At 47.2% G+C, this 288,358-nt stretch overlaps 1 protein-coding gene across 1 annotated transcript; it reads right to left on the bottom strand.

Moving 5' to 3' along the window:
• Positions 1–117,868: 117,868 nt before the first annotated feature.
• Positions 117,869–227,848, bottom strand: LOC147098167 (uncharacterized). The gene is made up of 16 exons (XM_085971367.1): positions 227,422–227,848; positions 223,255–224,403; positions 190,990–191,101; positions 190,450–190,879; positions 170,758–170,949; positions 167,261–167,341; positions 167,010–167,122; positions 165,793–165,851; positions 159,047–159,136; positions 157,262–157,305; positions 141,724–141,899; positions 138,965–139,035; positions 135,713–135,858; positions 133,688–133,832; positions 132,017–132,160; positions 117,869–123,523 (listed from the first exon to the last, which is right to left on the bottom strand). Exons 2-16 carry the CDS (start codon positions 224,299–224,301, stop codon positions 123,281–123,283), a joined length of 3,093 nt encoding a protein of 1,030 aa, XP_085827493.1. The 5' UTR covers positions 224,302–224,403; positions 227,422–227,848; the 3' UTR covers positions 117,869–123,280.
• Positions 227,849–288,358: the final 60,510 nt, after the last annotated feature.

The raw sequence follows: 288,358 nt of genomic DNA, 5'->3' as shown, positions 1-288,358 counted from the left end.
CACAGTATAGTGATCAGGGACTGAGATACCCAGCAGGAATCACAGTATAGTGATCAGGGACTGAGATGCCAAGCAGGAATCACAGTATAGTGATCAGGGACTGAGATGCCCAGCAGGAATCACAATATAGTGATCAGGGACTGAGATGCCCAGCAGGAATCACAGTATAGTGATCAGGGACTGAGATACCCAGCAGGAATCACAGTATAGTGATCAGGGACTGAGATACCCAGCAGGAATCACAGTATAGTGATCAGGGACTGAGATGCCCAGCAGGAATCACAGTATAGTGATCAGGGACTGAGGTGCCCAGCAGGAATCACAGTATAGTGATCAGGGACTGAGATACCCAGCAGGAATCACAGTATAGTGATCAGGGACTGAGATACCCAGCAGGAATCACAGTATAGTGATCAGGGGACTGAGATACCCTGCAGGAATCACAGTATAGTGATCAGGGACTGAGATGCCCAGCAGGAATCACAGTACAGTGATCAGGGGACTGAGATACCCAGCAGGAATCACAGTATAGTGATCAGGGACTGAGATGCCCAGCAGGAATCACAGTACAGTGATCAGGGACTGAGATGCCCAGCAGGAATCACAGTATAGTGATCAGGGACTGAGATGCCCTGCAGGAATCACAGTATAGTGATCAGGGACTGAGATGCCCAGCAGGAATCACAGTATAGTGATCAGGGACTGAGATGCCGAGCAGGAATCACAGTATAGTGATCAGGGACTGAGATGCCCAGCAGGAATCACAGTATAGTGATCAGGGACTGAGATACCTAGCAGGAATCACAGTACAGTGATCAGGGACTGAGATGCCCAGCAGGAATCACAGTATAGTGATCAGGGACTGAGATACCTAGCAGGAATCACAGTATAGTGATCAGGGACTGAGATGCCCAGCAGGAATCACAGTATAGTGATCAGGGACTGAGATGCCCTGCAGGAATCACAGTATAGTGATCAGGGACTGAGATGCCTAGCAGGAATCACAGTATAGTGATCAGGGACTGAGATGCCCAGCAGGAATCACAGTATAGTGATCAGGGACTGAGATACCTAGCAGGAATCACAGTACAGTGATCAGGGACTGAGATGCCCAGCAGGAATCACAGTATAGTGATCAGGGACTGAGATGCCCAGCAGGAATCACAGTATAGTGATCAGGGACTGAGATGCCCTGCAGGAATCACAGTATAGTGATCAGGGACTGAGATGCCCAGCAGGAATCACAGTATAGTGATCAGGGACTGAGATGCCCAGCAGGAATCACAGTATAGTGATCAGGGACTGAGATGCCCAGCAGGAATCACAGTATAGTGATCAGGGGACTGAGATGCCCAGCAGGAATCACAGTATAGTGATCAGGGACTGAGATGCCCAGCAGGAATCACAGTATAGTGATCAGGGGACTGAGATGCCCAGCAGGAATCACAGTATAGTGATCAGGGACCGAGATGCCCAGCAGGAATCACAGTATAGTGATCAGGGACTGAGATACCCAGCAGGAATCACAGTATAGATCAGGGACTGAGATACCCAGCAGGAATCACAGTATAGTGATCAGGGACTGAGATGCCCAGCAGGAATCACAGTATAGTGATCAGGGGACTGAGATGCCCAGCAGGAATCACAGTATAGTGATCAGGGGACTGAGATGCCCAGCAGGAATCACAGTATAGTGATTAAGGACTGAGATGCCCAGCAGGAATCACAGTATGGTGATCAGGGACTGCGATGCCCTGCAGGAATCACAGTATAGTGATCAGGGACTGAGATGCCCTGCAGGAATCACAGTATAGTGATCAGGGACTGAGATGCCCAGCAGGAATCACAGTATAGTGATCAGGGACTGAGATGCCCAGCAGGAATCACAGTATAGTGATCAGGGACTGAGATACCCAGCAGGAATCACAGTATAGTGATCAGGGACTGAGATGCCCAGCAGGAATCACAGTATAGTGATCAGGGACTGAGATGCCCAGCAGGAATCACAGTATAGTGATCAGGGACTGAGATGCCCAGCAGGAATCACAGTATAGTGATCAGGGACTGAGATGCCCAGCAGGAATCACAGTATAGTGATCAGGGACTGAGATGCCCAGCAGGAATCACAGTAGAGTGATCAGGGACTGAGATGCCCAGCAGGAATCACAGAAGAGTGATCAGGGACTGAGATACCCAGCAGGAATCACAGTATAGTGATCAGGGACTGAGATACCAAGCAGGAATCACAGTATAGTGATCAGGGACTGAGATACCCAGCAGGAATCACAGTATAGTGATCAGGGACTGAGATGCCCAGCAGGAATCACAGTAGAGTGATCAGGGACTGAGATGCCCAGCAGGAATCACAGTAGAGTGATCAGGGACTGAGATACCCAGCAGGAATCACAGTAGAGTGATCAGGGACTGAGATACCCAGCAGGAATCACAGTATAGTGATCAGGGACTGAGATACCCAGCAGGAATCACAGTATAGTGATCAGGGACTGAGATGCCCAGCAGGAATCACAGTAGAGTGATCAGGGACTGAGATGCCCAGCAGGAATCACAGTAGAGTGATCAGGGACTGAGATACCCAGCAGGAATCACAGTAGAGTGATCAGGGACTGAGATACCCAGCAGGAATCACAGTATAGTGATCAGGGACTGAGATACCCAGCAGGAATCACAGTATAGTGATCAGGGGACTGAGATGCCCAGCAGGAATCACAGTATAGTGATCAGGGACCGAGATGCCCAGCAGGAATCACAGTATAGTGATCAGGGACTGAGATACCCAGCAGGAATCACAGTATAGTGATCGGGGACTGAGATGCCCAGCAGGAATCACAGTAGAGTGATCAGGGACTGAGATGCCCAGCAGGAATCACAGTAGAGTGATCAGGGACTGAGATACCCAGCAGGAATCACAGTATAGTGATCAGGGACTGAGATACCCAGCAGGAATCACAGTATAGTGATCAGGGACTGAGATACCCAGCAGGAATCACAGTATAGTGATCAGGGACTGAGATGCCCAGCAGGAATCACAGTAGAGTGATCAGGGACTGAGATGCCCAGCAGGAATCACAGTAGAGTGATCAGGGACTGAGATACCCAGCAGGAATCACAGTATAGTGATCGGGGACTGAGATACCCAGCAGGAATCACAGTATAGTGATCAGGGACTGAGATGCCCAGCAGGAATCACAGTATAGTGATCGGGGACTGAGATGCCCAGCAGGAATCACAGTATAGTGATCAGGGACTGAGATGCCCAGCAGGAATCACAGTATAGTGATCAGGGACTGAGATACCCAGCAGGAATCACAGTATAGTGATCGGGGACTGAGATGCCCAGCAGGAATCACAGTATAGTGATCAGGGACTGAGATGCCCAGCAGGAATCACAGTATAGTGATCAGGGACTGAGATACCCAGCAGGAATCACAGTATAGTGATCAGGGACTGAGATGCCCAGCAGGAATCACAGTATAGTGATCAGGGACTGAGGTGCCCAGCAGGAATCACAGTATAGTGATCAGGGACTGAGATGCCCTGCAGGAATCACAGTATAGTGATCGGGGACTGAGATGCCCAGCAGGAATCACAGTATAGTGATCAGGGACTGAGATGCCCAGCAGGAATCACAGTATAGTGATCGGGGACTGAGATGCCCAGCAGGAATCACAGTATAGTGATCAGGGACTGAGGTGCCCAGCAGGAATCACAGTATAGTGATCAGGGACTGAGATACCCAGCAGGAATCACAGTATAGTGATTAGGGACTGAGATGCCCAGCAGGAATCACAGTATAGTGATCAGGGACTGAGATGCCCAGCAGGAATCACAGTATAGTGATCAGGGACTGAGATGCCCAGCAGGAATCACAGTATAGTGATCAGGGACTGAGATGCCCAGCAGGAATCACAGTATAGTGATCAGGGACTGAGATACCCAGCAGGAATCACAGTATAGTGATCAGGGACTGAGATGCCCAGCAGGAATCACAGTATAGTGATCAGGGACTGAGATGCCTAGCAGGGATCACAGTATAGTGATCAGGGACTGAGATGCCCAGCAGGAATCACAGTATAGTGATCAGGGACTGAGATACCTAGCAGGAATCACAGTATAGTGATCAGGGACTGAGATGCCCAGCAGGAATCACAGTATAGTGATCAGGGACTGAGATGCCCAGCAGGAATCACAGTATAGTGATCAGGGGACTGAGATGCTCAGCAGGAATCACAGTATAGTGATCAGGGACTGAGATGCCCAGCAGGAATCACAGTATAGTGATCAGGGGACTGAGATGCCCAGCAGGAATCACAGTATAGTGATCAGGGACCGAGATGCCCAGCAGGAATCACAGTATAGTGATCAGGGACTGAGATACCCAGCAGGAATCACAGTATAGATCAGGGACTGAGATACCCAGCAGGAATCACAGTATAGATCAGGGACTGAGATACCCAGCAGGAATCACAGTATAGTGATCAGGGACTGAGATGCCCAGCAGGAATCACAGTATAGTGATCAGGGACTGAGATGCCCAGCAGGAATCACAGTATAGTGATCAGGGACTGAGATGCCCTGCAGGAATCACAGTATAGTGATCAGGGACTGAGATGCCCTGCAGGAATCACAGTATAGTGATCAGGGACTGCGATGCCCTGCAGGAATCACAGTGTAGTGATCAGGGACTGAGATGCCCAGCAGGAATCACAGTATAGTGATCAGGGACTGAGATGCCCTGCAGGAATCACAGTGTAGTGATCAGGGACTGAGATGCCCAGCAGGAATCACAGTATAGTGATCAGGGACTGAGATACCCAGCAGGAATCACAGTATAGTGATCAGGGACTGAGATGCCCAGCAGGAATCACGGTATAGTGATCAGGGACTGAGATGCCCAGCAGGAATCACAGTATAGTGATCAGGGACTGAGATACCCAGCAGGAATCACAGTATAGTGATCAGGGACTGAGATGCCCAGCAGGAATCACAGTATAGTGATCAGGGACTGAAGTGCCCAGCAGGAATCACAGTATAGTGATCAGGGACTGAGATACCCTGCAGGAATCACAGTATAGTGATCAGGGACTGAGATACCCTGCAGGAATCACAGTATAGTGATCAGGGACTGAGATGCCCAGCAGGAATCACAGTATAGTGATCAGGGGACTGAGATACCCTGCAGGAATCACAGTATAGTGATCAGGGACTGAGATACCCAGCAGGAATCACAGTATAGTGATCAGGGACTAAGATGCCCTGCAGGAATCACAGTATAGTGATCAGGGACTGAGATGCCCAGCAGGAATCACAGTATAGTGATCAGGGACTGAGATGCCCAGCAGGAATCACAGTATAGTGATCAGGGACTGAGATGCCCAGCAGGAATCACAGTATAGTGATCAGGGACTGAGATGCCCAGCAGGAATCACAGTATAGTGATCAGGGACTGAGATGCCCAGCAGGAATCACAGTATAGTGATCAGGGACTGCGATGCCCTGCAGGAATCACAGTATAGTGATCAGGGACTGAGATGCCCAGCAGGAATCACAGTATAGTGATCAGGGACTGAGGTGCCCAGCAGGAAGCACAGTATAGTGATCAGGGACTGAGATACCCTGCAGGAATCACAGTATAGTGATCAGGGACTGAGATGCCCAGCAGGAATCACAGTATAGTGATCAGGGACTGAGATACCCTGCAGGAATCACAGTATAGTGATCAGGGACTGAGATGCCCAGCAGGAATCACAGTATAGTGATCAGGGACTGAGATACCCTGCAGGAATCACAGTATAGTGATCAGGGGACTGAGATACCCAGCAGGAATCACAGTATAGTGATCAGGGACTGAGATACCCAGCAGGAATCACAGTATAGTGATCAGGGACTGAGATGCCCTGCAGGAATCACAGTATAGTGATCAGGGACTGAGATGCCCAGCAGGAATCACAGTATAGTGATCAGGGACTGAGATGCCCAGCAGGAATCACAGTATAGTGATCAGGGACTGAGATACCCAGCAGGAATCACAGTATAGTGATCAGGGACTGAGATGCCCAGCAGGAATCACAGTACAGTGATCAGGGACTGAGATGCCCTGCAGGAATCACAGTATAGTGATCAGGGACTGAGATGCCCAGCAGGAATCACAGTATAGTGATCAGGGACTGAGATACCCTGCAGGAATCACAGTATAGTGATCGGGGACTGAGATACCCTGCAGGAATCACAGTATAGTGATCAGGGACTGAGATGCCCAGCAGGAATCACAGTATAGTGATCAGGGACTGAGGTGCCCAGCAGGAATCACAGTATAGTGATCAGGGACTGAGATACCCTGCAGGAATCACAGTATAGTGATCAGGGACTGAGATGCCCAGCAGGAATCACAGTATAGTGATCAGGGACTGAGATACCCTGCAGGAATCACAGTATAGTGATCAGGGACTGAGATGCCCAGCAGGAATCACAGTATAGTGATCAGGGACTGAGATACCCTGCAGGAATCACAGTATAGTGATCAGGGGACTGAGATACCCAGCAGGAATCACAGTATAGTGATCAGGGACTGAGATACCCAGCAGGAATCACAGTATAGTGATCAGGGACTGAGATGCCCTGCAGGAATCACAGTATAGTGATCAGGGACTGAGATGCCCAGCAGGAATCACAGTATAGTGATCAGGGACTGAGATGCCCAACAGGAATCACAGTATAGTGATCAGGGACTGAGATGCCCAGCAGGAATCACAGTACAGTGATCAGGGACTGAGATGCCCTGCAGGAATCACAGTATAGTGATCAGGGACTGAGATGCCCAGCAGGAATCACAGTATAGTGATCAGGGACTGAGATACCCAGCAGGAATCACAGTATAGTGATCAGGGACTGAGATGCCCAGCAGGAATCACAGTATAGTGATCAGGGACTGAGATACCCAGCAGGAATCACAGTACAGTGATCAGGGACTGAGATACCCAGCAGGAATCACAGTATAGTGATCAGGGACTGAGATGCCCAGCAGGAATCACAGTATAGTGATCAGAGACTGAGATGCCCTGCAGGAATCACAGTATAGTGATCAGGGACTGAGATGCCCTGCAGGAATCACAGTATAGTGATCAGGGACTGAGATACCCAGCAGGAATCACAGTATAGTGATCAGGGACTGAGATGCCCAGCAGGAATCACAGTATAGTGATCAGGGACTGAGATACCCTGCAGGAATCACAGTATAGTGATCAGGGACTGAGATGCCCAGCAGGAATCACAGTATAGTGATCAGGGACTGAGATACCCTGCAGGAATCACAGTATAGTGATCAGGGACTGAGATGCCCAGCAGGAATCACAGTAGAGTGATCAGGGACTGAGATGCCCAGCAGGAATCACAGTATAGTGATCAGGGACTGAGATACCCTGCAGGAATCACAGTATAGTGATCAGGGACTGAGATGCCCAGCAGGAATCACAGTAGAGTGATCAGGGACTGAGATGCCCAGCAGGAATCACAGTATAGTGATCAGGGACTGAGATGCCCAGCAGGAATCACAGTATAGTGATCAGGGACTGAGATGCCCAGCAGGAATCACAGTATAGTGATCAGGGACTGAGATACCCTGCAGGAATCACAGTATAGTGATCAGGGACTGAGGTGCCCAGCAGGAATCACAGTATAGTGATCAGGGACTGAGATACCCAGCAGGAATCACAGTATAGTGATCAGGGACTGAGATGCCCAGCAGGAAGCACAGTATAGTGATCAGGGACTGAGATGCCCTGCAGGAATCACAGTATAGTGATCAGGGACTGAGATGCCCAGCAGGAATCACAGTATAGTGATCAGGGACTGAGATGCCCAGCAGGAATCACAGTATAGTGATCAGGGACTGAGATGCCCAGCAGGAATCACAGTATAGTGATCAGGGACTGAGATGCCCTGCAGGAATCACAGTATAGTGATCAGGGACTGAGATGCCCAGCAGGAATCACAGTATAGTGATCAGGGACTGAGATGCCCAGCAGGAATCACAGTATAGTGATCAGGGACTGAGATGCCCAGCAGGAATCACAGTATAGTGATCAGGGACTGCGATGCCCTGCAGGAATCACAGTATAGTGATCAGGGACTGAGATGCCCAGCAGGAATCACAGTATAGTGATCAGGGACTGAGATACCCAGCAGGAATCACAGTATAGTGATCAGGGACTGAGATGCCCTGCAGGAATCACAGTAGAGTGATCAGGGACTGAGATGCCCAGCAGGAATCACAGTATAGTGATCAGGGACTGAGATGCCCTGCAGGAATCACAGTATAGTGATCAGGGACTGAGATGCCCTGCAGGAATCACAGTATAGTGATCAGGGACTGAGATGCCCTGCAGGAATCACAGTATAGTGATCAGGGACTGAGATGCCCAGCAGGAATCACAGTATAGTGATCAGGGACTGAGATGCCCAGCAGGAATCACAGTATAGTGATCAGGGACTGAGATACCCAGCAGGAATCACAGTATAGTGATCAGGGACTGAGATGCCCAGCAGGAATCACAGTCTAGTGATCGGGGACTGAGATGCCCAGCAGGAATCACAGTATAGTGATCGGGGACTGAGATGCCCAGCAGGAATCACAGTATAGTGATCAGGGACTGAGATACCCAGCAGGAATCACAGTATAGTGATCAGGGACTGAGATGCCCAGCAGGAATCACAGTCTAGTGATCGGGGACTGAGATGCCCAGCAGGAATCACAGTATAGTGATCAGGGACTGAGATGCCCAGCAGGAATCACAGTATAGTGATCAGGGACTGAGATGCCCAGCAGGAATCACAGTATAGTGATCAGGGACTGAGATGCCCAGCAGGAATCACAGTATAGTGATCAGGGACTGAGATGCCCAGCAGGAATCACAGTATAGTGATCAGGGACTGAGATGCCCAGCAGGAATCACAGTATAGTGATCAGGGACTGAGATGCCCTGCAGGAATCACAGTATAGTGATCAGGGACTGAGATGCCCAGCAGGAATCACAGTCTAGTGATCGGGGACTGAGATGCCCTGCAGGAATCACAGTATAGTGATCAGGGACTGAGATGCCCAGCAGGAATCACAGTATAGTGATCAGGGACTGAGATGCCCAGCAGGAATCACAGTATAGTGATCAGGGACTGAGATACCCAGCAGGAATCACAGTGTAGTGATCAGGGACTGAGGTGCCCAGCAGGAATCACAGTATAGTGATCAGGGACTGAGATGCCCTGCAGGAAGCACAGTATAGTGATCAGGGACTGAGATGCCCAGCAGGAATCACAGTATAGTGATCAGGGACTGCGATGCCCTGCAGGAATCACAGTATAGTGATCAGGGACTGAGATGCCCAGCAGGAATCACAGTATAGTGATCAGGGACTGAGATGCCCAGCAGGAATCACAGTATAGTGATCAGGGACTGAGATGCCTAGCAGGAATCACAGTATAGTGATCAGGGACTGAGATGCCCAGCAGGAATCACAGTATAGTGATCAGGGACTGAGATACCCAGCAGGAATCACAGTATAGTGATCAGGGACTGAGATACCCAGCAGGAATCACAGTATAGTGATCAGGGACTGAGATGCCCAGCAGGAATCACAGTATAGTGATCAGGGACTGAGATACCCAGCAGGAATCACAGTATAGTGATCAGGGACTGAGATACCCAGCAGGAATCACAGTATAGTGATCAGGGACTGAGATGCCCAGCAGGAATCACAGTCTAGTGATCGGGGACTGAGATGCCCAGCAGGGATCACAGTATAGTGATCAGGGACTGAGATGCCTAGCAGGAATCACAGTCTAGTGATCAGGGACTGAGGTGCCCAGCAGGAATCACAGTATAGTGATCAGGGACTGAGATGCCCTGCAGGAAGCACAGTATAGTGATCAGGGACTGAGATGCCCAGCAGGAATCACAGTATAGTGATCAGGGACTGAGATGCCCTGCAGAAATCACAGTATAGTGATCAGGGACTGAGATACCCAGCAGGAATCACAGTATAGTGATCAGGGACTGCGATGCCCTGCAGGAATCACAGTATAGTGATCAGGGACTGAGATGCCCAGCAGGAATCACAGTATAGTGATCAGGGACTGAGATGCCCAGCAGGAATCACAGTATAGTGATCAGGGACTGAGATGCCCAGCAGGAATCACAGTATAGTGATCAGGGATTGAGATACCCAGCAGGAATCACAGTATAGTGATCAGGGACTGAGATGCCCTGCAGGAATCACAGTATAGTGATCAGGGACTGAGATGCCCTGCAGGAATCACAGTATAGTGATCAGGGACTGAGATGCCCAGCAGGAATCACAGTATAGTGATCAGGGACTGAGATACCCAGCAGGAATCACAGTATAGTGATCAGGGACTGAGATACCCAGCAGGAATCACAGTATAGTGATCAGGGACTGAGATGCCTAGCCGGAATCACAGTATAGTGATCAGGGACTGAGATGCCCAGCAGGAATCACAGTCTAGTGATCGGGGACTGAGATACCCAGCAGGGATCACAGTATAGTGATCAGGGACTGAGATGCCTAGCAGGAATCACAGTATAGTGATCAGGGACTGAGATGCCCAGCAGGAATCACAGTATAGTGATCAGGGACTGAGATACCCAGCAGGAATCACAGTATAGTGATCGGGGACTGAGATGCCCAGCAGGAATCACAGTATAGTGATCAGGGACTGAGATGCCCAGCAGGAATCACAGTATAGTGATCAGGGACTGAGATGCCCTGCAGGAATCACAGTATAGTGATCAGGGGACTGAGATGCCCAGCAGGAATCACAGTATAGTGATCAGGGACTGAGATACCCTGCAGGAATCACAGTATAGTGATCAGGGACTGAGATGCCCAGCAGGAATCACAGTATAGTGATCAGGGACTGAGATGCCCAGCAGGAATCACAGTATAGTGATCAGGGACTGAGATACCCAGCAGGAATCACAGTATAGTGATCAGGGACTGAGATGCCCTGCAGGAATCACAGTATAGTGATCAGGGACTGAGATACCCAGCAGGAATCACAGTATAGTGATCAGGGACTGAGATACCCAGCAGGAATCACAGTATAGTGATCAGGGACTGAGATGCCCAGCAGGAATCACAGTATAGTGATCAGGGACTGAGATACCCAGCAGGAATCACAGTATAGTGATCAGGGACTGAGATGCCCAGCAGGAATCACAGTATAGTGATCAGGGACTGAGATGCCCTGCAGGAATCACAGTATAGTGATCAGGGACTGAGATGCCCTGCAGGAATCACAGTATAGTGATCAGGGACTGAGATGCCCAGCAGGAATCACAGTATAGTGATCAGGGACTGAGATGCCCAGCAGGAATCACAGTATAGTGATCAGGGACTGAGATACCCAGCAGGAATCACAGTATAGTGATCAGGGACTGAGATGCCCAGCAGGAATCACAGTATAGTGATCAGGGACTGAGATGCCCAGCAGGAATCACAGTATAGTGATCAGGGACTGAGATACCCAGCAGGAATCACAGTATAGTGATCAGGGACTGAGATACCCAGCAGGAATCACAGTATAGTGATCAGGGACTGAGATGCCCAGCAGGAATCACAGTATAGTGATCAGGGACTGAGATGCCCAGCAGGAATCACAGTATAGTGATCAGGGACTGAGATGCCCAGCAGGAATCACAGTATAGTGATCAGGGACTGAGATGCCCAGCAGGAATCACAGTCTAGTGATCGGGGACTGAGATACCCAGCAGGGATCACAGTATAGTGATCAGGGACTGAGATGCCTAGCAGGAATCACAGTATAGTGATCAGGGACTGAGATGCCCAGCAGGAATCACAGTATAGTGATCAGGGACTGAGATACCCAGCAGGAATCACAGTATAGTGATCGGGGACTGAGATGCCCAGCAGGAATCACAGTATAGTGATCAGGGACTGAGATGCCCAGCAGGAATCACAGTATAGTGATCAGGGACTGAGATGCCCTGCAGGAATCACAGTATAGTGATCAGGGGACTGAGATGCCCAGCAGGAATCACAGTATAGTGATCAGGGACTGAGATACCCTGCAGGAATCACAGTATAGTGATCAGGGACTGAGATGCCCAGCAGGAATCACAGTATAGTGATCAGGGACTGAGATGCCCAGCAGGAATCACAGTATAGTGATCAGGGACTGAGATACCCAGCAGGAATCACAGTATAGTGATCAGGGACTGAGATGCCCTGCAGGAATCACAGTATAGTGATCAGGGACTGAGATACCCAGCAGGAATCACAGTATAGTGATCAGGGACTGAGATACCCAGCAGGAATCACAGTATAGTGATCAGGGACTGAGATGCCCAGCAGGAATCACAGTATAGTGATCAGGGACTGAGATACCCAGCAGGAATCACAGTATAGTGATCAGGGACTGAGATGCCCAGCAGGAATCACAGTATAGTGATCAGGGACTGAGATGCCCTGCAGGAATCACAGTATAGTGATCAGGGACTGAGATGCCCTGCAGGAATCACAGTATAGTGATCAGGGACTGAGATGCCCAGCAGGAATCACAGTATAGTGATCAGGGACTGAGATGCCCAGCAGGAATCACAGTATAGTGATCAGGGACTGAGATACCCAGCAGGAATCACAGTATAGTGATCAGGGACTGAGATGCCCAGCAGGAATCACAGTATAGTGATCAGGGACTGAGATGCCCAGCAGGAATCACAGTATAGTGATCAGGGACTGAGATGCCCAGCAGGAATCACAGTATAGTGATCAGGGACTGAGATGCCCAGCAGGAATCACAGTATAGTGATCAGAGACTGAGATGCCCAGCAGGAATCACAGTATAGTGATCAGGGACTGAGGTGCCCAGCAGGAATCACAGTATAGTGATCAGGGACTGAGATGCCCAGCAGGAATCACAGTATAGTGATCAGGGACTGAGATGCCCAGCAGGAATCACAGTATAGTGATCAGGGACTGAGATACCCAGCAGGAATCACAGTATAGTGATCAGGGACTGAGGTGCCCAGCAGGAAGCACAGTATAGTGATCAGGGACTGAGATACCCAGCAGGAATCACAGTATAGTGATCAGGGACTGAGATGCCCAGCAGGAATCACAGTATAGTGATCAGGGACTGAGATACCCAGCAGGAATCACAGTATAGTGATCAGGGACTGAGGTGCCCAGCAGGAATCACAGTATAGTGATCAGGGACTGAGGTGCCCAGCAGGAATCACAGTATAGTGATCAGGGACTGAGATGCCCAGCAGGAATCACAGTATAGTGATCAGGGACTGAGATGCCCAGCAGGAAGCACAGTATAGTGATCAGGGACTGAGATGCCCAGCAGGAATCACAGTATAGTGATCAGGGACTGAGATGCCCAGCAGGAATCACAGTATAGTGATCAGGGACTGAGATGCCCAGCAGGAATCACAGTATAGTGATCAGGGACTAAGATGCCCTGCAGAAATCACAGTATAGTGATCAGGGACTGAGATGCCCTGCAGGAATCACAGTATAGTGATCGGGGACTGAGATACCCAGCAGGAATCACAGTATAGTGATCAGGGACTGAGATACCCAGCAGGAATCACAGTATAGTGATCAGGGACTGAGATGCCCTGCAGGAATCACAGTATAGTGATCAGGGACTGAGATACCCAGCAGGAATCACAGTATAGTGATCAGGGACTGAGATGCCCAGCAGGAATCACAGTATAGTGATCAGGGACTGAGATGCCCTGCAGGAATCACAGTATAGTGATCAGGGACTGAGATACCCAGCAGGAATCACAGTATAGTGATCAGGGACTGCGATGCCCTGCAGGAATCACAGTATAGTGATCAGGGACTGAGATGCCCAGCAGGAATCACAGTATAGTGATCAGGGACTGAGATGCCCAGCAGGAATCACAGTATAGTGATCAGGGACTGCGATGCCCTGCAGGAATCACAGTATAGTGATCAGGGACTGAGATGCCCAGCAGGAATCACAGTCTAGTGATCAGGGACTGAGATGCCCTGCAGGAATCACAGTATAGTGATCAGGGACTGAGATGCCCAGCAGGAATCACAGTAGAGTGATCAGGGACTGAGGTGCCCAGCAGGAATCACAGTCTAGTGATCAGGGACTGAGATGCCCTGCAGGAATCACAGTATAGTGATCAGGGACTGCGATGCCCTGCAGGAATCACAGTATAGTGATCAGGGACTGAGATACCCAGCAGGAATCACAGTATAGTGATCAGGGACTGAGATGCCCTGCAGGAATCACAGTATAGTGATCAGGGACTGAGGTGCCCAGCAGGAATCACAGTATAGTGATCAGGGACTGAGATACCCAGCAGGAATCACAGTATGGTGATCAGGGACTGAGATGCCCTGCAGGAATCACAGTATAGTGATCAGGGACTGAGATACCCAGCAGGAATCACAGTATAGTGATCAGGGACTGAGATACCCAGCAGGAATCACAGTATAGTGATCAGGGACTGAGATACCCAGCAGGAATCACAGTATAGTGATCAGGGACTGAGATGCCCAGCAGGAATCACAGTATAGTGATCAGGGACTGAGATACCCTGCAGGAATCACAGTATAGTGATCAGGGACTGAGATGCCCAGCAGGAATCACAGTATAGTGATCAGGGGACTGAGATACCCTGCAGGAATCACAGTATAGTGATCAGGGACTGAGATACCCAGCAGGAATCACAGTATAGTGATCAGGGACTGAGATGCCCTGCAGGAATCACAGTATAGTGATCAGGGACTGAGATGCCCTGCAGGAATCACAGTATAGTGATCAGGGACTGAGATACCCAGCAGGAATCACAGTATAGTGATCAGGGACTGCGATGCCCTGCAGGAATCACAGTATAGTGATCAGGGACTGAGATGCCCAGCAGGAATCACAGTATAGTGATCAGGGACTGAGATGCCCAGCAGGAATCACAGTATAGTGATCAGGGACTGCGATGCCCTGCAGGAATCACAGTATAGTGATCAGGGACTGAGATGCCCAGCAGGAATCACAGTCTAGTGATCAGGGACTGAGATGCCCTGCAGGAATCACAGTATAGTGATCAGGGACTGAGGTGCCCAGCAGGAATCACAGTCTAGTGATCAGGGACTGAGATGCCCTGCAGGAATCACAGTATAGTGATCAGGGACTGCGATGCCCTGCAGGAATCACAGTATAGTGATCAGGGACTGAGATACCCAGCAGGAATCACAGTATAGTGATCAGGGACTGAGATGCCCTGCAGGAATCACAGTATAGTGATCAGGGACTGAGATGCCCAGCAGGAATCACAGTATAGTGATCAGGGACTGAGATACCCTGCAGGAATCACAGTATAGTGATCAGGGACTGAGATGCCCAGCAGGAATCACAGTATAGTGATCAGGGGACTGAGATACCCTGCAGGAATCACAGTATAGTGATCAGGGACTGAGATACCCAGCAGGAATCACAGTATAGTGATCAGGGACTAAGATGCCCTGCAGGAATCACAGTATAGTGATCAGGGACTGAGATGCCCAGCAGGAATCACAGTATAGTGATCAGGGACTGAGATGCCCAGCAGGAATCACAGTATAGTGATCAGGGACTGAGATGCCCAGCAGGAATCACAGTATAGTGATCAGGGACTGAGATGCCCAGCAGGAATCACAGTATAGTGATCAGGGACTGAGATGCCCAGCAGGAATCACAGTATAGTGATCAGGGACTGCGATGCCCTGCAGGAATCACAGTATAGTGATCAGGGACTGAGATGCCCAGCAGGAATCACAGTATAGTGATCAGGGACTGAGGTGCCCAGCAGGAATCACAGTATAGTGATCAGGGACTGAGATGCCCTGCAGGAATCACAGTATAGTGATCAGGGACTGAGATACCCAGCAGGAATCACAGTATAGTGATCAGGGACTGAGATGCCCAGCAGGAATCACAGTATAGTGATCAGGGACTGAGATACCCTGCAGAAATCACAGTATAGTGATCAGGGACTGAGATGCCCAGCAGGAATCACAGTATAGTGATCAGGGACTGAGATGCCCAGCAGGAATCACAGTATAGTGATCAGGGACTGAGATGCCCAGCAGGAATCACAGTATAGTGATCAGGGACTGAGATGCCCAGCAGGAATCACAGTATAGTGATCAGGGACTGAGATGCCCAGCAGGAATCACAGTATAGTGATCAGGGACTGAGGTGCCCAGCAGGAATCACAGTATAGTGATCAGGGACTGAGGTGCCCTGCAGGAATCACAGTATAGTGATCAGGGACTGAGATGCCCAGCAGGAATCACAGTATAGTGATCAGGGACTGAGATGCCCAGCAGGAATCACAGTATAGTGATCAGGGACTGAGATGCCCAGCAGGAATCACAGTATAGTGATCAGGGACTGAGGTGCCCTGCAGGAATCACAGTATAGTGATCAGGGACTGAGGTGCCCTGCAGGAATCACAGTATAGTGATCAGGGACTGCGATGCCCTGCAGGAATCACAGTATAGTGATCAGGGACTGAGGTGCCCTGCAGGAATCACAGTATAGTGATCAGGGACTGAGGTGCCCTGCAGGAATCACAGTATAGTGATCAGGGACTGCGATGCCCTGCAGGAATCACAGTATAGTGATCAGGGACTGAGATACCCTGCAGGAATCACAGTATAGTGATCAGGGACTGAGATGCCCAGCAGGAATCACAGTATAGTGATCAGGGACTGAGATACCCAGCAGGAATCACAGTATAGTGATCAGGGACTGAGATACCCAGCAGGAATCACAGTATAGTGATCAGGGACTGAGGTGCCCAGCAGGAATCACAGTATAGTGATCAGGGACTGCGATGCCCTGCAGGAATCACAGTATAGTGATCAGGGACTGAGGTGCCCAGCAGGAATCACAGTATAGTGATCAGGGACTGAGATGCCCAGCTCATTTTCCTCCCTTGCCTGGCCCAGGGACACGAAGTCCAATTGTTGTGTGCAACTGCTACCCGAAAGCAACTAACTCAGCACAGCAATGTTATCTTTTTAACATTTGCCCTTTATTTTATCCGTAAGTTTCACCTTCTCTTTAGCTCTCACCTTGTGTCACAATATATGTACGAGTAGATGCCAGGCAACTTGGTTCCTGTATACTTCTTAGCAGCTGGGTCAACTGAAACTTAGGGCTGGATTTTGCCAATGGGGAGCTTTTGGAGGCGGGACTCCCACTTGTCGGGTTTTAGTCCAACTTCTGGCCAACCCATGCTATTTTCCCTTGATTGACCTTGTTAAGCCCGCCCAGCGGGCTTAGCAGTCCAATTAAGGGAAAGCCGGTGACAGACAACATCAGCTTATGACGTTTCATCTGTCAAAAATTTTTGATAGATGAATTGTCATCGTTTGACAGTTTTGAAAAGCTGTCAAACACTGACATTCTCTGTTGTTTGATTAGTCCTTGTATTCAAGACCTATCTGCTGGGCAGAAATCAGATGGCTGTTGCATCGGAGAATGCAGCAGCCATTCTGTCATCTCTCGCGGTGAGATGCCGGAGTCTCCAGTTCCCCAACTGTTGAAGCCTGCAGGAAGAAACAGAGGTAAGTAAACATTTTCTATCACTTTACAGTCGCCTCCCATACTTACCTCTTCACACTTGCACCCATCATTCACCATCATAGCGCACTTTTCGACCCCGCAGACCCCCGCAGACCCACTGCTCGCCTCACTGACCCTGGCGGGGTTTCCAGACATCAGGAAGCCCGCACTTGCAGGGGTAAAATGGGGATAATCCTCTTAACTGCCTGTTAACTACCAGCTAACAGGCAGTTAAGAGGCTGTAATTCCCTTCCCACCTCGGGGAGGTGGCTCCCAGCGCAGGTCGGGTACCCGCCTCCTGGAAAATGGCACGGAGGCGAGTTGGGGGCAGGATGGGCACCCGCCCCCAGATTCTGCCATTTTCCCGGCAGTCCCACCTCCCCAAGGCCGGCAAAATTCCCCACTGTGCTAGGAGAAAATCACCTACCCACCCACACTGCTACTGCTACTGATTGCGTACTCCACCAATGGGAGCGTTGTAATGTTTTCTGCCTTCTCTGTCTTGTGTCTAGTGTCAGGGAGCCTAAATTGAGCTGCATGAGTCCAAATGGTTCGTGGTCAGCTTCAGGGTCTATGTCAATTTGAAGGAAACCTTGATTGAGATGCCTGTAGGGCTCTTTTCATGTTAAAGTTCTCATGTGACTGTGTGATATGCCCAAATAAATGCAGTCACTGGGAGGTGATGGTTGATGGTTTTGGAGACAGTGGGTTGTGCTGTGCGCCTTCAGATTGCCCTGTTCCTGACGTAGTTTTACCAAAGACTCCAAGGGGTCGATTTTCAGTGTGCCGTGAAGCGGGCTTTTAGGTGTGCGGGGGGCAAAAATTCCGAATTCGGGGGTCCCAACACCATCCCACCCAAAACCCGCCTCCATGTAAGTTTCAAAGGAGGCGGGTACCCGCCCCGCACTGGGACCCACCGACCCAAGGCGGGAAGGGATTAGTGCCAATTAACTGCCTGTTAACAGGTAGTTAACAGGCAGTTCTTAGCCTAATCCCTATTTTGAAGGGTGTCGTGTGGGATTCCCGACGGCTCCCTTTTTAAGCTTAAATCTCCTTGGTTTATAGTTTCTAAAGTGTGATATTCACCATCTAGAATCGAGGCAGAGTGTATTTAAGAATAATATTAATAAATTTAATTAATTACATAGAATGGGAGATCAGGCAATGTGTTGCTGCTGCAACATGTGGGAGCTGGTGGACACCATTGATGCTCACGGTGATCACATTTGCAGTAAGTGTTGGCTGCTCGAGGAATTCCGGCTCCGTGTTGAAGAGCTGGAGTCGGAGCTTCAAATACTGAGACACATCAGGGAGGGGGAGAGTTACCTGGACTCTGTGTATCAGGAGGTAGTCACACCAATTAGATTAATTAATTCAGATGTAGTCCGTGGCCAGGGTCAGGATGGTGTGACTAGAAGTGAGGCAGGTACGGGGATCCAGGAGGTAGTGTTGGAGGAGCCGCAGCCCTTGCACTTGTCCAACAGGTTCGAGGCTCTTACTCCCTGTGAGGATGGGAACAGGGACTGCGGGGAGGATGAGCAAACTGGCCACAGCACCGTGGAGCGGGGGGCCATTCAAGTGGGGGGAGTTAAAAGAAATGTTGTAGTGGTAGGGGATAGTATCGTTAGGGGGATAGATAGAGTTCTCTGCAGCCGAGAGCGAGAGTACCGAAGGCTGTGTTGCCTGCCCGGTGCCAGGGTTAAGGACATCTCCTCTGGACTGGAGAGAAACTTGGAGTGGGAGGGGGAGGATCCAGTTGTCGTGGTCCATGTTGGTACCAACGACATAGATAGGACAAGGAAGGAGGTTCTGCTGAGGGAGTTTGAGCAGCTAGGGGCCAAATTAAAAAGCAGAACCACAAGGGTAATAATCTCTGGATTATTACCTGAGCCACGAGCGAATTTGGCTAGGACAAATAAAATTAGAGAGTTAAATGCGTGGCTCAAAGACTGGTGTGGGAGAAATGGGTTTTGTTTCCTGGGACACTGGCACCAGTACTGGGGCAGGAGGGAGCTGTTCCGTTGGGACGGGCTTCACTTGGCCAGTGCTGGGACTAGAGTCCTGGCGGATCATATAACTAGGGCTGTAGAGAGGGCTTTAAACTAACTAGTGGGGGGGAGGTTCCTAGAGAGCAAATAATAAAAATGACAACAGAGGTCATAGACTTAGGTAGCAGTGGGGAAATTAAAAACCAGAGCGTGTCAGGAAGGGGCAGAAGGTATGGAGTAAAAGGTAAAGTAATAAAAAGGGCAAAAGCAGGAACTAAGTGTCACAAAACATCTTTGAAAGTTCTCTATCTGAATGCACGTAGCATTCGTAACAAAACAGATGAGTTAATGGCACAAATAACTACATATGGGTATGATCTTGTGGCCATTACAGAAACATGGCTGCAGGGTGACAATGCCTGGGAATTAAACATACCAGGTTATTTAACGATCAGGAAGGACAGGCAGGAAGGAAGGGGAGGTGGGGTGGCTATGTTAATAAAGGAAGGAATCACTGTAACACAGAGAAATGATATTGGGTCAAAAGATCAGGACAATGAAACAGTTTGGGTGGAGGTAAGGAATAATAAGGGGAAAAAAACACTAGTGGGCGTAGTCTATAGGCCTCCGAACAGTGGCAACTCTGTTGGACGGAGTATCAATCAGGAAATAGTTGAGGCTTGTAATAAGGGAACATCTATAATTATGGGGGATTTTAACTATCATATTAATTGGACAAATCAAATTGGGCAGGGCTGCCTTGAGGATGAGTTCATTGAGTGTATTAGGGATGGGTTTCTTGAGCAGTATGTAACTGAACCGACCAGGGGGCAGGCAACCTTAGATCTGGTCCTGTGTAACGAGACAGGATTAATTAAAAATGTCCTAGTAAAGGATCCCCTTGGAATGAGTGACCATAACATGGTTGAATTCCATATTCAATTAGAGGGTGAGAAGGTTGGATCTCAAACAAGCGTGCTAAGCTTGAATAAAGGAGACTATGAAGGTATGAGAGCGGAATTGAGTAGAGTGGATTGGGAAAATAGATTAAAGGGTAAGACGATACATGATCAGTGGTGTACATTTAAGGAGTTATTTTACAACTTCCAAAAAATATATATTCCACTGAGAAGAAAAGGGTGTAAAAGAAAAGACAGCCATCCGTGGCTAAGTAAAGAAATTAAGGATAGTATTCGACTAAAAACAAGGGCATATAAGGTAGCCAAATCTAGTGGGAGGATAGAGGATTGGGAAAACTTTAAAAGACAGCAAAAAATAACAAAAAGATTGATTAAGAAAGGGAAGATAGATTATGAAAGTAAATTAGCAAAAAATATAAAAACAGATAGTAAGAGTTTTTATAGTTATATAAAAAGAAAAAGGGTGGCTAAAGTAAATGTTGGTCCCTTAGAGGATGAGACCGGGAAATTAATGGTGGGAAATATGGAGATGGCAAAAACACTGAATGAATATTTTACATCAGTCTTTACAGTAGAAGACACTAAGAATATCCCAACACTGGACAAACAGGGGGCTAAAGGGGGGGAGGAGCTAAACACGATCAAAATCACTAAGGAAGTGGTACTCGGTAAAATAATGGGACTCAAGGCGGATAAATCACCTGGACCTGATGGCTTACATCCTAGGGTCTTGAGGGAAGTGGCGGTAGGGATTGTGGATGCATTGGTAATAATTTTCCAAAACTCCCTGGACTCGGCAATGCTCCCGGCAGACTGGAAAACTGCTAATGTAACACCCTTATTTAAAAAGGGCAGTAGACAGAAGGCTGGAAACTATAGACCGGTTAGCCTAACATCTGTAGCAGGTAAAATTTTGGAGTCCATTATTAAGGAGACAGTAACAGGACATTTGGATAATCATAATTTAATAAGACAAAGTCAGCATGGTTTTATGAAGGGGAAGTCATGTTTGACAAATTTGCTGGAGTTCTTTGAGGAAGTAACGTATAGGGTGGATAAAGGGGAACCAGTGGACGTAGTGTATTTAGACTTCCAAAAGGCATTTGACAAGGTGCCACACAAAAGATTATTGCTTAAGATAAAAAATCACGGGATTGGGGGTAATATTCTGGCATGGATAGAGGATTGGCTATCTAACAGAAGGCAGAGAGTTGGGATAAATGGTTCATTCTCAGACTGGCAATCAGTAACTGGTGGTGTTCCGCAGGGGTCAGTGCTGGGTCCCCAACTCTTTACAATCTATATTAACGATTTGGAGGAGGGGACCGAGTGTAACATATCAAAGTTTGCAGATGATACTAAGATGGGGGGGAAAGTAGTGAGTGAGGAAGACATAAAAAATCTTCAAGGGGACATAGACAGGCTAAGTAAGTGGGCAGAGATTTGGCAGATGGAATACAATACTGGAAAGTGTGAGGTTATGCACTTTGGCAGGAAAAATCGTAGAGCAAGTTATTATCTTAATGGCAAGAAACTGGAAAGTACTGAAGTACAAAGGGATCTGGGGGTCCTGGTGCACGAAACTCAAAAGGTTAGTATGCAGGTGCAGCAAGTGATTAAGAAGGCCAATGGAATGTTGGCTTTCATTGCTAGGGGGATAGAATATAAAAATAGGGAGGTATTGCTTCAGTTGTACAAGGTATTGGTGAGACCGCACCTGGAATACTGCGTACAGTTTTGGTGTCCATACTTAAGAAAGGACATACTTGCTCTCGAGTCAGTACAAAGAAGGTTCACTCGGTTAATCCCGGGGATGAGGGGATGGACATATGAGGAGAGGTTGAGTAGATTGGGACTCTACTCATTGGAGTTCAGAAGAATGAGAGGCGATCTTATTGAAACATATAAGATTGTGAAGGGGTTGGATCGGGTGGATGCAGGGAAGATGTTCCCGGTGATGGGTGAAACTAGAACTAGGGGGCATAGTCTTAGAATAAGGGGCTGCTCTTTCAAAACTGAGATGAGGAGGAACTACTTCACTCAGAGGGTGGTAGGTCCATGGAATATGCTGCCCCAAAAAGCTGTAGAAGCTACATCATTACATAAATTTAAAACAGAAATAGACAGTTTCCTAGAAGTAAAGGGAATTAAGGGTTACGGGGAGCGGGCAGGAATTTGGACGAGTCTAGGTTCGGATCGGTCATGGCCCTGTGGGTACCGGAGTGGGCCCAGGGGCCATGTAGCCTGATCCTGCTCCTATTTCGTGTGTCTAATTCTGTTAGATTCAGGAGATGGTTCTGTGATAGTGGATTGGCGGTTAGGATCAGATCAGCCATGATCTTATTGAATGGCGGAGCAGGCTCGAGGGGCCGATTGGCCTACTCCTGCTCCTATTTCTTATGTTCTTATGTAAACCACGCCAGGTTAGAGCAGGCGGGCCGTTGGGTTGAAGGACTTGGAGGGGTCGAGATGTCGGTGTTCAGGTGAGTGATGGTGCATGAGTGCAAAGGTAAGTGTGTTTGGTGTGTCTAAAGTGTGTAAAAAAGTTTAAATTACCTGTACTTACCTTAACAGCCTTCCTTCCTCTAGGCGTCGGGAGTCCATCATTCAGCCGGCACAGAAAGCAGAATGGCCACGAGCTGTCAAAAGTGACAGCCTTCAGCTTTCAGTGCCGGCGTGATTTCTAACTGAGTCTGCGTAGAAGGACTCAGGTTAGAAGTAAGACTGTCAGTGTTTGACAGCTTCAAACAGCTGTGAAACACTGATATTTCATCTGTCAAGAACTCTTGACAGATTAAATTTCAGTCTGTGACGTCACCTGTTGCTGGGTGGCACTTAATTGACCTGCTGAGCCCACTGGGCGGGCTCAACAAGGTCAATCAAGGGAATTTCGCGTGGATTGGCCGCATCTCGATGGAGGCGGGACTAAAACCCGAAAATTGTAGACCCGCCTCCTTCCCGGCTTCTGAATGAAAATCCAGCCCCAAGTATTTGTCGGAGGCCCCATTGGTCAGCAGTATCCAGTCTTAATTGGTCACAAACTGTAGGAGTTTGATTGCTAGTTGGATTCTTGACTGCCACATGTTCTTGTCAAAAGATCACAAAACACCTCTGGCGATCTCTATTCGCCAACACATCTCTCCTTCAAAGGCACCCGAGTTGTGCATCAAGCTCCCAAGATAGTTGAAATTGTCAACTAGTTCTATGGTTTTGATTACAGTGGTGAAAACTGGAGCATTTGTGACTCCGAAGTGCTGCACTTGGTTTTCTGCCAGTTGAGCTCAAGGCCTAATGATTCAACCTCATCTTCGAGGATACTCAGTGCCAGAAATACTATCTCCAGCATTACCACAAGGGTAATGTTGCCTGAACAGTCAAAGTTGGTGAATGTTTCCAAACCCATTTCAATACCGTTCATGCTTTGAACTCTCCTGCCCAGATACGGCCTTACTATCTCCTGTGGCCATCTCCGATCACTTCCTTGTATCACTCACCACCTACATCCCCCCTTCCTTCCGAGTCCATTCCCAGAAAAACTCTCCCTCAAGTCACTTACAACTGCATTTTCTAAATCCCAAATAGCTAGCCTTTGGCCCTCCATTTGCCACAATAGTTCTGCAGCTAATGATTTGCTCATAACTCTCTCACTCCACCTTTGATGCCCTTGTCCCTAGTAAAACCTTTACTCTCTCCCATCACAGTCAATCCCCCTGGTATGGCCCCCATTTTTGCTCCATCAAGTTCAAGAGATGCAGACTTGAGCATATCTGGCACACAGCTGGTTTAGCCATCCATCACCAAATCTAGCTGGACCATGTCAAGCACTGTAAAGGCTTGCTCTCCTCTGCCATAACCATCCATTACTCCAGGATCATCCTGGAGAGCAAAGATAACCCAGTTTCTTTTCTCCACTATCAACCATCTCATAGAGTCATAGAGTCATAAAATCATAGAGTTTTACAGCACAGAAAGAGGCCCTTCGGCCCATCGTGTCCGCGCCGCCCATCCACCCCTGTCCTGTCTAATCCCATTTTCCAGCATTTGGTCCATAGCCTTGTATGCAATGGCATTTCAAGTGCTCATCCAAATGCTTCTTGAATGTTGTGAGGGTTCCTGCCTCTACCACCCTTTCAGGCAGTGAGTTCCAGATTCCAACCACCCTCTGGGTGAAAAAGTTCCTCCTCAAATCCCCTCTAAATCTCCTGCCCCTTACCCTGAATCTATGCCCCCTTGTTATTGACCCCCCTACTAAGGGGTAAAGTTCCTCTTTATCTACCCTATCTATGCCCCTCATCATTTTGTACACCTCAATCAGGTCCCCCCTCAGCCTTCTTTGCTCCAAGGAAAACAACCCCAGCCTGTTTAGTCTTTCTTCATAGCTGAGGCGCTCCATCCCAGGTAACATCCTGGTGAATCTTCTCTGCACCCTCTCCAAAGCAATCACATCCTTCCTATAGTGAGGCGACCAGAACTGCACACAGTACTCCAGCTGTGGCCTCACCAGCGTTTTGTACAGCTCCATCATAACCTCCCTACTCTTATATTCTATGCCTCGGCTAATGAAGGCAAGTATCCCATATGCCTTTTTAACCACCTTATCTACTTGTTCCGCTGCCTTCAGAGATCTATGTACATGTACACCAAGGTCCCTCTGACCCTCTGTACTTCCTAGGGTCCTACCACTCATTGTGTATTCCCTTGCCTTATTTGTCCGTCCAAAATGCATCACCTCGCACTTTTCAGGGTTAAATTCCATTTGCCACTTTTCCGCCCATCTGACCAACCCGTTTATATCGTCCTGTAGCCTGAGGCTTTCCTCCTCGCAATTTACCACCCCACCAATTTTCGTGTCATCTGCGAACTTACTGATCATACCTTTTACATTCTCATCCAAATCATTTATGTAGATCACAAACAACAAGGGACCCAGCACCGATCCCTGAGGTACCCCACTGGACACAGGCTTCCAGTCACAAAAGCATCCTTCGACCATCACCCTCTGCCTCCTGCCACTCAGCCAGTTTAGGATCCCATGCGCCAAGGCACCCTGGATCCCATGGGCTCTTACCTTCTTGACCAGTCTCCTATGCGGGACTTTGTCAAAAGCTTTACTGAAGTCCATGTAAACCACATCCACAGCATTTCCCTCATCCACCCCCCTAGTCACCCCCTCGAAAAATTCAATCAGATTTGTCAGACATGATTTACCCTTGACAAAGCCATGCTGACTATCCCCGATTAATCCTTGCCTCTCCAAGTGGAGACTAATTTTGTCCCTCAGAATTTTTTCCAATAATTTCCCTACCACAGATGTTAGGCTCACTGGCCTGTAATTCCCTGGTTTATCCCTGCTACCCTTCTTGTATAGTGGTACTACATTAGCTGTTCTCCAGTCCTCTGGTACATCCCCTGTGGCCAGAGAGGTTCTGAAAATTTGTGTCAGAGCCCCTGCAATCCCCTCCTTTGCCTCCCACAGCAGCCTGGGATACATCTCGTCCGGGCCTGGGGATTTATCCACTTTTTGGCCTGCTAAAACCGCTAGCACCTCCTCCCTCTCGATGCTAATATGTTCAAGTATGTCACAGTCCCCTTGCCCGATTTCTATGTCTGCATCGTCTCTTTCCATAGTGAACACAGATGCAAAAAATTCATTTAAAACCCCGCCTACATCATCTGGCTCTACACACAGATTGCCACTTTGGTCCCTAATGGGCCCTACCCTTTCCCTGGTTATCCTCTTGCCCTTAATATACTTATAAAACATCTTAGGATTTTCCTTTATTTTGCTCGCCAGTGTTATTTCATGGCCCCTCCTCGCCCTCCTAATTTCTTTTTTAAGTATGCCCCTGCACTTTTTATACTCCTCTAGGGCTTCTTCCGTCTTTAGTCTTTTGTAACTGCCAAAAGCCCCCCTTTTATTTCTAATGCATTTTTGTATATCCCTTGTCATCCAAGGTTCCCTTTGCTTGTTGGTCCCACCCTTGACCTTTACAGGAACATGTTGGCGTTGTACTCTCTCTATTTCCCTTCTGAAAGTCTCCCACTGTCTTGATGTGGATTTTCCTATAAGTAGCTGCTCCCAGTCCACTTTGGCCAGATCCTGCCTTATCATATTAAAATCGGCCTTCCCCCAATTTAGAACCCTTATTTCCGGGCCGTCTTTGTCTTTTTCCATGACCACCTTAAATCTCACCGAATTATGGTCACTATCGCGAAAATGCTCTCCTACTGACACTTCCACCACTTGCCCGGCTACATTCCCCAGAATTAGGTCCAGTATCGCCCCCTCTCTTGTAGGACTTTCTACATGTTGGCTCAAAAAGCTCTCCTGGGTGCACTTTAAGAATTCTGCACCCTCTAAGCCTTTCACACTCTGACTATCCCAATTTATATTGGGGAAGTTGAAATCCCCCACTATTATTACCCTATTATTTTCGCACTTTTCTGAGATTTGCCTACATATCTGTTCCTCTATCTCCCCCTGACTGTTTGGGGGCCTATAGTACACTCCCAGCAAAGTGCTTGCCCCCTTTTTGTTTTTAAGTCCTACCCATATGGCCTCATTAGAGGAACCCGCTAATATATCATCCCTCCTTACTGCAGTAATTGACTCCTTAATTAATATTGCAACACCCCCTCCCCTTTTACACCCCCCTCTGTCTCGCCTGAAGATTCTATACCCCGGAATATTGAGCTGCCATTCCTGACCCTCCCTCAACCATGTCTCCGTGATAGCAACAATATCGTACTCCCATGTGTTCAACAACAACTTCAGTTCGTCCACCTTATTTGCAAGACTCCTTGCATTAAAATAAATGCCTTCCAGCCCTGCCATATTCCCTTTTGCCTTCGCATATTTGCTCTGCCTTGTTTTTTTCTCTGTATTTGGCTGTAAATCACCCCCTGCTATAGCTCCTTAAATCCCTGTCCCCTCCACCCTCATCTCCAACAAGTGCAAGGAGCTCAAGGACTTTATCACTAACATTAAGAGCATCTGTTCAGCTGCCTCTGCTGCTTGCCCACGTAGCATAACCTTCTCCACTGCCCTAGACCTGAACCCATGTTTTTCTCTAGTTTCTCTCCTATCTCCCCTCAAGCCCTCTCCAGCTCATCTTGTCCATGAGACCCACCTCCTGCTCCCTTGACCCCTTTCCCTTAAAGTGCTGATCACCTAGCTTTTCATCCCAGCTCCCATGCTAGCTGACATTGTAAATGGTTCCCTCTCCTCAGGTATTGTCCCCCTCGCTGTCATAATTGTCGTAATTACCCCCCACCCCTCGACTCTCTGTCCTTTCAAACTACCAACCCATCTCCAACTACCCTTTCCTCTCCAAATTCCTTGAACTCCCAAATCTGTGTCCATCTTTACTGCAACTCCATGTTTGAATCTCTCGAAGCATGTTTCCATCCTACCACAGCACTGATGTAGCCCTAGCCAACGTCACAAATGATATCCTTTGTGACTGTGACCATGGTGCATTATCCCTTCTCAACAGCCTTGCCTCTGTTATCCAGTTCAGTGGCATTGTCCTCACTTGGTTTCAATCTTACCTATATGATTGTAGCCACAGCATCTCCAGCAGTGGTTTCTCTTCCTGCCCTGCAACATTACCTCTTGGAGTCCCCCCAATGATCTAGCCTTGATCCCCTCCTCTTCTTCATCAACATACTGCCTCTTAGCAACATCATCCGGAAATATGGGATCAGCTTCCAAATGTATGCTGAAGCCAGCAAGCTCCAGCACTTCTCTTGAACCCTCCACTCTCTCTGTATTGTCAAACTTCTTGTCCAGCATCCAGTCTGCATGAACCGCAATTTCCTCCAGTTAAACTTTGGGAACACTGAAGTCGTAATTTTCCGCTCCCGCCAAACTCTGTACCCTCACCACCGATTTCATCCTCCTCCTCCCCCCTCCCCTACCCCCGGCCATTGTCTCAGGCTGAAACAGACTGTTCGCAATCTCATGCTATTCAACTCAGAGCTAAGTCAGAAGGTTGTGGGTTCAAGTCACACTCCAGAGACTTGAACATAAAAATCAAAAATCTAGGCTGATACTCCAGTGCAGTGCTGAGGGAGCGCTGCACTGTCAGAGGTGCTGTCTTTCGGATGAGACCTGCTCTCTCAGGTGGACGTAAAAGATCCCATAGCACTATTTTGAAGAAGAGCAGGGGAATTATCCCTGGTGTCCTGGCCAATATTTATCCCTCAATCAACATAACAAAAACAGAAATCTGCAGTATTTTGCTTTTGTAACAAAAACAGATTATCTGGTCATTATCACATTGCTGTTCATAGGATCTTGCTGTGCAGTAATTGGCTGCTGCGTTTCTTACATTACAACAGTGACTGCACTTCAAAAGTACTTCACTGGCTGTAAAGCTCATTAGGACATCCTGAGGTCATGAAAGGCGCTATATAAATGCAAGTCTTTCTTTCGGAGCTTCAGATCCCTTATCTTCTCCAATACAAAGACCACCTAATTCCACCTCCATAGCATCAGCCATCTCCACCCCCCGCCTCAGTCCATCTGCTACTGATACGCACATCCATGCCTTTGTCACCTCCGGACTTGACTATTCCAATGCTCTTCTGGCCAGCTCCATCCACCACCTCTAAACTTCAGCTAATCCAAAACTCTGCCGGCCGTATCCTATCCTGCACCAGGTCCCACTCACCTATCACTCCTATCCTTACTGATCTACATTGGCTCCCTGACCCCCAACGCCTTCAAATTAAAATTCTCATTCTCTTATTTAATGGCTCACCTATCCCTATCTCCGTAACCTCCTCCATCTATACAGCCCTCCCCCTGCTTTGATCTCTGTTCCTCTGACCTCCTCCCTTTACCCCATCATTAGCAGCCGTGCCTTCAACTGCCTAGGCCCCATGATCTGTAATTTCCTCCTTGAACCCCTCCACTTCCCTCTCCTCCTTTAAGGCTCTCATTAAAACCCACCTCTTCAATCAAGATTTTGGTCACCCCTTCTAATATCTCCTTCTTTGGCTCGACATTCATTTTAGTCCAATTATGTCTCTGTGATGTGCCTTGGGACATTTATCTACTTTAAAGGCACTATATAAATACAAGTTGTTGTTGTTCATATAACAGCAGTGAGCAAACTCAAACTACCTGACCAGACAAATAAAATGTTGTTACATTTGCAAACCTTTACCTTTCAATCCTATGGCTATATTTTCACATACTTAATGGCAGGTGATGTTGTTACAGGGTAAAACCCTCTCCTTCATACTCTCTAAATTCAGCAAATGTTGCCATTATTTATGCCTGTGGATGTATACCTCTCACCTGCAATGCGTTGAAAGGCGGGATTTGGGTCAGTGCTTGGAGTGTCAATTGGTTTTATGTAGGCTCAGAAATTCAACTCATTTTATTGGCTTTGGGAGTCTTGCTGTGTGCTGGTGCTTTTCTCGGTGGCACTGTTGGGATGTCCCAACTTAAAAGGGACAGTTGGGGGATGTGGTACAGATAACTAATTAGCAACCCACCAACTCCAAGCAAGACAGAATTACACAAGTTATAATGCTAAATTAATAATCAGTGATTCTACAAGAGTGAGTTAAATTGCTCGACAAGCCAAGTAAGCCAGGCTTTGACCCATGGTTTGTGCTGGGTTAACTGACCTTATTTGAGATGGGAACAAGGAGGCCACAAATTAACTTAGCACTCATATACCAGGAATGGGGAAAAAGAATCAGCCAGGGTTGCTCTCTCAATCATTATCCAGTGACTTCTGTTCGAAGTGCAGGCATGTGGCTGACACGCAAGAGAACTGGAGTGGATCCCCAAAGATATACATCATGCCAATAGTCACTGTCAAGGCTCACATATAATGAATGGCCACTTGGACATGGCACTGCAGCAACACTTGTCGTCCCAGAACTGTCTCTCAGCAAGGAGTTAATGCCTTCAAAAGAAAAGGAATAGAACTGGTGAGGAAAAGGTTTTTTTTTGTTCAAATGTGAATTGGTAGCAAGTCAAATGACCATTTTGGCAGGACATCTGTGTGCGTGTGTGCTGGCTGAACCTTCCCCCCAAACACACACACATGCCGATTGAAGTATACGTTTTCATATTGCAGGAGAATGCCTGTTTTCTTTTCACCAGTCAGAATTCCTGGTGTGAAGAGACTGATAGAAAAATAACAAGGAAGTTGAAGGGCAGCTTTAGCACAGAGGAAGTAAGTCATTTGTTCCTGAGCAGCCAACCACGAGAAGAATGAGAGTCAGTGGAGCTGGAGGATCCCCTTTTTGCCGACTTGTGAGGAGAAGCATTGTCAAGTCAGTGAAAGCAAATCCATAAACTGTGCCACACTTTGGAGAAAAGTTACTTTGCAAAGAATAATCCTCTCTTCTGAACTCTTTCAGCTCCATGCTCCCTGGAGAGAGCATTTTTGTACTAATACTCTTCATTAAAAGATGTGTCAATTGTGTTTCTTGTAATTGTATTCAAAAAGTAGATGCTTTAACAATTCCCTTTTTCCCTTCCATACTTTTAAATCTTTCATTTTCTTTCTTTACTTTACAACTGGAAGTGCTTTTCCTCATCCTTGGTGGCTTTCTCCAACTAGGAAAGTCTGCAAAATTGAAGTTTCTTGACCAAAATGTTACCCAGCACAGATTTTTTTCATAACGAGGATAGTTTAAAATATAGACTTTTCCATGAACAAGGTTGTACTGGACTGTATTGATGTAAACATTTCCATTACCTCCAGTGCAAGCTTGGCTCAGTTATTAGCACTCTCACTTCTGAGTCAGAAAGTTATGGATTCACATATCCATAGTCCATAGTGATTCTCCAGTGCAGTACTGAGGGAGTGCTGCATTGCCAGAGGTGCTATCCTTAGGAGTTAGACGTTAAATCAAGGCCTTAGTTGCCTGGTTAAGTGATTCAGTTGGGTGCTACAGATCCTGTGGCACGAGTTGAAGAAGGAAACTTCTGTCCAACTGTCCTCAATCAACCAAAATCACTAAAAACAGATGAACTAAATTCATCTCATTGCTGTTTGTCGAATCGTAGTGTGGAAAGTGACGGTTGTGTTTGCCTACATAACAACAGTCATGGCACAAGAAAGTAATAGAATTAAGCATGTGCGCACTTGGAGATGTTTGAGAGATGTGATACGATGCAATGAAAATGTAACCTAATTTTACCATTCTCTAGCAGCAAGAGATTTTTCTTGTTCACACTGCAGTAACCTAAGGGAAGATGCATTTGAGATCAGGTAAGCTGACCAGGCTAGTTGCTCTGTCCCCTAGATAAGGGATACTTGCCCCCTCCCCCTGACCAAACACCCACCCCCATAATGTGGTATTACATCGAAGGCTGTTGCAGAGGGGTTTGATGGACACCAGTCTTAAATATGACAGGTAACTATGACTATATCTTCTCCTATCCTGAAGGTGCTGACTCTCATTGGTGAATGGTTCCACACAGTACACAACATCCCTCCCCTATCTCACCAAGTGGCTATTCTTCATCTGTGAGCGTGGACAGTGAGTGTCAATAGGGTATTAACCCGTGGAGAGAGAGCCTCACAGCCGCAACCGATCCTGTCTTTAACCAACACCCATAAATGTGCTTTCCAGCAGGGGTCACTGGATAGTGATCTGGAATGGGAACCCTAGCTGATTCACCCACCCCCCTCACCCGCCATAGCCAAAGGGCAGTGAGGCCAACTGTAGTGTTCGAATTGCTGCCTCTGCTGAGGAATCATTTTTAAAAAAAACAAAATCAGAGCAGAATTCCACAGGGGTAATGGCACTCTTAAGAGGAGAGCAACTATGTTTGCATAGGCAGTAAATGACTAAATGCGTTCATGGCATTCATGCGTGGGATTTATCAGAGCACTTCTGTGCTACTGAGCTTCAGTGCTTTTCAGTTCAACATCCCGCCTCTTTTGTACACTTACATTGAGACAATCGACATACATTGAGTTAAATTTTGCATTCATACACTGCAGCAAAAATACATCATGTCAGTATAATCCAAATAAACTGGTATATTCTGCTCCTCTTATTTTCCATAGCACACTTATTTTGTGGTATACCATAAAGATCGCCTGAGAATGAATGCAACACTCATTCACTGCCAGTGCTGTTTTGTCAGAAGTGACATACCAGTCATGTTGTGCAATACTCTACACTAGTGACAATGTTCAGCACATATTTTAGGAAATAATAAATAAACTCATAAATATTTGATCCACAGATCATTGATTGAAACATCCATTCTTTATAATAAAAAAAATAAGACTTCATTTTTTTTGCCCAGGGAGGGAATAATTTGCGAGATTATTTCCTTCCTGGTGCCCCTCTGGAATTTCGGCATGTTAATGGAAAGCATAGTAAAGCAATGGAGTTAGTTAATATTTATTTAACTAAGGTGGTACTTCGAGGTACTGTGAATCAGCACCCAGATAAATCTTAAAATGAGATATTTAGGATATCTTGATGACTCAGCTGATCAAGGGATATAAACAGGATAAATAACTGACGGGATAATGAATAACTCAACAACAACAACATGCATTTATATAGCGCCTTTAACATAGTAAAACGTCCCAAGACACTTCACAGGAGCGTTAGCAAACAAAATTTGACACTGAGCCATACAAGGAGATATTATGGTCAAAGAGGTAGCTTTTAAGGAGCGTCTTAAAGGAGGAGAAAGACGAAGAAAGTCGGAGAGGTTTAGGGAGGGAATTCCAGAACTCAGGGCCTAGGCAGCTGAAGGCACAGCCGCCAATGGTGGAGCAATTAAAATCGGAGATGCGCAAGTGGCCAGAATTGGAGGCTGCAGACATCTTGGAGGGTTGTAGGGCTGGAGGAGGTTACAGAGATAGGGACGTGTGAGACCATGGAGGGTTTTGAAAACGAGGATGAGAATTTTAAAAGTGAGGCATTGCCGGACCGGGAGCCCATGTAGGTCAGCGAGCGCAGGGGTGATGGGTAAACGGGACTTGGTCAAATTGTGCGTGTTACATCTGGGTTGGAGTCACCATTAAAAATGATAGCACAGCTATACAGACCAAGGGGGTCCCAACTTCCATCCCTGGTCTGTGCTGAGTTAGCTGAGTACAAGCCCAATCGACCCAATCTCTCCTCATATGGCAGGAATGACGTATGAGGAGAGATTGGGTCGATTGGGCTTGTACTCGCTGGAGTTTAGAAGAATGAGGGGATCTCATTGAAACTTATAAAATTCTAACAGGACTAGATGCAGGAAGGATGTTCCTGATGGTCGGGGAGTCCAGAACCAGGGGACACAGTCTAAGGATAAAGGGTAGGCCATTTAGGACAGAAATGAGGAGGAATTTCTTCACCCAGAGAGTGGTGAACCTGTGGAACTCTCTACCACAGAAGGCAGTAGAGGCCAATTCATTAAATATATTCAAGAAGGAGTTGGATATATTTCTTAAGGCTAAAGGGATCAAGGGGTATGGGGAGAAAGCAGGGACAGGGTACTGAGTTTGGATGATCAGCCATGATCGCGTTGAATGGCGGAGCAGGCTCGAGAGGCTGAATGGCCTACTCCTGCTCCTATCTTCTGTGTTTCTATGTTATCTCATTTGAAGTGGAGATAGGGGTGCTACAATTGGATTCAGTCTCCCTGGGCTAAAGGGGGGGGGGGGCGGGCTGCGGCGAGGAATCTGTCAGGGTTGTTGCTCCTGATTGATATCCATCTACTGCTGCTGAAAGTGCTAATTTGTTTGACCCGAGGTGAAGATTGGCTGGGTCATGTCCCTCTTGGTCGAACAGCCTGCTTATACACAATCTGGCATACACGTGAAGAATGGACACTTGTGGAAGGAAATGGAGGGCAAACCATGTCAATGGAATTATACCTCGGCAAGAAGAAGGGAGGGAGAAACATTTGCCAGACAAAAATTTAATTTAAAAAATTCACTCTACCCATTACGCTTGCTTGTGTATGATAAATCAACCTCTATCTAGACAACTTACCTTGACTGCACAGTGCAAAATGTTAACAGAAAAACCTGCTTCGAGTCACCTCAAATCCATCTGAGAAGCAAGCCAACAATAGAATTAAAATCACACATTTTCTTATTTGTAATAACTTACCTATAGTGCACTGATGTGTCTGCATGTACTACATGTATCTTTACATTACTTCAGAATGTAGTGACGGTATGTCAGTGTGAGATGGTGACATATCTACTGCATGTAAGGACTGTACCTGAGTAACTAACAGTGATTTCATCAAACAGAGGAAGATGAAGCAAAAAATGCAAAAACATAAAAGGCACCATGTACAAACTTCAATAAAAATTCTGAAGAAAAAAGGAAAACCAGGGAAGAAAAGGCTCTTCCTAAACCTAGAGGCTTTAGGTCACCCACCTAGCCATTATTATTCTAGTTAGTCTCTAAAAGTAATGCCAGACTGCCTCCAACATTTTTGACTCCTGAATTCCTCGTTAATTAAGTTAAAAAATCATTGTCACTTTTCATTAGCTAAGCTGTGCAGAGTAATATGGCAGACCTCCCATGCCTTGTTTTACTTGAATCCCAATTTCTATAATGACATGCGATGCAACATATTGTTCCTCATACCTAATTAGTCCGAAAACACAAAGGACAAACACAGTAATATCAGTGGTGTGTAACATGGCTCAGAGAAATTGCTTACTGCTCCTTAGAAAGGGTGACTATTAGAAGGATAGAAAAAAAAACCTGTCATGGTTTAGAATCCTGACGGTGTGTGTGTGTAGGAGCTGGACAAAGAAATCAATGTGGCATCACCAGCTTGTCTAAATGTTTATGGCACTTGTATAAAACACTGGCTCTGCATCAGCAGAATGTACCCAAACTGCTCCTAATTAGGAATGGGAGGATACTCACCATGTCTAATGGCCATCCTATTAACCTACTGAATGAGTTTGTATATATCATTATTGGTATATGGCCTTACCACTTGTAAACTTATAATGACCAATATAATATAACTATTTCCAGGATATTATAATGTATTATTGTAAATACATTGCTACTAGTCTTCTCTAAGATGTAACTACACATTTGATGACTGTATTACATTTTTGAAGACTCCTACACCTATTTTTATGATTTTTCTCATTTTGTTAAGTCCCACACAATTCTCCAGCTGGCAGAGCAGGCAGACAAATTATTTGCAAATTTCAAGCAATGGCGCTCATTAACTATATGCAAGTGTGCAAGCTGCTCTGGTTGAATTGTCCCACTGATTTTCCTTCTCTTCCTCTTTGCCAGCCCATGATGGATCAGCTAAAATAGGAATGTCAACAGCTGAGCAATCAGAAGCATGATGCCACTTTCTTTTCATTTTCACATATTCTTCATGTGTCAGACTTTACATCAAATACTGGTAGGCCCTCCAACTGTCGAGGGCATCACAACCTAGCCCAATCCGGTCCACACTTCATGACTATTTTCTGAGACAGGAGCTCAGAAATGGGAATGCTGGCTGATTTCCCCACTCCCCGCCTATGGGCACTGAAGCCAATTGTAGCATCCTTACCACCACCCTAGATGAGATCAGCTAACTCAGCAGACTAAGCATAAAACCTGGAAACATAGAAAAATAGGGGCAGGAGTAGGCCATTCGGCCCTTCGAGCCTGCTCCGCCATTCAATATGATCATGGCAGATCCTCTATCTCAATACCATATTCCCGCTCTCTCCCCATACCTTGATGCCTTTTGTGTCTAGAAATCTATCTATCTCCTTCTTAAATATATTCAGTGACTTGGCCTCCACAGCCTTCTGTGGTAGAGAATTCCACAGGTTCATCACCCTCTGAGTGAAGAAATTTCTCCTCATCTCAGTCCTAAATGTCCTACCTCGTATCCTGAGACTGCGATCCCTGGTTCTAGACCCCCCAGCCAGGGGAAACATCCTCCCTGCATCCAGTCTGTCTAACCCTGTCAGAATTTTATACATTTCAATGAGATCCCCTCTCATTGTTGTAAACTCTAATGAATACAGGCCTAGTTGACCCAATCTCTCCTCATACGACAGTCCTGCCATTCCAGGAATCAGTCTGGTGAACCTTTGCTGCACTCCCTCTATGACAGGTATATCCTTTCTTAGGTAAGGAGACCAAAACTGTACACAGTACTCCAGGTGTGGTCTCACCAAGGCCCTGTACAACTGTAGTAAGACATTCTTGCTCCTGTACTCAAATCCTCTTGCAATGAAGACCAACATGGAACCTTTCTGGTCTGGATAAATTATCTGACTCACTGAATTTTTAAAAAAAATTACGAGTGGCTCTCCTGTTGCATTGTGCACGTAAATTAGGTGATACGCTGATTTACATTTACTTTATACACTGTAATGCACAATGTATTATACTGCAGTTAAAATGGAGCTGTGTTTAATCTGGCCTATCCCTTGATGCCCAAAAAATATAACTGTAAATGAAACACAGCCCAAGGTCTATCGGAGTTTAGTTGCTGTGGAAGGGTTGTATATTGGAAGGTGCTTGTAAATTTCTAGCCCATGGTCAGACAAATCTGCGCAAAGTGACTGCCCTTTCTCTCTTTCTATACTTTTGACACTGAAGTCTGAGGAATTTTCTCAAAACTTAGATACCAAAAGATCTTCCATGGCATTGTCCCTGGTGAGTCAGAGGTAATGCAAGGGAGAAGGGTGCACATTTCTACTGAAACGTATTTAGAAAGAACTGATTTTGTGTGATTTGGGTTAGAGCCCTGAAGAATGAACAGAGAATGAGTCAGATCAAGATGCTGCGGGGAGCATGGGAAATGGGTTGAGCCTTCGAGATTGTGGCAGAGGTGGTTGAAATGGACTGCAGCCAAAGAGTAAGAACCACAGCAAATACTTGAAGGGGACAAATTTGCTGGGTTATGGGGAAAGGGTGGGACTAATTGGGGAGCTCTTTCAAGAAGCCAACATGAGCACGATGGGCCAAATAGCCTCCTTCTGTGCTGTATCATTCTATGATTAGCCAAAGATATAGGGAATGTAATAATACAAACTCCAGCCAAGTGCTCCAAATGAAGCCTCAGATTTCTGCCACAGGAGTAGACTTCTCCAACAAAATAGTTTTCAGGTATTTATACTATCCTTCTTCTTAGGCAGTCCCTCGGAACCGAGGATGACTTGCTTCCACATTAAAAATGAGTTCTCAGGTGACTGATTAGTCCAATGCGGGACCTACAGTCTCTGTCACAGGTGGGGCAGACGGTGGTTGAAGGGGCGGGTGGGTGGGGTGCTTGGGTTGACGTGCGCTCCTTGCGCTTGGCTTCCGGCGAAGAGACTCGAGGTGTTCGGCGCCTTCCCGGATGCTTCTCCTCCACTTTGTGCGGTCTTGGGCCAGGGATTTCCAGGTGTCGGTGGGGATGTTACACTTTTTCAAGGAGGCTTTGAGGGTGTCCTTGAAACGTTTCCTCTGCCCACCTGGGGCTCTCTTGCCGTGCCGGAGCTCCGAGTAGAGCGCTTGTTTTGGGAGTCTCGTATCGGGCATGCGGACAATGTGACCCGTATATATACTATATATATACGTTTATATACTATAAAGCCAACTCAATGAATAAGAACATTCATCTTATTCCAATTTATATAACTTATGAATTTATATACTAAATGGGGGAAATGGCAGAGGGCATCAATAAATGGGTGAATTGGGGAGAGTGGATCAATAAATGAGCTCTTATCTCTAGAAAAAAGACAGGTGACCAGCTAGTGGTTTTTAAAATTATGAAGGGGTTTGATACGGTAGATGTAGAGAAGCTTTTTCCACTTGTGGGGTGTCCAATCACTAATAAATCCAGTAAGGAAATCAGGAGAAACTTATTTACGCAGACGGTGGTGAGAATGTGCAATTCGCTGTCACATGGTGGTTGAGGTATAGATGCATTTAAGGGGAAGATAGATAAGTACATGCGGGGGAACGGAATAGAAGGATCGGGTGAGATGAAGTAAGGTGGGAGGCTCGTGTGGAGCACAGAGCAGTTGGGCTGAGTGGGCTGTTTCTGTGCTGTAAAATTCTATGCAATTATAAATGTCACTTTTCCCTGTAAATCTTAAGATAGTTGAAAAATCAAGATGACAGCTCAAACCACCATCACAAAATTATCTTAGGAATTCGAGAGGTTGCTTCCTGCTGCGTGCCAGTTTAGGATCGGTAGCTTTCACAAAGAAATAGCTCCGTTTTCTGTTGCTTAATCATTGCTTGAGCACACTGGAATACTTTTCAGGTTTAGTCAATCTCACATTCAACAGCAATTTAGCAGAAAAACCCTCACTTCAGTCCATCATTAAAGTCCTCTGAAGACGTGACACCTGCGCTGCCGCGCAAATTTAAATATATAGATGGAAGGTGCACTTATGTTCCTTTATAAGGTCTCTCATTCTTTGATCTTTAAACAGCAAGGTTGGCAGTATTCCGAGGGTGAGCCTCACCTGAGCAAGCGGCGGACAGCCCTCGGCAAAAGCGCGCCAAGCCCGGCGCATGCGCGGAGAGGTGCGGGCGCCCTGCTGGGCATGCGCAGATGGTCATTGTGATCTGTTGCCCAGTCAGGCAACTGGAAGAAGGGAGGGTGGATAGAATGAAAAGGAGGGCAAATGCAGAAAGAAATGAGGAAAGTGCAGGGCGAGGAAGGCAATTAGAAAGGAGAATGATCGAGGGAGTGGAGATGGGTCAGGCAGAGTGAGGAAGGGAATGGGTTGGAAGGAAAATAAATCCAGAGAACAAGCTAGACAAAGAAACAAGACTTTGAATACAGGCAAGTACACTAAGTGGAAAAATTAAAAGTACAGTATGAAATGCCTGGTAGGTGTCGTCCTGCAGTGGTGGGTAAATGGAGCTCAGGTACTGATCGGCCATTATCTGATTTAATGGCAGGTTTAAATGGGCTGAATGGCCTATTCCTGTTACGATGATCCCATTTAAGGAAAATAATTGAAAACAGGACTGAAGACAAAAAAAAAACTTTGGAAGTCTTGAGAAATTAAAATAGAACTTGCAATGTTTAATGGTTTTAAATTTAGTTACTTTTTTTTGTTTATATATAAGAAAGATAAGTTTTGAGCCCAAGATCAGCCATGATCTTATTGAATGGCAGAGCAGGCTCGAGGGGCCAGGTGGCCTATTCCTGCTCCTATTTCTTATGTAATGTGCTTCTTTCTGCATGTTTTAAAATGAGCACAATTCTACATATGGTTTTCCCAATCAAATCAAATTTCTGGCAAGGCCCACAGGTTGGCAGGCACCAACTATTAAAAATTTCTTCATAGTTCCACACCTTTCCAGGATATAATTTGATTGCAATAATGTATTTAGTTGTTGATTTTGAAGGATATTCTGAGTGAATTGAGGACACCATTACATGACTGTCTTGATGACACTACTGGATTTTTAATGTGGAAGCAAGTCATCCTCGGTTCCGAGGGACTACCAAAGAAGAGATTGTATGGTACTATCAGAGACAAAATGGTCAGTTTATTGGAGCTGCCTTTAACTAACTGCATTGTCTTTAACAAGAACTAACAGCAGAGTTAGCAGGACATTTGTAAATCTTTATATAGTTGTTGCCTCCTCTGGTGTGCTAGATGTTACCAAAACCCACAAACATTAAGGAAAACTTGGGATGCACTTTCAGCTCCCCTGATGTCTCAATGAGTCTATCCATTGAATAGCTGAACCATAGAGACCAGGAAGATCCCAGGCTCAATCTTTTGTTTATGCTCCGTTAGCTCACCTCAATTGAAACTGTGGAAAGATGCTACAGTAGGTCTCCGAACCCTGGCCTAGGGAGAAGGACTCTGGTCTCCATCATCCAATAACCTGTTGACACTCACTGCCAAGGTTCACACATGAATAATACCCATTTTGATGAGGTATCAGAGGGTGTCTGGTGCTTATGAAATCACTCGCCTACTAAGGAATCAGCATCTTCAGGATGGGAGGGGAAAAATTTGGTGAGAATAAAATAAAAAACTTTTTAAATGCTTAAATATTCTCAAACCATATTTAATCACATGCTGAATTGTTTTGTATAGTAAGTTACAATTGCCAGTAATTTGATTAAAAGACTAACTTTTAATGCACGAGCACAAATGTCAGTGTGGGTTATAGATAGACAACACTAATAAAAAGAAATATTAGGTTTGCAACTGCTTTCAAACGGTAACTGGTGACACTAGCTCCCTCTTACTCCCTCCCCTTCTCTCCACCCCGAGACTCAAAACAAAGACAAAAGCTGGTTTTGGCTTTAAAAACATTGATTTAACGGGGCACAGATTATTTAAGATCAAGATTAGTACAGCCCTTGCACAGGCGTGAGCCTGCATAACTGTTGAAAATGTTTATGACCCTGGAACCTCTTGCCAAGATGCGGTTCACTGATAAACTTCCTTAGCAACAAAATAGCAAACAGTCACTGTTGGTTGTAAAAACATCTCTCATCTTAAAAAAACAGGTTGAAAGTTTCGAGACGAGTTGAGCTACAAGGCTGCTTTGTGGAGAAAACCTTGAATACAAGTTGTGAAACTTTAGCAGTCAAAATGTTCCAGAATTGTACCCGAGTATAAGATTAAGTGTAGGCTAGTTGCCGCTGGCCAGTATGACTTGAAATTATTCCATTAACACCTATCCATAGATGAATTTCAAAGAAAATTTTAATAAAGTTCTTTTTTTGGGTGAATTCTCTTCCCCTTTTCTCCTCCTCGAGGCATTTCCCCCTTGCTGGGACACAGTGCACGCAGGTCGGTCATGACGTAGCGTCTCAGTCAAGTTGCCGGATTTCATATGTACACTTGAATAGTGAGTATTGGCAGACTGACCAAGGAGGGCCTTGAAAATGAGCTCAGTCCAGTCCTCACCTGATGTCCACACACATTCACTTTCTAGTAGGGTTCACTGGATCGGCAGAAGAGAGCCCATCTCATGTTTTCCCCCTCCCTTATTCCAAAGTGTTAAAGTCAACTGCACCCCTGCTCGCATTCTGGCTGAGAAAACAGTTCTGAGTTGGATAAAGTTATCCTGACCTGCCAGAATACTCCCCGACCCAATAACACTGAGCTGGAATTAGTGAGAGAAAACAAAAGATGAGTGATAGATGTTAACTATATTAATTGGGGATTCTCTTGTGCACATATATAGGAATAGGCTGGGGACGGGTTGCAAGCTATCTTGGGGGTGCACAGTATGCAATGTGTCTCTGTAAATAAAGGCCTGTAAGCAACTAAAGACTAGGCGCTAGTACCCTATCCTTCACCACCTGGTTATCCGACCTTTGACAATGGTAACTGGCATCAGAAGAGTTTTAATGTACAGTTGTAACATTAATGCTTAAAAGCAACAGCATTTGGGTTTATAGTTACAATAATGTGTTCTTGCATTGCAGTATTACGTTATGGTACTGTGGACATGTGCATATTTATTCAATGATTTATGAAGTCAAACAGATTTTTGGAAGGAGGTTGTATAATTTGAAATAAAGACAGCAAACACAACGTTGATTCCCTCTAACTATTAGCTTTTTGCTAAAAAAAATAAAATATACTGCAAACATATTTTAATCACTGGATAACCAAGTGCTTTTCAGGATTACAGTATTTGGGAACACAGATACAAACAATGGGAGAATTTAAAGAATGAGACAGGTTCTTAGTATAAGTTTATTTACTAATCTGTTGCAAACCCTTATCATTTGGATTTCTACTTGCTCCAATGGATTCTATGATTGCAAATCCAACGCTCAGCGCACAAAATAAATTACAAGGTAATTGTCTTGCAAAAATCCTAGGTATTGCTTTCTCCATATTCTGTGGTTAGTGCAAAAGCTGGTATGAGACAAGCAGTCAGCTTTGGTTCAGTGTAGCACTCTTGTGTCTGAGTCAGAAGGCCATGGATTGAAGCCCCACTCCAGAGACTTCTTCACATACTCTAGGCTGACACTTTTGGCTGAGATGTTAAACCGTTCTCTCAGGTGGATGTAAAAGACCCTGTGGCACTATTCAAAGAAGAGCGGAGAGTTCTCCTAGTGTCCTGGCCAACCTTTATCCTGTAAGCAATGCCAGTAAAACAGATAATCTGGTTAATTATCACATTGTTGTTTGTGGGACCTTGCTGCACGTACATTGGCTGCCACAATTCTCTACATTACAACAGTGACGTCATTTCAAAAGTAACTGATTGACAGTGAAGTGCTTTGGACATCCTGAGGTTGTGAATGCTATATAAATGCTAGTTTTTTTTTAATGAATGGAAGACAATGCACCTCTATGAATGCTGCATAGTTATGTTTCAGCTGTGGTTCAGTGGGTAGCACTCGCGCCTCTGAGTCAGATGTTTGTGAGTTCAAGTCCCACTTCCAGAGACTTGAGCACAAAATCTAGGCTGACACATATAAGATAGGAGCAGGAGTAGGCCATTCAGCCCCTCGAGCCTGCTCCGCCATTCAATGAGATCATGGCTGATCATCCAAATTCAGTACCCTGTCCCTGCCTTCTCCCCATATCCCTTGATCCCTTTAGCCTTAAGAAATATATCCAACTCCTTCTTGAATATATTTAATGAACTGGCCTCCACCGCCCTCTGTGGCAGAGAATTCCACAGGTTCACCACTCTCTGGGTGAAGAAATTCCTCCTCATCTCAGTCCTAAATGACCTACCCCTTATCCTTAGACTATGACCCCTGGTTCTGGACTCCCCGGCAATCGGAAACATCCTTCCTGCATCTAGTCTGTCCAGGCCTGACAGAATTTTATAGGTTTCGATGAGATCCTCTCTCAATCTTCTAAACTCCAGTGAGTATCAGCCCAATCGACACAATCTCTCCTCATACGTCATTCCTGCCATCCCAGGTATCAGCCTGGTGAATCTTCGCTGCATTCCTCCCATGGCAAGAACGTCCTTCCTCAGATAAGGCGACCAAAACTGCACACAATACTCAAGGTACGGTCTCACCAAGGCCCTGTACAATTGCAGCAAGACATTCTTGTTCCTGTACTCGAACCCTCTTGCTACAAAGGCCAACATACCATTTGCCTTCTTAACCGCCTGCTGCACCTGCATGTTTACCTTCAGCAACTGCTGCACAAGAACACCCAGGTCTCTTTGCACTTCCCCTTCTCCCAATCTATTGCCATTCAAATAATAATCTGCCTTCCTGTTTTTGCCACCAAAGTGGATAACCTCACATTTATCCACATTATAGTGCATTTGCCATGTTTCTGCCCAATCACCCAACCTGTCCAAATTGTACTGGAGTTTCACGACATCCTCCTCACAGCATACCCTCCCACCCAGCTTTGTGTCGCCTGCAAATTTGGAGATGTTACATCCAATTCCCTCGTCCAGATCATTAATATATATTGTGAACAGCTGGGGTCCTAGGACCGATCCTTGCGGTACCCCACTAGTCACTGCCTGCCACTCGGAAAACAACCCGTTTATTCCAACTCTTTGCTTTCTATCCGCCAACCAGTTCTCTATCCAAGTCAATACCTTGCCCCCAATCCCATGTGCCTTAATTTTGCACGCTAATCTCTTATGCGGGACCTTATCGAAAGCCTTCTGAAAGTCCAAATACACCACATCCACTGGTTCTCCCTTATCTATTTTACCAGTTACATCCTCAAAAAATTCCAGTAGATTAGTCAAGCATGATTTACCTTTTGTAAATCCATGTTGACTTTGTCCGACCCTGTCACTGCTTTCCAAGTGCTCTGCTATTACATCTTTTATAATGGACTCTAGCATTTTCCCCACTATCGATGTCAGGCTTACCGGTCTATAATTCCCCACTTTTTCTCTACCACCTTTTTTGAATAGTGGGGTAACATTAGCTACCCTCCAATCCATGGGTACTGTTCCAGAGTCTATCGAGTTCTGGAAGATGACCAGCAATGCATCTACCATTTCTAGGGCCACTTCCTTAAGTACCCTAGGATGTAGATTATCAGGCCCAGGGGATTTATCGGCCTTCAGTCCCATCAATGTTCCTAACACCATTTCCCTACAAATACTGATTTCTTTCAGTTCCACCCTTTCATCAGACCCTATGTTCCCCGGCATCTCTGGGAGGTTATTTGTGTCCTCCTTTGTGAAGACAGAACCAAAATATGTATTTAGTTGGTCTGCCATTTCTTGTTCCCCATTATAAATTCCCCTGGTTCTGACTGCAAGGGACCTACGCATGACTTCATCAATCTTTTTCTCTTCACATATCTATAAAAGCTTTTACAGTCAGTTTTTATGTTCCCCGCAAGCTTACTCTCATATTCTATTTTCCCCTTCTTAATGAATCCCTTTGTCCTCCTTTGTTGAATCCTAAACTGCTCCCAATCCTCAGGATTATTGCTTTTTCTAGCCAATTTATATGTCCTCTCCTTGGATCTTATGCTATCCCTAATTTCCCTTGTTAGCCACGGTTGAGTCACCTTTTTTGTTTTATTTTTATGCCAAACTGGGATGAACAAATTCTGTAGTTCATCCATGCGGTCTTTGAATGTTTGCCATTGCCTATCCACCATCAACCCTTTGAGTGACATTCCCCAATCAATCCTACCCAACTCGCGCCTCAGACCATCGTAGTTTCCTTTATTTAAATTTAGGACCCTAGTCTTTGAGTCAACTACTTCATTCTCCATCTTAATGAAGAATTCGAACATATTATGATCGCTCCGACCCAAGGGGCCTCGTACAACAAGATTGCTAATTAATCCTTTCTCGTTACATAATACCCAGTCTAAGATAGCCTGATCTCTGGTTGGTTCCTCGACATATTGGTCCAGGAAACCATCCCGTAAACACTCCAGGAATTCCTCCTCCACAGTATTGTTACTAATTTGGTTAGCCCAATCTATATGTAGATTAAAGTCACCCATGATGACTGCTGTGCCCTTATTGCATGCTTCTTTAATTTCCCTTTAAATGCCATCCCCAACCTCCGCCTTACTGTTTGGAGGTCTATATACCACTCCCACTAACGTTTTCTGCCCCTTAGTATTTCTCAATTCTACCCATACAGATTCCACATCATCAGAGCTAATACCCTTCCTTACAATTATGTTAATCCCTTCTTTAACCAGTAATGCTACCCTACCTCCCTTTCCTTTTTGCCTATCTTTCCTGAATATCGAATACCCCTGGATGTTGAGTTCCCAGCCTTGGCCATCCTTGAGCCACGTTTCCGTAATCCCAACCAAATCATATTTGTTTACTTCTATTTGCACAGCCAATTCATCCACCTTATTACGAATGCTCCTCGCATTAAGACACAAAGGCCTAGAAATTCAGTATAGCCACGTTTGGGGCGCTACAGCATGGCGTTCGCTAACTTTTGCGCCCGGCGCAACTTAGCGCCACCTTCGCCGATATTCAGTTGCATCGCCCCAAGAGGTTGCTGCTGCGCTAAAGCAGGCGATGCACGACTATCATTAGGCGCTAAGCCGGCGATCCGGGGTGCAAACACCGAAGGCGGGCGCAGCGCAGGTGCGGCGAGTTGCTCATTGAGGGCAGACAGTCAGGCACCGGTCAGCACTTAAAGGGGGAGGGTGGAATTGCTTGGCTGCCACGCCCTGCACACTGCAGCCCTAAGGCAAGGCCTGAACACTGCTTCTGGAACAGCTCCACGCCCAGGAGAATGGAGAAGGCCAGGGAGAGAGCGCAGCGCTTCGGCGAGGGTGACCTGAGGCTGCTGGTTGGTGCAGTGGACCACAGGCGCCATATCCTCTTCCCTGAGGGTGGCAGGAGGCCGCTGCCCGCCGAATATCGGAAAGTATGGAGGGATAGAGTCATAGAGTCATAGGCCTAGAAATTGAGTTGGGCGCGCCAGCCGTTAGCGCCTTAGGAGGAGTAGATCTCAAGCGCTAGGCGCTTAGCGCCCGGGCGCAGCGTGATCTGCGCCTCGCCCCAACTTCAGTAGACATTTAGCGCCGGCGTAAAGTCTTAGCGCGCGCCCTGCTGCGCGCGCAGATGATGACGTCATTTTGTCGTGCAACGCCCTTTGTGCGCCCGGAACCGGAACTTCACTCGCGCCGCCCCATTGTGCGCCGGGCGGCCCTAACGACTGTGAAGTGGAACGGTACACAGCCGAGGCGGGCCGCGGGGAGCGCAAATTAAAGGGCACTCCTGCAGTAGAAAAGGCAGCCGTTTTGCAACACTTTGTGAGAGACAAAGATGATGGAGGAGGAGGAAGAGAGAGCCGTGCATCGCCAGTTTTAGCGCTCGAGCAAACTCTTAGGGTGAAGCTAATGAATATCGGGGAAGTGGCCTCGAATTTGCGCTGGGCGCAAACTTTAGCAGCCGCCCGACTTTACCGCCCCAAAAGTGGCTATAATGAATTTCTAGGCCATAGAGTTTTACAGCACAGAAAGAGGCCCTTCGGCCCAGCGTGTCTGCGCCGTCCATCAATCCCTGTCCAGTCTAATCCCATTTTCCAGCATTTGGTCCATAGCCTTGTATGCAATGGCATTTCAAGCGCTCATCCAAATGCTTCTTGAATGTTATGAGGGTTCCTGCCTCTACCACCCTTTCAGGCAGTGAGTTCCAGATTCCAACCACCCTCTGGGTGAAAGAGTTCCTCCTCAAATCCCCTCTAAACCTCCTGCCCCTTACCTTGAATCTATGCCCCCTTGTTATTGACCCCCCTACTAAGGGGAAAAGTTCCTCTTTATCTACCCTATCTATGCCCCTCATCATTTTGTACACCTCAATCAGGTCCCCCCTCAGCCTTCTTTGCTCCAAGGAAAACAACCCCAGCCTGTTTAGTCTTTCTTCATAGCTGAGGCGCTCCATCCCAGGTAACATCCTGGTGAATCTTCTCTGCACCCTCTCCAAAGCAATCACATCCTTCCTATAGTAAGGTGACCAGAACTGCACACAGTACTCCAGCTGTGGCCTCACCAGCGTTTTGTACAGCTCCATCATCACCTCCCTGCTCTTATATTCTATGCCTCGGCTAATGAAGGCAAGTATCCCATATGCCTTTTTAACCACCTTATCTACCTGTTCCGCTGCCTTCAGGGATCTATGTACATGTACACCAAGGTCCCTCTGACCCTCTGTACTTCCTAGGGTCCTACCACTCATTTTGTATTCCCTTGCCTTATTTGTCTGTCCAAAATGCATCACCTCGCACTTTTCAGGGTTAAATTCCATTTGCCACTTTTCCGCCCATCTGACCAACCCGTTTATATCGTCCTGTAGCCTGAGGCTTTCCTCCTCGCAATTTACCACCCCACCAATTTTCGTGTCATCTGTGAACTTACTGATCATACCTTTTACATTCTCATCCAAATCATTTATGTAGATCACAAACAGCAAGGGATCCAGCACCGATCCCTGAGGTACCCCACTAGACACAGGCTTCCAGTCACAAAAGCAACCTTCGACCATCACCCTCTGCCTCCTGCCACTCAGCCAGTTTAGGATCCAACGCGCCAAGGCACCCTGGATCCCATGGGCTCTTACCTTCTTGACCAGTCTCCTATGCGGGACTTTGTCAAAAGCTTTACTGAAATCCATGTAAACCACATCCACAGCATTTCCCTCATCCACACACCTAGTCATCCCCTCGAAAAATTCAATCAGATTGGTCAGACATGATTTACCCTTGACAAAGCCATGCTGACTATCCCCGATTAATCCTTGCCTCTCCAAGTGGAGACTAATTTTGTCCCTCAGAATTTTTTCCAATAATTTCCCTACCACAGATGTTAGGCTCACTGGCCTGTAATTCCCTGGTTTATCCCTGCTACCCTTCTTGAATAATGGTACTACGTTAGCTGTTCTCCAGTCCTCTGGTACATCCCCTGTGGCCAGAGAGGTTCTGAAAATTTGTGTCAGAGCCCCTGCAATCTCCTCCTTTGCCTCCCACAACAGCCTGGGATACATCTCGTCCGGGCCTGGGGATTTATCCACTTTTTGGCCTGCTAAAACCGCTAGTACCTCCTCCCTCTCGATGCTAATATGTTCAAGTTTGTCACAGTCCCCTTGCCCGATTTCTATGTCTACATCGTCTTCCTCCATAGTGAACACAGATGCAAAAAATTCATTTAAAACCCCGCCTACATCATCTGGCTCTACACACAGATTGCCACTTTGGTCCCTAATGGGCCCTACCCTTTCCCTGGTTATCCTCTTGCCCTTAATATACTTATAAAACATCTTAGGATTTTCCTTTATTTTGCTCGCCAGTGTTATTTCATGGCCCCTCCTCGCCCTCCTAATTTCTTTTTTAAGTATGCCCCTGCACTTTTTATACTCCTCTAGGGCTTCCTCCGTCTTTAGTCTTTTGTAACTGCCAAAAGCCCCCCTTTTGTTCCTAATGCATTTTTGTATATCCCTTGTCATCCAAGGTTCCCTTTGCTTGTTGGTCCCACCCTTGACCTTTGCAGGAACATGTTGGCGTTGTACTCTCTCTATTTCCCTTCTGAAAGTCTCCCACTGCTTTGATGTGGATTTTCCTATAAGTAGCTGCTCCCAGTCCACTTTGGCCAGATCCTGCCTTATCATATTAAAATCGGCCTTCCCCCAATTTAGAACCCTTATTTCCGGGCCGTCTTTGTCTTTTTCCATGACCACCTTAAATCTCACCGAATTATGGTCACTGTCGCCAAAATGCTCTCCTACTGACACTTCCACCACTTGCCCGGCTACATTCCCTAGAATTAGGTCCAGTACCGCCCCCTCTCTTGTAGGACTTTCTACATGTTGGCTCAAAAAGCTCTCCTGGATACACTTTAAGAATTCTGCACCCTCTAAGCCTTTCACACTCTGACTATCCCAATTAATATTGGGGAAGTTGAAATCCCCCACTATTATTACCCTATTATTTTCGCACTTCTCTGAGATTTGCCTACATATCTGTTCCTCTATCTCCCCCTGACTGTTTGGGGGCCTATAGTACACTCCCAGCAAAGTGCTTGCCCCCTTTTTGTTTTTAAGTTCTACCCATATGGCCTCATTAGAGGAACCCGCTAATATATCATCCCTCCTTACAGCAGTAATTGATTCCTTAATTAATATTGCAACACCCCCTCCCCTTTTACACCCCCTCTGTCTCGCCTGTAGATTCTATACCCCGGAATATTGAGCTGCCAGTCCTGACCCTCCCTCAACCATGTCTCCGTGATAGCAACAATATCGTACTCCCATGTGTTCAACAACAACTTCAGTTCATCCACCTTATTTGCAAGACTCCTTGCATTAAAACAAATGCCTTCCAGCCTTGCCATATTCCCTTTTGCCTTCACATATTTGCTCTGCCTTCCCAGCTGACTTCTTTTTTCCTCCGTATTTGGCTGTAAATCACCCCCTACTATAGTTCCACTCTGTATCCCATCCCCCTGCCAAGTTAGTTTAACCCCCCCCCAGCAGTGCTAGCAAACCTCCCCGCAAGGATATTGGTCCCCCTCTGGTTCAGGTGTAAACCGTCCGACTTGTACAAGTCCCACCTTTTCCAGAAGCAGACCCAGTGATCCAGGAAACTAAAGCCCTCCCTCCTGCACCATCCCTTTAGCCACGCATTCATCTGTTCTATCTTCCTATTCCTATACTCACTAGCACGTGGCACTGGGAGTAATCCAGAGATTACAACCTTTGAGGTCCTGCTCTTTAATCTTCCACCTAGCTCCCTAAATTCTTGCTGCAGGACCTCATCCCTCTTTTTACCTATGTCGTTGGTACCAATGTGGACCACGACCTCTGGCTGTTCACCCTCCCCCTCCAGAATGCTCTGCAGCCGCTCAGTGACATCCTTGACCCTGGCACCAGGGAGGCAACAAACCATCCTGGATTCACGTCTACGGCCACAGAAACGCCTATCTGTTCCCCTTACTATAGAATCCCCTACCACTATTGCTCTCCCACTCTTTTTCCTCCCTTCCTGGGCAGCAGGAGCACCCCCAGTGCCAGGAAGTTGGCTGCTGCTGCCTTCCCCTGGTGAGTCATCCCTCTCAACAGTATCCAAATCGGTATACCTGTTTGAGAGGGGAATGGTCACAGGGGTCTCCTGCACTACCTGCCTGCTTCTATTGCTCCGCCTGGTGGTCACCCATTTCCTTTCTTCCTGTGCAGCCCTTACCTGCGGTGTGACCAACTCACCAAACGTGTTATCCACGACCCTCTCAGCATCGTGAAAGATCCACAACTCATCCACCCGCAGCTCCAGCGCCTCAATGCGGTCTGCTAGTAGCCGCAGCTGGATGCATTTCCGGCAGACGTGGTCATCAGGGGCACCGGCAGTGTCCCTTAATTCCCACATAGAGCAAGAGGAGCATAACACGGGGCTGGGCTCTCCTGGCATGACTTACCCTTTAATTAATTTAAATTAATTCACTATCACCAATTAAAGATATCTCTAAGGCGCTTGTATAGTCTACCAACAGTCCCTGCTACACCAGAAAAGACCCTAGTAACTATAAACTACAGAGTTAAAGTTTAAAAAAGAGAAATACTCACCAACCAATCACTTACCTGCTCCCTGGTGACGTCACACTCTGATTACTTTTTACCTCTCTCCCCGCTGCTGAGTTGGTAAGCCTCGCTGCTTGCGCCGGTTTTTATACCGGGCTCACCTCGCTGCTCCCTGCTCCGAACTGGTCGGGCCTCGCTGCTTGCGCGGTTTTTATACCGGGCTCACCTCGCTCCTCCCTGCTCCGAACTGGTCGGGCCTCGCTGCTTGCGCCGGTTTTTATACCGGGCTCACCTCGCTGCTCCCTGCTCCGAACTGGTGGCAAACCGATGTGGCAAACCGGGTCACGTCCAACAGCGTGGTTGGCAGGACACCAACCCAGTGCTGAAAAAAATTCAACGACCTCACTCGGGTTGTCAGGGTGAGTACCCTTTCCAGTATCCTCCTCATCCCTGCATGTGCACCTCACTTTATGGCCAAACAGGTCTGAAAGCCCTAATGGCCAGCCCTCATCCAGCAGCTATGGGACTGTCATGAAAAGCACTTGTGCAATCAGGACTTTAGACACTGTCAGGGCTATTCGACCATGGGAGGCAGTGCGGGCAAGATCAGGGCTTGACACTGTCAGGGCTAATCGAACATGGAAGGCAGTGCGGGCAAGATCAGGGCTTGACACTGTACTTAGAGGCAGTCCTTTCTCTTGCAGGCCAAGCTGGCACATAACAGAAGACAGCAGCGACAGACCGGGGGAGGCCGTCCTGACCTGAAACAGCTGAGCGACCTCGAGCAGCGAGTGGAGCGGATCATGGCAGGCCGGCTGAGTGGCCCCGTCGCCACTGGAGATGCTGACCCTGTTTTGGGCACCAATGGTAAGGTCATCACCTTTTTGACCTCTCCCTTTCCACTTGCGCCTCACACCAGCATCCTTTGCCACTATCGAACCAATGCAGTGCACAGCAGCACTCATGCCTCCCTCGCTGCCGCCCTGTCCTCACTCTAAAGCAACTCTTGTGCCTCCCTGCTTTCAGATGGTGACTCACCAGGTGAGGAGGCGGGCCCTCAAGCTGGCACTGTGTCCGAGTCAGACATAGAGGAGGAGGAAGAGGAAGCCAGCCTATCAGGGACACCCTCAGCCGAGGCAGCCCATGGCCATGATGGTGACACGTCTTCCCTGGAGGGGAGCAGGGGGGAAGGATCGGAGGATAGTGAAGCTCCGGGGACCAGCGGGCTGCAGCAACGCGGGAGGGGTGGGGAAGCTCGGCAGCCCTCTCCCCGGAGGGTGAGTGCAGCCTCCAGTCCTGCTACGGTGAGCGCAGAGGAGGTGCGGCTCCTAGCGGAAATGGGCGCCCAGGCTGAGCGCAGGCACACTGAGCTCATGGCTGCAGTGGCAAGGATGCCTGACTCCATAGAGTCACTGGCAAGGAGTGTGCAGGAATTCGGGGCAGCACAGGCCAGGAGTCTGCAACAATTCAGTGCAGCACAGGCCAGGAGTCTGCAACAATTCAGTGCAGCACAGGCCAGGAGTCTGCAGGACATCGCGGCAGCACAGGCTAGGAGTCAGCAGGACTTCGCTGCTTCACAGGCGGCTTCTAGACAAGTGCTCAGTCGTGCCGTGCATTCACTGGCTGCTGTCATGCAGACACAGACCAGGGCCACACGGGCACTAACTGCTGCCACACTCGCTGGATCGGCCAGGCATCGCCGGGGCACTCGCTGTGCCACAGCAGCCCAGCAGTCTGTGCCTCAGCAGATTGCTGCGCATGCTGCAGTACTGGCCCGGGCACGTGCCAATGTATCAGCCGACCAGGGAGTGCCTGTGATCTGTCAGGTTGGCAGCATTCCTGCAGCCAACACTGTCACTCCTCCATTGCAGCTGCCACCAGCTGTTGGACAGACTGCTGCCGCCCAAGCAGTGTTGGAGCAGTCAGCAGCCGGCCCCTCCAGGCCCAGAGCTGGTCCAGGCCGACCCTCAAGGGCATCTGCCGTCTCACCATCTGACCCTCAGCAGCCTTCCCCCAGCCTTGCTGCAGCCACTGGGGTCCCATTGAGGAGGAGCTGCAGGGCGGGTAGGGGCCAGTCACGGAAGCGAAACGGATCACCCTCGCAGGGGAAAAAGTAGAAGGTGTGGCCAAATGTTTTGTTTTACTTATAAAATCCGAGCTGGTGTATTTGTTTCATATTTAAAGGCCGAGACTGGTGTATTTGTTTCATATTTAAAGGCCGAGACTGGTGTATTTGTTTTATATTTAAAGGCTGAGACTGGTATATTTGTTTTACTTGTAAAGGCCGAGACTGGTGTATTTGTGTTTTTGGGGGGGGGTTTCTCTCCATTAGTTTGTCGTGTGGGAAGGGCACAGAGGTATCATAGTAAAAAGATTTCTTAAATCGCACTGTCCATGCTTTCTTTTGGATGTCCTGGTTGCCCTGTTCGGCTGAGGGCTTGTGGAGCGGCTACATTCATCTTCTGCCATTGGCACAAGCCATTCCCTGAGAGGGGGCCTAGAACTGACTTGCAATAAGCCGCCGACGGGCGGCCCTTGCACTTTCTGCCTCCCTCCTGTGCTGGTCCTCCTCCTCCTCCTCCTCTGGTGGTCCTCCAATGTCTGCTGGCAGTGGCTGAGTCCTGCGGATAGCCAGGTTGTGCAGCATGCAGCACACGACAACGAAATGGGAGACTCGCTCAGGCGAGTACTGTAGGGCTCCTCCGGAACGATCCAGACAGCGGAACCGTTGCTTCAGCACGCCGATTGTTTGCTCAATGATGTTCCTGGTTGCTTGATGGCTGTCATTGTATCCCTCTTCAGCAGGGGTGCTGGGCGCACGGAGCGGGGTCATCAGCCAGGTGCACAAAGGATAGCCTTTGTCCCCGAGAAGCCATCCTCGTGGGTGAGGCTGGGCCTCGAACATGTCTGCCACAGAAGTCTGGCGCAGGATGAAGGCATCGTGGCTGCTGCCTGGAAAGCGGGCATTGACAGCTAGAATGAGCTGCCTGTGGTCACACACCAACTGCACGTTGAGCGAATGGTAGCCCTTCCGGTTGCGGTAATCCTCGGCATTCTCTGGAGGTGCCCGCAAAGCCACATGCATGCAGTCAATGGCGCCCTGCACCATGGGGAAGCCCGCTAATGCTGCAAAGCCCATTGCACGCTGTTGCTGCTTGTCAACGGTCATGGGGAAGGAGATGAACTGACGTCTCCTTCTGAAAAGGGCATTGGTCACCTGGCGGATGCAGCAATGTACCGCAAACTGGGAGATGTTGGAAATGTCCCCAGTAGCGGATTGGAAGGAGCCGGTGGCATAGAAGTTGAGAGCCACCGTCACCTTCACTGCCACCGACAGAGACGTCCTGCTCCTCAGCTGTGGCTGCAGATCTCCGCGAAGCAGGTGGCAGATCTCAGTGACCACCGCCCTTCTGAATCGCAGCCTCCGAACACACTGCTCCTCAGACATGTTCAGATATGAGAACTGCTGGCGGTATACCCTGGGTGGGTAAGGCCTCCTTTGCCAACGCCTGTTGCCCCTTCTCCGCCTGGCCATGACTGGCACTCTCTCACGGCGTCTCTGAGCCCTTTGAATGCAATGGAGAAGCCCAACGTTTCCACCCATTGCAGCCCCCATTATATGTTTCCAATCAATGCTATGACTCTGAAGTTAAAGACAAGTGCAAAGCTGTGGCCTGAAGCCACAAGTACCTGTGCGAGTGTTGAGCCAAACCAGAAAGCTCTCTACCTTTGTCTCTCTCCAAAGATCCGTCTCTCACAAAGAAGGTGTGGTGCAAAATGGCTGCCATTTATACTGCAGGAGGAGTGCCCTTTAATTAGCGCCCCCCGCGCCCGGCCGCGACTGGGAACCGTTCCCCTCTACCAGTCGCTAGGGGCGCCAGGCGCACAATAGGCCGGCGCCACTGAATTTCCGGTTTGGGGCGCACAAAGGGCGTTGCACCATGAAATGACGTCAGGATCTGCGCGCGCAGCTGAGCGCCCGCAAAGGTTTTGCGCCACCGCTAAATCTTAACTGAAGTTCGCGAGAGGCGCAGATCGCGCTGCGCCCGGGCGCTAGCCGCTTAGCACCCCACTTCTCCTCCTCCTAAGGCGCTAGTGGCTGGCGCAAACAACTGAATTTCTAGGCCAAAGCCTTCAGGCTTGTTTTTTTAACGCTCTTAGACCTATTAGAATTATTATTTACTGTGGCCACGTTTGATTTAAACTGTTGATTTCTCTGACTGCCACTTTTGTTTTTCTCCTTCCTATCTTTTGCTTTTATCCTTGTTTCCCTTTCCTCTGTCTCCCTGCTCAGGTTCCCCATTTTAGTTTAAACCCTCCCCCAGAGCACCAGCAAACACTCCCCCTAGGACATCGGTTCCAGCCCTGCCCAGGTGCAAACCGTCCGGTTTGAACTGGTCCCACCTCCCCCAGAACCGGTTCCAACGTCCCAGGAACGTGAATCCCTCCCCGTTGCACCATTCCTCTAGCCACGTATTCATCTGAAATATCCTTCTATTTCTACTCTGACTAGCACGTGGCACTGGTAGCAATCCTGAGATTACTACCTTTGAGGTCCTATTTTTTAATTTACCTCCTAACTCCCTATATTCCACTTTTAGGACCTCATCCCATTTTTTGCCTATATCGTTGGTGCCTATATGCACCACGACAACTGGCTGTTCACCCTCCCCTTCCAAGATGTTCTGTAGCCGCTCTGAGACATCCTTGCCCCTTGCACCAGGGAGGCAACACACCATCCTGGAGCCTATCTATTCCCCTTACAATAGAATCCCCTATTACTAAAACTCTACCCCTCTTTTTCCTCCCGTCCTGTGCAGCAGAGCCATCCCTGGTGCCAGGAAGTTAGCTGCTGCTGCTGCTTTCCTCTGATAAGCCATCCCCCCCAACAGCACTCAAAGTGGTGTATCTGTTTGAGAGGGGGATGTCCACAGGGGACCCCTGCACTACCTGCCTGCGCCTAGTACTCTGCCTGTTGGTCACCCGTTCCCTTTCTGCCTGTCCAACCTCTACCTGCGGTGTGTCCAACTCCGTAAATGTGCTAGTCACGATGTCCCGAGAATCGCGAACGCTCCAGTATGCATCCAATCGCAGCTCCAGTGCCGCAATGCGGTCTGTCAGTAGCTGCAGCTGGATGCACTTCCTGCACATGTAGTTGTCAGGGACACAGGAAGTGTCCCTGAGTTCCAACATATCGCAGGAGGAGCATACCACGTGGCCGGGCTGTCCTGCCATGACTTACCCTTTAATTAATTGAATTTAAATTAAATCAATCAATCCCACTAATTAGACTACAGTTAAATGGTTCACCAACAGTCCCCGCTACACCAGAGAGACCTTAGTAACTATAAACCACAGAGTTTAAGTTTATAAAGAGAGAAATACTCACCAACCAATCACCTACCTGCTTTCTGGTGACATCACACTTGAATTACTTTTGACTTCATTCCCTCCCTCTGAGCTCGGAGACTGCAGATTAATACGCCTCACCTGGTGTGGCGCCCTTTTTTAAACTGCCGCTCAGCCTCGTCCCTCGCAGGTTCGCACCGCCGCCGCCACCCCCATCAGTTCAGTACAGAGGGAGTGCTGCACTATTGGAGGTGCCGTCTTTTGGATGAGATGTCTGCTCTCTCAGATTTTAAAAATCCCATGCATTATTTCAAAGAGCAGGGGAGTTATCCCTGGTGTCCTGGCCAATATCAATTGTCCCTCAATCAACATGACTAAAAAACAGATTATCTGGTCATTATCACATTGCTGTTTGTGGGAGTTTGCTTTGTGCAAATTGGCTGCCATGTTTCCTACATTACAACAGTGATTACACTTCAAAAAGTACTTAATTGGTTATAAGCACTTTGGGACGTCTGGTGGTCGTGAAAGGCGCTATATAAATGCAAGTCTTTCTTTTTTTCTTTACAGTTTAATATATTGTGTTTAGTTAATTTACCATTAGTGAGTCTCCTGTGGTGTGTTCATGGTGAGTTAGAAGTTTGTGAGACAGTGTAAGTAAGTGGATAGTGAAGTGTTTTTAGATTGGCTCCTGGAAAATTTTAGCAACTCAGAAAGGCATGCAGATGTTTTGTGCTGTGGACATTTTAAAGTGTGATGTGTATTATATGTAAACTTCCAATATATCACCAGTAAATTTCCCATGATGTTACTCACAGGTGTCATCCAGGACCTGAAGCCTGAATTAGGAGTTTAGTGGAAAGAATCAGCAGATGTCTCGGTTTGGAGTGGAACCCACAGCACTTGGGGTTGGCATGCAGGAAACTGGGATCACGCATGCAGGAAACTGGGATCACGCATGCAGGAAACCGGGATCACGCATGCATAAAGGCTTGAAAGAGAAGGTCTAGTTGTACAAAGCAAGCTCCAGGAAAGGAGTGTAACTCAAGCTTGAGGACATGCAGAATTTTATGGGTAAGTTTAAAGATTTTTCCGTGAGTAATTTAAGCTTTTATGTGTTTGTCATTCTACAAACTTTGGGGCTGAAAATCTGCAGGAGAGGGGCGTGTCCCAGTGAAAGTGCTGACATGGGACCACTGACCTTGCCAAAGTTCATGGGACTGGGGGATCCCGATTAAAGAGGGAATGACAGGTGCCCACCCCAATTAGGGGATACCTTGGACTCCCACCATGGTACTGGGAATCCCGATGGATGTTGCTGGTTCTGGAAGGGGTGTGGCTCCCCCGGGAAATTAATAATACTTGGGCCCCCTTTATAAAGGGACAGAATTTGACCCCCAAAAATCCTTGATATTTAGGGATCTAGTCCAGGACCCCCAAGTGGTTCTTGCATATGCCTTTTGGCTGGCCAGTGCACCTTGGTCTCACCAGGCATACTGTTAAGTCCGTGAATGATTGAGACACAGACTAGCAGGAGTGAAAACAAACAGATCTTTACTGGTGGAAGTCCATAACGAAACTAAACAACAGAGGCTCTCTAGCACCTTTTATACAGGGGTGGTCACTGCCGGTACTGCGGTCTGAGACCAGTTATTCTCTTAAAGGTACATACACAACAATTCCTCCCCTTTTAGATAAACAGTGCATAACATTCATTTAACAACTAAATAATAACGAATTACAATCACAATTACTGTTACTAGATACAGTGGTTAAGTTTAAGCAATTATAAGTTCAGTCTTTGAGGAGGCTTCCTGATTCTGTCTGGATAACGCCTCTTTGGGGTAACAGGTTCTTCTGGCAATGTTGAGTCGGAATCAATGTCGTTGTTTGGTTCGTCTGCTTCCAATATTACCGGTTCTGCGGTAGCTGCAATTGGAACGTCGATTTCATTACCAGGTGTATCAGATCGTGGTGTGGAGTTGACGTTTTCCAGTGACTCTAGAATCTGGTCAGCATGGCGTCTTACAATGCTCTCCCCAACGTCCACGGTATACATGAGAGGTCCTTGTCGTGTACAAATCGTTCCTGGCTGCCATTTCTCAGTGCGGTAGTCCCGGGCCAAAACTGGTTGACCAATCTTAAAACTCCTGGTCGGCCTTTCATTCATATTCTGAAACTGCCTGTTCTCCACATCTCTTCGGACGTTTGGCTTAACCAAATCCAAGCGGCATTGTAGTCTTCGATTGAAGAACATCATGGCTGGAGTTTGGTTGGTAACTGCATGTGTCGCATTCCGGTAGGCAAACAAGAAGTTGTCCACCTTGTGTTGTAGGGGTATATCTTCATTACACATTGCCTTGATAGCCTTCTTGAATGTTTGGACAAACCTCTCGGCCAATCCATTAGTGGCTGGATGATATGGGGCAGATGTGTAATGCTTAACACCATTGTTCTTTAAGAACCTCCGGAACTCTTCAGACACAAACTGTGGTCCATTGTCAGAGCAAATCTGTTCAGGCAGCCCATTCCTGGCGAATATGGTTCGTAAAACTGTGATCGTTTTTTCCGTGATGGTTGAGGACATTTTTATTACCTCTGGCCACTTTGAATGTGCATCCATCGCATTTAAAAACATCGAGTCCATGAAGGGACCAGCAAAATCAATGTGCACCCTTTGCCATGGAGATGGGGGCCACTCCCATGGATGCAGAGGAGCTTGTGGTGGGGCGTTTTGGACCTTCTGGCATCCTGCACAGCTCTTGGTCATCTCTTCGATTTCTCTATCGATTCCCGGCCACCACACAAACGCTCTGGCTAAGTTCTTCATTTTTACCCCTCCCAGATGACCCTCATGAAGCTCATTGAGCACTCTATCCGTCAACTTAGGTGGAATTACTACTCTGGATCCACACATCAAGGTTCCTCTGCACACTGACAGCTGTTCTCTTCTCGGCGAGAATGCTGGCAGCAGTGGTTCGCCATGTGCTGGCCATCCCTTCACCGTTAAATCATAGACCCGTGATAGTGTCGGGTCATTCCGTGTTTTCTTTTCTATGTTTGCATTCGTCACAGGGAGACATTCGACTATGGTTGAGTGGAACAACTCCATTGGATCCACTGCAAGGTTTTCTTCTTCCACCGTCGGCAACGGTAGACGCGACAATCCATCAGCATTTCCATGCTGTTTAGTTCCTTTGTACTCGATGTCATATTGGTGTGCCCCTAGGAAAAGGGACCATCTCTGCAGCCGTTGTGCTGTCATTATCGGTACGCCCTTCTGCGGGTTGAAAATGGAGACAAGAGGTTGATGATCGGTTAGTAGAGTAAATTTTTGACCGTGCAGATAGTGATTGAACTTCTTCACCCTCCACACTAGGCTGAGGGCCTCTCTGTCAATCTGGGCGTAGTTACGCTCGGCAGAAGTTAACGAGCGTGACGCAAAAGCTATCGGCCTCTCCAAACCATCAAGGAATTTATGTGACAGTACCGCCCAATGCCGTAGGGAGACGCATCACACGCCAGCCTGATTGGCAGTGCTGGGTTGTAGTGAGCCAATACTTCCTTCGAAGTGATTAAGTCCTTACTCTTCTGAAAAGCACGTTTACAATCATCGCTCCATTTCCATGCTACCCCCGTTCGTAGCAGGGCGTTCAGTGGGTGCAGAATTGTCGACAAATTCGGCAAAAACTTATGATAGTAATTCACCAACTCGAGGAATGACCTCAGTTGCGACACATTTTCAGGCGCTGGGGCCTTAACAACCGCTTCAATTTTGTCAGGGGACTTATGTAACCCCTCTTCATCAATCACGTGGCCACAATACAATATCTGTTTCTTAAAAAATTCGCACTTGGGGCGGTTGGCTCGCAGCCCATGTTCCCATAGTCAAGTGAGCACCTGTTCTAGGTTGTTAAGGTGTTCACTGTCATCTTCACCTGTTACAAGGATGTCGTCCAAGTAACACTGAGTCCCCGGAATCCCTTGCAGGACTTGTTCCATCGCTCTTTGCCATATCGCCAGAGCCGATGCTACTCCGAATACCAATCGATGATACTGGTAAAGACCTTTGTGAGTGTTTATCGTGAGATACTTCCTAGAGGACTCTTCAACCTCCATCTGCAAATATGCTTGTGCTAGGTCAATTTTTGTAAAACGCTTCCCTCCAGACAGTGAGGCGAAGATGTCTTCTATCCTTGGAAGAGGATATTGTACTGTGTGAAGGACAGGGTTCACCGTCACCTTGAAATCCCCACAGATGCGAATCTTCCTTGGCTCTCCGGACTTATTGCTTAACGTTTTCTTCATGACAGGAACGATGGGTGTCGCCCACTCGCTCCAGTCGACCTTAGACAACACGCCCGCCTTCTTCAGATTCTCCAGCTCTGCCTCGACGGCTGGGCGAATTGCATATGGTACCGGTCTCGCTTTGAAAAACTTGGGAACTGCATTCTCTTCTATTTTCAACGAGGCGGTTATGCCTTTAAGCATGCCCAGTTCTTGTTGAAATACCTCTTTGGCGTTAGCTAAGATTATTGACAATCGTCCAGGAGTGACGTCGTCATCTTTTTTACCGTCCACCGTCATTGCATGAATGGAATGCCAATCTAAGTTTATCTTCCTGATCCATTCCCGTCCCAATAACGGTGGTCCACCATTTGGCAGTATGTAGAGATACAATTTCCGTATTTTCTTGCCATTGTATTCGACAGGCACCCTTATTTTTCCTCTGGGGTATACTTTTTGCCCCGTATACGTCGTCAAGACGATGGATGTCTCTCTCAAGGGTATGTGTGAAAATAGCCGCTCGTAGTCTCGTCGATTCATGACGGTTAGCGCTGATCCTGTATCCAATTCCATTTTAACTTGGGACCCTGCTATCGTGAGAGTGACCCAAATGGTTCGGTGATCCTCTTTTGCGATTACATTGTGAAGTTTGAGACAGCTTAGTCTCCTGTTTCCGGATTCACTATCGCTCATCTGGTCTTCGGAACAACAATGTCCGTCATCTTTTGTACTTTCTTGTACGGTTCCTTAGTAGCCTTTTTGTTGTCGCTGGTCTTCTTCCCAGACCTACAAACTCGTGCAATGTGTCCAATCTTCCCGCATTGTCTGGATATTTTGTCTTTGGACCAGCAGTCCTTCTGGTCATGGTTAGTTCTGCCGCAGCGATAACATTTTGCAAATCCCCGTGTCATTTCGTGGGTGCCGTATTCCTGTGGTTTTTGTTGAATTTCTGCAGCTCCCCTGGCTGCTGCTTCATACGATACTGCCACGCTGAAAGCCTTATCTAGCGTCAGCTCTTTTTCTGAGAGTAACTTCTTCTGTGTTCCTTAACTCAGGAGTCCACAGACAAATTTGTCCCGTAGGGTATCTGCCAGTCCTGCTCCGAACTGGCAGTGCTTTGATAGCTTGCGTAGTTCCGTAAGATACTCAGCATTGCTCTCATCTTTGTGCTGAGTTCTCCTGTGGAATTTAAATCTTTCTGCTATCAACAGCGGTGCAGGGTTTAAGTGTTCCTGGAGGACAGCAACAATTTCGTTAAAACTCTTTGCCTTCGGTTTGGCTGGAGTAATCAGGTCCCGCAATAGGCCGTACGTTCTAGCTCCCATTAAGTTTAGCAATATCGATGCCTGTTTCCCCTCCGCTATATCGTTTGCCTCGAAATATACCTCGACTCTTTCCACATACGTGGTCCAGTCCTCTAATGTATTATCAAAAGCAGTGATACAGCCAGTCTTCGGCATCTTGCAAATCTAAAATGGCGCCTCCCGCGCTTTGCCTTCTTCCCCGATTTAACAAAATGGCGCCTCCCGCGCTTTGCCTTCTTCCCCGCTGTTGTTAGCGCTGCTTTCCACGGTTTCTTGCGCGTATTCTTTTTCTTTTATTATTTTCCCGTCGTGGAGCGGACCCTCTGGGACACTTCCCTCCCTCTTCTTAGGTCCGAACGCTGCCCGGCTTCGAAACACCGGCCGCGCCCTGTGTGCTCCACCCTCTCTCTCTCTTTGCTTCCCGACTCGCTGCCCGGCCCCGTTGAAAGGCCACCCGATCGAGCTTCAGCCCGCCGCAGCCCAGGAAGGATCAGAGCACTACCTGCCACCAGACCGATTAGCTGGGAAACCACGGACCGAGGAACCCAGCCTGGCTCTGGAAAGTCGCTCCTGCAAGTTTTTAAATCGATGATTGACGGTCGACGCCCGTTTCTCGAGTTTCAATGGCCTCTTTTTTTTTCTGGCTCCGACCTTCAACAACGTCGTCGGAGCTGCTGCTGAGTTGCAAGTAAGTTCGTTTCTTACTCGTCGCCAGTGTTAAGTCCGTGAATGATTGAGACACGGACTAGCAGGAGTGAAAACAAACAGATCTTTACTGGTGGAAGTCCATAACGAAACTAAACAACAGAGGCTCTCTAGCACCTTTTATACAGGGGTGGTCACTGCCGGTACTGCAGTCTGAGACCAGTTATTCTCTTAAAGGTACATACACAACACATACCACTGCTGAGGATACACCAGGTCCCTTTGTGGGCCAGGAATGTAGAAAGTAGCAGTGTTGGGAGTCTCCAGCCCCACCCCCTTTTATGTCAATGGCCTTGTTTGGTGTGGGCAGTGGCTCCACCCCCAGCAGGCCATTCAGGAAGCTCTGACTTACGGCCACCTGGAGTGACTGGATCCGTGCCCAATTTCCACCGGCGTTACAGAGGAAGGGCATCGGAAAGCTGTGGATTTTTGGCCCCCTTATTTTTGGTGCTATATCCTCAACAATATGATGGCTGAAATATTTTGAGCAATTTAAAACCTTTCTGTTTCTTGCTAACTTTGTATTGGTTGTTTGCTGATTTTTCATTCGTAGCTTTCCTACCTGCTCAGTAATATTTTGTGCAATCTCAGTTAACAGTGATTTGTTGCTTTTTATTATGAACATGATATATGAGCTAATCACGATGGACAGTGTGACATACACTTTTCATGTGTGACGCTTTAAAGTGTGAAGGACATGGGCTGGATGCAAGACTTTTAATTATGTAGATATAAGCCTAGAAATTACTTTTGGCAATGTTTGCAAAGGAACTTTTGACACATTTGCTAATATTGGAATAGTAATTTCTGTGCTATAGTATGCAGTTTTTATTAGTCATTTACTGCTGGACAATCATGGTGATGCTATAGTATGATGTAAGAGTTAAAGGGCAAAGGCATTGTGTAACACACCTTGAGCTCCGACATAAATATTGTCACTCTCACTTGGCTTGAGTTATTCTGCTGCACTTTGCGCACCTGCCACATCACATTAAAAGTAGGTGAAGACAATTTTCGTGTGCGGTCTATGAAGAGTATATTATACAGAATAACAAAAAACTGGCATTGAGTTTAATGGGGAACAAAATAGTGATTTTACGAAGGTTTATAAACTGCTTTCGTGATTACTCATCAGAATGCTCCTTGAGCACTTGCCATCATTTAAGAGACAGTTATGTGTTGTGTGGGAAGGATTGCAGGTTTTTCTGGATGGTCGAGCTAGGATGGGCTGATTGTCCTTCCTCACTAGTATTTATCTTGTGATCTTCTGGCTCATTGCTAACCATCTATTATCCTGTATATATTAGTCCCAAAAAGGAAATACGATCTGTGCAATTTGAAAAGACTATTCAGTTTATCAAGGCCTTATCTGTTGTGTTACAGCCTTTGAAATCTCCGACCTATCAGACACCATCTTGTCCTAGATTTAGTCTCGAACTGCTCCACCATCTCTTGCAGCAGAAATTTGTCAAATTTCCTCTTGAAATAGTATTATGTGAGATCTAAATACAGGAATGAGGATGAATGAGGGGTGGGGGGGTGAGGTGAGGTGTGGTTGGGGGGGGGGTGCTGGGGTGGGGGGTAGCTATCTGTGGGCATCACAAGAATAACAAACAACCTAAAAGATAGGCCTACCTGGTCCTTGACCAACTACCCCCTCCCTCTATAGTAGGCACAATTATGTTGACAGGCTCATTATATTAGGGTATGCTGCCTGAAATACCTTCTGAAAAGAGTATACAATAAATAGCTCACCAATATGTAAACTAATGCGTGATTTTTTTTTTTTTTTTTAATGGAGCAATACATCTAAGCCAGGGAATGAATCTTGTAGCTGCTTATGTGTCAAAAATTCTGTCGGATTTATTTTGGAAAGATTTTGGAAAGAACCTTTAATTGTAGTATAAATGTGTACAAACAGGAAGCTCTGGCCACTGTCTCAGTTTCCCAGTTAATGAAACTGGTAAGACTTGTTTTTCTGTGAGCTCACATCTGTAGCAATCGATCATTGCAACTGGTTATTTGTTCCCTGTTTGGTGGAAAGTTTGCAAGCAGCCCAATTCCACCTCGTACAGATAGATAAATGAAAGGGGGCACGTGAAAATAAGAGGAAATGCAAGGATTGGGATGGGCCTCGGGCCCAGTAGCCCCTCTTCTTCATTAGCAAAGCTGTCCTGATAAGAGTAATAGGTAAAGGTCTTGACCTCCCACCCTCTGGCTAGAAGGTGATCCCACTGTAGTTTACCCTTTGAGTGAAAAAGTTCTCTGTGAATGTGAGGGTTTGACTGAATAAACTCAGATATGTAAAATATGTACCTGTCAATTAATAAGGGAAAGAAAAATATCTTTAAGCATAAAGGAATTGCAATGAAAATTCAAAATGGCCATTTCAGATAAACTGTGACTAAAAGTGTTAGACATAAAAACTAGGAGTTGTCACTCTTGAAGAAGCAGAAGAATATAATTTTAAGAAACAAATGAGTAATGCACAGGTTGTTCAAATAATGTGTCTATATTATCTATCTCTTCATACACATGCTGCAGTTATGCATAAAGTTCCAGGTATACAGTGACCAGTAATTCACATTGTAAATGGAATGTATATATAACACTGAATATAAAGTAACAAAGAGGATTGTTCAGGCAATCTACTTTAACCATAAATTAAAAGTGTTATTGCTTCATCACAAGAATCATAGAATCATACAGCACAGTAGGAGGCCATTCGGCCCTTGCACTTTGATTATTTTATCTATTTAAATGGTTCCTCCAGTGCCTGTTGGGGAAAGGCACTGTGTTAAGTTTTATAGACCAGAAGTTTCCAGGTTTGATTCCTTTACTGATCTCAACCAAGCAGCCATCGGAGTGCTACAGTTCGGCCTATAGCACCCTGAGCTGGTAGGGGAAAATCAGTCAGTGTTCGCATCCCTGATTGCTTCCGAGTGGCCGCTGTTGAAACTTCGGGTGTGTGGCAATCTGGAGACTCTCTAGGTTCACAAATGAAGAATGGTCACTTGGATGATCTATTGGCAGACTTTTGCCCCTTGTGAAACTGTAACTGGCAAGAAGTCAAAGGCTTCAGGAGGGGAGAAAATGAGCAATCTCTCCCCCAAAAAGTTACAAGATATTGGAACATAAGAAAAGGCTATTCAGCCCTTCAGGCCTGTTCCACCATTCAGTTCGATCACGGCTGATCTGTATCTTAACTCCATCTACCCGCCTTGGTTCCATAACCTTTAATCCCCTTGTGAGGAATGGAACTAGATGAACCCAACTGCAGGAAGGCAAAACTGAGGCAGAGGTTAGGTTGCAAAAACAAAGACAGACTTTACTTGAAATAAACAAAATAACAACAGCACAGATACAGGCTAGCAGGCCGGCAAGAGGAATCACAAGGCAGTGAAACTCAAGACTGAGCAATGAACATAAACTAAGCACCACTTAAATAGTAGGCATATAACCATGCGCAGGTGAGTACAATTAGGAATAAAGAAGGACACAATTAAGAGTTCATGGTGCCCTCTGGTGGCGAGGCGAGGCAGAACCTGGGCCATTCCTGACAGGACCCCACCCCCCCCCAGGAACGGCCCCGGATGTTCCCCCAGAAGGTCCATGGCGACGACGAAGAAAGTTCTGCACTAAATCGCGATCCAGGATGTTCCGGTCCAGGACCCAGGAGCGTTCCTCCGGACCATATCCCTCCCAGTCCACCAGGCACTGGAGGCCCCCGCGAACCCGGCGAGAGTCCATCAGGCGACGGACCGTGTAGGCAGGCTGGCCTTCGATGATGCGGGGAGCAGGAGGAGGCCTCGTGGCGGGCGCCAGGGAACTGATGGCCACTGGCCGGAGCCGAGAGACATGGAAGGTAGGATGAATCCGCATGGAGCGGGGCAGCTGGAGACGGTAGGACACCGGGGTTGACCTTCCTCAACACTGTGAAGGGACCGATGAAACGGGGCGCCAGCTTGCGGGACTCCACTCGCAGCGGGAGATCCTGCGTAGAAAGCCAGACCCTCTGACCAGGATGGAATGAAGGAGCCGGTCTGCGCCGCTTGTTGGCCTGGATCTGTCGTTGCCGAGAAGCTCGTTGTAAGGCCAGCCGCGCTCTCCTCCAGGTCCGTCGACAGCGCTGGACAAACTTCTCCGCGGAGGGAACCCCCACCTCGAGCTCCTGGAACAGTGGAGGCTGAAAACCGAACTGGCACTCGAATGGCGACATTCCTGTGGGGGAGCAGCGCAAGGTGTTGTGCGCGTACTCAGCCCAGACGATGTGACAACTCCAGGTCACAGGGTTAGCGGACACGAGACACCTCAGGGTCGTCTCCAGGTCTTGATTGATCCGTTCCAATATCGTAGTTTCGTTCTGCAGGAGTGAGTCGGCGAGAAAAGAAGGCGCAAGGGTGCAGTTTGTTGTCGTTAGACCGCTGGGACAAAACAGCACCCACTCCTATATCAGAGACATCCACCTCGACAATGAAGGGGAGGGAGGGATCCGGAATCACAAGGACAGGAGCAGACGTGAAGCGCCGCTTGAGATCCTCGAAAGCCTGCGCAGCCTCAGCGGACCAACTGAACCGGGTGGAAGCGGTTTTGGTGAGGGCGTTGAGAGGGGCAGCAATGGTGCCGAAGTTCCTGATGAATCTCCGATAGAAATTAGCAAACCCCAAGAAACGTGGCACCTGTTTGAGAGAGGTGGGTGGTGGCCAATCTCGGACAGCTTGGGTCTTGCCAGGGTCCATTTGGATGTTGCCGCTGGAGATGATGAAGTCCAGGAATGAAACTGTGGAAACGTGAAACTCACACTTCTCAGCCTTGACAAACAAGAAGTTGTTAAACAGACGTTGCAGGACTTGCCTTACATGCTGGACATGATCGTGAAGAGTTTTGGAGAAAATGAGAATGTCATCCAGGTAGACAAAGACAAAGCGATTCAGCATGTCTTGGAGGACGTCGTTGATGAGCGCCTGGAACACAGCAGGGGCGTTGGTCAATCCAAAGGGCATGACCAGGTTCTCATAGTGCCCAGTAGTGCCCAGTAGGTGTGTTGAATGCCGTCTTCCACTCGTCCCCTTCGCGGACGCGGATGTAGGCGTTGCGGAGATCCAATTTTGTGAAGACTGTGGCTCCCTGTAGTAGCTCGAAGGCCGTCGACATGAGCGGAAGAGGATAACGGTTTTTTATAGTAATCCTGTTAAGGCCACGGTAGTCGATGCAGGGGCGGAGACCTCCATCTTTCTTACTCACGAAGAAGACACCGGCACCAGCAGGAGAGGTGGACGGACGGATGAAGCCAGCGGCGAGGGCATCACGGATGTAATCCTCCATGGCAGCGGTCTCTGGAGCAGAAAGGGAGAAGATCCTACCCCTAGGTGGGCATGTCCCAGGCAGGAGGTCAATGGCACAGTCATATGGCCTATGAGGGGGAAGTGATGTGGCTCGGACCTTACTGAAGACCTCTTTTAAATCCTCATACTTGGGAGGCACTCGGGACAATTCAGAGTGCGATGGGGACTCCTGGGGCTGGGAAGGAGACTTGGAGCGAAGACAGGTGGTATGGCAGGCGGAGCCCCATTCCGTAAGCCGGCCGGCGGCCCAATCCATGCGAGGATTATGGCAGGCCAACCAAGGGTAACCCAGAACTAATGGAAACATGGGAGAGTGGATAAGGGAGAATTGGATGGTCTCGAAATGTTGTCCTTCCACGCCCAAACACAGTGGGGGCAGTAAGATGGTGAATAGTTCCGGAGCCCAGGGGTCTTCCATCCAGGGCGACAACAGTGAGGGGGTGATCAGGATGGGTCAGGGGAATCTTGAGCTGTTTAGTTAAACCCAGATCCATGAAGTTACCATCGGACCCAGAATCCACCAGGGCCTTAAGATCATGTTGTTGATTGCCCCAGAAAAGGGAGGATGCCAGCAGGACCCTAGAAACAGTGGGGCTGGGAGGGATGGCTGTGCTCCTCTCAGGTCCCTCCGTCCTGGACGAGCCCTGGCTTTTCCCACCAACTTTGGGCAAGAAGAGCGAAAGTGGCCCGGTTCCCCACAATAGAGGCAAGATCCCTCTCTCATTCGGCGATCACATTCAGGCTGCGAGAGATGAGTTACTCCCAACTGCATGGGCTCCTCTGGATCAGTCAAAGATGGACTCGGGATGGCTCGGAGGTTCTCGGATGGCTTCGAAGCAGGGAAGGCTCTTGTCTCCGGAAGCGGGGTAAAAAAGGAGTGGCGTTCTCTTCGCCTCTCACGGAGACGATTATCCACTCGAATGGAGATATCAAAGAGAGACTCCAAATCACTCACCGGATCTCTGGAAGCCAGTTCGTCCTTGATTTCATCCGTGAGACCGTGGCGAAAAGTGGCGATGAGCACCTCCAAATTCCATTGGCTCTCTGCAGCGAGAGTGTGAAACTCAATAGCGTAGTCCGCAACGCTACGAGCCCCCTGGCGAAGCTGAAGCAGTTTGTTAGATGCCTCTCTCCCACTGATAGGATGATCAAAGACCCTTCTCATTTCCTCAGAGAAAAGTTGGTAGTTTGAACATGCCGGAGTTTGCTGTTCCCAGATGGCCGTAGCCCAGGTAAGTGCTTTGCCGGTGAGTAGCGAAATGATGTAGGCTACTCGGGAACAGTCACTGGGAAATAATGAACCTTGCAGTTGGAAAGCCAGGGAACACTGGGTTAGAAAGCCTCAGCATCCTCCTGGGTTACCATCGTAGCGCTCGGGTGCAGGTAATCGGGGTTCTTTCAGAGGGGGAGGCGAAACCGGAGGAGCGGGTAACGGTGCTGGAGTAGCTTGGGTCACCTGACTCTGGCTCTGATGGAAAGCAATGACGAGGGCCTCCAGCTGTTTCTGGCTTCGGGAGAATGACGTGGCGAGGCACCGCAGTTCGACCAAGATCAGTTGTAGCTGTTCAAAAACTTGTCGTAGCCATTGGTCCTTCTCTGCTGGGTCCATGTTTTGGCTCAGTCTTGCTGTGAGGAATGGAACTAGGTGAACCCAACTGCAGGAAAGCAAAACTGAGGCAGAGGTTAGGTTGCAAAAACAAAGATAGACTTTACTTGAAATAAGCAAAATAACAACAGCACAGATACAGGCTAGCAGGCCAGCAAGAGGAATCACAAGGCACTGAAACTCAAGACTGAGCAATGAACATAAACTAAGCACCACTTAAATAGTAGGCATATAACCATGCACAGGTGAGTACAATTAGGAATAAAGAAGGACACAATTAAGAGTTCATGGTGCCCTCTGGTGGCGAGGCGAGGCAGAACCTGGGTCATTCCTGACACCCCTTGCCTAATGAAAATCTATCAATCTCAGTTTTGATATTTTTAATGGACCCCCAGCCTCAGCAGCTTTTTGGGGGAGAGAGTTCCAGATTTCCACTCCCCTTTGTGTGAAGAAGTGCTTCCTGACATCACCCCTGAAATGCCGAGCTATAAATTTAAGGTTATGCCCCCCTTGTTCTGGACTCCCCCCTCCACCCCCCCCACCTCCAGAGGAAATAGTTTCTCTCTATCTACCCTATCAACTCCTTTAATCATCTAGCACAAAGGAAGATGGTTGTGGTGGTTGAAGGTCAATCATCACAGCCCCGGGACATCACTGCAGGAGTTCCTCAGGGCAGTGTCCTAGGCCCACCCATCTTCAGCTGCTTCATCAATGACCTTCCCTCCAACATAAGGTCAGAAATTGGGATGTTTGCTGATGACTGCACAGTGTTCAGCGCCATTCACAACTCCACAGATAATGAAGCAGTCCATGCCCGCATGCAACAAGACCTGGACAACGTTCAGGCTTGGGCTGATAAGTGGCAGGTAACATTCGCGCCGCAGAAGTGCCAGGCAATGACTATCTCCAACAAGCGAGAGTCTAACTACCTACCCTTGACATTCAACGGCATTACCATTGCCGAATCCCCCACTATCAACATCCTGGGGGGGTCACCATTGACCAGAGACTTAACTGGACCAGCCACATAAATACTGTGGCAACAAGAGCAGGTCAAAGGCTAGGTATTCTGTGGCGAATGTCTCACCTCCTGACTCCCCAAAGCCTTTCCACCATCTACAAGGCACAAGTCAGGAGTGTGATGGAATACTCTCCACTTGCCTGGATGAGTGCAGCTACAACAACACTCAAGAAGCTCGACACCATCCAGGACAAAGCAGCCCGCTTGTTTAGCACCCCATCCACCACCTTAAACATTCACTCCCTCCACCACCGGCGTACCGTGGCTGCAGTGTGTACCATCTACAAGATGCACTGCAGCAACTCACCAAGGCTTCTTCAGCAGCACCTCCCAAACCCGCGACCTCTTCCACCTAGAAGGACAAGGGCAGCAGGCGCATGGGAACACCACCACATCCAAGTTCCCTTCCAAGTCACACACCATCCTGACTTAGAAATATATCGCCGATCCTTCATCGTCGCTGGGTCAGAATCCTGGTACACCCTCCCTAACAGCACTGTGGGAGTACCTTCACCACACAGACTGCAGCGGTTCAAGAAGGCGGCTCACCACCACCTTCTCAAGGGCAACTAGGGATGGGCAATAAATGCTGGCCTTGCCAGCGACGCCCACATCCCATAAATGAATGAAAAAAAAACCTCAATTAAATCACCCCTTAATCTTCTATACTTCAGGGAATACAAGCCTAGTCTCTGCAACCTGTCCTCATAACCCTTTTAGCCCCGGTATCACTAGAAAAGAATGCAAATGCTGTTTTTTTTTGTTGCAAAACATTGATAGTTTAAAGTATTAAATATATATTGTATAAAGTAACTATATAGGATTTTCTAAAATAATATCCAGTGGATAAGGGGCTAAGTGTAGCAACATATTTGATCTAATGCACGAGAAAATCCTTGTGTACTTGCGTGGCGTATTCTCTGTTGGTTTATTCATTGATGTGTGAGTTTTGTATTGATGCATTTTGCATGTATGTAAATGAGCTTTTCCAGAGTACATTACAATTCAATTGTCTTTGTAGAAATATGTCGAGTTTTGTATTGTTTACTCTGGGGTTGGAGAAATGACGGTGCTGTCTTTTTCAGTGTTTTTTTCTTCCGCCTCTATTTTCACTCCTCCCCTTCTCACCTGTCCTGACTCTTTGCTGGGGTTTGTTTCAATGGTTACTGGCCGTTCCCTGGTACCTAGGCAAAATGGCCATTCTTCAAGTCATAGCCAAGACAGGGATTGCACTACAGTCGAGCTCAGTCCTGATATTCAAATGTGTGATACCAAAAATATCATCATGCACGTGTGTGTACAGATCTCTGGCTGTATTCTGAAGTTACTCACCCCTGGCAGTTGCCTAGGCTTTGAGAATTTGATTGCTGGGGCTCAGGACCCTTATGTGAACCTGGGGCTGCAGGGTACACACCTCTGCTTTAGGTCATTAGATTTCTGTCTGACTTTGATCAGATTTCAGTATTTTCCTGTATACTTGAGTTAGTAATGTGTTATTTCTGTTGCTGTGTAGAATAAAACATTTTCTGCAGTGACAGCACTGTTTTCCTTTAGGTAACTGATGCTGTTTTTCAAAGTTATAACAGGAGCTTACTGTAGTGTGTCAATATTTGCAGGAGTCTTTTGCATAGAAACGTTTGAAAACCACTGATAGATAGACAGCATTTTCTTCAATTGCTTCCCCCCTCCCCTTGCCCCGACAACAAGGCCAAAGATGTGGAACTTGCCATATGTGGTAGTGAACATAGATGGGCTTAAAGAAAAACGGAAAATACTGGAAACACTCAGCAGGCCAGGCAGCATCTGTAAAGAAAGAAAAAGAGAGGGGCTTCATTTAGTCACTGTACCATTTGCTGGCACTCCTGCAATGGTGTGTGAATGCTTACTATCTGAAGGCGCCAGAGGAGGAAAATACTGCAGTTTTACTGAGTAGATATGGCCAGCATCAAGTGATCTCACACCAGTTATGTAGTGCAGTGAGATTTAATGTAACCACTCATTTCCAATTAGTTTATGGCTTTTTCAGTAGTGTTGTTGTGTGCAGGTTTGAGCAGACGGGTTTGTTTTTGCTTGTATTTAAGAAGATTCCTGTGCAAATCTTGGGTTACAAAAAAGCACGCTGTATGACGACCAGTCTCCATGGAATCCTACACGCAGCACTCTGCCCTCGTAGGCATCCAATCAAAAGTGACAGGAAACAAATGGGGCCTGACCCACACACACCAGGAGGTGAGATGTCCTCCGGGCAGTATGGAAGATGAAATGACAGTGTTATTTTGACACAATTTCTTCGGGCTGTCATTTGATCCCAGAAACACAAAACACTGTGTTACACAGGTTTTGAACACACCAACTGTCCTATCTTTTAAAGACTGTTTCAAATGTTCTCCACCGCTCCCCCCCCCGCCGAGCCTCCCACTGAACCCTGTGTGCATTACAGCTAAATTTCCTGTTCTTTGTCAGGGTCCATCAGTTTTTTGAAATATTTTGGTTAAATGCTGTTTTATATTGGGTCATTTGTCCTCTTTGCTTCCCGTTACTGTACCAAGGAGTACTGTGGCAGTGTTCCCAGTAACAAACACTGTTGTGTGTGACCTATATTTTAAAATAAATCCATGTAATGAAGCTGAAATATTTTTATTTTAAATAAGCACACAATGTAACTTCGAGTTAAGTTTGATGATTCTCGTGCTTATTCTTATTTTTCCGCTCATGTTTTTATTGTGAAAGTGCGACATTTCACTGACCGTTGTTTCAGTTTTTACTTCGCGATGTGGATGATGGTGTTGCGTTGAGCCGTACAGACCAGAGGATCCCAGTTTGTTTCCTGCTCCATGCTGAGTTAGCTGATCTCGCCCGGGATTGCAGTTAAGGTGCTCAAATTAGCTGCAGCGCCCTTGTGTTAAAAATCAGCTCGGGTTCTTGCCCATGATCTTTACCCAGAGAGTGGTGAGAATGTGGAACTTGCTACCACAGGGAGTGATTGAGGCGAATAGCACAGATGCATTTAAGGGGAAGCTGGATAAACACATGATGGAGAAAGGAATAGAAGGATGTGGTGATAGGGTGAGATGAAAAAGGTGGGAGGAGGCTCGTGTGGAGCATAAACACCAGCACAGAGCAGTGGGGCCAAATGGCCTGTTTCTGTGCTGTAAATTCTGTGTAATTCTATGTTGTCTGAGGACATGATCAAGTTAAGTCTCCATTGTCAAATAGTGTGCCAGCATGTGCGATCTGAGCTTCACCAGGAGACAGGGAGTGCTTGGTCATCAGCATCTTGCTAGGGGACCCCTTGGATTGCAGGAAGAATGAGAGTAGGACATGAGGCCAGGCAGAGCAGCACCAGCTGCTGCAGGGGAGAGAGAGAGAGAGCCAGGAGGGCAAGGTGAACTCCTCTCCCCCGCCCCTTGCAGGTACAGGACATCCATCCTCCTCTGGACCTCCTCCACTAGGACCTCTAGCACCATGTCCAAGAACCTATGTGCCCTCTCCCTCAGTCCCTGAGCCATCCTGAAACCTGCTGCTGTGTGTCAGCCAGCGCACTCCACACCTTCAGTGGAAGTGGGTGTGTGGAGCCCACGCATATTGCTCCACGAAAATCGCGTCTAATCAGCACTTGAGTGCTATACCTGCAGGCGTCTGTTTTAGCACCTCCAGATAAGTTCAAATTATGGTAATCATCCATTAGCCCAAAATTGCATGCTAAAACCAGACTTTCAAACAGGCGTGTCTTATTAGTACCGCCTCCATTTAGCGCCTGTTTTCACCCTTTCACCAAAATATTCTCCCTAGCCTCTAACCAAGACACATTTTTTCAACACATATATTTTCCCCAAAACGTTATTGCTTTACTTCATGCTCCTTTGCATGTTTGTATTGGAATAGTTCCAATAGAGTCCATATTCCAGTGCCAGTGTAGAACCCCTGGAACTGTATCGCTGTGCATGCAGTGCGTGCATTTTGCCTGGAGAGCTGAGCTTGGTGACCTCAGTGTGTGCAGCGGTAGTGTGTGAGTTTAAACTGTAAGAACCACACAGTTTACCAGCACTGGTAAGCTTCCCACTGCTTGTGCAGCCAGGACTACCTGAGCTGACAGTGCATTGGCTTGCAGGCTATCTGAAGCAGCTCTATTAATGAGTCAGTCTGGCTAGTGCCCTGGAGTACTCAGACCCGCCTGGCTCGGGTATCAGATACTCATCCATTGATCAGAATTTTTTCTTAATGAACAGCATGAATCTCCTTGGTGTGGTTGTCCATAGAACTCCAGTGCACTGGATGTTTCATTATCGTCTCTTTCACCTCCTTAAAGAGGCCATGAGGGTCATTTCAGCCGTGTCAAAAGTGCCTACTTGTAAACTCAGGTTAGGGTCTGAGATGAAAAGGGTGCATTTTAATGTTCAGGTCAGCTCTGGCCTTGTAAAAACTATCTTCTTTGAAAGATTTCCTGTGTGTATTGATCCATCAGGCATGAAAGGGTGATTGTAACAACTTCCTTTTTAATACAGAAAATGAAGTGGGGGGGGGGTGTAGTTTATAAACAGCAAGTGCCTTGTGGTGAAAAATGCTGTGCTTCAAACAGGATTCCTGACATCGTTCAGAACACAAGACAAAGCATGAGTAAACTTTTCAAATGGACTATTTAAAAAAAAATTGTCAGAGGCCCTCATTAAAGGTGATAGTACCTGAACATTAAGAAGTTGAAACCTTCAAGTCATATTGTGAGTCTGCACTGCTGGTGAGGGGAGCCTTGTCTACCGGCGGTATATCTCGCAAATTCGGTTTGGAAAATCATGCAGAGTACACACCGACATTCTGATATGTGCTGCCGGGGGGAGGGGGGGGGCGCGGGGTGGGGGCACAGCTGGCAGCGTGGACTCACAAAATGAGCCCATTTATCGAGATGCTGTCATTTCAGACAGATAGCAATATACACTCTGCATCTCTTCAGAGTAAGAGGTTTTCACAGTAGGGTTGCCACCCATCCAATTCTGACACTGGACAGTCTGGATTTTGAGTCGTATGTTTGAAGACTTGTTAAATATAAAGCCGATGCCAAGCGTTTTTTAGCTCACTTTTTTTGTGTTTTATGCTGTGATATTAAAAATTTTCAAGAATTTTCATCAGCAGCAAAGCAATACTCAGTAGTCATGCCATAATCAGCAGTGTGTCCTGCAGCTGCCAAGTCAGCGAGCGAAATATTCATTACCGCAGAGCGAGCGAGTGAGCGAGCACTATGTTCAGTAACTAGAGTGAGCGAGCGAAATATTCATTACTGCAGAGCGAGCGAGCACTATGTTCAGTAACTAGAGTCAGCGAGCGAAATATTCAGTAACTTGAGCGAGCGAGCACTATGTTCAGTAACTAGAGTGAGCGAGCGAAATATTCATTACCGCAGAGCAAGCAAGCGAGCACTATGTTCAGTAACTAGAGTCAGCGAGCGAAATATTCAGTAACTTGAGCGAGCGAGCACTATGTTCAGTAACTAGAGTGAGCGAGCGAAATATTCATTACCACAGAGCAAGCAAGCGAGCACTATGTTCAGTAACTAGAGTCAGCGAGCGAAATATTCAGTAACTTGAGCGAGCGAGCGGTATATTCAGGAACTAGAGTCAGCGAGCGAAATATTCATCACCGCAGAGTGAGCGAGCGAGCACTATGTTCAGTAACCCGAGTGAGCGAGCGAAATATTCAGTAACTTGAGTGAGCGAGCGGTATATTCAGTAACCCGAGTGAGCAGTATATTCAGTAACTCGAGTGAGCAGTATATTCAGTAACTCGAGTGAGCGGTATATTCAGTAACTCGAGCGAGCGGTATATTCAGTAACTCGAGTGAGCGGTATATTCAGTAACTAGAGTGAGCAGTATATTCAGTAACCCGAGTGAGCGAGCGGTATATTCAGTAACTCGAGTGAGCGAGCGGTATATTCAGTAACTCGAGTGAGCGAGCGGTATATTCAGTAACTCGAGTGAGCGAGCGGTATATTCAGTAACCCGAGTGAGCGAGCGGTATATTCAGTTACCCGAGTGAGCAGTATATTCAGTAACCCGAGTGAGCAGTATATTCAGTAACCCGAGTGAGCGGTATATTCAGTAACTCGAGTGAGCGAGCGGTATATTCAGCAACTCGAGTGAGCAGTATATTCAGTTACCCGAGTGAGCAGTATATTCAGTAACCCGAGTGAGCAGTATATTCAGTAACTCGAGTGAGCGAGCGGTATATTCAGTAACCTGAGTGAGCGGTATATTCAGTAACTCGAGTGAGCGGTATATTCAGTAACTCGAGTGAGCGAGCGGTATATTCAGCAACTCGAGTGAGCAGTATATTCAGTAACTCGAGTGAGCGAGCGGTATATTCAGCAACTCGAGTGAGCAGTATATTCAGTAACTCGAGTGAGCGAGCGGTATATTCAGTAACCCGAGTGAGCGAGCGGTATATTCAGTAACTCGAGTGAGCGGTATATTCAGTAACCCGAGTGAGCGAGCGGTATATTCAGTAACTCGAGCGAGCGGTATATTCAGTAACTCGAGTGAGCGAGCGGTATATTCAGTAACTTGAGTGAGCAGTATATTCAGTAACTCGAGTGAGCGAGCGGTATATTCAGTAACCCGAGCGAGCGAGCGGTATATTCAGTAACTCAAGTGAGCGAGCAGTATATTCAGTAACTCGAGTGAGCGAGCGGTATATTCAGTAACCCGAGTGAGCAGTATATTCAGTAACTCGAGTGAGCGAGCGGTATATTCAGTAACCCGAGTGAGCAGTATATTCAGTAACTCGAGTGAGCGAGCGGTATATTCAGTAACCCGAGTGAGCAGTATATTCAGTAACGCGAGTGAGCGGTATATTCAGTAACTCGAGTGAGCGAGCGGTATATTCAGTAACTCGAGTGAGCAGTATATTCAGTAACTCGAGTGAGCGAGCGGTATATTCAGTAACTCGAGTGAGCGAGCGGTATATTCAGTAACCCGAGTGAGCAGTATATTCAGTAACTCAAGTGAGCGAGCGGTATATTCAGTAACTCGAGTGAGCAGTATATTCAGTAACTCGAGTGAGCGAGCGGTATATTCAGTAACCCAAGTGAGCAGTATATTCAGTAACTCGAGTGAGCGAGCAGTATATTCAGTAACCCGAGTGAGCGAGCGGTATATTCAGTAACTCGAGTGAACGAGCGGTATATTCAGTAACCCGAGTGAGCGAGCGGTATATTCAGTAACCCGAGTGAGCAGTATATTCAGTAACTCGAGTGAGCGAGCGGTATATTCAGTAACTCGAGTGAGCGAGCGGTACATTCAGTAACCCGAGTGAGCGAGCGGTATATTCAGTAACCCGAGTGAGCAGTATATTCAGTAACTCGAGTGAGCGAGCGGTATATTCAGTAACTCGAGTGAGCAGTATATTCAGTAACCCGAGTGAGCAGTATATTCAGTAACCCGAGTGAGTGAGCGGTATATTCAGTAACTCGAGTGAGCGAGCGGTATATTCAGTAACCCGAGTGAGCAGTATATTCAGTAACCCGAGTGAGCAGTATATTCAGTAACTCGAGTGAGCGAGCGGTATATTCAGTAACTCGAGTGAGCGAGCGGTATATTCAGTAACTCGAGTGAGCGAGCGGTATATTCAGTAACTCGAGTGAGCAGTATATTCAGTAACTCGAGTGAGCGAGCGGTATATTCAGTAAGTCGAGTGAGCGGTATATTCAGTAACTCGAGTGAGCGAGTGGTATATTCAGTAACCCGAGTGAGCGAGCGGTATATTCAGTTACCCGAGTGAGCAGTATATTCAGTAACCTGAGTGAGCAGTATATTCAGTAACTCGAGTAAGCGAGCGGTATATTCAGCAACTCGAGTGAGCGGTATATTCAGTAACCTGAGTGAGCGGTATATTCAGTAACTCGAGTGAGCAGTATATTCAGTAACTCGAGTGAGCGAGCGGTATATTCAGTAACCCGAGTGAGCAGTATATTCAGTAACTCGAGTGAGCGAGCGGTATATTCAGTAACTCGAGTGAGCAGTATATTCAGTAACCCGAGTGAGCAGTATATTCAGTAACCCGAGTGAGCAGTATATTCAGTAACTCGAGTGAGCGAGCGGTATATTCAGTAACTCGAGTGAGCGAGCGGTATATTCAGTAACTCGAGTGAGCGAGCGGTATATTCAGTAACTCGAGTGAGCAGTATATTCAGTAACTCGAGTGAGCGAGCGGTATATTCAGTAAGTCGAGTGAGCGGTATATTCAGTAACTCGAGTGAGCGAGTGGTATATTCAGTAACCCGAGTGAGCGAGCGGTATATTCAGTTACCCGAGTGAGCAGTATATTCAGTAACCTGAGTGAGCAGTATATTCAGTAACTCGAGTAAGCGAGCGGTATATTCAGCAACTCGAGTGAGCGGTATATTCAGTAACCTGAGTGAGCGGTATATTCAGTAACTCGAGTGAGCAGTATATTCAGTAACTCGAGTGAGCGAGCGGTATATTCAGCAACTCGAGTGAGCAGTATATTCAGTAACTCGAGTGAGCGAGCGGTATATTCAGCAACTCGAGTGAGCGAGCGGTATATTCAGTAACTCGAGTGAGCGGTATATTCAGTAACCCGAGTGAGCGAGCGGTATATTCAGTAACTCGAGTGAGCGGTATATTCAGTAACCCGAGTGAGCGAGCGGTATATTCAGTAACCCGAGTGAGCGAGCGGCATATTCAGTAACTCGAGTGAGCGAGCGGTATATTCAGTAACTCAAGCGAGCGGTATATTCAGTAACTCGCGTGAGCGAGCGGTATATTCAGTAACTCGAGTGAGCAGTATATTCAGTAACTCGAGTGAGCGAGCGGTATATTCAGTAACCCGAGTGAGCGAGCGGTATATTCAGTAACTCGAGTGAGCGAGCAGTATATTCAGTAACTCGAGTGAGCGAGCGGTATATTCAGTAACCCGAGTGAGCAGTATATTCAGTAACTCGAGTGAGCGAGCGGTATATTCAGTAACCCGAGTGAGCAGTATATTCAGTAACTCGAGTGAGCGAGCGGTATATTCAGTAACCCGAGTGAGCAGTATATTCAGTAACGCAAGCGAGCGGTATATTCAGTAACTCGAGTGAGTGAGCGGTATATTCAGTAACTCGAGTGAGCGAGCGGTATATTCAGTAACCCGAGTGAGCAGTATATTCAGTAACTCGAGTGAGCGAGCGGTATATTCAGTAACTCGAGTGAGCAGTATATTCAGTAACTCGAGTGAGCGAGCGGTATATTCAGTAACCCGAGTGAGCAGTATATTCAGTAACTCGAGTGAGCGAGCAGTATATTCAGTAACCCGAGTGAGCGAGCGGTATATTCAGTAACCCGAGTGAGCAGTATATTCAGTAACTCGAGTGAGCGAGCGGTATATTCAGTAACCCGAGTGAGCAGTATATTCAGTAACTCGAGTGAGCAGTATATTCAGTAACTCGAGTGAGCGAGCGGTATATTCAGTAACCCGAGTGAGCAGTATATTCAGTAACTCGAGTGAGCGAGCGGTATATTCAGTAACTCGAGTGAGCGAGCGGTACACTCAGTAACCCGAGTGAGCGAGCGGTATATTCAGTAACCCGAGTGAGCAGTATATTCAGTAACTCGAGTGAGCGAGCGGTATATTCAGTAACTCGAGTGAGCAGTATATTCAGTAACCCGAGTGAGCAGTATATTCAGTAACCCGAGTGAGCAGTATATTCAGTAACTCGAGTGAGCGAGCGGTATATTCAGTAACTCGAGTGAGTGAGCGGTATATTCAGTAACTCGAGTGAGCGAGCGGTATATTCAGTAACCCGAGTGAGCAGTATATTCAGTAACTCGAGTGAGCGAGCGGTATATTCAGTAACTCGAGTGAGCGAGCGGTATATTCAGTAACTCGAGTGAGCGAGCGGTATATTCAGTAACTCGAGTGAGCAGTATATTCAGTAACTCGAGTGAGCGAGCGGTATATTCAGTAACTCGAGTGAGCGGTATATTCAGTAACGCGAGTGAGCGAGCGGTATATTCAGTAACTCGAGTGAGCGAGCGGTATATTCAGTAACCCGAGTGAGCGAGCGGTATATTCAGTTACCCGAGTGAGCAGTATGTTCAGTAACCTGAGTGAGCAGTATATTCAGTAACTCGAGTGAGCGAGCGGTATATTCAGCAACTCGAGTGAGCGGTATATTCAGTAACCTGAGTGAGCGGTATATTCAGTAACTCGAGTGAGCGGTATATTCAGTAACTCGAGTGAGCGAGCGGTACATTCAGCAACTCGAGTGAGCAGTATATTCAGTAACTCGAGTGAGCGAGCGGTATATTCAGCAACTCGAGTGAGCAGTATATTCAGTAACTCGAGTGAGCGAGCGGTATATTCAGTAACCCGAGTGAGCAGTATATTCAGTAACTCGAGTGAGCGAGCAGTATATTCAGTAACCCGAGTGAGCCAGCGGTATATTCAGTAACTCGAGTGAGCGAGCGGTATATTCAGTAACCCGAGTGAGCAGTATATTCAGTAACTCGAGTGAGCGAGCGGTATATTCAGTAACCCGAGTGAGCAGTATATTCAGTAACGCAGGCGAGCGGTATATTCAGTAACTCGAGTGAGCGAGCGGTATATTCAGTAACTCGAGTGAGCGAGCGGTATATTCAGTAACCCGAGTGAGCAGTATATTCAGTAACTCGAGTGAGCGAGCGGTATATTCAGTAACTCGAGTGAGCAGTATATTCAGTAACTCGAGTGAGCGAGCGGTATATTCAGTAACCCGAGTGAGCAGTATATTCAGTAACTCGAGTGAGCGAGCAGTATATTCAGTAACCCGAGTGAGCGAGCGGTATATTCAGTAACTCGAGTGAGCGAGCGGTATATTCAGTAACCCGAGTGAGCAGTATATTCAGTAACTCGAGTGAGCAGTATATTCAGTAACTCGAGTGAGCGAGCGGTATATTCAGTAACCCGAGTGAGCAGTATATTCAGTAACTCGAGTGAGCAAGCGGTATATTCAGTAACTCGAGTGAGCGAGCGGTACACTCAGTAACCCGAGTGAGCGAGCGGTATATTCAGTAACCCGAGTGAGCAGTATATTCAGTAACTCGAGTGAGCGAGCGGTATATTCAGTAACTCGAGTGAGCAGTATATTCAGTAACCCGAGTGAGCAGTATATTCAGTATCCCGAGTGAGCAGTATATTCAGTAACTCGAGTGAGCGAGCGGTATATTCAGTAACTCGAGTGAGTGAGCGGTATATTCAGTAACTCGAGTGAGCGAGCGGTATATTCAGTAACCCGAGTGAGCAGTATATTCATTTAGTCGAGTGAGCGAGCGGTATATTCAGTAACTCGAGTGAGCGAGCGGTATATTCAGTAACTCGTAACTCGAGTGAGCGGTATATTCAGTAACTCGAGTGAGCAGTATATTCAGTAACTCGAGTGAGCGAGCGGTATATTCAGTAACTCGAGTGAGCGGTATACTCAGTAACTCGAGTGAGCGAGCGGTATATTCAGTAACTCGAGTGAGCGAGCGGTATATTCAGTAACCCGAGTGAGCGAGCGGTATATTCAGTTACCCGAGTGAGCAGTATGTTCAGTAACCTGAGTGAGCAGTATATTCAGTAACTCGAGTGAGCGAGCGGTATATTCAGCAACTCGAGTGAGTGGTATATTCAGTAACCTGAGTGAGCGGTATATTCAGTAACTCGAGTGAGCGGTATATTCAGTAACTCGAGTGAGCGAGCGGTATATTCAGCAACTCGAGTGAGCAGTATATTCAGTAACTCGAGTGAGCGAGCGGTATATTCAGCAACTCGAGTGAGCAGTATATTCAGTAACTCGAGTGAGCGAGCGGTATATTCAGTAACCCGAGTGAGCGAGCGGTATATTCAGTAACTCGTAACTCGAGTGAGCGGTATATTCAGTAACTCGAGTGAGCAGTATATTCAGTAACTCGAGTGAGCGAGCGGTATATTCAGTAACTCGAGTGAGCAGTATATTCAGTAACTCGAGTGAGCAGTATATTCAGTAACTCGAGTGAGCGAGCGGTATATTCAGTAACTCGAGTGAGCAGTATATTCAGTAACTCGAGTGAGCAGTATATTCAGTAACTAGAGTGAGCGAGCGGTATATTCAGTAACTCGAGTGAGCGGTATATTCAGTAACTCGAGTGAGCAGTATATTCAGTAACTCGAGTGAGCAGTATATTCAGTAACTCGAGTGAGCGAGCGGTATATTCAGTAACTCGAGTGAGCGAGCGGTATATTCAGTAACTCGAGTGAGCAGTATATTCAGTAACTAGAGTGAGCGAGCGGTATATTCAGTAACTCGAGTGAGCGGTATATTCAGTAACTCAAGTGAGCGAGCGGTATATTCAGTAACTCGAGTGAGCAGTATATTCAGTAACTCGAGTGAGCAGTATATTCAGTAACTCGAGTGAGCGGTATATTCAGTAACTCGAGCGAGCGGTATATTCAGTAACTCGAGTGAGCAGTATATTCAGTAACTCGAGTGAGCAGTATATTCAGTAACTCGAGCGAGCGGTATATTCAGTAACTCGAGTGAGCAGTATATTCAGTAACTCGAGTGAGCGAGCGGTATATTCAGTAACTCGAGTGAGCAGCATATTCAGTAACTCGAGTGAGCGAGCGGTATATTCAGTAACTCGAGTGAGCAGTATATTCAGTAACTCGAGTGAGCAGTATATTCAGTAACTCGAGTGAGCAGTATATTCAGTAACTCGAGTGAGCAGTATATTCAGTAACTCGAGTGAGCAGTATATTCAGTAACTAGAGTGAGCGAGCGGTATATTCAGTAACTCGAGTGAGCAGTATATTCAGTAACTAGAGTGAGTGAGTGAGCGGTACATTTAGTAACTAGAGTGAGTGTGCGGTATCCTAGAAATTTATGGCACAGGAGGAGGCGGCCATTCGGCCCAACGTGTCTGTGCTGGCCGACAAAGAGCTCTCCAGCCTAAACTCACTTTCCAGCTCTTGGTCTGTAGCCCTGTAGGTTACGGCACTTCAAGTGCACATCCAAGTACTTTTTAAATGCGATGAGGGTTTCTGCCTCTACCACACTTTCAGGCAGTGAGTTCCAGACCCCCACCACCCTCTGGGTGAAAACATTTCTCCTCAACACCCCTCTAAACCTTCTACCAGTTACTTTAAATCTATGCCCCCTGGTTTTTGACCTCTCTGCTGAGGGAAATAGATCCCTCCTATCCACTCATCTCAGCCCCTTATAATTTTATACACCTCAATTAAATCTCCCTCAGCCTCCTCTGCTCCAAAGAAAACAACCCCAGCCTATTCAGTAACTGTAGAGTAAGTGAGTGTTAAGTTCAGTAACTGCTGTTTAAGTGAGCACCGTACATTATCTCTGCAGCGGAAATGTATATGTTGTGGCAAAGCCACCAAGAGACTCTTGCAGTAATGTATATAATTGCCTTTAACAGGGGCTTGTTACCTTTATGTGTTTGCTCTGTATAAACAGCACGGGTTCGGTAAAATGGCGATCCAGCGTGATGACGTCATCACGCAGGTCACGTGACGGGAAACGTGATGACGTCAGAGGGGAGAGGCGTTCTCTCTCTGTCCTCGTGGAACCAGTTGGTGTACAGACCTGTATAGAGTTTCTCCTGCATTTTTGTTTGTAACTTTTACTAGTGCATTAAACCACGTTTGGTTAACTGCTAGTTTCAGTCTCAGTACTTTCGTTAGGAGTTAAAGCACTCCTACATTGGTGACCCCGAATCCTCGCGGACGTTCTTCGCGGCGGAAACGGAACGTAGGGCCATGCAGGGCCATGATGGAAGCCAACGCAGTGGCTTTGAAGCGCCCCCAATTTGGGGAACAACAGGCGGCCTCCTGGTTCGTACAAGCGGAGGCGCAGTTCGAGCTCCGCAATGTCATGCAGGATCAGACCCGTTATCTTTACGTGGTCTCCGCACTCGACAGCTCGACGGCGTCGAGGATCATCAGCCTACTGGAGAACCCCCAGGCCACCGACAAGTATGTTGCCATTAAGGCACGGCTAATGCAGGTATTCGGCCTTACGAAGGCAGAGCGCGCACGCCGCCTACTCACGCTGCCCGGGTTAGGAGACTCCAAACCTTCGGAGTTGATGAGCCAGATGCTCACACTCCTGGGGTCTGAACCGCTATGTTTCCTGTTCTGCGAACTGTTCCTCAGTCAACTTCCCGAGCAGGTGCAGGCGGCCCTCGCCAGATCGGACACCGGGGATTGCATAGCGCTCGCCGAAGAGGCGGATAAAATATACACGGTCCGACAACAATACTGCACCGTCGCGAGACGCCCCGCCCCAAAGGGCCCTGCCTCGACGCCTCCAACAACCGGTTTCTGTTATTACCACGCTCGGTTTGGCGTGAAGGCCAGAAGTGGCAGCACGGTGGCATAGTGGTTAGCACTGTTGCCTCACAGCGCCAGGGACCCGGGTTCGAATCCGGCCTCGGGTGACTGTCTGTGTGGAGTTTGCACATTCTCCCCGTGTTTGCGTGGGTTTCCTCCGGGTGCTCCGGCTTCCTCCCACAGTCCAAAGATGTGCGGGTTAGGTTGATTGGCTATGATAAATTGACCCTTAGTGTTAGGGGGGTTAAATAAGTGGGGTTACGGGGATAGGGTGCGATATGTGTTGGTGTAGGGGTTACGGGGATCGGGTGGGATGTGTGTCGGTGCAGGCTCGATGGGCCGAAACGGCCTCTATCTGCACTGTGGGGTTTCTGTGATTCTGTGAAGCTGCCATCCGCCTTGTAGTTTCGTGCCCAAAACACCGAACAAGCAACTGCGCGTCAAGAACACCGACTCCGGGGCGTGCCCCGCGGCCATGATGGCAATCGGCGATTCCGGGAATTTAGGAGTCGTTCAAACAGGCTTGTCCGACCTCCTCTGCGATTGACTTTCCTTATTAAAGACAATTCTGGGGGGGCATATGTGGCAAAGCCACCAAGAGACTCTTGCAGTAATGTATATAATTGCCTTTCACAGAAATCACAGAAACCTCACAGTACAGATAGAGGCCATTTCGGCCCATCAAGCCTGCACCGACACATATCCCTCCCAATCCCCGTAACCCCTACACCAACACATATCCCACCCTATCCCCGTAACCCCACGTATTTAATCCCCCTAACACTAAGGGTCAATTTATCATAGCCAATCAACCTAACCTGCACATCTTTGGACTGTGGGAGGAAACCGGAGCACCCGGAGAAAACCCACGCAAACACGGGGAGAATGTGCAAACTCCACACAGACAGTCACCCGAGGCCGGATTCGAACCCGGGTCCCTGGCGCTGTGAGGCAACAGTGCTAACCACTATGCCACCGTGCTGCCCATTTTAACAGGGGCTTGTTACCTTTAAGTGTTTGCTCTGTATAAACAGCGCGGGTTCGGTAAAATGGCGATCCAGCGCGATGACGTCATCACGCAGGTCACGTGACGTTCCCAACGGCGAGAAACGTGATGACGTCATGACGTCAGAGGGGAGAGGCGTTCCCCCTCTGTCCTCGTGGAACCAGTTGGTGTACAGACCTGTGTGGAGTTTCTCCTGCGTTTTTTTTAAAACTTTTACTAGTGCATTAAACCATGTTTGGTTAACTGCTAGTTTCAGTCTCAGTACTTTCGTTAGGAGTTCAAGCACTCCTACAATGTAACATATTCATCTTGTTATTTAATGTAAAATGCACAAATGTATGTTGTTCTTAACAAGAACTCCTATTTCTTTTTACTTTTATCTACCTACCCATCTTTCCAGCCAGAGAACCACATTTGCCTGGCAGGCTGCTGCTGTAACCATTCTCTATGTCTGAATAGAGAGATGACGCAACATTTCATGCAGCCTCAGTGAACGGAATTCACATACAGAATGCCACTCATAGTCCTGATATTTAAAATCTGAGCAGCCCAGTAAGCATTTCGAAGCGTTGGCTCCAATGCCCTTCAGTTTTAGAGGTTGGTTCCAGGACATGTGTTTAAAGATACTAAACAGTGCTTTTTATGGTTTCATCTGGATGATTTCCTATTTCGCCTCCTTTCTCCACCTGCAGGCAATGAACTGACAGTGCAACCAATTCAGGGTGAAAGATCAGCTTCACACAACATTAACCTCAGCATATATTCATTAAAAAAAAGAAAGAAAGACTTGCACCTTTCACGACCAACTGACATCTCAAAGCACTTTACAGCCAATGAAGTATTTTTTGAAGTGTGGCCACTGTTGTAATGTAGGAAACGCAGCAGCCAATCTGTGCACAGCAAGCTCCCACAAACAGCAATGAGATAATGACCAGATAATCTGTTTTTAGTGATAATTGATTGAGGGATAAATATTGACCAGGACACCGAGGATAACTCCCCTGCGCTTCTTCGAAATAGTGCCATGGGATCTTTTACATCCACCTGAGAGAGCAGGCGGGGCCTTGGTTTAACGGTTCATCCGAAAGACGGCACCTCTGACAGTGCAGCACTCCACTGGAGTGTCAGCCTAGATTTTTGTGCTCTAGTCTCTGGGAGTGGGATTCAAACCCACAACCTTCTGACTCAGAGGTGAGTGTGCTACCAACTGAGCCACTGGCTGACTCATTTACCAGAAACGACCAGAAATCGGATTATTGGAAGTCTTCTCATCGGTGTTATCTTTCAAAGTGGGGTTCAGCTTCAGACTGCAATGTATTGTAGAGCTGGAGTATCTGGTTTGTGCTGTGCGCAGGCTCACTCTTTCTAAAGGGGCATTCATTCTTCTTTAGACACAATGCTATCTCGCTATCTGTAGCTTTTTGTAAGTTTAAGCTAAACACGCCTCTAATGGCAAAAAAACCCCAAAAAAGGTGACTCAACCATGGCTAACAAGGGAAATTAGGGACAGCATAAGATCCAAGGAGAGGACATATACATTGGCCAGAAAAAGCAGCAAACCTGAGGATTGGGAGCAGTTTAGGATTCAGCAAAGGAGGACAAAGGGATTAATTAAGAGGGGGGAAATAGATTATGAGAACATAAAAACTGACTGTAAAAGCTTCTATAGATATGTGAAGAGAAAAAGATTGGTGAATTCAAGTTTAGGTCCCTTGCAGTCAGATTCAGGAGAATTTATAATGGGGAACAAAGAAATGGCAGACCAATTAAATACATACTTTGGTTCTGTCTTCACAAAGGAGGACACAAATAACCTCCCAGAGATGTCGGGGAACATAGGGTCTAATGAGAGGGAGGAATTGAATGAAATCAGTATTTATAGGGAAATGGTGTTAGGGAAATTGACGGGATTGAAGGCTGATAAATCCCCAGGGCCTGATAATCTACATCCTAGGGTACTTAAGGAAGTGGCCCTAGAAATAGTAGATGCATTGCTGGTCATCTTCCAAAATTCTATAGACTCTGGAACGGTTCCCATGGATTGGAGGATAGCTAATGTAACCCCACTATTTAAAAAGGGTGGTAGAGAAAAAATGGGGAATTATAGACCGGTAAGCCTGACATTGGTAGTGGGAAAAATGCTAGAGTCCATTATAAAAGATGTAATAGCAGAGCACTTGGAAAACAGTGACCGGATCGGACAAAGTCAACATGGATTTACAAAAGGTAAATCATGCTTGACTAATCTACTGGAATTTTTTGAGGATGTAACTGGTAGAATAGATAAGGGAGAACCAGTGGATGTGGTGTATTTGGACTTTCAGAAGGCTTTCGATAAGGTCCTGCATAAGAGATTAGCGTGTAAAGTTAAAGCACATGGGATTGGTGGTAAGGTACTGTCTTGGATAGAGAACTGGTCGGCAGACAGGAAGCAAAGAGTTGGAATAAACAGGTCTTTTTCCGAGTGGCAGGCAGTGACTAGTGGGGTACCGCAGGGATCGGTGCTAGGACCCCAGCTATTCACAATATATATAAATGATCTAGACAAGGGAACTAGATGTAATATCTCCAAATTTGCAGACGACACAAAGCTGGGTGGGCGTGTGTGCTGTGAGGAGGATGTAGAGAAACTCCAGTGTGATTTGGACAGGTTGGGTGATTGGGCAGATGCATGGCAAATGCAGTATAATCTGCGAGGTTATCCACTTTGGTGGCAAAAACAGGAAGGCAGATTATTATCTGAACGGCAATAGATTGGGAAAAGGGGAAGTGCAACGAGACCTGGGTGTCCTTATGCACCAGTCGCTGAAGGTAAGCATGCAGGTGCAGCAGGCGGTTAAGAAGGCAAATGGTATGTTGGTCTTCATAGCAAGAGGATTCGAGTACAGGAGCAAGGATGTCTTGCTGCAGTTGTACAGGACCTTGGTGAGACCACACCTTGAGTATTGTGTGCAGTTTTGGTCGCCTTATCTGAGGAGGGATGTTCTTGCCATGGAGAGAGTGCAGCGAAGATTCACCAGACTGATACCTGAGATGGCAAGAATGACGTATGAGGAGAGATTGGGTCGATTAGGCTTATATTCGCTAGAGTTTAGAAGAATGAGAGGGGATCTCATTGAAACTTATAAAATTCTAACAGGACTAGACAGACTAGATGCAGGAAGGATGTTCCCAATGGCGGGAGTCCAGAACCAGGGGTCACAGTCTAAGGATAAGGGGTAAGCCATTTAGGACTGAGATGAGAAGGAATTTCTTCACCCAGAGAGTGGTGAACCTGTGGAATTCTCTGCCACACAGGGCAGTTGAGGCCAATTCATTAAATATATTCAAGAAGGAGTTGGATATATTTTTTGAGGCTAAAGGGATCAAGGGATATGGGTCGAAAGCAGGGACAGGGTACTGAATTTGGATGATCAGCCATGATCTCATTAAATGGCGGAGCGGGCTCGAGGGGCCCAATGGCCTACTCCTGCTCCTATCTTCTATGTTTCTATTAGCCAATAGTCTACAGGTCTAGCCAATAAGCTCATGGCTACAGGTCTAGCCAATAAGCTCATGGTCTACAGGGCAGCAGTGATACCTGCCCTGCTGTATGCCTCAAAGACATGGACCATGTACAGCAGGCACCTCAAAGCACTGGAGAGGTACCACCAGCGCTGCCTCCGCAAGATCCTGCAAATCCATTGGCAGGATAGGCACACCAACGTCAGTGTTCTTGCTCAGGCCAACATCCCCAGCATCGAAGCTCTGACCACGCTTAATCAGCTCCGATGGACGGGTCACATTGTCCGCATGCCCGATACAAGACTCCCAAAACAAGCGCTCTACTCGGAGCTCCGACACGGCAAGAGAGCCCCAGGTGGGCAGAGGAAACGCTTCAAGGACACCCTCAAAGCCTCCTTGAAAAACTGTAACATCTCCACCGACACCTGGGAATCCCTGGCCCAAGACCGCACAAAGTGGAGGAGAAGCATCCGGGAAGGCGCCGAACACCTCGAGTCTCTTCGCCGGGAGCAAGCGGAAGCCAAGCTCAGGCAGCGCAAGGAGCGCACGTCAACCCAAGCACCCCACACCCACCCGCCCCTTCAACCACCATCTGCCCCACCTGTGACAGAGACTGTAGGTCCCGCATTGGACTCATCAGTCACCTGAGAACTCATTTTTAATGTGGAAGCAAATCATCCTCGGTTCCGAGGGACTGCCTAAGAAGAAGAAGAAGAAGAGTCCTCCCAATTTTCATATTAAAATGCAAGTCAAAGGTGCTGTAAGGAAGCCTTGCCTGACCGGCAGGGCCAGCATTAAAGATCAGGCCACAGTTCCTGCAATGGCTTCATGGCTAAATATATTGCCCAATGTCACACTCGGCCCAGGAAGCCTCAGGTTTGATTCTGTGATGTGTTAGTTGTTCTGTCTAGTGCTGGAAAGTGCGTGTGCAGGGAGGTTGTGCAAATTCACCATCTTACACTTTCTTCCTGCAGGCTGCATCCTCATTGTGTTGGAATCAAGTCTTATGGCACTGTCTCCTACTCATTATTTCCTAGACCACAAAGCTGTGGAACTCCATATCTCCCTCAATTGTCCACAATCTACAGACTTATAAAGCTCAAGCTTGTCATCACTAGTCTACAATCATTTGTCCTACTCTTTCCGACCTCGGCCTTATCCCACACTCTGGCCCATGGCCCTTCACCTAGGTTTCTTAATAAACAAAATGCTCCCTAATAGCTCTGAATATCCAAGTTATTTGCCGATGGTCTGCTGGCTGTATGGTGTAACTGTGCTGCTGTTGGTGTAGCTTCACAGTTTGGCTGTGAACTGTACGATGTGTAAACTCAGAACACTGCTGAACTGTCAGTCGGCATTGATATAGATACAACTTTGGAACTAAAGTGTAATTTAACCCTTCGTACTGATCTCATGCTGCTACAAAGCTCACACCTCTAGCTCTTGGGCACATACCACACTGTCACAAGTAGGAAGGAATATTCAACTGAGTCGCTAGATTTAGCGGTAGATTCACCTGTCCTATTTTAGACTCGGCAGCCCAGTTTCTAAGTACAATGTCTAAAATCTGCACAGTAAACACAACACCAGAAGTCTACTTCTAAAAGTAAACATGACTATTTTCTTGTTCTATCTTTGATGATGAAGAGGTGTTAGTTATAAAGGTTTCTCTGAATTTTCAAATCTCAGAACTCCGATCATGATCCCATTGAGCTTCTTCACCTCTATACAACTCCTTGTCGGGTTTTCACCTTGGCCAATATGGCCAGGCTACTTTTGTCAAATATGCAAACATTTTCCTTATTACTGCACCTTTACAGAGAATTTTAACACTTGCCCTGGCCAACATTTCTCCATCAACCAACACCACCTTAAAAAAAAATTAACTGGTCACTCACCTAATTAGTGGGATCTTGCGATGCATAGAATGGCTTCTGCATTTGTCAACATAATAACGATCAGTGCATTTCAAAGTATTATTTGCAAAAAGGCTTGATACATTTCAGCGAGGCATGATAAAACGCTATATAAATGTAAATCTTTGTGTTACATCAGTCAGCGTTTAGCTGTTTGTAAGTGTGCAATTTGTACACAGATCTGGGCCCTTGTGGGTATTGTGTCCAGTAATGACTCAAATAGCAAAATCCTACCTACATATAATGAATATGTTCTTAAAAATTTGGGTGTTCAATGACTGACCTATTTCACAGCCTTCAGTAATGATGGAATCTATCTTTGATCTGTGCTGTCTGTCTGCAAGCTATGAAGAACCACATTGTGATGGTGTAGCTATATTCTCTCCATTCTCAGTGCTTGTGCGGATGAAACATAAAGCCTTAAAATGACCATAGTTTAAGCACTACGGTTTAGTTCTGCTATCAGTGTAAACAACACTTGGGGCTTTATTGCTTGAACAATTGGGCCTTTTATTCATTAGAACAATGTAAATTACGGGGCAATATGATAGAAGTGTTTAAAAGTACGAGAGGATGGGACAGGGTAGATAGAAACAAACTGTTTGCACTAGTTGGGGTGTCTAGAATGAAGGCCACAGATACAAGATTAAATGTGAAAGATTTAGAACAGATTTGTGAGGCTTGGAATTCACTTTTGGGGTTAGTGATGTCAACATTCAAGATTAGGTTGGATAGATGGATGAAGGAATAGGCGAGAAAGGGATCTGCGAATTGGATGGGTAAATTACACAAATAGTAATGGATTAAAAACTTTTTTTAATCGTATTGGTCGAGGGATAAATTTTGGCCAGGACATCAGAACTCACCTGCTCTTCTTCAATGGGATGTCTTAGGGCAATTTTCTTGAATGGACGGTGAACACCGTGGAATGTCTCCATGTTGTGTAATTTCTATGCAGCGCTTCGGAGGAAATACCTTGCCTGAAGTGGGATCACTCCAGGTACCTGTGTAAATGATCCAGTCTTGGACCAATACCCTGTCTGAGCTGGAGTCAGTCCTGTACTTGTAGAAGTGTTTCTTTGTAGAATCACTTCATAAATAGTTTTCACAGTAGACAGTACGACATAAAATCCTGCAGCAAATGCTGCTGTGCGTACTCGATGGCTTTTAAGTGAGTGTTCACCATATTCACCTAATCATTACTTTGTGCAGTGAGTAAGAACGCACAAACTGCTGACGAAAGTTTTTAATCCCTTCTTTTTAAGAGTTTCCTGCAGTCTCCTTTTGAGTGTCTTTAAAGCTAATCTTTGAATAAGAGAGAGTGAAGTGGAGCCTGGAGTGGCTCTCCTGCCGGGTTAATAGGGCGCTAATGAAGTTTGGGCTCCACTGTTTGTTTTCTTAATGAGTCTAACAGAGAAACAAAAGTTACAATGGAGCATATTTTAGAATACGGGACTGGAATGATGGCCCCCTGTTGTGATAGCATTTTGCATCGCTTTGGTTGATGGTTTTACATCACTAACTATAAAAGATGTTTTGATTTCATATCTTCAGTGAAATGATCTTTAAAATAGTCTTATTAAAAATGTGTTGTCTACAGAGACGTTAATGATGTTTTGCTAGAGCATAGAATCTACAGGCCTTTCAAACCCGAGCCTTGCATCACCTAATCATTGCCTCCTGATGTACCTTGACTTTTCTCCGACTCTTTCAGTCTTGGTGCCTGTCCAGCATTGAGTTTTTCAACAATAAAAATATCTGCCTGGTTTAGGGTAAAATGAGTCGGTTACGTTGGGATAAAGAATAGTGCAATAATACAGTGTGAGGAAGAAACAACCCGCATTTATATAGCATCTTATCACATCTTTTACAAATATTCCAAAGTATTTCACATTGCATCAATTACATTGTGCAATTACTGTTGTTATGTGGATAAACATGGCAGCCATTTTGCACACAGCATCTTCCACAAACAGCGTTGAGATGAATTACCAGTGAATCGGTATTTTGGTTGTGTTGATTTAGGGAAGAATGCTGGTCAGGACACAGGAGAGTTCTTCTCTGAATATGGAATCTTTAACGTGAATTGCTGGAACAGGTAGACCAGACCTGGGTTTAACATCTTATTTGAAGGAGGCCAATTTGACAATGCAGCACTCCCTGAGTACTGCACCTGAGTGACAGCCTAGATCATGGCCTGGATTTTGCAGTCAGTGGTGAAGTGACGGCGATCACCGCTGACCTCAAAGAAAGCTGCCCACAAATATCTAGCGATCTCTGTGTGATTGATTTCAGCTGTCCCGATGTTAATTTGATTCTGGTGCCAAGTCTAGGGGATCTCCTGTGTCCAGCAACAGTGATAGTATCAAGGAGGTTAAGCAGTCAATCACATTGAAGAATTCAGACTGCAAACCAGGAAGTAAAATGCACTGTTTAACCTTCACTTTTTATAAATTTTGCAGAGAGCGAAATAAAGGTTGGGACATACAGATGGGATTAAGGTAGAAGCTGAAATATCATAAAAAATCTTTAAAAAAGTAATAATTTTTAGTATATTGAGAAAATATGGAATTTTTATCATAATGGAAACATTTGACATACCACAAATACAGGAAACTTTGGTTTATTCGGAGGTTAACTGTCCGGAATGCTCGAGCCACCGGCAAAAATCAGGAGCCGTTTCGTTAGGTTTTTTTTCTTTTCGTTGCTTTTTTTTCACCAGTCAGGCTCTGCAAGGTCTCGCTGAAGCTGTTGCTAAGCTACAGAGATGCTTGCAAGGTACGGCCGACTGTTTAGAAGCTGTTGCTAAGCAACAGGGTTTGTTGCCAGATACGGAGCTCAAAATCTACGTATGTTTCAACATTAGCGCTGGTTTGTCCGGCAGTTTTGATGGGACAGCAACAGCTCGGTCCCGTCGGTGCCGGATAGCACAAAGATTCCTGTATAACATTAATTTTTCAGGGCGAGAGAGGTGGTTCAGTAGTACGTTGTCAAAAACCCAGTTGCACCTCATTGAACAAGGCTTAACTTTTTCGGGGAGTTTTAACAGCAATATTACAGCATAAAAGGGGAAGTTCTCATCAGTTCAATGATTTCTCAAAGATTTCTGTCTGTAAGGGCTTCAACAGCGCGCCCTGTGGAACAACAGAGAATCACTGACAGCAACTTCTAGATTTCCGCGTTTAACTGCGCATGTGCGGACGCCAGAAGTTGCTGTCAGTTTCACAGGGTAATGAGAGGGTTGTCCTATAAAGAGAGATTGAGTAGATTGGGCCTATACTCTCTGGAGTTTAGACGAATGAGAGGTGATCTCATTGAAACATATAAGATTCTGAGGGGGAGTGAGAGGTTGTTTCCCCTGGCTGGAGAGTCAAGAACTAGGGGGCATAGTCACAGAATAAAGGGCCGGCCATTTAAGACTGCGATGAGGAGGAATTTCACACAGAGGGTTGTGAATCTTTGGAATTCTCTACCCCAGAGGGCTGTGGCTGCTGAGTCGTTGAGTATATTGAAGGCTGGGATCGATAGATTTTTGGACTCTCGGGGAATCAAGGGATATGGGGATCAGGCGGGAAAGTGGAGTTGAGGTCAAAGATCAGCCATTGAATGGTGAAGCAGGTCCGAAGGGCCTTATGGCCTACTGCTGCTCCTAATTCTTATGATGGTGAACGCTGACAGTTTCGCCGTCATTACAACCGCAATATCTGGGCCCGTGTATTACAGAGTATTTCTAACACAGAAACAACCGCAATATCCGGGCCAGTGTATTACACAGTATTTCTAGCACAGAAACAACCGCAATATCCGGGCCAGTGTATTACAGAGTATTTCTAACACAGAAACAACCGCAATATCCGGGCCAGTGTATTACAGAGTATTTCTAACACAGAAACAACCGCAATATCCGGGCCAGTGTATTACACAGTATTTCTAGCACAGAAACAACCGCAATATCCGGGCCCGTGTATTACAGAGTATTTCTAACACAGAAACAACCGCAATATCCGGGCCAGTGTATTACACAGTATTTCTAGCACAGAAACAACCGCAATATCCGGGCCCGTGTATTACACAGTATTTCTAACACAGAAACAACCGCAATATCCGGGCCCGTGTATTACACAGTATTTCTAGCACAGAAACAACCGCAATACCCGGGCCCGTGTATTACAGAGTATTTCTAGCACAGAAACAACCGCAATATCCGGGCCCGTGTATTACAGAGTATTTCTAGCACAGAAACAACCGCAATATCCGTGCCCGTGTATTACAGAGTATTTCTAGCACAGAAACAACCACAATACCCGGGCCCGTGTATTACACTGTATTTCTAGCACAGAAACAACCGCAATACCCGGGCCCGTGTATTACAGAGTATTTCTAGCACAGAAACAACCGCAATACCCGGGCCCGTGTATTACAGAGTATTTCTAGCACAGAAACAACCGCAATATCCGTGCCCGTGTATTACAGAGTATTTCTAGCACAGAAACAACCGCAATACCCGGGCCCGTGTATTACACTGTATTTCTAGCACAGAAACAACCGCAATACCCGGGCCCGTGTATTACAGAGTATTTCTAGCACAGAAACAACTGCAATATACGGGCCCGTGTATTACAGAGTATTTCTAGCACAGAAACAACCGCAATATCCGGGCCCGTGTATTACACAGTATTTCTAGCACAAAAATAACCACAATATCCGGGCCCATGTATTACACAGTATTTCTAGCACAGAAACAACCGCAATATCCGGGCCCGTGTATTACACAGTATTTCTAGCACAAAAATAACCACTATATCCGGGCCCGTGTATTACACAGTATTTCTAGCACAGAAACAACCTCAATATCCGGGCCCGTGTATTACACAGTATTTCTAGCACAGAAACAACCGTAATACCCGGGCCCATGTATTACAGAGTATTTCTAACACAGAAACAACCGCAATATCCGTGCCCGTGTATTACACAGTATTTCTAGCACAGATACAACCGCAATACCCGGGCCCATGTATTACAGAGTATTTCTAACACAGAAACAACCGCAATACCCGGGCCCGTGTATTACAGAGTATTTCTAGCGCAGAAACAACCGCAATATCCGGGCCCATGTATTACACAGTATTTCTAGCACAGAAACAACCGCAATATCCGGGCCCGTGTATTACAGAGTATTTCTAGCACAGAAACAACCGCTATATGCGGCCCCTTTATTACACAGTATTTCTAGCACAGAAACAACCACAATACCCGGGCCCGTGTATTACAGAGTATTTCTAGCACAGAAACAACCACAATAACCGGGCCCATGTATTACAGAGTATTTCTAGCACAGAAACAACCGCAATATCCGGGCCCGTGTATGACACAGTATTTCTAGCACAGAAACAACCGCAATACCCGGGCCCGTGTATTAAACAGTATTTCTAACACAGAAACAACCGCAATACCCGGGCCCGTGTATTACACAGTATTTCTAGCACAGAAACAACCGCAATACCCGGGCCCGTGTATTGCACAGTATTTCTAGCACAGAAACAACCGCAATACTTGGGCCCATGTATTACAGAATATTTCTAGCACAGAAACAACCGCAATATCCGGGCCCATTTATTAGAGGGTATTTCTAGCACAGAAATAACCGCAATATCCGGGCCCATGTATTACACAGTATTTCTAGCACAGAAACAACCGCAATATCCGGGCCCGTGTATTACACAGTATTTCCAGCACAGAAACAACCGCAATATCCGGGCCCGTGTATTACACAGTATTTCTAGCACAGAAACAACCGCAATACCCGGGCCCGTGTATTACACAGTATTTCTAGCACAGAAATAACCACAATATCCGGGCCCGTGTATTACAGCGTATTTCTAGCACAGAAACAACCGCAATACCCGGGCCCATGTATTACATGGTATTTCTAGCAGAGAAACAACCGCAATATCCGGGCCCATGTATTACAGAGTATTTCTAGCACAGAAACAACCGCAATACCCGGGCCCATGTATTACACAGTACTTCTAGCACAGAAACAACCGCAATATCCGGGCCCATGTATTACACAGTACTTCCAGCACAGAAACAACCGCAATACCCGGGCCCGTGTATTACACAGTATTTCTAGCACAGAAACAACCGCAATATCCGGGCCCGTGTATTACACAGTATTCCTAGCACAGAAACAACCGCAATACCCGGGCCCGTGTATTACACAGTATTTCTAGCACAGAAATAACCACAATATCCGGGCCCATTTATTACACAGCATTTCTAGCACAGAAACAACCGCAATATCTGTGCCCATTTATTACACAGTATTACTAGCACAGAAACAACCACAATACCCGGGCCCGTGTATTACACAGTATTTCTAGCACAGAAACAACCGCAATACCCGGGCCCATGTATTACACAGTATTTCTAGCACAGAAACAACCGCAATATCCGGGCCCATGTATTACACAGTATTTCTAGCACAGAAACAACCTTAATATCCGGGCCCATGTATTACACAGTATTTCTAGCACAGAAACAACCGCAATATCCGGGCCCGTGTATTACACAGTATTTCTAGCACAAAAATAACCACTATATCCGGGCCCGTGTATTACACAGTATTTCTAGCACAGAAACAACCTCAATATCCGGGCCCGTGTATTACACAGTATTTCTAGCACAGAAACAACCGCAATACCCGGGCCCATGTATTACAGAGTATTTCTAGCACAGAAACAACCGTAATACCCGGGCCCATGTATTACAGAGTATTTCTAACACAGAAACAACCGCAATATCCGTGCCCGTGTATTACACAGTATCTCTAGCACAGATACAACCGCAATACCCGGGCCCATGTATTACAGAGTATTTCTAACACAGAAACAACCGCAATACCCGGGCCCGTGTATTACAGAGTATTTCTAGCGCAGAAACAACCGCAATATCCGGGCCCATGTATTACACAGTATTTCTAGCACAGAAACAACCGCAATATCCGGGCCCGTGTATTACAGAGTATTTCTAGCACAGAAACAACCGCTATATGCGGCCCCTTTATTACACAGTATTTCTAGCACAGAAACAACCACAATACCCGGGCCCGTGTATTACAGAGTATTTCTAGCACAGAAACAACCACAATAACCGGGCCCATGTATTACAGAGTATTTCTAGCACAGAAACAACCGCAATATCCGGGCCCGTGTATGACACAGTATTTCTAGCACAGAAACAACCGCAATACCCGGGCCCGTGTATTAAACAGTATTTCTAACACAGAAACAACCGCAATACCCGGGCCCGTGTATTACACAGTATTTCTAGCACAGAAACAACCGCAATACCCGGGCCCGTGTATTGCACAGTATTTCTAGCACAGAAACAACCGCAATACTCGGGCCCATGTATTACAGAATATTTCTAGCACAGAAACAACCGCAATATCCGGGCCCATTTATTAGAGGGTATTTCTAGCACAGAAATAACCGCAATATCCGGGCCCATGTATTACACAGTATTTCTAGCACAGAAACAACCGCAATATCCGGGCCCGTGTATTACACAGTATTTCCAGCACAGAAACAACCGCAATATCCGGGCCCGTGTATTACACAGTATTTCTAGCACAGAAACAACCGCAATACCCGGGCCCGTGTATTACACAGTATTTCTAGCACAGAAATAACCACAATATCCGGGCCCGTGTATTACAGCGTATTTCTAGCACAGAAACAACCGCAATACCCGGGCCCATGTATTACATGATATTTCTAGCAGAGAAACAACCGCAATATCCGGGCCCATGTATTACAGAGTATTTCTAGCACAGAAACAACCGCAATACCCGGGCCCATGTATTACACAGTACTTCTAGCACAGAAACAACCGCAATATCCGGGCCCATTTATTACACAGCATTTCTAGCACAGAAACAACCGCAATATCTGTGCCCATTTATTACACAGTATTTCTAGCACAGAAACAACCACAATACCCGGGCCCGTGTATTACACAGTATTTCTAGCACAGAAACAACCGCAATATCCGGGCCCGTGTATTACACAGTATTTCTAGCACAGAAACACTGCAATATCCGGGCCCGTGTATTACACAGTATTTCTAGCACAGAAACAACCGCAATACCCGGGCCCATGTATTACACAGTATTTCTAGCACAGAAACAACCGCAATATCCGGGCCCATGTATTACACAGTATTTCTAGCACAGAAACAACCTTAATATCCGGGCCCATGTATTACACAGTATTTCCAGCACAGAAACAACCGCAATACCCGGGCCCGTGTATTACACAGTATTTCTAGCACAGAAACATCCGCAATATCCGGGCCCATGTATTACACAGTATTTCTAACACAGAGACAACCGCAATATCCGGGCCCATGTATTACACAGTATTTCTAGCACAGAAACAACCGCAATATCCGGGCCCATGTATTACACAGTATTTCTAGCACAGAAACAACCGCAATACCCGGGCCCATGTATTACAGAGTATTTCTAGCACAGTAACAACTGCAATATCCGGGCCCATGTATTACACAGTATTTCTAACACAGAAACAACCGCAATATCCGGGCCCATGTATTACACAGTATTTCTAGCACAGAAACAACCGCAATACCCGGGCCCGTGTATTACACAGTATTTCTAGCACAGAAACAACCGCAATACCCAGGCCCATGTATTACAGAGTATTTCTAGCACAGAAAAAACCGTAATACCCGGGCCCATGTATTACAGAGTATTTCTAGCACAGAAACAACCGCAATATCCGGGCCTGTGTATTACACAGTATTTCTAGCACAGAAACAACCGCAATACCCGGGCCCATGTATTACAGAGTATTTCTAACACAGAAACAACTGCAATATCCGGGCCTATGTATTACACAGTATTTCTAGCACTGAAACAACCGCAATATCCGGGCCCATGTATTACACAGTATTTCTAGCACAGAAACAACCGCAATATCCGTGCCCGTGTATTACAGAGTATTTCTAGCACAGAAACAACCGCAATACCCGGGCCCATGTATTACAGTGTATTTCTAACACAGAAACAACCGCAATATCCGTGCCCGTGTATTACAGAGTATTTCTAGCACAGAAACAACCGCAATACCCGGGCCCATGTATTACAGAGTATTTCTAACACAGAAACAACCGCAATATCCGTGCCCGTGTATTACAGAGTATTTCTAGCACAGAAACAACCGCAATATCCGGGCCCATGTATTACACAGTATTTCTAGCACAGAAACAACCGCAATATCCGGGCCCGTGTATTACAGAGTATTTCTAGCACAGAAACAACCGCTATATGCGGCCCCTTTATTACACAGTATTTCTAGCACAGAAACAACCACAATACCCGGGCCCGTGTATTACAGAGTATTTCTAGCACAGAAACAACCGCAATATCCGTACCCATGTATTACAGAGTATTTATAGCACAGAAACAACCGCAATACCCGGGCCCGTGTATTACACAGTATTCCTAGCACAGAAACAACCGCAATACCCGGGCCCGTGTATTACACAGTATTTCTAGCACAGAAATAACCACAATATCCGGGCCCGTGTATTACACAGTATTTCTAGCACAGAAACAACCGCAATATCCGGGCCCATGTATTACACAGTATTTCTAGCACAGAAACAACCGCAATATCCGGGCCCGTGTATTACACAGTATTTCTAGCACAGAAACAACCGCAATATCCGGCCCATTTATTACACAGCATTTCTAGCACAGAAACAACCGTAATATCTGTGCCCATTTATTACACTGTATTTCTAGCAGAGAAACAACCACAATACCCGGGCCCGTGTATTACACAGTATTTCTAGCACAGAAACAACCGCAATATCCGGGCCTGTGTATTACACAGTATTTCTAGCACAGAAACACTGCAATATCCGGGCCCGTGTATTACACAGTATTTCTAGCACAGAAACAACCGCAATACCCGGGCCCATGTATTACACAGTATTTCTAGCACAGAAACAACCGCAATATCCGGGCCCATGTATTACACAGTATTTCTAGCACAGAAACAACCTTAATATCCGGGCCCATGTATTACACAGTATTTCTAGCACAGAAACAACCGCAATACCCGGGCCCGTGTATTACACAGTATTTCTAGCACAGAAACATCCGCAATATCCGGGCCCATGTATTACACAGTATTTCTAGCACAGAAACAACCGCAATATCCGGGCCCATGTATTACACAGTATTTCTAACACAGAAACAACCGCAATATCCGGGCCCATGTATTACACAGTATTTCTAGCACAGAAACAACCGCAATACCCGGGCCCGTGTATTACACAGTATTTCTAGCACAGAAACAACCGCAATACCCAGGCCCATGTATTACAGAGTATTTCTAGCACAGAAAAAACCGCAATACCCGGGCCCATGTATTACAGAGTATTTCTAGCACAGAAACAACCGCAATATCCGGGCCTGTGTATTACACAGTATTTCTAGCACAGAAACAACCGCAATACCCGGGCCCATTTATTACAGAGTATTTCTAACACAGAAACAACCGCAATATCCGGGCCTATGTATTACACAGTATTTCTAGCACTGAAACAACCGCAATATCCGGGCCCATGTATTACACAGTATTTCTAGCACAGCAACAACCGCAATATCCGTGCCCGTGTATTACAGAGTATTTCTAGCACAGAAACAACCGCAATACCCGGGCCCATGTATTACAGAGTATTTCTAACACAGAAACAACCGCAATATCCGTGCCCGTGTATTACAGAGTATTTCTAGCACAGAAACAACCGCAATACCCGGGCCCATGTATTACAGAGTATTTCTAACACAGAAACAACCGCAATATCCGTGCCCGTGTATTACAGAGTATTTCTAGCACGGAAACAACCGCAATATCCGGGCCCATATATTACACAGTATTTCTAGCACAGAAACAACCGCAATATCCGGGCCCGTGTATTACAGAGTATTTCTAGCACAGGAACAACCGCTATATGCGGCCCCTTTATTACACAGTATTTCTAGCACAGAAACAACCACAATACCCGGGCCCGTGTATTACAGAGTATTTCTAGCACAGAAACAACCGCAATATCCGGGCCCGTGTATTACAGAGTATTTCTAGCACAGAAACAACCGCAATATCCGTACCCATGTATTACAGAGTATTTATAGCACAGAAACAACCGCAATACCCGGGCCCATGTATTCCAAAGTATTTCTAGCGCAGAAACAGGAGGAGGAGGCTCCAAAAATATCCCTGTTGCGTCCGTGTATAATAAGACACAGACTGCGGAGAACGGTACAACAGGTGTTTACTCAACGTGGCTCACACTGCAACTGATCTGTACGGATTACTACTCATACAGGTGTGGTCACTGCCGGTACTGCAGTTTACATGAGCTGTTAAACATAGTTCCCCCCTTAAAGGTATGTACATTACAATTCCTCCCCTTTTAGATTAACAGTACCATAACACTCATTTAACAATTAAATATCAAACTAATTACAATTAACACTTTTAACATGCAACATTAGCTGAAAGTAGTCTATTTATATATTCAGTCTTTGGGGAGGCTTCCTGATCCTTTCTGGATAGCGCCTTTCCCGAGTGTCTTGATCTTGGTGCGGAGGCGATTCTGGCCCCCTGTCGTCGGTTGGTTCATCAGCTTCCGATGCTACTGTTTCTGGGGTAGATGCGACCTGTACATCGGGTTCATCACCAGGTACGTATGGGCGAGGCATGGGGTTGACTTGTTCCTGTGACTCTAGGATCTGGTCAGCATGGCGTCTCACGATGCTCTCCCCAACGTCCACTGTGTACATTAGTGGGCCCTGCCGTGTGCATATCGTTCCTGGCTGCCATTTTTCTGTTCGGTAGTCGCGGGCCAAGACTGGTTGCCCTACATTGAAGCTCCTTGTTGGCTTCTCCTGGATGTGCTGAAATTGCTTACTCTCAACATCTCTTTGTACGTTTGGTCTGAGCAAATCCAGGCGAGATCTTAACCTTCGGTTAAAGAACATCATGGCTGGGGCCTGGTTGGTGACTGCATGTGTCGCATTCCGGGAGGCGAACAGGAAATTGTCCACCTTGTGCTGCAGCGGAATGTTGTCATTGTACATAGCCTTTATTGCCTTCTTAAAGGTTTGTACGAACCTCTCAGCCAATCCATTTGTGGCTGGATGATACGGGGCGGATGTGTAATGCCTTACCCCATCCTTTTTCAAGAACCTCCGGAACTCTTCGGACACAAACTGTGGTCCGTTGTCGGAGCAAATCTGTTCTGGCAAGCCATTCCTGGCAAAAATGGTCCGTAGGACTGCAATAGTTTTCTCCGTGGTGGTGGAGGACATTTTGATGACCTCAGGCCATTTCGAGTGCGCATCCACGGCTATTAAAAACATTGAGTCCATGAATGGACCAGCAAAATCAATATGCACCCGTTGCCATGGAGATGAGGGCCACTCCCATGGGTGTAGAGGGGCCTGTGGTGGTGCATTTTGGACTTTCTGGCATCCTGAGCAGCTCTTGGTCAGGTCCTCGATTTGTTTATCGATTCCCAGCCACCACACATAAGCCCTGGCTAGGCTTTTCATTTTTACCCCTCCCAGATGACCCTCATGAAGCTCATTGAGCACTCTATCCCTTAACTTGGGTGGAATTACCACTCGGGATCCACACATCAAGGTCCCCCGGCACACTGACAGCTGTTCTCTCCTTGTCGAGAATGCTGGCAACAGTGAGTCGCCATGTGCTGGCCATCCCTTCACCGTCAAATCATATACCCGAGACAGTGTCGGGTCATTTTGGGATTCCTTTTCGATACAAGCGTTAGTTACCGGTAGGTATTCAACTATAGTCGAATGGAATATTTCGGCAGGATCCACTGCTGGTGCTTCCTCCGCAGTAGGCAGTGGCAGGCGTGATAGCCCATCAACATTTCCATGCTGTTTTGTGCCCTTATATTCAATCTCATAGTGGTGCGCCCCTAGAAAAAGTGACCATCTTTGTAGTCGTTGTGCAGTCATCACCGGAACGCCCTTCTTCGGATTAAAAATGGAGACAAGAGGCTGGTGATCAGTCAGCAAGGTGAATTTCTGCCCGTGCAGATAGTGATTGAACTTTTTCACTCCCCACACTAGGCTGAGGGCCTCCCTGTCAATCTGGGCATAGGTACACTCGGCTGAGGTTAGTGATCGTGATGCGAAGGCTATTGGCCTCTCTGAGCCGTCCGAGAATTTGTGCGACAGCACCGCTCCAATGCCGTAGGGTGACGCATCACATGCCAACCGAATTGGTAATGCTGGGTTGTAATGGGCCAATACCTCTTTCGATGTGATTAGTGTTTTGCTCTTCTGGAAAGCTCGTCTACATTCGTCACTCCACTTCCATGGCACCCCAGTTTGCAGTAGGGTGTTCAGTGGGTGTAGTATTGTAGACAAATTTGGCAAGAACTTATGCTAGTAGTTTACCAGCCCGAGGAACGACCTCAGTTGTGACACATTTTCCGGTGCTGGAGCCTTGACTACTGCCTCAGTCTTCTCTGGGGACTTATGTAACCCCTCTTTATCGATAATGTGGCCACAATACGAGATCTGTTTTCTAAAAAACTCGCATTTGGGGCGGTTAGCTCGGAGCCCATATTCCTGCAATCTAGTGAGCACCTGCTCCAGGTTGGCAAGGTGATCACTGTCATTTTCGCCCCTGACCAGGATGTCGTCCAAATAACACTGGGTCCCTGGGATCCCTTGCAGGACTTGTTCCATTGCCCTTTGCCAAATAGCCGGAGATGATGCTACCCCGAATACCAGCCGGTTGTATTGGTAGAGACCTTTATGGGTGTTGATTGTGAGGTATTTTTTTGATGCTTCTTCTACCTCCATTTGCAGATACGTCTGGGCCAGATCAATCTTAGTGAAGCGTTTCCCTCCAGATAGCGAGGTGAAAATATCTTCAATCCGTGGAAGTGGATATTGTACGGTGTGAAGGACCGGGTTCACTGTTACCTTAAAGTCCCCACAGATGCGAACCTTCCTTGGTTCCCCAGGCGTGCTGCTCAACGACTTTTTCATCACAGGGACGATGGGTGTAGCCCACTCGCTCCAGTCTACCTTGGACAGTACACCTGAACGTTCCAGACTCTCCAGCTCTGCTTCGACGGCTGGACGGATCGTATAAGGTACTGGTCTGGCCTTAAAAAATTTTGGGCTTGCGTTTTCTTCAATTTTAATCGTCGCTGTCATGCCTTTTAGTGTTCCGAGTCCTTGCTGGAACACTTCTTTCACGTCAGTTAGGATCTTTGACAGTCGCCCAGGTGTGACGTCGTCATCCTTTTTGTCAGCCAGTCAGTGCCTGTATGGAATGCCAATCCAGTTGTATTTTCCGGATCCATTCACGTCCCAGTAATGGTGGTCCTCCATCTTGCAATACATACAGGTCTAGTTTTGGTGTTTCCTTACCGTTATATATAACGGTCACCCTTATTTTTCCTTTGGGGTAGACGTTTTGCCCCGTGTACGTCTTCAAAATAATTTTTGTGTCTCTCAAGGGTATGTGTGAGAATAGCCGCTCGTAGTCCCGTCGGTTTATGACTGTTAGGGCTGATCCTGTGTCCAATTCCATCTTTACCTGGACTCCTGCTAACTTGAGAGTGACCCAAATGGTTCGGTGATCCTCCGTTGTGATCACATTATGTAGTTTCAGACAACTCAGTTCCCTGCTTTCGGAGTCGTTATCACTCTTTTGTTCGTCTGAACTATTCTCCGTCATCTTATGTACCTTCTTGTACTTTCCTTTGGTAGGTTTCTTATTGCTGGTTTTCTTTCCCGACCTGCAGACTCGTGCTATGTGTCCTACTTTTCCACACTATCTGCACACTTTGTCTTTGAACCAGCAATCATTCTGGTCGTGTGTTGTTCTGCCGCAACGATAGCACTTCTCTGTTCCATATGACATTTCGTTTGTGCCATATTCTTGCGGTCTCTGTTGTATCTCTGCAGCGCCCTGTGCTGCTGCTTCATATGATACCGCAATGCTGAAAGCCTTTTCCAGCGTAAGGTCCTTTTCAGATAAAAGCCGTTTCTGGGTTCCTTCACTTTGAAGCCCACACACAAACTTGTCCCTTAAGGTATCTGCCAGTCCCGCTCCAAACTGGCAGTGTTTTGATAGTTTGCGCAGTTCTGTTAAATAATCAGCATTGCTTTCATCCTTATGCTGGTTCCGTTTGTGAAACTTGAATCTTTCTGCTATCAGCAGCGGTGTGGGGTTTAAATGTTCCTTTAGTATCGTTACTATGTCTTCAAAACTCTTTTCCATTAGCTTCATTGGGGTTACTAGATTTCGTAATAAACCATACGTCTTTGCACCCATTAAATTTAACAATCCCGACGCTTTCTTGTCATCTGACACCTCATTTGCCTTGCAGTACACCTCTATTCGTTCGACATATGTAGTCCAATCTTCAACTTCATTGTCAAATGCGGTGATACTGCCACTCTTCGGCATTTTGGGTGTGGTTTAAAATGGCGTCTCCCAATGGCTTAAAATGGCATCTCCCGCGCTTTCCTTCCTCCTCCGCTGCTGCCAACGCCGCTCCCGGCGGTTCTCGTGGCAATGGCGGCGCCCTGTAGGTTTCGCGTGCTTCTCCTGCGCTGCTGCCAACGCCGCTCTCGGCGGTCCTCGTGGCGATGGTGACGCCTCACGGGTTTCTGCGCGTCTCTCTCCCTCTCTCCGACGCTGCTCGGCCCCTGAACACCGGCTGTGCCCTGTGCGCTCTGCCCTCTCTCTCTCTCCCCCGTCGACGCTGCTTGGCCCTTTGCTGTGCCGCTCGGTCGGGCTCTAGCCCGCCGCTGTCCGAGAAGGGTCTGCACACTACCTGTTGCCAGCCCGTTTCGCTGGACCACCTCGACTGGAAAGCCAAGCCTGGCTCTCGACAGCCTCCCCTGCAATTCTCGAGTCTCTGCTGGATGACTGGGTGGTTGCCCGTGGTCGACGCCCGAGTCTCTGGCCTTGACCTCCAATCCACTGATCTCCAGGTACGAATCCCTGGGAGGTGATGCAGAGTTGCAGGTAGGTTCGAACCTGCCTCGTCGCCAATGTTGCGTCCGTGTATAATAAGACACAGACTGCGGAGAACGGTACAACAGGTGTTTACTCAACGTGGCTCATACTGCAACCGATCTGTACAGATTACTACTCAGTGCGATATACAGGTGTGGTTACTGCCGGTACTGCAGTATACATGAGCTGTAAAACATAGTTCCCCCCTTAAAGGTATATACATTACAATCCCCATCCTCAATGATGGTGGAGCCCAGCACGTGAGTGCAAAAGACAAGGCTGAAGCATTTGCAACTATCTTCAGCCAGAAGTGCCGAGTGGATGTGTAGTGTATGTACCTTTAAGGGCCCCTGTGTACTGTAATACCGGTAGTGACCACTCGGGTATATAAGCCTGTATAGCGTCTTGTATCTTTTAGTTCACCTCCAGACTTTGTTCAGTGAACACCTGTTAAACCAACTCCTGCATTCCGTGTCTCCATTAACACACGGATACAACAGTGGCGACGAATTGGAAACGGACTTACCTGCAATTCGGCAGCACCTCAAGGAGATCGATTCCTCAGACGAAAGTCGAAGAAAAAAAACAAAAAAAAACAAACTGTGATTTCACCAGCTAGCCGGGCTGGTCGCAGGTACTGCACTAATCCTTCTTTGGCGGCGGGCTGGGGCTCGATCGGGTGGCTCTGCAGCGGGGGCCGAGCAGCGAGTCGGAAGGCGGAGGGAAACAGAGACGTAGGGTGGAGCACTCGGGAGACGGCAGGCGCTGCAAAGCAGGTCGGCGTTTGGACCGAGTAGAGGGAGGGAAAAGTCCCAGAGAGTCCGGCGGGAACGAGTCTCCAACTATTAAAAATATCTGTGTAAATAAAAACCGCGGAGAACAACGTTGTCAGCAGCGGCAGCGGCGGGAGACGCCATTTTTTTCTCGGCAGGGAAGAAAGGAAAGCACGGGAGGCGCCATTTTTGATTTTCAGGATGCCTAAGACTGGCAATATTACTGCTTTCGATAGTGATATCGAGGATTGGACCACATATGTGGAAAGAGTGGAGGTATATTGCACAGCGAATGAAGTAGAGGATGATAAAAAGGCATCGGTACTTCTAAATCTGATGGGCGCAAGGACATACGGGCTGTTACGAAACTTAATCACTCCAGCCAAACCGATGGACAAGAATTTTAAGGAGATTGTTGATACCCTACAGGAGCACTTAAACCCAACACCGCTGCTGATAGCGGAACGATTCAAATTCTTCAGGAGGAATCAACACAAGAATGAAAGTAACGCTGATTACCTCACCGAATTAAGAAAGCTGTCAAAGCACTGCCAATTCGGGGCAGGACTGGCAGATTCTCTACGAGACAAATTCCTCTGCGGTCTCCTAAGTGAAGGAACACAGAAAAGGCTACTTTCTGAGAAAGATTTGACACTGGACAAGGCTTTCAGTGTGGCTGTATCATACGAAGCAGCAGCAAGAGGAGCTGCAGAGATACAGCAAAAGCCACAGGACTTCGGCACCCATGAAATGACATGAGGTTTCGAGAGATGTTATCGCTGTGGCAGATCCACCCATGACCAGAGGGACTGCTGGTTCAAGGACAAAGCATGCAGGCAATGCGGAAAGATGGGACACATTGCACGTGTATGCCGATCTGGAAACAAAAAATCCACTGACAGAAAAAAAATCAATAAGGAAAAGTACAGAAAGGTACAAATGATGACGGACAGTAGCTCCGAAGACCAGAAGAGCGATAGCGACTCCGGAAACAAGAGACTAAGCTGTCTCAAATTACATAATGTAATTGCCAAAGAAGATTACCAGACCATTTGGGTTACCCTCACGATAGCGGGGTCCCCAGTTAAAATGGAGCTAGATACAGGATCAGCTCTGACCGTCATAAGTCGACGGGATTATGAGCGGCTATTTCCGCATATACCTTTGAAAGACACATCCATTATCTTGAAGACATATACGGGGCAGAAAGTATACCTCAGAGGGAAAATAAGGGTGCCTGTTGTATACAACGGCAAGGAAATACAGAAGTTGCATTTATACGTTCTGCAAGATGGTGGTCCACCGTTGTTGGGACGTGAATGGATCAGGAAGATATGTTTAGACTGGCACTCCATTCAGGCACTGACGGTGACCAGTAAGAAAAAAAATGATGATGATGTCATACCTGAACGATGAAACACTTCTTTGGCGTTAGCCAAGATGTCTTTTAAACAGGAACTAGGAACCTTGAAAGGCGTCACCGCCTCAATAAAAGTGGAAGATGCAGCAATTCCCAAGTTTTTTAAGGCAAGGCCGGTGCCATACGCAATTCGTCCAGCAGTCGAGGCAGAGCTGGAGAATTTGGAAAAAGCAGGCGTGTTATCCAAGGTAGACTGGACCGAGTGGGCAACACCCATCGTCCTGGTCATGAAGAAAACGTTGAATAATGATAAATCTGAAGAAAAGAGAAAAATTCGCATCTGTGGGGACTTCAAGGTGACTGTAAACCCTTCACACGATACAGTATCCTCTTCCGAGGATAGAAGATATTTTCGCCTCACTATCCGGAGGGAAACGTTTCACCAAAATTGACTTGGCACAGGCATATCTACAGATGGAGGTTGAGGAGGCCTCTAAAAAGTATCTCACGATAAACACACACAAAGGCCTGTACCAGTACAATCGACTGGTTTTCGGAGTAGCATCAGCTCCAGCTATCTGGCAAAGAGCTATGGAGCAAGTCCTGCAAGGGATTCCGGGGACTCAATGCTACCTAGACGACATCCTTGTAACAGGAGAAAACGACAATGAGCACCTTGCCAATTTGGAGCAGGTGCTCACTAGGCTGAGTGAACGGGGCCTACGAGCAAATCGCCCCAAGTGCGAATTTTTCCAGAAACAAATATCATTGTGGCCATATAATTAACGAAGAAGGGTTGCATAAGTCACCTGAAAAAATTGAAGCAGTCATAAAAGCCGCAGCACCTGAAAATGTCTCACAATTAAGGTCGTTCCTGGGATTGATAAATTACGATCATAAATTTTTACCGAACTTGTCAACTGTTCTGCACCCTCTTAACGCACTGCTACAAACGGGAGTAATTTGGAAATGGAGCGAAGACTCTAAACGTGCCTTCCATAAATGCAAAGGCTTGATCACGTCCAAGGAAGTGTTGGCTTATTACAACCCATCACTGCCAATCAGACTGGCGTGCGATGCATCCCCTTACGGCGTAGGAGCGGTATTATCGCATAGATTCCCTGATGGCTCGGAGCGGCCGATAGCTTTTGCGTCACGCTCATTGAACTCAGCTGAGCGTAACTATGCCCAGATCAACAGGGAAGCACTCAGCCTGGTGTGGGGAGTGAAGAAATTCAACCATTACCTACACGGACAAAAATTTACCTTGTTGACTGACCATCAACCCCTCGTCTCCATATTCAACCCTAAAAAGGGCGTTCCTATTATGACAGCGCAAAGGCTACAGAGGTGGTCCCTTTTCCTAGGGGCACACCAATATGACATAGAATACAAAGGATCAAAACAGCATGGGAATGCTGACGGTTTATCGCGCCTACCGTTGCCAACGGTAGAAGAGTCACCTACAGTGGACCCAGTGGAGATGTTCCACTCAACCATAGTGGAATGTCTACCAGTAACAAATTCTACCATTGAAAAGGAAACGAGAAATGACCCGACTCTCTCACGAGTCTACGATTTAACGGTGAAGGGATGGCCAGCACATGGCGAACCACTGTTGCCAGCATTCTCGCAAAGAAGAGAACAGCTGTCAGTGTGCTGAGGAACCTTGATGTGTGGATCCAGAGTGGTGATTCCACCCAAACTCCAGGATAAAGTGCTAAAGGAGCTTCACGAGGGGCATCTGGGTGGAGTGAAAATGAAGAACCTAGCCAGAGCGTTTGTGTGGTGGCCAGGTATCGATGGAGACATCGAAGAAATGACCAAGAGCTGTCTAGGATGCCAGAAGGTCCAAAACGCCCCACCACAAGCCCCTCTACATCCATGGGAGTGGCCCTCATCTCCATGGCAAAGGGTACATATCGACTTTGCTGGTCTATTTATGGGCTCAATGTTCTTAATCGCGGTTGATGCACACTCCAAGTGGCCGGAGGTAATAAAGATGTCCACCACCACCACGGAAAAAACCATCACAGTATTAAGGACCATATTTGCCAGGAATGGGCTGCCTGAACAGATCTGTTCTGATAATGGACCGCAATTTGTGTCCTAAGAATTCAGAGGAAGGAATAAAACACTGGGCGGGGTGGGGGGCTGGCACCTTATAACTGAACAAAAAGTTCTTAAAAAACAATGGGGTTAAGCACTACACGTCCGCCCCATACCATCCCGCCACCAATGGATTAGCTGAAAGGTTTGTCCAGACCTTCAAGAAGGCCATAAAGGCCATGGGTAATGAAGACATAAATCTACAACATAAGGTAGATAACTTCTTGTTCGCGTACAGGAATGCAACACATGTGGTTACAAACCAAACTCTCGCCATGATGTTTTTCAATAGAAGACTAAGATGCCGGCTGGATTTGATCAAGCCAAACATCAGAAGGGACGTAGAGAACCGGCAATTTCAAGGCATGAATGGAAGGCCATTCTATCTTCCAGATAGGTCAACAAGTTTTGGCCCGGGACTACCGTACCGAGAAATGGCAGCCTGGAACTATTTGCACACGACTAGGACCGCTGATGTATACCGTGGACATTGGTGAAAGCATAATAAGGCGCCATGCGGACCAGATCATAGAGTCATCCGAAAAGGGACAACCTACACCACAACTCTATACGTCTAATGATGAAGCAGAGATACCCATAGTATCTACCTCCGATCCGGTGATACTGGAACCAGATGAACCCGACACTGGCATTCAAGCCGAATCGACCTTGCCAAAAGAACCTACTACACCACCGAAAACTACTACACCACCGAGGCGTTATCCGGACCGAGTCAGGAAGCCTCCAGAGAGACTGACTTATAATTGATTAACTGCAGCAAATGTGTAGATTATTGTTCTTGTAAACATGTTAATTAATGATTACTTAAAATGTTATGTACTAATTATCTAAAAGGGGAGGAATTGTAGTGTATGTACCTTTAAGAGCCCCTGTGTACTGTAATACCGGTAGTGACCACTCGGGTATATAAGCCTGTATAGTGTCTTTTATTTTTTAGTTCACCTCCAGACTTTGTTCAGTAAACACCTGTTAAACCAACTCCTGCATTCCGTGTCTCCATTAACACACGGATACAACAGGATGATCCATCTCGGCCTCCTTCTGAGGTCCACAGCATCACAGATGCCAGTCTTCAGCCCATTCAATTCACTCCACGTGATGTCAAGAAACGGCTGAAGACACTGGATACTGCAAAGGCTATGGGCCCTGACAACATTCCGGCAATAGTACTGAAGACTTGTGCTCCAGAACTAGCTGCGCCCATAGCCAAGCTGTTCCAGTACAGCTACAACACTGGCATCTACCCGGCAATGTGGAAAATTGCCCAAGTATGTCCTGTCTACAAAAAGCAGGACAAATCCGACCCGGCCAATTACCGTCCCATCAGTGTACTCTCAATCATCAGCAAAGTGATGGAAGGTGTCGTCGACAGTGCTATCAAGCGGCACTTACTCAGCAATAACCTGCTAACTGACGCCCAGTTTGGGTTCCGCCAGGGCCACTCAGCTCCTGACCTCATTACAGCCTTGGTCCAAACATGGACAAAAGAGCTGAACTCAAGAGGTGAGGGGAGAGTGACTGCCCTTGACATCAAGGCAGCATTTGATCGAGTGTGGCATCCAGGAGCCCTAGCAAAACTGAAGTCAATGGGAATCAAGGGGAAAACTCTCCATTGGTTGGAATCATACCTAGCACAAAGGAAGTTGGCTGTGGTTGTTGGAGGTCATTCATCTCAATCACATGACATCACTGCAGGAGTTCCTCAGGGCAGTGTCCTAGGCCCAACCATCTTCAGCTGTTTCATCAATGACCTTCCCTCCATCATAAGGTCAGATGTGGGGATGTTCGCTGATGATTGCACACTGTTCAGCACCATTCGAGACTTGTCAGATACTGACACAGTCCGTGTCCATATGCAGCAAGACCTGGACAACATTCAGACTTGGGCTGACAAGTGGCAAGTAACATTCGCACCACACAAGTGCCAGGCAATGACCATCTCCAACAAGCGAGACTCTAACCATCTCCCCTTGACATTCAATGGCATTACCATCGCTGAATCCCCCACTATCAACATCCTGGGGGTTACCATTGATCAGAAACTGAACTGGACCAGCCATATAAATGCTGTGGCTGCAAGAGCAGGCCAGAGGCTGGGAATTCTGCAGCGAGTGTCTCAACTCCTGACTCCCCAAAGCCTTTCCACGATCGACAAGGCACAAGTCAGGAGTGTGATGGAATACTCTCCACTTGCCTGGATGAGTGCAGCTCCAACAACACTCAAGAAGCTCGACACCATTCAGGATAAAGCAGCCCGCTTGATTGGCACTCCATCCACCACCTTTAACATTCACTCCCTCCACCACCGGCGAACTGTGGCTGCAGTGTGTACCATCTACAAGATGCACTGCAGCAACTCGCCAAAGCTCCTTCAACAGCACCTTCCAAACCCGCGACCTCCACCACTTAGAAGGACAAGGGCAGCAGACGCATGGGAACATCACCACCTACAAGTTCCCCTCCAAGCCACACACCATCCTGACTTGGACCTGTATCGCCGTTCCTTCACTGTCGCTGGGCCAAAATCCTGGAACTCCCTTCCTAACAGCATTGTGGGTGTACCTACACCATATGGACTGCAGCGGTTCAAGAAGGCGGCTCACCACCATCTTCTCAAGGGCAATTAGGGATGGGCACTAAATGCAGGCCTAGCCAGCCAGTGACACCCACATCCCATCAATGAATAAAAAAAAACAACCGCAATATCTGGGCCCATGTATTACAGAGTATTTATAGCACAGAAACAGGCCATTCGGCCCAACAGGCGCTTGCCGGTGTTTATGCTCCACACGAGCCTCCTCCCACCCTTCTTCATCTAACCCCATCAACATATCCTTCTATTCCTTTCTCCCTCACGTGTTTTTCCAGCTTCCCCTTAAATGCATCTCTGCTATTCGCCTCAACCACTCCCTGTGGTGATGAATTCCACATTCTAACTACTCTCTGGTTAAAGAAGTTTCTCCTGAATTCCCTATTGGATTTCATAGAATCCTAGATTTATTAGTGACTATCTTATATTGATGGCCCTAGGTTGTGGTCTCCCCATTGCAAGTGGTAACATCTTCTCTACGTCTACCCTATCAAACCCTTTCATTATCTTAAAGACCTCTATTAGGTCACCTCTCAGTCTTCTCTTTTCTAGAGAAAAGAGCCCCAGCCCGTTCAATCTTTCCTGATAGGTATAACCTCTCTGTTCTGGTATCATTCTAGTAAATCTTTTTTGCACCTTTTCCTGTGCCTCTATATCAAATCAAATCAAATCAAATCAACTTTTATTGTCATTGTTAGTGCACAAGTGCAGTACAACGAAATGTAGGCTTGCGGCTCCCGAGAGTGTACAATTTGGATTCGGACACTTAAACATTTCAACATACATTTGTACATATATATTAGCATAAATATGACCTGTTCACAGTATTCCAAGTGTGGTCCAACCAAGGTTCTATACAAGTTTAACATAACTTCTCTGCTTTTCAATTCTATCCCTCTAGAAATGAGCACCAGTGCTTTGTTTGCTTTTTTTTTAATGGCCTTATTAACCTGCGTTGCTACTTTCAGTGATTTGTGTATCTGTACCCTCCGATCCCTCTGCTCCTCTACCCCATTCAGACACTGATTTTCCAAGGAGTATGTGGCCTCCTTATTCTTCATACCAAAATATACCACTGTACACTTCACTATATTGCAATTCATTTGCCAATTACATGCCCATTCTGCAAGTTTATTAATGCCTCCCTTTATTTTGTCACAGTCCTTGGTATTAATTACACCCTCAATTTGATGTCATTGGCAAATTTTGAAATTGTACTTCCGATTCCAGAGTCCAAATCATTTATGTAAATACTGAACAGTGGTCCCAGCACCGATCCTTGTGGAACACCACTTCCCACCATTTGCCTATCTGAGTAACTACCTTTAACCCCATCTCTCTATTTCCTGTTTTGTAGCCAGCTTGCTATCCATTCTGCTACTTGTCCCCTGACTACAACATTGGTTGGACCACACTTAGTCATGAGTCTACGATGCGGGAGCTTATCGAAGGCTTTTTGGAAATCCAAATATATAACGTCGACTGCATTACCCTTATCTACCCTTTCTGTAACTTCTTCAAAGAATTCAGTAAGGTTGGTCAAGCATGAACCTTCCCTTTTGGAATCCGTACTGACTACTCTTATTATATTTTCAGTTTCTAGATGTTTTTCTATTGTGTCTGTTCTTTTCCGTAACTAATTACCCACTAATGAAATTGCATTCTCAAAAATTGCAAATGTCAGCTACCTGTTAGAAATGGATGTTACTATAGAAAAAGTAAAAGGGGCTGACAACTTGTTAAAACATCTCTAACAGGAATTTCTCTCTTCATCTCAGTCATTTTCTGTTATAAAGAGGAATGCCGGGCCCAAATTATCTCATTGGTCTGTCTGAAGCTGTGACCTGTTGTCAGATGGCCAGTTTGATTACTGCCCTGTTACAATCAAGAGTGATTAGTAAGCTAGAAATTGTTGTTGCCTATATAAGGGGATGAATACAATTGTATTTGTATGACATTCCACTGACTGTTATTTTAACAAGTCGTTAACATTTTTTAAAGCAGGTTAATGTCTTAGCTAAAATAGGGGGCACAGGAATGTCATATAAACACGTTAAATGTTCACCCACACAATCATTTCTAGGCGACTATAAATTATTCCTGGGACGGACCAATCGCTACCTGTGCCCGATTTTCAAATCTGAAACAAGGAGTGGAGTTGAGGGCAACTTAAACTCACCCTTAGCATCACTTCAGCCATTTAACGTAATGATTTAAATAAAAACACAGCTGATGTGTTATCCTCAGGGCTGTGAGACTCCAGTTCTGTGTACTTTTAAAATAAAATCGATTGTATCAGGTGCCTCTACTGCAGACATCATTTGTAGCAGGAATATTCCCAGACAGTGAATTTTAATCTTTAAATCAGTCGTACTCAGTGCCACCCTGCACCCCACCTCTCCCCTACCCTGTGGCCCATCAGCCACCTCATTGTGTGTTTAGGGATTTATTTACATCCCATCAGCGCAGAAAGAGAAATATCGAGAACTTCAATAAAACGTTAGTAACGCCGCTGTCTCAAACAGGAGATAGCTAGGGCAGAAAGTCTGGCTTCTTTTGGTGAGGAGTGAGACAAGGGCAATTAGGGATGGGCAATAAATGCTGGCCTTGCCAGCGACGCCCACATCCCATGAACGAATAAATAAAAAGATGACACGCCTGTCACCTGGGAAACAGAATCTGGACATCAGCAGGGACAGGGTTCAAATCTTCCAGCCGTCAGATTTCAATGCTGCGTTCCGACGGCCTTGCCTCTTCCCATACCTCTCGACTGCCCCGTTTCAACCACGGAAACCTGACATTAAACCGCATCATCGAGAAAAGCGACATCGGCACAAGAAATTGAAATTCACATCTCATTGAAACATACAAGATTCTGAAGGGGATTGACAGGTTGAACGCTGAGAGGTTGTTTCTCCTGGCTGGAGTGTCTAGAACTAGGGGGTATAGTCTCAGGATAAGGGGCGGCCATTTAAGGCTGAGGTGAGAAGGAATTTCTTCATTCAGAGGGTGGTGAATCTTCGGAATTCTCTGCCCCAGAGGGCTGTGGATGCTGAGTCGTTGAGTATATTCAAGGCTGAGATCGATAGATTTTTGGACTCTAGGGGAATCATGGGATATGGAGATCGGGCGGGAAAGTGGAGTTGAGGTCGAAGATCAGCCACAATCTTATTGAATGGTGGAGCAGGCTCGAGGGGCCGTATGGCCGACTCCTGCTCTTATTTCTTATGTTCTTATGTTCTAAGACTCCCAAACCAACAAAAGCAGCGGCTTTGCCAGTTTGACAGAAACCTGTACCCCATCCCAAGCACTGAGGGTAATCTCGTCCTCACCACTCACTGCATGTGAGATGTGGATCCCCTACTAGTAGCCTCTTGGACAGCATGTAGTGTTCACACAACTGCTGTCCGCCACTGGGTGACGATGAAAGCCCCAGTTTATTTTATAATGGTGGAAGTGAGGTGTGCTGAGAAAAGGTGAATTTTCCATGGTTGTTGGCCAGAGCCTAAACTGAACACAAAAAATACGCCAGTCTTTTTATGAAAAGCATGAAACAAATATACAAAACATTTCAATTTATTCAACAACTATAATCTACAAAAGGGTTGAAAAAAAACAATTATTATATCGACATCTTGTTAAAGAACTCCTGTTCCCATATTATAATACTGTACGGCACAAATTATACAAACAAATTAATTTTTACTGAAATGGCACACACAATTACTTTGCATTTAACAGAAAAATAGACCTTTTAGACGTATTCAATATTTCAGCTATATTCTTGCCTGTATATTGTATACTCAGTATTATATATTCATCATCTCATAACCTGAGTTGCACATCTATGTAACGAAAGAAGAACATGCTGTAAATGCACAGCCGGTCTGTAGAGAATTGACAAGTTAACATTTCGCAGTAGACTTTTCCTCAGAACTAGAAATCAGTTTCCAATTCTGATGAAGGGTCTGTATGTGAAATGTTAACCTGCCCTTTTCTCTGGCGTATTTCCAGCATTTTCTGTTCCTATTTCAGATTTCCAGTTTTCCTATTTATATTTGTATTTGTATTTAAAGGCTGGCATCTTCCAATCAGACATAAAGGCAGAGGCTGCCCTCTAGTGGCTCCATTCTGCAAGAACCGGTTTTGAGGTTCCTCTGTATGTGGTGACATCTGCACTTTCAATCAGTTTTAAAACTTTGCCCATTTTTTCATTAAGTAAAAGTTCAGAAGTGCATGGCCTTGAGGAAACTTTATTTTCACCTTCTTTCTGTCAGACAACTCATATGGGATGAGACAAAATTGTTCGGGTGAATGGCCTTTCTCTGATCCTAAAAATGCTTACTAACGGCGATAAACCCGTGAAACTAAACAGGTTAATGCCTGCGTTAAAATAGCAAAGGAAAAAAATGTGCTAAGCACCTGTTCACTACTATTACTAACAGTAATTTCTGGCTCTTGTTTTTATATACTGAAACATGGGTGGTATTAACCATGGGGTGAAACCAATGTGGCAGAGCTTGGGACTGCCCATGTTCATTGACAGTATTTGAATTTCGACACTTATTTGGATAAGAAGAGGAAAGCAGAGGAACAGAATGTATCCCCCATAGTCACAGGTGAGAGTGCTATAATAAAACAAAGTTTTGATTCTTTCACTCCCTGAGGGACCAGCCATGTGGTGGTGATTGGTTTGTGAATGAATCTCATACTCATGAGGTCATGTGTCTGTCCAGTCACTATTCTAAAGAGTGCAAGTAAGAATTGCCACCGTTCTGACACACACAACACAATTGTAACAATCATTTGTTGAATCCAAAGTTTGGACCAACCAATGTCCAAAGCTAAATAAGCTGAATCTTTGTTCAAACTCATCACTTCTCCTGGGATTGGGAACATTTTGCTAAATTTCTAGAATATGCAGTACTGGAAGAGACGATTATGGCTTATTTGGGCAGTCCCACATTTCTGCAGTTGTTCAGTTATTACTCTTGTGTGTTTTACTGCTCTGCCATAAGGATTGCTGGACACGGTGTTTCCAGGGCTCAGCTATTGTTGCCCCGAGCAGTCAGCAGGAGTGTGAGGGCAATCGCTCACTTATGGCTTCACCCTCCTTTAGTGGGAATGACCTGCATGCCTGCGATCCCTCCCCAGCTGGGATTGTGGCAGGGACCCATGAAACTCAATTCCACGTGAAAACACCAGTGCTGTGAAAATTGTTGCTATCTTTTTACAGAAAAAAATAATTAGCCAAATGTAATTGAGAATTGTAAAGCTAGAAGTGGGTGGGTTGACTTCGGGCTTGAGATTTAAAAAAAATTTCACAGCACACCCGACCCAAACCCACCTGTTTTTGGGGGTTAAAATTCCCCTCTTGGAGTCTGTTGGTAAAACTATGTCAGGAACTGGGCCATCTGAAGGCGCACAGCACAACCCACTGTCTCCAAAACCATCAACCATCAACCCAGTGACTGCATTTATTTGGGCATATCACACGGTCACATGAGAACTTTAACATGAAAAGAGCCCTACAGGCATCTCAATCAAGGTTTCCTTCAGATTGACATAGACCCTGAAGCTGACCACGAACCATTTGGACTCATGCAGTTGTGCAGGACCTAAATAATCCCAATTTAGGCTCCCTGACACTAGACACAAGGCAGAAAAGGCCAAAAACGTTGCACATGCACTGGTGGTGGAGTATGCAATTAGTAGCAGTAGTTTAAGACTGGGGTGATGTACTGGTGGTTACAGAGCCTGTCACTGGAGAGCAATTTGAAGACTCTCACACAAGAAGCATATTGGCTTAATTGTAATTTTTTCTTCTTCAAAAGTATATTGATACCAAGACACTAAATAAGCGACAACACTAGTGCAGTTTGGCTTTGTGTGGCCTCTCTTCATTATTACCCTCTTTGGAAAAGTTGAAAGCTCCTCCTGAACGTGTGCAGCTTCTGGTCCTTTATAATTATAATTATTTACTGACTCGTCCTCTGTGCTATTCACCTCTGCCATCTCTGACTGAATTGCAAGCTTAAGTTTAGAGCACTGACAATTCAATCACCAGATGAAATAAAAGCAGGAAATACTGGAGACGCACAACAGGCCCATGAACATCTGAGAGCGAAAAGGCAGGTTAACATTTTGGGTGATGCCCTTCATCAGTTCTCCGCTGATACACTCTGATAAGGAATCTGCAACTGAAACGTTAACCTGTTTTATTTCTCTTTCACGTGCTGAGGACCTGCTGCATATTTCCAGTGTTCTCAGAATTTTTCTTTATCTCTACTAGAAATGTAAATCCCCTTCCTAGGCCCTTCTAGAATTGGGTCTGAAGTTGATTTAGAATTTGATATATGATTATTCAGTGTGAAAATGTATCCATACCTGAGATTCAAACTCCTTGGATTTTCATCCAAATTGTTTAATCAAAAACAATGAAACTGAAAAACGTCTGTAAAATGTGCAAACAGACCAAAGAACTGAAAGAAGCATATGTTGACCATCTGTCAGCAAATCTAGACCTTAAAAAAAGCAGCATGAAGCATTCCACTCATAGTGCAATCGCAGCTTGGGCTCGGCAAACGTCTTTCATTGGCAATAATTGAGGGAGGGAACCCTTCTCAGTGCAGTCAGTGTCCAGGGGATACCTGCAGCCACTCTGTATCAGACTGCAGTCCCTGTGACAGAGCAGCCTCAACATCTAGCTGCGCAATCATTGGCAGGGATAACATTTTGGAAGGTGGACAGGTGGGGTTGATCTGGAGAAAGGTACAGGCTTTCTTAGCTCGAAAAGGTCTTTTCCTCTTTTCTTGAAGGACTTTTAACAATTCTGCAGTTAAACTAGTTTATCACAAATAATTCCACTTCTAGCTTTGAAAAAACCCCTCCTGAATACAGTTAAAGCATGATTCAAGCCCACACATTCACTCCATCGTTACCTTTAGTCACAGCTTTGTACACTATTGCTGAGGTTAGACGTGAGGGACCACCCGAATGGAGCCTGCTAAATACTATGGATCCTGGTGTGGGAAGTGCCAGCACTGCAGCTCCTAAGTCTTAAACACATCTCGTCATTGCTAATGCTGGACTTGTGTAAAAGGCTCTGCGTTCTACTGAGAGAGCTTGAGAGTCATTGGAATCAGACCCCAGCGTCCAAAGCTGTACCATAGTCAGCTCAGAGGAGTAGCAACAGATCCCTGAATCAGCTGCAGTGTTCTTGGAGAGGGTTAAAAGATTGATCCGAATATCATCACGGGTCTTTAGTGACTCCATCAATCCCCATTGTTGCCAGGAACTGCTAACACTGCGCCTTTTAAAAATTAATCCTTTGCATAGCTTGTTGTCTGTGTGTACTTCACTTTCAAAAACTCTCACACACGAGGCTTCCCTGATGGCTCAGTGAGCTTATTCACTGAGTAGTAGAGTCATATGGACCACAATGGCCTCTGGTTCCAGCCCGCAGCAAGGAGTCAATGCCTTCAGGAGGGGAGAAAAGTGTGAACAAAATATGCCAACTCCATAGATTGGGGTCATTTTGACTTTGTGCGACAGTGTAAAAACAGGTGACAGCGAATCAGCAGCCTGTTTTACATCTCTTCCCATTTTTGTTTCCATTGAAGTCAATGAGATGTAAAACGGGCTGGCAACTCATCAAGCCCGTTTTACAGTATCCTGCAAAGTCAGAGTTACCCGCATTGTCTTGAGCTGTGCTATCTGTGCTGCCCAGCCTCTGGTAAAATACACACATCTCAAAGAGGAACCATATAACTGAAAGCTGCATCTAAATCCCTAGCGAGGGAAATGCACAACCCCTCTGTGTTGCTTCGTAACCTCATGGTCCCTTTTCCATTCAACTAATGGTGATAGGGATGATCCTTAAATTATTTAATCGTGGTGGAGGCAGCAATTGTATTCTTTTTAAAAATAGAGCCAATTTATATACAGTACATGTTTTAATATTTTTGGGTAGAGCTCTCTGCTGTTTGACACTGCAGTCTAGAGGCTTCCTTATTTGTGAACGTCTGCTTGACTTTTCTGGGCAGTTCTTGTATTAATTTAGTTTTTCTTCCCTTTTCTGCCCTTCGTGCCTGAAGGCATTGACTCCTCTCTGGAGTACAGTTCAACCAGCAGTTACCTTTCTTTGTGTATGAGCCTGGACTGTCTAACTTGGAGGGCATCACAGTCAAGCTCCATGCAAACTTCACCGTATGTCCCCAAATAGAATTACAGGTAGTTGGAATTTACAGCACAGAAACAGGCCATTCGGCCCAACCAGTCCATGCCGGAGTTTATGTTCCACACGAACCTCCTCCCGCCCTACTTCTCACCCTATCAGCATATCAGAAATGTCCCAAAGCTCTTTGTATACAACAAGTCTGTTTTTGTTGATGTTGTTTGAAGGAGGAATGTTGGCCCAGGACACTGCAGGGCAGACGGGCCATGGTTTAACGTCTCATCCGAAGGGTGCAGACAAACGTACATTTTTCAGCAGAAGTCAGCGGCTAGCGATCAGTAGCTGGAAACTTGGCTCGGGTCAATTTGGTGCCTTAACTCACTCAGCACAGATCAGGAATCAGTGGCTTCAATGCTACACCAAGCGGTGCTTTGATCCAGTAGGCCATCGTGGAACAGTGTGTGAGGGAGCCTCAGAGGATCCATTGCGGTCCGACAGCGTGAAGAAGCTTCATTTGATGTCTTGCAATGCGACTGAGCCAAGAAGCCACATACATAAACAGCAAGAAGTGCTTCAATAAAAGTTATAAGTTATAAAACAAATTTAAACTTCACATTGAAAATACAAAAATAAAGGACCTGCCCTCCCATGTTGTTCCCTAATATTTTGCCGAATATTTTCCAGCCTATTTTTCTTGATTTCCTTCATATACTTGGTTACCAGGGGCAGGTTTCCACAGCCCCACTCAGTTTTTTAATCAAATATTTGACCTTCAAATATTTGTTTCTAATTATTTTCATATTAATTTTCTGTGCCTGCTTGGAATAATTTTCCTGTAGGTTCTCCGCTCTGACACGTTTCTCTTCACTTTGACAACCGGCAGTTCCAGGTTGAGCGACGGACTGGAGTGCGATTTCTTTAAGGTACTGCTTTCTCCTTCCATGGTGTCAAAGAGCTGAGCTTCCAGCTTGTCCAGGTCATCGGTGGCTCCTTTCAGCTTCACTTTTAGAAGTTTCACATAAGTTTCAATTCGGCATTTCTGCAAACAGTAAAAAGGATTTGAAAACTGGCAGCACAGTGTTTTAGTGAGAAACCCAGGTGAAAGGGTCAAGGCCCCAGCGCAACAAATCACCCAGGTTGATAAAAGTAGGAGAGGCGATGAGGTAAGTAAGGATGTTGTAGTCAGCTGATGCCAAGCAGCAGTTTAAAAGCCTCAAGATTATGGAAGAATAGAAAGACTAGACTTCTCTTCACTCTTACACCTTCCACTGCTCCAGTACCAGATTATCTCCTCGCCCCTCTTCCACTTTTCCAATACCAGACTTCTCTTCACTCTTACACCTTCCACTGCTCCAGTACCAGATTATCTCCTCGCCCCTCTTCCACTTTTCCAATACCAGACTTCTCTTCACTCTTACACCTTCCACTGCTCCAGTACCAGATTATCTCCTCGCCCCTCTTCCACTTTTCCAATACCAGACATCTCCTCACACCTTGCACCTTTCACTGCTCCAATACATAGAAACATAGAAAAATAGGAGTAGGAGTAGGCCATTCGGCCCTTCGAGCCTGCGCTACCATTCACTATGATCATGGCTGATCCTCTATTTCAATACCATATTCACGCTCTCTCCCCATACCCCTTGATGCCTTTTGTGTCTAGAAATCTATCTATCTCCTTCTTAAATATATTCAGATTTGGCCTCCACAGCCTTCTGTGGTCGAGAATTCCACAGGTTCACCACCCTCTGTGAAGAAATTTCTCCTCATCTCAGTCCTAAATGTCCTACCCCGTATCCTGAGACTGCGATCCCTGGTTCTAGACCCCCCCAACCAGGGGAAACATCCTCCCTGCATCCAGTCTGTCTAGCCCTGTCAGAATTTTATACGTTTCAATGAGATCCCCTCTCATTCACTAGTCTAAACTCTAGTGAATACAGACCTAGTCGACCCAATCTCTCCTCATACGACAATCCTGCCATCCCAGGAATCAGTCTGGTGAACCTTCGCTGCACTCCCTCTATGGCAAGTATATCCTTTCTTGGGTAAGGAGACCAAAACTGCACACAGAACCCCAGGTGTGGTCTCACCAAGGCCCTGTATAACTGTAGTAAGACATCCTTGCTCCTGTACTCAAATCCTCTTGCAATGAAGGCCAACATACCATTTGCCTTCCTAACTGCTTGCTGCACCTGCATGTTTGCTTTCAGTGACGTGTGTGCAAGGACACCCAGGTCCCTTTGCACATCAACATTTCCCAATCTATCACCATTTAAATAATACTCTGCCTTTCTGTTTTTCCTACCGAAGTGGATAACTTCACATTTATCCACGTTATACTGCATCTGCCATGTATTTGGCCACTCACTCAACTTGTCTAAATCGTCTTGAAGCTTCTTTGCATCCTCCTCACAACTCACAATCCCACCTAGTTTTGTGTCGTCAGCAAACTTTGAAATATTGCATCCCTCATCCAAATCATTGATATATATTGTGAATAGCTGGGGCCCAAGCACTGATCCCTGCGGTACCCCACTAGTCACCGCCTGCCACCCCGAAAAAGACCCATTTATCCCTACTCTCTGTTTCCTGTCTGTTAACCAATTTTCAATCCATGCCAGTATATTACCCCCAATCCCATGTGCTTTAATTTTGCATACTAACCTCTTATGTGGGATTTTATCAAAGGCCTTCTGAAAATCCAGATACACCACATCCACTGGTTCTCCCTTATCTATTCTACTAGTTACATCCTCAAAAATCTCCAGTAGGTTTGTCAAACACTATTTCCCTTTCATAAATCCATGTTGACTTTGTCTAATCCCGTTGATATTTTTTAAGTGGCCTGTTATCACATCCTTTATAATAGACTCTAGCATTTTCCCTACTACTGATGTTAGGCTAACCGGTCTGTAGTTCCCTGTTTTCTCTCTCCCTCCTTTTTTAAATAGTGGGGTTACATCTGCCACCCTCCAATCTGCAGGAACTGTTCCATAATCTATAGAATTTTGGAAGATGACAACCAATGCATCCACTATTTCTATGGCTACCTCTTTTAGTAGTCTGGGATGCAGATTATCAGGCCCTGAGGATTTATCAGCTTTCAGTCCCATTAATTTCTCCAGCACTATTTTTTTACTAATACTAATTTCCTTTAATTCCTCCTTCTCACTAGATCCTTGGTCCCCTAGCATTTCTGGAAAGTTATTTGTGTCATCTTCGGTGAAGACAGAACCAAAGTATTTGTTTAATTGCTCAGCCATTTCCTTGTTCCCCATTATAAATTCTCCCGTTTCTGACTGTAAGGGACCTACATTTGTCTTCACTAATCTTTTTCTTTTTACATACTTGTAGAAGCTTTTACAGTCCGCTTTTATATTCCTTGCAAGTTTACTCTCATACTCTATTTTTCCCTTCTTAATTGATCTCTTGGTCCTTTTTTGCTGAACTCTAAACTGCTCCCAATCCTCAGGCTTGCTACTTTTTCTGGCAACTTTATATGACTCCTCTTTGGATCTAATACTATCCTTAATTTGTTTTGTTAGCCATGGTTGGGCCACTTTTCCTTTTGTGTTTTTGTGCCAGAAAGGAATGTATAACTGTTGCAATTCATGCATTCGTTCCTTAAATGTTAACCATTACCTATCCACCGTCATGCCTTTTAATGAAGTTCCCCAATCTATCATAGCCAACTCCCTCCTCATACCTTCTTGGTTTCCATTGTTTAGATTTAGGACCCTAGTTTCGGATTGGACTTCTTCACTTTCCATCTTAATGAAGAATTCTATCATGTTATGGTCACTCTTCCCTAAAGGACCCTGCACAACAAGATTATTAATTAATCCCTTCTCATTGCACAATACCCAATCTAGGATAACCTGTTCCCTAGTTGGCTCCTCATCGTACTGGTCTAAAAAAAACATCTCGTACACACTCCAGGAATTCATCCTTGCTAATTATTGCTAATTTGGTTTGGCCAGCCTATATGCAGATTAAAGTCACCCATGATTACTGTAGTACCCTTGTTACATGTATCTCTAATTTCCTGTTTGATGCCGTCCCCTACATTACCACTACTGTTTGGAGGAATATAGACAACTCCCACCAATGTTTTCTGCCCCTTGGTGCTTCTTAGCTCCACCCAGACTGATTCTACATCTTGATTTTCTGAGCCAATATCCTTTCTCATCTGATTTCATCCTTTACTAGCTCTGATTTCATCCTTTACTACCAACGTCACCCCACCTCCTTTTCCTTTTTGCCTGTCCTTCCTAAATATCGAATATCCTTGGATATTCAGCTCCCAGCCTTGGTCACCCTGTAGCTATACCAGAAATCTCCTCAACCCTTACACCTTTCACTTCTCTAACACCCACCCGGCTTCCACCCACCCCTTACATTTTCCACTCTCCTAACACCGGGTTTCTCTTCATAGAGGCATAGAGTTATACAGCACGGATAGAGGCCCTTCGGCCCATCGTGTCCGCGCCGGCCATCACGCCCTGTCTAATCTAATCCCATATTCCAGCATTTGGTCCGTAGCCTTGTATGCTATGGCATTTCAAGCGCTCATCCAAATGCTTCTTGAATGTTGTGAGGGTTCCAGCCTCCACAACCCTTTCAGGCAGTGAGTTCCAGACTCCAACCACCCTCTGGGTGAAAAAGTTCTTTCTCAAATCCCCTCTAAACCTCCCGCCCTTTACCTTGAATCTATGCCCCCTAGTTATTGACCCTTCTACTAAGGGAAAAAGCTCCTTAGTATCCATCCTATCTATGCCCCTCATAATTTTGTACACCTCAATCATGTCCCCCCTCAGCCTCCTCTGCTCCAAGGAAAACAAACCCAATCTGCCCAGTCTCTCTTCATAGCTGAAGCGTTCCAGCCCTGGTAGCATCCTGGTGAATCTCCTCTGCACCCTCTCCAAAGCTATCACATCCTTCCTGTAGTGTGGCGACCAGAACTGCACACAGTATTCCAGCTGTGGCCTAACCAGTGTTTTATACAGCTCCATCATAACCTCCTTGCTCTTATATTCTATGCCTCGGCTAATGAAGGCAAGTATCCCATATGCCTTTTTTACCACCTTATCCACCTGTTCCGCCGCCTTCAGGGATCTGTGTACTTGCACACCCAGATCCCTCTGACCCTCCGTCTTGCCTAGGGTCTTACCATTCATTGTGTATTCCCTTGCCTTGTTAGTCCCCCCAAAGTGCATCACCTCGCACTTTTCCGGGTTAAATTCCATTTGCCACTGTTCCGCCCATCTGACCAACCCATCTATATCATCCTGCAGACTGAGACTACCCTCCTCGCTATTTACCACCCTACCAATTTTTGTATCATCCGCAAACTTACTGATCATACCTTTTACATTCATATCCAAGTCATTAATGTAGACCACAAACAGCAAGGGACCCAGCACCGATCCCTGTGGTACCCCACTGGCCACAGGCTTCCAGTCACAAAAACAACCTTCGACCATCACCCTCTGCCTTCTGCCACTAAGCCAGTTTTGTATCCAACGTGCCAAGGCACCCTGGATTCCATGGGCTCTTATCTTCTTGACCAGTCTCCTGTGTGGGACTTTATCGAAGGCCTTACTGAAATCCATGTATACCACATCCACTGCGTTACCCTCATCCACACACCTCGTCACCCCCTCAAAAAATTCAATCAAATTAGTCAGACATGATCTTCCCTTGACAAAGCCATGTTGACTATCCCTGATTAATCCTTGCCTCTCCAAGTGGAGACTAATTTTGTCCCTCAGAATTTTTTCCAATAATTTTCCCACCACTGATGTTAGGCTCACTGGCCTGTAGTTCCCCGGTTTTTCCCTACTCCCCTTCTTGAATAATGGAACTACATTAGCGGTTGTCCAGTCCTCTGGCACATCCCCTGTGGCCAGAGAGGTTCTGAATATGTGTGTTAGAGCCCCCGCAATCTCTTCCTTTGCCTCACACAGCAGCCTGGGATACATTTCGTCTGGGCCTGGGGATTTATCCATTTTTAGGCCTGCTAAAACCGGCAACACCTCCTCCCTCTCGATGTTAATATGTTCGAGCATATCACAGTCCCCCTGCCCTATTTCTATGTCTACATCGTCCCTCTCCATAGTGAAAACAGATGCAAAAAGTTCATTTAGAACCCCTCCTACATCTTCCGGCTCCACACACAGATTTCCACTTTTGTCCCTAATGGGCCCTATTTTTTCCCTAGTAATCTTCTTACCCTTAATATACTTATAAAACATCTTAGGATTTTCCTTTATTTTGCTCGCCAGTGTTATTTCATGGCCCCTCCTTGATCTCCTAATTTCTTTTTTAAGTATCCCCCTGCACTTTTTGTACTCCTCTGGGGCTTCCTCTGTCTTTAGCCTTTTGTATCTGCCAAAAGCCCTCCTTTTTTTCCTAATCCATTCTCGTATATCCCCTGACATCCAAGGTTCCCTGTGGTTTTTGGAACCACCCTTGACCTTTACGGGAACATGTTGCCATTGTATGATCTCAATCTCCCTTCTGAAAGCCTCCCATTGCTCCGATGCGGATTTTCCTACAAGTAGCTGATCCCAGTCCATTTTGGCCAGATCCTGCCTTATCCTATTAAAATCGGCCTTCCCCCAATTTAGAACCTTTATTTCCGGCCCATCCCTGTCCTTTTCCATGACCACCTTAAATCTCACCATATTATGGTCACTGTCACCAAAGTGCTCACCTACTAGCACTTCTTCCACTTGGCCGGCCACATTCCCCAGAATTAGGTCCAGTACCGCCCCCTCTCTTGTAGGACCTTCTACATGCTGGCTCAAAAAGCTCTCCTGGATGCACTTTAAGAATTCTACACCCTCTGTGCCTTTCACACTCTGACTATCCCAGTTAATATTGGGGAAGTTGAAATCCCCCATTACTATTACCCTATTATTTGCACATTTCTCTGAGATTTGCCTACATATCTGTTCCTCTATCTCCCCCTGACTGTTTGGAGGCCTATAGTACACTCCCAGCAAAGTGCTTGCCCCCTTCTTGTTTTTAAGCTCCACCCATATGGCCTCATTAGAGGAACCTGCTAATATGTCATCCCTCCTTACTGCAGTAATTGACTCCTTAATTAATATTGCAACACCCCCTCCTCTTATACCCCCCCTCAACCATGTCTCCGTGATAGCAACAATATCATACTCCCATGTGTTTATCAACACCTTCAGTTCATCCACCTTATTTGCAAGACTCCTTGCATTAAAATAGATGCCATCCAGCCTTGCCCTTGTATATTTGCCCCGTCTACCAAGCTGACTTGTTTTTTTCTCTATAATTGGCAGCACATCACCCCCTATTTCAGCTCCCCTCTGTATCCCATCCCCCTGCCAAGTTAGTTTAAACCCCCCCCAACAGTGCTAGCAAACCTCCCCGCAAGGATATTTGTCCCACTCTGGTTCAGGTGCAACCCGTCCGACTTATACAAGTCCCACCTTTCCCAGAAGCAGGCCCAGTGATCCAGGAAAGTAAAACCCTCCCCCCTACACCAACTCTTTAGCCACGCATTCATCTGCTCTATCCTCCTATTCCTATACTCACTAGCACGTGGCACTGGGAGTAATCCAGAGATTACAACCTTTGAGGTCCTGCTCTTTAATCTGTTACCTAGCTCCCTAAATTCTTGATGCAGGACCTCATCCCCCTTCCTACCTATGTCATTGGTCCCAATGTGGACCACGACCTCTGCCTGCTCACCCTCCCCCTTAAGAATGCCCTGTAGCCGCTCAGTGACATCCATGACCCTGGCCCCAGGGAGGCAACAAACCATCCTGGAGTCACGTTTGCGGCCACAGAAACGCCTATCTGTTCCCCTTACGATAGAATCCCCTACCACTATTGCTCTCCCACTCTTTTTCCTCCCTTTCTGAGCAGCAGAAGCGTCCCTGGTGCCAGGAAGCTGGCTGCTGCTGCCTTCCCCTGGTGAGTCATCCCCCTCAACAGTATCCAACTTGGTATACCTGTTTGAAAGGGGGATGTCCGCAGGGGCCCCCTGCACTTCCTGCCTGCCTCTGTTGCTCCGCCTGATGGTCACCCAGTTTCTTTCTGCCTGTGCAGCCCTACCCTGCGGCGTGAACAACTCGCTAAACGTGCTATCCACGACCCTCTCAGCATCGCGCATGCTCCAAAACTCATCCACCCGCAGCTCGAGCGCCGCAATGCGGTCTACAAGTAGCTGCAGCTGGATGCATTTCCTGCACACATGGTCGCCAGGGACACTGGCAGCGTCCCTGACTTCCCACATGGAGCAAGAGGAGCAGAACACCTGTATACTTTCCACTTTTCCAACCCTCCATTCATTTAACACCAGCTTGTTCCTCAATGTTGCTTCCCTCTGCTTCACCACTGTTGGCTGCTTATTCAGATACTATGCCTCTGGAACCCTTGGCCAGTTCCCCCAATTGGGCCACTTCCCTGCTTTGAAAAACCACCTCAAAACCTTCCTCTTTCATCGTCCCTTCAGTTCCCCATCCTGGTCTCTCCATTCCTTTGGCCTTTCTCCATCCTCAGTGTAAGACACTCTGATATGTTTTCCTGAACACGAGGAGGTCACTATAAATGCAAGATGTTGTTATTCCTTTGAAGAAAATGAACAACCTCACATAACATTTTACCAGGATGGCTTTTCTGCATTCCAGATCATGCTGTCAGCTCTAATATTACCAACACAATTACAATAGGTATTACAACAGTGCAACACTCCGAGGGTTCAGGAGGTGATTGAAGAGAGTGATGTTCAGAAATAGGCTCTCCCTAAGGACCTGTATAACCTTTCAGAATTACTGCAACTCAGCAATCCTGATTATGGTGTCCCACTGTTACTGCTTGAGTTCTACTGTAAATTTATATGCAATTACTTCAAAAAATGGACTCATGTTTTCTTTTTGCATTTTCCAACCAATTTGTAATAAACATTAAAAAAAATTATAAATAAATTAATACAGACTGGTTGGTACAGCAGGTCACAAGGCTCCTTCACCTCTGGGATCACCTGGCACCCATCTCTCTACTGACTGTGAGGGTACTACATGAAATGAGTTTGCACATTCCCAATCTGGACCCTCGGGATACTAGCATACAAATGCAACCTGTTTAAAATAAATGGGTTAACGCCTGCACCGTATTATTTGAGAGAGGAATTTCAAACAAAGGTATTAAGATTCTGTACACTGGTACCGCATGGTACAATTCAGGGTCCTAGTTTCTCATGGTTGTGAGTTCATAACATGCAACTGCGCATAACCCAGCAAAAGTGGCACTAAATTTACCATCTTTCTCAATGCGACCACAAGAATGACAATGGTGCAGTAGAGGTTGCTTTTCTGAGGTCAGGTGATATAAAGGGGGCTTTATTCCAACATAACTTGTAAGTTGCCTGTACAGAATGTCTGGACACTGGTGCCAAAAGTGGAAACTATGCCCCAGCTCTAGCCCTGTCACCTTGATGAGCACAAAAATTCACCAAATAAAAGCCTAAAACCCAATTTTAAAGCCTTACCTCATATTCAAAGTATTCCTGCTTCAGTCTGTACTCCTCAAACTCCTTTGATTTCCCTTTCTTGTCTGGAAGGTTCAGTTGATGATCCTCGAGGTCGTCCAATATCGATTGTAACATTGCATCATGGGATTCAAGCTGTGCCTCCTGAAACAGACGGTAAGATTTATTATAGAGATGAGTAGACAGTAGATTGGTGCCTTGGGTTTATTCAAACCCACCTGAAGCAATCTCATTTAGAAGGAGGCCATTCGGCCCATCGTGCCTGTGCTGGAATCTAAGACAATTCTAAAATAAAACTTCACCTCCTCCTTCAGCTCAGTGAAAATCCAGCACAACCTTCAGCTTGTCCTCACCCTGATCAAAGTAGGCACAGGTTCCTCTGGCCTGTGCTCACCCCCATCGAGTTGGGTTCATCGCTGTGTTAACTCATACATGCAACTCCTTCTCGGCCTTTTGGCTAAGATGAAGTGTAGTATCACACCCCAGCAATGGGGTAGTGATGGTCCCCCCCAGCTATGGGGCGGTGTAAAAGAAAAAAAAACCTTAATTAAGGGGCGGAAAAAAAAAAATTACTCAAAATTAGACTTCCGGAGTCTTTGAGCTGATTTGTAAAGCTTCATCCTTATCATAATTAGAACACTACACGGTTCAGAGAACAGTTGAGACAGACGGTAAGATTTCTGTCTTAGGTTTGACCCCAATAAATGTCACTTTCTTAAACGAAGGATTGGTGTGACATTCTGCATGGAGAAGCAAGTCTGCTTCTCGGAAACTATGGGGTAACTTTCCTCGGAGCTTCTCCCGCTCCACCACCATAACATCGACGGAACTTCAGCAAAGTTATGGCAAAGGAGTTTGTAGCATTCTTCTGCAAAATAGTGACTCTATAGCCCCAGCTCAGAAGCTCCAGAAACTGCAATGCCATAATGACCAGATCAACTTTTTTTTTTAGTGATGCTGGTTGAGGGATAAATATTAGCCACAACACCAGGGATAACTCCCCTACTCTTCTTCGAAATAGTGCCATGGGATCTTTTGCGTCCACCTGAGTGGGCAGACGGGGTATAGCTTTAACATCTCATCTGAAAGACGGCACCACCGACCGTGCATCACTCCCTCAGCACTGCCTGGATTATGTGCTGAAGTCTCTGGAGTGGGACTTGAACCCATGACCTTCTGACTCAGAGGCAAGAGCGCCACCAGTCTCTGAGCCATGGCTGACCCCTAAAAAACAGAAACCGAGAAATGCCTACACAAAGAAAGGGAGAGGGAGATATGCAGAGAGAAAGGGAGATAAAATGTGTGAGAGACAAACATACAGAAAAGACAGAGACTTAAAGAAAGAAGGAAACAAGGATCAAAGACATACCGATCCAAAGATTATGGAGAGGTAGAGCAAAAGAGAGAGATGGAAAGCGTGGAAGATAAAGATAGAGAGGGAACTGTAAAATTTTATAGAGTGGGTGACAGTTACAGGAAGAGAGAGTCACATTTTTTGTATCTTTGAGCAATGTCACAGATGAACCAATTATTACAAAATCTCTGGGATTGCATGACTACGACCATTTTGAATATGTCAAGCTGTTCATGTGAAGTTTTCTGTCCTGAAGGGGGTCCTGAAGACAGTAGTACTAAATGATACCAAACCATTCAGTGTGCACAAGGCTGTACCTGTGACTGTTTAGAGGCTGCAGCAGGAAGTATAGGACGGCTAAACTTCCTCTTCGATCCAATGGCTGCTGGGAAGGGAGGTGAAGAAAACATGGCAGCCATGAGATTGATCCGAGTGATCCAGGAGTTCATCTGGTCAGCACTTCTAATAGAAATGACAGGAAAGAAGTGTTATTGAAATACTTTTTACAGTTGAAGTCTGATTGTTTTTAAAATTATTTTTGCCTTGTCGATTGGCTTGGGAGAGAGAGCTTCTAAGGGTGGGATCTGTGGAGATTGGAGGACAATGCCAAGCTTGTGGTATGACTATATTATTCAGATACTCCATGATTTGCACAATGCATATGTCCATGCACAGTGATTGTGCCCAAGAGCCCAACAGAACTTGTAAGGGGTGATTCCATGGCTTGGATTTTCCAGAGAAGAGAACTGCTCATAGGGAGCACCTCAGGAAATCAATGAAAGTGGGTTCCTCAAATCTGCGCCCTCTGAGCACCAACCCATGCTGGGAGCTCTGGATCATAGAATTAACCGTGCAATGACACTGCAGTACCCGAATGAATAAGCTGCATTTAGTTACTCAAAGTGTTCCAATTGGTCCTTTTATAGATCAAGGAGAACATAGTCACCCTCCAGCTCAAACCAAACAGCGCCACTCACCAAAGCAAATTAGCCCCACTGGAAGCAACGCAGCACAGATACGCATACTTCAGGAAACTAGTGATGTTCCGGAGGAATCACAGGATGAAGTAGAGATTGGCGTGGGAGGGAGAGCTTCTAAGGATGGGATCTGTGGAGATTGGAGGACAATGCCAAGCTTGTGGTATGACTATATTATTCAGATACTCCCATGATTTGTGCAATGCATATGTCCATACACAGTGATTGTGCCCAAGAGCCCAACAGAACTTGTAAGGGGTGATGGGGGCATAGTCTCAGGATAAGGGGTTGGTTATTTAAGACTGAGAGGAGGAGGAATTTCTTCACTCAGAGGGTTGTGAATCTTTGGAATTCTCTACCCCAAAGGATGCTGAATCATTGAGAATATTCAAGGTTGAGATCGATAGATTTTTGGACTCTAGGGGAATCGAGGGATATGGAGATAGGGCGGGAAAGTGGGGTTGAGGTCAAAGATCAGCCATGATCTTATTGAATGGCGGAGCAGGCTCGAGGGGCCGTATGGCCGACTCCTGCTCCTATTCCTTATGTTCTTGTCTTATGCTCTGCTGGTGGTTGGTGGGTCCACAGCTGGTACAGAATGGGGCCTAGAATGTTGACTACCCTTCCTGAGTTGTATGGGGATTCCAGCCCATAGTGGGCCTTCTATGCAAAAGTGCAGCAATGGAAGCACTATATTAAGGAGTCACTTGCCTTCCCAACAGTGGAAAGTGGTCTGGGTGGTGAGAAGGTCCAACACCCAGATATGCTTTGCCATCTTCCATATGAGTGAAGTAATGGAGCAGTTGTCTGCAGTGCAGTTTGCCACACACATACTGTGACTCAAAGGGTAGGTGATCTGCTGCCAGGCCTCTGCAGTGTCACTAATGTTGGCAGCTCTCTCTGCTTGCTCCTCCCTTACCATTGGGATGTGCCGGGCGTTTACTTGGCATTGTAGCCAAGATTGAAAACTTACTAGACTGGTAGAATTGAACAAGTGCCCCACCATTCTACTTTAAACTGTGTTACATTTTGATGACATTGGTCCTCCAGTGGGCTGTGACAGCCTGTTACTGGAATGTTTATGAATCACCAGCTTATTTATTGAATATACCATCCCTGCCATTGCAATTCGGAAATATGTGAACTGGACAGTGCAGTCAAAAAATGAGTTGCTCAGCCAGTTATTTGGGAATTTGAAGTCATCTGCCTTTGTGTAACTAGCCTTATTAGAGTTCATTTCCACAGTAACCAGGATAGTGGTTCAGTTGGGTGGTGTGGGAGAGCAGTGCTGCTGGTGTGAAGTATTGATGCTATCTAACCTCCACTGGTCTTTTAATCGTACAGCACAGTTTGCGTTATACTTACTGAGCCTGGAATAGAAAGATTCGCCAATCGGCAGTCTGCAAACGGAAAACGTGTGGCCGTTTGTTATATTCAGCGGCTTTGGTGGCCAGCGAGTGGTGAACACTGATCGCCTCCTCTGATGACTGCTTGTCAGGCCTGTATTCATCCTGGGGATAGCAATGAGAAGACGCAATTCATTGTTTCTGGAATGTTCTTGTCTGGCAGCTTGCTTTATCAAATACATGGCAGATGCAGTATAACGTGGATAAATGTGAAGTTATTCACTTTGGTAGGAAAAACAGAAAGGCAGAGTATTATTTAAATGGTGATAGATTGGGAAATGTTGATGTAGAGGGACCTGGGTGTCCTTGTACACCAGTCACTGAAAGCAAACATTTAGCAAGCAGTTAGGAAGGCAAATAGTATGCTGGTCTTCATTGCAAGAGGATTTGAGTACAGGAGCAAGGATGTCTTACTACAGTTATACATGGCCTTGGTGAGACCACACCTGGGGTACTGTGTGCAATTTTGGTCTCCTTACCTAAGAAAGGATATACTTGCCATAGAGGGAGTGCAGCAAAGGTTCACCAGACTGATTCCTGGGATGGTAGGACTGTCGTATGAGGAGAGATTGGGTCGACTAGGCCAGTATTCACTAGAGTTTAGACTAGTGAATGAGAGGGGATCTCACTGAAATGTATAAAATTCTGACAGCTAGACAGACTGGATGCAGGGAGGATGTTTCCCCTGGCTGGGGGGTCTAGAACCAGGGATCGCAGTCTCAGGATATGGGGTAGGACATTTAGGACTGAGATGAGGAGAAATTTCTTCACTCAGAGGGTGGTGAACCTGTGGAATTCTCTACCATAGAAGGCTGTGGAGGCCAAGTCACTGCATATATTTAAGAAGGAGATAGATAGATTTCTAGACACAAAAGGCATCAAGGGGTATGGGGAGAGAGCGGGAATATGGTATTGCGATAGAGGATCAGCCATGATCATATTGAATGGCGGAGCAGGCTCGAAGGGCCGAATGGCCTACTCCTGCTCCTATTTTTCTATGTTTCTATCTGATGATATTACAGTGACAGGGAGCACTGAAATTACACACCTTCCAGTTAGAAGGCAAGTCGGGAGCACTCTTGCCACAGGACCACAACTAGATTGCATCTTCAGTTTCTATCAACTCATACTTAAGACAGACATGCAAGTATTGTAGCATGGGGGAGATGCTGGGGGGGAATTTTAACATGGGTGAGTGCGTGGGATTGGCAGTGGGTGGTTAAATCGGGAAAAATTTCGAGCGCGTCGGAAATTCGGCTCCAACCGCCGACTTCCGGGATTTACGGAGGCGAGACAAAGGGCGGGCAGCCAACCCACTCCCAGGAGGCGGGATGGCATTTTAAATATGTTAATGAGGCTGGCAGCCTCTGATTTAACCTGCTTTGTAGGTTTTACAGTGGGCGGCCGGGTTTCCCAAGCCTCAGGAAACTTGGCAGCTGAAGCAAGGTGAGGACAGCTTCGGGGAGAAGGTAAGTGCCTTCACAGCACTGTTTTTGGGCCAGGAGGGTCAGGAGTGCTTCCCCCATTCCCCCCCACCAAGCTCCCCCCCATCAGAGCCCCTCCCTTCCCCCCACCCCATACAAAGGCCCCTGGGGTTGGGGATCCGATTCATCACCCCACCCCGGGGTCAGGGATCAGACCCCCCAATGTCAGGGATTGGACCTACCTGGTCCTGCGCCTCCTCCGGAGTGCTCCCCACCCGACTGAACGCCAAGCCTGTCAATCAGGCTGACTTACGGGCGGGGAACCTGTCGGGGCCAAAAGACAAGCGCTGTGGAGTTAAACTCCACAGCATTCGGGGAAACCCGGACTTCAGGTTTCCTGTCTGAAACTCCAACCCCCCCGCCCCTGTTAATATCCAGGCCGCTGTCTTTCAACTGAGCTTTTAAAGTGAGACCCTGAATCTCCCTGACAAGGTCATTGGGATTGATTCCATAGCCCCTCTGGAGCCAGCTGTCATTCCTTGACTTACACTTTCAGAGACTGCCAAATCCTTACCCCGCTCTGGTGGTCCTACCTGGTCATTGAGATTAAGCAAGTTAACCCAGCCCCATTTCTGAAGCTTCACCTCCTCTTTGCCGTTCAACATATTGGTGTGTAAAAAATACTGAAGACCAAGGGAGATGGACAGGTCTGTCAGCTCATCCCCATGGCCCAACACTACATGAGGAGCTTTGGTACAATCAAACTTGTTAAATAAAACTTCAGAGTTAAAATGTCATCAGTTTTTCTTCACTGTTTTGTATAATACAGGACGCGATCTCATTCTGTTTGTGAATACACCGGATGTATTCAGTTCCCCATTTGTTGTGGGCCATCTTTTCTCTGGTGCCCCATGAAGGACACTAGATGGTGCTAACAGAATGCTACAGCACTGAACACGCTCCATTTCATCTCAGGCTGCAGATGCTGGAAATTCCCAGCTTGGACCAGTACACACCATGAATACTTTCAGCATTTAGAGTGCTGAAGTCCTGATCAGAGATTTAGGGGTCGATTATAACCGCGGGCGAGCGAATCGCACTCGCTGACCTGAATTTCAAGCACTGCCGTACACGGGCCTCTGTGCTGTTGTATATCAACCTACATTGAATTTTTTTTACATAGAAATACATATAATGAAGGTCTGGCATAGTTTGGTACATTTGAGTGACAGTACTCACGTGTCTCCTTTTGCTCTTTTTTTCCTCTTTCTATCTCTCACTGTTCTTTTCCTCACACTTCCCACAAGGTCTGGAGCCAGAACTGGGGCAGTTCGCCCTAAAAGTGATCTAGCTCTCAATATGAAGCAACCAGTGAGGACAGCAGCCTGGGTATAATCAGTATGTTTGGGATAATTCGGATGTGACCATTCATGAATAAGTCAACAACTTGCATTTACATACTGCTTTTAATGTATTTTTTGGACTCCAAAATAAAAATACAAAACTGCTTGCCCCTTGACTGGGATGGAAGTGACCACTCCTCTCCAAACTTCACCTCCCTTTAAAGGCCATTTTTTTTCCTAATGCAGAAGTTGGGAACCTTAGTGTTGTGGGAGGAAGGAATGGATGGAGAAGGTGGGGAGTTCCACACTTGGAAGCTCCTGAGAAAGAATGTGAAGGGTCTCCATTCCAGCACAGCCAGAATGCAGCAAGGGTGAAGAGTATCAATAAAACGGAGAGAAAGGACTGTGCTGGAGAGACATTGGAGGCCAGAGGTGAGAGATTACCTTCAGCAGATAGATGATTGTCCCCTTTAATACGGCATAGAAGGTTTTCCAGCTTCTCTTTCCCCATGGTGCTGTGGAACAAACAAAAGCAAGAATGATGAATGGCCACTGTGCCCATCCAAATTTTACTGTCATTTAGGTCCTTTTTTCATCACTCTCCTGCCTAGGGGTTGCCAACCCTCCAGCATTGCCCTGGAGTCTCCAGAAATTAAAGACTATTCTCCACATTGCTGTGAGCCACCCAGGAGATAAATCACAGGGGCATTGAGAAAAATTGTGTGTTTTTTAAAATTTTCATTGAACACTTTTGTTTATTAGTTTGTTTATAAAAATATTGGCGATGGAAAAAGCAGCTGTTTGACTGGGTGGGCTGGTTGGAGGCGGGAGGACATGTGAAACCTGCAGGAATATGGCCAACCAGAGTTGGCAACTCGACTCCCCCGCTGAAGCCTCGACTCCCCCGCTGAAGCCTCGACTCCCCCGCTGAAGCCTCGACTCCCCCGCTGAAGCCTCGACTCCCCCGCTGAAGCCTCGTCTCCCCCGCTGAAGCCTCGACTCCCCCGCTGAAGCCTCGTCTCCCCCGCTGAAGCCTCGACTCCCCCGCTGAAGCCTCGACTCCCCCGCTGAAGCCTCGACTCCCCCGCTGAAGCCTCGTCTCCCCCGCTGAAGCCTCGACTCCCCCGCTGAAGCCTCGACTCCCCCGCTGAAGCCTCGTCTCCCCCGCTGAAGCCTCGACTCCCCCGCTGAAGCCTCGACTCCCCCGCTGAAGCCTCGACTCCCCCGCTGAAGCCTCGAGTCCCCCGCTGAAGCCTCGACTCCCCCGCTGAAGCCTCGACTCCCCCGCTGAAGCCTCGACTCCCCCGCTGAAGCCTCGACTCCCCCGCTGAAGCCTCGACTCCCCCGCTGAAGCCTCGTCTCCCCCGCTGAAGCCTCGACTCCCCCGCTGAAGCCTCGAGTCCCCCACTATCAGCTAGCCTTCTCTCTGACTCTTCAACCCTGGTGGTGTCCTGCACTGTGGGCCTTGGGCCATCACCTGGGTTCCTCAGGAAAGAAAAAGTTCTCCTTCAACAGGTTCAGCCCATTGTGCATTCTGTGTTCCCACAAGTGGCTACTGAAGCTGAGTCAATCACAGCATTTAAGAGGAAAATTAGATAAAATACTTGAAGAAAAAGATTGAAGGATGTGGGAAAAGATCCGTGAGATGGGGTTAAAGTCGATAGGCCTGATGGGGAGCTGGTACCGTGGGCTGAATTGCCTCTTTTGTTGCTGAAATTTCTAGTTTCTGGTCAGTGAAAGAGCTTGGATCCAAAGACCTTCCTAAGACCAAACAACTTTTACAGTGACATGATTTGACTGCATTTGAAGGTTCCTCCCACTTCTGGTAGCTATAAAGAATTCGAAAGATATATACATATATTAAAACTCCTTTTTAATGCCTTCTCTAGAGCAACCCCACATTACGCATCATTCCCTGACCTCTTCCTTACAGGGCTGTGACACACTCAGTCTCTGACTAACTTTCTGCATTCTCTGACTGCCCGCCCGCCCCTTCAGGAGGCCTAGCTGGGATCAAGCGCTCACCGTGCACGCAATCACCTGTGCCAACCCACATCCTGCCGCTGCAAGGTGCAGCACATTGATACGTGCTGGCTGCCGTGCTAGCAGTTATCAGAATTCTGAGGTAAATTACTTTGGCCATCTGCAGCATAGAGTTTTCAAATTGTTGCTAATTGTACAGTAATTGGTGATTTGATAATATCTCTGAGGAAGGCCCAGGGGATAGATAATTATGTAGGAAATGGAGATGCATTGCTGGTACAATAGGGATTTTTGTCTCTTTACGTTTAGGTTGTCTGAGTAATGTGAGACAACCCAACAAACCAGGTCTGTGCCATACCTAACCTACAGCATGAGGGGTGGTGCTGTAATTTGGTGCCAATTATGGGAAAGTGTGCATCATTGTTTCCTCCCACCCTTTGTCCCACTTTGGTCTCTGTGAGCTCTACTCCCCTCAGGCCTTCCCCCCACCATACACACATTCTGCATTCTCAATCACTGTCGCATATGCACACACACACACACACACAGTCTTATCTATGTAGACTCTTCCCCACCCTCTCTCTTCCTTCCCCTGACTGGTCTCTCGGGTCTCTCTTGCTTCCATCACCGCACCCCCCCTCCGCCACAGGTGTCAGCTGTGGCGCAGTGAGTCTCTGAGTCAGAAGGTTGTGGGTTCAAGTCCCACTCCAGAGACTTGAGCACATAATCCAGGCTGACACGTCAGTGCAGTACAGTTTTTCGGTTGAGACATTCAATTGAGGCCGTCTGCCTTCTCGAATGGATCCCATGGCACTATTTAAGAAGAGCAGGGAAGTTCTCCCCGGTGTCCTGGTGAATATTTATCCCGCAACCAACATCACTGAAACAGATTATCTGGTCATCATCTCATTGCTGTTTGTGGGAGCTTGCTGTGCGCAAATTGGCTGTTGTGTTTCCTACATTACAACAGTGACGACACTTCAAAAGTACTTCATTAGCTGTAAAGCGCTTTGGGGAGTGCTGAAGTCGTGATAGGTACTATATAAATGTAAGTCTGTCTGTCTTTCTTTCTTCCTCTTTTTTTTTCTTCCTCTCTTCCTCTCTCTCTCTCTCTCTCTCTCTTTCTTTCTTTCCTCTCTTTCTCTCCTCTCTTTCTCTCCTTCGCTCTCCCTCTCTTGAAGGAGAGAATATAGTGGTGTGCCGTCCTGGGAATCACTAACTTTTTTTGCCATCAATGTCTGCGTGGACCTTGCGACTCAGAAATCCTTGCTTGTAGGTGGGAGCTTTGTGATCGTGTGGGACTTCCAGGAAGGGGCTGCCTTTGTCTTTGATGTGTGTCGTGTTGACAGAGTCTTCACCCATTGGCATGATCGATTTCTGCAGCTCTTCTTCATCTCTGGAACAACAAAAGGAAAAATGGCTGAACTCTGATCCCATCTGCTTCTTTCTGTGTGAATTGTCAGAGTCCTTTATCATTGGGTAAAGTGATTTGTTATCACTCAGATCCACCTAGAACCCACCATTTTAATTGCCTCAGGGACTTCTTCTGCAAACTTACAGTATTTGAGTGCACACAGTAAGTGTAGTCACGCATCGACTTGCCGTGCCATTTACTTCGCCTATTTAACGTTAGTCCACATTTCCAGGTTTAAAATATTCAAAGAGTGTTGAGATGACAGTTTGGTGCTATTATCAAGGACGGCTATATAACCAGTTTGTATCCTATACCTGGCACATGTCTGGTTCTGGACCAGTCTGGCTTTTGAAAGATGTGTATGGAAGTTTCTAAATTGTAAACCGAATTCCAAAATCTTATTTTGTTTTAAATAAAAGTTAACGTACCTTGTAGTCGGTGATGTAGAGATGGTAATTATTGAGGTTCTTAATTCATTTTCATCACCGTTAAAATAAACTTAAGAACTTGAGTAATGATCCCTCTCCTTACCTCTCTCCTGTCCCATTCTGCTCCATTCCTATGCCAAACCTCTCTCCTACTCCGAGCCCGTCCCTTACCCTGCTGTTTTGTTCCTATAACCCCTCTCATCGTGCCCCTTGTCATCCCTTGCCCTACATCGTTCTCACCCTATGCCCCACTCCTGTTCCACCTCCACACTGGGCCCTGGATATACCTGCTGTCCCTCACTGGGCCCTGGATATACCTGCTGTCCCTCACTGGGCCCTGGATATACCTGATATCCCTCACTGGGCCCTGGATATACCTGCTCTCCCTCACTGGGCCCTGGATATACCTGCTGTCCCTCACTGGGCCCTGGATATACCTGCTGTCCCTCACTGGGCCCTGGATATACCTGATGTCCCTCACTGGGCCCTGGATATACCTGATATCCCTCACTGGGCCCTGGATATACCTGCTGTCCCTCACTGGGCCCTGGATATACCTGCTGTCCCTCACTGGGCCCTGGACATACCTGATGTCCCTCACTGGGCCTTGGATATACCTGCTGTCCCTCACTGGGCCCTGGATATACCTGATGTCCCTCGCTAGGCCCTGGATATACCTGCTGTCCCTCACTGGGCCCTGGATATACCTGCTGTCCCTCACTGGGCCCTGGATATACCTGCTGTCCCTCACTGGGCCCTGGATATACCTGCTGTCCCTCACTGGGCCCTGGATATACCTGCTGTCCCTCACTGGGCCCTGGATATACCTGATGTCCCTCACTGGGCCCTGGATATACCTGCTGTCCCTCACTGGGCCCTGGATATACCTGCTGTCCCTCACTGGGCCCTGGATATACCTGCTGTCCCTCACTGGGCCCTGGATATACCTGATGTCCCTCACTGGGCACTGGATATACCTGCTGTCCCTCACTGGGCCCTGGATACACCTGATGTCCCTCACTGGGCCCTGGATATACCTGATGTCCCTCACTGGGCCCTGGATATACCTGATGTCCCTCAATGGGCCCTGGATATACCTGCTGTCCCTCACTGGGCCCTGGATATACCTGCTGTCCCTCACTGGGCCCTGGAAAAACCTGATGTCCCTCACTGGGCCCTGGATATACCTGATGTCCCTCACTGGGCCCTGGATATACCCGATGTCCCTCACTGGGCCCTGGATATACCTAATGTCCCTCACTGGGCCCTGGATATACCTGATGTCCCTCACTGGGCCCTGGATATACCTGATGTCCCTCACTGGGCCCTGGATATACCTGATGTCCTTCACTGGGCCCTGGATATACCTGATGTCCCTCACTGGACCCTGGATATACCTGATGTCCCTCACTGGGCCCTGGATATACCTGATGTCCCTCACTGGGCCCTGGATATACCTGCTGTCCCTCACTGGGCCCTGGATATACCTCCTGTCCCTCACTGGGCCCTGGATATACCTGATGTCCCTCACTGGGCCCTGGATATAACTGATGCCCTCACTGGGCCCTGGATATACCTGATGTCCCTCACAGGGCCCTGGATATACCTGATGTCCCTCACTGTGCCCTGGATATACCTGATGTCCCTCACTGGTCCCTGGATAAACCTGATGTCCCTCACTGAGCCCTGGATATACCCGATGTCCCTCACTGGGCCCTGGATATACCCAATGTCCCTCACTGGGCCCTGGATATACCCGATGTCCCTCACTGGGCCCTGGATATACCCGATGTCCCTCACTGGGCCCTGGATATACCCGATGTCCCTCACTGGGCCCTGGATATACCTGATGTCCCTCACTGGGCCCTGGCTATACCTGATGCCCCTCACTGGGCCCTGGATATACCTGATGTCCCTCACTGGGCCCTAGATATACCCGATGTCCCTCACTGGGCCCTGGATATACCTGCTGTCACTAACTGGGCCCTGAATATACCCGATGTCCCTCACTGGGCTCTGCATATACCTGATGTCCCTCACTGGGCCCTGGATATACCTGATGTCCCTCACTGGGCCCTGGATATATCTGATGTCGCTCACTGGGCCCTGGATATACCTGATGTCCCTCACTGGGCCCTGGATATACCCGATGTCCCTCACTGAGCCCTGGATATACCTGCTGTCACTCACTGGGCCCTGAATATACCCGATGTCCCTCACTGGGCTCTGCATATACCTGATATCCCTCACTGGGCCCTGGATATACCTGATGTCCCTCACTGGGCCCTGGATATACCTGATGTCCCTCACTGGGCCCTGGATATACCTGATGTCCCTCACTGGGCCCTGGATATACCTGAAGTCCCTCACTGGGCTCTGGATATACCTGATGTCCCTCACTGGGCCCTGGATATACCTGATGTCCCTCACTGGGCCCTGGATATACCCGATGTCCCTCACTGGGCCCTGGATATACCCGATGTCCCTCACTGGGCTCTGGATATACCTGATGTCCCTCACTGGGCCCTGAATATACCTGATGTCCCTCACTGGGCCCTGCATATGCCCGCTGTCCCTCTGTCCCTCACTGGGCCCTGGATATACCTGATGTCCCTCACTGGGCCCTGGATATACCTGCTGTCCCTCACTGGGCCCTGGATATACCTGATGTCCCTCACTGGGCCCTGGATATACCCGATGTCCCTCGCTGGGCCCTGGATATACCCGATGTCCCTCACTGGGCCCTGGATATACCTGATGTCCCTCACTGGGCCCTGGATATACCTGATGTCCCTCACTGGGCCCTGGATATACCCGATGTCCCTCACTGGGCCCTGGATATACCTGATGTCCCTCACTGGGCCCTGGACATACCTGATGTCCCTCACTGGGCCCTGGATATACCTGCTGTCCCTCACTGGGCCCTGGATATACCTGATGTCCCTCGCTAGGCCCTGGATATACCTGCTGTCCCTCACTGGGCCCTGGATATACCTGCTGTCCCTCACTGGGCCCTGGATATACCTGCTGTCCCTCACTGGGCCCTGGATATACCTGCTGTCCCTCACTGGGCCCTGGATATACCTGCTGTCCCTCACTGGGCCCTGGATATACCTGCTGTCCCTCACTGGGCCCTGGATATACCTGATGTCCCTCACTGGGCCCTGGATATACCTGCTGTCCCTCACTGGGCCCTGGATATACCTGCTGTCCCTCACTGGGCCCTGGATATACCTGCTGTCCCTCACTGGGCCCTGGATATACCTGATGTCCCTCACTGGGCACTGGATATACCTGCTGTCCCTCACTGGGCCCTGGATACACCCGATGTCCCTCACTGGGCCCTGGATATACCTGATGTCCCTCACTGGGCCCTGGATATACCTGATGTCCCTCACTGGGCCCTGGATATACCTGATGTCCCTCACTGGGCCCTGGATATACCCGATGTCCCTCACTGGGCCCTGGATATACCTAATGTCCCTCACTGGGCCCTGGATATACCCGATGTCCCTCACTGGGCCCTGGATATACCTGCTGTCACTCACTGGGCCCTGAATATACCCGATGTCCCTCACTGGGCTCTGCATATACCTGATATCCCTCACTGGGCCCTGGATATACCTGATGTCCCTCACTGGGCCCTGGATATACCTGATGTCCCTCACTGGGCCCTGGATATACCTGATGTCCCTCACTGGGCCCTGGATATACCTGAAGTCCCTCACTGGGCTCTGCATATACCTGATGTCCCTCACTGGGCCCTGGATATACCTGATGTCCCTCACTGGGCCCTGGATATACCCGATGTCCCTCACTGGGCCCTGGATATACCCGATGTCCCTCACTGGGCTCTGGATATACCTGATGTCCCTCACTGGGCCCTGAATATACCTGATGTCCCTCACTGGGCCCTGCATATGCCCGCTGTCCCTCTGTCCCTCACTGGGCCCTGGATATACCTGATGTCCCTCACTGGGCCCTGGATATACCTGCTGTCCCTCACTGGGCCCTGCATATGCCCGCTGTCCCTCTGTCCCTCACTGGGCCCTGGATATACCTGATGTCCCTCACTGGGCCCTGGATATACCCGATGTCCCTCGCTGGGCCCTGGATATACCCGATGTCCCTCACTGGGCCCTGGATATACCTGATGTCCCTCACTGGGCCCTGGATATACCTGATGTACCTCACTGGGCCCTGGATATACCCGATGTCCCTCACTGGGCCCTGGATATACCTGATGTCCCTCACTGGGCCCTGGACATACCTGATGTCCCTCACTGGGCCCTGGATATACCTGCTGTCCCTCACTGGGCCCTGGATATACCTGATGTCCCTCGCTAGGCCCTGGATATACCTGCTGTCCCTCACTGGGCCCTGGATATACCTGCTGTCCCTCACTGGGCCCTGGATATACCTGCTGTCCCTCACTGGGCCCTGGATATACCTGCTGTCCCTCACTGGGCCCTGGATATACCTGCTGTCCCTCACTGGGCCCTGGATATACCTGATGTCCCTCACTGGGCCCTGGATATACCTGCTGTCCCTCACTGGGCCCTGGATATACCTGCTGTCCCTCACTGGGCCCTGGATATACCTGCTGTCCCTCACTGGGCCCTGGATATACCTGATGTCCCTCACTGGGCACTGGATATACCTGCTGTCCCTCACTGGGCCCTGGATACACCCGATGTCTCTCACTGGGCCCTGGATATACCTGATGTCCCTCACTGGGCCCTGGATATACCTGATGCCCCTCACTGGGCCCTGGATATACCTGATGTCCCTCAATGGGCCCTGGATATACCTGCTGTCCCTCACTGGGCCCTGGATATACCTGCTGTCCCTCACTGGGCCCTGGAAAAACCTGATGTCCCTCACTGGGCCCTGGATATACCTGATGTCCCTCACTGGGCCCTGGATATACCCGATGTCCCTCACTGGGCCCTGGATATACCTAATGTCCCTCACTGGGCCCTGGATATACCTGATGTCCCTCACTGGGCCCTGGATATACCTGATGTCCCTCACTGGGCCCTGGATATACCTGATGTCCTTCACTGGGCCCTGGATATACCTGATGTCCCTCACTGGTCCCTGGATAAACCTGATGTCCCTCACTGAGCCCTGGATATACCCGATGTCCCTCACTGGGCCCTGGATATACCCAATGTCCCTCACTGGGCCCTGGATATACCCGATGTCCCTCACTGGGCCCTGGATATACCTGCTGTCCCTCACTGGGCCCTGGATATACCTGCTGTCCCTCACTGGGCCTTGGATATACCTGATGTCCCTCACTGGGCACTGGATATACCTGATGTCCCTCACTGGGCCCTGGATATACCTGATGTCCTTCACTGGGCCCTGGATATACCTGATGTCCCTCACTGGTCCCTGGATAAACCTGATGTCCCTCACTGAGCCCTGGATATACCCGATGTCCCTCACTGGGCCCTGGATATACCCAATGTCCCTCACTGGGCCCTGGATATACCCGATGTCCCTCACTGGGCCCTGGATATACCTGCTGTCCCTCACTGGGCCCTGGATATACCTGCTGTCCCTCACTGGGCCCTGGATATACCTGATGTCCCTCACTGGGCACTGGATATACCTGCTGTCCCTCACTGGGCCCTGGATACACCTGATGTCCCTCACTGGGCCCTGGATATACCTGATGTCCCTCACTGGGCCCTGGATATACCTGATGTCCCTCAATGGGCCCTGGATATACCTGCTGTCCCTCACTGGGCCCTGGATATACCTGCTGTCCCTCACTGGGCCCTGGAAAAACCTGATGTCCCTCACTGGGCCCTGGATATACCTGATGTCCCTCACTGGGCCCTGGATATACCCGATGTCCCTCACTGGGCCCTGGATATACCTAATGTCCCTCACTGGGCCCTGGATATACCTGATGTCCCTCACTGGGCCCTGGATATACCTGATGTCCCTCACTGGGCCCTGGATATACCTGATGTCCTTCACTGGGCCCTGGATATACCTGATGTCCCTCACTGGACCCTGGATATACCTGATGTCCCTCACTGGGCCCTGGATATACCTGATGTCCCTCACTGGGCCCTGGATATACCTGCTGTCCCTCACTGGGCCCTGGATATACCTCCTGTCCCTCACTGGGCCCTGGATATACCTGATGTCCCTCACTGGGCCCTGGATATAACTGATGCCCTCACTGGGCCCTGGATATACCTGATGTCCCTCACAGGGCCCTGGATATACCTGATGTCCCTCACTGTGCCCTGGATATACCTGATGTCCCTCACTGGTCCCTGGATAAACCTGATGTCCCTCACTGAGCCCTGGATATACCCGATGTCCCTCACTGGGCCCTGGATATACCCGATGTCCCTCACTGGGCCCTGGATATACCCGATGTCCCTCACTGGGCCCTGGATATACCCGATGTCCCTCACTGGGCCCTGGATATACCTGATGTCCCTCACTGGGCCCTGGCTATACCTGATGCCCCTCACTGGGCCCTGGATATACCTGATGTCCCTCACTGGGCCCTAGATATACCCGATGTCCCTCACTGGGCCCTGGATATACCTGCTGTCACTAACTGGGCCCTGAATATACCCGATGTCCCTCACTGGGCTCTGCATATACCTGATGTCCCTCACTGGGCCCTGGATATACCTGATGTCCCTCACTGGGCCCTGGATATATCTGATGTCGCTCACTGGGCCCTGGATATACCTGATGTCCCTCACTGGGCCCTGGATATACCCGATGTCCCTCACTGGGCCCTGGATATACCTGCTGTCACTCACTGGGCCCTGAATATACCCGATGTCCCTCACTGGGCTCTGCATATACCTGATATCCCTCACTGGGCCCTGGATATACCTGATGTCCCTCACTGGGCCCTGGATATACCTGATGTCCCTCACTGGGCCCTGGATATACCTGATGTCCCTCACTGGGCCCTGGATATACCTGAAGTCCCTCACTGGGCTCTGGATATACCTGATGTCCCTCACTGGGCCCTGGATATACCTGATGTCCCTCACTGGGCCCTGGATATACCCGATGTCCCTCACTGGGCCCTGGATATACCCGATGTCCCTCACTGGGCTCTGGATATACCTGATGTCCCTCACTGGGCCCTGAATATACCTGATGTCCCTCACTGGGCCCTGCATATACCCGCTGTCCCTCTGTCCCTCACTGGGCCCTGGATATACCTGATGTCCCTCACTGGGCCCTGGATATACCTGCTGTCCCTCACTGGGCCCTGGATATACCTGATGTCCCTCACTGGGCCCTGGATATACCCGATGTCCCTCGCTGGGCCCTGGATATACCCGATGTCCCTCACTGGGCCCTGGATATACCTGATGTCCCTCACTGGGCCCTGGATATACCTGATGTCCCTCACTGGGCCCTGGATATACCCGATGTCCCTCACTGGGCCCTGGATATACCTGATGTCCCTCACTGGGCCCTGGACATACCTGATGTCCCTCACTGGGCCCTGGATATACCTGCTGTCCCTCACTGGGCCCTGGATATACCTGATGTCCCTCGCTAGGCCCTGGATATACCTGCTGTCCCTCACTGGGCCCTGGATATACCTGCTGTCCCTCACTGGGCCCTGGATATACCTGCTGTCCCTCACTGGGCCCTGGATATACCTGCTGTCCCTCACTGGGCCCTGGATATACCTGCTGTCCCTCACTGGGCCCTGGATATACCTGATGTCCCTCACTGGGCCCTGGATATACCTGCTGTCCCTCACTGGGCCCTGGATATACCTGCTGTCCCTCACTGGGCCCTGGATATACCTGCTGTCCCTCACTGGGCCCTGGATATACCTGATGTCCCTCACTGGGCACAGGATATACCTGCTGTCCCTCACTGGGCCCTGGATACACCCGATGTCCCTCACTGGGCCCTGGATATACCTGATGTCCCTCACTGGGCCCTGGATATACCTGATGCCCCTCACTGGGCCCTGGATATACCTGATGTCCCTCAATGGGCCCTGGATATACCTGCTGTCCCTCACTGGGCCCTGGATATACCTGCTGTCCCTCACTGGGCCCTGGAAAAACCTGATGTCCCTCACTGGGCCCTGGATATACCTGATGTCCCTCACTGGGCCCTGGATATACCCGATGTCCCTCACTGGGCCCTGGATATACCTAATGTCCCTCACTGGGCCCTGGATATACCCGATGTCCCTCACTGGGCCCTGGATATACCTGCTGTCACTCACTGGGCCCTGAATATACCCGATGTCCCTCACTGGGCTCTGCATATACCTGATATCCCTCACTGGGCCCTGGATATACCTGATGTCCCTCACTGGGCCCTGGATATACCTGATGTCCCTCACTGGGCCCTGGATATACCTGATGTCCCTCACTGGGCCCTGGATATACCTGAAGTCCCTCACTGGGCTCTGCATATACCTGATGTCCCTCACTGGGCCCTGGATATACCTGATGTCCCTCACTGGGCCCTGGATATACCCGATGTCCCTCACTGGGCCCTGGATATACCCGATGTCCCTCACTGGGCTCTGGATATACCTGATGTCCCTCACTGGGCCCTGAATATACCTGATGTCCCTCACTGGGCCCTGGATATACCTGATGTCCCTCACTGGGCCCTGGATATACCCGATGTCCCTCGCTGGGCCCTGGATATACCCGATGTCCCTCACTGGGCCCTGGATATACCTGATGTCCCTCACTGGGCCCTGGATATACCTGATGTCCCTCACTGGGCCCTGGATATACCCGATGTCCCTCACTGGGCCCTGGATATACCTGATGTCCCTCACTGGGCCCTGGACATACCTGATGTCCCTCACTGGGCCCTGGGTATACCTGCTGTCCCTCACTGGGCCCTGGATATACCTGATGTCCCTCGCTAGGCCCTGGATATACCTGCTGTCCCTCACTGGGCCCTGGATATACCTGCTGTCCCTCACTGGGCCCTGGATATACCTGCTGTCCCTCACTGGGCCCTGGATATACCTGCTGTCCCTCACTGGGCCCTGGATATACCTGCTGTCCCTCACTGGGCCCTGGATATACCTGATGTCCCTCACTGGGCCCTGGATATACCTGCTGTCCCTCACTGGGCCCTGGATATACCTGCTGTCCCTCACTGGGCCCTGGATATACCTGCTGTCCCTCACTGGGCCCTGGATATACCTGATGTCCCTCACTGGGCACTGGATATACCTGCTGTCCCTCACTGGGCCCTGGATACACCCGATGTCTCTCACTGGGCCCTGGATATACCTGATGTCCCTCACTGGGCCCTGGATATACCTGATGCCCCTCACTGGGCCCTGGATATACCTGATGTCCCTCAATGGGCCCTGGATATACCTGCTGTCCCTCACTGGGCCCTGGATATACCTGCTGTCCCTCACTGGGCCCTGGAAAAACCTGATGTCCCTCACTGGGCCCTGGATATACCTGATGTCCCTCACTGGGCCCTGGATATACCCGATGTCCCTCACTGGGCCCTGGATATACCTAATGTCCCTCACTGGGCCCTGGATATACCTGATGTCCCTCACTGGGCCCTGGATATACCTGATGTCCCTCACTGGGCCCTGGATATTCCTGATGTCCTTCACTGGGCCCTGGATATACCTGATGTCCCTCACTGGACCCTGGATATACCTGATGTCCCTCACTGGGCCCTGGATATACCTGATGTCCCTCACTGGGCCCTGGATATACCTGCTGTCCCTCACTGGGCCCTGGATATACCTCCTGTCCCTCACTGGGCCCTGGATATACCTGATGTCCCTCACTGGGCCCTGGATATAACTGATGCCCTCACTGGGCCCTGGATATACCTGATGTCCCTCACTGGGCCCTGGATATACCTGATGTCCCTCACTGTGCCCTGGATATACCTGATGTCCCTCACTGGTCCCTGGATAAACCTGATGTCCCTCACTGAGCCCTGGATATACCCGATGTCCCTCACTGGGCCCTGGATATACCCAATGTCCCTCACTGGGCCCTGGATATACCCGATGTCCCTCACTGGGCCCTGGATATACCCGATGTCCCTCACTGGGCCCTGGATATACCCGATGTCCCTCACTGGGCCCTGGATATACCTGATGTCCCTCACTGGGCCCTGGCTATACCTGATGCCCCTCACTGGGCCCTGGATATACCTGATGTCCCTCACTGGGCCCTAGATATAACCGATGTCCCTCACTGGGCCCTGGATATACCTGCTGTCACTAACTGGGCCCTGAATATACCCGATGTCCCTCACTGGGCTCTGCATATACCTGATGTCCCTCACTGGGCCCTGGATATACCTGATGTCCCTCACTGGGCCCTGGATATATCTGATGTCGCTCACTGGGCCCTGGATATACCTGATGTCCCTCACTGGGCCCTGGATATACCCGATGTCCCTCACTGGGCCCTGGATATACCTGCTGTCACTCACTGGGCCCTGAATATACCCGATGTCCCTCACTGGGCTCTGCATATACCTGATATCCCTCACTGGGCCCTGGATATACCTGATGTCCCTCACTGGGCCCTGGATATACCTGATGTCCCTCACTGGGCCCTGGATATACCTGATGTCCCTCACTGGGCCCTGGATATACCTGAAGTCCCTCACTGGGCTCTGGATATACCTGATGTCCCTCACTGGGCCCTGGATATACCTGATGTCCCTCACTGGGCCCTGGATATACCCGATGTCCCTCACTGGGCCCTGGATATACCCGATGTCCCTCACTGGGCTCTGGATATACCTGATGTCCCTCACTGGGCCCTGGATATACCTGATGTCCCTCACTGGGCCCTGGATATACCTGCTGTCCCTCACTGGGCCCTGGATATACCTGAAGTCCCTCACTGGGCCCTGGATATACCCGATGTCCCTCGCTGGGCCCTGGATATACCCGATGTCCCTCACTGGGCCCTGGATATACCTGCTGTCCCTCACTGGGCCCTGGAAAAACCTGATGTCACTCACTGGGCCCTGGATATACCTGATGTCCCTCACTGGGCCCTGGATATACCCGATGTCCCTCACTGGGCCCTGGATATACCTAATGTCCCTCACTGGGCCCTGGATATACCTGATGTCCCTCACTGGGCCCTGGATATACCTGATGTTCTTCACTGGGCCCTGGATATACCTGATGTCCCTCACTGGACCCTGGATATACCTGATGTCCCTCACTGGGCCCTGGATATACCTGATGTCCCTCACTGGGCCCTGGATATACCTGCTGTCACTCACTGGGCCCTGGATATACCTCCTGTCCCTCACTGGGCCCTGGATATACCTGATGTCCCTCACTGGGCCCTGGATATACCTGATGTCCCTCACTGGCCCTGGATATACCTGATGTCCCTCACTGGGCCCTGGATATTCCTGATGTCCTTCACTGGGCCCTGGATATACCTGATGTCCCTCACTGGACCCTGGATATACCTGATGTCACTCACTGGGCCCTGGATATACCTGATGTCCCTCACTGGGCCCTGGATATACCTGCTGTCCCTCACTGGGCCCTGGATATACCTCCTGTCCCTCACTGGGCCCTGGATATACCTGATGTCCCTCACTGGGCCCTGGATATAACTGATGCCCTCACTGGGCCCTGGATATACCTGATGTCCCTCACTGGGCCCTGGATATACCTGATGTCCCTCACTGTGCCCTGGATATACCTGATGTCCCTCACTGGTCCCTGGATAAACCTGATGTCCCTCACTGAGCCCTGGATATACCCGATGTCCCTCACTGGGCCCTGGATATACCCAATGTCCCTCACTGGGCCCTGGATATACCCGATGTCCCTCACTGGGCCCTGGATATACCCGATGTCCCTCACTGGGCCCTGGATATACCCGATGTCCCTCACTGGGCCCTGGATATACCTGATGTCCCTCACTGGGCCCTGGCTATACCTGATGCCCCTCACTGGGCCCTGGATATACCTGATGTCCCTCACTGGGCCCTAGATATACCCGATGTCCCTCACTGGGCCCTGGATATACCTGCTGTCACTAACTGGGCCCTGAATATACCCGATGTCCCTCACTGGGCTCTGCATATACCTGATGTCCCTCACTGGGCCCTGGATATACCTGATGTCCCTCACTGGGCCCTGGATATATCTGATGTCGCTCACTGGGCCCTGGATATACCTGATGTCCCTCACTGGGCCCTGGATATACCCGATGTCCCTCACTGGGCCCTGGATATACCTGCCGTCACTCACTGGGCCCTGAATATACCCGATGTCCCTCACTGGGCTCTGCATATACCTGATATCCCTCACTGGGCCCTGGATATACCTGATGTCCCTCACTGGGCCCTGGATATACCTGATGTCCCTCACTGGGCCCTGGATATACCTGATGTCCCTCACTGGGCCCTGGATATACCTGAAGTCCCTCACTGGGCTCTGGATATACCTGATGTCCCTCACTGGGCCCTGGATATACCTGATGTCCCTCACTGGGCCCTGGATATACCCGATGTCCCTCACTGGGCCCTGGATATACCCGATGTCCCTCACTGGGCTCTGGATATACCTGATGTCCCTCACTGGGCCCTGGATATACCTGATGTCCCTCACTGGGCCCTGGATATACCTGCTGTCCCTCACTGGGCCCTGGATATACCTGAAGTCCCTCACTGGGCCCTGGATATACCCGATGTCCCTCGCTGGGCCCTGGATATACCCGATGTCCCTCACTGGGCCCTGGATATACCTGATGTCCCTCACTGGGCCCTGGATATACCTGATGTCCCTCACTGGGCCCTGGATATACCCGATGTCCCTCACTGGGCCCTGGATATACCTGATGTCCCTCGCTAGGCCCTGGATATACCTGTTGTCCCTCACTGGGCCCTGGATATACCTGATGTCCCTCACTGGGCCCTGGATATACCTGATGTCCCTCACTGGGCCCTGGATATACCTGATGTCCCTCACTGGGCCCTGGATATACCTGCTGTTCCTCACTGGGCCTTGGATATACCTGCTGTCCCTCACTGGGCCCTGGATATACCTGATGTCCCTCACTGGGCCCTGGATATACCTGATGTCCCTCACTGGGCTTTGGATATACCTGATGTCGCTCACTGGGCCCTGGATATACCTGATGTCCCTCACTGGGCCCTGGATATAACTGATGTCCCTCACTGCGCCCTGGATATACCTGATGTCCCTCACTGGGCCCTGGATATACCTCACGTCCCTCACTGGGCCCTGGATATACCTGATGTCCCTCACTGGGCCCTGGATATACCTGATGTCCCTCACTGGGCCCTGGATATACCTGATGTCCCTCACTGGGCCCTGGATATACCTGATGTCCCTCACTGGGCCCTGGATATACCTGATGTCCTTCACTGGGCCCTGGATAAACCTGATGTCCCTCACTGGGCCCTGGATATACCCGATGTCCCTCACTGGGCCCTGGATATACCCGATGTCCCTCACTGGGCCTTGGATATACCCGATGTCCCTCACTGGGCCCTGGATATAACCGATGTACCTCACTGGGCCCTGGATATACCTGATGTCCCTCACTGGGCCCTGGATATACCTGATGTCCCTCACTGGGCCCTGGATATACCTGATGTCCCTCACTGGGCCCTGGATATACCTGATGTCCCTCACTGGGCCCTGGATATACCTGAAGCCCCTCACTGAGCTCTGGATATACCTGATATCCCTCACTGGGCCCTGGATATACCCGATGTCCCTCACTGGGCCCTGGATATACCCGATGTCCCTCACTGGGCCCTGGATATACCTGATGTCCCTCACTGGGCCCTGGATATACCTAATGTCCCTCACTGGGCCCTGGATATACCTGATGTCCGTCACTGGGCCCTGGATATACCTGATGTCCCTCACTGGGCCCTGGATATACCTGCTGTCCCTCTGTCCCTCACTGGGCCCTGGATATACCTGCTGTCCCTCACTGGGCCCTGGATATACCTGATGTCGCTCACTGGGCCCTGGATATACCTGATGTCCCTCGCTGGGCCCTGGATATACCTGATGTCCCTCGCTAGGCCCTGGATATACCTGATGTCCCTCACTGGGCCCTGGATATACCTGATGTCCCTCACTGGGCCCTGGATATACCTGATGTCCCTCACTGGGCCCTGGATATACCTGCTGTCCCTCACTGGGCCCTGGATATACCTGCTGTCCCTCACTGGGCCCTGGATATACCTGATGTCCCTCACTGGGCCCTGGATATACCTGATGTCCCTCACTGGGCTTTGGATATACCTGATGTCCCTCACTGCGCCCTGGATATACCTGATGTCCCTCACTGGGCCCTGGATATACCTGAAGTCCCTCACTGGGCCCTGGATATAACTGATGTCCCTCACTGGGCCCTGGATATACCTGATGTCCCTCACTGGGCCCTGGATATACCTGATGTCCCTCACTGGGCCCTGGATATACCTGATGTCCCTCACTGGGCCCTGGATATACCCGATGTCCCTCACTGCGCCCTGGATATACCTGATGTCCCTCACTGGGCCCTGGATATACCCGATGTCCCTCACTGGGCCCTGGATATACCTGATGTCCCTCACTGGGCCCTGGATATACCCGATGTCCCTCACTGGGCCCTGGATATACCTGATGTCCCTCACTGGGCCCTGGATATACCCGATGTCCCTCACTGGGCCCTGGATATACCTGAAGTCCCTCACAGGGCCCTGGATATACCTGATGTCCCTCACTGGGCTCTGGATATACCTGATGTCCCTCACTGGGCCCTGGATATACCTGATGTCCCTCTATAGACTTTCTGCATGAATATAATTGTATAAGATAATTTTTATTATGAAAGAGGTAACCCCAGTTTCGGAGAGTATTTTTTAGCTACTTACACGGCCCATTCCAGCTTCTCGCTTTTTATTGCGTGGTACAGAGCCTAGAAATCAGAAACAGAGAAAGTCTTTGAAAGGTGTTCAACAGAAACAGCTGATGACCAGACAGTTCAGAACAAATCTATCATTTTAGAATTTGACACTGGTTTATGTATTAGTGCAGTTATTGTATATCCTGCTTACACCGAATTAACAGAATGATACTTTAATACTGTGAATCTGAGGTATAATTCTGCATATTGGTAATAGTAATGTTACTCACTACAGGAGCAGGATACTTCTGAGGAGCGGGTATAAGAGGTATAGGCCTAGAAATTCAGTGGGCTGCGCCACCAGTTAGCGCCCAAAGAGGGCACTCAGTGGCTTTAGCGCCACTGGCCACGCCTCCCGCGATATTTAGCAGGGTGCGAATGGCGGCGTTAGCTTGTAGCGCTGCGCCGCCACCGATGACGTCATTGGTGTGCGCAGCGCCCCGCTCCCGCCCCGATCGCGATATTTGGTCGCGCCCGCCTCTGTAACGCCGGTCACAAATCGCGACCGGTTCACAGGGCCTACCTGTGGCGGTAGTGGCGCAAATTAAGGTGGAGGTGCGGGGCGGCCATTTTTTCCGGTGGCCGCCTGCCAGCACCTCCTCGCGCCGCCCTCCCCGGCCTCCTGATCCACCCCCCGGGCAGTGCCGGCTGTGTCCCAAAAGCCCGGCACTTCTCCTCGGTGTCGGGCTCTTTTGCTGGCACTCGCGATCGGTGATCGCGCTGGTGCAGGCCCCTCCACCTTAAGAAGGGGAGGAAGGCCTGCAGTACAGCAGCGCGCCATGCCACAGCATGTGGCGCTGTGGCACGTAGCGCGGTGATATTCAGTTTGAGCGCCCCAAGCGGGACGCGGGGTGCCTCGAGCAGCGCCCCGAGTCCCTCTTGGGGCGCTCCCACTGAATATCGGGAGGGCGGAGCGTAAATTCTGGCGCCCAGGCGAGCTTGGTGCCCCAAATGCGGCGCCACCAAATTTTTAGCCCATACTATTTATATTCTGTGTGCTTCTGGGAAAAATATATTTTTTTAAAAGTAGATTGAAAATCCATTTTTGTGAGGTACTTGTCTCAGTGGTGCCAAACAACTGCACATTAACAGATGTAGAAATGTTCTAGCTCTTTGGGAAGTTTAAGTTACAGCACATTATTGTTTTACACACAGTATTGCAGTGGAAGCAGCAAGTTTTTAAAATTATTTCTGCATGTGCATTGAGAAGTCAACACACAGGGCACCTTTCTATTTATTTTACTGAAGTAGAAAATCCATAGAAGCCTAGAAATGACTGTTTGCAATAATATAACACAAATCCGTAAGCACTTGTATGACACTGCTTTGTTCATGGCTTCAATGGAGGAGTGACCTCACGGCCTAGATTAACCTAGAAGTCACTGTTACTGAAAGCCCCATACTCCATCCTCAGTCTGTGCTGAATCAACCGATCTCTGCCGGGGCACTGAGATGTGCTTCAGTTCACCTTCGTGTCTCTGGGTGGGGAAAGGGAAATTCAGCCTAGGCTCCTGATCACTATCCACTTACCCCTGCTGGAAAATACTCATGTTGGATAAGGAAGGGATCAGGCTTAGCCTGTGATGCCCACAGGGTTGAATACACTGCAAAAACTTGCTGTCTTGAGTTCACAAATGACGAAGGACCACTTGGTACCAGAAGGTAACTGGCATTCCTGAAACCTTATCCCGGTAAGAGTCAAGATCATCCAGTGAGGAGGGGAGCGGAAGAAAGACACAATCTCAATTGTTACCTTCAGCAAGTCTTTTGGAAAATCCTTCCCGTCATTCATGCCTTCCAAGTTCATAATGAAGTCCTGGCTCGACATACTTTTTCCGAGATTCTGAAGCAGCAGGAAGACAGCAATAGAAAACAGTCAGGAAGTACAACAATAAGGAAAGACATCCAAGAGACATTTTAATTTTCTCTCTCCCGGGCTCAGGATTAACCGCAAAACAGAGGTAAGAGTGAAGTCATGTGCTGATTTTTGGAGTCCTGATGTAATGAGAGCAGTCATTTCAAGTAAAGCTATCCTGGAATATACATGAGTGGGTTATGGTTACACGCTTTATTGATGATCTACGTTCCTAGGGGGGAAAAATTCGGTATCGCCCCGTTTGGGGCGTTAGTATTGGCGGTGCGCAAAGTTTAGCGCCAGGCGCAGGTTCTCACCACCTCGAACGATATTGGGTTGCAGCGCCCCTGAAGGTGATTGCGGCGCTAAATCAGGCGCTGCACGGTAGTCTTAAGGCGCTAACCTGGCGGCGCAACGCAATTTCTCCGCGGGCGGGCGCAGCGCAGGTGCTGTCAATAATCGATTTGACCTAGACACGCTGGCGCCGGTCAGCTCTTAAAGGGGCGGATCGATTCTCATCTGCAGCCACACTCTGCGCCTTGTAGGCCTCAAAATCGACGGTGACCTACCTGTGGCGGCCAAAACTTCAAGGACATGGAGAGGGTCAGGGAGAGAGCGCAGCGCTTCAGCGGGGGGGCATTAGATGCTCTGGTTGGCGCAGTGGAGCGCTGGCGATCTGTGCTGTACCCGGAGAATGGCAGGAGGCCTGATTAGACCGAATACCGCAGAGCTTGGAGGGAGGTTTCCCAAAGAGTCATCTCCAGCAGCATGGTGCCCAGGACTCCTGTGCAATGCAGGAAGAAGTTCAACGACCTCACTCTGGTCGTTAGGGTGAGTGCCTTTTTCAGATTTATCTTCATCCCTCCATCTGCACCTGACTTTATGGCCAGAGGGTGCGCAAAGCCCCAATGGCCAGCTGTCATCCAGCACCCATGGCCCTTTCTGGAAACACACACGCACATTCAGCTCAGTGCATAATGTAAGGGCTATTCTACCATGGGAGGCATGTGATGTCAGCTCAGGGCAGCATGTTTCATCACACCCCGTCCTTTCTGTTGCAGGCCAAGCTGGCGAGGAACTGCAGGCAGCAGCTTCGTACCGGAGGAGGCCCGCCTCACCTGCAAACCCTTACAGACCTGGAGGAGCGAGTCCACCAGATCGTTGCAAGCCGAATGAGTGGTCCCGTCGCCTCTGGAGCTGCCGACCCCATTGTGCACAGCAATGGTAAGGTCCTCACCTTTTTGAACTCTCTCCTTCCACTTGTTCCCCCCACCAGCATGCTTTTTCACTCTGGACCCAAGTCAGAGCATTGCAGCACTCATGCATCCCTTGCTGCCACCCTGTCCTTTCGCTAAAGCCACTCTTCAACCTCCCTGCTTTCAGATGCTGCATTACCAGCTCGGGAGCCGGGCCCTCAAGCTGCCACTGCGACTGACTCGGGAGGCGACGAGCAGGAGGAAGCCGGCCCATCCGTACCACCCTCAGGCGAGCCAGCCCATCTGCAGACTGGGGAGACTACTTCCCTGGAGGGGAGCGGGGGGGAATGCTCTGAGTAGGATCCAGCTCCAGGAACCAGTGGCCTGCAGCAACGCAAGGGGGGTAGGGAAGCTCGGGGGCCATCTCCCCGGAGGGCGAGTCGGGCCGCGAGTGCTGCTGCACAGAACGCAGAAGAGGTGCGTGCCCTCGCAGAAATGAGCACCCAGGCTGGGCTGAGGCACACTGAGCTCATGGCTGCAGTGGCAAGGATGCCTGAATCCATCGAGACACTGGCAAGGAGTGTCCAAGACTTCGGCGCAACACAGGCAAGGAGTACGCAGGACTTCGGGACAGCACTGGCAAGGAGTGCGCAGGACTTTGGGACAGCGCTGGAAAGGATTGTCCAGGGCTTCACCGAAGCACTGGCACCTGCCACGCAAGTGCTGAGTGCTGCCACGCAGTCACTCGCTGGTCTCATGCAGACGCAGATTGAGGCCACGCAAGCACTGACTGCTGCCACCCTCGCTGGATCGGGCAGGATTACCCGGGGCCCTTGCAGCACCACAGCAGGCCAGCAATCTATGGACCAGCCGATTGCTGCACATGCTGCGGTGCTGCCCCATCAGAGTGCCAGTGTGTCGGCCGACCAGGGAGCTGCTGTCCACTCTCAGGATGACAGCATTCCTGATGCCACCACTGGCACGTCTCCACTGCAGCTGCCACCACCTGTAGGACAGACTGCTTCCACCCATGCAGAGTTGGAGCAGTCAGCAGCCGGGCCCTCCAGGCCCAGAGCTCGTCCCTCAGGGGCATCTGCGCTTTAGGACAGTCAGCAGGCCTCCCCCAGCCTTGCTGCAGCCACTGGGGTCCCATTACGGAGGAGCTGCAGGGAGGGAAGGGGCCAATCTCGCAAGCGAAGCAGATCACCATCGAGGGGGGAAAAAGTAAAAGGTGCTGCTGATACCTGTTATTTGTAGAATTCAAGGCCGAGGATGCTGGTCTGAATGTTAGTTATGTTTTGGACAGTCTCCCGGGTGTGCGAAACACTCATGTGACAGTCTGTTTGTTTTGCTTTTTGTTGCCATTGCTTTGTCATGCGGGAAGGAAGCACATTTTGTAAAATAAACAACTTTCTTTATTTACAATGGCCATGTCTGCTCTTTACATACATTTTGCCCTTCACAGGCTTTGGGGTATCAGAACGGTTCCATTCCTGTTCTTGGAATGGCAGCAAGCATTCCCTGAGAGGGGCCTAGAAGCGACTTCTGATAAGCCTCTGACGGACGGCCCTTCCAGTTTGTGCCTCCCTCCCGTCTTGGTCCTCCTCCTCCTCCTCCTCCTCCTCCTCCTCCTCTGCTGGTGCTTCAATGTCTGGTGGCATTGGCTGGGTCCTCAGGATTGCGAGGTTATGCAGCATGCAACACACAACCACGAAGTGGGAGACTCGCTCAGGTGAGTACTGAAGGGCTCCTCCGGAATGGTCCAGACAGCGGAACCATTGCTTCAGCACGCCGATTGTGTGCTCAATAATGTTCCTGGTCGCTTGATGGCTCGCATTGTAGCATTCTTCAGCAGGGGTGCTGGGCGAACGGAGCGGGGTCATCAGCCACGGGCACAGAGGATAGCCCTTGTCCCCGAGAAGCCAGCCTCCTGGGTGAGCCGGGGCCTCGAAAAGGTCTGCCACAGAAGTCTGGTGCAGGATGAAGGTGTCGTGGCTGCTGCCTGGAAACTGGGCATTCACAGCGAGGACCAGCTGTTGGTGGTCACAGACCAGCTGTATATTCAAGGAATGGAACCCCTTGCGGTTGCGGAACTCCTCCGCATTCTCTACAGGCGCCCGCAAAGCCACATGCGTGCAGTCAATGGCGCCCTGCACCATGGGGAAGTCCGCTATTCTTGCGAAGCCCTCTGCGCGCTCCCGCTGCTTGTCCGGGGTCATTGGGAAGGAGATGTACTGCCGCCTCCGTCTAAAGAGGGCATCAGTCACTTGATGGATGCAGCAATGCACTGCAAACTGCGAGATGTTGGCTATGTCCCCAGTTGCGGCCTGAAAGGAGCCGCTTGCATAGAAGTTAAGGGCAACAGTGATCTTCACAGCCACCGACAGAGATGTCCTGCACCTTAGCTGAGGCTGCAGATCTGGCTGAAGCAGGTGGCACAGCTCAGTCACCACCTCCCTACTAAAGCGCAGCCTTCGGAAACACTGCTCCTCCGACATGTTCATATATGATAATTGCTGTCGGAAAACCCTGGCAGCGTAAGGTCTCGTGTGGCGACGTCTGTTGGCCCTCCTCCGTCTGGCCATGCCTGCCCCTCTATCCCTGCGTCTCTGTGCCCTGTCAAGATGATTCAGCAGCAGGACGTTCCCATCCAATGCAGCCCCCATATTAAGTGCGCACAGAAAGTTATCCCGTTTGAGATGCTCACCAGCAGCAAGGTGATGGTCAGAAGGCTGAAGTTTCTCTGCCAGCGCTGGCTCAGTGTAGAAAGGGCTCTCTGTGTGCAGCTGAGCAACTCTCTGTATCTCTCTAAGAAGTTGTGGTCCAAAAATGGCTGCCGCTTTTATACCACAACAGTCCCCTTTAAAGAACGCCCCCCCCAGCTCGACAGCGACTGGGAAACGTTCCAGGGAAGCTGTCCTTATTAGAACGGAGGGGGGCGCCACTGAATTTCCAGTCCGGGGCGCCCCAAAGGCGTTGCACACTGAAATGACGTCATGATCTGCGTGCGCCGGTGAGCGGGCACTACAGTTTAGCGCCGGCACTAAATGTCCACTCAATATGGGGAGAGGCGCAGGGTTCGCTGCACCCAGGCGCTAGTTGGTTAGCGCCCCACTTGTCGGCCTCTTTAGGTGCTAACGGGTGGCGCAAACAACCGAATTTTTCCCCCCTACTCTCTATAATTATCAAGCACAACAAATATGATCTAATTGAGTATTAAGCACTATGTCAATCCCATTCTGTGCTGAGATAGCAGTAGAAAGGCTGCAATTGGCCTCACAGACGCTGGGATAGAGAGGAGCAAAATAGAGCAGGTTACCAGTTGCTGATTACTAAGCAGTGACTTCTGTTGAAAAGTCAGGGGAGGTCAGATTGTGCTCTGAATAGCTTGACTCACTGTCAAGAGAACAAAAGTGGAAATTATCAACAGGATGAATTTTACTCCCTAGAGGCTTGCGTGATACAACCTTAAAGGAAACATACGCTGTACAGGCAGTATACGCATAGCTGTCACAAAGGTTAGGCGGATTATTATCTTGTCTTCCATCTTCAGCACAACTTGCCCTGCTCCCTAATATCAGCTCTTTGGCTTTGATGTGCACACAATCTAACCAGTTGTCACTATACGCAGGAGTGAATGCATCAGCTAGGGCTGCTGCCTTTTAGCCAGTTCAGAAACCCAACGAAGAAAAGGCTCTTCTGAAAAAGGCTGTACGCACATGTGAGAACAAATCCAATGTGGCATGCACAGAACGGTTTACTCACACAATTGCGAACACAAAACAGATTCACTCGTACATACGCATAGGCTTTTTGCTCTAAGTTCAACAGTTGGAAACCGGGTGCCTGCTGTCTGATTTCTTTCCCAAAGAACCAATGTTCAATTCAAAAGCTTGATGGGTAGTCACTCCAATGTCGGCCATACAATAGCAAGTTTTACCCAGTGTCTATTTGTACATGTTCCTTAACTGACACTCAGATATTTAGTACCACATGTGGTGGGTTGTCAGCTCTTACACCATGGAGGGAAAATTCGGTTGCTTTGCGCCTCCCGTTAGTACCCTAAGAGGGCGCTAATGGGGCACAAAGCAACTAGCGCCCGGGTGTGGCGATGTTTGCGCCGCTCGCAAAATTGACCAGACATTTTGCGACGGTGCTAAACACTACCGCCACAATCTCCTGCGCCCACAGATCGTGACGTCAGTCGAGCGTGCAACGCCCCGGTAGCGCCCCGGACCAGATATTGAGTGGCGCCCCCTGCCTTACCGCCTGCCGCTAGCAACGACAGGTTGAGGGGAGCGTTTTGCAGTCAGGAAGGGACTGGGGGAGCGCTATTTAAAGGCGACCGCTTCCTGCCTTTTTTTGTCAGCGACATTTTTGCACCACGCATTCTGAGAGAGAGAGAGACTTCTGGAGAGAGTCAACGCTGTGTGAAGGAGTTTTGGGTACTGAGCAGCACTTTGCAGGTTCATTTTGATTTGACCTTCCTTGTATCGATTTAGAAGAGACTATGGGGGCTGCACTCTGAGCCCTTTCCCTGGGCAGGGTGTGGATGGAGAGCAAGATCGACCCTCCCCTTTAAGAACTGGCCGGCGCCAGTGTGACTGTGTTCCATTGCTGACTGACATCACATGAGCTTTGCCAGCGCTCTGAGGTAGCGCCTCGCTCCTCGGCATTAGCACCTTAAGACAGGTGTGTAGTGCCTGATTTAGCGCTCCAATCACCTCCAGGGGCGATAGAAGCCAAGTTTACAGTCGGAGGCGATAATTAGTGCCAGGCACTAAAGTTTGCGCCCGGCCGATAATTGCGCCCCAAACGGGGCGATACCGAATTTCTCCCCCCCCCCCCATGTGTGTAAAGTGTATTATAATCTATTTTTGTTACCAATAATTCCATTTACTTTAACAAGGAGCTGCTTCATCCATGAATGGATTGTATTTCATTGCACCAGAAAGAAATTAACTGTGCATAAAATGACTTGCTTAAGATGGCTGATTGTTTAATCAAGTTGTGCCACTAAATGCCATGGCCAGATTTTACATTCCAAGGGAGTGGGCGAGTACCAGCACCCACCTTTTAAAATGTTCTGATGACATAACTTTGGGTGCCATTGCCCACAAGCAGTATGTAGGACCAATCAGATCCTCAGTACGGTTATAACCATAAGGCACCTCGGGAAAAGAGGAACTATTTCAGCACTCCCCGCAAGGACCTGAGGATTTGGTTGGGTGAGACTGTCTATGGAGCTACTCTTTCAATTGGAAAAATTAAAAATCTGATTTTTGTACCACGTTTGTGGACTTTATCACACAGTCCCATTCTGTGTACTGCCATGGCAGCTGGTATTTTGTACTTGCTGTCAAAAGAATAGCCAGCTACACTACCACCATCTTTACATATCCCTTGTGTAATTCACCCTCGTGTACAACTGTAAACCATAAAACGTACCTGGCCATGGAGATCTGTGTTTAAAAGCATGAGTGCGCAGGTCATGGTGTGAACGGCATCTGCAAAGGATGAGGGACAGAGAGACAAGATCAGACGGGCTCTTTTATTGTTTTATAACATCATTATTCTTTTCAGTTCCAGGTTTAAATGTTTTACAGTTGGAAGCCAAACCAACCAATTGGCCAACTGGTCAATGAATTGTTTAATTTGCTGGCACTGTCTTTTCACCTCTGGAATGTATATGGAGTGAAATAAAGCTTTTACTGACAGGGAATTGGATGGGACAATATGTTTGAACACTGACCTTTTCCTGCTGGGGGACCGGTTGGGGGTGGAAATTGGTTTGCACCATTAGGGCCAGTGAGAACTAGGTGTTGGGAACAATCCCTGCACTGGAACAGGTAAGCCCGATGCCCGATCGATATTGGGTCTCGGGCCTCAAGTTAATAAGACTGGCGATCTACAGACTCCTATAGCGCATCCCCAGACAGCTCGTCGGCGAAGCGAGGGTGAATGTCGGGCCAGTTCGGGGGGTTGCGGGCAACGATGGGGAAGGGGCTGGCAGCGGCCCGCAGTATTGCTGTGGAGGCAGGAGACGCAATCCTGCTCCGACTGGCTCCACATTTAGGCAAGTTTTAAAATAGTTTAAAGTCAAAAAATTACCTCGCCATCGGCGGCCTCCAGTAGTCCCTTTAAGGACCGCTGTCTAGGCCGCTGCAAAAACTAGTCGGAGCTCACGCGGGGCAAGCTCCACCTAACTGTTGACCAAATTGAGAAAGGGGTCTGAAAACTGGCAATAGGCCCCTAGTTGGCATATTCTAGTTTGATGCCAGAAACGTCTCTACAGCCAAACCAATATAGCGTCAGATGTGTTTCCGACATGAGAGGTCGGCCCCCTAAATTGGGCCTCTGTGCCCCGTTGCAACAAGGTGCAAATTTTGCCCCCAGTGTGTCTGATTTTGTACAATTCAAGTAGCTAAGGTTTAAAAAGGGGGCTGGAGACATTTGTCTGCTGTTCTTAAATTAGCTTGAGCATGATTTCCTACTGATGGCTGGCAGCATATTGAAAATATTAATAGAAGGGGCACTTGTCGGACAGATATGTCATTTCTATTTGTGGTTGGGTAGAAAATGCCATAAGGAAAATAACTTGTATCAACTTGCACAGAAGGAACTCTTTGCTTTAAAGTGGGGATCGCCCGCCTATCCTTGCATACCTCCGCTGTGAATGATATCCGTATTACACTGTTGGAAACGGTTGGAGAAGTGATTCAGCACTCGCTCCCGCTCCTGAGTCTCTCCAGTCAGTACAAATGCCGCTAAGAATTTTCTGCGGTCACAAAAACCAGGGTCAGAAAGATGCACACGAATCCCAGCGTCAATAATTTATTATCTATTTAAAAATATTTTTTCCACAAAATGGTGTTTCAACAATAACAGACTCAAAGGTATCCCAGACCTGCCTTACCTTAGAGCCTGGTCAAGAGCCATCTCACTGAAGTCAAATAATTGCAGGTACTCCTCCGCCACCATCTGACTGAATTCATTACTAAAACATGAAAAGGGAGAGTACATAAAACTGAAAAGACTAGTTCAGCTTATTCTGGGTAACGTGGGTTAGCTTGGTAGTCTTGTAATATTCATTAATAATAATTTGGTTGAAGGACATTTGTGCACAGCGACCTTAGAAATGACAGTTTGCAATATTAGCGTAGAATGATGAACACATTTGTGTAACATTCCTCTGTCCGATATCCTAATGGAGACATTAATCCATTTATTTTAACAACACCATGAAACTAGCGGACAGAGGAATGAAACACAGACATGTTAAGAATTTGTCCCCTATCATCACAAACAGGCTCCTAAGTGTACTAGTGGCTTGGCTTTTAACCGCTGTCGGGAATTACTGAATATCCTACCCAATTTTAGATAAATTCCTTCATACAAAGGACCCCTGTCATGTACAGGAGACATTGAGGTTATTAATGCAATGTTAATTACTGATATTTATTTAGTAATTGAAAACAATACTTGGACCTTATTAACAGGGTGATGGGTATAGTGACATGATTAGGACAGATATAATCAGATAACGCTACACATTTGACTCTCTGTGATCCGTTTGTGCACTAGTGCTCAAACTCCTGGCAACTTGTTGACTGTAAGGTTGACTACACATGATCAGAAGGCTCAGTAGGTTCTTTCACTGCACTCAAAATTACATAGGATATGTAACCAGTCCATGCCGGCATTTATGCTCCACTCGAGCCTCCTCCCGTCTTTCCTCACCTAACTCTATCAGCATAACCCTCGATTCCCTTCTCCCTCATATGCTTCTCTAGCCTCCCCTTAAATGCATCTATACTATTCGCTTCAACCACTCCCTGTGGTAGAGAGTTCCACATTCTCACCACTCTCTGGGTGAAGAAGTTTCTTCTGAATTCCCTATTGGATTTCTTGGTGACTATCTTATATTGATGGCCTCTAGTTATGCTCTTCCCCACAAGTGGAAACATTCTCTCTGTATCCACTCTATCAACATTTTTCATAATTTTAAAGACCTCTATTAGGTCACCCCTCAGCCTTTTTTCAAGAGAAAAGAGACCCAGCCTGTTCATCCTTTCCTGATATGTATACCCTCGCATTTCTGGTATCATCCTTATAAATCTTCTCTGCATCCTCTCCAGTGCCTCTATATCCTTTTAATAATATGGTGACCAGAACTGTACACAGTACTCCCAAGTGTTGGCTAACCAAGGTTCGATACAGGTTTAACATAACTTCCCTACTTTTCAATTCTATCCCTCTAGAAATAAACCCTAGTGCTTGGTTTGCTTTTTCTTTGGCCAAGATAACCTGTGCTGCAACTTTTAGTGATTTGTGTATTTGTACTCCTAGATCCCTTTGTTCCTCTACCCCACCTAGACTCGCACCCTCCAAGTGATAAGTGACCTCCCTATTCTTCCTACCAAAATGTAATACCTCACATTTATCTGTGTTGAACTTCATTTGCCAATTATATACCCATTCTGCAAGTTTATTAATGTCCTCCTGTAACTTGTTGCAGTCCTCCTCAGTATTGACTATCCCCCCAACATGTCACACACTATCCTGACTTGGAAAGAAGTCACCATTCCTTCATCGTCACTGGGTCAAAATCCTGGAACTCACTCCCTAACAGCACTGTAGGAGCACCTTCACCACACCAACCCTAAACAGGCTGGGGTTGTTTTCCTTGGAGCAAAGAAGGCTGAGGGGGGACCTGATTGAGGTGTACAAAATGATGAGGGGCATAGATAGGGTAGATAAAGAGGAACTTTTCCCCTTAGTAGGGGGGTCAATAACAAGGGGGCATAGATTCAAGGTAAGGGGCAGGAGGTTTAGAGGGGATTTGAGGAGGAACTTTTTCACCCAGAGGGTGGTTGGAATCTGGAACTCACTGCCTGAAAGGGTGGTAGAGGCAGGAACCCTCATAACATTCAAGAAGCATTTGGATGAGCACTTGAAATGCCATTGCATACAAGGCTATGGACCAAATGCTGGAAAATGGGATTAGACTGGACAGGGATTGATGGTCGGTGCAGACACGATGGGCCGAAGGGCCTCTTTCTGTGCTGTATAACTCTATGGCCTAGAAATTCCCTTGGGTTTGCGCCCATTTAGGGGCGCAAGAGTGGGTTGCGCCGGAAGTTGCGTCGCCGCTGAAATTAGGTGGGCCTTTAAATCGGCGTAAGCCGGTAGCGCTGCGCCGGCACCGATGACGCCATCGGTGTGCGCAGCGCCCCGGTACCGCCCGAAACCACACCGATCCCCATCTTCAGTAGCGGCCGCCTCTTCCCTGGCGGCCACTAACAACGTTTTGAAAACCTGGCCGTGCTGCAGCCTTAGAGGCGCTATTTAAAGCGGAGGTGCAGCCGGCCGCTTTTTCGGCGGCCGCCTGCCCGCACCTACTTCCCCAGCCTCCTCCACACCCCCCCCCCCCCGCGGCATTGCCGGCTGGTTTCCGTGGAGCCCGGCACTTCGCCGTTGTGCCGGGCTCTTTTGCCAGCACTTTCAACGGGGCTCCGGCCGTTGCAGGCACCTCCCCCTTAAGAGAAGGGGGAGGCCTGCAGTACAGCAGCCTGCCGCTCCGCATCGGGTGGCGCAGCGGGACCGGCAGCGCTGAAATTCACTTTCAGCGCCCCAAGCGGGGCGGGCACACCCTGTACCAGCGCCCGCTTCCGCTTTGGGGCGCTGAAAGTGAATTTGGGGCGGGCACAACTGGCTCGGCGGCAGGCGCTAAATTTCCGGCGCAAACGTGCTGGCGGGGCGTCACTGAATTTATAGGCCGATGACTCTATGACTCTATGACGGACTGCAGCGGTTCAAGAAGAAGGCTCAGCACCACCTCCTCGAGGGCAGTTAGGGTTGGGCAATAAATGCTGGCTTTGCCAGCAACGCCCACATCCCATGAATGAATTAAAAAAAAATTACTTTGAGACCAATTGTAGCATTTCTAGCGGCATTCTGGCTGAGATCAGCTAAGTCAGCGTCAGTGAGGGATGGGAACTGGAAACTTTCTGGCCTGAATGGCTCAGTTATTGACTGGATAAACTCACAAGTAAATTCTACAATTTAGCGCTGCTGGCACAGACCTTTGCACGACAGGAGGAGCGCAGATCAGGACTGAGGATGCCGAGGTCGATGTGACCACTGATAACAGGAATCTTTAATAGAATAGAAGTGGGATGTAGAACGGAACAGATGATCACTCTCCTACAGAGCTGAGCCCACCTCTGACCGTGAGCTCAGAATTTAGTTGGTCTTTTGATACTTTGATACATTGAATCCTTTATGGGATTAGATTGCATACACACGCAGCCAAACAGTCTGTTTCTTAGTTTATCTCTCTTATCTGTGGCTTTTTTCTAATTCTGTAAGAAACAAAATACAGGCAGGAAAGTTACTGTCTAATAGACATACTTCTTTCCCAGGTAGGGTGCAACATCCGTCCTCTTAAACCCATCCAGATTGTAAAGCTTGTAAGCCAGCCTACTGGCAACTTCTCGATCTGGTTTGTTCCCATTAGCCAGAAGGACTTTAAGGTCTGCTATTTCCTCAGCGATGCCTGTTTCTGGCTGAGTTCCAGGTTGTGCTTCAGTCTGAATGACATCACTATATTGAGACAAAGAAAACAGCAGCTTTGTTAAGAACATAACGCCATGTAATTCTGTGGGCGTTCTCCCCGTCTCCCACCATAATTCCAGCATGGAATTTCAGGGTCTTAAGAGGTATAGGAACAGGAAAAGGCCATCAGGCCCAGCAAATATCAACCCCACCTGCCCTCCTTTTCTCTATATCCCTTAATCCCTTTTCTCCCCAGTAACACATCTAATTATCTAACACTCTAACCCTAACACTCCTTCCAAGTGAAACAGCGATTTACTTGTACTTCTTGCAATTTAGTATACTGTATTCACTGCTCACGTCTCCTCTACATTGGGGAGACCAAACGCAGATTGGGTGACCACTTTGCGGAACACCTCAGTTCGGCCCATAAGGGTGACCCCGAGCTTCCAGTCACCTGTCACTTTAATTCTCCGCTACACTCCCACTCAGACCTCACCGTCCTCGGCCTCTTGCATTGTTCCACTGAAGCTCAACGTAAGCTCGAGGAACAGCACCTCATCTTCCTTTAGGCACTTTACAGCCTTCTGGACTCAACATCGAGTTCAACAATTTCAGACCACAACTGTTAAGTCTGTGTGTTCCAGTTGTATTAAGATTAATTACTGACACAAACTACAAGAATAAAGTTCAACAGGTCTTTACTAGTTGGAGGTCAGGACTATACTAAATACAATATCACTACACAGTACTTATATACCGGTGGTCACCACCGGTATTACGTATACAGCAGCCAGAGAAAGTAGTACATCTCTTAAGGTGGAACAGGCTTAAGTTCTCTTAAGGTGGAACAGGTTACATACACCACAATAACCTCTGCCCCTACCTTTTTTTCCAATTTTTTTCTCTCTCTCACGTGGCAGCTGTCTTTCATTCTGCCATCGCCATTTACACTTCATCGAGAGCCATCTTTTGTTTCTTAACTTGTTCCATCACCATCTCCTTTGCCTCGCACCATCATCCCTTTTGTCTCTTAATCTCTCCTGCCTTCCATCCTGTCACAGACCTTCCCTTTGTTCTTTCCTCCCCTCCCCCCTCTCCCTGCCGCTGCACTTGCTTAAAAACCTGTTCCATCTCCAGCTTTTTCCAGTTCTGACGAAAGGTCATTGACCTGAAACGTTAACTCTGTTTCTCTCTCCACGGATGCAGCCTGACCTGCTGAGTATTTCCAGCATTTTCTGTTTTTATTTCAGATGTCCAGCATCCGCAGTATTTTGCTTTTGTAATTATCTATTGGATCTATTTATGCTGTCTGCTTCACTTGTGCTCTCACTTGTCTATTTTTTCACCCTTCTTTCAGGTTTAGTACCTTTGTTTATCCTTCTGCAGCTTGGGCATATGGATGACAGATTTCCGTCCTCCACCATCCTCCTCGCCAGCCATGCAGTAACTGAGCAGAGGTAGCCTAACATTGGCCCAAGTAGAGATATTTAATTGGCATGTAACGCATGGCAGAGGAAGAGGCTGTCACTTCCTTATTGTTATTGAGCCTTTAACATGATGCTTACTTCTCTGGTTTTAGATCTCTGCACCACACTAGCTCGACCTCCATTAGACACTGAGGGTGGCCCCCCTGCTGAAAGCGAAACTCCACTTGGCAAAGAAAGCTATACGAGTCCAGTATCCGCAATGCAAATCCATGACCACAGTGGAGTCAAGTGAGTGCTTTACTATACGTAGGCTTTGAAGGTCTCTGCTGTTTTGTATTCTACTTGTTAAACATTTGATTTATGAAAATTAGTCAAAATATTTAACTTATACACAGAAAGCTAATCACTTACTATCATTATAGTTCAGCCTTAAACATTTTATGGGCAGTAGACCCTTAAACAGACAATCACTCCGAGCACTGACGTAATCCTGCACTAAGCACAGTCATTCCCTGTACAGCACTGTCATATGCAAATACTGTTGCTTAGATTGCAGGGCTGTTGTATAGAAGCAATGGTGCTAGGCTGGTTTTTATTTTCATTTGTTTGTGTGCTGCTATTTCACTTTAATTGTACAATTTATATTCTGGAGCTCTCAAGAGGAAGTGGTTCTGTTTTAGCAGAGGCTGCTGGTGCTGTGTAATACATTCTGTTTATCTACAGCACCAAGTGAACGACTGCACTTGTGCAAGCTTGCACGTGTAGATGTGTTTGAGAGTCATGGCTTCATTTCCGGCTGCCTGTTGACTGCAGAAGGTGCTTTTCGGCAAATGAGGAAACCTCATTGCTGGCCTGTACACATGGGTTGAGCACCCAAGCCACTGGCAGCAAGAAAAATGGGAGTAAGGTAAAAAGAGAGGGACCATGCAGACATTGTAGCTCTTCACAAAAGACAGGGATGATGCAGGCACTGTAGTTAAGGAGGAGGAGTGATAAACATAGTGAGAGAGGAAATATTAAGGGGTTTAGCATCTTTGAAAGTAGATAAATCGCCAAGCCTGGATGAAATGTATCCCAGGCTGTTAAGAGAAGTAAGGGAGAAAATAGCGGAAGCTCCGACCATCATTTTCCAAACCTCTCTGGCTACAGGTGTGGTGCTGGAGGACTGCTAACGTTGTACCGTTGTTTAAAAAGGGAGAAAGGGATAGACCGAATAATTACAGGCCAGTCAGCAACCCTCAGTGGTGGGCAAATTATTGGAAAAATTTCTGAGGGACAGTATTAATCGTCATTTAGAAAGGCACGGATTATTCAAGGATAGTCAGCATGGATTCGTTAAGGGAAGGTCGTGTCTGACTAACTTGATTAAATTTTTTGAGGAGGTAACAAGGAGGGTCGATGAGGGTAGCACGCTTGATGTAATCTACATGGATTTTAGCAAGAATTTTGACAAGGTCCCACAAGGCAGACTGGTCAGAAAAGTAAAAGCCCACGGGATCAAAGAGAAAGTGGCAAGTTGGATCCAAAATTGGCTCAGTGATGGGATGCAAAGGGTAATTGTCGATGGGTGTTTTTGTGATTGGAGGCTGTTTCCAGTGGAGTTCAGCAGGGCTCAGTACTTGCTTTTTGTGGTATATATCAATGATTTAGACTTCAGTGTAGGGGGCACGATTAAGAAGTTTGCAGATGATACAAAAATTGGCCGTGTGGTTGATAGTGAGGAAGAAAACTAGACTGCAGGAAGATATCAATGGACTTGACAGGTGGGCAGAAAAGTGACAAATGGAATTCAGTCAGGAGAAGTGTGAGGTAATGCATTTGGCAGGGCTAACAAGGCAAGGGAATACACAATAAATGGTGGGATACTGAGAAGTGTAGAGGATCAGGGGGACCTTGGAGTGCACGTCAACAGATCCCTGAAGATAGCAGGACAGGTAGATAAGGTGGTTAAGAAAACTCCTTTATTAGCCGAGGCATAGAATATAAGAGTAGGAAGGTTATGCTTGAACTGTATAAAACATTACTTGGGCCACAGATAGAATACTGCGCACAGTTCTGGTCACCACATTACAGGAAGGATGTGATTGCACTAGAGGGGGTACAGAGGAGATTTACAAGGATGTTGCCAGGACTGGAGAATTTTAGCTATGAGGAAAGATTGGATAGGCTGGGGTTAATTTCTTTGGATCAGAAGAGGCTGAGCGTAGACTTAATTCAAGTGTATAAAATTATGAGGGGCCTAGATAGAGTGGATAGGAAGGATCTATTTCCTTTAGCAGAGAGATCAATAACCAGGGGGCAGAGATTTAAAGTAATTGGTAGAAGGATTAGAGGGGCGTTGAGGAGAACTTTTTTCACCCAGAGAATGTTGGGGGTCTGGAAAGGGTGGTAGAGGCAGAAACCCTCATCGCATTTAAGAAGTACTTGGATATGCATTTGAAGTAACCTGCAAGGCTGCGGACCAAGAGCTGGAAAGTGGGATTAGGCTGGCACAGACCCGTTGGGCCGAATGGCCTCCTTCTGTGCCATAAATTTCTATGATTCTGTTATTCTAAAAATGGCACGATACTCCAGATACAATGCTTGTGACCATGTACCTGGTAAGAATGTTAAGGATACATGGTAGTGGCCAAAGATGTGCGGGTTAGGTTGATTGGCTATGATAAAAAAAAATTGACCCTTAGTGTTAGGGGGATTAAATATGTGGGGTTACGGGGATAGGGTGGGATATAACATAGTAACATAGAGATAGGAACAGGAGTAGGCCATTCGGCCCTTCGAGCCTGCTCCGCCATTCAATGAGATCATGGCTGATCCTCGTCTGAGATCATAGCTGATCTTACCAGTTCAGTACCCCGTCCCCGCCTTTTCTCCGTAACCCTTAATCCCCTTAGCCTTCAGAAATATATCCAATTCTCTCTTGAAAATATTTATTGAATTAGCCTTCACAGCCCTCTGTGGCAGGGAATTCCACAGGCTCACCACTCTTTGAGTGAAGAAATTCTTCCTCATCTCTGTTTTAAATGATTTGCCCGCTATTTTTAGACTGTGGCCCCTGGTTCTGTGCTCCCTGGCCATTGGAAACATTCTCTCTGAATTCAGCCTGTCCAGGCCTGCCATAATTTTATATGTTTCGATGAGATCCCCTCTCAATCTTCTAAACTCCAGTGAGTACAAGCCCAAACTATTTAATCTCTCTTCGTAGGTCATTCCCGCCATTCCAGGTATCAGCCTGGTGAATCGCCGTTGCACTCTTTCCATGGCAAGAACATCCTTCCGCAGATGGGGCGACCAAAACTGTACACAATACTCCAGATGCGGTCTCACCAGCACCTTGTACAGCTGTAGTAAGGTATCCCTATTCCTATACTCGAACCCCCTTGATATGAAGGCCAACATACCATTTGCCTTCTTAATCGCCTGTTGCACCTGCATGCTCTCCTTCAGTGACTGGTGCACAAGAACACCCAGGTCCCTCTGCACTTCCCCATCTCCCAATCTATTGCCATTTAGATAATAATCTACCCTCCTGTTTTTACCCCCAAAGTGGATAACCTCGCATTTATCCACATTATAGTGCATCTGCCACGTATCCGCCCATTCCCCCAACCTGTCCAAATCGCACTGTAGCCTCCTGACATCCTCATCAGAGCCCACCCCTCCTCCTAGTTTAGTGTCGTCAGCGAATTTGGAAATATTGCATCCAATTCCCTGATCCAGATCATTTATATATATTGTGAACAGCTGGGGTCCCAGGACAGATCCTTGCGGCACCCCGCTGGTCACTGCCTGCCACTCTGAAAACGAGCCGTTTATTCCAACTCTCTGTTTTCTATCCGCCAGCCAGTTCTCTATCCACGTTAATACTTTGCCCCCAATCCCATGAGCCTTAATTTTGCATGACAATCTTTTGTGTGGAACCTTATCGAAGGCTTTCTGGAAGTCAAGGTACACCACATCCACTGGCTCTCCCCCATCTATTTTACCAGTTACTTCCTCAAAAAATTCCAGCAGATTAGTCAAACACGATTTACCCTTTGTAAATCCATGTTGACTCTGTCCGATCCTTTCCCCATTTGTCAAGTGCTCCGCTATTTTATCCTTAATAATGGACTCTAGCATTTTGCCCACAACCGATGTAAGGCTTACTGGTCTATAATTCCCTGCTTTCTCTCTACCCCCCTTTTTAAATATTGGGGTAACATTAGCTACCCTCCAATCCACGGGTACTGTTCCCGAGTCAATGGAGTTCCGGAAGATGATCCTTAGAGCATCTGCTATCTCCAGGGCCACCTCCTTAAGTACCCTAGGATGTAGTTTATCAGGCCCCGGGGATTTGTCGGCCTTCAGTCCCCTCAACTTACCCAACACCATATCCCTAGAGATACTAATTTCTGTCAGCTCCTCCCTCTCATTAGTCCCTATGTTTGCCGATATTCCTGGGAGGTTATTTGTGTCCTCCTTTGTGAATACAGAACCAAAGTATGAGTTTAATTGGTCTGCCATTTCCTTATTCTCCATTATATATTCTCCCGAATCGGACTGCAGGGGACCGACTTGGGATTTTACCAGTCTTTTCCTCCTGATATACCGATAAAAGCTTTTGCAGTCTGTCTTTATTTTTGCTGCAAGTTTACTTTCGTATTCTATTTTCCCCTTCCTGATTAATCCCTTTGTCCTCTTCTGCTGTATCCTGTACTGCCCCCATGTGTTGGTGTAGGGGTTACGGGGATCGGGTGGGATATGTGTCGGTGCAGGCTCGATGGGCCGAAATGGCCTCTATCTGCACTGTGGGGTTTCTGTGATTCTGTGATTCTGTGATACTCTATTGAGGTTCTTGTGCCCAATCACAAGGGTGATGGCCACAAAGTGGGGTACAGAAGGGATGCAAAAGCAAAATACTGCGGATGTTGGAAATATGAAATAAAAACAGAAAATGCTGGAAATACTCAGCAGGTCAGGCAGCATCTGTGGAGAGAGAAACAGAGTTAACGTTTCAGATCGATGACCTACAGAAGGGATGGCTGGACAAGCAGCTAGGCATGTTGGTGTTAATGTGGCAACAGATGGGGCAGCAAAAGATATGTTGCTGCAAGTTTAGGAAATCCAGGCTCTTTGAAACCCAAGGCCAGGTTTTTACACTGTATGCAAAATGACCCATTGGCAGAGGTGGGATTTCACCTTGCTGAGGGACTCTGGTTGAACAGGGAATGTGTGGCAGGCATGTTGTACCCTGACCTAAGACAGCATGTCATTTTCATGAAATTCAATCTACTGTGAAAGTAAATCACAAGAAGCACTTTAGGCAGATAACACAAAGCAAAAAGTGCTAGAAATACACAGCAGATCCATCAGCGTCTATAAACAGGAAAGACAGGTTAACGTCCTGGGCACAGACTCTTTGTCAGAACTCTGTTAGGTTCCCATAGGTAGAACTGGATAAAAGGTTTACACCTGAACCATTAGCTTGTCTTCTCTCTTTACAGGTGCTCATCAACCTATATTTCCAGCATTATCATAGAATGAATCATAGAACAGTTACAGCACGGAAGAAGGCCATTCGGCCCGTCGAGCCCGTGCCAGCTCTCTGCAAGAGCACTACAGCTAGTCCCACTCCCCCGCCCTTTCCCCGTAGCCCTGCAAATTTTTTTCCTTCATATATTTATCCAACTCCCTTTTGAAAGCGGTGATTGAATCTGCCTCCACCACCCTTTCAGGCAGTGCATTCCAGATCCTGACCACTCGCTGCATAAAAAAGTTTTTTCTTCTTCGCCTCTGGTCCTTTTGCCAATCACCTTAAATCTGTGCCCTCTGGTTCTCGGCCCTTCTGCCAATGGGAACAGTTTCTCTCTATCTACTCTGTCCAGAACCCTCATTATCTTGAACACCTCTATCAAATCTCCTCTCAATCTTCCCTGCTCCAAGGAGAACAACCCCAGCCTCTCCAGTCTATCAACATAACCGAAATCCCTGCCGTCATCTAAATGTGAAAGAAAGACATGGATTTATATAGAGCCTTTCACTACCTTAGGATGTCCCAAAGCGCTATACCACCAATGAAGTACTTTTGAAGTGTAGTCATTGTTGTAATGTAGGAACTGTGACAAACAGGCTGCACACAGCAAGCTCCCATGAGCAGCAATGTGATCATGACCAGGGAATCTGTTTTAGTGATGTTGGTTGAGGGATAAATATTGGCCCCAGGACACTGGGGAGAACGCCGCTGCTCTTCTTCGAAATAGTGCTGTGGGTGGGAATCTGATGAGCTTTTCCGCTCATCGTCCCTTCAGGTTCTGCTACTATATCACGCAGAGGAAAGTCTCAGACTGTCTTTAGTTGTTCCCAATCGTAAATGGAAATCAGAACAATTCCATTAACAACCCAGTGAAACAGCATGCAGAGGACCGGATAATACTGGGATCCAGGGCATTAATCAATTGATTCATTTTTGTCCTCAACTTGAGCTAAAGCGGATGGAGATAAATGGGGTAAATATAAAATGAGTCCTGATATTAACCAATATGATCTTAGCAAATTTTCACTATCACAGGTATTTTAGACAAGTTTTTCAAGAGAGTCAGGATTTCAGTGCGATAGCAAAATACTGCAGATGCTCGAAATCCAAAATAACAACGGAAAATGCTGGAAAAACTCAGCTGGCCACGCAACACCCGTGGAGAGAGAAATAGAGTCAACGTTTCAGGCCGATGTCTCTTCTCTTCTCTTTTGTTCTTTCATCCCCATTTCCCAGCCCCACAAACTGGCCTTTTAATCTGTTTTATTTCCTGTGTTTTCTCTCAGTCCTGAAACGTTGACTCTATTTCTCTCTCCACGGATGTTGCCTGGCCTGCTGAGTTTTTACATAGAAGATAGGAGCAGGAGTAGGCCATTCGGCCCCTCGAGCCTGCTCCGCCATTCAATGCGATCATGGCTGATCATCCAAATTCAGTACCCTGTCCCTGCTTTCTCCCCATACCCCTTGATCCCTTTAGCCTTGAGAAATATATCCAACTCCTTCTTGAATATATTTAATGAATTGGCCTCTACTGCCTTCTGTGGTAGAGAATTCCACAGGTTCACCACTCTCTGGGTGAAGAAATTCCTCCTCATTTCTGTCCTAAATGGCTTACCCCTTATCCTTAGACTGTGACCCCTGGTTCTTATTATGTCCGTGTGTAATTGAGACACGGACTGCAGGAGTTGGTTATAACAGGTCTTTACTGAGTGGAGACAAACTGGAACTAACTATGCAAAGTTACTACACAGGCTTATATACAGGGGTGGTCACTACTGGTACTGCAGTATACAGGGACTGCAGAATATAGTTCCTTCTGCAAAGTACATACACTACAATTCCTCCCCTTTTAGCTAAACAGTACATAACATTCGATTAATAATTAAATAACATATTTACAATTACAGTTGTCATATACATTAGCTGAAGTTATGCAATTATAAGTTCAGTCTTTGAGGAGGCTTCCTGATTCTGTCTGGATAACGCCTCTGGGGTATCAGGTTCTTTTGGCAGAGTTGATTCGGAATCAACGTCGTTGTTGGGTTCGTCTGCTTCCAATATTCCCGATTCTGAGGTAGATGCAATTGGTACTTTGGTTTCGTCACCAGGTGTATCAGATCGTGGTGTGGAATTGACGTTTTCCAGTGACTCTAGAACCTGGTCAGCATGGCGTCTTACAATGCTCTCTCCAATGTCCACAGTATACATTAGAGGTCCTTGCTGTGTACAGATCGTTCCTGGCTGCCATTTCTCTGTGCGGTAGTCCCGGGCCAAAACTGGTTGACCTATCTTAAAACTCCTGGTTGGCCTTTCATTCATATTCTGAAACTGCCTGTTCTCCACATCTCTTCTGATGTTTGGCTTAACCAAATCCAAGCGGCATCGTAGTCTTCGATTGAAGAACATCATGGCTGGAGTTTGGTTGGTAACCGCATGTGTCGCATTCCGGTAGGCAAACAAGAAGTTATCCACCTTGTGTTGTAGAGGTATGTCTTCATTACACATTGCCTTGATAGCCTTCTTGAATGTTTGAACGAACCTCTCAGCCAATCCATTGGTGGCTGGATGATATGGGGCGGATGTTTAATGCTTAACACCATTGTTCTTTAAGAACCTCTGGAACTCTTCAGACACAAACTGTGGTCCATTGTCGGAGCAAATCTGTTCAGGCAGCCCATTTCTGGTGAATATAGTTCGTAAGACTGTGATAGTTTTTTCTGTGGTGGTTGAGGACATTTTTATTACCTCTGCCCACTTTGAATGTGCATCCACCGCAATTAAAAACATCGAGTCCATAAATGGACCAGCAAAATCAATGTGCACCCTTTGCCATGAAGATGAGGGCCACTCCCATGGATGTAGAGGGGCTTGTGGTGGGGCGTTTTGGACCTTCTGGCATCCTGTACAGCTCTTGGTCACCTCTTTGATTTCTCTATCGATTCCCGGCCACCACACAAACGCTCTGGCTAAGTTCTTCATTTTTACCCCTCCCAGATGACCCTCATGAAGCTCATTGAGCACTCTATCCTTCAATTTGGGTGGAATTACTACTCTGGATCCACACATCAAGGTTCCTCTGCACACTGACAGCTGTTCTCTTCTCGGCGAGAATGCTGGCAACAGTGGTTCGCCATGTGCTGGCCATCCCTTCACCGTTAAATCATAGACCCAGGAGAGTGTCGGGTCATTTCGTGTTTCCTTTTCTATGTTTGCATTTGTCACAGGTAGACATTTGACTATGGTCAAGTGGAATATCTGCACTGGATCCACTGCAGGTGCTTCTTCCACCGTCGGCAACGGTAGGCACGACAATCCATCAGCATTCCCATGCTGTTTAGTTCCTTTGTACTCGATGTCATATTGGTGTGCCCCTAGGAAAAGGGACCACCTCTGTAGCTGTTGTGCTGTCATTATCGGGACGCCCTTCTGAGGGTTGAAAATGGAGACAAGAGGTTGATGATCAGTTAGTAGAGTAAATTTCTGACCGTGCAAGTAGTGATTGAACTTCTTCACCCCCCACACCAGGCTGAGGGCCTCTCTGTCAATCTGGGCGTAGTTACGCTCGGCTGAAGTTAACGAGCGTGACGCAAAAGCTATCGGCCTCTCTGAACCATCAAGGAATTTAGGTGACAGTACCGCTCCAATGCCATAGGGAGACGCATCACACGCCAGTCTTATCGGTAGTGATGGGTTGTAGTGAGCCAATACTTCTCTTGAAGTGATTAGGTCTTTACTCATCTGAAAGGCCTGCTTACATTCATCGCTCCATTTCCATGCTACTCCAGTTTGTAATAGGGCGTTCAGTGGGTGCAGAATTGTGGACAAATTCGGCAATAACTTATGGTAGTAATTCACCAATCCGAGGAATGACCTCAGTTGCGACACATTTTCAGGCGCTGGAGCCTTAACTACCGCTTCAATTTTGTCAGGGGACTTATGTAACCCCTCTTCATCAATCACGTGGCCACAATACGATATCTGTTTCTTAAAAAACTTGCACTTGGGACGATTGGCTCGTAGCCCATGTTCTCTTAGTCTAGTGAGCACCTGCTCTAGGTTGGCAAGGTGTTCACTGTCATCTTCACCTGTCACTAGGATGTCGTCCAAGTAACGCTGAGTCCCCGGAATCCCTTGCAGAACTTGTTCCATTGCTCTTTGCCATATCGCCGGAGCTGATGCTACTCCGAATACCAGTCGATTATACTGGTAAAGATCTTTGTGAGTGTTTATCGTGAGATACTTCCTATAGGATTCTTCAACCTCCATCTGCAAATATGCTTGTGCTAGGTCAATTTTTGTAAAACGCTTCCCTCCAGATAGTGAGGCAAAAATATCTTCTATCCTCGGGAGAGGATATTGTACTGTGTGAAGGACTGGGTTCACCGTCACCTTGAAGTTCCCACAGATGCGAACCTTCCTTGGCTCCTCAGACTTATTGTTTAACGTTTTCTTCATGACAGGAACGATGGGTGTCGCCCACTCGCTCCAGTCTACCTTAGATAACACGCCTGCATTCTCCAGTTTCTCCAGCTCTGCCTCGACGGCTGGGCGAATTGCATATGGTACCGGTCTTGCTTTGAAAAACTTGGGAATTGCATTCTCTTCTATTTTTATCGAGGCGGTTACGCCTTTAAGAGTTCCCTGTTCTTGTTGAAATACCTCTTTGGCGTTAGCTAAGATTTTTGACAATCGACCAGGTGTGACGTCGTCATCCTTTTTACCAGCCACCGTCAGTGCCTGAATGGAGTGCCAGTCTAAACTTATCTTTCTGATCCATTCACGTCCCAATAACGGTGGTCCACCATCTTGCAGTATGTACAGATACAATTTCGGTATTTCCTTGCCGTTGTATTCGACAGGCACCCTTATTTTCCCTCTGGGGTATACTTTTTGCCCTGTATACGTCTTCAAGACAATGGATGTCTCTTTCAAGGGTATGTGTGAGAATAGCTGCTCGTAGTCTCGTCGATTCATGACGGTCAGGGCTGATCCTGTATCCAATTCCATTTTGACTTGGGACCCTGCTATCGTGAGGGTGACCCAAATGGTTCAGTGATCCTCTTTTGCGATTACGTTGTGAAGTTTGAGACAGCTTAGTCTCTTGTTCCCGGATTCACTATCGCTCATCTGGTCTTCGGAACTACTGTCCGTCATCTTTTGTACTTTCCTCTACTGTTCCTTAGTAGCCTTTTTGTTGTCGTTAGTCTTCTTCCCAGACCTGCAAACTCGTGCAATGTGTCCCATATTTCCGCATTGCCTGCATATTTTGTCCTTGGACCAACAGTCCTTCTGGTCATGGGTTGTTCTGCCGCAGGGATAACATTTTTCAAATCCCCGTGTCATTTCGTGGGTGCCGTATTCCTGTGGCTTTTGCTGTATTTCCGCAGCTCCCCTTGCTGCTGCTTCGTACGATACTGCCACACTGAAAGCCTTATCTAGCGTCAGCTCTTTCTCTGAGAGTAACCTCTTCTGGGTTCCTTCACTCAGGAGTCCACAGACAAATTTGTCCCACAGGGTATCTGCCAGTCCTGCTCCGAACTGGCAGTGCTTTGATAGCTTGCGTAGTTCTGTAAGGTAATCAGCATTGCTCTCATCTTTATGCTGATTTCTCCTGTGGAATTTAAATCTTTCTGCTATCAGCAGCGGTGTAGGCTTTAGGTGTTCCTGTAGGATATCAACAATTTCGTTAAAACTCTTCGCCATCGGTTTAGCTGGAGTAATCAGGTTCCGCAATAGGCCGTACATTCTTGCGCCCATTAAGTTTAGTAGTACCGATGCCTTTTTCTCATCGGCTACTTCGTTTGCCTCGCAATATACTTCGACTCTTTCCACATACGTGGTCCAGTCTTCTATTGCATTATCGAAGGCAGTGGTATTGCCAGTCTTCGGCATCTTGGAAATCTAAGATGGCGCCTCCCGCGCTTTGCCTTCTTCCCCAATTTAACAAAATGGCACCTCCCGCGCTTTCCGTCTTCTCCGCTGCTGCTAGCGCTGTTGCTGGCGTTTTATGCCTTGATGGCGACGCCCTATGGTCTTCGCGCACTTCCCCCCGCGCTGCTGCTAACGCCGCTCTCCGCGGTTTCCATGGCAAACTGCAGCTCCTCGATGCTTTCTGCGCTTCTAATTTCTTTTATTTCCCCGTCGTCGGAGCAACCCAGCGGGACACTTTCCTCCCTCTTCTCGGGTCTGTACGCTGCCCGACTTCGTAGCACCGACCACGCCCTGTGTGCTCCACCCTCTCTCTCTCTCTCCTCTTCCCGACAACGCTGCTCGGCCCCGTTGAAAAGCCACCCGATCGAGCTCTAGCCCGCCGCAGCCCAGGAAGGATCAGTGTACTACCTGCCACCAGCCCGATTAGCTGGAACACCATCGACAGGATAACCAAGCCCCGCTCTCGACAGCCTCTCCTGCAAATCTTTCACTCCGATGAATCAGAGGCGGTTGCCCACGGTCGACGCCCGTTTCTTCTGATTGTTTTATTTTTATTTATTTATTTATTTATTCTTTCTTCCTTCTGGCCTCGACCTCTGACAACTTCGCTTCAGGGATGGATCCCCATGAGGTGGTGCAGACTGTAGGTAATTTCGGATCTGCTCGTCGCCAGTATTATGTCCGTGTGTAATTGTGACACGGACTGCAGGAGTTGGTTATAACAGGTCTTTACTGAGTGGAGACAAGCTGGAACTAACTATGCAAAGTTACTACACAGGCTTATATACAGGGGTGGTCACTACTGGTACTGCAGTGTACAGGGGCTGCAGCATTTTGCTCCTTCTGCAAAGTACATACACTACAGTTCTGGACTCCCCAACCATCAGGAACATTCTTCCTGCATCTAGTCTGTCCAGTCCTGTCAGAATTTTATAAGTTTCAATGAGATCCCCTCTCATTCTTCTAAACTCCAGCGAGCACAAGCCCAATCAACACAATCTCTCCTCATACGTCATTCCTGCCATCCCAGGTATCAGCCTGGTGAATCTTCGCTGAACTCCTTCCATGGCAAGAACATCCTTCCTCAGATAAGGCGACCAAAACTGCACACAATACTCAAGAATGTGGTCTCACCAAGGCCCTGTACAACTGCAGCAAGACATGCTTGTTCCTGTACTCAAACCCTCTCGCTACGAAGGCCAACATACCATTTGTCTTCTTAACCGCCTGCTGCACCTGCATGCTTACCTTCAGCAACTGGGGCACAAGGACACCCAGGTCTCGTTGCACTGCCCCTTCTCCCAATCTATTGCCATTCAGATAATAATCTGCCTTCCTGTTTTTGCTACCAAAGTGGATAACCTCATATTTATCCACATTATATTGCATCTGCCATGCTTCTGCCCAATCACACAACCTGTCCAAATCATCCTGGAGTTTCTCGGCATCCTTCTCACAGCACACACGCCCACCCAGCTTTGTGTTGTCTGCAAATTTGGAGATATTACATCTAGTTCCCTTGTCTAGATCATTAATATATATTGTGAATAGCTGGGGTCCAAGGACCGATCCCTGCGGTACCCCACTAGTCACTGCCTGCCACTCAGAAAAAGACCCGTTTATTCCAACTCTTTGCTTTCTGTCTGCCAACCAGTTCTCTATCCAAGTCAGTACCTTGCCCCCAATCCCATGTGCCTTAACTTTACACGCTAATCTCTTATGCGGGACCTTATCGAAAGCCTTCTGAAAGTCCAAATACACCACATCCACTGGTTCTCCCTTATCTATTTTACCAGTTACATCCTCAAAAAATTCCAGTAGATTAGTCAAGCACAGTTTACCCATTGTAAATCCATGTTGACTTTGTCCGATCCGGTCACTGTTTTCCAAGTGCTCTGCTATTACATCTTTTATGATGGACTCTAGCATTTTCCCCACTACCGATGTCAGGTTTACCGGTCTGTAATTCCTCATTTTCTCTCTACCACCTTTTTTGAATAGTGAGGTAACATTAGCTACCCTCCAATCCACGGGTACTGTTCCAGATCCCATCGAATGTTGGAAGATGATCAGTAATGCATCTACTATTTCTAGGGCTACTTCCTTAAGTACCCTAGGATGTAGATTATCAGGCCCTGGGGATTTATCGGCCTTCAATCCCATCAATTTCCTTAACACCATTTCCTTACAAATACTGATTTCTATCAGTTCCTCCCTTTCAATAGACCCTATGTTCCCCAGCATCTCTGGGAGGTTATTTGTGTCCTCCTTTGTGAAGACAGAACCAAAATATGTATTTAATTGGTCTGCCATTTCTTTGTTCCCCATTATAAATTCCCCTGATTCTGACTGCAAGGGACCTACGCTTGACTTCACCAATCTTTTTCTCTTCACATATCTATAGAAGCTTTTACAGTCAGTTTTTATGTTCTCCGCTAGCTCACTCTCATATTCTAATTAATCCCTTTGTCCTCCTTTGTTGAATCCTAAACTGCTCCCAATCCTCAGGTTTACTGGTTTTTCTGGCCAATTTGTATGTCCTCTCCTTGGATCTTATGCTATCCCTAATTTCCCTTGTTAGCCACGGTTGAGTCACCTTTTTTTTTTCTTTTTATGCCAAACTGGGATGAACACATTCTGTACTTCATTCATGCGGTCTTTGCATGTTTGCCATTGCTTATCCACTGTCAACCCTTTGAGTGACATTCCCCAATCAATCCTACCCAACTCGCGCCTCAGACCATCGTAGTTTCCTTTGTTTAAATTCAGGACCCTAGTCTCTGAGTCAACAACTTCATTCTCCATCTTAATGAAGAATTCTATCATATTATGATCACTCCGACCCAAGGGGCCTCGTACAACAAGATTGTTAATTAATCCTTTCTCGTTACATAATACCCAGTCTAAGATGGCCTGATCTCTGGTTGGTTCCTCGACATATTGGTCCAGGAAACCATCCCGTAAACACTCCAGGAATTCCTCCTCCACAATATTGTTACTAATTTGATTAGCCCAATTTATCTGTAGATTAAAGTCACCCATGATGACTGCTGTGCCCTTATTGCACGCTTCTCTAATTTCCCTTTTAATGCCATCCCCAACGTCTGCATTACTGTTTGGAGGTCTATATACTACTCCTACTAACGTTTTCTGCCCCTTGGTATTTCTCAATTCTACCCATACAGATTCCACATCATCAGAGCTAATATCCTTCCTTACAATTGTGTTAATCCCTTCTTTAACCAGCAATGCTACCTCACCCCCCTTTCCTTTTTGCCTATCTTTCCTGAATATTGAATACCCCTGGATGTTGAGTTTCCAGCCTTGGCCATGTTTCCGTAATCCCAATCAAATCATAATCGTTTACCTCTATTTGCGCAGCTAATTCATCCACCTTATTACGAATGCGCCTCGCATTAGGACACAAAGCCTTCAGGCTTGTTTTTTTAACGCTCTTAGACCTATTAGAATTATTATTTACTGTGGCCATGTTTGATTTAAACCGTTGATTTCTCTGACTGCCACTTTTGTTTTTCTCCTTCCTATCTTTTCCTTTTATCCTTGTTTCCCTTTCCTCTGTCCCCCTGCACAGGTTCCCAACCCCCTGCCATCTTAGTTTAAACCCTCCCCCAGAGCACTAGCAAACACTTCCCCTAGGACATCGGTCCTGGCCCTGCCCAGGTGCAAACCGTCTGGTTTGAACTGGTCCTACCTCCCCCAGAACCGGTTCCAATGTCCCAGGAATTTGAATCCCTCCCCCTCACACCATTCCTCTAGCCACGTATTCATCTGAAATATCCTTCTATTTCTACTCTGACTAGCACGTGGCACTGGTAGCAATCCTGAGATTACTACCTTTGAGGTCCTATTTTTTAATTTACCTCCTAACTCCCTATATTCAGCTTTTAGGACCTCATCCCGTTTTTTACCTATATTGTTGGTACCTATATGCACCACGACAACTGGCCATTCACCCTCCCCTTCCAAAATGTTCTGCAGCCGCTCTGAGACACCCTTGACCCTTGCACCAGGGAGGCAACACACCATCCTGGAGTCTCGTTTGCGGCTGCAGAAACGCCTATCTATTCCCCTTACAATAGAATCCCCTATTACTATAGCTCTACCCCTCTTTTTCCTCCCGTCCTGTGCAGCAGAACCACCTCTGGTGCCAGGAAGTTGGCTGCTGCCGCCTTCCTCTGATAAGCCATCCCCCCCAACAGTACTCAAAGTTTTCCAGCATTTTCTGTTGTTATTCAGGATTTTAGTGCATTGGAAAAATAATAAATGACAAGAGTTGAAGGAAACGCTCAAACTCTTTGCTACTTGCCTAACTGCCTACTTCTGCTAAACTGTTCCCTTTCCAAATCTGCAGCCTACTAAGCTATATGTGGGCTGACTCATTGGTAGGGCACATTCTAAAATCAATCGAGTTTCTTTTCTCCTCCTGCTTCATTCCCTCTGCCTCTCTTACGGGTGTTGGCGTTTGATAGGATAGGTTTTCTGGGCCCTCTGGTACCTTAGCAAATGCCCATTCTTCAATTCTGAGCCGAGAGTGAGAATAGACAGGTTGTTCAACCATGGGGACATTGCAACCAAGCCATTGCCTTTACCTGATGTCTGTCCACACACACTGACTGACACACAGCAACAACATGTACTTATATAGCGCCTTTAACGTACTAAAACGTCACAAGGTGCTTCACAGGTGTATTAAAAGACAAAAAATTTGACACCGAGCCACATAAGGAAAAATTAGGGCAGGTGACCAAAAGGTTGGTCAAAGAGGTAGGTTTTAAGAAGCGGCTTAAAGGAGGAAAGAGAGGTAGCGAGGTGGAGAGGTTTAGGCAGGGAATTCCAGAGCTTAGGGCCTAGGCAACAGAAGACATGGCCACCAATGGTTGAGTGATTATAATCAGGGATACTCAAGAGGGCAGAATTAGAGGAGCGTAGATATCTCTGGGAGTGGGGGGGGGGCTGTTGGTGGTTGTAGGGCTGAAGGAGATTACAGAGATAGGGAGGGACAAGGCCATGGAGGGAATTGAAAACAAGCATAAGAATTTTGAAATCGAGGTGTTGCTTAACCGTGAGCCAATGTAGGTCAGCGAGCACAGGGGGTGATGGGTGAACGGGACTTGGTGCGAGTTAGGACACGGGCAGCCGAGTTTTGGATCACTTCAGGTTTACGTCGGGTAGAATGTGGGAGGCCACCCAGGAGTGTGTTGGAATAGCCAAGTCTAGAGGTAACAAATGCATGGATGAGGGTTTCAGCAGCAGATGAACTGAGGCAAGGGCAGAGACGGGCGATGTTACGGAGGTGGAAATAGGCGGTCTTAGTTATGCTGCAGATATGTGGTCAGAAGCTCATTTCAGGGTCATATATGACACCAAGGTTGCGAACAGTGTGGTTCAGCCTCCGAGAGATGTGAGGGAGAGGAATGGAGTCAGTGGCTAGGGAACGGAGTTTGTGGCAGGGACCGAAAACAATGGCTTTGGCCTTCCCAATATTTAATTGGAGAACATTTCTGCTCGTCCAGTACTGGATGTCAGACAAGCAGTCTGACAATTTAGAGACCGTGGAGGGGTCGAGAGAAGTGGTGGTGAGGTAGAGCTAGGTGTCATCAGTGTACATGTGGAAAATTACACTGTGTTTTCGGATGATGTCGCCAAAGGTCAACATGTAGATGAGAAATAGGAGGGGGCCAAGGATAGATCCTTGGGGGACACCAGAGGTAATGATCCGGGAGCGGGAAGAGAAGCCATTGCAGGTGATTCTCTAGTTACGATTAGATAGATAAGAATGGAACCAGACGAGTGCAGTCCCACCCAGCTGGACGACGGTGTAGATGCGTTGGAGAAGGATGGAGTGGTCAATCGTGTCAAAGGCTGCAGACAAGTCAAGGACGAGGAGGGATAGTTTACCTTTGTCACAGTCACGAGGGATGTCACTGACACTGACACACTTATTGACACTGACACACACACACTGACTGACACACTCACACACTGACTGACACACTCACACACTGACTGACACACTCACACACTGACTGACACACTCACACACTGACTGACACACTCACACACTGACTGACACACTCACACACTGATGCACATATGCACCAATTGTAGCACCTGTACCACCACCTCACCCAAGATCACCTAACTGCAGAGTCTGGGACCATGACGTTCTCTGGCTCAACTACTCACTAGCTTAACCAGCTCAGCCATGGGAGGAGGCCATTAAAATCAATTAGCTTTTAAAAGAGGAATGATCAGGACGAGTAGCTGCAAAAGGGTACAAGGTATTGTTATTTTGCCAAAGATTTAACATCCTATTAAAGGTTGAGAGCAGGGATATTTGAATTGTAAACAATAAATTTGAAAAACAGAAATTCTACACATATAGCCATGACAGAGCAATTTTGCAGTAGGGTTTATAATTGCAACAGACTCCTGTCATCTAACCTGCTCCTCCTAATATCTATTGTCGGTTATACAAACTCAGTTAACATAATAACGAGGCTTATTGCATACATGGTAAATGGGTAACAATTTCCTTTCATGCTGCAAAGTAATTATCCAACATTACTGAGTGCCTTCATGGGCAGAATTGCAGATGAGGTTTAAATCAATACCTGTAAAAAAAGTCAGAGGTATTTTAAGTTTCCTTACTTTTCAGCTGGGACTTCTGTGAAATCCTCACTTTCCTCTTTTTCCTGTTCTTGAGATGATTCATTCAATTCCAACCCTTCTATGTTTTTATCATCATTATCGTAGGTGCAGTTGGCTGGACCTTTGCTTCCTGTTATAGCGCATTCTGCTGCATCTTGCTCCTGCACTGAGTGCAAAGCCATGTGACTGTCCAATGTCTCTCTGTTGGCCACAATAGGGGGCTGGGTTGTTTCCTGGCAACCGCAGAGTAACGGTTCTGTGTATTCTGGATTCCACATCTGGCTGGTTTCCTGCGAATCAACAGAGGCACCTTGGTCTTGGCAGGTACCACCAACGCGATCCCTGAGAATTTCTCTCACCAAAGGATCCTGACTGCCAGAGAACAGAAGTGCTTCAGACGCTGGCATGTTGCGTGTGTTCTGGATGGCCCCTTTTATATGTGGAGAGCACAGAGAAATGATTAGAGGCAGCAGGGGAGAACAGGGATCGTGAAAAGTGGTCACGTTGAAAACTAAGAACCCATGAGAGGCAGACACTCACCTGCTGCTAATGCACTCTCTGGACTGCAATAACTGGACGTGGATTCCTCGCTGCTCAATACTCTCAGCTCATTGGAAGGCAGCTGATTTCCAAAGGACAAACAGACAGTGCCCTGTGGCAAGAGAAATGGATCATCAGTTACATGTGAACAGCTTTTATCTGTGACTTTACGGGAGCTCTAGAATCCTCTACTGTGACACTTTGCTCATGTTTCTGTAACAACACCTTGGTGTGTGTTTTCCTTATGGAAACTACTATTTATGTAAAGGGTGAGCTGTCAACTTGCATAAACATTTAGAGAAGGCTGATGGTTCATCGAGCTTAGCCAGTGATTAACTGAACCATAAAGACCAGGAAGGTTCCAGCTTTGACCCACAGCCTGTGCTGGGTTATCTTGGGATGGTCGGGATACCATAACTGTCTTGAGCATCCCTTGGCTGAGGAGGAGAAAAAGCAGCCAGGGTTCCCACTTTTGATCGCTGTCTATTTACTCCTGCTGAATTGTGCATGCCTCTGGACTTGGGGTGAGGAAAGGATTGGGTTCTGGCAGTGGTACCCTCCATGGGGTAATAGTCACTCGCTATCTAGACTGACACGTGGAGAACGAGCACATGGGAAAGTTATTGGAGTCAACAACTTCAGGAGGGGATGTGGAGAGTCAAATTAGTACCCAATCTGGAGCGCATTTATGCTGGTTTGGGGCTGTCCAAAGTCATTTCACACTGAATCTGTATAGCTACCCAAGTGAGGAGAGACTTTCATCTCATGTCTTGGCTGAATTTGAACTCAGAATCGAAAGGCCAAGAGTCTAACCTACTACGCAATCCAGTCCCCAAATCGTTATTGGGATAAAATCACACTGTGCAACATTAGTGTATCTATACATAACTCATTCAGATAAAATTCCGTTGTTCACTATTTTAACCCAGGTTAGGAACACATTTAAGAATCTGTTACATTGACATTGCACAGTGTCATTTCACCACAAGTGTTGATGCTGACAAGGTTTTTGGAGATTACTAATCCAACATCGTTCTTGCAAATAATGTTCAATGAACCCTCTAGTTTTATCATGCATACTTACTTAAAACCCAAGTTAAGGATTTGTTTTGAGAATGTACATTTTGGGGCGGATTTTAACCTGGAGTGAGTAGGAAATAGCCGGGGAGTTGATTTCCCGCCTGACAGAGGCAACGGGAGGCCACGGTGATTTTAACTGCCGGGGCTGATTTAAATCCCACTTGTAGGGCATGAAGAAGGTGCAGAGCGGACCTTGGTTTCCAGGTAAGTGGCAGGGAGGGGTGTCTCACGGGAGGGAAATGAGGGAAGTTGCAACTTTCCTTGTGGGGGCCGGAGGCCCTCCTGGCCCCAAAAAGGAAAGTTTTAAACTTACCAGAAGGGCCTTGCTTCAGACCAGCTGCAGACCTGCTTCTGCCGAGTGGGAGAGCCATGGTGCCTTTTCCACTGAGGCCCCGGTTAAAACTGCATTGGGGTCCCATTGACGATTTTTGTAAACATGAGCCTCCCACCTGCTTTAGGTGGGCACCACATTCACCTGGAAGACCCTGCAGGTTAATATCGGAAATGTTCGGGATCTCAGCGGGTAAGTAACCGACTCGCTTTTAACTTTCCACCTGCCCGCTTTCGGTCGACCCCATTAGTTGAGTTCAAGTGTTCATATCAAGTCTGTATAAAACACTGGGAAGCACAGTGGGAGGAATATTTGTTTGGTACCTCCAGATTTCATCCATATCATCAAGGAGTAGGCAGAGAACAGCAGTGCACACTGCCTAGTTAGGGGGTGGGGAGTTTCACCAGGGTTCACCTATTTTCGTGTTCTCGCCTGCTTCCCCCACCCTCCCACTCCTGCGCCATAAGAACATAAGACGTAGGAGCAGGAGTAGGTCATTTGGCCCTTCGAGCCTGCTCCACCATTCAATAAGATCATGGCTGATCTGATCTTGACCTCAACTCCACTTCCCTGCCCGCTCCCCATAACCCTCGACTCCTTTATCGTTCAAAAATCTGTCTATCTCCACCTTAAATACATTTAATGACCCAACCTCCACAGCTCTCTGGGGAAGAGAATTCCAAGATTCACGACCCTCTGAGAGAAGAAATTCCTTCTCATTTTTGATTTAAAGGGTGCCCCCTTATTCTGAAATTATGCCCCCTAGTTCTGGATTCCCCCACGAGGGGAAAGATCCTCTCTGCATCTACCCTGTCAAGCCCCTTCAGAATCTTATATGTTTCAATAAGATCCTCTCTCATTCTTCTAAACTCCAATGAGTATAGACCCAACCTACTCAACCTTTCTTCATAAGACAACCCCCTCATCTCCGGAATCAACCTCGTGAACCTTCTCTGAACTGCCTCCAATGCAAGTATATCCTTCCTTAAATAAGGAGACCAAATCTGTACGCAGTACTCCAGGTGTGGTCTCACCAACGCTCTGTACAATTGTAACAGGACTTCCTTACTTTTATACTCCATTCCCTTTGCAATAAAGGCCAACATTCCATTTGCCTTCCTAATTACTTGCTGTACCTGCATACTAACTTTTTATGATTCATGTACAAGGACCCCCAATTCCCTCTGTACATCAGCATTTTGTAATCTCTCTCCATTTAAATAATAATTTGCTTTTTTATTTTTCCTACCAAAGTGGATAACCTCGCATTTTCCCACATTAAACTCCATCTGCCAGATTTTTGCCCACTCACTTAGCCTGTCTATATCCCTTTCGAGATGCTTTGCGTCCTCCACACAACTTGCTAACCCACCTATCTTTGTATCATCAGCAAATTTGGCTACTTTACACTCAGTCCCTTCATCCAAGTCGTTAATATAGATTGTAAATAGTTGAGGCCCCAGCACTGATCCCTGTGGCACCCCACTAGTTACAGTTTGCCAACCGGAAAATGACCCATTTATCCCGACTCTCTGTTTTCTGTTAGTTAGCCAATCCTCTATCCATGCTAATATATTACCCCCAACCCCGTGAGCTCTTATCTTGTGCAGTAACCTTTTATGTGGCACCTTATCGAATGCTTCTGGAAATCCAAATACACGACATCTACTGGTTCCCCTTTATCCACCTTGCTCGTTACAGCCTCAAAGAACTCCAGCAAATTTGTCAAACATGATTTCCCTTTCGTAAAACCATGCTGACTCAGCTTGACTATATTATGATTTTCTAAATGTCCTGCTATCACTTCCTTAATGATGGACTCCAGCATTTTCCCAATGACAGATGTTAAACTAACTGGTCGATAGTTGCCTGCTTTCTGTCTCCCTCCTTTCTGAAATAGAGGTGTTAAATTTGCGGTTTTCCAGTCTGCTGGGACCTCTCCAGAATCCAGGGAATTTTGGTAGATTACAACCAATGCATCCACTATCTCTACAGCCACCTCTTTTAAGACTCTAGGATGCCATGCCACTTTTGAACTGGCCATTTAAAAAGAGTTTGTTTTATTTTCAGAAACATAGGTGACAACCAAGCCACAATGCTAGACACCGCCATGGTTGAAAAAAGTCGAAGAGCTGAGGTAAATCAGGAAGTAGTGATTCGGTTTAAGCTGATTCCTGATTGCGTGCAGTTTTCTGTGTGGACCCACAGATTGGGTGTGTTATAAGCTGCAGCAATGCAGCCTATTTGGAAACTGGCAGTATCAAGTTATCTTCCTGCTGTCATCCAAAGGATGGTGATTTCAGATGATTTCAGTTATTTGTCAGGCTCAGTGCAGCTGCCAGTGTTAACAGATTTTCTTGTAAGGGGGCCTGTTTGATACAGTGAGTTAGACACTGACTTTTCACTTCTGGGACCTGGGTTCGTATTCAGTCCAGACTGATCGATAAAGTCTTCACTGCCTGCTGCTTCGATGTAAACGTGTGAAGTAAATTTGGCCAACCTCAACCCAATTCCTAGTGAGCATGGACATACAGCGTCAACTGTCCACAGTTCAGCACCAAGTGGCACCAATGTGGCATTCTCAATGATGGAAGCTATAACACCGCTGCAGGAAGTCGTAGAATCTTACAGCACAGAAAGAGGCCATTCAGCCCATTGTGCCTGTGCCGGCTATTTGAAAGACTTATCCAATTAGTCCCACTCCCCTGCTCTTTCCCCATAGCCCTGCAACTTTTTTTTATCCAATTCTCTTTTGAAAATTACGATTGAATCTGCTTCCACCGCCCTTTCAGGCAGCACGTTCCATTTCACAACAACTCGCTGCGTAAAAAAATGTTTCCTCATGTCGCCTCTGGTTCCTTTGCTGATCACCTTAAATCTATGCCCTCTGGTAACTGACCCTCCTGCCAGTGGAAACAGTCTCTCCTTCTCAAAAACCTTCACAATTTTGAACAATTCTATTACATCTGGTGCAGCAGGGGTTTGCTTTTGGAGCTGGAAATGAGCACTATTGTAGGGACAACTCTTCATCTGTGCTGCTCCGAAACATATATATCCTGGAGCTGCTGCTCATCCAGGCAACTTAAGGGGCTGAAAACCATTTCCACAAAATGGGGACTATGTCACCAGTACCTCTTAGCATCAAATATCTTTCCACTTTCAATAAAAATAGCGACCAAAGGAATCATCCCCCCTCAATGTATTCCCAGCCTGGATTGTATCATTGAATAATGAAATAAAAATGCTCCCTGTTCATCCAAACTGTGGAACTCTACACATCCCTCACTCTTTGCTTCTGCCTGCAATCTACAAGCTTCTAATACCCAAGCTCATCATTATCAAGTCACTATTTCCTAATTTCTGCCCTTTGTGATAGCTGCACGGTGGATCTTGGCCTTTCACCTTGTAATAATATATTTTTTTAAACCATAAGAGCTGTTGAAGGTATTCAGGTTCCTGTCACATGAGAATGGAAGAAAAATGATCGACAGAGGCCTCACTTCCTCCTGTCACACACGTCTCGGTAAAGCCCTGCAGAAGCTGGGCGCTGTCTGCCCTCTGCCTATCAGCCAGGCATTGATGTGTGTCTGGAGCGACTTAAAAGGGGGAGAAAGCAAAAACGTGTAGGGAGGGAAAGCAATTAAAGAGTTGGTTGGTAAATCTATGTAGAGGTTGAAACTGGTTCCATTGAAAAAGAAATAGGAAAAAAATTCCCATTTGTCTGGTGGGTGTTTTCAGTAGTGTTGGCGTGTTTGATATGAGGTAGCATTTCAGAGATGCATTGCCACCCGTCCTTGTATTACTCATTTACCACAAAGGTCACCCTCACTCTCATTATCTAACCACCTACCAGATCCTGCTCTGACAGTGCCCCTGCAGCTATTAAAGTGTGCTTGTTTCTAGCTGCCTCTTAGGGGTTGACACAAAGGATCATTCTTTGCATTACAGTAGAGCCTGATTAAGGCAGTAAGTAGAGGAGCCATACAGACCACAAGTCTCGGTTTCATCTCTGGTCTGTGCTGAATTATCTGATATTAGGCATGGCAACAGTGGAGCTGCTATCTTTGACCTTAGTGCCATTGTGGTGAGGGGGGGTGGGGAAGGTAGATCAAGGTAACTTTTCTCATTTATCACCCCCCCGCCCCCATGCTGTACGTAACTCCTGTTGGCACAGTCTGTATCTGAGAAGGAATCAAGGAATCTGAGAACCCAAACTGACACCCTTCCAATACATGCTATGTGTATGTTTGTTTCCTATTTATTGTGTTTTTAGTTTTACTTTTTGTGAAATTTATGCTCGGCAGGTTTCGGGATACTGGTGGTAAGGAATACAACACTTTCCATTTGAGGATCAGCGTCAACATCAAGCACTCCCAGGTCAGGTACAACACGGGTTAGATACAGAATATCCAGAGAGTGGTAAGAATATGGAACTTGCTACTACATTGAGTGGTTGAGGTGAATAGTATTTAAGGGAAAGCTAGAGTACATGAAGGAAACATAGAAACATAGAAGATAGGAGCAGGAGTCGGCCATTCAGCCCTTCGAGCCTGCTCCGCCATTCAATGAGATCATGGCTGATCATCCAAATTCAGTACCCTGTCCCTGCCTTCTCCCCATATCCCTTGATCCCTTTAGCCTCAAGAAATATATCCAATTCTTGAACTGGCCTCCACCGCTCTCTGTGGCAGAGAATTCCACAGGTTCACCACTCTGGGTGAAGAAATTCCTCCTCATTTCAGTCCTAAATGGCTTACCCCTTATCCTTAGACTATGACCCCTGGTTCTGGACTCCCCGGCCATCAGAAACATCCTTCCTCCATCTAGTCTGTCCAGACCTGACAGAATTTTAAAGGTTTCGATGAGATCCCCTCTCAATCTTCTAAACTCCAGTGAGTATAAGCCCAATCGACACAATCTCTCCTCATACGTCATTCCTGCCATCCCAGGTATCAGCCTGGTGAATCTTCGCTGCACTCCCTCCATGGCAAGAACGTCCTTCCTCAGGCAAGGTGACCAAAACTGCACACAATACTCAAGGTGCGGTCTCACCAAGGCCCTGTACAACTGTAGCAAGACATCCTTGTTCCTGTACTCGAACCCTCTTGCTACGAAGGCCAACATACCATTTGCCTTCTTAACTGCCTGCTGCACCTGCATGCTTACCTTCAGCGACTGGTGCACAAGAACACCCAGGTCTCTTTGCACTTCCCCTTCTCCCAATCTATTGCCATTCAAATAATAATCTGCCTTCCTGTTTTTGCCACCAAAGTGGATAACCTCACATTTATCCACATTATAGTGCATTTGCCATGTTTCTGCCCAATCACCCAACCTGTCCAAATCGTACTGGAGTTTCACGACATCCTCCCCACAGCATACCCTCCCACCCAGCTTTGTGTCGTCTGCAAATTTGGAGATATTACATCCAATTCCCTCGTCCAGATCATTAATATATATTGTGAACAGCTGGGGTCCTAGGACCGATCCTTGCGGTACCCCACTAGTCACTGCCTGCCACTCAGAAAACGCCCCATTTATTCCAACTCTTTGCTTTCTGTCTGCCAACCAGTTCTCTATCCAAGTCAATACCTTGCCCCCAATCCTATGTGCCTTAATTTTGCACGCTAATCTCTTATGTGGGACCTTATCGAAAGCCTTCTGAAAGTTCAAATACACCACATCCACTGGTTCTCCTTTTATCTATTATACCAGTTACATCCTCAAAAAATTCCAGTAGATTAGCCAAGCATGATTTACCTTTTGTAAATCCATGTTGACTTTGTCCGATCCTGTCACTGCTTTCCAAGTGCTCTGCTATTATATCTTTTATAATAACTCTAGCATTTTCCCCACTACCGATGTCAGGCTTACCGGTCTATAATTCCTCGCTTTTTCTCTATCACCTTTTTTGAATAGTGGGGTAACATTAGCTACCCTCCAATCCATGGGTACCGTTCTAGAGTCTATCGAGTTCTGGAAGATGACCAGCAATGCATCTACTATCTCTAGGGCCACCTCCTTAAGTACCCTGGGATGTAGACCATCAGGCCCTGGGGATTTATCGGCCTTCAGTCCCATCAATTTTCCTAACACCATTTCCCTATAAATACTGATTTCTTTCAGTTCCTCCCTTTCATCAGCCCCTATGTTCCCCAGCATCTCTGGGAGGTTATTTGTGTCATCCTTTGTGAAGACAGAACCAAAGTATGTATTTAGTTGGTCTGCCATTTTCTTGTTCCCCATTATAAATTCCCCTGATTCTGACTGTAAGGGACCTACGCTTGACTTCACCAATCTTTTTTCTCTTCACATATCTATAAAAGCTTTTACAGTCAGTTTTTATGTTCCCTGCAAGCTTACTCTCATATTCTATTTTCCCTTTCTTAATTAATCCCTTTGTCCTCCATTGTTGACTCCTAAACTGCTCCCAATCCTCAGGAATATTGCTTTTTCTAGCCAATTTATATGTCCTCTCCTTGGATCTTATGCTATCCCTAATTTCCCTTGTTAGCCACGGTTGAGTCACCATTTTTGTTTTATTTTTATGCCAAACTGGGATGAACAAATTCTGTAGCTCATCCATTCGGTCTTTGAATGTTTGCCATTGCCTATCCACCGTCAACCCTTTGAGTGACATTCCCCAATCAATCCTACCCAACTCGCTCCTCAGACCATCGTAGTTTCCTTTATTTAAATTGACGACCCTTGCCTCTGATTCAACTACTTCATTCTCCATCTTAATGAAGAATTCGATCATATTATGATCGCTCCGACCCAAGGGGCCTCGTACAACAAGATTGCTAATTAATCCTTTCTCGTTACATAATACCCAGTCTAAGATGGCCTGATCTCTGGTTGGTTCCTCGACATATTGGTCCAGGAAACCATCCCGTAAACACTCCAGGAATTCCTCCTCCACAGTATTGTTACTAATTTGGTTGGCCCAATCTATATGTAGATTAAAGTCACCCATGATGACTGCTGTGCCCTTATTGCACGCTTCTTTAATTTCCCTTTTAATGCCATCCCCAACCTCCGCCTTACTGTTTGGAGGTCTATATACCACTCCCACTAATGTTTTTTTCCCCTCAGTATTTCTCAATTCTACCCATACAGATTCCACATCATCAGAGCTAATATCCTTCATTACAATTGTATTAATCCCTTCTTTAACCAGTAATGCTACCCCACCTCCCTTTCCTTTTTGCCTATCTTTCCTGAATATCGAATACCCCTGGATGTTGAGTTCCCAGTCTTGGCCATCCTTGAGCCACGTTTCCGTAATCCCAACCAAATCATATTCGTTTACCTCTATTTGCGCAGCCAATTCATCCACCTTATTACAAATGCTCTTCACATTAAGGAGAAAGGAATAGAAGGATATGCTGATCGAGTTAGATGAAATAGGGTGGGAAGGGGCTCATGCGGAGCATAAACACTGGCATAGACCAGTTGGGCCAAATAGCCTATTTCTGTGCTGTATATATGTAATTCTATGCAAGAAGACAGCTCCCTCTACACTGCTCCAACAGTGGCCCAGAAATTCGGGTCCCAACGCATGAGTACGCACAGGGTACTCACCCGTAGGCCCAACGAAAGTGCCGGTTTCGTGCATGCACTGCGCATGCGTGGGAAACCGGCACTTCTGTTCCCCTGAAAGAAGGTGTTGACAGGTGGAACGCGTGCGCCAGAGAGGCAGCGCGTGCGCATCGAACTTACGTTTTTTTTGCAGGTTTCTCCGGGATGGTAAGTCCCCAGCAGTTACACTTTTAAAAAGCAGGCACAAGGCCTGCTTTTAACAAGGTAAGTGGTGAATTAATTCAAATCAAAACATTTTTTCCACAGTTTTATTATTTTTAATTACTTTAAAGAAAGGTAAGTTTATTTTTAGCCCTGTTAGAAAATGTAATTAATTTTTTCAAAAATTTAAATTATTGGTTAAAATAGTTATTTCATGTAATTTATAGTTAATTTAAAAAAAAAATTATTTGAAGTTTAATTATGTTTTGGGGCTTATACTATTTATAGGTTTGACAGCTCTTCCTGTCAAATTTATGAGTGAAGCATTCCCTGCTACCATTGGCTCTCCATGGTCCACGTGATCCCAGGGGACGCTTCGAACTAACTGCGCCCCTGGGATACGCAAGCACTGCGCGCCGGCAGTTGGAGGAGGCCCAGGATCGGAATCCCACGCGGGCCCACAGCTCAATGGCCGGCGCACAAGGTAAGTGCAGGTCAGAGGCTTATACCCGCGGGAAGCCTCCGACCCGAATTTCTGGGCCATTAATATGTCTCAATCTGCAGCCTCAGGAGAATGTCCCCTAATACACCCAATTCCCACACCAGCCATCCCAGGAGCTCTCTAACTGAGACTAGAAATTTAGTACCAGTAATAGTTGAATTATTGTTGTGTGGTGTGTGTTGATTCCTCGATAGGAACTGGATGGAGACTGCCCAAATTTGTCTATTTTTTCAATAGGATGCATACTTATGTACTTTTAAAGATTATTTTGGCAACATGTGAAAACAGCTGGTTTGTCCTGTCAGCCACGACCCACTGACATGTAATAGGCCTGTTGCAGTGATGTGCACAGTCCTTCTTACTCATAGCTCTTAACAGGTCATGTTCTGTGCAAGCAAATAGCGATGCATGCTGTACTTTAACAGCCTGATGTTTGAGCCAGAATGAGAAGCCATGCTTTGCTTTTGATCTGGAGGAATGGTGGAAATGGAATGGCGGCGCACACAGACTTTGCTTCTCCCAGGACGGTGCTATTTACGTTTAATGTTAATGTTATTTGTACTGGACTCATGGGAGCTTGCAAGATCACATTTCGTTGTTCATGTACTTGTGCATTGTACAATGACAATAAAGTTGAATTATTATTATTATATTTCTATAAAATAGTAATTTAATGAAAGAACAAAATGACTGACTGGTCTACAGGTTAAGGGGGGGAAATTGGCTTGCGCCCCCTTTGGGGCGATAACTTCGCCGGGGCGCTACTTTTAAGGCACTGAAAAGTTAGTGCCCCTGCGCCCGAAATTCAATGGTAGTGCCCCAAGCAGGAGACAGGCACTACTGGAAGCGCTCCCCCTCCCTCTTGGAGCGCTCCCATTGAATATCGCGGCACTACGTGCAGCAGCGCCATGCGTGCCGGCACATCGCGCCGCGGTACTGCAGGCCTCCCTCCCCTGATTAAAGGGGAGAGGCCTAGCGCAGCGCACACCGGGGAGCAAGGTGGCGGGAAAACAGCCTGGCACTCAAGGTGTGCCAGGCTGCCCGATCACGGCCGGCACCCCACAGCAGGAGGCGAGAGGGGGCAGGTGCTGGCAGGCGGCCCAAAAAAAAGGCTGCCCGGCACCTGCCCTTTAATCATCGCCTCCCCGGCCGCAAAAACGCCACCCTGACCCTGTCGGACATAGCCAAGTTATTGCCGGAGGTGCAGCGCCACGGGGCGCTACCAGCTACTGCTGCTGCTAACCTCTGGCTGAATTTCGCGGGCGGCGTTAGCGGCGCCATGCCCAGGTTCTAGTTGCTTTGCCCCCTCGGGGTGCTAACGGGAGGAGCAAAGCAACTGAATTTTCCCCCTAAGACTTTTGATTCTTTTGGGCTGCGGAAAGTTGGAGGTCAAACATCGAAACACCATCAAAGCTGAAAATCCACTCCAACCTGTTTGCTAATCCTTGTTTGTGGAGCCTCACAACTACAAAACCAGATTAACAGGAACGTTATGTAAAGCGCCTTTAAATTGTCGATAATAGTGCTCAATGCACACTGAGTGATCCATTCACTTGTGCCTCTCACTGTGGTAGGTGCTTTGTAAACCTTTCACCAATCTTGCACTTGCACTTACACTGTGACTATTCTCACTGACAAACCACAGTACTCTGCATAAAGAATGGTTTGTTTTTATCAACTGCCCTCTTTACATAAACTCAGGGATCCAAACTGTACTTTATAGTCACAACGTTAAAAATGCATCTGCCCTATTCAGAAAACCCCGGTTTATAGTGTCACTAAGGCATGGACTACAAGTACAACTTGTATTAATGTAGTATCTTTAACGTAGTCCCACGGAGCTTCACAGGAGCGTTATCAGACAAATATTGACACCGAGCGAAAGAAGGAGACAGGTGACTAAAAGCATGGTCAAAGAGATAGATTTTAAGGATCATCTTGAAGGAAGAGAGAAAGGCGGAGAGTGATCAGGAGGGACTTCCAGAGCTTAGGGCCTAGACAGCTGAAGGCAGGGCTGCCAATGTTGGAGCAAAGAAAATCAGAAATGCACAAGAGGCCAGGATTGGAGGAATACCGATTCCTCCGAGGGTTGTAGGGCTGGAGGAGGTTACAGAGTTAGTGAGGGGTGAGGCCATGGAGGATGAGAATTTTAAAATCAAGGTATTGGCGGACCGGGAGCCAGTGTAGGTTAGAGAGCACAAGGGTGATGGGTGAACTGAACTTGGAGCACGTTAGGATTCGGCAGCTGAGTTTTGGATGCGCTTCAGTTTATGGAGGGTGGAAGATGGGAGGCCGGTCAGGAGAGTGTTGGAATAATTGAGTCTGGAGGTAACAAAAGCATGGATGAGGGTTTCAGCAGCAGATGAGCTGAGGCAGGGACAGAGACTGGGTGGAAGTAGGCGGTCTTTGTGATGGAGAGGATATGAGGTTGGAAACTCAACTCAGGTTCAAATAGGATGCAGAGGATGCAAACAGTCTGGTTCAGCCTGATAACAGCGGTGAGGGAATGGAGTTTGCGGTGGGGGGTCGAAGAAAATGGCTTCAGTCTTTCCAATGTTTAAATGGAGGAAATGTCAGCTCATTCAGAACTGGATATCAGACAAGCAGCCTGACAACACAGAGGCAGTGGAAGGGTCGAGAGGGGTGGCGGTGAGCTAGAGCTGGGTGTTGTCAGCGTACATGTGGAACCTGACATTGTGTTTTCGGATGATGTTGCCGAGGGGCAGCATGTAGATGAGAAATAGGAGGGTGCCAAGGATAGATCTTCACCCACAACCCCTTTCCCCCCGCGCCCCCCTCAACCCTTTCTGTGTCTACCCCATGAAAATAAACTCTCCCAACTGCACTTATGAAATCCCTACTGTCCAGCTTTGGCCCTCCATTCACCAAGCCATTTCTGCAGCTACCAATCTGCTCAACCGCACTCTCATCACCACCTTTGATGCCCTAGTCCCTTTTAAAACCATTACTCTCTCTCACCTTGGCCATTCCCCCCACCTCCCGTATGGCCCTCATCTTCGCTCCCTTAAGTCCAAGGGATGCAGACTTAAGAACATAAGAAATAGGAGCAGGAGTCGGCCATTTGGCCCCTCGAGCCTGCTCCGCCATTCAATAAGATCATGGCTGATCTGATCTTGGCCTCAACTCCACTTTTCTGCCTGTTCCCCATAACCCTTGACTCCCCTGTCGTTCAAAAATCTGTCTATCTCTGTCTTGAATATATTCAATGACTCAGCCTCCACAGCTCTCTGGGGGAAAGAATTCCAAAGACTCACGACCCTCTGAGAGAAGAAATTCCTCCTCATCTCCGTCTTAAATGGGCGACCCCTTATTCTGAAACTATGCCCCCTTGTTCCAGATTCCCCACAAGGGGAAACATTCTCTCTGCATCTACCATGTCAAGCCCTCTCAGAATTTTATATGTTTCAATAAGATCACCTCTCATTCTTCTAAATGTAGTGTATGTGCCTTTAAGAGCCCCATGTGTACTGTAATGCCGGTAATGGCCACCTGGGCTATATAAGCCTGTATATTGTGTTGTATCAGTTAGTTCCCCTCCAGACTTTGTTTAGTAAACACCTGTGAAACCAACTCCTGTCTTCAGTGTCTCTATCAACACACGGACACAACAGTGGCGACGAATTGGAAACGGACTTACCTGCAATTCGGCAGCACCTCAAGGACATCGATTCCTCTGGCGTCCAAAGTTGATGAAAAATCAAGAAAAATAAAAAGCTGTGGTTTCACCAGCTAGCCAAGCTGGTGGCAGGTACTGCAATAATCCTTTCTGGGCGTCGGGCTGGGGCTCCAGCGGCTGGCTCTACAGCTAGGCAAAGCAGCGAAAGCGGAGGCAAGCAGTAACAGATGGGGAGGGAGCACTCGGGAGACGGCCGGCGCTGCAAGCAGGTCGGCGTTCAGACCTAGAGAGAGAGTCGGCGGGAACGAGTCTCCAACTGTAAATAAATAAATAAAAAGAACGGAAACCGCGGGAAACAGCGTTGTCATCGGCAGCAGCGGCGGTGAAGCGCGGGAAGCGCCATATCTTTTCTGCAGAAAAGAAAGAAAAGCGCGGGAAGCACCATTTTTTTTCTAGGATGCCTAAGTCTGGCAATGTTGATGCTTTTGATAACGAGATAGAGGATTGGACCACATATGTGGAAAGAGTGGAGGTATATTGCACCGCAAATGGAATAGAAGATGAAAAAAAAGCTTCAGTACTGCTAAATCTAATGGGCGCAAAGACATACGGGCTGTTACGAAATTTAATCACTCCAGCCAAATCAAAGGACAAGAATTTTAAAGAAATTGTTGATACCCTACAGGAGCACTTAAACCCAACACCGCTGCTGATAGCGGAACGATTCAAATTCTTCAAGAGAAATCAACACAAGAATGAAAGTAACGCTGATTACCTCACCGAATTAAGAAAGCTATCAAAACACTGCCAATTCGGGGCAGGACTAGCAGATTATCTTCGAGACAAATTCGTCTGCGGTCTCCTAAGTGAAAGAACACAGAAAAGGCTGCTTTCTGAAAAAGATTTAACACTGGACAAGGCTTTCAGTATGGCTGTATCATACGAAGCAGCCGCAAGAGGAGCTGCAGAGATACAACAAAAGACACAGGACTTCGGCACCCATGAAATGACACAGGGTTTCGAGAGATGTTATCGCTGCGGCAGATCCACCCATGACCAGAGGGACTGCTGGTTCAAGGACAATGCGGAAAGATTGGACACATTGCACGGGTATGCCGATCTGGACAAAAAAAATTCACAGACCGGAAAAAAAAAATCTATAAAGAAAAGTACAGAAAGGTACAAATGATGACGGACAGTAGCTCCGAAGACCAGAAGAGCGATAGCGACTCCGAAAACAAGAGACTAAGCTGTCTCAAATTACATAATGTAATTGCCAAAGATGATTACCAGACCATTTGGGTTACCCTCACGATAGCAGGGTCCCCAGTTAAAATGGAGCTAGATACAGGATCAGCTCTGACCGTCATAAATCGACGGGATTACGAGCGGCTATTTCCGCATATACCTTTAAAAGACACATCCATTATCTTGAAAACATATACGGGGCAGAAAGTATACCCCAAAGGAAAAATAAGGGTGCCTGTTGTATACAACGTCAAGGAAATACAAAAGTTGTATTTATACATTCTACAAGATGGTGGTCCACCACTGTTGGGACGTGAATGGATCGGGAAAATACGTTTAGACTGGCACTCCATTCAGGCACTGACGGTGACCAGTAAGAAAAAAAACGATGATGACGTCATACCTGAACGATTAAAAGACATCTTGGCCAACGCCAAAGAAGTGTTTCAAGAGAAACTAGGAACCTTGAAAGGCATCACCACCTCAATAAAAGTGGAAGATGCAGCAATTCCCAAGTTTTTTAAGGCAAGACCGGTGCCATACGCAATTCGTCCAGCAGTCGAGGCAGAGCTGGAGAATTTGGAAAAGGCAGGCGCATTATCCAAAATAGATTGGAGCGAGTGGGCAACACCCATCGTCCCAGTCATGAAGAAAGCATTGAATAATGATAAATCTGAAGAACAGAGAAAAATTCGCATCTGTGGAGACTTCAAGGTGACTGTAAACCCAGTCCTTCACACGGTACAGTATCCTCTTCCGAGGATAGAAGATATTTTCGCCTCACTATCCGGAGGGAAACGTTTCACCAAAAGTGACTTGGCACAGGCATATCTACAGATGGAGGTTGAAGAGGCCTCTAAAAAATATCTCACGATAAATACACACAAAGGTCTGTACCAGTACAATCGACTGGTTTTCGGAGTAGCATCCGCTCCAGCTATCTGGCAAAGAGCTATGGAGCAAGTCCTCCAAGGGATTCCGGGGACTCAATGCTACCTAGACGACATCCTTGTAACAGGAGAAAACGACAACGAGCACCTTGCCAATTTGGAGCAGGTGCTCACTAGGCTGAGAGAACGGGGCCTACGAGCAAATCGCCCCAAGTGCGAATTTTTCCAAAATCAAATATCATATTGTGGCCACATAATTAATAAGGAAGGGTTGCATAGTCACCTGAAAAAATTGAAGCGGTCATAAAAGCCCCAGCACCTGAAAATGTTTCACAATTAAGGTCGTTCCTGGGATTAATAAATTACTATCATAAATTTTTACCGAACTTATCAACTCTTCTACACCCTATTAATGAACTGCTACAAACAGGAGTAATTTGGAAATGGAGTGAAGACTGTAAACGTGCCTTCCATAAATCCAAAGACTTAATCACATCCAAAGAAGTTTTGGCTCATTACAACCCATCACTGCCAATCAGACTGGCGTGCGATGCATCCCCTTATGGCGTAGAAGCAGTATTATCGCATAAATTCCCTGATGGCTCGGAACGGCCGATAGCTTTTGCGTCACGCTCATTGAACTCAGTTGAGCGTAACTATGCCCAAATCGACAGGGAAGCACTCAGCCTGGTATGGGGAGTGAAGAAATTCAACCATTACCTACACGGACAAAAATTTACCTTGTTGACTGACCATCAACCCCTCATCTCCATAAAAAGGGTGTTCCCATTATGACAGCGCAAAGGCTACAGAGGTGGTCCCTTTTTCTAGGGGCACACCAATACAACATAGAATACAAAGGATCAAAACAGCATGGAAATGCTGACGGGTTATCGCGCCTACCGCTGCCAACGGTAGAAGAAGCACCTACCGTAGACCCAGTGGAGATTTTCCACTCTACCATAGTCGAATGTCTACCAGTAACAAATTCTGCCATTGAAAGGGAAACTAGAAATGACCTGACTCTCTCACGAGTCTACGATTTAACAGTGAAGGGATGGCCAGCATATGGCAAACCACTGTTGTCAGCATTCTCGCAAAGAAGAGAACAGCTGTCAGTGTGCCGAGGAACCTTGATGTGTGGATCCAGAGTGGTGATTCCACCCAAACTCCAGGATAAAGTTCTAAAGGAGCTTCACGAGGGGCATCTGGGTGGAGTGAAAATGAAGAACCTAGCCAGGGCGTTTGTATGGTGGCCAGGTGTAATGATATCAGCAAATAGAGATGGTATTTGCCTGTTTGATTATGATGCCTTACCAGCATGTTTGCATGCATTGATTGCTTGTGCCTGACCAGCAGAGGGCACGTGACCGAGACAAGCAAGGCAGTTGAGTTTAGTTTCGGTTTTGTTCTAGATGCATCACTAGCATGATGTCTCCTGTAAATGCTGTATAAAGAGTTGAACAGACTTTAGATTAAAAGACATTCTCTTTCATAAATGTCTCGTCATTGAACCCACAAAGAAATCAATACATGGTGTCAGAAGTGATTGAAAGAGATGAAGAGAAAAAATCTGAAGTTAAATCAGCTCTCCACAAATTAGCAAGCCAAAAGAGAACATCGTTGCTTACCATTGGAGAATAGCTAACGAAGTGAAAAAATGGAAGGTTTACACCCACCTGCGACGCTTCAGTTGACAGGTAATGTGGCTGAAAATTGGAGGAGGTTCAAACAACGTTTGGGGTTGTATTTATCAGCAATCGGAGCTGACGAGAAAGGTGATAAAATGAAAGCGTCACTGTTCTTACATGTCGTGGGTGATGAAGCGCTGGAGGTGTATAATAACTTCACATTCGCTGCTGATGGAGACAAAATGAAGTTCGATAAAATAATGGAACAGTTTGAGGCCTACTGCATACCTAAACATAACGTGACATTTGAGAGGCACAGATTTTTCACATGTGTACAGAAAACGGGAGAGACTATTGATCAGTATGTGACTGAACTGAGAAACAGAAGCAAATCGTGTGAATTTGGGGGACTGACAGACTCGCTGATAAAAGACAGACTGGCGTGTGGTATTCCGGATAATGGTCTAAGGGAAAGACTGCTAAGAGAGCAAGATCTAGACCTGGGAAAAGCCATAGCACTGTGTAGGGCTACAGAGACACTGAAGTTGCAGGCAAAGGAGCTGTTCAGTGACAATAGCTGCAACGTGGATGCAGTGAGTAAGAACGGACACAAACCGTTTAACAAAAAGAGCGCCAATGTGAAAAAAGAGGCGTGGCCAGCGAACGAAAATGAAAGGGACAATCGAAAGTCATGTAGTCGATGCGGTACACAGCATCCACCAAGAAAGTGTCCAGCATATGGTAAAACATGCAATAGTTGCAACAAGAACAACCATTATGCCCGTTGCTGTAAGAACCAAATGCAACAAAGCAAGGTCCATGCAGTAGATGAAAGTGACATAGAGGAGTTCTATGTAGATGTTGTGTCTGAAAACAAAAAAGAAGAAAGAGACTGGATGTTGACACTAAAATTGAATGACATACACATTCCATTTAAATTGGATACTGGAGCACAAGTTAATGTGATATCAGAGACTGATTTTAAGAAAATTAGACCCAGACCAAAGATACATGGAATAAAAGTGAAAGTGACAGGATACTCAGTGAAAGGAAGATGCATTGTCAAAGTAACACACAAGGACAGAGAGCACACGCTAGCATTAATCGTGGTGCCAAAGGATGTGCAAGCCATACTAGGTTGAAAAGCCTGTGAGAGACTGAACCTGGTAAAGAGAGTCCTCGTTGTGGAAAGTGAAGGAGAGACAGTCTATGATGAACTCATGAAAGAGTACAACGACCTATTTAAGGGTCTAGGCTGCATTCCAGGAGAACACACGATCAGAGTAGATAAAAGTATGACACCGGTCATACATCCATGCAGAAAAGTCCCGTTTGCTCTTCAAAAGCAACTGAACGCAGAGTTGGACAGGATGGAAAGCCTGAACGTGATTCAGAAGATAGATGAGCCAACTGAGTGGGTGAGTTCCCTCGTCGTAGTGGACAAAAAGAATGGAAAGCTCAGAATTTGCCTGGATCCAAGAGATCTAAACAGAGCAATAAAGAGAGAGCACTTCAAGCTTCCTACACGTGAGGAAATCATGGCACAGTTTGCAAATGCAAAGTATTTCAGCAAGTTAGATGCATCATCAGGATTTTGGCAGATGAAATTGGACGAAGCAAGTTCAAGACTATGCACGTTCAACAGTCCATTTGGCAGATACAGATTCCTAAGGTTACCATTTGGCATTGCCTCAGCTCCTGAAGTGTATCACAAAACTATCCATATGATCTATGAGCACCTGGAGGGAGTTGATACATCAATGGATGACATAGAGAGAAATGCCAGCTCGGGGTGACAGAACTGACATTCGTGGGAGATATCCTTAGCAGTGAGGGCATCAGACCAGATCCCAGAAAGGTGTCCGCCATTGAGAATATGCCAAAGCCACAATGCAAAAAGGACGTGCAGAGGTTTAATGGAATGATCAACTACATGGGGAAATTCATATCCAACCTCTCAGAAAAGATGGCGCCACTGAGAAGACTAACTGAAAAGAACATAGAATGGGAATGGAATCATGAGCATGAGAAGTCATGGAGCGATCTAAAGAAACTGCTCACAGAGGAACCAGTTCTGAGGTTTTATGACCTAGCGAGACCCATCAAGATATCATCAGATGCATCACAGAGTGGGCTCGGTGCCGTTCTTCTGTAACAATATGACTACTGGCAACCTATTGCATATGCATCGCGCTCAATGACAGACACGGAGACGCGATATGCTCAAATAGAAAAGGAGCTGCTCAGCATCACATACGCCTGTGAAAGATTTCACCAGTTTGTGGCAGGACAAGCAATCAGTGTAGAGACTGACCATAAGCCCTTGATTGCATTGTTCCAAAAGCCACTAAATAGCTGTCCGCTTAGAATACAAAGAATGATGATCAGGCTGCAACGCTATACACTGAATGTTGCGTACACACCGGGTAAACTGATGTATACAGCAGACACGTTGTCCAGAGCTGTTGACCCAAGTGAGCCCGCAAACACCACAATGGATGAAAAAGTGAACGCCTACGTGGACATGATCGCATGTGCAGTGCCCATAGCAGATGCAAAAATGGAGCTCATAAAGACTGAGACAAACAAAGATGAAACAATGAGACGACTGAGAAAAAGCATCTTGGATGGATGGCCCAACATGAAGCAAGACTGCTCACCTGACATGGCAGAGTACTGGAACTGCAGGGCGGAGCTATCAGTGGTCGAAGACATCATCTACAAAGGAAGTAAAATAGTTATCCCAAAGAATCTGAGAAAAGAGATGTTAAAAAAGATCCATGGAGGACATCTGGGAATCGAAAAGTGTAAGAAAAGAGCATGAGAGGTGATGTACTGGCCACGAATCAACCAAGATGTGACAAATGAGGTGTCAAACTGCACAATATGCCTGAAATATCGAGCTAGCAATCCGGTAGAACCACTAAAGCCACACCCAGCGCCAGACAGACCTTACCAGAAGGTAGGCGCTGACCTATTCGTATGTCAAGGGAAGGACTATCTTGTAGTCACAGACTATTACTCCCTGTATCCAGAGGTTTGTAGACTGTACACCACCACTGCAGATGCTGTGATAACATGTATGAAAGCCATATTCTCCAGACATGGCGTGGCAAGCGAGGTCTTCACAGACAACGGACCCCAGTTTTACAATGCAAGTTTCCGACACTTTGCCAAAGAGTGGGACTTTGTCCACACAACGTCAAGTCCTCACTTTCCACAGTCCAATGGCCTAGTGGAAAAATCGGTCCAGACAGTGAAAAGACTGATGTACAAGGCAAAAGACAGTGGAACTGACTTCTACCAGAGCATGCTTGTATACCGCACAACGCCACTCGAGTGTGGTATGTCACCAGCCCAACTCCTGATGGGACGTCGGCTAAGGTCAAACCTACCCATCCCGGAGAACCTCCTGAAAACAAAAGAGGGGGAGAAAGTGAGGAAGTTCAAAGAACAACAGAAAGAAAAGCAAAAGTACTACTATGACAGAGGAACACAAAACCTACCTGAACTCCACACTGGTGACCAAGTAAGGTTGAAAGACAAAACAAACACATGGACTCAGAAGGGAACTGTCCTGAGTGAAGTTCAACCAAGATCATACACCATTCAGACAGATGAGGGTGCTGTTCTGAGAAGAAATCGTCGAGATCTTCTCATGGGACCAGCCACAGCAGGTCAAGAGACTGATACTGTTGAACAACCTGATCACACAGCTGAGAACCAATCATCTGAGGCAACAACTCAGATTCAAGGACAATCAATCAGAAAATCCTCAAGACACGTGAAGCCTCCTGAGAGACTCATTGAGCAAATTTAAGGACTATTGTTGTAGAAGGAAGTAATGTTATCTTATTCTTTCTTCAAGTTCTAGTGTATTGACATATTTCATGTGAACACACAAAGCAAGGTTAAAAAACCTTGATCATGATAATGATAATGTAAGTTCATTAAGTGTTACAGTTAAAATGCAGATTAATACAAAGAAAACATGTTGTTAGTTAAAAGTAAAATACTTTTGTTTTAAGAAAAGGAGATGTAATGATATCAGCAAATAGAGATGGTATTTGCCTGTTTGATTATGATGCCTTACCAGCATGTTTGCATGTATTGATTGCTTGTGCCTGACCAGCAGAGGGCATGTGACCGAGACAAGCAAGGCAGTTGAGTTTAGTTTCGGTTTCGTTCTAGATGCATCACTAGCATGATGTCTCCTGTAAATGCTGTATAAAGAGTTGAACAGACTTTAGATTAAAAGACATTCTCTTTCATAAATGTCTCGTCATTGAACCCACAAAGAAATCAATACAGCCAGGTATCGATGGAGACATCGAAGAAATGACCAAGAGCTGCCTAGGATGCCAGAAGGTCCAAAACGCTCCACCACAAGCCCCTCTACATCCATGGGAGTGGCCCTCATCTCCCTGGCAAAGGGTACACATCGACTTTGCTGGTCCATTTATGGACTCAATGTTCTTAATCGCGGTTGATGCACACTCCAAGTGGCCGGAGGTAATAAAGATGTCCTCCACCACCACGGAAAAAACCATCACAGTATTAAGGACCATATTTGCCAGGAATGGGCTGCCGGAACAGATCTGTTCTGATAATGGACCGCAATTTGTGTCCGAAGAATTCAGGACGTTCTTAAAAAACAATGGGGTTAAGCACTACACGTCCGCCCCATACCATCCCGCCACCAATGGATTGGCTGAAAGGTTTGTCCAGACCTTCAAGAAGGCCATAAAGGCCATGGGTAATGAAGACATAAAACTTCAGCATAAGGTAGATAACTTCTTGTTCGCATACAGGAATGCAACACATGTGGTTACAAACCAAACTCCCGCCATGATGTTCTTCAATAGAAGCCTAAGATGCCGGCTGGATTTGATCAAGCCAAACATCAGAAGGGACGTGGAGAACCGGCAATTTCAAGGCATGAATGAAAGGCCAACTAGAACCTTCCAGATAGGTCAACAAGTTTTGGCCCGGGACTACCGTACCGAGAAATGGCAGCCTGGAACTATCTGCACACGACTAGGACCGCTGATGTATACCGTGGACATCGGAGAAAGCATAATAAGGCGCCATGCTGACCAAATCATAGAGTCATCCAAAAAGGGACAACCTACACCACAACTCTATACGCCTAACGATGAAGTAGAGATACCCATATCTACCTCCGATCTGGTGATACTGGAACCCGATGAACCCGACACTGGCATTCAAGCCGAATCAGCCTTGCCAACAGAACCTACTACACCACCAGAAACTACTACACCACCGAGGCGTTATCCGGACCGAGTCAGGAAGCCTCCAGAGAGACTGACTTATAATTAATTAACTGCAGCAATATGTAGATTATTTTTCTTGTAACATGTAATTAATAATTACTTAAAATATTATGTACTGGTTGGCTAAAAGGGGAGGAATTGTAGTGTATGTGCCTTTAAGAGCCCCATGTGTACTGTAATGCCGGTAATGGCCACTCGGATTATATAAGCCTGTATATTGTGTTGTATCAGTTAGTTCCCCTCCAGACTTTGTTTAGTAAACACCTGTGAAACCAACTCCTGTCTTCAGTGTCTCTATCAACACACGGACACAACACTAAACGTCAATGAGTATAGGCCCAACATGCTCAACTTTTCTTCATAAGACAACCCCTTCATCCCAGGAATCAACCTGGTGAACCTTCTCTGAACTGGCTCCAATGCAAGTATATCCTTCCTTAAATAAGGAGAACAAAACTGTACACAGTACTCTAGGTGTGGTCTCGCCAGCGCCCTGTACAGTTGTAGCAAGACTTCCCTACTTTTATACTCCATCCCCCTTGCAATAAACTTGACCGGATATGGCGGACAACTGGTTTAGCCATTCACCGCCAGATCTGGCTGGAACACATTATCAAAACTGTTACTATTCCAGGGTCATTCTGGAATGCAAAGATAACTCCCCGCTTCTTTGTCTTTAAGATTGAGACCATCTGATCAGCTGCCTCTGCCACTTCCGTTCCTTCCCTATGCCCACCGGGCCAAACTTCCTCTAAGGTTCCCCCCTGTCCTAGCCCTGACCTCGCATCTTTCTCCAGTTTCTCTCCAGTCTCCCATTCCGAGACCTCTCCACTCTCATCTTGTCCATGAGACCCATTTCCTGCTCCCTCGACCCTATTCCCACTAAACTGCGGACCACCCAATTTCCTTTTCTGGCTCCCATGTTAGCTGACATTGTTAACAGTTCTGTCTCCTCAGGTACTGTCCCCTTTTTCTTCAAATCTGCCGTCATCACCCCTCTTCTCAAAAAAACAACACTTGACCCCCTCCCTCCTTCCAAACTACCACCCCATCTCCAATCTCCCTTTCCTCTCCAAAGTCCTTGAACGTGTTGTCGCCTCCCAAATCCGTGCCCATTTTTCCCGGAACTCCATGTTTCAATTCCTCCAATCTGGTTTCCGCCCTGCCACAGTACCGAAACGGCTCTCATCAAAGTCACAAATGACATCCTTTGTGACTGTGACAAAGGTAAACTATCCCTCCTCGTCCTTCTTGACCTGCCTGTAGCCTTTGACACAGTTGACCACTCCACCCTCCTTCAACGCCTCTCCACCATCGTTCAGCTGGGTGGGACTGCACTCACCTGGTTCCATTCTTAGCTATCTAATCGTAGCCAGAAAATCACCTGCAATGGCATCTCTTCCCACTCCCGCATCGTTATCTCTGGTGTCCCCCAAGGATCTATCCTTAGCCCCTCCTATTTCTCATTTACTTGCTGCCCCTTGGCGACATCATCAGAAAACACAGCGTCAGTTTCCACATGTACGCTGACAACACCCAGCTCTACCTCACCACCACTTCTCTCAACCCCTCCACAGTCTCTAAATTGTCTGACTGCTTGTCCGACATCCAGTACTGGATGAGCAGAAATTTTCTCCAGTTAAATATTGGGAAGACCAAAGCCATTGTCTTCGGTCCCCACCACAAACTCCGTTCCCTAGCCACCGATTCCATCCCTTTCCATTGCATCTGTCCGAGGCTGAACCAGGCTGTTCACAACCTTGGTGTCATGTTTGACCCTGAAATGAGCTTCCGACCACATATCCGCGGCATAACTAAGACTGCCTATTTCCACCTCCTTAAAATTGCCCGTCGCCGCCCCGCCTCAGTTCATCTGCTGCTGAAACCCTCATCCATGCCTTTGTTACCTCTAGACTTGACTATTCCAATTCATTCCTTGCTGGCCTCCCACATTCTACCCTATGTAAACTTGAGGTCATCCAGAACTGGCTGCCCGTGTCCTAACTCGCACCAAGTCCCGTTCACCCATCACCTCTGTGCTCGCTGACCTACATTGGTTCCCGGTTAAGCAACGCCTCAATTTTAAAATTCTCATCCTTGTTTTCAAATCCCTCCATGGCCTCACCCCTCCCTATCCCGCTAATCTCCTCCAGCCCCACAACCCCCTGAGATATCTGCGCTCCTCTAATTCTGCCCTCTTGAGCATCCCAGCTTATAATCACTCAACCATTGGTGGCCTTGTTTTCTGTTGGCTGGGCCCTAAGCTCTGGAATTACCTCTCTGCCTCTCTACCTCTCTTTCCTCCTTTCAGACGCTCCTTGAAACCTACCTCTTTGACCAAGCTTTTGGTCATCTGCCCTAATTTCTTATGTGGCTAGGTGTCAAATTTCTGTCTTTTAACACTCGTGTGAAACGCCTTGGGACGTTTTACTACATTAAAGACGTTATATAAATACAAGTTGTTGTGGGACTCCAGAGGTAATGCTATGGGGGCAGGTAGAGAAGCCATTGCAGATATTCTCTGGCCTAAACTGGGTAGGTAAGAATGGTAGTCCCACCTAGCTGGACAATGGAGGAAAGGCGTTGGTGGAGGATGGGTTGGTCAATTGTGTCACAGGCTGCAGAGAGGTTGATAAGCATGAGGAGGGGTTTAAGGAGATGTTTGATAGTGGAAAAAAGAAGCCAGGGATTATCGTTACATTCTAGGATGATCCTGGTGTAGTGAACAGTATTGGCAGAGCGAAGCAGGGCCTGATAGTGCTTGATGTGGTCCAGCCAGATCTGATGATGAATGGCTAAACCGGTCATGAATGGTGTTGGACCATTAAACAACTAACAGGAGGAGGAGGCTCCATGTGTATCCCCATCCTCAATGATGGTGGAGCCCAGCACGTGAGTGCAAAAGACAAGGCTGAAGCGTTTGCAGTCATCTTCAGCCAGAAGTGCCAAGTGGATGATCCATATCGGCCTCCTCCTGAGGTCCCCATCATCACAAAAGCCATTCTTCAGCCAATATGATTCACTCCATGTGATATCAAGAAACAGCTGAGCACACTGGATACAGCAAAGGCTATGGGCCCTGACAACATCCCGGCTATCGTGCTGAAGACTTGTGCTCCAGAACTAGCTGCGCCTCTAGCCAAGCTGTTCCAGTACAGCTGCAACATTGGCATCTATCCGACAATGTGGAAAACTGCCCAGGTATGTTCTGTCCACAAAAAGCAGGACAAATCCAATCCGGCCAATTACCGCCCCATCAGTCTACTCTCAATCATCAGCAAAGTGATGGAAGGTGTCATCGACAGTGCTATCAAGCGGCACTTACTCACCAATAACCTGCTCACTGATGCACAGTTTGGGTTCCGCCAAGACCACTCGGCTCCCAACCTCATTACAGCCTTGGTCCAAACTTGGACAAAGGAGCTAAATTCCAGAGGTGAGGTGAGAGTGACTTCCCTTGACATCAAGGCAACATTTGACTGAGTGTGACATCAAGGAGCCCTAGTAAAACTGAAGTCAATGGGAATCGGTGGGAAAACTCTCCACTGGCTGGAGTCATACCGAGCACAAAGGAAGATGGTTGAAGGTCAATCATCACAGCCCCAGGACATCGCTGCAGGAGTTCCTCTGGGCAGTGTCCTAGGCCCAACCATCTTCAGCTGCTCATCAATGACCTTCCCTCCAACATAAGGTCAGAAATGGGGATGTTCGCTGATGACTGCACAGTGTTCAGTGCCATTCACAACTCCTCAGATAATGAAGCAGTCCATGCCCGCATGCAACAAGACCTGGACGACATTCAGGCTTAGGCTGATATCTGACACGTAACATTCACGCCACAGAAGTGCCAGGCAATGACTATCTCCAACAAGCGACAGTCTAACCACCGCCCCATGAGATTCAACAGCATTACCATCACCAAATCCCCCACCATCAACATCCTTGGGGTCACCATTGACCAGAAACCTAACTGGACCAGCCACATAAATACTGTGGCAACAAGAGCAGGTCAGAGGCTAGGTATTCTGTGGCGAGTGTCTCACCTACTGACTCTCCAAAGCCTTTTCACCATCTACAAGGCACAAGCAAGGAGTGTGATGGAATACTCTCCACTTGCCTGGATGAGTGCAGCTCCAACAACACTCAAGAGGTTCGACACCATCCAGGACAAAGCAGTCCGCTTGATTGGCACCCCATCCACCACCTGAAACATTCACTCCCTCCACCACCGGTGTACTGTGGCTGCAGTGTGTACCATCTATAAGATGCACTGCAGCAACTCGCCAAAGCTTCTTTGGCAGCATCTCCTAAACCTGCGACCTCTTCCACCTAGAAGGACAAGGGCAGCAGGCGCATGGGAACACCACCACCTCCAAGTTCCTCTCCAAGTCGCACACCATCCTGACTTGGAAATATATCGCCGATCCTTCATCGTCGATGGGTCAAAATCTTGGAACTCCCTCCCTAACAGCACTGTGGGAGTACCTTCACCACACGGGCTGCAGCGGTTCAAGAAGGTGGCTCACCACCACCTTCTCAAAGGCAATTAGGGATGGGCAATAAATGCACCCACATCCCATAAATGAATTTTTTAAAAAGTTATGCGCCATAAATGTTCAAATCTGCGCCCCTTGCACTTAAGGGAGTGGCAATAGGTTCTGTAAAATGGTGAGAGATTGGGAAATGTTGGTATTCAGATGGACCTGGGTGTCCTTGTACATAAATCACTGAAAGTTAACATGCAGGTACAGCAAGCAATTAGGAAAGCAAATAGTATGTTGGCCTTTATTACAAGAGGATTTGAGTGCAAGAGTAAAGACGTCTTACTGCAATTATATAGGGCCCTGGTGAGACCACACCTGGAGTATTCAAGAAGGAGTTAGATATATTTCTTAAGGCTAAAGGGATCAAGGGATATGGGGAGAAGGCAGGGACAGGGTACTGAGTTTGGATGATCAGCCATAATCTCATTGAATGGCGGAGCAGGCTCAAGAGGCCGAATGGCCTACTCCTGCTCCTATCTTTTCTGTTTCTATGTGTACAGTTTTGGTCTCCTTACCAAAGGAAGGATATACAGTACTTACCACAGAGGGAGTGCAATGCAGGTTCACCAGACTGATTCCTGGGATGGGGGGATTGTCCTATGAGGAGAGATTGAATAGACTAGGCCAATATTGTATAGAGTTTAGAAGAATGAGAGGTGATCTTATTGAAACATACAAAATTCTTACAGGGCTTGACAGGGTAGATGCAGAGAGGATGTTTCCCCTGGCTGGGGAGTCTAGAACCAGGGGTCACAGTCTCAGAATAAGGGGTCGGCCATTTAGGACTGAGATGAGGAGAAATTTCTTCACTCAGAGGGTGGTGAATCTTTGGAATTCTCTACCCCAGAGGGCTGTGGAGGCTCAGTCGTTGAGTATATTCAAGACAGAGATCGATAGATTTTTGAATATTAAGGGAATCAAGGGATATGGGGATAGTGCAGGAAAGTGGAGATGAGGTAGAAGCTCAGCCATGATCTTATTGAATGGCGGAGCAGACTCGAAGGGCCAAATGGCCGACTCCTGCTCCTATTTCTTATGTTCTTATGAGATCATTGAAAGGTTTGCACCACTGCAGCCTGGTCCTCCTGATGACATCCTTGCTTGTGCTCTCCTGTGCAATGTGCAACCAGGCTGCATTGGTCTCCTGGGAGGTCTCTTTCGCCCATTGGAAGGGAAGAGAACTTCCCTGCACGCTGTGACTCCCTCCATATGGATAAGCATATGGAGGGAGTCATGGGAGAGCCTGGTTGCAGCCGTGCACCTCTGTGCAGTGTTTGCAGCACCTCAATGCTGTAGAACATTGAGAGCACAAATGTCAAAGTTAATTTGCGCATGGTCCCTTGAAGGAAACAGGCGGATGACGCATCATCAGACCCGCTTCCTTCAATTGGCCGGGAAACTCGATGGGCGGGCTTAACAAGCCCAATCAGGGGAAAGTCATGTCGGAGGCCGGGATGGAGCCAGCAGCTAGGCCGCGACCCGCCACCGCATCGCCCACCATGGATCCGCTGAGGTGGAGAAAATCGCGGCTTCTGTTTCTATCTACCCTGTCCTATCTCTTCATAATTTTAAACACTTCTTTTTTTTAAACACCCTATTTTTCAAGTCTTTTTTTTTGTATTTATATTTCCACATACCAAATAGCACTGAATCTGCGCTGTGTGTTCTTGGTATCACCTCAACATCCTTCCTATAATGTGGAGACCAAAACTGCGCACAATACTCCAGCTGTGGTTTTACTCTGATGTAGTTACACCATTACATCTCGATTTTCAATCACCCTTATTTCCTGTAACTCTTGCTCCATTATACATTTGACTGACTCAAAGTAATAAAGCAGCAAATAAGAACTCAAGATGTAAGGAAGTAAAGTGTTGAAAAGCTAGGAAAGTGGCTAGAATATTGCAAAGTAGAAACTACTAAGGACTTCATAGAATCATAGAATAATACAGCACAGAAGGAGGTCATTCAGCCCATCGAGTCTGCGCCGGCCCTTTCGAAGAGCAATCCAGTTTGTCTCACTCCCCCGCTCTTTCCCCATAGCCCTGCAATTTTTTCCCCTTCAAATATTTAGCTAATTCACTTATGAAAATAACTTTAAAAAACTGCATTTACATAGCGCCTTTCACGACCTCAGGACACCTCAAAGTGCTTTACAGCCAATGACTTACTTTTGAAATGTAGTCACTGTGGTAATGTAGGAAACGCAGCAGCCAATTTGCGCACAGCAAGATCCCACAAACAGCAATGTGATAAATCACCAGATAATTTTTTTTAGTGACGTTGATTGAGGGATAAATATTGGCCCCAGGACACCGGGGATGACTCCCCTGCTCTTCTTCAAAATAGTGCCATGGGATCTTTTACATCCGCCTGAGAGAGCAGATGGGGCCTTGGTTTAACGTCTTATCTGAAAGCCGGCACCACTGACAGTGCAACACTCCCTCAGTACTGCACTGCAGTGTCAGTCTAGATTTTTGTGCTCAAGTCTCTGGAGCGGGACTTGAACCCACAACCTGCTGACTCAGGCAAGAGTGCTGCCCACTGAGCCACAGCTGACACTAAAGCTGATTGACCAGTCAGGAGTGCCTACCAGTATTTTTTTTGAAAGGCGAGTCAATCGAAACTCTTAAAATGCTTCGCAAATAAATGTTGTTTCCCATTTTTTATTATAATCAAATAAACAAATGATGGAACACGCACTAACTAAACCTGATGCTAAACAGGCTCAGTTGCCAAAAGAGCACTTGTTGGTATGCAAGTCTGCAAACTTTCCTACAACTGGCTGGCAGTTAGGTCTGCAGCAGTGTCCAAAGGTAGGTGCATTATGGATTTAACTAAATTGCTTCTATTTATCATTTATAATTATTCACACATACAAATGCATTCACTGAACATTGAAGCATGTGTAAAAATGACACTGGTAGCCACTTCAAATTAACCAATAAATCTGTGTACCGAAAATACCCACAGGGACAGAGCAGCTGGGGGCTTCCCTACATGAATCAAAGTGTGGAGAGCCGTGTTGGCAGATTGTTCGTAACAGGCTGTCTGCCTGTCTTCACAGCTCGCAAACAGCATGCGTCGCAGAGAAACAGCTCGTTACGAAAACCGATTGCATTTATTATCAAAACTGAATACCTGGCATTACTCGAGTTAATAAAAATTGGCATTGCCAATCTGCTAGAACATTTCTCTTCAGCTTCCAGCAGTATCTGCTTGGGAGTTTGAAGAAAAATTAGAAGTCATATTTCTAAAATTTTATTAGGGTAGATTAATATTGTGTTTTAAAAAAAGAGAGGTTGTTGGTGTGTGCGAGACAGACAGAAGTCCACTTCAGTTATGATAGATTGATGTGCTCAGTATACATATGAGAGACAGCGAGAGACACACACAGATCCCTGTCTAAGAACCAATTACAAAATACCCAATTCTGTGTTTAAAGAAACCTTTTAGAAAGTTACAAATCAGTGGTACCAGATCACAGGACCTGTCGTCATATTGCCAAACCCCAGCACCCTCACCATGGTGTTAAACCTCAGCACCCACACCATGGTGCCAACCCCCAGCACCCTCACCATGGTGTCAAACCCCAGCACCCTCACCATGGTGCCAAACCTCAGCACCCTCACCATGGTGGCAACCTCAGCACCCTCACCATGGTGTCAGACTCCAGCATCCTCACCAGGGTGTCAAACCCCGGCACCCTCACCATGGTGTCAGACCCCAGCACCCTCACCAGGGTGTCAAACCCCGGCACCCTCACCATGGTGTCAGACCCCAGCACCCTCACCATGGTGTCAGACCCCAGCACCCTCACCATGGTGTCAGACCACAGCACCCTCACCATGGTGTCAGACCCCAGCACCCTCACCATGGTGTCAAACCCCAGCACCCTCACCATGGTGTCAAGCCCCAGCACCCTCACCATAGTGTCAAACCCTGGCACCCTCACCATGGTGCCAACCCCAGCACCCTCACCATGGTGCCAACCCCCAGCACCCTCACCATGGTGCCAACCCCCAGCACCCACACCATGGTGTCAGACCCCAGCACCCTCACCATGGTGTCAGACCCCAGCACCCTCACCATGGTGTCAGACCACAGCACCCTCACCATGGTGTCAGACCCCAGCACCCTCACCATGGTGCCAAACCTCAGCACCCTCACCATGGTGTCAAACCTCAGCACCCTCACCAGCATGTCAAACCTCAGCACCCTCACCATGGTGCCAACCCCAGCACCCTCACCATGGTGCCAACCCCAGCACCCTCACCATGGTGTCAAACCTCAGCACCCTCACCATGGTGTCAAACCTCAGCACCCTCACCATGGTGCCAAACCCCAGCACCCTCACCATGGTGCCAACCCCAGCACCCTCACCATGGTGCCAACCCCAGCACCCTCACCGTGGTGTCAAACCTCAGCACCCTCACCATGGTATCAAACCCCAGCACCCTCACCATGGTGCCAAACCTCAGCACCCTCACCATGGTGTCAAACCTCAGCACCCTCACCAGCATGTCAAACCCCAGCACCCTCACCATGGTGTCAAACCTCAGCACCCTCACCATGGTGCCAACCCCAGCACCCTCACCATGGTGTCAAATCTCAGCACCCTCACCATGGTGCCAACCCCAGCACCCTCACCATGGTGCCAAACCCCAGCACCATCCCCCAAGTCCTATCGGAGCCTAGGCCTGTGCCCATTGCAGGTAAACCTCTACCTTCCGCCCACCAACACTGATAAATGCCAGGCACGCATCTCTAACTTGTACACCTTACATACTATCTTGATGTGTATCCTCAGTTTTAAAAATGGCAAGAATAATAGAAATAGACTAAAGCCCTCATGTACAGTTACCAGAGGATAATGTTCAGAGTCACAGAATTTGTTCCTCAAAGCACCAGTAAGAATTCCAAAATACTACTTGCTAGAAATGGAATTTGACTCATTCAGTCACTAAAATCTCTGGCTCTGGTACATTACCTAACACCGCTTGTTCCAGAACAAGTATTCTCTGACTCACTGTCAACAACGCCAGGGGAGACCGGCTAGTTTTTGAGGATGTGTGTCACACTCATGACATCACACTCCAAAGTGTCAGAAGTATGCTAAAACAGAAAGACAGTCACGTCATGCTTTCTTTTTCTGACCTGGAGCCAGACATTTACAAGCACCTGCAAATCTGCAAACTTCACCTGTACTCCAGAGTCTGCAGCACCTGTGGCCAACATCACCGGAGATCTGATATCATTAAATAAAAGATAGAGCCGAAACTTCACACCAAAAGGGATGAATGAAGCTCAGTTGTCACAAACCTCTAAATGATTACAGCTTCACGTTGTAAAAAGACCCCATTACCTCTATCTCTGTTGGTTCATTGTTCCATACCACCAGCTCCTTGTGCACTGAAGCAATGTATGAAGGCAACGTGGATGCTGAATCATGTGTGCTTGGCCCATAGCAGGTTTCTGTAACAGCTTCTCCGACCCTATGATTTTCTATTTCACTGCTTGATGGATCACAGTCCATGGGCATTGCCACAGGTTCCAGATTATTCTTATCTCCCAACTCCTTGTGCTCAGCTTTGGGAATTTCTGTGGTGGAAATTGGAACAAATGCTTGGTTCTGATGCCAGACATCATGTTGTAAAAAAGCAACATCTGATGGGTCCATAACAACTTCATCAGGAGTTGTGGCTGTATCAGATAGCCGGGCTAAATCTCCAGATTTTTCCTTCAAGAGCTCTTCATCGCTTTTTTCACTGAAAGAGGGTGTTAAGGGTTCTGAAGTACTTGGGCTCTCAGTAAATGCCAAGTCTGAATTATTAATTAGCTTGTCAGTACTTTCCCCATCACAGTTTTCTGTTTCCTTGGTCCTTTTAGTCAGTAATACAGCTTGTACCCATGGAGTGCATCCATCACTTTCCAATGAACTTGTGCTTCCTGATTGATTAGAAACAACTAATTTGTCTTCCGTGTCCTCCAGAAACTGGCTGTTTGTGAGTTCACTGGTGCATGTTTCAATTGGTCCTGAGTCTAAACTCTTACTCTGGCAGAATGTGCTTTTGTTTTCTAAACTAAAAGTCAAGTCTGGACTCTCTGCAGTAACATTATGATCATTCTGTTCTTCATTGGGATCCTCCATGTACCTGTAGTCACCTGGTTCTGTCTGGTTAATACCTGCATTGGCTGAGATCTGAAAAGGGTTTGTTTCAAAGAGGATATTGGTGCCCTGGGTCTCTGACTCAGAAAATCCTAATAACCCAGAGATGTCAATACTGAAAGGGGTCACGTCTTGTGCAGTGCTGCCATTGTCTTCTTCGGTGTTGCCATCTCCTTCTGCACCATCGGGATCTTTTGAGGAGGCTGTCTGATCCGTGTTACTCAGGAAATCAAAATGATCCATCTTCAAATATCAAAGGGAAGACTACCAAGTCATAAAAGGTCAGTTGTGGGAGATTTCAGTGGATTCTGGAAGGGGTTACGGTCAGCTTTTTGCCATGGTGATCTGTTAAATAATAATCAGAGTGACTGTGAAATCGTCGTCTGTGCAAACATGTCAGCAAATTCAAATTTTTTTGTGGTTTTGCACAACTTCCAGAATTAAGATTTTCGGAAGAAGAATGATAAAAGGCAAAGGATCTATGAATGAGGCCTAAGTGAGTGCAACTTGAGCATAAATCATCCTATTCAGTGCTGATCAAGATTCAAGCCACTTTGTTCCTCCTGACTTACTGGTAGTAATATGACCCCCTACTTAAGACAGTAAACTCTTCACATCTCTATTTAATCTGACAAAAATGCCTCCAGGAGGACATTGACCTACTTTATTTCCCATTTGCTTTTTGCTCAACAAATAGAACATCGTATGTGACGGGCATTCTCGTGTTAGAGGCCCACAGCGGAACTCAGTCAGAGCTTCACGTCAGCCTGAACACATTGACCTCATTTCAAACGTACATTAACCAAAAGATGTAGGTCGATGAAATAAAAATCTTTTAATTTAAAGTGAATGAATGACAGCTACAGTTCAACTGAATGAGTTCCAGGATGTGACAGCAGGCTAGATCGAAACTGTGCTGACAGGTGTCACAAATAACCTGCAGACCAATGTAGTTTATAGAGGCACCTAGAGCTAAAATTAACTTTTAAAATGATTTGCATTTATATAGCACCTTTCACGACCTCTCAATGTCCCAAAGTGCTTTACAGCCAATAAAGTACTTTTGAAGTGTGGTCACAGTTACAATGTAGGAATCTGGTGTATTTGGAATGCAGAGACAACTTTTTATATTTATTTACTTAATGGTGATATTTTTTGCTGAGGAGAGATAATAGGTATTTTAAACGCTTGGTTAAGAAATTCCAGCAGAGACCACAGACAGGAGAAGGCGGAATATAATTATTAAATTTAAAACTCTCTTAAATTGTTCAGCTATTATCCGACCTAGTTAATCTGGTTGACTGCCTATTGAGAAACTGTGACATTTTAGCAATTATAAGGGAGGTTCCTCGTGCTAGGCCATGTAAAGTCCCAGAATAACTATAACTACAAACAAACTACAGAAGCAAAGCTGTGTCCTAATTGCAGTGTGGAATACTGCAAATAGGGATACCACATCATCACATTCATACAGCAATGATTTAAAAGAATATTATGACAGAACTGATAGAATTGTAGACATTACAGCATAAAGGAACCCATGGGCCAGTGCACCTGTGCAAGTACTTTACATGGAGCTTTCTGCTCAGCCTAGTTCTCTGGCCTTTCTCCTTGTCCTTCTATATTCTTTCTTTTCAAATACTTATCCAGTTTTTGTTTAAATGGTGTTATAGTCTCTGCCTCAATAGCCCCTTGTTGTGAAACATTCTGTGTTCCTCTGTTTGGAGCACATTCTCCTAACATTACCCCTTTGTTCACCCAGTGACAGCTCGCAATCCACGCCCTCTTGTTATTAACTCATCAACCTGTGGAAACAGCCTTTCGCTGTTTATCCTCTCAAATCTTTCATAATTTTGTAAACCTCTATTAAATTCTCCCCTTAACCTTCTCTGTTTCAGTGTAAAAGTTCCAAGTTTTTATGCTTTTTATCTCATTTTTATATTCACAACTGTATTTATATTCCAAATACTGCATTTTATTGGGATTAAATGTAATAGTTTAATTTGAGAAAGCATGTTATTAATTGAAATGTGTAAAATTATAATTCTAGATATACTCTGTGAAGTCTCAGTGAAAATGGTGTGGTCGAGGCCTTTGTGTTGTCCTTATAATGTCACTGGCTTTAGAAATAAAAAGGCTTCATAATGCTGCTCACTTCATGTGACTAATTATGTGGGTTTGGCTGTTTTAGCAGCAGGGGCTAATAAAAGCTTATATTGCCCAGGTAGTGTGACTTTCCGCTACGTACTGGGGAAGAAAATACTCACACAAAGCGAGCTCAATATAATCAATAAAATCATTTCCCCAAATACTAAAAATAAATGTTTCTGATTATCACACCCCGACCTCATAAATGAAACAGGACATGTTATAAAAATATTATTGTACAACTTGTAGGTTTAGAGCAATTTAGGGGATTGTAGAGAGACCTTGCTTCACCCTGCACCTGTATATGCACTCCGCCCTGGCGCTAACAATCTGTTGTTCCTCTTCCAGCTCCAGCTGACCTCTGTTTCTGTCCACTGTTTCTATGTCATTGACAGCAGGACAGATTGGGAGTGGGGATTTTGGTCTGGATACTTTTAGTTCATTTCAGTCTAGCAGCAAATTGTAAGGTTGATCTTTGTAGCAGCAAGGGTTATATTTTACGTGCCAGAAGAATGGCTGAAGTGTAAAGTTATTTTAGAAGGGTCCTTTATAACCCACATGTACTATTGAATTGTCAGTCTATTTCTGATCTAAGTAACATATGTTGCTTTCAGTCTGACGGCAAGTTCTCTTTACACTTAGGAATTTTAAGGAACACAGAAAACATTTGTCTCTAAGAAGCCTCCAGTGAAGCCAGTTAGTCGAGGCAGTTGGGCGGAAATGAGATTGTTCAGTCAGTAAAACTCACCATGATTGACTTGTCTGTGTTTGAGGCGTATTTCAGTTACAAGGACTTCCCTTCCTGTTTCAATTGGGACTGTGTTACACAGGGAGTTAATGCAGGATACAGGAAACCTACTGACATAGCACCTGTACCTAGAGATCACCTGTCTCAAAGATCAAACCCAGAGCCGAGAAGGACTGGCAATAAATGGTGCATGTGGTGAGAGGCAGGGGAACTTCTGTGTGACTGTAATAGGTCAATTTTAACTGAATGCAGACTAACAGAAGTTTTTTTTTTACGACAAACATCATCTGTGTTCAATCCAGGGGGTTTTGGATGAGATTTGTATAGCTTTACTTTATAAAGACTGCACAGTGTTTAAACTGACACTAAAACATTTAGACAACTAACTACCTGACAGAAAAACAGGCCTTGTTTTTGCTTAAACCCACTGATTAGGTTAGTGCTTGAACTAAAGTTTGTGAACTTACCCGTCAGGCTTTCCATGTGTCACTGCATCTCTGAACGACGCCAGCTCCCTGAGAATTTGGCCTATGTTGCTGTCCACAGGGGGCCTAACCAGTGGAGAGTTTTGTATTCTGTCCTATTTTCTAACAAGCAGCCCTAATTTTTCAAAGTCTCCGTTCTAGTTGACACACGCTCACTTCCTTCCGCAAGTTCAACGTTTGACAGAAAATTAGTGAAGTGGGAGGATCCGCAGCAACTAGTGGCGATACTTTCTTTGTGCCACTGAACAAGTATCAGCAAAGAGGAGATTCAAAGGGAGATTTGCACAGCAGCTGTGCAGTGTTATGTGCTGTGCGTTAATCTGTGCCCTGGAGCATGTACAGTCTCTGAAATAATAATGCTGCTCCCCTATTTAAAAGTGGTTCTTTCCGCCGGTGACAATCCAAGAGGCTTCCGTTGTCTTGATACGATCAAATGCTCTTGCATGCAAGACATAGAAAAGTAATGCATTTCTGACCACCCGACACCTGCTAGAGTGGAGGGCCACAGTACTTCTTCATTTAAATGATGAATCAGCATCCCCTATTACTGGCCAGAGCTTTTAACACTTTCAAATCTATTGTCAAATATACTGCAGATTAATTCAAAATCAGGTTAATGCTTTTAAAACATTTAAATCTGTAAGAAATAGTTACTTTGCCATGCAGACTGGGCACAATGCTGAACCAATGAGTGTTACAAATCCGAACACCTTTAATGAGATTTTTTTTAAAATTTAGATTGCTACAAATCTGCGTCAGCATCTGAAAAGAGAAACGACAGTTAATATTTCGGGAATAGATTCTTTGTCAGAACTCAGTTTCTGCACAAAACATTAACCTGTCCTCTCTTTTCAAAGGGTGATAAGCCTACTGGCAGCTGTGCCTTCAGCTGTCTGGGCTCGAAGCTCTGGAATTCTCTCCCTAAACCTCTCCGCCTCTCTCTCCACTTCTCACTCCATAAAACCTGCCTCTTTGACCAAGCGTTTGCTCACCTGTCCTAATGTCTCCTTCTTTGGCTCAGTGGCAATTGTAATTTGTTGGCTTACCCTCCTGTGAAGCGCCTTGGGACGTTTTACTACATTAGAGGTGCTATATAAATGCAAGTTGTTGGTGTTTATTTCCAGCATTTTCCACTTCTATTTAAGGGCGATTCTAATGTTGAACATTAAAGTCTTTGCTGCTGACTCCTCTGCTCTTGCCTGGTGCTGCAAATCATTTCAGTAAACACTCACACTTGGTGATGTTGCTGAGATGCCTTCCTCACTCGTGCTACCAGTTACAGAATTTAGGTTCGGTCACTACTGGCAATAGTTTTGGCTGTTATAGGTATTGTGTACCTGCCATGAACAGCTGATACTTAAGCATCACAAATTAAACTACTTTTAGCGCCCTAGAAAAATTAGCACCCCCCCGTGCCGGAACTTGAGTGGTTATGCCCCAAGAGGGAAGCGGGGCGCTTGCATCTCTCTTGGGGAGCTGCGAGTCAATATCGCGGCGCTACGTGCCGCAGCGCCACGCACTGCAGCATGTCGCACCGTGGTATTGTCAGCCTTCTTAAAGGGGACGGGCCTTGCGCAGCGCGACCCGGGGCCCAGCTGGGCCCCCGGGGATCGGGAGTGCCGGCAAAGTAGCCCGGCACTCAAGAGAAGTGCCGGGCTCCTGGAGCGCAGCCGGCACTCCACGGCGGGGTGGGGGGGGGGGGAGGTGGCGTTCAGGAGGCCGGGGACGGGAGATCAGGCAGGTGCTGGCAGGCGACCAGCAACAAAAATGGCCGCCCCGCACCTCGCCTTTAAATTGCGCCTTCCCGGCCGCAGGTAGGCCCCCCGACCCCGTCGGACATTGCGTCCGGCGGTAAGTCAGAGGGCACTCCCGAAGATTGCGGCCAGGGCGCTGCGCACAGCGATGACGTCATCGCCTGCTGCGGGTCACTACCGGTTAGCGCCACCGCTAACCTCTCGCTGAATTTCGCGGGAGGCATGGGCGGCTTTGCACCCCGTTAGCGCTCTCTTAGGGCACTAACGGGAGGCGCAAAGCCACCCAATTTTTCCCCCTTAGTACTTTTCATTAGCAAAGAGTTGGAATAAACGGGTCTTTTTCCGAGTGGCAGGCAGTGACTAGTGGGGTACCGCAGGGATCGGTCCTTGGACCCCAGCTATTCACAATATATATTAATGATCTAGACGAGGGAACTAGATGTAATATCTCCAAGTTTGCAGATGACACAAAGCTGGGTGGGCATGTGTGCTGTGAGGAGGATGCCGAAAAACTCCAGTATGATTTGGACAGGTTGGGTGATTGGGCAGATGCAGTATATTGTGGATAAATGCGAGGTTATCCACTTTGGTGGCAAAAACAGGAAGGCAGATTATTATCTGAACGGCAATAGATTGGCAGAAGGGGAAGTGCAACGAGACCTGGGTGTCCTTGTGCATCAGTCACTGAAGGTAAGCATGCAGGTGCAGCAGGCGGTTAAGAAGGCAAATGGTATGTTGGCCTTCATAGCGAGAGGATTCGAGTACAGGAACAAGGATTTCTTGCTGCAGTTGTACAGGGCCTTGGTGAGACCACACCTTGAGCATTGTGTGCAGTTTTGGTCGTCTTATCTGAGGAAGGATGTTCTTGCCATGGAGGGAGTGCAGCGAAGATTCACCAGACTGAAATAACAACAGAAAATGCTGGAAATACTCAGCAGGCCAGGCAGCATCCGTGGAGAGAGAAACAGATGCTGCCTGGCCTGCTGAGTATTTCCAGCATTTTCTGTTGTTATTTCAGATTTCCAGCATCCGCAGTATTTTGCTATTATTTCACCAGACTGATACCTGGGATGGCAGGAATGACGTATGAGGAGAGATTGGGTCGATTGGGCTTATATTCGCTGGAGTTTAGAAGAATGAGAGGGGATCTCATTGAAACTTATAAAATTCTAACAGGACTAGACAGACTAGATGCAGGAAGGATGTTCCTGATGGCGGGGGAGTCCAGAACCAGGGGTCACAGTCTAAGGATAAGGGGTAAGTCATTTAGGAGTGAGATGAGGAGGAATTTCTTCACCCAGAGAGTGGTGAACCTGTGGAATTCTCTACCACACAAGGCAGTTGAGGCCAATTCATTAAATACATTCAAGAAGCAGTTAGATATATTTCTTAAGGCTAAAGGAATCAAGGGATATGGGGAGAAAGCAGGGACAGGAGCAGGCTTGAGGGGCTGAATGGCCTACTCCTGCTCCTATCTTCTATGTTTCTGTATTAAGCCAATAAATAAAGTTTACCAATAAGAACATTCACTCCAGTTTGTGCTGAGTTAGCTGATTTCAGCCAGTTCAGTGGTACAGCTGCAACCAGATATCGGCCAGGGCTCTCGCTGCTCTTCACCGTTCAGTGACTGGATGTGTCTGCTTGTGGACTTTGAGTGAGGAGCAGCGTCTGATGCAGCTGTAACGACCCCTTCCCCGTGAGTGAATATCCTGCTGACACATTTCAACTTAACTCGGCGGGCGGGAACTCATGGGTTCGGGTGGCCTGTCAGTTTTACACCCTGCCCAATATTACTCTCCGCTGACTCCATCATTGGTTCAATGGTGGAGCGTTTAAAATCGGAGATGTGCAAGAGGCCAGAATTGGAGGAGCACAGATATCTCGGGGGGTTGGAGGGCTGGAGGAGGTTACAGAGATAGGGAGGAGCGAGGCCATGGAGGGATTTGAAAACAAGGATGAGAATTTTAAAATCGAGGCGTTGCTCAACTGGGAGCCAATGTAGGTCAGCGAGCACAGGTGGGGATGGGAGGGACCGAAAAAAGTCTCTTGTACAGACCTGACTTTTTAACGGACTGTTGCAGATACCTAAACACAGCTGTAGTACCTCAAACACCAAAAAGGCCCTAATGCATGAAAGTTTTATCCACTGAAAACGAGATTGTATGAGCAGCTTTAAATGTACATGATCGCTAAGTGATGCTAGGAACCACAGGGTAGCAGAGTTGAGAACAGTGCAACAGCAAGTCTGATCCTCTTAACCACTTCTGACCACAATCCCACGATGAGGATTTTCATTCCCTTCTCATTTTATGAAGTGAATTTGTTCTGTGTTTTCCAAAATTCGGTAACTGGAATCATAAGTCTGTTTTACAGTGTGTTTATCCTGCAGCCACCAGTCAGTAGCTGCAGTTCAGGTTCCAGCTAGGTAGAGCCCAGCTCATGTTGCTTGGCTGCTGCCTGGCAGGAGCACCAATTGTCCTCTTTAGGGGATAGTTGCAGGCACAGAGCTCTCTCCGCGCAGTTAAAAATGTTAATATTTCTAGAACGCAGAGGGGAGACTCTGTGCTCCAACAGGTCCAACAGACTCCCTGAGCACTTTGTAAACCTGGTTTGACACTACACTGCTTTTACTCTCCATGAGGCATCAAACCGAATAGGTGTGAAACTGTCCCAACCAGGCAGTCTCGCTCTGCTTTGCGGCAGAGTTCGCTCAAGCACTGACTCCGGATTTACACTGCAAGGTTAGTGTTGGTGCAAAACAGATAGCATGTAACAGCAACATTAAATTTGCAGTGTAAGTGCACCCTCTTCTCTTCTTAGGCAGTCCCTCGGAACCGAGGATGATTTGCTTCCACACTAAAAATGAGTTCTCAGGTGACTGATGAGTCCAATGCGGGACCCACAGTCTCTGTCACAGGTGGGGCAGACGGTGGTTGAAGGGGCGGGTGGGTGGGGTGCTTGGGTTGATGTGCGCTGCCTGCGCTTGGCTTCCATTTGCTCCCGGTGAAGAGACTCGAGGTGTTCGGCGCCTTCCCGGATGCTTCTCCTCCACTTTGTGCGGTCTTGAGCCAGGGATTCCCAGGTGTCGATGGGGATGTTGCACTTTTTCAAGGAGGCTTTGAGGGTGTCCTTGAAGCGTTTCCTCTGCCTACCTGGTGCTCTCTTACCGCGTTGGAGCTCAGAGTAGAGCACTTGTTTTGGGAGTCTCGTATCGGGCATGCGGACGATGTGGCCCGTCCATCGGAGCTGATCAAGCGTGGTCAAAGCTTCGATGCTGGGGATGTTGGCCTGAGCGAGAACACTGGCATTGGTGCGCCTATCCTGCCAATGAATTTGCAGGATCTTGTGGAGGCAGCATTGGTGGTACCTCTCCAGTGCTTTGAGGTGCCTGCTGTACATGGTCCATGTCTCTGAGGCATACAGGAGGGCGGGTATCACTGCTGCTGTGTAGACCATGAGCTTGGTGCCGGGTTTGAGGTCCTGGTCTTCAAACACACTCTTCCTCAGGCGACTGAAGGCTGCACTGGCACACTGAAGGCGGTGTTGGACTTCGTCATCGATGTCTGCCCTTGTTGACAGTAGGCTCCCAAGGTATAGAAAGTGGTCCACGTTGTCCAAGGCCTCGTCGTGAATTTTGATAAACGGGGGGCAGTGCTGTGTGGCGGGGGCAGGTTGGTAGAGGACCTTTGTCTTACGGTTGTTTAGTGTAAGGCCCATGCTCTCGTATGCTTCGGTGAAGGTGTTGACGATGGTTTGGAGTTCGACCTCCGAGTGTGCACAGATGCAAGCGTCGTCTTCACACTGTAATTCGATGACAGAGGATGAGCCGACCTTGGATCTGGACTGGAGGCGACGGAGTTTGAACAGTTTCCCCTTTGTTCTGTAGATTAGCTGCGGGGAGCTTACTGAGGGTTAGATGGAGCATTGCAGCAAGGAAGATCGAGAAGACCGTTGGTGCGATGGCACAGCCTTGCTTGACCCTGGTCCGTATGTGAATTGGGCCTGTGGTGAATCCATCGGTCAGGATCACGGCTTGCATGTCGTGGTGAAGCAGGCAGAGAATGGTGACAAACTTTTGAGGGCAGCCAAATTTGAGGAGGACACTCCATAATCCCTCACGGTTGACAGTGTCAAAGGCCTTTGTGAGGCCAAAGAAGGTCATGTACAATGGTTGGCGCTGTTCCCTGCATTTCTCTTGTAATTGGCGTGCAGTGAAGATCATGTCCATTGTGCCCCTTAGTGGGCGGAATCCGCATTGCGACTCTGGGAGGAGCTCTTCAGCCACTGGGAGAAGGCGATTGAGGAGGATTCTTGCGATGACTTTCCCTGTGGCAGACAGCAGGGAAACTCCTCTGTAATTACCGTAATCGGACTTGTCACCTTTCTTGAAGATGGTCACGATTACGGCATCTCTGAGATCCCCTGGCATGCTCTCCTCCTTCCAAATAAGAGAAATGAGTTCATGTATTCGCGCCAATAGTGCTTCTCCGCCATGTTTTAGTGCCTCGGCGGAGATTCCATCTGCTCCTGAGGCCTTGTTCTTCAGTTGTCGGATGGCCTTTTCAACCTCATGCCGGGCTGGGGTTGTGCTGAGATCGTGGCGGGTAGCATGCTGCGGGATGGAGTTGAGGACACTTGCGTCGAAGACAGAGTCTCGGTTAAGGAGATCTTCGAAGTGCTCCTTCCAGCGGGCACTGACTGCACCTCTGTCCTTGATGAGTACCTCTCCGTTCTTGGCCCACAGTGGGGTAGGACCTTGGGTGCTTGGGCCGTGGGTGGTCTTGACTGCGCTAAAGAATCCACGCACATCATGGTTGTCGGCTAGCTGCTAGATCTCCTGCGCTTTCTCCACCCACCATCTGTTCTTTAGGTCGCGAGCTTTTTGTTGGACTCGCCATTCAGGCTTCTGTAGAGCTGCTTTCTTGCTCTCGAGTTCTGTTGCTGTTTCCAGATCAGAAATGCCTTGCGCTTGTGGCTTATTAGCTCCTGGATCTCCTGGTCGTTCTCGTCGAACCAGTCTTGGTGTTTCCTGGTAGAGTGACCGAGCGTCTCTTCACAGGTGCTGATTATGGAGGTCTTCAGTGCAGACCAGACGCTGTGGGCACTCTGTGTCTCTGAATCACTGGGAGTCATCAGGTTGTTTGTGAGGCGCAGGCTGAATAGGGCTTTCTTAGCGGGGTCTTTGAGTGCTCCAGCGTTGATTTTCCTGCGGCATTGTTTCTGTCACCGCCGCTGTTTTGGGGCTACATTGATGGAGATGACAGAGCAGATTAGGCGGTGGTCTGTCCAGCAGTCGTCAGCTCCTGTCATGGCACGGGTGATGCGGACATCCTTGTGGTCCCTCGCTCGGACGATGACGTAGTCCAGCAGATGCCAGTGCTTGGAGCGAGGGTGTTGCCATGAAGCCTTGTACTTGTCTTTCTGACGGAACAAGGTGTTGGTTATGACATGTTCTAAGCATCTCGTCAGGAGGAGGGTACCGTTGGAGTTGGCTTTCCCTACGCCCTCTCTGCCGATCACACCTCTCCAGAGGTCTGTGTCCTTTCCAATTTTGGCATTAAAGTCGCCAAGGAGGATCAGCTTGTCACCCGTTGGAACTCGGGGCAGGGATTGTTCAAGGCTGGAGTAGAATTCCTCTTTGGTCTCGTCTGTGGCTTCCAGTGCTGGGGCGTACGCACTGAAGACTGTAGCGCACTGGTTCCGGGCTAGGGTGAGCCGAAGAGTCATGAGGCATTCATTTATTCCGCAAGGGGAATCTCTGAGCCACCCAACTAGCTCATTTTTTATGGCGAAGCCTACCCCATGGAGGCAGCGTTTTTTTTCAGGTTTGCCTTTCCAGAAGAAAGTGTAACCACCGCCTTGCTCCTTGAGCTGGCCTTCCCCTGCCCGCCGGGTCTCGCTTTGGGCAGCGATGTCAATGTCGAAATGTCTGAGCTCCCGGGCAACGATAGCAGTACGGCGTTCCGGTCTGTCACTGTTGGGGTTGTCCATGAGGGTCCTGACGTTCCAGGTCCCGAACTTCATTTTTTAAAGGGTGGAAGATGCCTGTGCGTGAATTTTTTTATCGTGGGGTGGCCGTTGCACACCAGCTACCACACGGGCTTGACAGAGCAAGGTCTTGGTCCAATGGCAAGGGGATCCAAGACGATTGAAGACTAGGCTCTGCTACATCGGCCTAGCACACACACACAAACAGACTCCTACTGTCCTCCTCCCTCCTTCCCGCAGGTCCTCTCTGCCTGGGTTTCATAGGATGCAGTGTGATCCTCCCGACCCCGCTGTTGGCCTGTGCTGCACCTTCCATGGGCCCCAACCCCACTGCTGGTCCATGCTGCGCCACCCAGGGGTTGAAGGACTCACATAGGTTGCTGTATTATGTTAGGCTGAAGCTGGGTTTGCATGTGTACGATGTGACTCTGACAGTGTAACAAATGCAAAACAATATAGTTCAGAACAGTAAAGACTGGCCCAGAACTCTGGGTCAGTGGCCAACGTGATTGGCGGAGGCATCTTGGCATTTCAGCCATGATGTTCAAACCCCATTCGCAGATTTTTGGGGCCACCATGTTCCTTCTCTTAGTGAAATGAAAATAGAAAACGTCAGACATACACAGTAGGCTTGGCATCATGTCATTCAGGGTTTTTTTTTCTCTTAATGCAGTACTGTCCAATATAAGTCACTGACTAACCACACACATGGCTACGGCGACACCTTTTAGCCACATGCACTAATTTTAGTAAAAAGCACCTTACATACACAATGCAGGTAAGTGTATTTCACATATATATTTACTTAACAAACATCTCCCACCATTCAGTAATCAAGGAAGTAAAGCACTCACAATGATCAAAAAACACTCGCACTCTCTACTTTCCGTCTCACCATTTTACCAACAAATGAACAAAAAGGTTAAAGTTCACATGCACACACTGGGAATACGAGTGTTACAATCACATGTCCCAGGACGGTTTCTATTACTCATTTGTTATTTACTAATCTGAAATGCAAGTAGCCACATCTGGATTCCCAATTAGCCACATGTGGCGAGTGACAAATGTATTGGACAACATTGTCGTCGTGCTTCCTTTGCCATGGATTCCATCCCCATACGATACCGCTTTCAGAGCACTAAATGGACCTCACTATGATGTTGTCTGTTTACACCCCGTTGCGGGCCTCTGCCTGTGCCTTTGTACTGTAGTTAGATGCATTCCAGTCATATTTTGTGATGGATCCAGTCAATTGGATTGTGACAGAACGTGTTTCAAGAGAGTGTGCAGCTAGAATCACATGACTGAGGAAGTTGATATAATGAGCAGTGTATCCGAGTCTGTGCTCACTATTCACTGCTGCATCCACCAGACTCTTTAAGAAGTCGCCTGTTCACCTGTTGAGGCAACCTTTGCTCCATGTCGGAAGCTAAGATGGACCCACCGTTGTGAAGAATTGAATTTGCCATCTCACTCGCTATATACATAATTGAATGTAAGATGCTGGATGTGTGCAACTCCAGATAGCAGTCGAAGCACGGTATAAGATTGGGTCTGAAAAACTAGGCATAACTCAGGATTTTTAGAGGGACTAATACGATTGCAAACCAGCCCTCCATGTTTTCGAGGAGGTGCCATCCTAAATGGACTATAGAAAAGCTTATGATGTCCATGAAAGCTTTTGATAAAAGTTTGGCATCAAAAGCTGATATACAGGAAACTTTCTGGTATCCGACACTGACGGGACCGAGCTGTTGCCGTTCCATCAAAACTGCCGGAGAAACCAGTGCTAATGTTAAAACATACGGAGCTTCTGAGCTCCGTGTGAAGCAACAAACCCTGTTGCTTAGCAACAGCGTCAAAACAGTCGGCGTAGCTTGCAAGCATCTCTGTAGCTAAGCAACAGCTTCAGCTAGACCTTGCAGAGCCACGACTGGAGAAAAAAAGCAACGAGAAGTAAAAAAACTTATCTGAACCGACTCCTCAATTTTGCCGGTGGATAGAGCTTTCTGGACATTTAACCTCTGGTTAAACGAAAGTTTCCTGTACAAGCTTAAGATAGCTGGCTCCCTATCTTAAACTTGTGTAAGCATCAGCGCAGGCCCCAAGGATTTTTTGTATTGGACATTTTGTATGATTGTTACTGCTGATTGACCAGCAGCCTGTTTGGAGAAGATGGGAGGGGCCCAGGTGTTCGTGATGGACAGGAGATTCCTGCCAGGCCTACAAACTGATTACGGGAGAATGTCTGAGCAGACAGAGTTCTCGGGGAAACAATGAGATAGCCCCGAAAGGTGGGAACCGGACAAAGGAGGGCCATTGGGAACTAATGGGAAACCACTTAACCCGGGATCGGGTAAGAAGTACGGCCCATCATCTGCCACTAACACCAGCACCTAGATGGGATAGCCCCGAAAGGTGGGAAATCAGACAAAGAAGGGTGATTAAAAAGACATCACTGCAATACACAGACCTTAATGAGCTTTTAGGGTGTAAGAGAAGGCAGCTTTGGCCATTCTCGCTCTTCTCTCACCTTCGCGTGCCCTCCTCTCTGAACCAAGAACCGAGCACTCCGTCCGAGACGGTGAGAAGAAACCACCACGAGCGACAAGAGCCTTGCCTTGCTCTTCGACTGTAGGAATGAACCTCGAAACTGGGACTTGGATACTGCATCGGCGATACGGAACCAGGAGACACGCTCTACACCGGGAGCAGCGAGCAGGAAAACGGACAATCAAGGTGAGCATTGTCCAAGCCCACGCATCCTTAAGACCACCGGTACTGTGTGAGGAGGTGTTGTGTGTCCCAACCAATCCACAGGGGCTCAGTGGGGAGGTTCTGTGTGTATTATATAGTGTATGTTCCGGGGTTTGTGGGACAAGTCCATGTTATACTCTGTATAGCAACACAGTGTGATTTTAGGTGTCTTAATACGAGACAGGGGCCTGTTCGACGGGCCAAGTTGTATTGTTGCACTGTTTGTTTTACGCACCAGGCATTTTACGTACTGGAGGCGGGTGTGTGTGTTAACCTTATTAAACACCGTGCGGTTGAGTCCGAAAAGCTTGTCTGTGTTCCAATCCTGTTCACTGTCATTCCTGTCATCTAGAACTAAGTAGGAGAGGTGATTCGAACCACCAAGGCAAACCACCTACACTTGGAGGTGGATAAGAATTAGGTAGAAAGAAAGAAGTTAACAGATAATGGTTAGGGGAGACGTACTGAGTGAAGTTTCCCAAGAGTCAGTGTTTGATGTTTCTGAACTACATAAACAACCTGAATTCAGAAATGCAATACAAGTCAGTCAAGGTCACAGATGATACTGAACAAGGGAAAGGGCATTTGAGTCTGATGAAGCAGCCAAGGAATTACAGAGGGGCTGAGCCATAGAAACACAGAACATTGGAGCAGGAGTAGGCCATTCGGCCCCTCGAGCCTGCTCCGCCATTCAATGCGATCATGGCTGATCATCCAAATTCAGTACCCTGTTCCTGCCTTCTCCCCATATCCCTTGATCCCTTTAGCCTTAAGAAATATATCTAACTCCTTCTTGAATGTATTTAATGAATTGGCCTCAACTGCCTTCTGTGGTAGAGAATCCCACAGGTTCACCACTCTCTGGGTGAGGAAATTCCTCCTCATTTCTGTCCTAAATGGCTTACTCCTTACCCTTAGACTGTGATCCCTGGTTCTGGACTCTTGGCCATTGGGAACATCCTTCCTGCATCTAATCTGTTAGAATTTTATAAGTTTCAATGAGATCCCCTCTCATTCTTGTAAACTCCAACGAGTATAAGCCCAATCGGCCCAATCTCTCCTCATACGTCATTCCTGCCATCCCAGGTATCAGCCTGGTGAATCTTCGCCGAACTCCCTCCATGGCAAGAACATCCTTCCTCAGATAAGGCGACCAAAACTGCACACAATACTCAAGATGCGGTCTCACCAAGGCCCTGTACAACTGCAGCAAGACATCCTTGTTCCTGTACTCAAACCCTCTCGCTACGAAGGCCAACATACCATTTGCCTTCTTAACCGCCTGCTGCACCTGCATGCTTACCTTCAGCGACTGGTGCACAAGGACACCCAGGTCTCATTGCGCTTCCCCTTCTCCCAATCTATTGCCATTCAGATAATAATCTGCCTTCCTGTTTTTGACACCAAAGTGGATAACCTCGCATTTATCCACGTTATATTGCATCTGCCATGCTTCTGCCCAATCACCCAACCTGTCCAAATCATACTGGAGTTTCTCGGCATCCTCCTCACAGCACACACGCCCAACCAGCTTTGTGTCGTCTGCAAACTTGGAGATATTACATCTAGTTCCCTTGTCTAGATCATTATTATATATTGTGAATAGCTGGGGTCCAAGGACCGATCCCTGCGGTACCCCACTAGTCACTGCCTGCCACTCGGAAAAAGACCCGTTTATTCCAACTCTTTGCTTTCTGTCTGCCAACCAGTTCTCTATCCAAGTCAATACCTTGCCCCCAATCCCATGTGCCTTAACTTTACACGCTAATCTCTTATGCGGGACCATATCGAAAGCCTTTTGAAAGTCCAAATACACCACATCCACTGGTTCTCCCATATCTATTTTACCAGTTACATCCTCAAAAAATTCCAGTAGATTAGTCAAGCACGATTTACCTTTTCTAAATCCATGTTGACTTTGTCCGACCCTGTCACTGTTTTCCAAGTGCTCTGCTATTACATCTTTTATAATGGACTCTAGCATTTTCCCCACTATTGATGTCTGTAATTCCCCGTTTTCTCTCTACCACCTTTTTTGAATAGTGGGGTAACATTAGCTACCCTCCAATCCATGGGTACTGTTCCAGATTTCATCGAATGCTGGAAGATGATCAGCAATGCATCTACTATTTCTAGGGCCACTTCCTTAAGTACCCTAGGATGTAGATTATCAGGCCCTGGGGATTTATCGGCCTTCAATCCCGTCAATTTCCTGCCAAAATTCACAAGTGAGCAAAACTATGGTTGCTGATATTTAATCCAGATAAATGTGAGGTGTTAAGAAAAAATGTTTGACATACTTACTGAACAGTGTTGAACTGGGTATGGAAAAGGCTGAAAGAGATAGTAGATCACTATTCAACATGCTCGCCTATCCAGTCATAGCCAATCACCTGCAATGGCTTATCTACCCGCTCCCGCACCATTGCTTCTGGAGTCCCTCAAGGATCTATCCTTGGCCCCCTCCTATTTCTCATCTACATGCTGCCCCTTGGCAACATCATCCGAAAACACAGCGTCAGTTTCCACATGTACGCTGACGACACCCAGCTCTACCTCATCACCAGCTCTCTCGACCCCTCCACGGTCTCTCAATTGTCAGACGGCTTGTCCGACATCCAGTACTGGATGAGCAGAAATTTCCTCCAATTAAATATTGGGAAGACTGACGCCATTGTCTTCGGTCCCTGCCACAAACTCTGTTCCCTAGCCACTGACTCCATCCCTCTCTCTGGCAACTGTCTCAGGCTGGACCAGACTGTTTGCAACCTTGGTGCCATATTTGACCCCTAGATGAGCTTCCGACCACATATCCGCGCCATCATTTAGACCGATTATTTCCACCTCCGTAACATCACCGAATTCCGCCCCTGCCTCGGCTCATCTGCTGCTGAAACCCTCATCCATATCTTTGTTACCTCCAGACTTGACTATTCCAATGCTCTCCTGCCGACCTCCTAGCTTCCACCCTCCGTAAACTTGAGGTCATCCAAAACTCTGCTGCCCATGTTCTAACTCGCACCAAGTCCTGTTCACCCATCTCCCCTGTGCTCGCTGACCTACATTGGCTCCCAGTTAAGCAACGCCTCGATTTCAAAATTCTCATCCTTGTTTTCAAATCCCTCCATGGCCTCGCCCCTCCCTATCTCTGTAATCTCCTCCAGCCCCACAACCCCCCGAAACCTCTGCTCTCCTCCAATTCTGGCCTCTTGAGCATCCCCAATTTTAATCACACAACCATTGGTGGCTGTGACTTCAGCTGCCGAGGCCCTAAGCTCTGGGATTCCCTCCCTAAACCTCTCCTCCTTAAAACCTAGCTTTTGGTCATCTTCCCTAATATCTACTTATGTGGCCTGGTGTCAATTTTTTGTTTGTTTGATGCTCCTGTGAAGCGCCTTGGGACCTTTTGCTACGTTAAAGGCACTTTATAAATGCAAGTTGTTGTTGTTGTCCAGTCACTGCACAGCAACAATCAACAAAGCTCAATCTGGCCAGCTGCCGGACGAGAAACAGAGGGAAAAAATTCAAATGAGGTCCTGCCATTAAATTCAGCATACCTCCGCCTTCCCCATATTTCCAGGTTTCCCGGCCGCTAAAAGTCGCCCCCGCTCCCTCCCCGCGGCCCCATAAATGCCAGGCCCTAGTGTCAGTGGACTGGGTCATGAACAAAGGTTAGAAAAACTTGGATATTTCATCCTTGAAAGGGGGATCCATTATACAAGTATATAAGATACTAAATAGAAAAGGTGCTACATAAATGCAAGTTGTAAGTTTTCACTTTAGTGGGATACTCTTGTGTTTGAGCAGTGCCTGTGTGTGTAACATATCTGTGTGACTGGCGTATCTGGAACGTGGAAATCGCTGAGGTCGTGTGGCTGCTGTTGTGAATAGGGTGCCTCCGTGGGTTGACAAATGTGTCTCACATCCTGTCACTCTCAACGGAAAGAACACACAGGCTGAGAAATTCCTTGGATCTAAAATAACCACATGAATCAGGCAGAAGGAAATTTAGAAACCCTTAAACAGTACTGATTGCGAGGCGAGTCCAGGATATCGAAATAAAGTTAATTCCTCATTGAGTTTTGGTTTTTCAGAGATTAAAAATACATTTATTAATAATCATGATACAACTTTTTGAAATATTTAGGTGGTTTGTAATCTCTGACATAAATCTGATTCAGCCAGAGCTGTAGTGTGCATGTCACCAACTCCAAGAGTGCCATGCAGCTGTTAGATTACATTGGATAAATGCCATTGCTATTCGGGGTGACCTAATCGAGGGCTTTAAAATTATGAAAGGATTTGATAAGACGTAGACCTGGAGAAGATGTTTCCACTTGTGGAACTAGGGGCCATGAATACAAGCTAGTCACCATTAAATCCAATGGGGAATTCAGGAGAAACTTCTTTACCCAATGAGTGGTTAGAATGTGGAACTCGGGCATAGCATAGATACATTTAAGGGGAAGCTAGATAAGCATGGTAGACTCAATGTAACTCTATGTAATATGTAAAAGTGTCTATAAACCTAGTTCCTATGGAGTACAGATCTGTAGCACAAAGTTGTCCCTTATTGGACTGTCATTGTTTGGCCCTAACTAGTTAGTTTGACTGTGGTATATGAAGTTTTTGTGATCATCCAGTGCTCCCTTCTAGTTTTAATTATTTTATTCCTGGACTTTTAAGATCAGCTCAATGTTATTTTGTCAAAATTGAATTGGAGGGTTTGAAGGCATTGCTGATTTTGCCTTTGCAAAAAGAGTGACAATAGCTGAAGATGGTGGTGGTACAATGAGCTGCATTTTTCAATGCTCCATCTCACCCTTAGTAAGCTCCCCGCTGGAGTGGAGCTAATTTACAGAACCGTAGGATTCGCAAAATTGAACTTTACATCGTAAAGGGTCAAATGGCAGAAGAGGCCATGATTTTTAAAGACTGTTTTAAAAGAAGCCCAGAAAAAGGGGCATACGAAATGGCCGCCATACCACGTGACCGGCTTATTGGGACATTTTAAAATGGTTCCTGCGAAACCTCAGACAGCTTTGTGGATTCAACCCACAGTAAGTTCTGGAAGCCGTTTCTGAGAGAACGAAACCAGACTCCCACATATACATATGGATTAGATGCAGATCCAGTCAAGATCGGCCTGGAGACAGAGGCCATCTAAATGTTGACCCAGACAAAAGGGGACAATTTCATATTCATGAGAACAGCAACAAGGACTAGATAATGGCCCAGTAATTCCCCTCTGAACGCGTGAGTACGGTCGGGGTACTCACGCGTCTGGCTGGAGGAAATGCCCGTGTTCAGCATGCACAGCGCATGCGGAGAAAACCGGCATTTCCAGTCCTCTGAACGAAGGGGTTCAGAGGCACAGTGCGTGCGACTGCACAGGCAGTGCTTGCGCAGTGAACTTCGTCGATTTCATTCATGGATTCAGTGAGGGTAAGTCCTTACAAGTTACACTTGAAAAAAGCATGTGTAAAGTTGCTCCAAGGCTGCGGAGGAAGATATATTTTATCGTGGAGCTTCTGAAAGGCAATATTTTTGTTTGGGAAAGGGAGGAAAGTTATTTTAAGAAATGCTGAGGTAAGTTTTAAAGTTTAAATTTTTTTTTTTGAAGGGGTTTTCAGTACGGTAGGTAGAAGGAGCAATTGTGGCTGTGTGAATTGATTGTGAAAATGAGTGTTCTAAAATGAGTAATGTAACATTTCCAACACTTTTAAGAAAGAAACTTTTCATCAGTAAGAAGTAATTATGTATGTATGTCCGCATATATTCCTTTACGTATATGTATGTATGTTTTATATTCCTTTACTTATGTGTATGAATGTATAATTTTAATTATGATTTTCCAATAAGTTACTTTCTCTGAAAGTCATAATTAAATACATACATTCATACACATAAGTAAAGGAATATATACATACACGCAAAGGAATATATACAGACATACATACATAATTACTTAAAAGAATATATTACTGATGAAAAGTTTCTTTCTTAAAAATGTTGGAGTCATTTTTACATTTAATAAACACAGCAAATTCAATTCACATAGCCACAATTGCTCCTTCTACCTACAGTACTGAAAACCCGTTTTAAAAAACAAAAATAAACTTTAAAACTTACCTCAGCATTTCTTAAAATAACTTTCCTCCCTTTCCCAAACAAAAATACCTTTCAGAAGCTCCACGATAAGAAATATCTTCCTCCGCAGCCTCTGGAGCAACTGTACTCATGCTTTTTTCATGTGTAAGTTGTAAGGACTTGACCTTACTGAAAGCATGAATGAAAGCGGCGAATTTTACTGCGCACGCGCTGCCTGTACAGTCGCACGCGTTCTGCCTCTGAACCCCTTCGTTCAGAGGACAGGAAATGCCGGTTTTCCCCACATGCGCTGTGCATGCTGAAAACCGGCATTTCCTCCGGCCAGACGCGTAAGTACCCCGACCGTACTCGCGCGTTTGGAAGGGAATTACTGGGCCAACATTTTACATGTCAATAAAATGAAAAATTTAACAATTGCACGATTTGCCCCCTCGCATCTGCGACTGAGGGTCCAAGGAGGTGCATTGCGCAAGAGGTCATCGTCGTACGTATCCTCACACTGTTCCCTTTCGGGAACTGTATGAAGTAGTGGAAGGATTTCTGGCCACGTTAACACTCCTTCCGTGACCATAACCATCTTCATACCAGCCATTAGGGTGGTTAGTCCTATGGCGTGAGGGTTTTACGGGCTCCCACAACCCATCTGAGGGGGGGGGGCCACCCACACCCGCGGACGCAAGTATCCCGCTGGATGTCCACCCAGAATTTATAGTTGGAGCTCCGACTCCACTTGCCGGGACTGTCTGGAGCGGGGTTCGAAACCCTACTCCTTCTGGCCCAGCGGCGGGGATGCTTACCGCTACGCTAAAGGCTCACTCCGCGCAAAAGGTGACACCCATACGTTTCCTGCGCCTTTTCCCTCCCCGTGACTGGAGCCCTATGGTGCCACTTGAAAGACCAAGCTATCGTCTGTCCTTTTTGCGGCGCCTTTGACTTCTCATTACCAATGATGAGCAGGCGCTGCGCCTCCACCTCGTTGAGGAGATTGCTGATGTCATCATCAGTTCAATTGTGAGTTCTTTTAATGCCGTGAATTCTGCTCATTCCAGCCATTTCACGTTGCTAATCGGATTGGGCCTTTGGCGTAGCAGTAGGATCCCCGCCGCTGGGCCAGACGGGGTAGGGTTTCGAACCCCGCTCCACACAGTCCCGGCAAGTGGAGTCGGAGCTCCGGCTCTAAATTCTGGGTTGACATCCAGCGGGATATTTGCGTCCGTGGCTGTGGGTGGCCCCCCCTCCTTGTATAGCTTGTGGGAGCCCGTAAAACCCTCCCGCCATAGGACTAACCACCCTAATGGCTGGTTCAAAGATGGTTACGGTCACGGAATGAGCGTTAATCACGGCCATAAATCCTTCCACCACTTCATACAGTTCCCCAAAGGGAACAGTGTGAAGACACGTATGACGGCGACATTGCTAAATAAATAAATGGAATTTAAAAAATTCTTTTAGGACTTTTAAAAGTCTTTAAATTGCTTTAATTCTGTTTAAAACTGCTTCAGATTCTTCAAAATAATGTAAACGTTTTTAAAATTTTATAAAAGTTCACAAAACATTCATGAAATAGCAGATAACTTACTTTCCCTGCAGCTGTGTAACTACAAAGTCCTCTGCAGCTGCTTGGAGAGATTGGGGGCGTGTCCTACTACAATGAGACCTTAAGGGGCGTGTCTCACTTGCACTGCGCGCTCCAGGCTTCGCGCTGGCTGCACGCCTGGGCGGCGTGACGTCAAACGCTGCCCGGGATTCTTCAGTTTCAAAATGGAATTCCAGGCGTCCCTGGAGGTGAATGGCAGGCGCGTCAGGTAAGTGCATATTGGGGGCTTGCACGCGCGGCAAGCCACCGACCCAAATTACTGCCCCAATGAGATCAGCAGGACATTAAAAACAATGAAGGTCATTCCAGACCAGAGATGGGCCTTTACCGGCCATCTAAAATATTTTAAAATATAATAACTACCCCGCTGTGCTCCCAGCCCACCAAAAGTTAAACAAAGACTAACCTGATTTTGGGCGGGAAGTGGAGGCTTCGGAAGGAAAAGTATAATTGGAGGAGTTGAAGTGGAATTCGCACAGTCAGAGTTACAGTTGGAGTGGAACCACAGTTGGGCAGCTGTCGGACAGTTGAGTCGTTGGAGAGTTGTATTCGAACAGTGAAATCCGGCGGTTGTTGAGCTGGGTAAAGAGGAGCTGGTTTGGGAGAAGATCAGCGAACTCCTCTCCACCATCAGAGGAAGACGAAGAAGACTAAGCCGCCATCAAGAAGACCATTCGAGCCGGCGTCCCGCCCCGGGGTCAAACATCAGGAGATCATCGACCAACCCCGGGCCGTTGACGAAAACGAGAGGCCCTCTCCCAACTCGGGAGAAGAGACAAAAATAAACAAAAGAAACGATGGGAGCCAGCCCAAGGCTCCTCTGACCGGGGTCGAGCCGATGATCCCCGACCCCGCCGACATCCAGAACCAGCCGGTGTCCAGCCGCCACCGACCCCCCACCTCAGGAGAGGTGTGGCGCAGCTCGCTGGGGCTCCACGATCCACGTGGAGACGGAACGCCTGAAAGGATCAAACGCAGACTGGTTCAAAACCTTACACTTCCTAGTTGGATTGGTGAGCATGTTTCTGGCCCTTCACAATCAGATCTAGATAGGTTTAAGGGGGTGGATTTAAGGGTACAATTAACATGAGTTGTTGTCCCTCGATGTTCCGTGTGTTTCCTTATTTCATGATGATCTTTGTAGAGTATAAGATGCCTGTATTTGCCTTAGTTAGTATTGTGTCGTTATGATTTGTTTGTGTTTTTCCCTCCCATGTACTCTCTTATCTGCTTGCATTTGATTTAATTTTCCATATGCAATAAAATTTCATTTCGTTTCATCAAACTTGGTCTACAAGAGTTTTCTCTACATTGTAGTTCCTGCCCCAAAGTCCAGAGTATAGAATCTAAGGGGCGAGTGGGTCGAACCACTCAAGGTTTTACTGTGCAAGAGAGAGAGGCCTCTAGAGAGAGAAACCTCTGCGATCTAAAACCCCTTACAGAACAAACGGGAAACTGTTTAACCTCCGTCGCCTCCAGTCCAGATCCTGGGTCGTCCCTTCCTCTGTCGTCGAATTACGTCTGCGCACACTCGGAGGTCGAACTCCAAACCATCGTTAACACCTTCACCGAAGCGTACAAGAGCATGAGCCTTACACTAAGCATCCGTAAGACAAAGGGCCTTTACCAACCTGCCCCCGCCACACAGTACTGCTCCCCGATTATCAAAATCCATGACAAGGCCTTGGACAACGTGGACCACTTTCCATACCTCGGGAGCCTACTGTCAACAAGGGCAGACGTCGATGACGAAGTCCAACACTGCCTTCAGTGTGCCAGTGCAGCCTTCGGTCGCCTGAGGAAGAGAGTGTTTGAAGACCAGGACCTCAAACCCGGCACCAAGCTCATGGTCTACAGAGCAGTAGTAATACCCGCCCTCCTGTATGCCTCCGAGACATGGACCATGTACAGCAGGCATCTCAAAGTGCTGGAGAGGTACCACCAACGCTGCCTCCGCAAGATCCTGCAAATCCATTGGCAGGATAGACGCACCAACGTCAGTGTTCTTGCTCAGGCCAGCATCGAAGCTTTGACCACGCTCGATGGATGGGTCACATCGTCCGCATGCCCAGTACGAGACTCCCAAAACAAGTGCTCTACTAAGGGCTCCGACACGGCAAGAGAGCCCCAGGTGGGCAGAGGAAACGCTTCAAGGACACCCTCAAAGCCTCCTTGGAAAAAGTGCAACATCCCCAGAATCCCTGGTCCAAGACCGTACAAAGTGGAGGAGAAGCATCCGGGAAGGCGCCGAATACCTCGAGCCTCTTCGCCGGGAGCAAGCGGAAGCCAAGCGCAGGCAGCGCAAGGAGCGCACGTCAACCCAAGCACCGTCTGCCCCACCTGTGACAGAGACTGTAGGTCCCGCGTTGGACTCATCAGTCACCTGAGAACTCATTTTTAATGTGGAAGCAAGTCATCCTCGGTTCTGAGGGACTGCCTAAGAAGGAGAAGATTTTTCACTAAATCCACACTGTCTGCCTGTGCTGAAGGAGACCTTCCTTTGCTCAGCAGCTTCCTCTAATCAATCCGAATAGAAAGAATAAGTGAAATCAAACAGCAAAGAGGTTTACACTCTCCGCTGGCCTCATTTACCTGGGATGGTCCCTCTCTTTCCAAAATTGCCTGTGCTCCATTTTGATCTTTTTAATGCTTTCAGTGGTTATAAAGTGATAACTGACTTTAAAGTGATCATTTCAAGGGAATCTTAAAAAACTGGGACTGCGTTGCCTTGGTCTTGAGTAGTATACTGGCAGGGCTCCCAGGCTTCATGTTAGACGCTTGTCGTTGGGTATGAGATACAGGACTGACTCACAGGAGGCTCAGCACATGTATTGCCCTTCCAGCTGTTTGACTGGACTAGCAAGGTGGACAATACTACTTCAACTTAAAAAAAACTAGCACATTCAGCAGTTGAAAGAGTTGGATTTTCTGTTTATTCGGTAAGGCCCGTGGCGCTGCATTGAGATTCTTTACACTGCACTCGATTCAAAATGCAGGAAGTGACGGCATGCTGTAGATCAGGCACCCATCCTCCACACGCTCATTAAGTGGTTTTCCGTGAACTGTATAATGCAAAGGAACAGCCAAATCAGAAAGCGGTGTGAACCTGTTTTTGTTTCTTTACCCAGGTTACATGCAAAGTTCATTAACTGGAAGTCTTGGGGGCTGCATTTGCTCTGCGTGCTATTTTTAGTGCACTCGTCAATGCATTTATGTTAAATTTTTCTCGGCTCTACTTTAATAGTCATTCCCCCATTTATTTTAAATGTATTAGTGACTGTGTATTAGTGACTGAGTTAAAATAAAAGATAAGAAGTTAACACATGCACATTAATTACATTTAATTAAACAAACCTTGCTATTTATGGGTTCTGCACCTAATTAGACAGGCCAGATATTCAGGGATAAGTTTACACAGTTGTACACTTCTTAAATGACAGAATGAATATTTCCCTAATTTCAGATTGGCTTCATAATTCAGATTGATTAAAGATCCCCCAGCAACACAGGCTCCAATAATAATTCCAAGGCGTGTTGGGAGCGGGGTGGGTGGGGGAGTCGGATAGCCCGTGGGAAGCCAGGAAGTAAGTTCAGTGTGTCTGTCTGTGGCATTTTAACACAGGCACCTTATTATCGTTTTACTTCCGGGTTTGGCGTTGAAGTCGTGTCAGCGGGCGTAGTGCGGACCCGCATGACGCGATCTCAGCTCCAGTATTTAAAGGACCAATCCAAAGATGGAATTTGGAGGAGTTGGGAGCTGGAAACAAGAGAGGAAGAACGTTGTCAATGGATTCAGGACGATCAAAGGCTGTGCCCCAGTTTAATATCACCTCCCTTGATGTTGCCACATCATCCGAAAACACAGCATCAGTTTCCACGTGTACGCTGATGACACCCAGCTCTACCTCACCACCACTTCTCGCAACCCCTCCATGGTCTCTTAAATTGTCAGACTGCTTGTCCGACATCCAGTTCTGGATGAGCAGAAATTTTCTCCAATTAAATATTGGGAAGATCGAAGCCATTGTTTTCAGTCCCCGCCACAAACTCCGTTCCCTCGCCACTGACTCCATCCCTCTCCCTAACATCTCTCCGAGGCTGAACCACACTGTTCGCAACCTTGGTGTCATATTTGACCCTGAAATGAGCTTCCAACCACATATCTGCAGCATAACTAAAACGCCTATTTCCACCTCCGTAACATCGCCCGTCTCCGCCCTTGCCTCAGCTCATCCGCTGCTGAAACCCTCATCCATGCCGTTGTTACCTCTAGCCTTGACTATTCCAATGTACTCCGGGCTGGCCTCCCACATTCTACCCTACATAAACTTGAGGTCATCGAAAACTCGGCTGCCCGTGTCCTAACTCGCACCAAGTCCTGTTCACCCATCACCCCTGTGCTCGCTGACCTACATTGGTTCCCGGTTAAACAACGCCTCGATCTCAAAATGATCATCCTTGTTTTCAAATCCCTCCATGGCCTCGCCCCTCCCTATCTCTGTAATCTCCTTCAGCCCCACAACCCCTCGAGATATCTGCGCTTCTCTAATTCTGGCCTCTTGAACATCCCTGATTATAATCGCTCAACCATTGGTGGCCGTGCCTTCTGTTGCCTTGGCCCTAAGCTCTGGAATTCCCTGCATAAACCTCTCCGCCTCGCTACCGCTCTTGCCTCCTTTAAGACACTCCTTAAAACCTACCTCTTTGACCAAGCTTTTGGTCACCTGCCCTAATTTATCCTTATGTGGCTCGGTGTCAAATTTGTTGTCCTTTAATACTCCTGTGAAGCGCCTTCGGACTACGTTAAAGGCGCTATGTACATACACGTTGTTGTACTACTGCGGGAGGCTGTGAGGTGCCAGAGAGAGATTCTCTTCCCCAGCAACGGGAGGAAGAAACCTGCTGCTGCCACAAAGAAGGCGTGGCTGGAGGTGGCCCAAGAGGTCAGTGGCCACGTTCCTGGATTCAGTGCAGGAAGCGCTTTAATGACCGAAGCAGGTCAGGAAAGGTGATTATAGTTACACATTCACATATATCCTGCTGTGCACTTCACCCCCCTCCCTCACTCTGCCTTGTCAAACCTATTCCAATACATCACTCCTCCCACCCACTTACCTTGCAAGCACACCCATCCTTCTCTTTCTATGCACTTCCTCACATCCCCATCTATCCATCCACCACAACCACTTACCCTTATCCTCAGGCAATTTGATGCCTCTCCCTGATAATCACCCTCACCAAATGCTCTGCATCCATCGGGTGAACATATGTCATTACACTCACTCATAGGTCTGTTCTTTCCCTCGTTGCAGGAGAACACTAGGGAGAGTGGCCCTCCACAGATCACATAGCTGACAACTGGCAAGGAGGAAGCGCTGGAGATCAGTGTTGTTTTAGCACCCCTAGCCATCGGAGATGGGGACCACCCAGCTATCTGGTGACAATGAAATGTAATGTACACACATACGTCATACAACATTCAGTCATGTTGACTTGATTTCAGCTAGCAAGTGAAATATGGTCATCTTCATAATGCTAAGTTGTAACATTCTTGCCGTGCCAGGACTAATTCATATCTTTTCTCTCCGCCAGGGCCTTCACGCTTGTAGCAGGAGTCTGTGGAGCTCCCGGACGATGAATCCTCCGAGGAGCTGATTCGTTCTGAGGGTGCACCCTCACAGGACTCACGCTAACCATGCACCAGCTCAGTTACTCGCACTTCGGTGGGACCAGTTAAACAGTTGGGTTTTCACCTGGTGGCTCACACTTCCCAGGTAAGCAAGAGCAGACAGTGGTGGCAGCGACAGCTGTGGAGAGTCCGCATCGGAGAGAGCAGCCCTCTGTTTAGCTAGACACAGATGCTGTACCCCGGGGGCTGTCAGTGCAAAGGATAATCATTGAGGAGCACCAGAAAATGTGCGACGTACTGATGCCTTCCAAGCACATGTCCATGATTGCAAAGAGAATGGAGGAGTCTGCCTCAATCATGAGTGGGTTGATGGCACAGGGCGTTATGTCTTCTTGCATGGATAGAGTGACCAACTCCATGGAACATCAATCACGGCAGTTAAATGAGTCCATGCTCACCTTGACCATGGCTGTGCACACTCAGATGCTAACATGTCTGGTGCCTTAAATATGATGACAAATAACTTAGCCCGACATGCTGTCCCGTCTCCCTATGGCCGAGCCTGCCCCTGTGCAGGTGGAGCAGTCTTTGGCAGGACCTTCATGGGCTCTAAAACCCAGAGGACATCAGCCAAGAGTGTATCCGCAGTCAGAACAGGGATCTGAGCCACCCATCCTGATCTGATTCCCATCCTGACCAGCACAAAGCGTTCATGTTAAAGGCGGAAGTTGACCCGTTGGAGCTGGCTTCCCGACTCACTTACATTTTCAGCCACTTTAACCCCCCCACACCGAAACCCATGCACTAGTGCACGTTAAAATTCCCCCCTTTGAGTTCAAATCCCACTACGGCAAGCTGTGAAATCTACCGGATTATTGTAAATACCCAACTGATTCAATAATGTCCTGCCATCCTTACCTGGTCTGCCCTACAGGTGGCTCCAGTTCCACACTATGTGCTTTCCTCTCAATACCCACAGGCCACCAGGGATGGGCAAAGAAAGAAAGTATTTCCATTTACACAGTGCCTTTCACAAACTCAGGAAGTCCCAAAGCGCTTTACAGCCAATGAAGTATTTTTGAAGTGTAGTCACTGTTGTAATGTAGGAAATGCAGCAGCCAATTTGCGCACAGCAAGCTTCCACAAACAGCAATGAGATAATGATCAGATAATCTGTTTTAGTGATGTTGGTTGAGGGATAAATATTGGCCTGGACACCGGGGAGAACTCCCCTGCTCTTCTTCGAAATAGTACCATGGGATCATTTATGTCCACCTGAGAGGACAGATGGAGCATCAGTTTAATGTTTCATCAGAGATATGGCACCGCTGACAGTGCAGCGCTCCCTCAGCGCTGCACCCAGTATCAAATCACTCAGGCTAGGCACATCATGGTTAAATGCAGAATAATGGCCTAAATTTCTGTCTTTGTTGGCAATTACACTTGCTTCTATATGGCACAGCTCAAACAGCACAACATGTAAAGCGCAGTGTCGGGTAGGATTTACCAGAAATGACCAGCAATCACTGAAATTAGACCAAAATTATCTGCACTGAGGTAAAGCTTCAAGCCAGTAACCATGAGTCATATACAGGAAAACAGGGGAGGCTTCGTGGGGGCTCTTTTCAGACTTCATTTAAAAGCAGGCACTATATATGTCAACAAATAGTCTGACTCTATTTCTCTACAGCATAGTGGCATGGTACTTTGCAAACTGTTCCTCTTTACCTACATTTGATACTTTGCAAACTGTTCCTCTTTACCTACATTTGATACTTTGCAAACTGTTCCTCTTTACCTACATTTGATACTTTGCAAACTGTTCCTCTTTACCTACATTTGATACTTTGCAAACTGTTCCTCTTTACCTACATTTGATACTTTGCAAACTGTTCCTCTTTACCTACATTTGATACTTTGCAAACTGTTCCTCTTTACCTACATTTGATACTTTGCAAACTGTTCCTCTTTACCTACATTTGATACTTTGCAAACTGTTCCTCTTTACCTACATTTGATACTTTGCAAACTGTTCCTCTTTACCTACATTTGATACTTTGTAAACTGTTCCTCTTTACCTACATTTGATACTTTGCAAACTGTTCCTCTTTACCTACATTTGATACTTTGCAAACTGTTCCTCTTTACCTACATTTGATACTTTGCAAACTGTTCCTCTTTACCTACATTTGATACTTTGCAAACTGTTCCTCTTTACCTACATTTGATACTTTGCAAACTGTTCCTCTTTACCTACATTTGAAATTTTGCCTCTAACAGACCGTCAGGTAAATTTGCTGAAGTCTCTTCTCAGTTGTACCTGATTTGGGTTTTTCTTCAATCTAAGAGCCAGCCATGTCACATACTATTCCATTGCCGGATGTCCGTTGTGGCTGGGTTGTTTGGTGTGTATATACGTTGTGTGGGTGGTGCAATTGTATGCAGAGATATAACCACATGGTAATCAGATTGGACTGAGCCCATAGAAGAATCCACCTCCTCTACTCTAACACCCACCCAGTTTGTTCATTTGTGTAAAAATGAACACGCAGTAGGTCCAGCATGTGTGCCATACTGAGGATGTTCTGCAATAGGATGTAGAACATTCATGGGCCCTCCACCACTTCGTGCTCAGGAGGAAGAAAATTGGTTCAGTATGATCCATCTGTCCTCTTGGGGCCCCAGCCTTTCTCTCTCATGATATTTCTTGCCTCTCTCCATTTTATCTATGTTACGATGATCTTATCCTATGATCCTCCTCTCCTTCATCCTCCCTGCTAACGCACAGTGTTGAATTCAACACTGATTCCATCTCGAATTACTCTTTCCCAAAATCTCAAAACTGTGGAACTTCCTCAGTCTTCACTTCTTACAACAATCTACAAGCTTTTAAATCCCAACCTTGGTATCCGCTCGTCACTACTGCCAGATTTTCTTTCCATCCTTGGTGCTGGTATCTTACACGATGGCATTGCTTTGGTTTAAAAAAATATTTAAATTAAATCTGCACACAGGCAGATGGTTTACGCCACAAATGGAAATCTCCCATTGCTAACAATATGTAAAATGATGTTTTTGTAAATAGCTCAGTTTTACCTCTAACAGTTCCCTTAAAGCTGAGTCCGTACCGTCCTTATCCCACACTGCCTCCTCTCCCGTTCCAGTGTAAGTGCACTTTTTACATAGGCCTGACTAGACCCCTGCTGAACCGGCTCTTTTTCGTCTGTATCTAAACAGCAGCCACGTGGGCTCTTCCCCCTCAGGATATCAAAAGAGACCATACCTGTGGTAAGAGAAATTTGCTGGCTATCCCTTTACAGATGCACCACAATTTGGATTTTAAAATCCTGTTTGATGGGACAGTGTAAAGGAAGTATTACTCTGTATCTAACCCATGCTGTACCTGCCCTGGCAGTGTTTGATGGGACAGTGTAGAGAGAGCTTTACTCTGTATCTAACCTGTGCTGTACCTGCCCTGGAAGAGTTTGCTGGGACTGTGTAGAGGGAACTTTATTCTGTATCTAACCTGTGCGGTACCTGCCCTGGGAGTGTTTGATGGGACAGTATAGAGGGAGCTTTACTCTGTATCTAACCTGTGCTGTACCTGCCCTGAGAGTGTTTGATGGGACGGTGTAGAGGGAGTTTTACTTTGTATCTAACCCATGCTCTACCTTCCATGGGAGTGTTTGATGCAACAGTGTAGAAGGAGCTTTACTCTGTATCCAACACGTGCTGTACCTGCCCTGGGACAGTGTAAAGGAAGCTTTACTCTGTATCTAACCTGTGCTGTATCTGCCCTGGGAGTGTTTGATAGGGCAGTGTAGAGGGAGCTTTACTCTGTAAAGAGAAAAAGATTGGTGAAGTCAAGCGTAGGTCCCTCGCGGCCAGATTCAGGGAAATTTATAATGGGGAACAAAGAAATGGCAGACCAATTAAATACATATTTTGGTTCTGTCTTCACAAAGGAGGACACAAATAACCTCCCAGAGATGTCGGGGAACATAGGGTCTGATGAAAGGGAGGAACTGAAAGAAATCAGTATTTGTAGGGAAATGGTGTTAGGGAAATTGACGGGATTGAAGGCCGATAAATCCCCAGGACCTGATAATCTACATCCTAGGTGTTAAGTCTGTGTGTTCCAGTTGTATTAAGATTAATTACTGACACAGACTACAAGAATAAAGTTCAACAGGTCTTTACTAGTTGGAGGTCAGGACTATACTAAATACAATATCACTACACAGTACTTATATACCGGTGGTCACCACCGGTATTACGTATACAGCAGCCAGAAAAAGTAGTACATCTCTTAAGGTGGAACAGGCTTAAGTTCTCTCAAGGTGGAACAGGTTACATACACCACAATCCTCCCTTTTTAGCTTAACAGTCATATCCCCATTTAACATAACATCATAACACATATACATATATAACTTCAGGTATAAACAGTTCAAAGGTTCAGTCTCTCAGGAGGCCTTCTGATTCGGTTTGGATAACGCCTTTCAGTGGTCTCTGATTCTTGTTGCTGAGGTGACTCTTCTTGTTGGTTTCCTATGTATTGGACGTCATCATCAGGTACAGTCCCTGCCGAGGTAGATGCTTCAGGTTCATTAACGTCTTCCACAGTTGTCTCTGTCGCAACCATGGGTTCGACCCTTGCTCTTGATTCTACCAGTTGATCCGCATGACGCCTTACCACATTGTTACCAATATCTACTGTGTACATCAGAGGTCCTTGTCTGGCCCGAATTGTTCCGGACTGCCATTTTTCGTTTCCATAGCCCCTTGCCAACACTGGTTGTCCTACGTCGAAACTTCGAGTGGACTTGTTATTAATATGCCGGAACTGTTTGTTTTCCACTTCCCTCCGCACATTTGGTTTTAACAAGTCCAACCTGGACCGCAACCTCCTGTTATAAAACATCATGGCAGGACTTTGGTTAGTCACTGCATGAGCGGCGTTTCGATATGCCATTAGGAAATTGTCCACCTTGTGTTGTAACGGAATCTGATCATCGTTCATGGCCTTCATTGCCTTTTTGAATGTTTGGACAAATCTCTCGGCCAACCCGTTTGTCGCCGGATGATATGGGGCAGAGGTATAATGTTTCACCCCATTCTTCTTTAAGAATTTTTGGAATTCTTCCGACACGAACTGTGGTCCGTTGTCCGAACAGATCTGTTCTGGCAATCCGTTCCTTGCGAATATTGTTCTTAACACCGCAATTGTCTTTTCTGAAGTAGTGGTATTCATCTTGATCACTTCTGGCCATTTGGAATGTGCGTCCACCGCAATTAGGAACATGGAGTCCATGAATGGACCAGCAAAGTCAATATGTACGCGTTGCCATGGGGCTGAAGGCCATTTCCATGGGTGTAGCGGTGCAATCGGAGGTGCATTTTGCACTTTTTGGCACCCAGCGCAGCTTTTTGTCAACTCCTCTATCTGTTGGTCAATGCCCGGCCACCATACATAAGCCCTAACAAGACTTTTCATCTTAACTCCCCCCAGATGACCTTCATGCAGTTCCTTTAGAACTCTTTCCCGTAACTTGGGAGGAATAATCACTCTTGTCCCGTACATCAAAGTACCATGGCAGATGGACAGCTGGTCTCGCCTTGCCGAGAATGCCGGTAACAGAGGATCACCATGTGTTGGCCATCCTTTCACTGTCACCTCGTAAACTCGGGACAGTGTCGGGTCGTTCCTGGTTTCTCTTTCAATACTTGCATTGGTGACTGGTAAACACTCGATGATGGTCGAATGAAATAACTCAACAGGGTCAGCTTTTGTCGTCTCTTCTGCTTCAGGTAGTGGCAGGCGCGACAGCCCATCAGCATTGCCATGCTGCTTTGTACCTTTGAATTCTATTTGATATTGATGTGCCCCTAGGAAAAGGGACCATCTCTGGAGTCGCTGTGCTGTCATCACTGAAACACCCTTCTTAGGGTTAAAAATGGATACCAACGGCTGATGGTCTGTCAGAAGTGTGAATTTTTGGCCCTGCAGGTAATGATTAAACTTCTTCACTCCCCATACAAGGCTGAGAGCCTCCCTATCGATCTGCGCATAGTTGCGCTCAGCGGAGGTCAATGATCTGGATGCAAACGCGACTGGCCTTTCCGTGCCATTTGGCAACTTGTGTGAGAGTACTGCCCCAATACCATATGGAGAAGCATCACAAGCCAACCGAATAGGCAGTGTCGGGTTGAAGTGAGCCAACACTTCCTCTGAGGTGATCAATTCTTTGCTTTTGCGAAATGCCTTCTTACAGTTTTCGCTCCATTCCCATGGTACCCCCTTCTGTAAAAGAGCGTTCAGCGGGTGCAGTACCGTGGATAGATTTGGTAGAAACTTATGGTAATAGTTAATCAATCCCAGAAACGACCTCAACTGAGAGACATTACCCAGAGCGGGAGCCTTTACAACTGCCTCTATCTTGTCAGGAGACTTATGAAGCCCCTCCCGGTCAATGACATGACCACAGTACGAGATCCGCTTCTGAAAGAACTCACATTTCTGCCGATTAACTCTAAGTCCATACTCTTTCAGTCTGTTGAGCACCAGTTCCAAGTTTGCGAGGTGTTCTTCATCACCATCACCTGTAATCAGAATATCGTCCAGGTAACATTGTGTGCCTGGAATTCCCTGTAATACCTGCTCCATGGCCCTCTGCCAAATTGCCGGAGCCGATGCCACTCCAAAAACCAGCCTATTATACCGGTACAAACCTCTATGCGTGTTGATCGTGAGGTACTGGCGTGACTCTTCTTCAACCTCCATCTGCAAGTACGCCTGCGCCAGGTCTATCTTGGTGAAGTGTTTCCCGCCAGACAACGAAGCAAAAATATCCTCAATCCGCGGAAGCGGATACTGCACCGTGTGAAGCACCGGATTAACGGTGATCTTGAAATCTCCACAGATGCGAACCTTCCCTGGTTCTCCTGGCTTGTTGCTCGAAGGACGTTTCATAACGGGAACAATGGGCGTAGCCCACTCACTCCAATCTACCTTAGACAGTACACCTGAACGTTCTAGCACTTCCAGTTTCGCTTCTACAGTAGGTCGTATTGCATAGGGTACCGGTCTGGCTTTGAAAAATTTTGGTTGTGCATGTTCATCAATCTTGACGTTTGCCGTAATTCCTTTCAGTGTTCCCAGTCCTTGCTGGAACACCTCTTTAGCATCATCCAATATTTTGGACAATCGTTTAGGTTTGACATCTGTTTCCCCGGAATCTACCGTTAGTGCTTTTAAGGAGTGCCAGTCCATATTCATTTTCCTAATCCACTCCCGTCCCAGTAGTGGTGGACCTCCTTCAGGTAGCACATATAAGTCCATTACTTGGCTTTCTTCGCCCTTGTGGACCACTTTTACCTCTATCTTTCCGATGGGGTACACTCTTTGCCCCGTGTATGTTTTCAATATAATCTCCGTATCCCGTAGGGGAATATGTTGGAATAACCTTTTGTAATCTTTCTTATTCATGACCGTCAATGCCGATCCAGTGTCCAATTCCATCTTTACTTGGACTCCTGCTATCTGAAGATTGACCCAAATTGTCTGGAGATCTGCATCCTTACCAACGTTGTGTACTCTTAAGCTACCCAGTTCATTACTGCTAGCGTCTGAATCTGACTTCTGTTCGTTCGAACTGGTCTTTGTCACCTTGTGCACCTTTATGTATTTTCCTTGCGGTGACTTTTTGTTGCTGGTCTTCTTTCCTGACCAGCATACTTTAGCTATGTGGCCAAGCCTGCCACACGTTCTGCATTCTTGGTTTTTAAACCAACACTGGTTCTGATCGTGTGTTGTCTTTCCACAACGATAACATTTTACAGTACTCAAACCCAATTTATTTGTACTGTGTTCCAGTGACCGTAGCTGCATTACTGCTGTGCCTCTTGCTGTGGCTTCGTGTGCTGCTGCCATAGTGACCGCTTTCTCAAGCGTCAGCTCATTCTCCTCGAGCAGTCGCTTTTGTGTATCTTCTTTTAATAATCCACACACAAATTTATCTCTTAGCGCGTCTGTCAGTCCCGTTCCAAACTGACAGTCCTTTGCTAGCTTACGCAATTCCATTAAATATTCAGCATTGCTTTCATCCTTCAGCTGCCTTCTGCTGTAAAATTTAAATCGTTCCGCTAGCATCAGCGGCGTGGGGTTTAGATGATTTTTCAGGACAGTAACAATCTCCTCGAACGTCTTATCCGCCGGTTCATCTGGTGATAAAAGGTGTTTCAATTGCCCGTATGTCTTTGCACCCATTAAGTTCAATAAAGTTAGTGCTTTCTCTGCATCTGGGATTTTATTTGCTTTACAATAATTTTGTATGCGTTCTACATACATGGCCCAATCTTCGATGTCGCCATCAAAGGTATCAATGTTCCCATGTTTAGGCATCGTTGCAATTTATTTTATCCCAAGATGGCGGCTTCCCGCTCTTGTCTTCGTCCTCCGCCTACAAAATGGCAGTTTTCCCGCGCTTGGCGGTCTTCACCCACTGGCTGCAATGGCGTTTGGCGTGCCGCTGCTGCTCCCCTTTCCCAGCGGTTAGTAACTCCCCCGACGCTGTCTCCGCTTCACCGCGGCTCCCTCGGGCATTCGCGCTTCCCCAATGTCGTGCCTCGCAGCCCTTCTTGCAGCCCGGTTATTAGCACCGGCTGCGTTCGCCTTCACCGCGGCTCTCGCGCCTTCAGTTGCCCCAGACGCTGCGCCTTTTTGGCCCGAAAGCGGCCCGGCCCTTATCACCAGCCGCGATCGATGTCCCCGCGCTGCGCCTTTCGGCCCGAATGCGGCCCGGCCCTTATCTCCGGTCGCGATCGATCTCACCGCCCTTATTCCTCCGTCTTCCTCCCTCCGTCTGTAAAGCCAACGCGGCCGACTTTCTGCTCGCGTCGTTGACCGGCTTACCCACTACCGAGGTAGAAAGAAGATAGCTGACTGCCGCTGATGGAGGCTTCGAGTTCAGGATGTCTTCTGCACTCCGGGTTCTCGATGCCTGCCGCGCGACGTGTCTTCCAGCAGGGTGATGAGGGTGGATGCCTCTCTTCGACGCCCGTTCTGTGGACGAAGCCGCCGTGGATATAAACTGCCGCAGGGTAAGAATCGGACTCGTCGCCACTGTTAAGTCTATGTGTTCCAGTTGTATTAAGATTCATTACTGACACAGACTACAAGAATAAAGTTCAACAGGTCTTTACTAGTTGGAGGTCAGGACTGTACTAAATACAATATCACTACACAGTACTTATATATCGGTGGTCACCACCGGTATTACGTATACAGCAGCCAGAGAAAGTAGTACATCTCTTAAGGTGGAACAGGCTTAAGTTCTCTTAAGGTGGAACAGGTTACATACACCACACTAGGGTACTTAAGGAAGTGGCCCTAGAAATAATAGATGCATTGCTGATCATCTTCCAACATTCGATGGAATCTGGAACAGTACCCATGGATTGGAGGGTAGCTAATGTTACCCCACTATTCAAAAAAGGTGGTAGAGAGAAAACGGGGAATTACAGACCGGTAAGCCTGACATCGGTAGTGGGGAAAATGCTAGACTCCATTATGAAAGATGTAATAGCAGAGCACTTGGAAAACAGTGACAGGATCGGACAACGTCAACATGGATTTAGAAAAGGTAAATCGTGCTTGACTAATCTACTGGAATTTTTTGAGGATGTAACTGGTAAAATAGATAAGGGAGAACCAGTGGCTGTGGTGTATTTGGACTTTCAAAAGGCTTTCGATAAGGTCCCGCATAAGAGATTAGCATGTAAAGTTAAGGCACATGGGATTGGGGGCAAGGTATTGACTTGGATAGAGAACTCGTTGGCAGACAGAAAGCAAAGAGTTGGAATAAACGGGTCTTTTTCTGAGTGGCAGGCAGTGACTAGTGGGGTACCACAGGGATCGGTCCTTGGACCCCAGCTATTCACAATATATATTAATGATCTAGACAAGGGAACTAGATGTAATATCTTCAAGTTTGCAAACGACTCAAAGCTGGGTGGGCGTGTGTGCTGTGAGGAGGATGCCGAGAAACTCCAGGATGATTTGGACAGGTTGGGTGATTGGGCAGAAACATGGCAGATGCAATATAACGTGGATAAATGCGAGGTTATCCACTTTGGTGTCAAAAACAGGAAGGCAGATTATTATCTGAATGGCAATAGATTGGGAGAAGGGGAAGTGCAACGAGACCTGGGTGTCCTTGTGCACCAGTCGCTGAAGGTAAGCATGCAGGTGCAGCAGGTGGTTAAGAAGGCAAATGGTATGTTGGCCTTCGTAGCGAGAGGGTTTGAGTACAGGATCAAGGATGTCTTGCTGCAGTTGTACAGGGCCTTGGTGAGACCACATCTTGAGTATTGTGTGCAGTTTTGGTCGCCTTATCTGAGGAAGGATGTTCTTGCCATGGAAGGAGTTCAGCGAAGATTCACCAGGCTGATACCTGGGATGGCAGAAATGACGTATGAGGAGAGATTGGGTCGATTGGGCTTGTACTCGCTGGAGTTTAGAAGAATGAGAGGGGATCTCATTGAAACTCATAAAATTCTGACTGGACAGGCTAGATGCAGGAAGGATGTTCCCGATGGTCGGGGAGTCCAGAACCAGGGGTCACAGTTTAAGGGTAAGGGGTAAGTCATTTAGGACAGAAATGAGGAGGAATTTCTCCACCCAGAGAGTGGTGAACCTGTGGAATTATTTACCACAGAAGGCAGTAGAGGCCAATTCATTAAATATATTCAAGAAGGAGTTGTATATTTCTTAAGGCTAAAGGGATCAAGGGATATGGGGAGAAAGCAGGGACAGGGTACTGAATTTGGATGATCAGCCATGATCGCATTGAATGGCGGAGCAGGCTCGAGGGGCCGAATGGCCTACTCCTGCTCCTCCCTTCTATGTTTCTATGTTTCTGTATCGAACCCGTGCTGTACCTGCCCTGGGAGTGTTTGATGGGGCAGTGTAGAGGGAGCTTTACTCTGTATCTAACCCGTGCTGTATCTGCCCTGGGAGTGTTTGATGGGACAGTGTAGAGGGAGCTTTACTCTGTATCTAACCCGTGCTGTACCTGCCCTGGGAGTGTTTGTTGGGACAGTGTAGAGGGAGCTTTACTCTGTATCTAACCCGTGCTGTATCTGCCCTGGGAGTGTTTGATGGGACAGTGTAGAGGGAGCTTTACTCTGTATCTAACCCGTGCTGTACCTGCCCTGGGAGTGTTTGTTGGGACAGTGTAGGGGGAGCTTCACTCTGTATCTAACCCCGTGCTGTACCTGCCCTGGGAGTGTTTGATGGGGCAGTGTAGAGGGAGCTTTACTCTGTATCTAACCCCGTGCTGTACCTGACCTGGGAGTGTTTGATGGGGCAGTGTAGAGGGAGCTTTACTCTGTATCTAACCCGTGCTGTATCTGCCCTGGGAGTGTTTGATGGGACAGTGTAGAGGGAGCTTTACTCTGTATCTAACCCGTGCTGTACCTGCCCTGGGAGTGTTTGATGGGACAGTGTAGAGGGAGCTTTACTCTGTATCTAACCCTGTGCTGTACCTGCCCTGGGAGTGTTTGATGGGGCAATGTAGAGGGAGCTTTTCTCTGTATCTAACCTGTACGGTACCTGCCCTGGGAGTACTTGTTGGGACCTTATGAGCAAAAATTCTCAAAAACACTTTCAGGTTCCAAAGTGCCCAAACTGAAGGGATGTGGATGCTGCCAATTGGCTGGTATTGAGGCTGGTTTGGCTGTATCATTCTTTTACCAGTGTGGAACCCCAGATCATTTCCTACTTCAGAGATTTTCAAACTGGGGTTCACATATCTTCGGGGGTTTTCGAGGGGATCTCCTGGGTCCACAAGGTGATCAAATCTCAGTCTGGGGCTGGGAAAACTGCGCCCATTTAAAGACTGTGTCTCGAGAATTCTATACCTTTTCTGTATTTGTTTACTTACTGCCACTTTATTTCTATTGGTACATAGTATTAAAAGTGCTTTTATTTTACGTATAATGAAAAAGCACTGTGTATCTTTGAGTAGCTGACATTAGAGACGATTTTAACTTCCAGTGGAGAACGGGCAGGCGGCAGGTGGAGAGCCGTTCTGTGTTTGCTGTTCTGTGTTCTGTGTTTGACGTCCTGCGTTCCGTTTTTGTGTTCTGTGTTTGTTCTGCATTCTGTTTGTTCTGCATTGTGTTTCCTGTTCTGTGTTCTGTGTTTCCTGTTCTGTGTTTGCTGTTCTACGTTCTCTGTTTGCTGTTCTACGTTCAGTGTTTGCTGTTCTACATTCTGTGTTTGCTGTTCTACGTTCAGTGTTTGCTGTTCTACTTTCTCTGTTTGCTGTTCTACGTTCAGTGTTTGCTGTTCTGCGTTCTGTTTGCTGTTCTACGTTCTGTGTTTGCTGTTCTACGTTCAGTGCTTGCTGTTCTGTATTCTGTGTTTGCAGTTCTACGTTCTGTGTTTGCTGTTCTACGTTCAGTGTTTGCTGTTCTGTGTTTGCTGTTCTGCGTTCTGTGTTTGCTGTTCTGTGTTTGCTGTTCTGCGTTCTGTGTTTGCTGTTCTGTGTTTGCTGTTCTGCGTTCTGTGTTTGCTGTTCTACGTTCAGTGTTTGCAGTTCTACGTTCAGTGTTTGCTGTTCTACGTTCTGTGTTTGCTGTTCTACGTTCTGTGTTTTCTGTTCTACGTTCTGTGTTTGCTGTTCTGCGTTCTGTGTTCGCTGTTCTACATTCTGTGTTTACTGTTCTGTGTTCTGTGTTTGCTGTTCTACGTTCTGTGTTTGCTGTTCTATGTTTTCTGTTTGCTGTTCTGCGTTCTGTGTTTGCTGTTCTACGTTCTGTGTTTGCTGTTCTGCGTTTGTTGTTCTGCGTTCTGTGTTTGCTGTTCTGTGTTGTGTGTTTGCTGTTCTGCGTTCCGTGTTTGCTGTTCTACGTTCAGTGTTTGCTGTTCTACGTTCCGTGTTTGCTGGTCTGCGTTCTGTGTTTGCTGTTCTACGTTCAGTGTTTGCTGTTCTACGTTCTGTGTTTGCTGTTCTGCGTTCTGTGTTTGCTGTTCTACGTTCAGTGTTTGCTGTTCTACGTTCAGTGTTTGCTGTTCTACGTTCCGTGTTTGCTGGTCTGCGTTCTGTGTTTGCTGTTCTACGTTTTGTGTTTGCTGTTCTACGTTCTGTGTTTGCTGTTCTACGTTCTGTGTTTGCTGTTCTGCGTTCTGTGTTTGCTGGTCTACGTTCCATGTTTGCTGTTCTACGTTCTGTGTTTGCTGTTCTACGTTCAGTGTTTGCTGTTCTACGTTCCATGTTTGCTGTTCTACGTTCTGTGTTTGCTGTTCTACGTTCAGTGTTTGGTGTTCTACGTTCAGTGTTTGCTGTTCTACGTTCAGTGTTTGCTGGTCTGCGTTCTGTGTTTGCTGTTCTACGTTTTGTGTTTGCTGTTCTGTATTCTGTGTTTGCTGTTCTGTGTTTTGTGTTTGCGATCTGTGTTTGCTGTTCTGTATTCTGTGTTTGTTGTTCTGCGATCTATGTTTGCTGTTCTGCGATCTGTGTTTGCTGTTCTGTATTCTGTGTTTGTTGTTCTGCGATCTATGTTTGCTGTTCTGCGATCTGTGTTTGCTGTTCTACGCTCTGTGTTTACTGTTCTGTGTTCTGTGTTTGCTGTTCTATGTTCAGTGTTTGCTATTCAACGTTCTGTGTTTACTGTTCTGTGTTCTGAGTTTGCTGTTCTACGTTCTGTGTTTGCTATTCTACGTTCTGTGTTTACTGTTCTGTGTTCTGAGTTTGCTGTTCTACGTTCTGTGTTTGCTGTTCTACGTTCAGTGTTTGCTGTTCTGCGTTCTGTGTTTGCTGTTATGCGTTCTGTGTTTGCTGTTCTGCATTCGCTGTTCTGCGTTCTGTGTTTGCTGTTCTGCGTTCGGTGTTTGCTGTTCTGCGTTCTGTGTTTGCTGTTCTGTGTTTGCTGTTCTACGTTCAGTGTTTGCTGTTCTACGTTCCATGTTTGCTGTTCTGCGTTCTGTGTTTGCTGTTCTGCGTTCCGTGTTTGCTGTTCTACGTTTTGTGTTTGCTGTTCTAAGTTCTGTGTTTCCTGTACTGCGTTCTGTGTTTCCTGGTCTGTGTTTGCTGTTCTGTATTCTGTGTTTCCTGTTCTGCGTTCTGTGTTTGCTGCTCTGTGTTCTATGTTTGCTCTTCTGCATTCTGTGTTTGAGGCTCTATGTTTGAGGTCCTGCGTTCTGTGTTTGAGATCCTGCGTTCTGCGTTTGAGGCCCTGCGTTCTATGTTTGAGGTCCTGCGTTCTGTGTTTGAGGCCCTGCGTTCTGTGTTTGAGGCCCTGCGTTCTATGTTTGAGGCTCTGCGTTCTGTGTTTGAGGACCTGCGTTCTAAGTTTGAGGTCCTGCATTCTGTGTTTGAGGTCCTGCGTTCTGTGTTTGAGGCCCTGCGTTCTGTGTTTGAGGCCCTACGTTCTGTGTTTGAGGCCCTGCTTTCTGTGTTTGAGGCCCTGCGTTCTGTGCTTGAGGCCCTGCTTTCTGTGTTTGAGGCCCTGCGTTCTGTGTTTGAGGCCCTGCTTTCTGTGTTTGAGGCCCTGCGTTCTGTGTTTGAGGTCCTACGTTCTGTGTTTGAGGCCCTGCGTTCTGTGTTTGAGACACTGTGTTCTGTGTTTGAGGCCCTGCGTTCTGTGTTTGAGGCCCTGCGTTCTGTGTTTGAGACCCTGCGTTCTGTGTTTGAGGTCCTGCGTTCTGTGTTTGAGGCCCTGCGTTCTGTGTTTGAGGCCCTGCGTTCTGTGTTTGAGGCCCTGCGTTCTGTGTTTGAGGCCCTGCGTTCTGTGTTTGAGGCCCTGCGTTCTGTGTTTGACGTGCTGCGTTCTGTGTTTGACGTCCTGCGTTCCGTGTTTGCTGTTCTACGTTCCATGTTTGCTGTTCTGCGTTCCGTGTTTGCTGTTCTACGTTCTGTGTTTGCTGTTCTACGTTCTGTGTTTCCTGTTCTGTGTTTGCTGTTCTAAGTTCTGTGTTTCCTGTTCTGCGTTCTGTGTTTGCTGCTCTGCGTTCTATGTTTGCTCTTCTGCATTCTGTGTTTGAGGCTCTGTGATTGAGGTCCTGCGTTCTGCGTTTGAGGCCCTGCGTTCTATGTTTGAGATCCTGCGTTCTGTGTTTGAGGCCCTGTGTTCTGTGTTTGAGACCCTGCGTTCTGTGTTTGAGGCCCTGCATTCTATGTTTGAGGCCCTGCGTTCTGTGTTTGAGGCCCTGCGTTCTATGTTTGAGGTCCTGCGTTCTGTGTTTGAGGCCCTGCGTTCTGTGTTTGAGGCCCTGCTTTCTGTGTTTGAGGCCCTGCGTTCTGTGTTTGAGGCCCTGCGTTCTGTGTTTGAGGCCCTGCGTTCTGTGTTTGAGGCCCTGCTTTCTGTGTTTGAGGTCCTGCGTTCTGTGTTTGAGGTCCTGCGTTCTGCGTTTGAGGCCCTGCGTTCTATGTTTGAGATCCTGCGTTCTGTGTTTGAGGCCCTGTGTTCTGTGTTTGAGACCCTGCGTTCTGTGTTTGAGGCCCTGCATTCTATGTTTGAGGCCCTGCGTTCTGTGTTTGAGGCCCTGCGTTCTATGTTTGAGGTCCTGCGTTCTGTGTTTGAGGCCCTGCGTTCTGTGTTTGAGGCCCTGCTTTCTGTGTTTGAGGCCCTGCGTTCTGTGTTTGAGGCCCTGCGTTCTGTGTTTGAGGTCCTGCGTTCTGTGTTTGAGGCCCTGCTTTCTGTGTTTGAGGCCCTGCGTTCTGTGTTTGAGGCCCTGCTTTGTGTGTTTGAGGCCCTGCGTTCTGTGTTTGACGTGCTGCGTTCTGTGTTTGCTGTTCTAAGTTCTGTGTTTGCTGTTCTACGTTCCATGTTTGCTGTTCTGCGTTCTGTGTTTGCTGTTCTACGTTCAGTGTTTGCTGTTCTGCGTTCTGTGTTTGCTGTTCTACGTTCTGTGTTTGCTGTTCTACGTTCCGTGTTTGCTGTTCTGCGTTCTGTGTTTGCTGTTCTGCGTTCCGTGTTTGCTGTTCTACGTTCAGTGTTTGCTGTTCTGCGTTCTGTGTTTGCTGTTCTGCGTTCCGTGTTTGCTGTTCTACGTTCTGTGTTTGATGTTCTGTGTTTGACGTCCTGCGTTCTGTGTTTGAGGCCCTGCCTTTTGTGTTTGACGTCCTGCCTTCTGTGTTTGACGTCCTGCCTTCTGTGTTTGACGTCCTGGGTTCTGTGATTTGTGTTCTGTGTTTACTGCTCTACATTCTGCATTTGCTGTTCTATTTTCTGTATTTGCTGTTTGGTGTTCTGTATGTGTGTTTTGTGTTCTGTGGTTGCCGTTCTACATTCTGTGTTTCCTGTTCTGGGCTTTGTGTTTGCTGATCTGCTTCTGTGTTTGCTGTTCTCTGATCTGTGTTTGACATCCTGCATTCCGTGTTTGACATCCTGCGTCTATGTTTGAGGACTTGCGTTCTGTGTTTGACATCCTGCATTCTGTAAATGTGTTCTGCGTTCTGTGTTCTGTGTTTCCTGTACTGCGTTCTGTGTTTACTGCATTACGTTCTAAGTTTGCTGTTCTGTGTTCTGTGTTTGCTGTTCTTTGTACTGTTTGCTGTTCTGCGTTCTGCATTTGTTCTGTTTGCTGTTCTGCATTCTGTGTTTGTTCTGTGTTTGCTGTTCTGCATTCTGTGTTTGCTGTTCTGTATTCTGTGTTTGCTGTTCTGTGTTTGCGATCTGTGTTTGCTGTTCTGTATTCTGTGTTTGTTGTTCTGCGATCTGTGTTTGCTGTTCTGCGATCTGTTTGCTGTTCTGTGTTTTGTGTTTGCTGTTCTGCGATCTGTGTTTGCTGTTCTGTGTTTTGTGTTTGCTGTTCTGTATTCTGTGTTTGCTGTTCTGCGATCTGTGTTTGCTGTTCTGCGATCTGTGTTTGCTGTTCTGCGATCTGTGTTTGCTGTTCTGTGTTTTGTGTTTGCTGTTCTGTATTCTGTGTTTGCTGTTCTGCGATCTGTGTTTGCTGTTCTGCGATCTGTGTTTGCTGTTCTGTGTTTTGTGTTTGCTGTTCTGCGATCTGTTTGCTGTTCTGTATTCTGTGTTTGCTGTTCTACGTTCTGTGTTTACTGCTCTGTTCTGTGTTTGCTGTTCTACGCTCTGTGTTTACTGTTCTGTGTTCTGTGTTTGCTGTTCTACGTTCAGTGTTTGCTATTCTACGTTCTGTGTTTACTGTTCTGTGTTCTGAGTTTGCTGTTCTACGTTCAGTGTTTGCTGTTCTACGTTCTGTGTTTGCAAGTCTACGTTCTGTGTTTACTGTTCTGTGTTCTGAGTTTGCTGTTCTACGTTCTGTGTTTGCTGTTCTACGTTCAGTGTTTGCTGTTCTGCGTTCTGAGTTTGCTGTTCTACGTTCTGTGTTTGCTGTTCTACGTTCAGTGTTTGCTGTTCTACGTTCAGTGTTTGCTGTTCTGCGTTCTGTGTTTGCTGTTATGCGTTCTGTGTTTGCTGTTCTGCATTCGCTGTTCTGCGTTCTGTGTTTGCTGTTCTACGTTCAGTGTTTGCTGTTCTAAGTTCTGTGTTTCCTGTTCTGTGTTTGCTGTTCTGTATTCTGTGTTTCCTGTTCTGCGTTCTGTGTTTGCTGTTCTACGTTTTGTGTTTGCTGTTCTAAGTTCTGTGTTTCCTGTTCTGTGTTTCCTGTTCTGCGTTCTGTGTTTCCTCTTCTGTGTTTGCTGTTCTGTATTCTGTGTTTCCTGTTCTGCGTTCTGTGTTTGCTGCTCTGCGTTCTATGTTTGCTCTTCTGCATTCTGTGTTTGAGGCTCTGTGTTTGAGGTCCTGCGTTCTGTGTTTGAGATCCTGCGTTCTGCGTCTGAGGCCCTGCGTTCTATGTTTGAGGTCCTGCGTTCTGTGTTTGAGGCCCTGTGTTCTGTGTTTGAGACCCTGCGTTCTGTGTTTGAGGCCCTGCGTTCTATGTTTGAGGCCCTGCGTTCTGTGTTTGAGGCCCTGCGTTCTAAGTTTGAGGTCCTGCGTTCTATGTTTGAGGCCCTGCGTTCTGTGTTTGAGGCCCTGCGTTCTGTGTTTGAGGCCCTGCGTTCTGTATTTGAGGCCCTGCTTTCTGTGTTTGAGGCCCTGCGTTCTGTGTTTGAGGCACTGCTTTCTGTGTTTGAGGCCCTGCGTTCTGTGTTTGAGGCCCTGCTTTCTGTGTTTGAGGCCCTACGTTCTGTGTTTGAGGTCCTGCGTTCTGTGTTTGAGGCCCTGCGTTCTGTGTTTGAGACACTGTGTTCTGTGTTTGAGGCCCTGCGTTCTGAGTTTGAGGCCCTGCGTTCTGTGTTTGAGGCCCTGCGTTCTGTGTTTGAGACCCTGCGTTCTGTGTTTGAGGCCCTGCGTTCTGTGTTTGAGACCCTGCGTTCTGTGTTTGAGGTCCTGCGTTCTGTGTTTGAGGCCCTGCTTTCTGTGTTTGAGGCCCTGCGTTCTGTGTTTGAGGTCCTGTGTTCTGTGTTTGACGTGCTGCGTTCTGTGTTTGACGTCCTGCGTTCCGTGTTTGCTGTTCTACGTTCTGTGTTTGCTGTTCTACGTTCTGTGTTTGCTGTTCTATGTTTTGTGTTTGCTGTTCTGCATTCTGTGTTTGAGACTCTGTGTTTGAGGTCCTGCGTTCTGTGTTTGAGATCCTGCGTTCTGCATTTGAGGCCCTGCGTTCTATGTTTGAGATCCTGCGTTCTGTGTTTGAGGTCCTGCGTTCTGTGTTTGAGATCCTGCGATCTGCGTTTGAGGCCCTGTGTTCTGTGTTTGAGACCCTGCGTTCTGTGTTTGAGGCCCTGCGTTCTATGTTTGAGGCCCTGCGTTCTGTGTTTGAGGCCCTGCGTTCTGTGTTTGAGGCCCTGCTTTCTGTGTTTGAGGCCCTGCGTTCTGTGTTTGAGGCCCTGCTTTCTGTGTTTGAGGCCCTGCGTTCTGTGTTTGAGGTCCTGCATTCTGTGTTTGAGGCCCTGCGTTCTGTGTTTGAGGCCCTGCGTTCTGTGTTTGAGGCCCTGCGTTCTGTGTTTGAGGCCCTGCGTTCTGTGATTGAGGTCCTGCGTTCTGTGTTTGACGTGCTGCGTTCTGTGTTTGATGTCCTGCGTTCCGTGTTTGCTGTTCTACGTTCTGTGTTTGCTGTTCTACGTTCTGTGTTTCCTGTTCTGTGTTTGCTGTTCTAAGTTCTGTGTTTCCTGTTCTGCATTCTGTGTTTGCTGCTCTGCGTTCTATGTTTGCTCTTCTGCATTCTGTGTTTGAGGCTCTGTGTTTGAGGTCCTGCGTTCTGCGTTTGAGGCCCTGCGTTCTGTGTTTGAGACCCTGCGTTCTGTGTTTGAGGCCCTGCATTCTATGTTTGAGGCCCTGCGTTCTGTGTTTGAGGCCCTGCGTTCTATGTTTGAGGTCCTGCGTTCTGTGTTTGAGGCCCTGCGTTCTGTGTTTGAGGCCCTGCTTTCTGTGTTTGAGGCCCTGCGTTCTGTGTTTGAGGCCCTGCGTTCTGTGTTTGAGGCCCTGCGTTCTGTGTTTGAGGCCCTGCTTTCTGTGTTTGAGGCCCTGCGTTCTGTGTTTGAGGCCCTGCTTTCTGTGTTTGAGGCCCTGCGTTCTGTGTTTGAGGCCCTGCTTTGTGTGTTTGAGGCCCTGCGTTCTGTGTTTGACGTGCTGCGTTCTGTGTTTGCTGTTCTAAGTTCTGTGTTTGCTGTTCTACGTTCCATGTTTGCTGTTCTGCGTTCCGTGTTTGCTGTTCTACGTTCAGTGTTTGCCGTTCTGCGTTCTGTGTTTGCTGTTCTACGTTCTGTGTTTGCTGTTCTACGTTCCGCGTTTGCTGTTCTACGTTCTGTGTTTGATGTTCTGTGTTTGACGTCCTGCGTTCTGTGTTTGAGGCCCTGCCTTTTGTGTTTGATGTCCTGCCTTCTGTGTTTGACGTCCTGCCTTCTGTGCTTGACGTCCTGCGTTCTGTGTTTTGTGTTCTGTGTTTACTGCTCTACATTCTGCATTTGCTGTTCTATTTTCTGTATTTGCTGTTTGGTGTTCTGTATGTGTGTTTTGTGTTCTGTGGTTGCCGTTCTACATTCTGTGTTTCCTGTTCTGGGTTTTGTGTTTGCTGATCTGCTTCTGTGTTTGCTGTTCTCTGATCTGTGTTTGACATCCTGCATTCCGTGTTTGACATCCTGCGTCTATATTTGAGGACTTGCGTTCTGTGTTTGACATCCTGCATTCTGTAAATGTGTTCTGCGTTCTGTGTTCTGTGTTTCCTGTACTGCGTTCTGTGTTTACTGCATTACGTTCTAAGTTTGCTGTTCTGTGTTCTGTGTTTGCTGTTCTTTGTACTGTTTGCTGTTCTGCGTTCTGCATTTGTTCTGTTTGCTGTTCTGCATTCTGTGTTTGTTCTGTGTTTGCTGTTCTGCATTCTGTGTTTGCTGTTCTGTATTCTGTGTTTGCTGTTCTGTGTTTGCGATCTGTGTTTGCTGTTCTGTATTCTGTGTTTGTTGTTCTGCGATCTGTGTTTGCTGTTCTGCGATCTGTTTGCTGTTCTGTGTTTTGTGTTTGCTGTTCTGCGATCTGTGTTTGCTGTTCTGTGTTTTGTGTTTGCTGTTCTGTATTCTGTGTTTGCGGTTCTGCGATCTGTGTTTGCTGTTCTGCGATCTGTGTTTGCTGTTCTGCGATCTGTGTTTGCTGTTCTGCGATCTGTGTTTGCTGTTCTGTGTTTTGTGTTTGCTGTTCTGTGTTTTGTGTTTGCTGTTCTGTATTCTGTGTTTGCTGTTCTGCGATCTGTGTTTGCTGTTCTGCGATCTGTGTTTGCTGTTCTGTGTTTTGTGTTTGCTGTTCTGCGATCTGTGTTTGCTGTTCTGTATTCTGTGTTTGCTGTTCTACGTTCTGTGTTTACTGCTCTGTTCTGTGTTTGCTGTTCTACGCTCTGTGTTTACTGTTCTGTGTTCTGTGTTTGCTGTTCTACGTTCAGTGTTTGCTATTCTACGTTCTGTGTTTACTGTTCTGTGTTCTGAGTTTGCTGTTCTCCGTTCTGTGTTTGCTGTTCTATGTTCTGTGTTTGCTATTCTACGTTCTGTGTTTACTGTTCTGTGTTCTGAGTTTGCTGTTCTACGTTCTGTGTTTGCTGTTCTACGTTCAATGTTTGCTGTTCTGCGTTCTGAGTTTGCTGTTCTACGTTCTGTGTTTGCTGTTCTACGTTCAGTGTTTGCTGTTCTACGTTCAGTGTTTGCTGTTCTGCGTTCTGTGTTTGCTGTTATGCATTCTGTGTTTGCTGTTCTGCATTCGCTGTTCTGCATTCTGTGTTTGCTGTTCTACGTTCAGTGTTTGCTGTTCAAAGTTCTGTGTTTCCTGTTCTGTGTTTGCTGTTCTGTATTCTGTGTTTCCTGTTCTGCGTTCTGTGTTTGCTGTTCTACGTTTTGTGTTTGCTGTTCTAAGTTCTGTGTTTCCTGTTCTGTGTTTCCTGTTCTGCGTTCTGTGTTTCCTCTTCTGTGTTTGCTGTTCTGTATTCTGTGTTTCCTGTTCTGCGTTCTGTGTTTGCTGCTCTGCATTCTATGTTTGCTCTTCTGCATTCTGTGTTTGAGGCTCTGTGTTTGAGGTCCTGCGTTCTGTGTTTGAGATCCTGCGTTCTGTGTTTGAGGCCCTGCGTTCTATGTTTGAGGTCCTGCGTTCTGTGTTTGAGGCCCTGTGTTCTGTGTTTGAGACCCTGCGTTCTGTGTTTGAGGCCCTGCGTTCTATGTTTGAGGCCCTGCGTTCTGTGTTTGAGGCCCTGCGTTCTAAGTTTGAGGTCCTGCGTTCTATGTTTGAGACCCTGCGTTCTGTGTTTGAGGCCCTGCGTTCTGTGTTTGAGGCCCTGCTTTCTGTGTTTGAGGCCCTGCGTTCTGTGTTTGAGGCCCTGCTTTCTGTGTTTGAGGCCCTGCGTTCTGTGTTTGAGGTCCTGCGTTCTGTGTTTGAGGCCCTGCATTCTGTGTTTGAGACACTGTGTTCTGTGTTTGAGGCCCTGCGTTCTGTGTTTGAGGCCCTGCGTTCTGTGTTTGAGGCCCTGCGTTCTGTGTTTGAGGCCCTGCGTTCTGTGTTTGAGGTCCTGCGTTCTGTGTTTGAGGCCCTGCGTTCTGTGTTTGAGGCCCTGCGTTCTGTGTTTGAGGCCCTGCGTTCTGTGTTTGAGGCCCTGCGTTCTGTGTTTGAGGCCCTGCTTTCTGTGTTTGAGGCCCTGCGTTCTGTGTTTGAGGTCCTGTGTTCTGTGTTTGACGTGCTGCGTTCTGTGTTTGACGTCCTGCGTTCCGTGTTTGCTGTTCTACGCTCCATGTTTGCTGTTCTGCGTTCCGTGTTTGCTGTTCTACGTTTTGTGTTTGCTGTTCTGCATTCTGTGTTTGAGACTCTGTGTTTGAGGTCCTGCGTTCTGTGTTTGAGATCCTGCGTTCTGCGTTTGAGGCCCTGCGTTCTATGTTTGAGATCCTGCGTTCTGTGTTTGAGGTCCTGCGTTCTGCGTTTGAGGCCCTGTGTTCTGTGTTTGAGACCCTGCGTTCTGTGTTTGAGGCCCTGCGTTCTATGTTTGAGGCCCTGCATTCTGTGTTTGAGGCCCTGCGTTCTATGTTTGAGGTCCTGCGTTCTGTTTGAGGCCCTGCGTTCTGTGTTTGAGGCCCTGCGTTCTGTGTTTGAGGCCCTGCTTTCTGTGTTTGAGGCCCTGCGTTCTGTGCTTGAGGCCCTGCTTTCTGTGTTTGAGGCCCTGCGTTCTGTGTTTGAGGCCCTGCTTTCTGTGTTTGAGGCCCTGCGTTCTGTGTTTGAGGCCCTGCTTTCTGTGTTTGAGGCCCTGCGTTCTGTGTTTGAGGTCCTGCATTCTGTGTTTGAGGCCCTGCGTTCTGTGTTTGAGGTCCTGCGTTCTGTGTTTGAGGCCCTGCGTTCTGTGTTTGAGACACTGTGTTCTGTGTTTGAGGCCCTGCGTTCTGTGTTTGAGGCCCTGCGTTCTGTGTTTGAGGCCCTGCATTCTGTGTTTGAGGCCCTGCGTTCTGTGTTTGCGGTCCTGCTTTCTGTGTTTGACGTGCTGCATTCTGTGTTTGACGTCCTGCATTCTGTATTTGACGTCCTGCATTTTCTGTTCTGTGATCTGTGTTCTATGTTTGCTCTTTTTCATTCTGTATTTGCTGTTCTGCGTTCTGTGTTTGACATCCTGCGTTGTTCTGCGTCCTGTGTTTGTTTTGCATCATGTATTCTGTGTTTGCTGTTCTGCGTTCTGTATTTGAGGTCCTGCCATCTGTGTTTGAGGTCCTGCATTCTGTGTTTGTGTCCTGCATTCTGTATTTGAGATCCTGCATTTTGTGTTTGTGTTCTGTGTTTCCTGTTCTGTGATCTGTGGTTCTGTGTTTACTGCTCTATGTTCTGCATTTACTGCTCTTTGTTCTGTGTTTGCTGTTCTGCGTTCTGTGTTCGCTGTTCTGTGTTTGACGTCCTGCATTCTGTATTTGTGTTCTGTGTTTGTTCTGCATCCTGTGTTTGTTTTGCGTCATGTATTTGTTCTGTGTTTCCTGTTCTGTGTTTCCTGTTCTTTGTTTGCTGTTCTGTGTTTGCTGTTCCGTGTTCTGCTTTTGCTGTTATGCTTCTGTGATTCTTCTGTGTTTGCTGTTCTGCTTTCAGTGTTTGCTGTTCTACATTCTGTGTTTGCTGTTCTACATTCTGTGTTTGCTGTTCTATTTTTTGTGTTTGTTCTGTGTTTGGTGTTTGTGTTTGGTGTTCTGTGTTTGCTATTCTATGTTCTGTGTTTGCTGTTCTACGTTCTGTGTTTGCTGTTCTATTTTTTGTGTTTGTTCTGTGTTTGGTGTTTGTGTTTGGTGTTCTGTGTTTGCTGTTAATATGTTCTGTGTTTGCTGTTCTATGTTTTGTGTTTGTTCTGTGTTTGGTGTTTGTGTTTGGTGTTCTGTGTTTGCTGTTCTACGTTCTGTGTTTGCTGTTCTATGTTTTGTGTTTGTTCTGTGTTTGCTGTTCTGCAGTAATTTTGGCTAAGTAGTTTCAACTGACATATCAGTCATGCAAAAACCATGCGTGACTTCATCCCTCAAGGTATGAAATTCCTGGACTTGTTTAGACAGAGATTGACAGTTAGAAACACAGCAGGGAGTACATTGCCTCATGTATATTACAGGTTGCCTCCAAAGACATGGCTGTAATAGACAATGGGATATTAGAGGTAAGTATGAATGCCATTGCCAGCTTAGTTGAAAGTTAATGAGAGAGACTGTGCTGTTGTTTACTCTTCCATTACGATGGAATGTTGGAATCACAGGAAGCTATTGCTGAAGAAATGTATCAGACAAAATTATAATGGGTGTGATGAAAATGCGTAATATTGTGACATTGCTTATTACTTAACATAAGAATTCACTTATTGGGAGTGGTACCTAAGGCATTCCAGCCTAGCTCAGCTGGAGTGTCCTGGTTACGGAACTGGCTGAACTCCGCACAGGGTTCAATGAACCAAGCGTTTTTATTATTTAACATTTACTAGTAATAAATCTTGCTTGTGCTTTCCAATTTTATGAGTAGGTGTTATGATATTGTGATGATTATGATGTGACATATAAACAGAGTCATAGGCCTCGAAATTCGGTATGGCCCCGCCAGGTCTTTTGCGCCCGAAATTTTGCGCTCGCCAGGATTCCCGTAGCGCCCGCCTAAAATTCAGTTGCGACGGGCCAAGACGACGGCGGGCACTATTGCAGGGTTTGGCCGCCTCGCTAGGGGCAATGAATATCACTTTCAGGCGTCCAGCTGCCGCTGCGGCACCCGATGCGGCGCGGCAGGCTGGGGTACTGCAGGCCTCCTCCTTCTCTTAAGGAGGAGCTGCCTGCAGCCGTCAGATCGCCGGTGGATTCCCCCGGCAAATGAGCCCGGCACCACGGAGAAGTGCCGGGCTCGCGGGACTCAGACATCAATGCCGCGGGGGGGTGGTGCAGGAGTCCGGGGAGGGAGGTGCGGGCAGGCGGCCGCCGGGAAAGCGGCCGGCCGCCGGGAAAGCGGCCGGCCGCCGCTCCACCTTTATGCGCCAGCCTTTCGGAGCTGCAAGGCCCTGTTTCACAAACGCTGTTTGCGGCTGCCACGGGCGAGGCGGCCGCAACTGAATTTGGCCATCGGGCCAGAATAGCATTGCAACCGGGGCGCTGCGCACACCGATGACGTCATCGGTGCCGGCGCGGCGTTACCGGCTAACGCCGATGTTAGGGTCCATCTGAATTTCGGGCGATAAAAAACTTCAGACGCAAACCACTTTATAGCCAATAAGTGGGCGCAAACGCAACTGAATTTCTAGGCCCTAGAGCTCTGTGTCACATTGTAATCATCATAATATCACCTGAGTGCGCAGACTCTCCCTCGACAGCTTTCTTCCCTGCTCTCCTGAAGACACTGACTCCTGCGGAAGTATGATTCTGCAGGTGCTGGTGGCTTTGATGTGACCAGTGTTCATGTGTAAGTCCAGACACTGTGTAAGTTTCAACTGGCTATTTGACTGTGAGGGACGAACACAGCTGAGCTCATTCCTGTTTTCAACAAATGCCCCTGTGCACACACCTCCAGCAGGAATTCGAGCTGCTTTTCCTCTCACTAACCCAGGGACTCTGAGGCCACTTGTCGCACCTCTGCTGCTAGCTTGACTTGAAACCGTTTGGAAGTAAGCAGTTATGAGTGTAACGAGGACAGCATCAGAGGTTCTTATTACCTGTACTGCAGTGTACATATTGAATTTTCCATTTCCCCCTCCTATAGGTCTTCAGAGCTGGAGGTATGGCCTCAGTAATAGTCGTGCCAGAGATATTGGAGGTAATTATGACATTGTGTGATCGCGTAAAACGGCCGATAGTGAATCGGCAGCCCGTTAATTATCTCTCCCCATTTTTATTTCCATTGACTTCAACTGTTGCCGCTCTATTGGGCGAATGGAATTTCCTTGGAGCTGATCCCGCTCCACTGCCATAACTTAAAGCCCCGATACGGCAACGGAGTGTGAGCAGCTCTGAGGAAATTCTCGGCCATTGATTCGCTCAACCAGCTCCACTCGAGCGTTTTGAGCAGTGCTCCTGATTGGAGGGTGCCAGTCGGTTCTGAAGAGGGTAACCCTCTTTTGTAGCACCTCTTGAAGACCCCCAGGCCTGCTCCTGTCCCTCCCTTACTGCCATTATGGACTGCTCTCAGAAAGACTTTAAACTTAGGAAATCGCAGCTCTGCTTTAACAGTGAGCAGCAGCCCATTAAGTGCTGCAAATTTTCCAGACCTCACATCCTGCGCATTAGCCAGTCTGCACAAGGAGCCTATGCTACTTATGAAAATGAACTGACCTAGCAAAGTCACATGAGCCAGCCAGCTATGTTATTTGTGCAGTCTGCACACAATGCGTTCGTCTCCCACCAGCATTGTGACGGGACCATATAATCAGCCTAATGTCTCTCGCACACCAAAACAAAGATCGAATAAATCACTAAAGGGAGAATGTTTGGGCAGAGAGCCAAAGGCAGCTGGGCGGATAGCACGAGCTGTCAGTGACGTATTTCCAGAGGATGTTGCGAGGACAGGATATTGGAGTAACTACAGAATGAAAAGGGGAAAACCCGAGCATTGTGCAAGGCTGTTATTGTTACTGTACTCAGAGCACGGACAATTCAGAACGACTATAATTAAATTATAAAATAGTTATTGTTTGCCAGTTTTCTCACTTTCTTCTCCTGAAGGTGTAGAATGCTGCTGGGTACAACTCTACAGGTGCCAAATAATTAGTAAATCTGCCCATTTGTGCTGCCAAAAAAAATTATAAACCCCCAACTAGTTCACTAATGTTCTTCGGGAATGGAACGTGCCACCCCTACCTGGTCTGGCCTGCGTGTAACTCTAGTCCCACACCAACATGGTTGACTTGATTCTTTCAGGGCAGCCAGAGATAAGCAATAAATACTGCCTTGTCAATGTCGTCCATATCCCAAGAACAAATAACAGAATATGAGGCCAGACAGTGAGTGTCAGCAGGGTATTTCACCTTGGGGGTTTCACAATCAAGCCTATTCTGACCCTTGCCTGATGTGTGCAGAGGAGCGGGAACTCTAGCTGATTTTCACTGTGCTAGCTGAGGCCAGTTATAGCACCTGAATCTGAGACTTTTCTCCTTTGTATATCTCAGTACCACACCACCCAGTGAATTCACTCACAGAGCCAGCGGGCAGTGTAGAATAATGTTTGTAAAATCACAGTTCTTTGAGTGTAAATACTGATAGGGTTGAACACAGCCTAGCTGTAAGGATTTCGGGGGCTTCTTTTAAACTGGTTTAAGGTAATCTACCTGGCCAGCAGTCTTTTTGCTGCTGCACTCTAAACCAATTTACAAACAGCGGTTTCGAATCGGGTTTCTTTTAAACTGGTTTAAGGTAATCTACCATGCCAGCAGTCTTTTTGCTGCTGCACTCTAAACCAATTTCGCTACCCCTCCTTTAGTTCTGAGTGGAGGAACTTATAATTAATGATATTAAAACGGAACACGTGGTTTGGATGAGAGAAAAAAATCAAGCTTTATTAACTAAAAGAAACTATAGTCACAATATCAAACTATCCCACACGAACACAGTAAAATTGTAAAACTATATATCAAGGGGGTACACACGGCAAAAACGAGGGGTACAATGGCTACAATGTTATTTAAACAATCTTAGCAATTCCCTTAAATCACCATCCCCCCTTAACTCCTGCTAGGTTGCCTTGTTGAGAGTCAGAAAATCTCTGCTCACATGGTCCAGCGAAGAGAGAGAGAGAGAGAGAGAGAGAGCTCACCTTATCGTCCCAGGAAGTCAAGAGAAAGAGCTGGCTTCAGCATCTATCTTTATACCTGGTGAGCCCCCCTGCCGTTCTGCCTTGCAAGGGCTGTGTGCAAAATTAACCCCAAAGCTGTGATAGGCTAACTCAAAGTGGTTAGATTGAGTTAATGTGATTTTCAGAGCTCCCTTTGCTGAAACAAAAGGGAGATACATCTGCTCCATTGTCCAGTACTAGGTGTCTTAAAAATCCTTTCAAATGTTAACGCTTCCCATTTAAGATACAAAAAGTCACTTCTGCAGTTTAGATATCCTTTGGATCCACTCGACATACAAACAAATGCTAATAGCATTCAATTGCTTTGTAAACAAAGCATTGTCCTTTGTCTTCATTGAACCTTACTTCCAGACACAGAAAGCTGCATTCCAAACCTCTTTTGTCATTCGGCCATGTGGTGTGACAGCCATTTTATCTTTGGAAACTTAAAAGCACCTCGCTCAGGGATCCTTTAATCAAAAAAATGAATCTTCATAACTGTAAATTATTGCGAATTCTTACATAGCCTGATATCTAATCAGGTTGAACAAAGGTGGGAACTCCAGATATACAATCCAAGTTGCTCTTTGATTTGGTATGGGCCAAAGATTAGTGAAATAGTACTCCATTCGTATATGAAGAGGAAAAGATTCTGTTTGTTTTAATCTATTATGTGCTGCAACTTTGTGCAGAAGATCAGATGTGTCCACACTGGATTTAACCAGTCTTTGGGAAATAGAGTTGACTCGATTGTGGAAACCTATCCTAGAGACTGCCCTGTTTAATAATGTTAAGATCCAGGACCCAAACACTGTCATACTGGGACTCTAAACCTAGGACTTCATCCCTACCTCATCTCTAATGTATAGGACTCAGGTATAGGATTTATGGAGGTAGATTTTGGGGCCTCCCGCCTAGCGGAAATGGGGCAGTAGCGCCCTGAGAATATTGGGGAATGGTATGCCGCCCTGTTCCTGCTGTCTCTGTGGCCGTGGCAATCGTCCACCGGCCCTACAGTTGGGAGGTCGGAGTCCCACCGAGTCAGGCTGTAAGGCCATTTCAAATGCAAATGATGCAAATAGGACCCTGATTGCCATTGTAGGAGCCTACTGGGTGGGGGACTGGAGCCTGCGTTGTGCACACTCCGTCCAGCTGGCGGTCCAGTCGAAGAGGATCCCACAGGTAAGTCTGTGTTTATTTTTGTGTGATCAGGAGGAGCAGGAGTGCTCCTTCAGGCCCCCAAAAATACTGTGGGCTGCCTCCAGCCCAGGCTCACCCCTCGGCCTCGCCTCTCCCCCTCCCAGGACCTACCTGCAGCTGTGGCCCTAAACCGCCAATCTACTTCGGCAGACGCATTTGACGTCTGCAGCTCTCCAGTCAGATTCAAATGATGCCCTGGCCTGTTCACCGCTGGAACAGATGGACGGCCAGTGCGCTACACTGTCGGCTGCCTAAAAGTCAACATCTACTCCTTGGACTTCGATTGGTGAAGTCATGATACTCTGCCCTGGAGCTCTTGTTATCCCCAGATTCCTTCCCTCATCTCCATAAAACATTGACTCCTTTCTGGGGCACAGTTCCACAGACTTGAGGTGCCCTCTAGTGCCTCAACCACGTGGTCTTTCTTTATGTGTGGGCCTAGACAGTGAACCCTTTTAGGCTATTTGAGGGTAGAAGGCATCAAGGCCAAACGCAATTCTGCTCTCACCCAACATGCATAATTTCCAGCAGAGAGCAGTCAGAGCAGGAACCCTGGCTGATTATTTCCCCCAGAGTCACTGAGACTAAATGTAGCACCTACTGACCTTTGGGGAGGCTTTTAGATGCCTTCAACATCTGTGTGTGGAGCATTTACTAGATGTACTACTGATGTTTACTGGGAGGAATTCAATCCTGCATAAATCCTTATTATTTTTTACTATATTGATTAACTGTTCAATTGAATTCTTTCTGTAATCCTAGTTAAACCAGTCAATGGACTTCTGGAGAAATGGACAAGGTGCCAGTGGTTCCAGTGATGAATTTATGATTCATTCTCACACTAAGAGGCCACATGAATAGAGAATAGATAAGCGTCTACATAGCAAACTTCCAGGCTTGAGTCTTTCTCAGTGCATCAGTGGAGTAACAGCAGGGGGCAGGTGCTGCAAAACTTACTGTGCAAGCAGAGACTGCCCATAAGTTGCAGAGATCAGCAGTTAGCACACTGCGCGAAGCAGGAACCTGGCAAATTACTACACGGCAGAACCGGCAATGTGGGGAATTAGAACAGGAACTGAGAATCAAGAATGGAAACATTTCTAAGGTTGCCCCCTGAACTCACATCTATCTCCAGTTTCTCTCCGATTTCCCCTCATGACCTCTCCGCTCTCATCTTGTCCATGAGACCCACTTCCTGCTCCCTCGACCCTATTCCCACCAAACTGCTGACCATGCAACTTCCTTTTCTGGCTCCCATGTTAGCTAACATTATTAAGGGTTCTCTTTCCTCAGGTACTGTCCCCCTCTCCCTCAAATCTGCCATCATCACCCCTCTCCTCAAAAAACCAACCCTTGACCCCTCCATCCTTGCAAACTACCTACCGCCCCATCTCCAACCTCCCTTTTCCTCTCCAAAGTCCTTGAACGTGTTGTCGCCAACCAAATCTATGCCCATCTTTCTAGCAACTCCATGTTTGAATCCCTCCAATCAGGTTTCCGCTCCTGCCACAGTACTGAAACGGCTCTCATTAAAGTCACAAATAACATGTTTGTGCTGTTGTCTTTTAGTCTTTAACTAAGGGCAGAGGGGTATAAAAAAACTTTAGTTAATTAATCTAATAACTAGAGGCATGGCAGGGCAGCTCAGTCCCATGGTTTGTACATCCTGTGCAATGTCGGAAGTCCTGGACGCTTCGCGTAGCCTGGACGACAACATGTACAGGAAGTGTCACCAGCTACAGCAACTCGAGCTCCGGGTTTCGGAGCTTGAGCGGCGGCTGAATTCACTGCGATGCATCCACAATGCTGAAAACTTTGTGGATAGCATGTTTCTAGAGGTGGCCACCCCGCAGCTTAAGAGTGTGGAGGCAAAGAGGAATGGGTGACCACCAGGCAGGTAGTTTAGTAGTCCCCAGAGTGCATCGCGCTTTCCAGTCAGTATTCTGTTCTGAATACTGGTGGGGGCGATGGTTCCTCTGGGGAGTGCAGCCAGAGCCAAGTCCATGGCACCAGCTGCACAGGAGGGGAGGAAGAAGAATGGAAGACCAATAGTGGTAGGGGATTCGATAGTTACGGGAGTAGACAGGCGTAAAATGGAACCAAAGACTGACAGGAAAAACTCTAATGGAACAATGGGTGATCTTTAAGGAGGAGATGTTCCAAGTACAGGCTAGGTACATTCCAACAAGAGGGAAGGGTAAGGGAACCAAAGCAAGGGCTCCTTGGATGACGAGGGAGATAGAGAAGATGATGAAACAAAAAAAGAGGGTGTATGATGCATGTCAGGTGAATTCTTCAAGGGAGAACCAGACCAAATACAATAAGTTGAGAGGGGAAGTGAAGATGAAAATAAGATTGGCAAAGAGAGAATATGAGCGTAGAATGGCAGGTAACATAAAAGGGAACCCAAAAATCTTCTACTGTGTAGGGGGTGGCGGGTGGCGCGTGCGCCCAGTCAGTTATGCCCCTGACTGTTGGTGAGCGGTTCAAATCGCTCCCACACCCCTGGGTTCTAGACACCGGACTTAGGTACAGGCGGCGATACAGAAAGACTCGAGTAGACAGGTGGTTCGGTGTAAGAACACCAAGATTTTATTAAAACAGGAACGAAAACACAGTCTTATGAGAAAAATTACTGGTAGAGAACACAATTACAGGCATGTAACACTACAACTAATACTTATACAGGGAATGGGGAACACACGGCACATCGAGGGAGAAACAATTACTTTAACAATCCCCTTATCCTTATCCCACCTTGTAGTGTATGTACTTTGCAGAAGGAACTATATTCTGCAGCCCCTGTATACTGCAGTACCAGTACTGACCACCCCTGGATATAAGCCTGTGTAGTAACTTTGCATAGTTAGTTCCAGTTTGTCTCCACTCAGTAAAGACCTGTTATAACCAACTCCTGCAGTCCATGTCTCAATTACACACGGACATAATACTGGCGACGAGCAGATCCGAACTTACCTACAGTCTGCACCACCTCATGGGGAGCCATCCCTGAAGCGAAGTTGTCAGAGGTCGAGGCCAGAAGGAAGAAAGAAAAAAAAACAATCAGAAGAAACGGGCGTCGACCGTGGGCAACCGACTCTGATTCATCGGAGTGAAAGATTTGCAGGAGAGGCTGTCGAGAGCGGGGCTTGGTTATCCTGTCGATGGTGTTCCAGCTAATCGGGCTGGTGGCAGGTAGTACACTGATCGTTCCTGGGCTGCGGCCGGCTAGAGCTCGATCGGGTGGCTTTTCAACGGGGCCGAGCAGCGTTGTCGGGAAGAGGAGAGAGAGAGAGAGTGGAGCACACAGGGCGCGGCCGGTGCTACGAAGCCGGGCAGCGTACAGACCCGAGAAAAGGGAGGAAAGTGTCCCACAGGGTTGCTCCGACGACGGGGAAATAAAAGAAAGTAGAAGCACAGAAAGCCGCGAGGAGCTGCAAGTTGCCACGGGAACCGCGGAGAGCGGCATTAGCAGCAGCGCGGGGGGAAGTGCGCGAAGACCATAGGGCGTCGCCATTAAGGCATAAAACGCCAGCCACAGCGCTAGCAGCAGCGGAGAAGACGGAAAGCGCGGGAGGCACCATTTTGTTAAATCGGGGAAGAAGGCAAAGCGCGGGAGGCGCCATCTTAGATTTCCAAGATGCCGAAAACTGGCAATATCACTGCCTTCGATAATGCAATAGAAGGCTGGATCACGTATGTGGAAAGAGTCGAAGTATATTGCGAGGCAAACAAAGTAGCCGATGAGAAAAAGGCATCGGTACTACTAAACTTAATGGGCGCAAGAACGTACGGCCTATTGTGGAACCTGATTACTCCAGCCAAATCGATGGCGAAGAGTTTTAACAAAATTGTTGATATCCTACAGGAACACCTAAATCCTACACCGCTGCTGATAGCAGAAAGATTTAAATTCCACAGGAGAAATCAGCATAAAGATGAGAGCAATGCTGATTATCTTACGGAACTATGCAAGCTATCAAAGCACTGCCAGTTCGGAGCAGGACTGACAGATACTCTACGGGACAAATTTGTCTGTGGACTCCTGAGTGAAGGAACCCAGAAGAGGTTACTCTCAGAGAAAGAGCTGACGCTAGATAAGGCTTTCAGCGTGGCAGTATCGTACGAAGCAGCAGCAAGGGGAGCTGCAGAAATACAGCAAAAGCCACAGGAATACGGCACCCACGAAATGACACGGGGATTTGAAAAATGTTATCGCTGCGGCAGAACAACCCATGACCAGAAGGACTGCTGGTCCAAGGACAAAATATGCAGGCAATGCGGAAAGATGGGACACATTGCACGAGTTTGCAGGTCTGTGAAGAAGACTAACGACAACAAAAAGGCTACTAAGGAACAGTACAGGAAAGTACAAAAGATGACGGACAGTAGTTCCGAAGACCAGATGAGCGATAGTGAATCCGGGAACAAGAGACTAAGCTGTCTCAAACTTCACAACGTAATCGCAAAAGAGGATCACCGAACCATTTGGGTCACCCTCACGATAGCAGGGTCCCAAGTCAAAATGGAATTGGATACAGGATCAGCCCTGACCATCATAAATCGACGAGACTATGAGCGGCTATTCTCACACATACCCTTGAAAGAGACATCCATTGTCTTGAAGACGTATACGGGGCAAAAAGTATACCCCAGAGGGAAAATAAGGGTACCTGTCGAATACAACGGCAAGGAAATACAGAAATTGTATCTGTACATACTGCAAGATGGTAGACCACCGTTATTGGGACGTGAATGGATCAGAAAGATAAGTTTAGACTGGCACTCCATTCAGGCACTGACGGTGGCTGGTAAAAAGGATGACGACGTCACACCTGGATGATTGTCAAAAATCTTAGCTAACGCCAAAGAGTTATTTCAACAAGAACTGGGAACTCTTAAAGGCGTAACCGCCTCGATAAAAATAGAAGAGAATGCAATTCCCAAGTTTTTCAAAGCAAGACCGGTACCATATGCAATTCGCCCAGCCGTCGAGGCAGAGCTGGAGAATCTGGAGAATGCAGGCGTGTTATCTAAGGTAGACTGGAGCGAGTGGGCAACACCCATCGTTCCTGTCATGAAGAAATCGTTAAACAATAAGTCTGAGGAGCCAAGGAAGGTTCGCATCTGTGAGGACTTCAAGGTGACGGTGAACCCAGTCCTTCACACAGTACAATATCCTCTCCCGAGGATAGAAGGTATTTTCGCCTCACTATCTGGAGGGAAGCGTTTTACAAAAATTGACCTAGCACAAGCATATTTGCAGATGGAGGTTGAAGAATCCTCTAGGAAGTATCTCACGATAAACACTCACAAAGGTCTTTACCAGTATAATCGACTGGTATTCGGAGTAGCATCAGCTCCGGCGATATGGCAAAGAGCGATGGAACAAGTCCTGCAAGGGATTCCGGGGACTCAGTGTTACTTGGACGACATCCTAGTGACAGGTGAAGATGACAGTGAACACCTTGCCAACCTAGAGCAGGTGCTCACTAGACTAAGAAAACATGGGCTACGAGCCAATCGCCCCAGGTGCGAGTTTTTTAAGAAACAGATATCGTATTGTGGCCACGTGATTGATGAAGAGGGGTTACATAAGTCCCCTGACAAATTGAAGCGGTAGCTAAAGCTCCAGCGCCTGAAAGTGTGTCGCAACTGAGGTCATTCCTCGGATTGGTGAATTACTACCATAAGTTTTTGCCGAATTTGTCCACAATTCTGCACCCACTGAACGCCCTACTACAAACTGGAGTAGCATTGAAATGGAGCGATGAATGTAAGCGGGCCTTTCAGAAGAGTAAAGACCTAATCACTTCAAGAGAAGTATTGGCTCACTACAACCCATCACTACCGATAAGACTGGCGTGTGATGCGTCTCCCTACGGCATTGGAGTGGTACTGTCACATAAATTCCTTGATGGTTCAGAGAGGCCGATAGCTTTTGCGTCACGCTCGTTAACTTCAGCCGAGCGTAACTATGCCCAGATTGACAGAGAGGCCCTCAGCCTGGTGTGGGGGGTGAAGAAGTTCAATCACTACCTGCACGGTCAGAAATTTACTCTACTGACTGATCATCAACCTCTTATCTCCATTTTCAACCCTCAGAAGGGCGTCCTGATAATGACAGGACAACGGCTACAGAGGTGGTCCCTTTTCTTAGGGGCACACCAATATGACATTGGGTACAAAGGAACTAAACAGCATGGGAATGCTGATGGATTGTCGCGCCTACCGTTGCCGACGGTGGAAGAAGCACCTGCAGTGGATCCAGTGGAGATATTCCACTCGACCATAGTCGAATGTCTACCTGTGACGAATGCAAACATAGAAAAGGAAACACGAAATGACCCGACACTCTCCTGGGTCTATGATTTAACGGTGAAGGGATGGCCAGCACATGGCGAACCACTGTTGCCAGCATTCTCGCCAAGAAGAGAACAGCTGTCAGTGTGCAGAGGAACCTTGATGTGTGGATCCAGAGTAGTAATTCCACCCAAATTGAAGGATAGAGTGCTCAATGAGCTTCATGAGGGTCATCTGGGAGGGGTAAAAATGAAGAACTTAGCCAGAGCGTTTGTGTGGTGGCCGGGAATCGATAGAGAAATCGAAGAGATGACCAAGAGCTGTACAGGATGCCAGAAGGTCCAAAACGCCCCACCACAAGCCCCTCTACATCCATGGGAGTGGCCCTCATCTCCATGGCAAAGGGTGCACATTGATTTTGCTGGTCCATTTATGGACTCGATGTTTTTAATTGCGGTGGATGCACATTCAAAGTGGCCAGAGGTAATAAAAATGTCCTCAACCACCACAGAAAAAACTATCACAGTCTTACAGTGTGAAAAAAGCAAGCCTGAAGGCTTTGTATCTTAATGCTAGAAGCATTAGGAACAAGGTGGATGAATTAGTTGTGGAAATAGAGGTAAACAAGTATGATTTGATTGGGATTACAGAAACGTGGCTGCAGGGTGGGCAAGGCTGGGAACTTAACATCCAGGGATATACAATATTTAGGAAGGATCGGCAAAAAGGTAGGGGAGGTGGGGTAGCATTGCTGGTAAAGGAGGGGATTAATGCAATGGAAAGGAAGGATATTAACTCGGATGAAACGGAATCTGTATGGGTAGAAATGAGAAATAGCAAGGGGAGGAAAACGTTAGTGGGTGTGATATATAGGCCTCCAAATAGTAATATGGAGGTGAGGGAAGGCATAAAAAGGGAAATTAGAGAAGCGTGCGATAAGAGCACAGCTGTCATCATGGGTGACTTTAATTTACATATTGATTGGACTACCCAAATTAGTAAAAATTCTGAGGAGGAGGAATTCCTGGAATGTTTTCGGGACGGTTATCTGGACCAATATGTCGAGGAGCCGACTCGAGATCAGGCCATTTTAGACTGGGTATTGTGCAATGAGAAGGGACTTATCAGCAATCTTCTTGTACGAGGCCCCTTGGGTCAGAGCGATCATAATATGATCGAGCTCTCAGTCGAGATGGAGAGTGAGGAAATTGAATCAGAGACTAAGGTCCAGAACTTAAATAAAGGGAATTACGAGGGTATGAGACGGGAATTGGGTAAGATTGATTGGGTGGTGTTTCTGGGGGGATTGACAGTGGATAGACAATGGCAAGCATTCAAAGATAGAATGGAAGAATTCCAGAACATGTTTATACCGGTTTGGCATAAAAATAAACCTAAAAAGGTGACTCAACCGTGGATAACGAGGGAAATTAGGGACAGCATAAAATCAAAAAAAAGGGCATATCAACTGGCAAAAAAAAGCACCAGACCGGAAGATTGGGGGCAGTACAGGATACAGCAAAAGAGGACAAAGGGATTAATCAGGAAGGGGAAAATAGAATACGAAAGTAAACTTGCAGCAAACATAAAGACAGACTGCAAAAGCTTTTATCGGTATATCAGGAGGAAAAGACTGGTAAAATCCCAAGTCGGTCCCTTGCAGTCCGATTCGGGAGAATATATAATGGAGAATAAGGAAATGGCAGACCAATTAAACTCATACTTTGGTTCTGTATTCACAAAGGAGGACACAAATAACCTCCCAGGAATATCGGCAAACATAGGGACTAATGAGAGGGAGGAGCTGACAGAAATTAGTATCTCTAGGGATATGGT

This window comes from Somniosus microcephalus, chromosome 30 (genome assembly GCF_052327205.1).
Source record: "Somniosus microcephalus isolate GS21.2 chromosome 30, FLI_Smic_1.0, whole genome shotgun sequence".
In the NCBI taxonomy this organism is placed as follows: Eukaryota; Metazoa; Chordata; class Chondrichthyes; order Squaliformes; family Somniosidae; genus Somniosus; species Somniosus microcephalus.
This window is presented reverse-complemented; position numbering and strand designations above follow the sequence as displayed.

Bases quoted from the DNA above. Each gene is read 5' to 3' on its own strand.
- LOC147098167 (XM_085971367.1), bottom strand. From the start codon at position 224,301: ATGGATCATTTTGATTTCCTGAGTAACACGGATCAGACAGCCTCCTCA. The intron at 191,102-223,254 runs GTAATGGGGTCT...CTCTTGCCACAG, and splicing joins ATGAACCAACAGAGATAGAG to GGCACTGTCTGTTTGTCCTT. The intron at 165,852-167,009 runs GTATGCAAGGAT...CATCCTTTGCAG, and splicing joins GGATATCATTCACAGCGGAG to ATGCCGTTCACACCATGACC.